This window comes from Mastigoproctus giganteus, chromosome 1, assembly GCF_048544385.1.
Source record: "Mastigoproctus giganteus isolate SK-2022 chromosome 1, ASM4854438v1, whole genome shotgun sequence".
Classification (NCBI taxonomy): domain Eukaryota; kingdom Metazoa; phylum Arthropoda; class Arachnida; order Uropygi; family Thelyphonidae; genus Mastigoproctus; species Mastigoproctus giganteus.
Window position 1 is genome coordinate 161,571,495 of NC_143575.1, and position 270,083 is coordinate 161,841,577.

At 40.0% G+C, this 270,083-nt stretch overlaps 2 protein-coding genes across 2 annotated transcripts; both read left to right on the top strand.

Moving 5' to 3' along the window:
• Positions 1–737: 737 nt before the first annotated feature.
• Positions 738–133,596, top strand: LOC150091223 (uncharacterized). The gene is made up of 7 exons (XM_090374784.1): positions 738–893; positions 24,728–24,866; positions 56,707–56,849; positions 93,654–93,765; positions 113,216–113,403; positions 121,965–122,094; positions 133,284–133,596. Exons 1-7 carry the CDS (start codon positions 863–865, stop codon positions 133,519–133,521), a joined length of 981 nt encoding a protein of 326 aa, XP_090230910.1. The 5' UTR covers positions 738–862; the 3' UTR covers positions 133,522–133,596.
• Positions 133,597–182,316: 48,720 nt separating this feature from the next.
• Positions 182,317–244,837, top strand: LOC150091224 (uncharacterized). Its single transcript, XM_090389655.1, has 4 exons — positions 182,317–182,655; positions 229,181–229,250; positions 230,331–230,471; positions 244,434–244,837. The coding sequence occupies exons 1-4, from the start codon at positions 182,317–182,319 to the stop codon at positions 244,835–244,837; spliced, it is 954 nt and encodes a 317-aa protein (XP_090245781.1).
• The last annotated feature ends 25,246 nt before the right edge of the window (positions 244,838–270,083 follow it).

A 270,083-nucleotide genomic window follows, 5' to 3' on the forward strand; every position in this document is an offset into this window, starting at 1 on the left:
GAGGCTTATGCTGCACCAGCCAAAAAAATATTTGAGTTACCCTGAGAGAGAGAGAGAGAGAAAAGAAGTAGAAAGGAAAGAATGATGATATCCAGCTCAGGACCCTGGGTGTGTGCCAAGCCCATGCTCACCAGATGTTGAGCCCCTGGGGGTGTTTATTACTATTTGAATATGCATAGTTTTCTTTTATTGTTTACTCTGTTTAGGCCTCTTTAATTTCACTATTTTAAATATAAATAAAGACCCATAATATTTACTATGCAAATGCCTAATACCTACCCCAGACTAATGCAAACACACAAAATCTACTTCCCCCAACCCCCTTTTTTTCATTGTATTATGGATCCATTAATTTATTTTCATCTTTGTGTGTGTGTGTGTGTGCGTGTGGGGCAAACGTCTGCAAAAACAATTCTGGAAACAATTTGAAAAGTTCTTGTTTATATTGAGGCATTGTTTATATTGAGGCATTGTTTATATTGAGGCACAACCAGGTCAGAGGAATTTACAATAAATCATGAATATAATCATTAATCTTATTTAGCAATCACGAACTTGAAATACGGTCTACTGCACTCTGACTCCTGACCACTCGGCGACGTATAGACTTAATTTATCGCTTAAATAACTTAATGCTTGGAATTCGGAGCCGACAGACTAATATTAGCGTCTGGCAATTCTTTTTTACTACATCTGCGCCACCTTTTCTTGAAAGTTTCCGGTTTCCTCGACCAACGTGGGTGACGCCAGTGGTAGAGAACTCGGATGCACTGCAGGCATTATCTACAGCTTCGGGTGCCTTTATTTTTGTTTGTTTATTTATTTGTTTTTAAACGAAACTGACACAGACGGACATCTGAATATGTTAATTATCTGGGCCTTTCTATTTATCAGTAAGTGCTATTAAATATGTAAGTTAAACACGTATACTGTTGTATGGTATAAAAATATAGCTGTTTTTTGTAGGCGTTATGCAAAACAAAATTACTGTTGTTATAATAAATTTCAACGTAGATTATTAATAACTTTAAATAGTACTATAATGCATTCCTATAACACGATAGTAAAACTAACACAGACTATCATTGTTTTATAGAACTATTTCAACATATTTTACTTCAGAGGTTCCCAAACGTTTATACCTTGAGCCCCTTAAAATATTTCATAATTTTCACGTGTCCCCACCCAAGTTCCAGAACAAGCTATAAATACACATATTTTTATCAATTAATATATACTTCAATACATTTAATCTCATAAAAATAAATAATAAACGCTTCCTACCTGAATTAGCAGGGGCACCCTGCATCCGGACGCCAACGTTCAAGGGGCACCTGAAACTTACATACACAAGAAGAAAATTTTAAACATGTTACTAAACTTTTATTGATGTGTGCATAATGCTTGTCTACTCTAAAATTTGGTATAAAAATTAACCCTTCAATACTCGCACGAGGACTCCAGCTTTTTTTTTACATGGCTGTATTTTCTTTGTAAATAAAAAAAATAATAATAATAAATAAAAAAGAGCGTCCCGCTCGTGAGCCATGCATTGGAAGCAGTTTTATCTATGTGATCTTGATGGAGATCATTGTAGTGTCTTCTCCGCCCATCTTTCTAGCTTCGTTTGTACCTCCTGGTTGGGGGGGGGGGGACTCCTCGCTTAGGTTGAGTGGGGTATACCGCTTGTCTATCTTCCTTGGTGGAGTGCTGCTGTGTGTTTCTGGAAGTAATCCTTCAGGTTAACTATCGCTGTCTTCTGTTGCTCAATGCGGTCTATCAGGCCCCTTCTTCCGGGGCAATTGTCGGTCTCTCCACGGCAGATTTCGGGTAGTGTTGGCGGCTCTTGGTCATCATTGTCCTTGTCTTTCTCATGATATCCTCCAGCTCGGTGTTAGTCCAATCTATAACCCCGAAGGAGTATGTTAGCATTGGGACTGCATAAGGTGTTTATAGCTTTAACTGTGTTCCCTCCATTCAGCTTTGCTTTCAGCAGGCTTCTGAGTCATTACTATTATAGTGTCAGATAGGAAAACAAAATGTCAGTCTGGCGCTTTTTATAGCAAACGGAAGAATGAAAGTGATAAGGAAAAGGAAAAATTACCAGGATCCATTCTGAAATTCGTAAAGTTGGACGTGGGTGACCGACAACATCAACATCAGTCGCTTCGGAATTCATTTCAGACAGTAAGGACGAAATGGAAGGTGAAAAATCAAATGACAAGTTTGAAATTGTGCCAAGAAATATCAGTGCCTGAATCAAGCTGTGGTGAGGATAATTTAGAAAATAATAATTGTGTTGAATTGATGGCCGATTAGGGGATCCTTTTAGCTGGCCACCAATTATTAATAATCGGTTATTAGAACTCATAATTCAGAAGGGACCTGTAACGCCTCAAAATATGAAATTTCCTAAAGATAATGGAAGATCATTTTCTGCGTCACAATATATGAGACTTTTACGTAACGGCGAAAAAGTTCAAAGAACTTGGTTAATCTATTCTACAAAATCGAATAGTGTGTTTTGCTTTTGTTGCAAGTTGTTTGCTTTAAAGCAAAACAAAGTAACAGATAGTCAGAGGGTTTTCAGATTGGCGACATTTAGCCACTCATTTTTCATGGCATGAAACGAGCGTAGAACATATGCAAAATTGTAAAAAAGTGGTATGAATTCAAAATATGCCTTGACAACAATTGTACAACTGACAAAGAACAACAACGGTACTTTGAATCTGAAAAAAAAAAAAAAAAAGATGGCGAGCCATTATTGAAAGAATCATTGCAATTGTCCAGTTTTTAGCAGGGCAGTGTTTATCTTTCAGAGGTAAAAATGATAAATTTTATGAAACAAATAATGGGGAATTTTTAAAGACTATAGAAATGTTGGCGAAATATGACCCCATTATCTCACAGCATGTCAATAACGGTAATCGGTAAAAATATCTCCGGTAACAATGGATTAATTGTACAGTGAATTTTGCGATTCGGTGAAGGCGAGAGCGTTTTCTTTCTGATTGATTTGTGTCGTCGAGGGGGGGGGGGGGTCTTAGCTGAAGTAGGGTGTTTTCCCCTTATCCAGCTGTTTTAAAATCGGTAAACAAGTTCGTGTCAAGTGGGGAGAAACACCCTAGGCGCTAACCGGTATATTTTTTTCCGAATTTTGCGATTCGGTGAAGGCGAGAGCGTTTTCTTTCTGATTGATTTGTGTCGTCGATGGGGGGGGGGATCTTAGTTGAGGTAGGGTGTTTTATCCCTATCCAGCTGTTTTAAAATCGGTAAATGAGTTCGTGATTTAAAATCATCGTCAAGTGGGGAAGAAACACCCTAGGCGCACTAACCGGTATATTTTTTTCCGGGATTCGTCAATAACATACAATCTCAACCTGCTAAAAGTCATATACTGTACCTCATTACTTAGGCCATGCTTTTCAAAATGAAATCATATCTGTTTTAGCAAGTGGCATAAAATCAGAAATCAAGGAATTTGTAAAGAAAGCAAAATATTTTTCGGTAATTCTCGACTGCACGCCAGTCACACTGAACAGATAGCATTTGTCGTTCTTTGGTTTTTAGGAGCATTAGCAACTAAGGCCATATTGCTCCGGGGATATGCGGTGGTCATTCCCTGACCTTTCGGCATCCTCCGTATTTGTTGGTTACGGGCTCGAACCCAGGTCTAATCAAGAAGCGTGTGCTACGCACTACTGTCCACCTGGTTACGGAAGCGCGATAGCATTTGTAGTAAGAATTGTAAATATTGACACTTCTGATGTTGCAATTCGAGAATTAATTCTTCGGTTTTATCCAGTATCAGACACTACAGGAGAACGTTTATGTAATTATCATCTTTTAAGTGAACCTTTTAACAGATTATGAATTAGATATTCAAGATATGCGTGAACATGGGTATGATAACGGAGAAAATATGCGTGGTAAGCATATAGTGGCTTGCAGAACAAAATTAGGAATTTAATCCTAGGGCCTTTTTTGTACCTTGCGCATCTCATTCATTGAATTTAGTTGAAAATTATGGTGCCAAAATAACATTTGAAACATTGTTCAAGAATTGTACACGTTTTTTTTTCCTGCATCCCCTTACAGATGGGATATACTAAATCGTAATATCACTAGATTAACACTGAAATCTGTAAGTGATACAAGATGAGAGAGTAGAATAAAAGCAGTGCGACCTCTCAGACTGCAATAAGTGAAGTCTTGAAAAGTTTAAATGACATAAGAGATTATAATTCCAGACACATGAAAACAAAACATACAGCTCAATGTTTGTTAGATCGAGTTGCGTCTTTCAAGTTCATTTGCTCAGCCGTTATATAGAACGATATTATGTCAAAAATTGATGTAGTAGTAGTAGAGGCATGTGATGCAAGAGAGCAAGTGTATGAGCTTATGCAGCATCAACAAAAAAAAAAAAAAAAAAAACACACCATTCCCTTCAGGTGGTAGATGACTTTCATCAACCGGTGAAATACCACCACTTTGCTTATTGGAGGCTTGAAGTGGTGAAACCCATGTTTAGTCTCTAGAGCAAATTTTCCGGCATCCCCCTCCCCTCATACTTCTCCTTCAACCCATGCACGGTACTAAGTACTATAGGTTTTGATACCTTTCGTGTTTGGGGTTTTCATAAAAAAAAAAAAAAAAAAATGCCTGTCCAGTTCCTCCTTAAATTTATTCAACCTATCAACTTCCACAACGACAGATGGAAGTTTGTTCCAGCAATTAACCACCCACTGGCTAAAGGCAAATTTCCGTGCATCTATTTTACATCTGTCCTTTCTTACTTTGAATTTATGCTCCCTTAGGTTCGTAATCTGAACAAGTGGAAGGATCACATCAGAATTCAACCCATTCAAGGGCTTATACACCTCAATCAGATCACCGCACAGGTACCTAGTCTCCAGCCACTGCAATTTACAGAACTTAAGCCTTTCTTGGTAAGAGGATCCCTTCATTCCCCTCACCAGTCTTGTTGCCTTTCTCTGTACACGCTCAAGTAAATCTACGTCCTTCCTAAAATGAGGCCTCCAGACCTGTACGCAGTACTCAAGGCGTGGCCTAACCATTGCCCTATAGACCACTGTACTCACCTTTACAGAAGCAAAAACCCTTTCCTTTACCCCTGATGGTAATTAAATCTTTAAGTAAATCCCACATCAGCACACTGTGATCACTGCCACCTAGTGGTTCCTTTATCTGCAAATTCTTAATACACGAATGATCACTGCTGATAACCAGATCAAGAGTATTACTCTCTCTGGTTGCCTCTCGAACATGCTGCTGCAGAAAACAATCATCCAATAAATCCACAAAGGTCTGACTAGTGTGTGAGTGACCAACCCACAAGTTCCAGTCAATATCTGGGAAGTTAAAATCCCCCATTATAAGACATTCTGATTTACTAGCCCACTATTTCTCTGTACAATTGTTCATTGTACTCATTCGAGGCATTAGTCCTATAACACACGCCTACTCTTATTTTTGCTTTCGCAGTGCTTATGTCACACCAAACTGACTCAATAGTGCACTGTTCATCTATATCAACTGGGTGCACTTCTTTTGATTTTATGTTTTTCTTAATTAACAGCATAACACCTCCTCCCTTTCTATCCTGTCTGTACACATTGTACTTCCCAAATTCCAGTTCTGCATTCCTTATATCTGTGTCACACCACGTCTCTGCTATCTCAACAATATCCGCATTTGATGTCTTGACCAACACTTCAAATTCATCAAATTTATTTACTATACTTCTAGCATTGGTATACATGCCCCTCTTCCTAGTTACTCTAACACATCCCATATACCCACCTATTTCACGATGACTGCCATCCGTACCTGAAACCCCCAACACCCCTCGCTCCCGGTCACTACTTATTCTAATAGAAGTTGTGCAAGAATCACCTTCACCTCCGCCTGCGGCTACTGTTAAACTATTAGTCCTTGTATCCCCCCAAGATATCAGTTTTCCGACCCACCTAACACTGCCTCGATAGCATCAGCAAATATTCTTGCACCCTTTCTATTTAAGTGTATCCCCTGTAGAAACGGGCTCTCCTGTTGTAAGTAAAACGTTGCAGTGCCCTCAATCCAACATAAATGAATCTCTTAATGTTTTGAATGAGCTTGTTAAATTTAAGTGCAGCTGGATCTAATTAGGCATTTAATAAATATATTAGGGATGCAAAAGTTTTAGCTGCAGAAGTAAATGTAGTGGCTGAATTTCTAGTTGTAAGGAGTAGAACTAAAGTTCGCCATTTTGATTATGAAAGTCCCGATGAACAAATCATAAATCCAAAAGAATTGTTTAGAATACAGTTTTATCTAACAATTGTTGATACAGCCTTAAATTCCATTCAGGAAAGGTTTGAAAATCAAAATGAATGTAATAATGTATTTAAATTTCTTTGTGAATGTGGAGAAATGACTGAAGATGAAATTAAAAAATCTTGTTTTGATTTAGATGTTTCCCTTCAATTTAATAAAGGAAGCACAAGTATTAAGGAGCTGATATCATATCAGCTCCTTAATGAGCTGATAACATACAGAATTTTGAGCAGTGGAATTGCAGACCCATTAAAAAACTTGATATATACTGTATTACAAAATATAACGCGATGTCATCATTTCCTAATCTGTTTATAGCTTTGAGAATTTTTCTGATATTACCAGTTAGTGTAGCATCAGGTGAAAGAAATTTTTCGAAACTCAAAAAACATTTAAGAACGTCAATGACTCAAGAAAGGTTTAATGATCTAGGACTGTTAGCTATAGAAAAGGAACTGTGTGAAAGTTTAGAATTAAATGTTATTGATGAATTGGCAAATAAGAAAGCAAGAAGAGTGCAGTTCCAACTTTATGGGTACATTCTGTTACTTTTGTTTGATATCTTGTACATTTTGATTTGAATAAAATTAAAATAAATATATCAAATATTTTTATGGATTTTTTAACCCTGTCAACTATGTGGAACTGTCATAAAAAACATACTGGTAGGCTCCCATTGGGTTGGGTTAGGTTAGGTTAGGTTAAGTTGTGAATCTACTCGCGATCCGCATTGATAGGGGCGGCCAAATATCTCTAGCACGCAGGCGACTAACAGCCAAAAACCGGCCCTGTGTTTTGCCAAGATCGTTAATACATGAGTTGGAAGAAAAATGGTATGCTACCAGGTCAGCTTTATCCTTGGCTGAAGTGACAATAGAACCATCTGGTTTTGACAGATCTAGGAGCAGAGATGGGCAAAAGTTGCAGCCAATAGCTTTGGCAAGAGGCAAGAATGCTCGGCTACCATTAGGGCAAGAAGCAAGTTTTCTACTCTTAGCTTGTTCAAAATCTAGTTTGGACTGCTAATTAATAACTGCTTTACAATTGTTGCAAGCTTTGGTGTAGGCAGAAAATGAAACTGAAGAACTGGAAACAAGCCTATTATGATATGCAACATTCTTCTGTTGAACAGCCTTAGCACATTTATTGGAAAACCAAGGTTTAGATAAAGGACGAGATTTTACAGTGGAGTGTGGAATAAAGGATTCCATTCCTACAAGAATAATTTCATTAGTTATTTATTACGGTATCATTGTATTCTTTTTCGTTATATGATTTATATGCATAAATATAACACACTTTTGTGCATATAACCTTCGCTTCATTTCATTTTATTTCTAATTAATTTTTAATTTATATTAGTTGATTATGTAAATATCGTTGTCAATAATTATAATTGTATTACTTTTGTTATTAATTATCATTATATGAATAAAAGTACAACAAAATATATAAATAATTTTGAGGGGGCGCCAAATTATTATTTGAGTTAGTGGGGGTTGCCTCTGATGGCGGAAGGAACCTATATAAATGAAATGATGTGTTTATGCAAGTACAAGAAGCGTTAGTATGATTAAATACAAGTATGTTAATGAAAAAGTGTGTTAATGTAAATATATAGGAAAAATATATGTCCAGGGGGATAGCATTTCCTATATATTTACAAAAATACGGTTAACACACTTTTTCATTAACATACTAACACTTCTTGTACTTGTATAAACACATCATTTCATTTATATAGGTTCCTTCCGCCATCAGAGGTAGCCCCCCCCCCCCACTAACTCAAATAAAAACCCTCTCAAGGCTATCAGAACATTTGCATCGACATAGAGCATATTGCCTACAGCAATTTCACCATCACGCTATAGTCAATGAAAAGCATACATCTCTTTCTAGAGTTCAGGAAATTTTCCACTAAAGTTATCATCAGGACGGGCCAGTCTGCTAGACACAGGGATTTCTTCCATTTTGAATTTTCTCGGACCTTGTTGGCTTTTCTCTTCTCATCTCCGGCCCTCCAACATTTACTCTGATTCTATAGGGATTCTAAATGCTCCTCATAACCCTTCGAACACCCTTTGACCCGACGTTTCACCCACTTTCCGAAATATCGATCCTGCCTTCCTCTCCCACTCAGCAACACACTACTGAACAAAGCCACGACTCCCCAAAAAACTCTCCAGGATTACACAACTGCACCTCTACATACCCACACACGACTCCAACTCTCTCTCTCTCTCTCACACACACACACACACATATATATATATATATATATATATATATATATATATATATATATATATATATACACACACACACACACACACACACACACACACACACTGGTGTTCAAAGAATGTGCATCACCTAGGAATTTCACATTTCTAAACCCTTTTTCCCCGATGTGAAATTAATGACTAGCATCACAAATAGAAATATAAACAAAAGAAATTTATTAATAGTTAAGGTAAAGCTAAGTAATATTTTACAAGTGATCTCAAAATATTCCAAAGTGAGATTTGCAATCTTTATACAACAGTTCTGGTAAACACGACAATTATGGCTGAAATGTTATCAGAAGCCCTCAATTTGCTTCAGTTTATCATTTTATTTAATTCAAAATGAAACAAAATGAAAAGTTCACCAGGTGCAAACTAATATTTAGTTGAACCGCCTCTGGCCCTGATGATAGCAGCACACCGTCGAGGCATTGACAAAATCAATTTCTTAAGATAATCAACTGTTAGTTTGTGGTTCCAAACACGAATTGTGGCTTCCTGAAGTTAACGAAGGATCTTTGGTTTCTTTCTGACAACTGCAGATTCCACACGATGCCAACAGTTCTCTACAGGATTCAGGTCCCGGCTGTTTCCTGGCCAGCTAAGAGTTGTAATGGACTGTTCTTACAACCATTTTTTCACCTGTAACAAATCTAAACACATTAGCTTCATTTCTGCATTAGAGGTTCGACAGTAAAGTAACTACAGAAGTGCCTACTTACACTTTTCGCCCGATGACAAGGAGTAGAGTCGTCCTGCTGAAAGTTGCAATTACTTGGCAGGTTGAAATGATCTCTAATGATTGGCGGCAATTTGCCTTCCAATATAGCCAGGTATCCATCGGCATTTACGGAACCTTTTATAAACTACAGGTGACCTCCACGATTTTTTTTTTTTTTTTTTTTTTGTAGTTATTGGCGCATCGGCTTCTGTAGCCATAATGCACCTCCCAAGGTTTTTGCAGTACTTTGATCCAAGCCCGAGGCGGGATTCGAACCCGAGACCTTTGGGTTGCCAGGCAGGCACTTTACCGACCCGGCTAGCCCGGTCGGCTACTCCGCGATATGAAATGCAATGCACTCCCGTATCATTTGGCTGGTAGGGAATTTCACTGTAGACACCATACAGTCTGGATGGTATTCTTCACCACGTGTACGGCGAATCATTTGTCTCCCATCACAGCCATGCAGGTTGAATTTCTTCTCATTCGAGAAAATAACTGACTTCCACTGCTAGGGGGTCCATTTGACATGCTCCTTACACCAAATTAATTGGGCGTTTTTCATTTTTTGTGTGGGGAGGGGCTTCTTAGGACGACGGGCTACAAGTCCATTTTTTGAAGAGGCGTCTTCTGACTGTTACTGCACTTGCTACCACTCCTGTATGTTCTTTCCATTCTCTTTTCAGCTCAGACGAAAAAGCTTTACGGTTTTTAAGGCATAAGTGATTCAAAACGTGGTCCGGTTTTGTAGTAGAGACTCGTTTGCGTCCGATTCTTTTTTCCTATCAGCATTCTTGATTTTGAAAGAAATCTACTCACTGTCGACTGATTACAAGACGCTCTATAAGCAATATGACGGGAAGAACATCCTTCCTTGCTTACAGCAACAATAGCACTCTTTCTTGGTAGGGTTAACTGCACGCAACTCGCCATCCTGACACAAGCAAGGAATGACTGCAATTCTTGCAGAGCGTGCTTATATAGTTGAAAGTAATGGCTGATGCCATATACTTCATCACCTACGCGTGTCAATCTTAACTGATGCAATCTGTAAGAAATATTGCCATATACATGTACACTTACGTTATTCGGACGACAATTACAATTTTTAGGAGAGATGCACTTTCTTTGAACAACAGTGTATATGAGCGTTTCATTTCTCTCCCCCACCCGGTTAGTCCCTAATTTTCCCTAGTTCATCTAAAATATTTGCTATATATGGCCTTCGACAAAAGAAGTACGCATTAACACTTCCATTATCCTACTAATACTGCTCTACTTCGCAGAATTTGTTCGACTCATCTCTGTGAACTCACTCCAGGTATAAAATTTTTCTCTTTATAATGGGGGTATTAGTAAGTGAAAGCTTACATATTACAGGTAAAATACACTAGTCAAATACTCTTTTTGGAGTATTTGACTAGCGGAGTATTGTCTTCCGTTCTTATTGTTTGTGCAGATAGATACTCAGTGATCGCTGAATTATGGCCACCTACCTAAAACTACACTGGGCCATCGTTCGCACAGATAACAGTCGCCATTGTCTGAAGACGTCCGTAGGTATCTACAGCCGTGCTGCTTGCGAGGCTTTCAGTGTCCGAATAGATGACAGTCGCGTGTCCATACTCCTCATTTCGCGTTCCAACATTCCACATGTGTTCAATTGGATTGAGGTCAGGCAAATTTGAAGGCCAATCAAGGTGGGTGATACCCACCTTGATTGGTGTTCCTCAAACCACTCGTGCACAGTGCGGGCCCGATGACACGGCGCATTATCGTCTCGGAATATCCCTTTTTTGTCCGAGATAAAATGAAACATGGTAGGGTGTACACGGTCTCCTAAGATCTACCGGTAGATCTCACTAGTGACCCTGAACTGGATTACATCTGACAAACTTCGATACCCACATAGACAGCCTTCGCTGTCCATATTAATTGTGCTTACCAACCGGCAGACTCCAGTACAAACACTGATCCACAAAGAAACAGAGCTGAGACTTCACCACCTATAATGACACACCCGGACTGACTGCTCACTGGACTACAATTTTGATCCACTTCAGTTCACTCGGACTTGTCAACTGCTGAACCCTACCTCCACAGGTGGGAACTCTGCATGAACTGCTCTCCCCTCCTTAGCCAGCTGGGTTGGGATATTTGCTGGTTCTAACGCTCGGCTCAGAGCGAGAAGATAGACAACCCTCTTAGAGACCAGCTGACCTTAGTAGCCTGAGGTGGGACCCTTCTGCTGACCCCTTCAGGGGTGGGATTAACGGAAACCACTGTCCAGACTTTTTTCTTTTACTTCCCTTCTTTTAACTTCTACTTTTCTTGGGGATGCCTCCTTTCTTCCCCTACCATTCTGTCTAATCTCCCCTCTCCATTTTATCCCACTCTTCAACTATCTCTTCTTCTGTTCAATGTTTCTTTTGGACTTCTCTAGAAATTTCTGGAACGTCCGGTGCGATACCCGTCCTGCCTCCCAACCTCCACATGGCTGAGGTTGGGAGGCAGGGGACAGCCGACCAGGTGTCTGCTGCCCCCTGGCTACGAAGTCGCCAGGTGCCGGCACACAACAAACATAACACTTGCCAACCTACATTACACTTACACAGACAGCCTTGGATCGACGTCTTGGATTTCCTCTCGATGTCCCCTAGCACAGTTCATGGTGCTGTCAGCATTGTTATGATTGTAACTGGCAGCTCGTGCTAATCTAATCTTAAATTTTCTGTTTATACTCCGGCACGACAACCAAGTCAGTAAAGTTTACAATAAATCGTCAATACAAACATTTATCGTATTTAGTAGTCACGGGCTTGAACCCCAGTTCACTCAAAGAACGCGTGCTATGCACTCTCACACCTGACCACTCAGCCATGTCAGGCAATCCATCCATACAATTAAGACGCTCACAAATATTAGATATCTAATCCTACAACGTCCAAAACCTTATCTCTCCTTCACTCTCAAGTACAAATTATGACGGGCCCCATGGGATTAACCTGTAGTTAGAATAATAAAAAAAAAAAAAAAAAAATTCTTAGTTTGATAGTACAGTAGAGAACATTAATTGTAAACCACGGTCTTGTTATGCGAGGTGTTATACCTGATAGTGTTATAAGGACAGCATAAAAAGAATATAAGCATTCATGGCTGTCTATTTACTTAAGTTTAATTTTATTACATTTAATCTGCTTAAATAAATTAACTTATTTAAACTGCTAAAATAAATCTTTACTGATGATTACTAATAGTTATCGGTCTACTAATATGTAGGATGTCTACCACTAGCTATTGACTAATTCAGGATCTATTACGCATATAATCACTGAAGGCTAAATATTAACAAATAAGAAATGTGTAATCCAATTAACAACTCTAGGCAAATGAAGTCACCACAATTTACTAGTTCTGCTGCTTTTACAGTCACTGAAGAAGTGGTACAAGAAATACCACGAAACGTCTAAGAATAATCTGTAATTCTATTAAAGACACATTACACTCCACGCAGGTTAAAATGCTCATTATTTCACCAAAGTGAATTCACAACGAAAGTAATTTTTGTATAATAAACATCACATGTTATGTACATATTTAAAATAATGAACAAAAATTAAAAAAAAAAAAAAAATCATTTTGTAGATTTTAAGAGTCAGTTGATGCTGGTATATTTCTTGTTTCAAAAGTTGTTCTTCTCGATAAACTCTTAGGACATTTCCATGTGATATATGTAAATTAATTCCTGTGATTAGGCAGCATTTTATGGGAAATTTAATACAGACCACACTCCTGCCAACAAACGAAGTATTTTCGTGCTGCGTTGGCTACTTGCTAAAGTTAAACCTCTGCCTGCTGCCTTACTGTAGCTAAAAATAAAATTAAGCAGCCAAGTCATATGCCAGTACAGTACCGCGTACAGATTTTCTAGAGTCAAATCCTAATATAATAATTTAATTCCGCTCATTAATGGAACTGAATTATGAAACCAAAATCGGTTATGAAAGCAGTCTCTCTCTCTCAAATATCTTCTGATTAATACCATAGAATATCAGGGGTATATTTTAACACAGATATTGAAATCCAATAAAATAGTACAATTTTATGCGTTCTATCATGGTGAAATCTTTGCTACCTTTGAAGACTGAGGAGTGGAGTCTAAGTTGTGCATTAGGTCAAAAACTGAGCCCTCCGCCTACAGCAGGGAGCAAAAATCTGCCTTGAATGAAATCATACACAAAAACGCATATTAATTTTGATTTCTACTACTGCAGTGTGTTGAAATAAACCCTTACATCCTATAATATTTAAATAAATAAATAATCTTTATTTTTATCACGGCAAGTTGCCAGGGGTTTAAATTAGATATTCTTGTTTATACTCCGGCTCACTCACCGGGTCAGAGGAGTTTAGGATAAATCATGAATACAATCGTTAATCGCATTTAGTAGTCACGGGCTTGAAGCACGATCCACTTAAACAGCATGTACTACTGCATTCTCGCTATTGACCACTCAGCATGCGACCCAATTCTATAGCTTAAATAGTAATGTCTGCTTTGTTTTTAAATGAAAGTCTTATCCAAACACTGCTGTTCATTCTTTAGTTTCAGGCCCGCGTGATTGCTAAATACGATTAACGATTGTATTCATGATTTATAGTACATGTAACATTTTTAGTATCTTATGTAGGGCGGCAACTGAACAACAGTTGAACCCCGCATGATTTATTATAAATCCCTCTTACCTCTTACGATGGTCGCGCCGGAATATAAACAAGAATACAGTACACACAACTTACAGTTCGGCCTGCGTTTGCTAATGAAGACCGCTGGTTTATGAGAAGCCAATAACCTTCTCAATAGATCTAAGGCAGTGCCTTAGATCTATAAATCTGATTCGGCTTTTCTGGTAATGCTATACAATTTAAACAGACATTAGCAACTTTGGCAAAACTGTGGATAATGGTATTTGTCTCATACACCCAAGCCTCAAGTCAGTGCCAAAGCTGGAACCAGGACCGATCCCAAAAATTGCGGAGCCCTGTTCAAGAATTACTCGCGGGTACTGTGCAAAATTTATACGGGTTGTTTTTGTAATAGTGATTTTGTATTATTTTTTATTTTTACAGTTCCTAAGAAATAATTAAATAATTTTATATTAAACGGAACAAAAATATTTTAAATACAAATAATATTTAGTACATTAATCAACAATATTGTGTAACAACTGCAGTCGTTACTCGTTATTCCCTTACCTCCAGATGTTAAAAACAATACAGATATTGAAAGTGAGTATAACAAAATAATTGTGCGCCGAACACGCATAGTGGAAGTTAAGTGAAACTTCTTTATAATATTTTGAAACGTTTATTATTTCAAGGTTACAGTGTTTTAATATTTTGCAGTTGTTTTACAAGTCTTTCCTTTGTACTCAATGGAGATGGTTTAGAATCTAAACGTGGTTTAGATTCTAAACGAATCTAAACGCGTGTAGAGCAAGTATATGCAACGCGACCATCTAAACTTTAGATGGTCGCATTGCATATACGTGCTCTACACGCGTTACAACGTTCAGTTAGTACGCTCATTAGTTTTCGGCACGTTGAATTATAATTTTTTTTTTCCATCGAAATTTTTTATGAAATACAGTAGAGAATGACGAAAGAAATATTTTGGTTTTTAAAATCGGACTGCTAGAAGCTGAGATACAGTGATTTAAAACGTAAACCGTGGCCGCGCTGTAGGGGTGCTGATTGCGTTATGCGTCGCTGCTACGTACGGCGCTCCTGCCTGGTACAATGGTGGGGGGGGGGGCGATGAATCATCTTGTGTCGCATTTTCGTGGCGATTTTTTGTCGATCCACGGATGAAAGTTACTCCCATGTGAAAAGTGTTTGGGGTGCGCCTAAAGAAGTTTCACTTCAATAATTTGCACATAAAGCTGCTGACTACATTTATTTACTCTTTAATGGAACATTATCCGATATTAAATCCAGCAATTCATTGAAATTGGCAAGTATTTAGCTAGCGAGGCCTTATTAATAGTATTTGCCATATAGTACTAAAGTCTATTGTCATAAATTTTAGTACCAAATGGCTATAAATTTTAGCCATTTGGTACAAATATTAAGGATTTTGTAAAGGCTAAATCTTGTGGCATGGTTCAGATTACATTAAAAGTTGTGGGCTGACGGAAGGTAAGAGTAACTGCAGACCAAACCTTTTATTACAATGAAATATAGTGTGCTGGTGGGAGCCCCCCACCCAATCAAGGCCCATGGTATAAATACACTCATGCTCTCCAGAAAAATCCCAATCAAGTTGGTATTCTCATTCCAAAAATAGTACTAAAAACGAACTATAAAAAAGATAAATAAATAAATTTTCTGTTTATACTCCGGGACGACCAAACAGTCAGAGGAGTTCGTATGACAGGTTGAATACAAGAAACAGCACCGTATTCAGTAGTCACGGGCTTGAACCCCGGTCACTCAAGGCACGTGTACTTAGACACCCGCGCGCCTGACCACTAGGCTACGGCGGCTTTCACATAAACGCTCCTGCAATTGCTAATGTGTCGTCTGAAATTCAAAAATCAAAGTGATAATCACCAAAACACAGTTTTGTATATGGAGACACAGAAATTATCGCTAAACATGTTTAGTGATGCATTAATTCCAAGCTTTCTTACAAAGCAGAAATTAGTCGCATGTAAAAAATTTCCGTCCCTCGAATAGTGGGTCCTTGGGTGACCACAATGAAAATATACCAAAGCCTCCAAACCTTTCATCTACTGATGAAGTAGGAGAACAATGCATAACTCTCTAAACCAATGATTCCCAAACTTTTGCACTACTGTCACACGAAGTTGAAAACCAATATATTCCCAACCTACCTGAGCAATGATTGTAATTTCCCTCAATAGAGTTTTTCCTAATTTTTCAGCATAAAAGAGTGCAAGTGCACATAATCGGGCGACCACAATTGTAAAATTCTCGGAAGTAGCTTTCTCTGAACATTACATCTTCAATCGGTGCAATTCATTATAGGCAGAATGTGCCAGGTAGAATATGAACTATGAAAGAATACCTGGTCTTCACAGTGTCTCCAGTAATGTCAGGAGCGTTGTCAACAAAAATAGTTGAATTCGAACTCATGGTTAAGACAACTGATTCTGTAACAGGACTAACAGATACGTGGTGCCACTCGAAACTGGGGACGACAAATTCCACTATAGTATGTATAATGTATTTAGGAAAGATAAGGAAGATATAGGGAGTAATCAGTGGTGTATTCGAGCCCGAACGCACCGGAACAACGTCCGGTACTTTTTTCTAAATGTCATAATAGAAAATCATTATATTTATAGTTTCTAATATTATGAAACATTATTAGAAATCAAAGGGAGGGAGAAATATCTATTTTACCCATTGCTACTAAAATATATATTAATAGTAATCTTTAAGATTAATAGATTTCTTTAAAAATTTATTTAAAAACAAAAATATAAATTTCGCAATGAAACTTGAACGTTTGTTACTAAAGTACAATGTGTTAGATAAAGTGATCCAATGAATCAGATATACTGTGATGCGTGCGAACGCTGTATTTTGATTCGCCATGAACTGAACGCTAGAACTGGTTGTTATATGAACCGTGAGTCTGAAGTCTGTTTCAGTTACTGTGCAGTCGATGTGGCGTTATCATATAGTCTTCTGGAAAAAGAGCGTTCCAGTACTATTTTTTTGTTTTAGCAATACATCTCTCGGGGTGGTGGGGTCATGCTTCTTATCAAAAGCATGAGTGCGGTTGTTGTAGGGTTTTTAGGAGCATTAGCAGCTAAGGCCATATATTTCCGTGTATAAGGTCTGTAAATTGCGCGTGTTCTGAGGTCGAATTTATTTTTCTGGACGAAACACCCTAGTTTCGGGAGGGGGAAAAAACGAAAAAACCTGCGCTACCTTCCCCTGAGAACGAAGAAAAATTTCTCCCATCATCGACAGGACTCGAACTCGGATCTTTTCTAGCCGGTGTGGGGAGGACGGCGATCCTACCAACTGTGCTAAACCCACAAAGGAGCCTGACTGGGTAAAGAGTTTTTTCTGAGTGAGAAGTTACATCTGTCAGCACAGAATTTGTGTGGTGTGAGTTAGTTGAAAGCAGAAGTATAATGAGTGGGAGTAATCAACAGACTAAAAGATTGTGAATAATATGACAAGAGTTTCTACATGCAGACGAAAAGGGCAAGCAGGCGTGAATGTATGGTAACTTCAATCTGCCTCCATTTGATTGGAATAAGTGGGAGGAAAACTCACCATGAGGAACAAAATATTTAAATGAACTACATGATTATTTGTACCAGCACGTTAAAGAAAATACTTGGGGCGAGAATATTCTTGATCTCATCATTACTCACGAATCAGATGACATCACAGGGCTTAAACAACAGGAACCTTTGGCAGTGAGTGATCACGCAATCGTTAGTTGAAAGATGTTGCAGTAGTTAAAAAGGTAAAGGCACAGAGTATATTTCAGAAGATATGACTATGACAGTTTAAAGCGCTATATGGCGCTATTAATTGGGGGGATTGCAGGGGGCGAATATATTTGAATACCTCTAAAGCAAAATATCACAGAAGCCATGAATGCATATATACCATTAAGATAATATCGCACAAGGAAGATGCCGATATGGATGAATGTGGAGCTGGCCAGAATAATAGATCAGAAAAAGATAGAATGGGAAAGTTACAGACCGATGAAAAGTACTGAAGCCTACAATCACTGGCGGATCCAGAAAGAAATGACAGGAAGGGCATCATTTTGTGCCTTGTTTGTGCAGAAACAAGGCACAAAATAATGCACAGAATAAAACAAATATCACACTCAATCATAATGTGACTGGCGGACGGATACAAGCACACAGCTAAAGTCTGAATTACTCTGAAGTAAACATTATGCACGTCCAAACTGTGTGACGCTTCGAACTAGAACTGATTTGGCAATACTGATGCTGATCACATCAGCATCAGTGTTGCCAACTGTAGTCAGTTGAAAATAGCTAAACCAGAATTCAAAAACAGATAAAATCCTATGTTAACATAAAAAAAAAATACATTTTTTTGTAAACTGTAAAGTGTGTTCGTGTCAAACCGCAACAGGGGTTTCCCCATCGCCCTGCTTGCACTGTAGGTGTAGTAAAGTTCACTGCAAAGGCCAGAGGTGTAAAAGTGTATGGACATTGTATGTGTGTAGTGTTGTACAAAAAAAAAAAAAAAAAAATTCTCGCTCGGTAGGGGTTAGGAAAATTGAGTAGAAAAGCTAAATGAGGTTACTGTGAACGCAATTAAATTTAATCGTTATTAAATTTTGCAACTTATATATATAATCTTTATTGTACAAAGGATTTATACAATTTACCCTTCACGGCAGGAATGCCAGTGGCCTTCACATTGGCTGGTGTACAAAGGCCTTGAGGACGGGGCCCACCTCGAAGTTTGGGTTCATCCCCCAGGGCCAACAATATAATAGATTTCAGTTAAATTATTCACAATATTCATAAAAATGTTACAGTATTTTTTGACATTATATACAATACTATACAGACATCCTTTTTAAATTTATTATACTGCGACATTACTGTGAAGTTTTCCTGGTTGAGTTTAGGTCATCAAGGATCTCCCTCCGGTATTTGCGGTCCTTGACAAACTTGTAGAGGTCGCCTTTGATTGCTTGGACAGTGATAAGCATCTGCTTGGGGAGAAAACGGTCGCTAAGGGCTAGTCTGTTATGGTTGGCTATAAGGGTTGGAGCTGATCTCAGTCCGGGTTGAGGGATCCTCCAGCTGCACAGTTCCCATATGTTTGGCTCCGAGATTATTCCAGTGGTCATTTTGACAGTTAGGGTGAGGCGTCTTTCCATTATAAGATTTGGCAGTCGGGCAAAGTTCAGTGCGGTATACGCTAGCGTACTAGGTAGAGTAAAGCGTAAAGTGTGTTAGTTGTCAGACGGCACTGGGGTTTCCCCCATCTCCGCGTTGTATTATTTGTAAGTGACACAGAACTCTGTGGAGGCCAAAGATTTAAAAAGTGTGTGGGGAGTGTTATCTTGACATGTTCATTTCTGTGCTTTGGTCCCAACCTGGGTGTGTAGAGTCATTTGCACGCTATAGGTTGGATTTGTCTTTGGTAGTCGTGGTTTCTTCATGGGCCCTATGGCCTGTCCGGGAGTGAAAGTCAGGATGTTTGGATTCAGTCACAATGGGGAAATAGGGATTCGAGACTCCTGTTTTTGTCGTGCTGCTTATTCCGCAGGTCACTACGGCTTAGTGTGGTCGTACAAGCAGTGAGCTATGTTGGTTCTGGTTGCTCAGGGTTTGCTGGTGGCGGGAGGGTTTGCCGTCTGGCGTAGAGGCTCTGGGCAAATTTAGAGAATAGCTTGTAATTTGCTTCATTCTCCAGTAGATAATGCTCCTGGTTTTTAGGGTTGAATTGCATCTGTGTGATCAGGTGTCCACGTAGATCTTCATAGTGCTCACATTCATGCATTATGTGGTCCCATGTCTCCAGGGAGCCACACGCGCACATGGGATTATCTGTGATGCCAAGGAGGTTCAGTTTGTTGCGGATCGCTCCATGTCCTGTGAAGTGGTAAGTAGTGTAGAGTCCGGAGTTGAACCATTGAGGATATTGTGGGTTTCGAGTTATTTCGCCTTTGGTTGAGTCAGTCCAACGTTGCTGCCAGATTGTTTGTAGGTATGTTTCCAGTCTTTTCTTCTCTGCCTGTCTGTTATTTATCGGATCTGTGGTATGGTCTAGATACGTTGTGGCTTTTCCACGCCTGAGTTGCTGCTGCATTCCTGTGCGGATTACTTCCAAGTCGAGAGGCAAGGTTCCCGTGATAACTTGCAGTGTATGTGTCGATACTGTATTGCATGCTCGGCTGATGGTTAGGAGGATCGGTCTGTGTATTATTTCCAATCGGCGACGATTCACCACTGTTGAGGCCTTTTGATACCAGGCGCCGGAGGCATATGTAATTGCTGGGATAATGGCTGCCTTGTACAGGAGCGCGAGGGTCCGCCTCTTCAGCCCCCAGTCTCAGCGGGTGACCCTGGCAAGCATGGCAACGTAATTTTTAATATTTGTCTGTATATTGTTGAGGTGGGGGGGTAAACGATCGGTTTCTGTCTAGTATAATTCCAAGGTATTTAAATTCAGTGACAAGCTTAACGGTTCTATCATTGATTCTAATTTGGGGCGGTCTGGTTGGGGTCAGGAAGCCTTTTAGGAGTATGTATTTCGTCTTGGTTGACGAAATGGTCAGGTCATGTCCCTCTGCCCAGTCTCGGAAGGCGGTTAGTGCTTCGTTTGCGATGATCTCCATCCGAGCCCTAGAGTTAGCGGCCAGTACCAGGGAGAGATCATCAGCAAACGCCAGTGATTTGACGTTCCCTAGATCCTTGCAGAGGAACTCGTCAAGTACACAGTTCCATAGGAGGGGGCCCAGTACCGAGCCCTGGGGGCATCCCCGACAGACCCGGTGCTCCACCCTACAACACGGAGCATCTACTAAGATCCTTCTGTTACTTAGGTAGCTCCGTATACAGCCATAGAGATTCATTGGTAATTGGGCTGCTCTGAGTCTTGCAAGGACGCTTGGCCACCATAGAGCATCGAACGTCCCCGCAAAATCAATCGAGATGAGGAGGAAATATTTTAGGTCAACCCTGCTAAGTCCAGGATACGTTCCAGAGCGTCCATGGTAGATCTTCAGGTTTAAAGCCGAATTGGTTGTTTGCAGTTAAATTGCTGTGTTGTAGTGTTCTACTGTCCTCTGTTCAAATACTTTGCTTAGCACAGAAAGTAGGGCTATTGGTCGATATGATTCTGGTATCTGTGGCTGTTTGGATGGGTTTTTAAGTATAAGTTTCACGCTGGCCATCTTCCAGTCTGGGGGGAACCAGACAGAGCTGAGGCAGTGGTTGTACAAGTCTAGGAGGAGGTCAGGGTATATTCGGCAACTTTCTTTACTATTTCCAGCTCCAGCATGTCCGGACCTGGAGTTCTTTTGCTTTTTAATTTGCTTTTGGCTGTTTGTAATTCATGGTGAGTGAAGGGCTCTTCCATTCGGGTGGTTTGGTAAGCTTCGTTGGCCCGACAAAGTAGTTTTTGCGGAATATCATTTCCGTTTAGTGGTTTGCAGGTGGTGTTTAGGATGTTGTTGACTGAATCTTGCCAATTTTTTGTCATAGTGCCTTGCGGGGTGATTGTGGAGGATGTCACCTCCCCTCTGAGCAGTTTGTTCATGGTTATGCGATATATTATGCTCCATGGCCCCGAGTTGCCTACAGTAGACACCAGGTGCTCCCAAGACAGCTTCTTCCGCCACCTGATCATCGCGGTATATGTATTCCTGGCATCCCTGTACTGCTGCCTGAGGAACTCCACCTCATTGGGGGCCAGGTCCGTCTAGCTCTCTGGAAGGCTCGTCTCTTTTGGTTCATTTCCCGTCTCAGTACTTCAAGTTCTCGTGACCACCACGGGACTGCTCCCGGCTGTGGTGTCCTTGTCCTGATCGTCTGGTTTGCAGCACTTGTTATGGCATTTGTTATTGCACGTTGGTGGTGATACGGTGTGCAGCTCAGTAGTTGATCGGTTTGTAGGTTGTTGGCTTTGCTGATAGCCTCTTTGAATTGTTCCCAATTCGCTTTATCTACTCCATGTTTAGTTTGAGACTAATGACTGGGGCTCGGTGGAGTGATTTTTGCAAGTCAAATGTAATAGCTCGGTGGTCGGAAGTGGTCCAGTTCTCTTGAACCTTCCAGGCTGCAATGTGACTGGCAAGAGATCTGGTAGCTATGGTGGCATCCAAGGTGGCTTCCCAAAGGGTTGAACAGAAGGTGGGTAAATTATTGGGACGGTTTAGGACAACAAAGCCACTGTTGGTTAAAAACTCTTCCATGTGTTGTCCATTTCTGAACCCCCTGCGTTCTCCAAGCACTACTGGACACATTCCATTATCAAAGAATACCCATCGGAGCTGATGTTAATTGCCGATCTCCGACCTGGCATAGCACTACACCAGATCGCTGGCGCATTATAGCCTTAGTTGCTAATGCGCCAACAAAACACAACCAACCAGATCGCTGGGGAACAAGAAATGGACAAATCCTGGAGGAGTTTTTAGCAAACACATCCCTGGCTCCAATAAATCAACCGAATCAGCCACCAACCTTCAGCAACACTCTGGGAGGTAATTATCGACGTCATCCTGGCCACCAATAATATAGCCAGGTAAATCTCCTACTGGAAGGTACAGAACTCCTGATCACCTTTAAAATCCTCAGAACCAGAACTCCAATAATCAGACCGGCCCTGAATCGCTTTGCTGTCAAAAGTGGCAACTGATCATCTATTTACTGCAGCCAATGAATTTCTCCGGCAGGATCCCCAACGCTCTTAACCAGGAAATCACAGAAATTATCACAACAGCCGCGGAAGCTGCAATGAAAAGAAAGAACCCGACACCAGGGGTAGTACCGTGGTGGACACCAGAAATCCAAATGCTAAGGAGAGACGTGAATGCCCACCGGAGGCAGTTTCGGCGAGCCCGTCGCAGCTGCCTGAGGCTGCCCCTCTGAGGGACCAATACAGGGAAGCCAGAAAACGATACACCAACCTGATCAGGAAAAGTAAAAGGAAGACTTCGGAACACCTTGTCTCCACAAGAGAGAATGAAGACCCCTGGGGGGGGGGTGTACAAAAATCACTACTAAAACTCCCCAGAGGTAAGATCATCGCCACAACGCAAGCAAACTCTTTGAAAGAATACTGTCTAGAAGAATACAATCTCACTACGACGCAGCCGGACTTGCAAGTCTGAACCAGTTTGGGTCCAAGCCTGGAGTCTGTACACACCCAGCACACTTTCTTCCAGTCTTCTAACGTCCAACTTGCATGCCCTTTGCACCAGGCGAGTCTTTTACGCCAATGAACCTTGGTTAGGAGAGGATGCCATAGGGGTCGTCTGCTGGTATAGCCCATACGTGCGAGCGTGCGACGCATGACCATGCCAGATATTGTTCCAGGTTGTATTGGGTAGTCTTCACTCTTCAACAGTGCTGCGCCATTTCTCCTGTACGAGTCGTCGGACCCGGCGCTCACCTCTAACATCAACCTTTCGCTCACCTGTGCAGTTTTGTCGTAGGGTCGTTGTTTGTCCATTTTGACGGCAGTCACAACGGCGGCTCTCGAACACCCCACCAGTTCAGCCGTTTGGGAATCGGGGCACCAGTTCGTCGAGTTCCCACAATACGTCCTTTATCATAGTCCGATAAATCCTTCCTTATGCCCATTACGCTCGGAAGTTTACTACCTACTGAACCACTGACACCTTTTCTATGCTATAGGTCGACTAACTACGCATTCTTGTACCTCATGTGGTCAACGGGTCGCATTCAGTTTTCATAGGAGTGGTCATAATTCAGTGATCACTCAGTGTATAATTGCGTTATCTACACATTACGATTATTGACTGACAGTTTTATTTATCCAGATGAAGACTCAAAATAACAATACCCTCGTCAGGATACCATAGGATCCCCTCCTCTACACATACTGCTAATTAAGTTTAAATTTGATTGCGCTTATAATTTGATGGATGGCGCCTGTGATTTGAATGGCTATCGCTTTGCTTCAAGAAAATCGAAAAACAGTACTAGAATTTTCTTCTCACATCAAATGTCAGCTGTATTCAGACTGAAATCAAAAAGTTAGAGGTCGGAGACAGTCACAGTGATGTTATAAATCCCATTCTAAAAAAAAATGCACGAGTCGCAAAGTTAAACTGTTTGCATGTATAAATCTATCGAACTTACATATCTTCTTTTTTTATTGTTTCTGGACTACAATTAAGGTAAAGCTTTATTTTTGAACTATTGAAAACTAGATGCATCCTCATCACTTACTCTGCATAAAAAAAAAAAAAAAAATCCACCCCTATAGTAACCAGCATTAATGGCCTCATTATGATCGATATCTTTGTTTTCAGCATGAGACGATATTTTGGGAAGTACAGTACTACAACAAGAGAACATTCTTATTATGGTCATTATCAAACTGGCTTTTTATGCTTGTTTTTTTTTTTTTTTTTTTTTTATCCATAATGACATTTCCATCGATCAACAAAGTGCAAAATTTTGTATAAATATGCTAGGATTGCTTGTTATTATAACAGCGTACTTCGTGATTTTTAAAAAAAAATCTGGTACTTGACGTTTGGATATCAATATAGTAATAGAACATAATCCTATTTTATTTTTAACCCAACACATATGCATTGATCTTTAAATTTTCCTTCTTTTTCACCAAATAGGTGACGCCTATGGTACTGCTTATGACTGTACACAGGACCAACTGAGGACATGTGATGCCTCCTTGGTGACAGAGTTATCAAGAGGTCCAATAGGTCAGAATACTACCCTCTCATGGAAAGATTTAGAAGGTCACTGCAGGTAATCAGATGTAACTATTTCTAACTTGGGGGGAGGGGGATGTTTCATATCTGTTAAATTTCTTCATAAATACTGTTGTTCTAAGGTACAGGAATTCATATGATGAATTCTATCCATACTGAACGGCAGCGGCTCGTAGTATAATGAAAAGGTGATGCAACCTTTGTTTTGTTTTTAACGACGATCTTTGCGAGAAAAGTGCACTTCTTAAGCGGTGTCACTTTATGTAGAAATTCTCTTATCGTTTTTTTTTTTTAAACTTCATTTAATATTTTACCATGATTCCATAATCAACAGAAATTAGAGGTAAATTATGTAAGAAGCTTGGATATGACCCTTACTTTAGTATTAATATTCCCCGAACCAGAAACTATCCCTGTAATTTTCGACATTAAACGGGTGTTAAAACTTATCAGTACTAAACTCACGTTTTAAAAAAGTTTGATATAAAATTACAGCCAAGAGTAATTATTATCAACTAAAAGAAAATGCGCAGCTAATTGGGAATAAATTTATTTATTCAATTTATCAACGGGAATTTGAAAAAGGCGTGAATTTAATTAAATTGCGTGAATGCAGCAAATCAATTTCCAATCCTGGAAACAGCATGCAAGGTAGAGAGTGTATAAAGAAGCAAATTCGTTAAGAAGCCCTTAAAAATGCGTAAAATGCTTAAAATAGGCGCCAGACCCTGCAAAGTTTGCCTTTAGGGTTAAAAGTTGATATAATCATACGGACGTTAGTGATAATATAAAGTTTACTACGGATGTTTAATGAGAGTTTAAACAAAAAATAATTAAAAAATAGTATAAAAAAACAATTGGCGGGATTTGAATGAATGTTTATCCCCCCCCCCATTAAAGGCAAATAATGTGACTTCAATTGGAATATTTCATTATGCAATAATCGGGGGAAGGCGATCAAAGCTGTTGTTCTAAATGAAGATCTTCATTTTTTTCAAATAGCGTTACGTAAATTTGTGAATATTCCTAAGTCGATATTGCGCAATTCGGAAAGTTCGATGATAAATGCAATTCATGAGCTTTGTCGGAATACAGTTTATAACAAATTTAACGAAATAACAATAATGTACTAAACTAAATATTTAGTACAGCATTATAAATCGAATATATGGTATAGTATTAAGGGATGATTGTACTGATTATTTATGTAATATCAGTTTAGTACAGTCACCCCCGATATAGCCACATGGGTTAGGGGGTTCAAAATCTTGCTTACATTAGTCTAATATAATATATATTAGCAGCAGTAGGAGAAAATGAATGATGCAAGCTTATATAGCATCAGCCAGAAAAAAAAGTTTAGTTCTTTCTTGAATTTATTCAACCCATACACTTCCACAACATCAATTGCAACAGATATGAATGTTATAATAACTACAGTTATTACTAACATAATTTCTTCTTTCAGTTACTTTTATACAATGGCTTCTGAACACATCTTTCTCCATTTCCTTTATATATATACGTATATATATATATAAAATATTTTTTAATAAATATAATGATGTAAGTGTAAGTTACACAGAAAGCCCAAAGCTGAAAGGAAAAGAATATAAATAAGTAATTAAAAAGTGACCTGTAATATAAAAAATAAAAGTAACGGTAGAGAAGGGTGGTTAATTTGGCTATAGATAAAAAAAAAAAAAAAAAAAAGGGAACAAAGCAAATATATATGATATCAGCAAAATAAAATAAAAGTTGATACATGATCAGGTATTTCATCGTTAGATTTTCGTTTTATGCGACTTTCTCAGCTGTTACTAATTCTTTTCTTTTTATTTCAGCTTGATTTTCTTTATAATCGCTGCGTTGGGACTACCTTGTCCATACTTTGTGACAGTTTTACTGCTTTCCTAATTCGATCCTATTTATTTATTTTTTTTAAATTTTTCTCTTGCATAGTTATGGACAAATATAGAAACGCAGTCCTTTGATACATGATCAAGTGTCGTCCTCTGATGAAATACCCGATCATGTATCAACTTTTATTTTATTTGCATATTTGCTTTGTTCCCCTTTTTTGATCTATAGCAAAATTTACCCACCCTTATCTGATGCTAGCTACCGTTACTTATATTTTTTTATATTACAGGTCACTTTTAATTACTTATTTCTATTCTTTTCAGCTTTGGGCTTTCTGTGTAACTTACACTTCCATCATCATGGAAGTGTAAGTGTGTGTGTACATCCATACGTATATTTGATGTGGGCAAGGATATCACTCCAGAGAACATCACAGATGAACTCTTCAACAGAAACTTCCAAGAATTAACTGACATAAGTAATGCCAAGGAACACATCAAACCAAAATATCACACTAGCTCCAAGTCTCCCCAGCTATACAGTTGGGTGGTGGAGCTTTCTCCACAGGCATGGAACATCCTCAAACTACAGGATAGTCTTTATGGGTTGGAGCAGTCACCGCTTCAAGGAGCACGTGCCTATTCCAAAGTGCTTCCGATGCTGCCATTTTGGGCACACCACCCACACATGCATGCATGCATGCATGCAAACCGTGTCTACCTGTGGGCACTGTGCCCAAAAAGGGCATGACTATAATTCTTGCCCAAACAGATCCACAGATGCAGTTTGTGCAAACTGCAAAGCTCGATGCAGCACATTCTCTCAGGGACAGTAAGTGCCCTGTTTATCTAAAAGCTAAGAGGAACCAACAAATAAAGACTGATTATGGCAGCATGCCCTAAATCATTCAACAGCAATATCAAAGTTTATCCAACTAAACGCCCAGCGAGCCCGTGCAGTAAGTGCCCAGATTAGAATCAGGGCCGAAGAGGAAAATGCTGACATATTAATTCTACAGGAGCCATATACCCATTCAAAGCTAGTCAGGGGATACCCCCTGACTTTCAAAATCATACATACAGATGAAGACACGCCCTGGGCTGCCATAGCTGTCCGTAACCCTAACATCATGGTTACAAGGATTTCCTCCATATGCACTGCATGGGCGGCGTGTGCCCATGTAATTTGCCCATTGGGAGCCTTCTACCTCATCTCCCTCTACTGCAGACCTGGCCAAGATATCACTCCAACAATAAATTATCTACGTACAGTCCTTGCTACACTTCCCAACAGCAAGATTATCCTTGGGGCAGATGTAAATTGCTGCTCTCCTACCTGGTACAGCCTGACCACTGATCGCTCTGGGTGCCACAATGGGCAGCTTCTTGAAGATTTCCTGGCCACTTCTCCCTTCCTGGTTCTGAACAAGCCCAATAACCTGCCTACCTATTCCAGCACTCTGTGGGAATCACAATAGATATCTCCATAGCTACACGATCCATTTCCAGCAAAATTTCTGGGTGGCAGGTGAATGAGGCCTGGACCACCTCAGATCACAGAGATATTACATTTCAACTCACAAGATTCATTGATCCAACTCCACCACCTCGCTACAATATTAGTCGCTATGCCATTAAAAGGCCAATTGGGAAATCTTTTGCTCCACGCTGCAGACCATGATCCAGAACCACAACTCTTCTAATCTTCCAGAACTGGACCCCAACCAACATCAAAAGCTCACAACAGAAATCATCCAGGCCTGCAATCAGTCAATTAGAAAGAAAAGACCAATGCCTAATGCCGTCCCATGGTGGTCCCCAGAGCTGGAGCACCTTCACCGAATTGTACACTCCAAAAGAAAAGCCTTTCAGAGAGCTCGTACCTCTTGGCCCCCAAATGAGGGGTTCGAGCCCGTCACCACCAAATACGGAGGATACGGAAAGGTCAGGGAATGACCACCGCCCCGGAGCAATATGGCCTTAGTTGCTAATGCTCCTAAAAACCAAATAACAACAACAACAACAACCCAAATGAGGTCAACACCATCCGTGAAGAATATCGAAGAGTCAGAAACGACTACACCTCCCTTATAAGGCAGCGTAAAAGATCATCTTGGGAACGACTCGTCAAAACGACTGGCAATACTGAACCCTGGGGGGTGGTGTACCGCATCACCACCAACAAGCTCCCAGGGGCGAAGTTATCCAATCCACTCTCACACCAAACGGCACTATGACTACATCGTGGGGTCAGTCTATGGCCAATATTCTGGACACACTTTTTGGTACAGATACTGATCCTCTGACAGTACAACAGCAAGAAATATGCCAGGCAAACAACATCTACTTCAACAATGCTGTAGAAGACCAATTTACCACCGATGAACTGCAGCAGGCTCTTACCAAAATGAAAGAGGAAATGTCCCGGACCAGACCTCATTGAACCCGAAGTCCTTAAAAAGACCGCCCAAATTAACATTCAGTTTCTACTTGACCTCTTCAATAAGTGCTTGTCCCATGGATATTTCCCAGAAGAATGGAAAAACGCCAATGTAAAACTGATCATAAAAAATCCGTCTAAACCGCTCCAACAACCAGAGTCATATCGACCCATTGCCCTTTTATCCATGGTCAGTAAACTGTTTGAACGACTACTCCTAGTACGGCTCCAAGACCATTACACCAAAGCTGGGCTCCAGTCCAACTTCCAGTTTGGATTTCGACCGGGGCGTTGCACAGAAGACGCACTGCAAAGGATCGTCTCTGCAGTCTCAACTTCTACCTCCCAATACTACCTACTAATAGCAATAAATTTCGCAGGAGCATTTGACAGGGTCTGGTGGGCAAGTATCTTTGCAGACTTAGGCAAGCAAATATTCCATTAAATTTATACAAATGCATCGAAAACTACTTATCAAATAGGAAAATTACAATCTCCTCAACGTACCGAAGAATTACCAGGTCAAGCTACAGAGGTTGCCCCCAGGGGTTCAGTCCTTGGTCCTGTAGCTATACAAGCATTTGCTGATGATGTGACCATCTCAATTGAGGCTGACAGCAGAGCTTCTCTGGAAGCCAGAGGAAACCAGGCACTTCAAATCCTTCAGAACTGGGCAGCCCTACACAAACTAAGACTCTCACCCCAAAAGACACAATCCATTCTCCTGAAGGGATCACTGCAGCCTACTAGAAACCCCACTATCAAACTTCAAGGCCAAACGTCAAGCTAGTTTCTACGTTAAAACTACTGGGAATAGTACCTGACCCTAAGCTCACTTTCTCTCCGCATCTTGCACACCTCCACGCGAAAGTGAGAAACTACACTGCTCTCATTGCATGGGTGAGTCGTCGTGATTGGGGATTGAACCGACGCACCCTTAAGATTCTGTACAAATCAATCTTCCTTCCCTTCATAACGTATGGATCAGGGGTCTGGTTTCGCAGGGCAACTCTTTACAACAACAAACGTAAACTGGGAACCATCCAGCGCACCATCCTTCTTACTATTACAAGGGCATGCTGCACAGTTAGCAACCCAGCCCTTCAGGTTCTTGCGGGCGTCCTTCCGCTTGATCTGGAGGTTATTCAAAGGGGCCTCCAATACTGTCTATCAAGGGGTATACCAGCAACTATCCTTGGCACTCCATCAATAACCTGAATGAAATCACGCAGGAAAAGAAAAAAAAATTGCCATCCTACTACTTTAGACCTGGCAGGACAGATGGACTGCTACCGACAAGGGCCCAATCACCAAGAAATTTATACCGTATGTGAATGCCGTATTTCCTAAATCTCCAACTTGGTTTTCTCCTGGTCTTTATACCACCTACCTCATTACTGGACACGGATCAATAAACCCCTACTGTGCATGTGGTGAAATAGAAGACTGGATCCATCTAGTATATACCTGTGAACACTATGAGGACCTCCGCAGCACCCTGTTTACTCGTGTGCAAGATAACCCTCAAGGAAATGAACACTTATTCATGACAGAAGAAAACTACTACTATGAGTTTACCAAGTTTGTACAAGCCCTCTTCACAAGACGGAGCACTCTATTGCCAACACAAAATAGGAACAACCCAAACATCTGATCCTAACCTAACTGGCCAACCGATCTTAACCTGGATAGGATCAACTGGCGTATGAACCACCTCATTCCTCAGTGGCAACTTGCACACGGCTCTCTTGTGTCTTATTTATCGTCCTTCCCGGGTTCCCCTTTCAACTGATGGCGCTTATTGCTCCATTGATAATCTGGAGGATACCTTCGCCTACATCCTCCATATTTCTAGCTATACCCTCCTTTCTTGCGTACACTCTGTACTTCCCCGAATCTACCTTTTTTTTTTTTTTTTTTTTTGTCTCCGTCCAGGAAGCTCTGGCGACCCTGGCGGAGACAAGCCAGAGAATAATGGGCAGACTGGCTACCTCCTAGTGGTGTGTGTTCGGGCAACGTGGAGTCCCACCAGGGGCCCTGCGGCCAAATGCCAGGACACACAACAGAACCTAACGCAATATGTCATATACAACACACAACACTTTTCTGGCATTTACAGTAGTACTGTATTCCTTCACAGCGAACATATGGCGTAGATGTGGGAAACCACAGGTGGCGCCTGACCCTAATACTATGCACACTATATGCTGCTGCTTTGCGCACTTTGGAGTATTTGCCATATCCGATTTATTTATTTTTATCTCCTCACTTTTATTATCGTAATATATATTAATTAATGATAATAATAATAATAATAATTTATTTATCCCTATTTTGTGTTACAATTGTTGGGAGTTAACAGCAAGAAGGGAGGGAGAACACATAAGCCAGAGGCTTTTTAGGGGGTGTTCCCTTTGAAAAAGATAACAATAAAAACAGATACATCATGAATCGGACATGTTTCTACATTCCATTACAGAGACTTCGTAAACCAACCACACATGTCGCGTGGTTAACAACAGTACTTATAATTACATTGTGAGTACTTTTACAATAACAAGTATGAAAGAAAAAAATTATGAAATAATTGCGTATAGAGTTACAAGCTTTTTGATAGCTATTCTTTCAACTTGTTTACATAGTTTCCAAGCTGGTATGCATTGTGGAAAGTTCAGTGGAAGGTGATTTATATCAGACATTCCTGGTGATGTGTTCAGTTAGGAGCTTCTTGAACCTGTTTAGTGAAATGGCATTTTTGATATTTTCAGGAAGATTATTCCAGGTTTTTGCGCCTCTGTATTTTATATTTTTTTGACCTATGGCTTTTCTAAAAAGCGGAACCTTCAGGTTCGCTTCGTTTCTTAAATTATATCTTATTCCTTCTTCTTCTATTGTTATAAAAAAGGATCTAAAGAGAGGAGGAAAGTTTGGTGTTTTCAAAGCATTGTAGACAAAAACCGCCTCAGCTTTTTGTATCAGTTGGTAGATGCTTAAGAGTCTCGCTTCCTTATATCTCGAAGTCACCGATGCATTCCAGGGAAGGCCCAAAATTGAACGAACACATCGATTGACGATTGAATTGATTCTCCTAAGGTTATGTTGACTGGTCGTACCCCATGAGATGATTCCATATGTGACGTGAGGCTGTATTAAGGAAAGGAATACTAGTCTGAGAAGGGAAGGAGGTACCCAGGCAGAGGCTCGGGCGAGTATTCCTGCTAGTGACGAAGTCTTCTTTCGTAAGGTGATCATTTGTTTATCCCAACTCAGCTTGTCATCTAGCCAGATTCCTAGAAACTTGGTATCATTCACCCTTTCCAGTTGTTTTCCTTTGTATGTTATTTCGAAATCAATATTTAATGGTTTATTTTTCGTCCTAAACACCATATATTTGGATTTTTCTGGGTTTAGTATCAGCTGATTCTTTTGAAGCCAACTATGCATTTCAGAGAGCAGGGCAGAGATCTTGCATTGAAGTTGGTTAGGGTCTTTATCAGTGATTAGAATAGAGATGTCATCGGCATACGCTACTAGGTGGGAAGATGGAAGATGAGAGAGAAATTCATTAATGTAAAGAACAAATAGGATAGGTCCGAGAAGTGAGCCTTGAGGTACTCCCCTGGAGAAATAAGAAATGTCTGAAAAGGACTGGTTTGTTTTGACGACAAATGGCCTATCAGTAAGGTAGTCTTCAATGAGAAGGTTAATTTTTCCTCTCAAGCCAAGATTGTTGAGCTTGTTGAGTAGGATATTGTGATTTATGCAGTCAAAAGCTTTTGATAGGTCTAGAAACAGTGCTATTGCATAGTGACCCTTTTCAAGACAGTCCGTGATCCTAGAGCAGAAGTCAACAATTGCCAGGTCAGTTGATCTTTTTGAACGATAAGCATACTGTTGTTGATGGATAAGCTGATTGACTTCCAGGAAGCCCATGAGTCTGCCGTGAAGAATTTTTTCGAATAATTTTGCAAAAACTGAGAGAAGAGCTATTGGACGAAAATTTGTGATAGAGTTACAATTTTTTCCCTTAGGAACAGGAACAATGACTGCTTTTTTGAATTGAGACGGGAATTTACCAGATTGAAAGGAAAGATTGTAAATATACTTCAGTGGTGTTAGAATTGAGTTAAGGACCTTTTTCAGCAGAGCAGGAGATATTTCATCAAAGCCAGGGGCTCCCTTTTCTTTTAGTTGATGTCCTGCTTCTAAAATATCTTGATCTGAGAGCGGAGCGAGGAAAAAAGAGCTCCTCATTGAGTGCTTGACAGATTCACTCGTTGCATTATCTCTAGAGTCAATTTCGTCTTTAAAAAGGTTATTCACACTTGAGATAAAGTGATTACGGAAGGCTGCGGCTTTTTCGTGGTCATCCGAAATGAGTACCTCGTTCTCAACTACATCTCCAACGTAGCTCTGTGATTTCGTTTTCCTTCCAGGTAGTAGCTTGTCCAAGACTGTCCACTTTTCCTTGCTTGTAATGACGCCTTTAAGTTGGGAACTATAATAATTCCTTTTCTCCGACCTAATAGTGTCGGTGACTTTGTTTCTGTACGTTGTGTATTTGTTTTTATCCGCCTCCTTTCCTGTTTCTCTAGCAATTCTTGCAAGTTTGTCCCTTTTCTTTAGCATGTTACAAATTTTGTTTGACATAAATGGGCATAATTTCCGTCTTGGCCTAGTGGTCTTTTTAATCCCTGGGATCCTGATGTATGACGCGCATTTTTCGTAACTATTTAGGATATGCTCAAAGAAGACGTTCGTCGCAATTTCAGGATCATCTGTGCTAATCACCCCATCCCACGAAGACTGCTGGAGATCATAACAGAGCTGATTGAGAGAGCCTGGAGTCACAGATCTGTAATTGTGCATGATCTCTTCCACAATTTCTTCATTTTCAATTACCATTAAGATGGGACGATGATCAGAAATGGTTGCATCCAGTACTGCATAGGTTAGTGAGCATTCCCCAATTGCGAAGTCAAGAAGGGAATTGTGGGACTCTCCCAATATATCTTATATATATTTTATTTTAGTAGTTCGTTTTAGTCCCGTTTTGGTGATATTTCACGTCTCTCGGAACCGGTACCTTACATGGGGGTGCCGCTAAATTATTATATAACTGGCTTTATATTTTAAATTGATTTATTATTAATTGGGTTTAATTGAACTCTAAATTATTTGGAGACTTTCGGCTACAGTTTCAGTCTTGTTACCTTTACTTTACGTTCCCCCTCCCTGTTGATTTAATTTTTATGTTAATTTTTCGCTCTACAGTTTTGCCATGCTACTGGCATATGTATTAATTTTTCTGTTATGTACTGGGCATCATGAGGATGTGCATTTTGCTGCCTCTAATGATAGCTTTATATTTATTTATTTTCCTATTTCATTTCCATTCTAACTTTTAAAGCCATTATTCAAATATATGTATAAGTATACAAAGTGAGCTATTAAGCCAAAAGTACGATAAAGGCTAAGATAGCCTGAGTTGGTTTAATGCGTCATGCCCTATAAATAAATAATTAATAATAAAATAAAAAGTAAAACAATGATGATGAGTCTAATTATTGATAATGCGATAAACTGAATGCTACGTTGAGGTGGACTAGCACCTTATTTTAATTTCCTACTGAAATACCAGGATCCCTACTAAACGGACGGGCAGTTACGTATCTTTTTTAGAAGCTATGTTCTTTGCTTTTTGCTTGCTAATTCTAAACTTTACACCTTAAAATCTATTTGAGTAATTCGAGGGAAACCTAGGTGCTATTGCTTTCTTTACTCTTACTTCTGGCGCCTCCGTATGTTATTATTTTGGTTTTTAGGAGCATTAGCAACTAAGGCCATATTGAATTCAGCGCACCCTTAACGACAAATCACAAATTGATATCACATTCCTCGACATAAAATCGGCTTATGACAGAATACACCTCCCAGCTCTTTTTAACATTCTCAAACACTACTTCGGCCTGGCGGATACCTTACTTCAAATTTTTAAGTCTATTTTACTCCCTAGACATCTGTCTGGGACCCACAATGACTTTCAAGTAACTATTGACATCTCAAGAGGCATCCCACTACTCTGTCAGCTATCCTGTTTGCAGCAGTTTTGGAGCCTTTCCTTGCTCAGAATCCGAACTTTGTCTCTTATGCCGACGATCTGAAGTTCTACGTGAGCTCAGATCATAATCATCAGATTCATGATATCAACCAACAAGCTTCTAGGCAGATATTGAGCTTGGAAAGTTATCTTGCCACAATAGGACTGCATCTGAGCCCTTCCAAATCAGCACAACTGACGATAACCAAAAGGAAAGTCAAAAATGATATCCTAATCTTCGTTTGTGGGGAACCGGTGCAAAAGGTGACCTCTCATACTGATCTTGGCCTCACTTGGGACGTTGGGCTCACATTTCAGCCTCACTTTGCCAGAATGAGGCAGAAGACATACGCTGCTCTTTGGGCAGTGCGTCAAGAGCTCGTTGGTGTGCATCAGCCAGCGCTGCTTATTCGGCACATCCTGAGGTGTATTACGCCGATTCCTCTCTATGCTTCAGAAACTTGGTCATCTGCCCCTGCCTTATACCTTCAGAAGTATCTCAGTTTAGAGTACTGGTTGCTTAGATGGATGAACAGGGTAGTAGGCCATCCCCTAACTATCTCCAGATCCATCCTACAAGCAAATGTGGGCACCACTCCCTGGAGACATATCATCATGACAAAAAATGTCCTCACGCTTGCACGGCTTATAACGAGGCGAGTTGATGCGCCATCGGTATCCACATTAATCTCTGGCCCTCCTAGGGCCAGAGGGGAGCTGTTGTTGTTATTTTGTTTTCAGGAGCATTAGCAACTAAGGCCATATTGCTCCGGGGATATGCGGTGGTCATTCCCTGACCTTTCCGCATCCTCCGTATTTGGTGGTCACGGGCTCGAACAAGAGGGGAGCACCCCGACTCCCCTCTCCGTCTTACGCTGTCAAGCATTGATTCCCTGAGGAACATGTTTCCAGCCAATTGTCTTCGGATCTTCAATAAATTTAGGATCCACCCTGATAGGTTCTGTGAAGACAAGCCCTACAGGAAGGAAATCCTCAAGAACTGTTACCAGATTATGAACTTATAATACTCACCTGCTCCTGGACAGACTTGTTTTTTTTTTTTTTTTTTTTAACTTGCCTATTTGTATATGACAAAGACTTTTTGTCTTCATGCAATCATATATTTTGTATATTACTGTATATTTTGTACATTATTGTATATTTAATCCTGTAAAAGTCTCGGGCCGAGCACGCATGTACTCTTGTTTATTGTACATTGTGTTCCTCGCACCTTAGTCTGTAAATATTCACACCCTTCTGGCACAGAGCCGTCCCGGGGTGACCCAAGGTTTCTTGGGAAATAAACTGATTTTAATAATAATATGCGGTGGTTATTCCCTGACCTTTCCGCATCCTCCGTATTTGGTAGTTACGGGCTCGAACCCCAGTCTAATCAAGAAGCGTGGGCAGGAGCAGCAGCGCGTAGCACACGCTTCTTGATTAGACCGGGGTTCGAGCCTGTAACCACCAAATACGGAAAGGTCAGGGAATAACCACCGCTAAACCCCGGAACAATATGGCCTTAGTTGCTAATGCTCCTAAAAAAAAAAAAAAAACCAAATAACTCTTACTTCCTTTTCGCCTTAATTCAGCATAAGCCTTTTCTTTTCACAGGTAAATATCAAAAATATTTTTCACATGTGTATAGCTATATAGCTCAAATACTTCACATCCCGCATGGCATTTATTTTTGGCTCTCACTTTCTGTATTATTTGTTTCACTGCTATCCGTCAGGCTAATGGCGCCTCCGTAGCCAGGTGGGAAGGAGCAGCAGTGCGTAGCACACGCTTCTTGATTAGACCGGAGTTCGAGCCCGTCACCACCAAATACGGAGGATGCGGAAAGGTCAGGGAATGACCACCGCATATCCCGGAGCAACATGGCCTTAGTTGCTAATGCTCCTAAAAACCAAATAACAACAACAAATAACAACCGTCAGGCTAGCTGTTATTCTGCCAGTTTGCTGCTAAGTTTGAATATAGATTGCTGAGAATTTTTATCATTTGGACCTAACTAAACGAGCAGATAAACAGAAATAGATAGCGTGCTAATTAATAATAGGATAATTGAATGGTGCTAGTCCTCGTCAATGTGTCATTCAATTTATCCTAATATCAATAATTAGTCTCATCATTATTTTATTATTAATTATTTTTTTATTTATAGGGTATAACGCATTAAACCAACTCAGGCTACCTTAGCCTTTATCGGTTCTTTCGGTCTAAGGGCTCACTTTGTATACTTTTATTCTAAATCATCATGCTAAAGTCTTATCATACATCTGCTCTTTTGGCCTAAAGGCTCACTTTGAAATACTTCTATTGTACTTAATACACTCTTACTGTGTGTGTGTGTGTGTGTGTGTGTGTGTGTATATATATAGTTTTTTTTTTTTTTGTTGTTGTTGTTCAATTTTATAATTTAGTTAATTTTAATTTTCTGCAAGGAATAAGGTGTGAACGGGACTTGACTAACAGACTAGTAATATGGTACTGACCTTAGTTGTTGTTATTTGGTTTTTAGGAGCATTAGCAACTAAGGCCATATTGCTCCCTGGATATGCGGTGGTCATTCCCTGACCTTTCCGCACCCTCCTTATTTGGTGGTCACGGGCTCGAACCCCAGTCTAATCAAGAAGCGTGTGCTATGCACTGCTGCTCCCGCCCACCTGGCTACGGAGGCGCCGTTACTGACCTTAGTCTGAATAGCCTATAATTAAAGGTGTAAGGTAATAAAAGTAAGAAATGATTAAAGGTGAAAGGTAATAAAAGTAAGAAATGAAAAATATAAGTTAATGAAGCGAAGATTGAAATTAGAAAGGTGAAAATAACTTTCTTTCACTACTATTAACACTACATTTTTATATATGTATGTCAATAGTATGAAACCCAGTTTATATATATAATAATGAGCAAAGGAGATGATCGACAACAAAAATTAATAAAAAAGTAAACTGTATACGGCAATTTTCAGAACAGATTTTTCTTGAATATTTGTATAATAATTTTTTCCATTTAATCTGTGATTTTTGTGTACCTTTTCTAGAATAGTTTGTTTAATATGTAATATTTGTTTTTATATTGTGGAATTTTGTGATAGTTTTTATGTTATTTGTGATATGATAAATATTTCATGTTATTTTTTATTCGCAATATTAAAATTTTATCATGAAAAAAAAAATGTATCCATTATATTTCCCTACTTCTTAAAAAAAAAAAAAAAAAAAAGTGGCGCGTGTGCCGAGGAAGCGCGGTAGTTTTGTATTACGTGAAACATCCGCGTTTCTTTTAGGTATTTTGATTTGTATATATTGATTACGAAATAGGAGCTTTTGTATTGTAAATACAGTATTTTATTGATCATTCAAAAAAAAATTTCATAATTTCTGGAAGACAAGATACAATGGATTTATGATAACTAAAGTAAGAGATGTATACAGTATACCTGCGATTGCAACGTATCTAAATGTTTCTGGAAAATAGCGTCGACTGATGTATCGATTTTGTAGTTGAAGCGACATACGAAACTTCTAGGGGCACCTAACAATGGAATACTGTATATCGAAAATGAGAGACGAAAAAAAAGAAATTGTTGGCAAATATTTGTATTGTTGCAATCATACTTAGTGCAGTAAGTATGATTGTAACGTCACAGAACTCCAGACACTATTGTATCCAGGTGTCATCGTAAGGGGGTGGGGAAATGACGACCAGGTTTTTCAGTGTTTTTTTTTTTTTTTTTTTTAGATAGCCCTAGGAACATTATACACTTATACGTATTGTTCAAGAGGGAATAAACCCCATCTGCCCACCCCCACTGACTCGAGATATCATACCGGTCACGAAAAATGAGTCACGCACTCTAATCACACTATTAGTATTGAACACGTGGGAAGCCTCTGGCGGATGCTTGATTGATTTGATTTTTATGGCGCAAAAACAGCAGGGTTATAGTGTGCCAGGAAAATGTTAAAATATAAAAAGGTAAGACTGGTAACTTGTAAAAATGTTACGTCGCCTAAAAATACATAAAATCATATAAATAAATAAAATCAGTACAATGATAAAAGCAAATTGTATATTTCATATGAGTGTATACATATTGATTAACTTTAAAAATTTAAAAACTGCTGACACATTGTCGTTGTCATTTAAAATCTGACTGAGTGTATACGGCTCAGTCAGATGGGTAAAAGCAGTAAAACGAGCATTTATAAAACTGGAACAATCACATAAAATGTGTTGGACGGTTAAAATGGTGTTGCATTGCTCACACATAGGAGGGTCATCAGCCCTCAGCAAAAAGGAGTGTGTTAAATGACAGTGTCCTATGCGGAGCCGAGCAAGAACAACTTCCTCCTTGCGATCCCTGCGTAAGCTGGACCGCCAAGGATGGATCACAGGCTTAATTCGACACAGCTTGTTCGTAGTAACCAGGCGATGCCACGAATCATGCCACTCAGAATGCAGGTTACTACGGATCACTTGCCTGTATTCTGTATAGGGGACTAACAGGTCAAGATTATCCATCAGGGCTGCCGATTTGGCTGCATTGTCAGCCAAATCATTTCCTCTAATCCCGATGTGACTGGGAATCCAGCAGAAGCGGATATCGAATCCAGTTGTATAGAGATTGTATATTATCTGCTGAATTCGGGACAGGGTTGGGTGATTAGTGCGTGACACCGCTGATAAAGCCTGCAGTGCACTCATTGAATCGGCATATATAATACACCGTTGGTATCGGTGTTTTCTTATGTGATCTAGAGCTAGCTCTATGGCATGCAGCTCTGCAGTGTAAATGCTGCAGTCAACGGGTATCTGCTCTGATATGGTTTTATCTGGAAAAACAGCAGCAGATCCCACATACGATTCTGACTTCGAGCCGTCTGTGTAAACTGGCAAGAAGTCAGAATGTTCTGCACGGTGTTGTGAATAGAGCTGAAGGTAGACAGAGGCCGGAGTATTAGACTTCGTCGCAAGTTTGAGCGAGAAGTCACATGCTGGTGTTTGTGCATGCCAGGGTGGAAGGGGCTCCTTTGGTGATTGAGCAACCTTGTCTACCGACATGTTAAGCTTATTGAGTAGCTCTTGAACATGTTAAATTAAAATATTTGAACACGAATGCCGAATGGCCGATTGGCAGTACGTCGTGTGTTATAAAGATTTTCCCATCGTGGCTCGAAAACGGATGTCCACGTGGGATGGTGTGGTAGGGACTTCAGCTTGAAGGCATATTGCAGAGACAACTGCATTCGCCGAAGCGACAAAGATGGTTCATTTGCTTCTGCATACAGACTTTGGACAGGCAAAGTTCTAAAAGCACCAGTAGCAATACGGATGGCTTGATGATGGACGGGGTCAAGCCAACGAACAGCGCTATTTCTGGCAGATGAATAGACCTGAGACCCATAATCCAATTTTGAGCGTATTAGCGCACGGTATAAGCGGAGTAGAGTGCATCGGTCTGCACCCCAAGAGGTAGAAGAAAGAGAGCGGAGAATGTTAAGCCCTCTCGTGCACTTTGTGCGTAGGTGACGAATATGTTGGACAAATGTAAGCTTTTTGTCAAAATTGAGTCCAGGAATTTCGTCTCTGATAAGACTGGAATGGTGCTTTGTCCAAGTCGTAATTCAGGCTCAGGGTGGAGGTTACGTTTGCGACAAAAATGGACGCAAACGGTCTTCTCCGGTGAGAACCTGAAACCATTGGCCGTGGCCCAGGAGTTAAGACGGTCAATAGCTTGTTGCAGTTGTCTCTCAATAACCCTCATATTGCATGATTGAGAAAATATACTGAAGTCATCGACGTAGAGTGCACTGTTTATAGTTGGAGGAAGTTGTTCGGAAACAGAGTTTATTTTAATGGCAAAAAGCGTGACACTTAAGACAGATCCTTGTGGTACCCCCTCCTCTTGGCAAAAGGGCCGCGAAAGGGAGGATCCTACACGAACTTGGAAATAACGGCAGGATAAAAAATTTTTAATAAAAACGGGAAGGTGACCTCTTAGACCGAGATTGTAAAGGTCTTTTAAAATACCAAATCTCCAAGTTGTGTCGTACGCTTTTTCCATGTCAAAGAAGATGGACACCAAATGTTCTCTTTTTAGGAAAGCATCTCGGATAGATGTTTCCAGTCTAACTAAGTGGTCCAATGTGGACCTATTTCTTCGGAAGCCGCACTGAAAGCGGGAGAGAAGGTCATTCGATTCTAAATACCATAAGAGCCGAGCATTGACCATTCTCTCCAATATTTTGCACAGACAGCTGGTCAGAGCAATAGGACGATAGTTTTTTGAATATTTAGGATCCTTTCCTGGCTTAGCAAAAGCAAGAATAGTTGCCTTGCGCCAGGTTTCCGGAAAGTGCTCTTCGAGGAAGATTCTGTTGTACAGGAAGAGCAGACGGTCCATGGATTCTGGTGAAAGATGTTTGATCATTTCATAATGGATGTTGTCTGGTCCAGCAGCGGTAGCCTCCTCGGTGACGTCGAGAAGGTCCCACTCCGAAATGACACCTCTCGATGAATTTAGTGTTCTGTGTGGTGTCACTGTTATGGGTATAACTCCGATTGATGTTACTCGGAGTAGATGTTCAGACTGCCTGTCATTTTTTGTTTCAATCAAGAGGTCCCCAGAACGGAGCCTTTTAACTGACTTGGGTGTACCTGCTAACCCATCCAACCCTTTTTGTATAAAAAAGGGCGACATTTTACCAATCGGTGTTTCGTTGGTGGAATGCATTATTAAGAACCTTGGGACAGGCCCTGATGGTAGTTCGGTTCGCTGCCTCTTTGTAGCAATAATGCTATCTGCCTCTCGGTCATTATTTTCAGATAGGGACCGGGTTGGGACCCCTGAAGGAATATGTTTATCAGGATTCATGAAGTTTTTTAAATTTTTCAGTGCCCGGGCTCCCCACCCACCACGGAGCCCAAAGGGACGCCCACTACCCGGCATGCAATAAATGCGCTCGGGAGTGGGACGCCAGGGCTACCCAGACACTATACCCGCACCGCCGCCAGCCTGAATCCTGTCCCTCGGACCATGAGGGTAGGGGCGTGGCATTGACACGGTTGACCCTCGCAGGCGAGCCTACTAGCCGAGCCTTCCAGGACCACCCGTCTTGTCGAAGCAGGGGCCAAAGTGGTGTATTGAAGCTGGGCCCCTCAACCACCAGGATCCCCCTTTCCGAATTTCCACGGGTCGCAGCGCACGGCAAACACGCCGGATTCCATTGATGTAAGCCTGGAACCTGGGCTGTGGGCGTTGGATCCCAGTGATGCTAGTCTGGAAGTCCAGCAGCGTCACTGGGAGGTCCCCTCACCACGTACAGGTGCCCACGTCGAGGGGCTGGCGGATGCCGTCACTTCCGTGGCAGATTAGATTTACTCGGTAGGAATCCCCAAGGATGTTTCACATCAAAAAGTCGGCAAAACTGCGTCCATTGTTAAAATATTCATAAATTCATAAATCCAGTCCACGCAACTGATGGAAAAGTGTTATGAACACAAAGAATTATGGAGCATTTTTGGACATAAAGAAAGCGTTTGATGCCGTGAAGTGAGAGAAAGTGTGGGAGGTTTTGAGAAAATTGGGGATAGAGGAATATCTCGTGGAAAGAATTGAGAATATGTACACCAATACAGTGAGAAAAGTGAGAACAGTGATGGGGTTGACGGAGAGCTTCGAAATAACAGGTTTAAAGCAAGAGGCGTCCTGTCACCACTATTGTTCATAGCTGTCATGAATGATGTGCAATGCAGAGTAGCGGAACAACTTGGACAAGACCAGATGAAAGTCATGCTCTTCGCAGATGACCTCTGCATATGGGGAGAGAGCAGGGAACAAGTGCAACGGCAAGTTGATATATGGACTAGTATGGCCAATGAATTTGGACAGGGTTTTCAGTCAGGAGAAGAGTAGCGAGCCTGACGGATACAATGGTAGGGAAAGAGCTAAAAATGGTTAACAACTTCAAGTATCTAGGAAGCACCATTACAAAGACTGGAGTGACAGATAAAGAAATAAGTAGAAGGATACAAGCGGGCGGGAATTTCTATAGGCAGACAGGAGATTTGATCTGGAACAGACCACTGAAGTGTAAGAAGGCTATAAATCACACCTATTACGTACCAATTCTGACGTATGCATCTGGCACTTGGACTATGAGGAAAAAGGATAAAAGAAAAATTCAGGGGGCACCAATGAGATTTGTGAGGAGCATAGCTGGAAAGACAAAGGGGCGACAAAATCAGGAATGATGTGATTAGGGAGAGAATTCAGGTTGAAAAACTCCAGAATAGGATTGAAAGGTCCAATTTGAAATTGTTTGGACATCTCAAGAGGATGAACGAGAGGCGTTTCCCAAGAAGAATGTTTGGTTTATAATTAGGGGGGAGACCAAGAATGAGGTGGCAGGCCATGATAAAGACCGATGTCATTAAGAGAAGAGGAAACGAGTCAGATAAACGACTGAGAGAAGTACACGAACAGGGCATGGTGACGAGGCTTCATACGTCAACCCGTGGAATAGCGGAAGGATGAGAGATGATGAATTCAGAACTTTCAGAGAGAATTTACGTGTGACTCCGTTCATGATGGCAACGAGCGAGCTCGGACGATCTGACCGACGTGGTGTTACTCCATATCGCCTCCTTTACATAGCAATGGAAATAATGAGATTGAGAAAGAGACTCTGGGGGTGACTTTCAAATACACAGGTAAAGATACAAAACTTACCCGGGAGCAAGTTCAATCCAAAGAATACATTAACAGCTGTATCGAAAACAATTAACCTTCCTAAGGACAATTCCATACTCGATCTACTGCTGGGCGCAACGTAAGTGATATATTCGCTATGATTAAATAGCTCGGTAAATGTTCTACAATGTTCTTGACTCTGAGGGCCTATGAAATCGGTTGACCGGGCTTGCTTCAGCTATTGTACAAGTTACAGAATAAGGAGTGCGATATTAGTGAGAACGATGGGAGCGACATTGACTTCATGCTAGTGAACGAAGACTAACTTGTGCGATATACTTCAAGAAGATTGTGGATGTAATTATGAACATATTGCAGTCGAAACGTTATAGCCCGTTTGGTCAATTTTACATGGTCAACTTTTTCAAGCACATACAATTTCAACTTCGCGGTAGTCCACATGTGCACATTTTGCTGTGGCTAAATAACGCTCCAAAAGATCCTTTGAGCAAGAACAAAGAAGAAAACATTGCAATGATCGACAAGTTAGTATCTCCGGTAGTGAGGCTTCGGGGAGTATCAAGCTTCAAACATACATTCAGAAGAAAATAACGCCAGATAAACGACAGACGTGTCGATTTGAGCACTATTCATGCCTTGTCGCAAGAATGGTGCTTCAAATCGACAAAATCATGCCGACACGGAAATGACGTCACTGATACTGCTTTTGTCACCTGGGAATTCATGATTTAGTGGCGCGTCGAAAATTCGTCATTTCAGGTTTCCTGGTGAAATCGATAAACTGGAAGCTACTTCAAATGATCATGAACCTTAGTTTCGTCAGTCAGTGCGGTCGCATTTTTACTGTGCTCCGTATTTACCTCACACTAATTGTGAGGTATAGTCTTAAATTGTATATGAAATAGTACCTACGGGATCCTTATGCTATTAGCTATAAGAAGATGTTCTTGTTTCACCTGTGCCTTTATCAGGAAATTAGTAGCATTAGCAGAGGCATATGATGCAAGAAAGCAAGTTATGCAGCATCAGACAAAAAAAAAAAAAAAACGCTCCCATTTCACCCCTCAGTTCGATCCAAATGCAGTACCTGGCCAGCTCAGCCTTATACAGGCTTATTCAAAATGAAGTCCGGGGTTTCAAACAATTCCTGTACACACATGAGCAGACATAGGAAGAAAGAAATATTTACAGAATGCAAGTATAGTAATGAAGTTTCTTTACATACCTCATAAATGTTCAATATGAGAGCCTTTAGTGAAATCGCACTGAAATCGCACATTCTGCTTATTCGCTTTCCCCGACAAATGGAAGGTCGATTCATCAGGAAGGAGAAAAAAAAAAAAAAAAAAAAAATCACTCTGTCAGCAAAGTGGCGTTGCACAACGGTAACAGATTTACTTACATGAAACTCCAATACAGTAAAAGCTTTCTCATTACATTCCGAAGCCATGTCGCAACAGAGCAGAACTTGCGTCACCGGCAAACGAATGACTGCCCGGCGGTATGCGTCCAACGCCATCTGGTGGTTAGTCGTGCAGCATACCGAACATCACGAGCGTGGGAACGAAACTTGAGATATTATGCGTTCTTTCGAGATGGCTACAAATGATTATGACACATGCGCTTTCCCCCCAAAAAAAAAAAAAAAAAAATCTGAAACCCCGGACTTCATTTTGAATAACCCTGTATTTATTTAGATTATCAACTTCCACAACACAGGATGGCAGTCTGTTCCACCAACCAACTACCCGATCGCTAAAGGCAAACTTCCGCACATCTATCCTACAACTGTCTTTCCTCAATTTCAATTTATGCCCCCTCAGGTGATTATTCAGAGCAAGAGGAAGAGCATGCTCAAACCATTCAAGGCTTTATACACCTCTATCAGATCACCTCGCCGGTGCCTAGTCTCCAGACACTGTAATTTACAAAATTTAAACCTTTCTTCGTAAGAGCAACCCTTTGTTCCATTCACTAATCTTGTTGCCCTTCTCTGTACTCGTTCCAACAACTCTACATCCTTCTTAAAATGAGGCCTTCAGACCTGTATACATTACTCAAGGTGTGGCCTGACCATTGCCTTATACAAGAGGATAATCACCTCCTCCCTGCTAGAAAAATTCCTGTATATCGTTGACAAGACACTATGAGCTACTCTTGCATACCGTCTGCACTGCTCAGAAAACTTCATATCTGGTTGCACAATTACCCTCAGTTCCTTCTCATTCTCTACCACTGTCAGTGTAGTACCACAGAGATGATACGTCACTCTGGGGTTACTGCTTCCCGTATGTAGTACTTTACATTTGTCAATTTTAAAACTTCATTTGCCACCTCTCAGCACGTCTGCTCAACTTTTCTAGATCCTGTTGTAGCAGCGTACTGTCATTAATGTCTTTAACAAAACTGTCAACCTTTGTATCGTCTGCAAACTTGGACATTAAGCTGATATACCATCATCAATATCATTTATAAATACAGAAAACCACAATGGACCCAACATTGAACCCTGAGGGACTCCACTAATAATATTAGACCACGATGAGCAGTGTCCATTGATTACTACCTGTCTTCTCCCACTCAACCATCCCTATATCCATAGCAGCAATTTGCCTACAATGCCACACTGTTCCAATTTGATCAGCAGTCTTCCATGTGCAACAGTATCAAAAGCCTTTCTAAGAATCAAATATATGATATCAAAGTTATTCCCTGCCGTTCCTTTGTGACCACATCATAGTATCCAATCAAATTGGTCAGGCAAGACTCTCTTAACAAAACTATGCTGTGTCCTAGCTATAACTGAAGTCTTCTCTAGATGATCCAGCGGTGGTTCTTCAACCTGTGCCTCCATTAATTTTCCGGGAACAGAAGTTAAACTAACAGATCTATAATTACTTGTGTTGCCCTTTGATCCTCCTTTATGAATTGGAGTCACATTTGCACATCTCCAGTCCATGGGTACCTCCCCTGAGTCCAAGGAATGGACTCAGGGGAGGTACACATGGACCTCCATAGCCATAATTATGGCTATGGAGGTCCATGGGTAAAGCCATAATTATGGCTTAGGGTTTGCTTACTTCCTTTGCTGCCTCCTTTAATATAATTGGATAGATCCTATCCACCCGGGTGCCTTTTTTATGTTTATCTTCAACAATTTCTCCTCCACTTTCCTCTCAATTATTACAAAATCATCTAGCTCACTGCCAGAGTTTAACTCGCCTCTGGCATTCCCCTCCCTTTCCTTATGGGTGAATGTAGATACTCAGTTTGTTAGCCACCTCAGCAGGATAATCAACAGTTGAACCATCAGTATCCAGTGGACCAATCTGATTCATCCCTTTCCGTCTAGAGTTTAAATAGGTAAAGAACTCTTTGTTTTTCTTTGCATCCTTTGCCAAGGATTTCTCATAATCTGCCTTTGCCTGCCTAAATCTCCTTTGTGACTTGGTTACAGACCAGCTTATATCTATCATAGGCTTCCATGTCACCCATTAATTTATATGTATTCCAAGCATTTTTCTTCTCTGCCATATGTCTCATTCGTTCATCTGACATCCATTTAGGTCTAAACCTTGAACAATATTTCTTAGTTGGTATGTAAAGCCTAGTAGCTTCCAATATAAATTCTTTGAATGCTTCCTATTTGGAATTTGCTGTTGGTAACATCATCAGTTGGTTCCACCGTATAGAATTTAAATACTGTCTCAGACCCCCGTTGTCACCTTTACGAAAGCAAAAACCCTTCCCTTTACCCCTGATGGTAGTTACCTCTTTGAATAAATCCCACTTCAGCACATTCTGATCACTTCCACCTAGTGGGTCCTTTATCTGCAGATTCTTAATGCATGAAGAATCACTACTAATAATCAGATCAAGAGTGTTACTCCCTCTAGTTGCCTCCCGAACATGCTGATGTAGAAAACACTTATCCAATAAATCCACAAAAGCCTTGCTAGTGTGTAAATGACCAACCCACAAATTCCAGTCAATATCTGGGAAATTAAAATCCCCCATTATAAGACTCTCTGATTTACTGGCCCACTATTTCCCTGTACAGTTTCTTATTATATTCAGAGGCATTAGTCCTATAACACACTCCTACTCTCAATTTTGATCTCCCAATGCTTATGTCACACCAAACTAACTCGACACTGCACTGTCCAGCGATGTCGACTGGCTTGGCTTCACTTCCTTGGATTTTATGTGTTACTTATCTAATAGCATTACCCCTCCTTCCTTCCTGTACTCCCCAAATTCCAGTTCTGCATTCCTTATATATGTGTGACACCACGTCTCTGATATCCCAACAATATCTGTCTTTGATGTTTTGAGCAATACAACCATATTGCGGTATGCAGACAACACCTGACAACTGATAAATGCTGCTGCCATTCTATTGGCGGCCACTTTGGACATTGTGATTTCTCCCTTATTAACCCAATCACCTACATGTAAACCTCTGAAAACACGAAGTCCTTCTTGGTCCTCGCTAACGGCCTTCTCAAGACCTCTCATCTAACTCAATTCTTTCTGGATTTTCACCTTGCCGTCATTCTTCACCAATAACGTAAACTACTCTTTCGTCCCATCTGCTTTAACTTTCAGTTGAATGTTACTGTCCAGAGAAGTAATATTGTCGATAACGTTTGATAAATCACTGTACGTTTTTTTCATATAGCCGGTGCTGTGAGCATTAGGCTGCTCCACTGTCAATTGCGACTGGGAATTTCCAGGATACAAATCCATACTGGCATTACTGGGGAGCATTAGGTAAAATACATTGAATCCTTATCGAACTACTACTGAAAGAGTGGGGATAACCTAAACATTTAACTGGCACTGTCCTTTCATTGTTCTTTAAATACGCAATCAGAGAAACGTTGGGAGAATATTTAAAAATCAACTTTCTGTAACTGTGATTCGTAAAACGTTCCTTCACCATCACAACCTGCACATGGTAAACAACAGGATAACGCTTCAAAAGTCGAAAAACAGTAAACACTTCTCTCGTACAGTTTACCCTAAACCTTTGCTGAAAGGGTAAAAGCCACTATTCAAAACAACTCTATCTCCACTTTAAATTTAGGATTCTGATCTGTGTTCCATTCAAGTACAATCTTGTTACACCTCCACTTCATTAGCAAGAGTAATACTTGCAGGGGCCAATACCGAAAGAACAGTGAACAGTTCGATTATAAGTTATCCACAAAATCAGCAAGTAGCGAATATATTTCTGACTTTTAGAATAAGAAAACCACTTAAGAAACTTTTCTTTCAGTGTACGATTTAAGTGTTCTGCTACTGCAGCTTTCTATTCAGATCTCATTACGCAGAAATTAATATTAAGAGATTTGAATAAAGCTTGAAGAGGAGCATTAGTAAATTCTTTGCCTTGGTTGGTATTAACACGGAAAGGAGTTTCTTCTTTGAAAATAGATTTGAATGCTTTTATCATTTAGTCAAATTTTTTGCTTTTAATCTTTCTTACACAGGTAAATCTTCAAAAACAGTCAACACAAACCAGAAGGAAACAAACACTGTCGTTAGCGTCAGCTAGGACCGACCTGTCGCTCAAATCGCACTGAAATGCATGATTAAGTCCTGGAAATATAATTTGGATTCTCTGAAAACTAATTCTCTTCTTTGGGGTTGATGTTTCACATAAGTTGACTGACTAGCTAAGTAATCACTCACGATATACTTGGGCAATTCTGTAGGTTTTTGAAGAGTATCAGTACTATTGAAACTACCTTAGGATTATAATAGTCTGCTAACATTGCTCTGTTTGCAATTCTACAGGTAATAGCGGAATGAGTACAGAGGGGAAAAAAATAATCATACTGCTTATAATGATGGCTGTAATGCTGATGTTAAGCCTGATAACCATTTGAGAAATCCCAGGAAGGCTGGAGAAACTATTGCTTCAATAAAAGCGGAAATATTACTGAATGTTCATAGCGTTTTGGAGAAACGAATATTGTAAATGTTCATTAGATAAATTGGAATTTGTATTTTGTTTTTACAGAAATTAAACAAATATCATTTCTTAAGAAGTTGATTTCTTTTTTAAAGACAAAGTCAGTTCGCTTTTTTTTTTTTTTTTTTTTTTTTACATACAAACATCTCTTCTTAATACTACAGACAATCTTTTCTTAAATTGAATGAAAACGAACTGAAATCTAGTGTAATTTTTACACAGTATAGCCAAACATCTTTTCAAGTTAATTTTTTTAAAGACAGACAAGTGCTAATATCTACCGGGAAAACAAGGGTTTTTTTTTTAAATGAGTAATTAAAAACCATGCCCAATTTAATTAAAAAGTATACTTTTTAATCAAAATAAAAACTGGGCGCCGTTGATCGCAGCGCCATCTGTTGGGAAAAACAAAAACTTTGATAAAAATTGTCTAATCGAAAATGACACCGTGATCAAATTAAATAATAAGAGCGACACCTAGCGATCGCAGCGCCATTTGTTGCGGAACAGAAGAAACGCAAAATTAAATTAAAAATACCCTTTTAATTGAATAAACAGGGCCTGTTAGGGAGTCCCTGTAACATGTATGCAAATGTGTTAGACAACACCACATATCAACTCATCTGCCTTGATGAGACTAGCAGGAGATTCGACAGCTAAGTCTAAACCTTGAACAATAGCTCTTAGTTCACAAAGAGCTTAATAGTCATTTACTTCCGTAAATGCCTCCTATTTACAATTTTCATTGGTTCTACTGGAAAAAATTTAAGAACTGTAAGACCATTGTAGTCATATTTACGAAAGCAAACCCACTTCCTTTTATAAACCTACACAACATTCTTTAAGAGAGTTTAATTGTCATCACTCATAACAAGCAAAATCAATCAGAGAATAAGTAATTTAGTTCTTGATTATAGTTATCTCATTTTTAGAATGCATTTACTTCCTCCTGAGCCAATATGAATTCCTCTAAATTTGCTCTCACAACATCCATATTCATATCCCAACTACCAATCGTCCTACCGGTCATCGGAATAGCTGCGATCACTGTCCTTCAACTGTATGAAAAAGGTCTGGTTTGGAATCCTGTCGAGGCTGGAGTACTATTCAGGGCTTTGTTACATTGTGATCGAAGTTAATCGATATATCTGCGAGGGTTATGCGACATTATCGATATATCTGCGTTCTTAAATGTGGAAGGTTCCACATTTAAGAACCACTTCCTCTTCCCAGGAAAAATGAGTGCCCTGCTGTTACTTACCCTTCCAGTTTTCTTGCTGGAAGGGTAAGTAGAGCAGAGCACTTGTTTTTAGAATCGATTGTCCGGTATAAATGGTTAGCTGTACAATATCCACGGCTTCCTTGACATTCGATTCTAAGAGCCAGCTGGTAGAGGTTCTAGTGTTTCTGTTCGTCACTGGGATGTGCCAATTTCTTATCAGTGAGGTAAGAGACCTCAGTCTTTCTCCTCCCCAACAGTTTAAAGGAAGCTGCTATTCCAGCCTCGACTGCTGACATAAAATTCTACAGTGTATTCCGTGAGCTGTGTCTGCCTGCTGAAGAACACATGAAGTAACAGTAAATACATGAAGCACAGTAAATTAAAAAAAAAAAAGCTCGATTACTACTTATTTGAGAGGGATTTGTCTAGAACAGCGTTTCCCAAACTTTTTTTGGTCATGGAACACTTTTCATCTCACAATATATTTACGGAACACAAGTTTAGCTGGAGCCAAAGAACTGTAGGTTAATATTTTTATTATATACGACTCACTGTACATCAGGAGCATCTTTATTTCCAACACATGTAAAGCGGAGATTCAAATAACTGTTATCATACTTTCGTTTTGGTCTTTTATTAATTGGTTCCTGTTTTTTCGCATCGGATTTTTGGGGACCAAAACGCTGCGATTGTTCATCCTCAATCTGAAGTGTGACAATATTGTGTTCGTTTTCGTCGACCACAGTTGCAATACAAGAAGTACTTGATTTTCGTTTTAAAAATCCTTTTTTCAATCACAAATCCACGGTCATTTATTTTAATAATAATATTTCGAAATACTGATAATTATCAAAATAAATTTATAAATTTATGGGTTCAGTGTTGGGTCCATTATTGTTTTCTGTATTTATAAATGGTATTGATGATGGTATATCAAGCTTAATGTCCAAGTTTGCAGATGATACAAAGGTTGACAGGGTTGTTAAGGCCACTACTGACGCTATGCTGCTGCAACAGGATCTGGAAAGGTTGAGCAGATGGGCTGAGAAGTGGCAAATGAAGTTTAACATTGACAAATGTAAAGTACTACATATGGGAAACAGCAATCCCAGAGCAACGTATCAACTCTGTGGTACTACACTGACAGTGGTAGAAAATGAAAAGGACCTGGGGGTAATTGTGCAGGCAGATATTAAGTTCTCTGAGCAGTGCAGACGAGCTGCACGAGTAGCTCATGGTGTCTTGTCAATGATACACAGGAATTTTTCTAGCAGGGATAAGGAGGTGATTATTCCCTTTTATAAGGCAATGGTCAGGCCACACCTTGAGTACTGTATACAGGTCTGGAGGCCTCATTTCAAGAAGGGTGTAGAGCTGCTGGAACGAGTACAGAGAATGGCAACAAGATTAGTGAATGGAACAAAGGGTTGCTCTTACGAAGAAAGGCTTAAGTTTTGCAAATTACAGTGTCTGGGGACTAGGCACCGGCGAGGTGATCTGATCTGATCGAGGTGTATAAAGCCTTGAATGCCGATGGGATTCTTCCTCTTGCTCAGAATAATCACCTGAGAGGGCATAAATTCAGATTGAGGAAAGACAGATGCAGGATAGATGTGCGGAAATTTGCCTTTAGCCGGCGGGTAGTTGGTTTATGAAACAGATTTCCATCCCTTGTTGTAGAAGTTGATAGCCTAAATAAATTTAAGGCTCAGCTGGACAGGTATTTTTCGAACGAACGGAGGGGTGAAATGGAAGGGTTTTTTTTTTTTTTTTTTTTGGCTGATGCTGCATAAGCTTGCTTTCTTGCATCATATACCTCTACTAATGCTAAAAGGAAGTGAGTTTAGTTATGATATCGGTTCGCTTTTCCCTCTCCTTTAACCGGTGTACTCCAAGCTAAATCGCATACGAATGGCATATTAGATCACTACATTGCTACTTTTTCGTAGATGCCATTACCTCTACGCATACTTCTCTATGCAAAAGATCGCCAAAATAAAGTGTTCCGCAGTCTATTTGATTATTAGTTTATGGCAGTATATTAAAAACTGAAAAGAAAAATAAATGTTAAATTATGATACAAAAGTGGTGTACGCTACAGAATTTATTTATTTTATTTTTTTAATTATTAATTACGATTTTTCACGGAACACTTGTTCACACTTCACGGAAGACTAGTGTTCCGCTGAACACAGTTTGAGAAACGCCGGTCTAGAAAATGGTGCACAACGATCTTATATATAATTATACACAGGTTCCGTTTATTACTTGGAGCTACAGAGAGCTCTATTCAGAGCTCTCTGTAGCTCTAAGTAATAAACGGAATTCCACCAAAATTAATAAGTAAACTGTTCAAGGCATGGGGAAAAGGATTCTGTGGGAAAAAAAAAGTTAAAAATTCTGCCGATAGGGGATAATATGGCGCTGTACAAGAGGAAAGACATGACAAAGTACCAACAAATAAATAACTAAGACAAAGAAATCTGAATGAAATTACAAATTTTCATTTGTGCTCTTCGCAAAAAAAAAAAAAAAGAAAAAAAAAAAGAAAGAAACTGAATTGCACTAAAGTTTTAAATCCAAACTAAAAAATAACACGCCTAAAAGAGAGCAGAAAATTTGAATAAATCTAAGTTAATTGAAAATTTCCAAGCAGTAGAGAGCTATAGAGGCGCAATGCGAACATCGCAAGCATATTCTGTAAGTTTATTGTTAACAATGCGTCTCGCTCTGCTTGATCGCGCTTTAATTGTCAAGTTCTACGTTAATGGCTACAATGCAGCAGCCGCTCTGCGTGAATTTAGACGCTGTAAAAACTTACATCAGCTGCGGCAGTTAGAAGGATGATTAACAAATTTGAGGAAACTGGGTCCTTTGTTGTTAAGTCTGGAAGAGGAAGGAAGCCTGTTTCACCTCATGTAGCAGAGGAAGTTGCAACGACTATCGTCGACCGATCCATGGATACTGCTGCTGGAACTAGTAACAGCGCAGGGGGGGGGGGGTTTAGCGAGGCAACTGGATGTCCCATATTCCACTGTGTGGAAAATTCTTCGGAAACTAATCCACTATTATCCATACAAGATCAGTCGCCAGCAGCAGTTACAAAGAGATGATCCTGAAACGAATGGCATTTGCTCTAACGTTTTAGGCCAGAATGGAAATGGACGATGCCTAGCCATAGAACATTCTTTGGGGAGATGAGGCCCATTATCTCAATGGGACTGTCAACGCTCAAAACTGCCGAATATGGGCTTCAGAAGCACCGCATGCTATTCAGCAAATCTCATTGCACTTCCCGAAAATCACCGTCTGGTGTGGTGCGACTTCAAATTTCATCCTAGGGCCATACTTTTTCGAGGAATTGCACCCAGCAGTCGCAGCCACCTGTTCCGTTACAGCACAAAGATATCATCATATGCTGAGCAGTTTCGTTATTCCTAAACTGCAGCAAAGAGGATGCCTGGATGAGACAATTTTTATGCAAGATGGGGCTCGTCCTCATATCGCACGACAAGTACAGCAGCTTCTCCGGCATCACTTTACTGCAGAAAGAGTCATTAGTCGTTTGTTTCCCATTGCATGGCCACCACGTTTGCTTGACCATACACACAGTGTGATTTTTGGCTGTGGGGTCACCACAAGGCCAATGTCTATCGAGGAAGTGTCCCTAACCTGGCTGCCTTAAAGGACAACGTAACGCAACATGTGCGGAACATTACTCCAGAGATGTTGCATTCTGCAGTCGAGCACGCTATGCATCGAATGCAATTTCTGGTCCAGGACAGGCAATCACATCGAAAACCAACTCCACCATCAGCGACAGCATCGACCATCGGGAGTAAGGTGTGAGTGATGGAGTTCTGAAACCATTTCTTCTGGCAGTTTAGTTCAGTTTCTTTCTGTTTTTTTTTTTTTTTTTGCAAAGAGCACAAATAAAAATTTGTAATTTCATTACGATTTGGCCTAGTTATTTATTTGTTGGTACTTTGTCATGTCTTTCCTCTTGTACAGTGCCATATTTTCCCTTATCAGCAGATTTTGGAACTATTTTTTTTTCCACAGGATCCTTCTCCCCCATGTCTTGAATAGTTTATTTACTAATTTTAAATGGCATTCTGCTTATTACTTAGAGCTACAGAGAGCTCTGAATAGGGATACTTTAATTATGGCCACGCTGTATGTATGTATGCATGTGTTAGTAAAATAATAAGAGGAGTTTACCTCAATATAGTACGTAGAACACTTCCGTATGATACCCTCCAGAAATTAAAACGGAAAAACCGAAAAAAAATCGACAACTTACCGGTACATTAGAGTAAAATATAAATAATTAAATAATCAATTTAACACAATTCAAATCAATTTAAAACAATTAAAAATCAAATTAACGCAATTAAAAGAATCTAACGAAAATATTCAAAACGTTTAGGAAGTTCGTTTTGAATATTTTCGTTAGATTCTTTTAATTGCTTTAATTTGATTTTTAATTGTTTTAAATTGATTTGAATTGTGTTAAATTGATTATTTATATTGTACTCTAATGTACCGGTAAGTTGTCGATTTTTTCGGTTGAAAAAATTTCTGGATTAAATTAAAACGGAAAAACCGTTTTAATTTAATCCAGAAATTTAAACGGTTTTTCCGTTTTAATTTCTGGAGGGTATCATACGGAAGTGTTCTACGTACTATATTGAGGTAAACTCTTATTATTTTACTAATATTATTATCAACGTAGAACATATTGAGTATTACAGCTCTGATTCATACTATCAAAGTATATATATACTTTGATAGTGTATATATATATATATATATATATATATATATATTTTGAAAAAAAAAAAATATATATATATATATATATATATATATATATTTTTTTTTTATTATTATATTTTAGAATTTACTTTGACTGCTTTTAAATTGAGGTGGGAGATGGTTTCTGAATAGTCTTCCAGTTTATCCAGTGCAATCCCAATAAAAAGCATGTTTAACATCACTTAGTATATAAATATATAGAGATATATTATTATCATCCATTTGTTCCACAAAAGTAAACACCCCTGGACGGCTAATGAGACGTATACAGGCTTTGATATTGTTGCTTTCCGTTGACTTCACAAGACAGGAGCTTAACTTTGTTCTTTCTTTACGTCTGTTGTGGGCTGTGAAGGGCAGGGATCTTAGATGGTAAAGTTACTGCAAATGGTGGTCTGCGCCACTGTACATATTACTACTCAGTGCAATAAAGATACAAGTCCTTTAGGTCTATACAAAAAGCATTCAGATCAGAAAATAGCAATCGGCAGCCCATTCTGTAAAATTGCAATTTCAGTAGTGAACAGAATGAATAAAGTTTCCATAATTAATCATAGTGACTGCGCTTACTTTGTTACCTTTTCATTCCGAATATGGAATGTAAAGATAACAGACAAACTGAGCCGACTTTGGTACATTTCGGCAGTGTAAAGCAAGTTTTCCGTCAGTTTTACAGAGGAACAGGAAATCGCAAGCGTATTTAACTAACTGCACTTTTATTTTTATTTCCTAGAGCAATTCGAAAAAATATGGACTGTGTTGTGTGGCATCTTTCGTTTTGCCTGATCTACCCCCAGAGGCCATATGGTACAGAGGTTATCAAAAAGGCAAGGGACTACTTACGAATGACTTGTGAATACTCCGAGAAAGTTGACGGTAACTGGTTTACTTTTAATTTTCTTAAATTTAAAAAACTGTATTACACTAATTTGAAAATGATAGTTGATTATTCACAAGACGTAGATAAGTGATCAGTTTCCCACTGTGCGAGCTGCAACAACGCTGGGTATAGACACTGCTAGAGCAGCGGTTTTCAAACTTTTTTGATCCCGCACCTTTATTTTACTTAAGGAATAACGCGCACCCCGGAATAAAGCATTAAATTTATAAGTTTAATATATATTTTTATTTATAAATCATTTACATGGAAGGCAGTATATCTAAAATTACATTTATAAAATCATTTGTTTGATTGTTTGCTTGATCTACATTTCTTCAGTAAGTTAAACAAGGATGGAAGATATACTCCGAACCCGAAGCAAACGAGTGGCTGCTTCGTTTCGGATATGGGCGACTGCATAATCAAACAAAACCGCGCATACTGAAGTATTAAAAAACATTTATTTATAATTTTTTATTTTCAATTAATTTCGAAAAACTAAAATCAACAAAATCGACAAAATCAATTTCTTAAGGTAATCAACTGTTAGTGTGTGGTTCCAAACACGAAATATGGTTTCCTTAAGTTTTCATAATTAATAAATATTGATTTATTGCGAATTATCTCGCGCACCCCATGGATTATCTCGCGCAACCCTAGGGGTGCGCGTACCCTACTTTGGAGCCCACTGTGCTAGAGCGTCTACTTCATCAAAATTTCTGACAGGGAAACGATGAGCGGGAAGACAAGCAGTAAAAGCAATCCTGAAACGTTTAATTCTTAAATACATATTTTCACATTACTAAATTATTACAAAATTACATTATTACTAAATCACAACTGGATTAAAAGATTAACTGGTTAGTTGTTATTTATTAGGAAAAAATTACTATGACTTTTGTGATGATTAGGCGCGTTCGCAGCTATTGCCTTCACCAGGACTCCTAGTGGACGGATTTTTGTGAAATTTTATATTTGGGCCTTTTAAAAATATCTGTAGAGCCATTCCAGATTTCATTAAAATCGAAAAATAGAAATCCGGCAATTTTTTTTTCATGTAAAGTGTGTGGGAAAAAAATTTATACATTAAAAATGCAGTTTTACTGCATATAATACACTGGTGTTCAAAGAAAGTGCATCACCTAGGAACTTCACATTTCTAACCTTTTTTTCGCGATGGTATATTACATTAATGACTAGCATCACAAATAGAAATATAAACAAAAGATATTTATTAATAGTTAAGACAAAGCTAAGTAATATTTAATAGATGCTCTCAAAATATTCCAAAATGAGAAATTGCAACCTTTATACAATAGTTTTGGTAAACACGACAATTATGGCTGAAATGTTATCAGAAACCCTCAATTTGTTTCAGTTTATAATTTTATTTAATTCAAAATGAAAAGTTCACCAGGTGCAAACTAATATTAAGTTGAACCGCCTCTGGCCCTGATGATAGCAGCACACCGTCGAGGCATCGACAAAATCAATTTCTTAAGGTAATCAACTGTTAGTGTGTGGTTCCAAACACGAAATATGGTTTCCTGAAGTTCACGAAGAGTCTTTGGTTTCTTTCTGACAACTGCAGGTTCCATACGATGCCAACAGTTCTCTATAGGATTCAGGTCCCGGCTGTTTCCTGTCTAACTAAGAGTTTTAATGGACCGTTCTTCCAACCATTTTTTCATCTGTAGCAAATGTAAACACATTACTGTCGAACCTCTAATGCAGAAATGAAGCTAAAGTAACTACAGAAGTGCCTACTTACGTTTTCGCCCGATGACAAGGAGCCGAGCCGTCCTGAAAGATGCAGTTTCTTGGCAGCAATTTGCCTTCCAATATAGCCAGGTATCCATTGGCATTTACGGAACCTTTTATAAACTGCAGGTGACCTACTCCGCGATACGAAATGCACCCCTATATCATTTGGCTGGTAGTGAATTTCACTGTAGACACCATACAGTGTGGATGGTATTCTTCACCACGTCTACGGCGAATCGTTTGTCTCCCGTCAGAGCCATGCAGGTTGAATTTCTTGTCATCCGAGAAAATAACTGACTTTCACTGCTCGGGTGTCCATTTGGCATGCTCCTTACACCAAATTAATCAGGCGTTTTCATTTTTTGTGTGAGGAGGGGCTTCTTTTTAGGACGACGGGCTACAAATCCATTTCTGAAGAGGCGTCTTCTGACTGTTACTGTACTACCACACCTGTATGTTATTCCCATTCTCTTTTCAGCTCAGACGAAGAAGCTTTACGGTTTTTAAGGCATAAGCGCTTCAAAACGCGGTCCTGTTTTGGCGTAGAGACTCGTTTTCGTCCGGTTCTTTTTTTTTTCCTATCAACAGAACTAGTATTCTTCAGTTTGGAAAGAAATCTACTCACTGTCCACTGATTACAAGACACTACTCTATAAGCAATATGACGGGAAGAACATCCTTCCTCATGTAAAGCAACAACAGCACTCTTTCTTCGTGTCGTATACACGTAACTCGCCAACCCGACACAAGCAAGGAATGACGAACTCTTACAGTGTGTGCTTATATAGCTGAAAGTACCAGCTTATGCAATATTGTGTCATCACTTACGCGTGACAATCTTATCTGATGCGATCTATAAGAAATATTGCCATATACTTACGTTATTCGGATGACAATTACAATTTTAAGGGGTGAACACCGCCAGTTTGAACACAAGTGTATATGAGAGAGAGAGAAAAAAAAAGTGTATGGGAGAAGAAAAATACACTTTTTTCATTAAATTGAACTGCTACGAGGCCGTAAAACTACAGATCTTCATTAAGCGTTCTGGAAAGTATAATCTTACTAATTAATTGACGAGGTAACTCTACTTTCCACTTCTATTAGTCACAGAAAAAGAACAAAAATTCAATTAATGTAAATAAAAAAAAATAATAAAAAAAATCGAACACGCTTGAAATGTAACGCATTGCGCATATTAACTAATTGTCATTTTATTGCAGGGATTAATAATTCACAATTTAGGCTCTTATCAACACCCTACTTAAAACATTTTTAACATGATATAAGTATAGCATTAGACAGTTTTGTAAATCTATTACGCATTAATAAAACCGTTCTGCCATATAAGTTTGTTAATTCAGATTAATGGATTAACTTTTATATGCGAAATTAAGTTATTGATACGTCTGTGCAAATGAGAAACTGATATTGTAAATCAGAATATTATAAGCACACCGATCCATTGCACTTTAGTTCAACTGAAGTAACGATGGTGAAAACATTGTTGGATGGTAGGATTGTACTGTCTTTCGATTAAATATTCTCCATCATACATGATCATATTCCTTTAACTGAAATACTGAACAAAGTGACATAAATGAAAAAAAGAATGGAACCGGTAACTTTTAATCCAAAGAAATTTTACAGTACAATCATCTAACATCCAACAATGTTTTCACCATCGTTTCTCTTTTCTCCGTTAATAATAATACCTCTGCACATACTTCAACAATATGTTAATTTTTCTGGATCCTCATTCAAGTTATTCCTTAGATTTTGAGTGTAAATAATTAATAAAAAAAATAAAACTTGACTAGGACCATAATTTCAGATACATACAATGATGTATACTACCTTGATGTATACAACTTTTGGCCAATCTACTGAGACTACTTACCGTGACATGTCTGGTAGACAAACGTCCATGAAACATACCTACCTTGATTTTAGCTGACCCCTATGTATACTACCTGGACTTATTAGACCTAACGATTACTTGTCTCTATCTGAATGACCTATAAAAACTTAGATAATTCTTGATTGCTCCTCCCCAGTGGTACAGGATCTGCTGGCAGCCACCAGTTTTGGGGATAAATGCCTTATCTGATAAGACACTTCACTCCACTCCACCCCACCATACCACTGAGTAGGCTCCCAATGGTACGAAATTGTTGGAAACTTAGGGTGCTTACACGTAGAACGCAGGTAGCCGTTTATGAAACCAGCAGCAACACGCAGATTAAGCTTCTCACAGTCTATGAACACATAGAAAGCAGTTTACCAGTTCAATTTCTCGGTATGCGATGGGGTTGGTTTTACGGGGCCACTGAATTGAGGAACGTATGATTTCTATACACTATGTACACTAAATACACTATGTAGTTTCAAAAATAATTGTTTCATTTAATGTTAATTGCAGATGGAAAAACTTAGATTAATTAGAAAATATGAAACCAATGAGTGTTAGCAATTCCTGTCTTTTTTAAGCCATGTTTTAAAATATTAATGTATTTTTTTTATGCACTGTGCAGGCTGCAATTTATTGCAGAAGGCAAAACAGTAAGGAACATTAAAACAAAAAAAAAAAAAAATCAATGATAATAAAATTTAGTCTCATATTTTCAGAAACAAAGTATAAATCTGAAAACTGAAATAATAAAAAGTTAATGTCACATATTCCAAAATTTTAATTTCTTCGTTGTCATACTGATAATTTTTTCGCTATACTCCAATATACGGTGCACCTTTGTAATTGGCTGTCAGAACGGGGAAAGAAGTGACTGACAGGTTGTGACTCCGCCCGCTGATGCATCCCCCTCTTAGTTTCAGGCGGACGTCGCGTGACACGACGTCACTGGGGAGCTGAATGCGAAATTCGTTGCATATACTGTACTGTACTTTCTGATAATGAGTTATGCAAAGCCATTAGAAAGAGACTCAGAGAGGACATAAGAAGATTTAACACAAGAAAAGCAGAACAAGCATTAAGGGAAAACAAAGGACTTCAATGAGCAGTAACACAGAAAGACAAATGATACTGAAACTGAAGAATACCGATGTACCTATAAACAGCAGAGAAGGCATAATTCAAATAGCAGAAGACTACTATAGAGAATTATACAAGGAGCGAGGGAATGATACCAGCAGTGGGGAAGATGGAATGGATTGCAAATTAGCAACACATACGACATACCCGATATTCTTCCTGATGAGGTAGAATATGCATTGAAGAAAATGAAGAATCAGAAAGCCCCGGGGGAAGATGAAGTTACTGTAGAGTTGTTAAAATTGGGAGGAAGAGACATAACACAAAAACTGGCAAGGCTCTTCGCAAAGTGCATTAGAAAAGGTGTGACGCCTACGCAGTGGAATAATGCAATCATAGTTTTGCTGCACAAGAAAGGAGATAATTCAGAAATTGAAAATTATAGACCAATTAGCTTGTTATCCCACATCTACAAGTTGTTCACAAGAGTCATTACTAACAGAGTAGAAAGAATACTTGATGAGAATCAACCGAAAGAGCAAGCTGGCTTTAGGACAGGATTCTCAACTATGGATCATCTTCACGTAATATCACAGCTAATGGAGAAAACAAATGAATATAAAAACACCATTATGCCTGGCGTTTGTGGATTATGAAAAGGCATTTGACTCCATACAGCATAAGGCAATGTTTCGGGCACTGGAAAGACAAGGCTATCTGATACCCCATATATTATGATTTTGAAGAAAATATATATGAGAACGCTACCTCCTTTATTAGACTAGACAAAGACAGTAGGAAATTTAAAATCGAGAAAGGAGTTCGACAAGGAGACAATATCTTCGAAGCTGTTTACTGCTGCCCTTGAGAAAACTTTCAGGAGATTAGACTGGTCGCAGAAAAGAGTCAATGTGAACGGAGAGTACCTAAACCATTTACGATTTGCAGATGACATTGTGGTCATAAGCCACGATCCTAAAGAATTAGAGGAAAATCTTAATCAGTTATGCACAGTTAGTAAGGATTTTGGACTAAAGATGAATATGGCTAAAACAAAAGTAATGATGAACAAGTTGTTTTTTGGTTTTTAGGAGCATTAGCAACTAAGGCGATATTGCTCCGAATGATGAACAAGTATGCCACAGAAAGGGAAATAATGATTGAAGGAGCAGTAATTGAAAAGGTGGAGTCATACTTATCTGGGACAAGTTATTAGCTATAATAATGATAAATGGCTAGAAGTCAAGAGAAGAATAAATTTTGGATTGATAGCATTCAGGAAATATAGTCACATACTGAAGAGCAATATCCCAGTTTGTCTGAAACGTAAAATAATGAACCAATGTATACTCCCCACCATGACTTATGGAAGTGAAACTTGTGCACTCACCAAAAGAATGGAAGAGAAGCTGAGAACTACACAGCGAAGAATGGAACGAATTATATTGGGAATAAGACTGTTAGATAAGAAGAGAAACACATGGATTAGGCAGCAAACTCAAGTAAAGGGCATTCTTATTAAAACTAAAGAACTAAAATGGTCTTGGGCAGGACACACAGCTCGAAGACATGATGACAGATGGACTAAGAAAATAACAGAATGGTACCCAAGAGGAGCTAGAAGAAAACCTGGAAGACAAAGGCGGAGATGGATAGATGAAATTCATGAGTTTGTGGGTAGCAAATGGATGGCCAGTGCTCAAAACAGAAGGATCTGGAAAGTTGCTGGAGAGGCCTTCATCCTGCAGTGGATTGAAAATGGCTGATGATGATTGTATGTACTTTCATTTGAATGCTGGTTTCTGTTCTGTTCGGTGCTTTGCTGTTCGTTTGCTGGTGTTAATGTTACTTGCCACGTGTTCCTGAGTTTCTGTGTCGTTATCCCGTTCCATCCTGCAGATAAACTGTTTCTTTGTTTTTTGCTGCCGTGTGTTGCCGTCGCATTTTATTATTTTTTTAATTTCTTAGGTTCTTTTTGTTTTTTTTTGTGTTTTTTTTTTTGCCTTTGTTCAGTCCCAAGGGAGCGATCCCGTTCCACCCTGCAAGTAAACTGTTTCTTTGTTTTTTGCCGCCGTCACATTTTCTTATTTCTTAGGTTCTTTGTGTTTTTTTTGTCTGTGTGTTTTTTTTTTTTTTTTTTTTGCCTTTGTTCAGTTCCAAGGGAGAGAGAATGTTGCATATTAACCTAGTATTGTGAAAAAAAATTTCTATGTTGCTGTTTTGTGGTTATGCAAAAAGCAATTTTATTGTTCGTTGCACGTGTTAATTTGACTTTCGTTTTTGTTTAGCGAAAAAAGGCTATGACTTCGGCAGGGATTCAAGCTAAAATTGGTCGTTGGACGAGAAACAATTATAACAGGCGTCATGTTTTTAATCGACTTTCATTTGTGTTTAGAAAAATGGTTATGTTTTTAGGTTATGTTTTTACGCGACCTGGGAGGGATTCAATCAAAAACCAGCCGTTGGACGAAAAAAAAAAAAAAAAAAAAAAAATATAATGGGAGTCATGTTTTTCATCGACTTTCATTTGTGTTTAGTGAAAAATGGTTATGTTTTTAGGTTACCTTTTTACGCGACTTCCGGAGTTTAGTGAAAATTGGTCGTTTACTGCGTCTCATTAGTTTGTTTCGTTTTGAAAAAAAAAAAATTACTGTATTATATTTATGTATAATTATTTTAGTTGCTGCTCCGAAAAAATTGCCGTATTGCTGTTAATTTCGTTGTTTTTCAGCTTCGCCATACTGTTATGTCGCGTGACATTTGCCACGTGCAGTCGTCGAGAAGAGAGGGAACGCAGTGAGTGGGCGGAGTTACGAACCGTACGTCACTGCTTTCCCCCCCTCTTCTTCTCGACGTGATTTTCAAAGGGGCACCGTGTTCTGGAGCATTACCAATTTTTTTAATTTATTTTTTTCAAGATTTGAAAACAGTAAAGGAACTGATGGGTACACCCAATCCCCGTACATTATAGTAGACAAACTTTTGGATATCACAATTTATGTAATTAATTGGAACGTTATGAAGGGAAATTTTAAATACATCAGAACGAATCGAGAAACATATTTTAAATTCGATTAATAAAAACACAGACTAACCGACTAGTTCTACTTATCTATTAGCACTTTATAGATAAATACCAGGAAAAAAAGGCCCATTGTAATCCTGTTTGAATGCGGTTTGACATTTTTTTCCCATATTGCACGTTTTACATGAATCCATAAATTTTTTAAAATTAAAATTTTAATAGCCATGCTTAAGACTTCTGTATTACAAATTTTCTTGACGTCACCATGAATTCCTGCTTTCTATGGCAAAAGTAGTTCTTATAATTGCCTGAAGGCCAGAGGCGCAAGCAATGCGTACCCAGTTAAGTGAAATCTGTACTTCCACTGGCAACCAGCAATCTTAATTTGTTGAAGTAGGTTGGTGGATTAAACAAGAAACAGTAGCAGTGCACACGCTCTTATTATACGCAATCCCATTAACTTACATTATTCATTTAGGCTACCTGTGGCTGCTGGTTACCGGAAGCATGCCACCTGCATTCTACGTCTAACTTCTACCCTAGCTGCTAAGTTGTTGTTCTCGCCATGGACTTCCATCACCGCTTCCTCCATGTAGTCCCAGTAGACCAGAACTCATCTGATCACCTTTTTTAGGAAGGGCATATTCTTCATCCGTCAGGAGCTCTCTGAGCTTCCTTCTTATTTCTTTATTTATTCCAAGACAAAGGTATCTCCTGATTCATTTGTCTGCGAGGTTTCCTCCACAAACGTGGGCGCGCTCCTCTTCAGATGCACAGCTCCAGCATAGTCCAACAATTCTTCATCAGTGGCTTCTGCCACTTTAGCCTGAAACCTTGACAAAGGCTGAAGTCGAGTGGCCCTGCGAACTAGACCTGGTGGCCCTCCTCGAGGTCTCAGGATTCACCCGCATTCCTCAAATATCTTGCAGTACCACTACATGAATATTATTTTTCTGTTGAAGGTCTTCTTCGAAGCCTTCTGTTTGTATCTCTGGAACTTCAGCCGAAGAATCGGAAGTCTTTCTCCTCCTTCTGGTCATAATACTATAGATTAATATAACTATTTTCTAACACTAAACTATTAGTACCAATACAGCTAAAGTGATACAAAGGCTCAGACAAAATTGGCGCGCACCTAAAGAAACACAATTTTAAGAATCAAATAAACCAAAATTAGCTGTCTCTGCCAGCTGGGGATTCAGCCCAAACCACGGCGAGGCAGAGCACTTCAAGTTATTGTACACTGAAGAAAATGCCAAACGTAAAAATATCATATTACAAGCAGCAAATACGTCGTCAGATAACACAAAACCAACCAATATAAAATAATTCTTAGCACTTGGGCCGGTGCTGGGTTTAGCAGAGTTGTAAACTAGTTTTGATTTGATAGTTGTTGGCGCATCGGCTTCTGTGGCCATATTGCACCTCCCAAGGTTTTTTTGCAGTACTTTGATCCAAGCCCGAGGCGGGAATCGAACCCGCGACCTTTGGGTTGACGGGCAGGTACTTTACCCACTCGGCTAGCCCGGTCGGCTTGTAAACTAGAGACGCATAATTTAAAAGTGATCTTACTACAGTATGATATAAGCGAAGAAGAATATGACGGTCAGCGCCCCATGATGTAGCTCATAATGGTCTCAAGTTGTTTAATTTCTTGAAACAGGTGGTTCTAAGCTATTTGATATGGTCAAGAAAGATCAATTTTTTTTTTTATCTAAGGTTAAGCTAAGAGATCGGACAATAGGCACAAGAGGTATGACATTGTCACCCAGCTATAAAACTGGGTCAGGCTGAAGATTACATCATCTACAGAAGTGAACTGCAACTGTTTTTTCAGTTGATATGCGAAAACTGTTTTCTGCAGCTAGAACTGTAATCCGGTTAAGAGTAATTCTCATGTTTTTAGAGTGGCAAGATATGCTAAAGTCATCTGCGTAAGAAGTAGTAAAAACAGTGGTTCGAACGGTGTTAGTTACCGATTTGATTTTTATAATGAAGAAAGCAAGAAGAGTCTGAAATCTTACATAAATCTGAAAAGTCACCTATTTCAAAATCATCCTGATCTAATGGTCATCGTAATGTAGAAGGTAGTAAATATGGTATATTTTCACTTAACAAAGCAACAGATTTTACTACGTTCGCACCACTGACCTAACGGGAGCCAGACGGTATACGAATGATGCATTATTTTGCCATCCACTGCTCATGTATTTTAATTTTGATATCGACTTTCCTGCCACAGTTACAACGGTCATTGTTGCGAGTTTAAAGATTCGGGAAACAACCGAAAACAATCTGCCATTTTGTTATTTGTGTTTGTTCCGTACATTTTAACAGACATTTTTTCCGTACATTTTAACAATGGATGGATAAAATAAGCAAATTTTATTTAGCTTAAAACCAACAAGCGAACACAATAACTTTATGAACGGTACGCATCAACTATCTTAGCCTTTTACTTATTTACATTTAAAATTAATTATAATTTACTTATTTAAATCTAATTATGCCAAAAGAAAAAAAAAAAAACGTGATGTACCTTAAACTTTTCTAATGAATAACGTATTCCGACTATTACAAACTATTAAATACGCTTCTCTACCACAGCATAAATAACCAATGAGTGCGATTTAAAAGGTTGGAGAAACATTCGGTGAAGGGGGATGGAATCTTCCATTTCTCAGATATACGGAAACCTAACTCCAACACAAATATTTATATCCAAACCCTATGAATAGAGAAAGAGGGGAGGAAAAAAAAAAAAAAAAAAAAAAAAAAAAACGTACTACCAAGCATACAAAATTTAAATCATTCGTTCTAGAATAATTTGGATTTTCGGTAATACTCCAGAACACGGTGCCCCTTTGACAATTACGTCGAGAAGAAGGGAAAAGCAGTGACGTACGGTTCGTAACTCCGCCCACTCACTGCGTTCCCCCTCTTCTTCTCGACAACTGCACGTGGCGAATGTCACGCGACATAACAGTATGGCGGAACCGAAAAATAACGAAATTATCGGCAACAGTAATTTTTTCGGAGCAGCAGCCAAAATAATTGCAAATTAAACACACTAATTTCGTTCTTCAAAACGAAAAAAAAAATAATGAGACGCAGCAAACGACCAATTTTCGACAAATAACTGGCGAAGTCCCGCAAAAAGGTAACCTACCATTTTTAATTAAACACAAACGAAAGACAATTAAAAACGTAATTCCCAATTGAAAAACGTTCTTCAAAACAGAGACGCAGCAAACGACCAATTTTCGACAAATAACTGACGAAGCCCGCAAAAAGGTAGCCTACCATTTTTAATTAAAAATGGTAGGTTACGAAAGACAATTAAAAACGTAATTCCAATTGAAAAACGTTCTTCAAAACGAAAAAGAAATAATGAGACGCAGCAAACGACCAATTTTCGACAAATAACTGGCATAGTGCCGCAAAAAGGTAACCTACCATTTTTAATTAAACACAAACGAAAGACAATTAAAAACGTAATTCCCAATTGAAAAACGTTCTTCAAAACGAAAAAATATATAATGAGACGCAGCAAACGACCAATTTTCGACAAATAACTGGCGAAGTCCCGCAAAAAGGTAACCTACCATTTTTAATTAAACACAAACGAAAGACAATTAATTAAAAACGTAATTCCCAATATACATTTTTTTTGTATGGCCACTAATACATCTGAATTAACACGTGCAACGAACAATAAAATTGCTCTTTGCATAAGCACAAAACGGCAACATAGAATTTTTTCTTTTTTAAAAAAAAAAACCGCAACGGACACAATACTACGTTAATAATACGTGAAAATAACACAGAAATACAAGACAAACTAAACTCACCTCACAGCAGCAATAAACAAAGAAACAGTTTACCAGCAGGATGGAACGGGATAACGACAAACTGAAAACCACGAGGCAATAACCAGAAAATGAAGAAGTAACAACTCACCTCCGTACGCACTAAAAAACAACATTCAAAAGAAAGAATATACGCAACGAATTTCGCATTTAGCGCTCCAGTGACGTCGTGTCACATGACATCCACGTGAAACGAAGAGGGGACGCAGTCAGTAGGCGGGATCAAAACCTGTCAATCACTGCTTTCCCCCCGTTCTGACAACCAATTACAAGGGGGCACCGTATATTGGAGTATGGCCGGATTTTCTTTTCGAATACCAACTGCCAATTTGAATAGTGTTCAGAGCAACACTAATCATTCACACTCCTAACAAGTCTCGTACCAAAAAAAGCCGCTTCACAAGAAACAACAGCAGCAAAGAAGGAAGACAGATATCGACCAATTTATTATTCTTTAAAACTTCAGACCCTTTACTTCTGATATAAACTTTACTAATCAAAAGATTAGTGTGACAAATAATGAATAGTGTTATCACAAAAATTTGTAATTTAATTTTAAAAAATTCAACACTAACCATTTCAAATGCTACCTCGAATTTGCACATAGAGAAAGATTATGTTGTATTTCAATAAAAGAAAAAACCGTAATTTGCACAGAAGGTACAATCGTGCTTAGAAAAAAAAAAAAAAAAAAAAAAAAAAAAAATTGTCATATTAGGCCTAAATTGAATAACGCATTCCGACGATTGCAAACTATTAGAGAAGCTTCCCAACCACAGCAGAAATAACAAATTAGTAGTTTACAAGAGTGGAACATTCAGTGGAGGGGAAGAGGGATTCTTCCATTTCTCTGATGTAAACACACTTAACTCTACAAACAAATATTCATAAGCAAATCTGTGAATTAAAAAAAAAATCAAAAATAAAAAACTACACATTTACGGTACCACATTTCGGAAAGGATCATGAACAATGGCTTATGCAAACTTTTCTTACCTCTACAAATGACAGCATTTCAGGACTTTCCAGGCAGCGTTCGATAACAGATTGGAAGATTCTTCGGGCGAGATATATTAGCTGCAGAAATTAATACATATCCTTCTCAATTATGATCTCATTAAATGCGGTGATACAGAAATGTTACTTTGTATAAAAATCACATATTCATACACATCAATGTCATCCGCAAAATCAAACTTCAAACAACCGGCTTAGAAAATATCACAAACATAATAGAACTCCAACTGCTCTTTGCAGATACTCACACACAAAAACAGAAAGCAACCTAGTGTTCAGTTGATACGGAAGTGGGAAATTACAAAAAGAATTGGCATTTTCTTGCCTAAAGAAGGTGATGAAAATACTTAGCCTTCATCACTCGCGCCACCAATTTAACAAAGCTCAAATTGGGGGGTACGAGTTAAACGAATTATAGTCATTTAAAAAAAGTCGAATGAAAATAAACGAGAAAATTTAATACTAATTATTATTATTATTATCATAATAATTAAGGTTTTTATTGTATTTTTTGGGGGGTATTTTCAAGGTCACTGATCCCCCGGATTGAAACGCAACGTGATTGTCTTCATTTTTGTCAGCTGTTCTTGTGTTTAGTCAGAACCAAACTTCTACGGCAAGGTTACTTATACTTGTTGCTGACATCTCACAGACGCCACATGGGAATGGGAGATTCCTAGAAAAAGGAAAGACGCATCTGCTCGCCTGATGCCTGTTCAACAACAAACAAAAAATTAATGTCTCGTAATTGTATTAGTAATCAAAATGAAAACAGAAAATACTGTATAACCAGCTAGAAAATATTGAGGAGCGAAGGAAGGATTTGATTTCATTTACAAATTTTGAAAAATAACAAACATTTTTAAAAAATGGCGTCTGTCAGATGCCATACTAATGATGGATGGCTAATAGTTAACCAATGGACACTCTACAATTAACCTTTTTTTTTATTCATCACACAGCACACAAGTTAGTCGATCTTGGGCAGAGTCGCATGGTTTATGTCGAAGAAGCTTGAGTTATTTGTCCAGCAAACAAGTAGCCCACTGAAGAGTACAAGCAAATACAGAACAATATACTAACTCTCATTGCAAAAGTTGCCTTGGCACTTAACACACGCAAGAACAAAATACAGCACACACCATTTTAAACTGATAAATGACTAATGGACAGGGCCTCAAGTATCATGACAATTGTTCTGAAGGTACTTACAAGTTTTCGAAGTGGGTTGACTAATATAATTTCTCACAAACGGAAGCTTAAGGTTTACCTCGGTCATTTTCCATTATCATCCTAATACGATGCCTCATTTCCCAATATTTGCAATAACGCTACGTAGTTGGTTTACATTTCCAAATCGGACCTCAACATATAAGTCTCTAAATCAACTGCATGCAATATTATAATGAAGAGATAGGAGTTAATTGTGATTCTTTGAAAACGCATCGGAAATAGATGCTCAAAATCAGTAACTCGTTATCAACAGCACACTACTTTCTCTCTCTTTCAAAATAATCACAGCCAATTTTCATTTCATTTGGATGAACCATCAGCAGTTGCCTCCAGTACTCCCGCAAATATGCGACTTGTTCTCATCCCTGTTTAGAGAGAGAGAGAGAGAGAGAAGAGAAAATCTTTATTGCAACTAAATGAATACAATGTACATATATAGATGTAAGTGAAGTTGCAATTAAGTTACATACTGTAAAATTAAAAATGTAAAATGTAAGCATGTCATTACACTTCCTCATATTACGCAGTATTAACTATATTTACAAGTTACATCATACGGTTATATTTACAATAAAAATATCTTATTTACAATTTTATTATTTAAAAATTTTATTTAGAATAAAAATATCTAATACACATGAATGATACTTCTCTGTCAAATGAATTTTGTTGTGGCACAGGAGAGCTTGGCAGATAGTGTGGAGGACACACAAACTTCTTATTCGATTCTGGGATTGGAGCGAGCTGCTAACACTTCTTTCCTGTAGGTTTTATTGCTGCAAAACCTATGCAAGTCAGCGTCTTGGTGCTGTGCTTCCAGTAGCATTTGGTTTTGGAGGAAGCGGTCTGAGGTATGAAGCCTCCGATTCCTCGAGCAGAGCATTGGGGTTGACCGAAGTTCTGGCTTGGGTATTCTCATCTAGTTGGTTATTACAAACCTTAACACAAATATCCCCATCATAGGATCACAAATGAAATAAAAACTAATTAGAAGAGATCTTACATGATGACCACTCACGCCCCTCCCCACGAGTAACCGTCTACTATCTATTAAATAAAAAATCATATATTACATCCAGTAGGCACTTTACAGGCCAATTATTCACAATACCAACTGGTATTAATTATTAGTCAAGATAAACTGTACACACAAAGGAAATATCTTCCTCCTGGGACTGATGTCAAAGGCGCATAATTCCTGAGACACAAGTATCTGCACTTGCAACAATTCTTCCACTGATGTCAAACGTGCACAAATTAATCAAACAAAAGCGACTTTATCACCACACAGAGCTCACAAAGCTAGAATCTTATATAATCTGATTGACATTACCCCAAAACCATGGACACCGCCAGGAGGGGCCATCACCTTCCAATATACACAAACCCCAAAAACAGTGCACCCCACATCAGCATCAGCTGTAGTCCGTTCTGCGTGTTTCTATGTGCAAAGCTTTGTCGAACTCCGCACATTTTCGGTCAGTAGCAGCATGATCGGAGGGAAACCTGCGCCTCCAACAGTTCACGCACTAACGATCACTATTCAAATTGGGACAATCTCTATAAGAGTTTCCACTCTCAGAAGAGGGTCCACAGAAGGGATCGCCTCAACAATGTCTAGCTGTGGCCATACGCCTTGCAGCGAAAGCACTGTTTGGGTACCACTAGGTCCCGTACTCTCTGTGATGTCCAGTCAAGATACACTCTGGATTTTGATAACAAAAACCTGCAGATGTATCCTGAGGCTTGAATCACAAAGTTATAGTCAACTTTGTTCTTTGTCCTGTTTCTGGTAGGAACAGTTACTTCGGATCGCACCTGAGGCCAGCATCTTTAAGATATCTTATCTAAAGCTGTTCTAACACCATCTCATGAGAAACGTCTTTAATAATATCGAAGAATACCAATCAGGGTATTTTCTTTTGGGGGTCTCATAGCCTCCATCCAAAGTTCGGCCAACCTGGGACATGCCAGAATCTTTTTAATATTCTACTCGGACGGTGCCTTCAGCACCACCCGTTTCTCTGTTATGGGTTGCACTTAGGGTCGTTAAGCTCAGAAATCGGCAATAGCTTCTTAACATCATTAGTAACTCGTTATCATCACTAGCACGCTACCTACTTTGTTTCTTTCTAAAAAATCGCATACAATTTTCGCAAATGGTGAAATATGGGATTTAAGATGGTCCAGGAATGGATGTTGTTATTTTTGTGCCAAATAAATTAAGGCCATACGACGCTAGTGCACCGATCTTGACAAACGTGATAAGGACATTTTCCATCAGTTTAACCAGTCTTTTTTTTTTTTTTTTCCCAAAGTGTCAAGAGCCTCAAAAAACATGCTAGGCATGATTGAATAATCATATGTCATACTACAATTCTCAACAAAATTCACAAATTGTTTATCATGAATATTTTATTGTGAATTGTTTATCATTAATATTTTACTGCGAAGGCAAATATTTGATATAAAAGACATCCTGACATGCAAATTCCGAGTATTTGATAGAAATCGATCTACCACCTTACAGAGTCACACATTATGCCAATTAATAATGCCTATAATAAGGGTGGCTACTATATCAACTCATTCCCGTTTTTTGGCATTCCCAATGGGACAGCTACATCTCCAGTACTCGTGATTATATGGCTCTTTGAGGTGGCTGTCCGTTGTATGACTTGAAGCCGGGCATTCGCAGGCAAAGGTGGCATGTTGGCTTAATGTGTCACGTAGTGTCGTCTCCGCACTGTTTCAGGAGACAGGAACTATTACAAAAAAAATTGACCAAGTTCGCTCGAGGGATACGTCAACCAGAACAGGCTGCTTTTTTCACTCCGTGGCTAAGTAAGTCTGTCTCAGGCGTAGATAGCAAGGTCCCCCCCCCCCAGAAACTGGGGTTTTTTCATCCACCAAAACAGGCAAATCGACCAGAGAACACGCGCAATTTACAGACACAATACATATATGGGTATATAGAAATAATTCTGGATGACTTTAATAAAATAATATGAATCTAAATCCCATTAACCCAAACTACCACAAAGCTCGTCGAAACTGGTGCCATGTACATGTGACTCGTAGCTCCGACAAATGGGATACAGTTCTGTTCTATGATGAGTCTCGTTTTAGCGTACGAACAGTTTTCTAGACGTTACTTCATCCGGAGACAACAAGAAATGCGGTACTATCCCTCCAACATCAGATAACGGATCACTTAGGGCGAAGCAGTGTTCTCATGTGGGGTTGAGTAATGATCACGGTCGCATCCTTCTTCATATTTTTGATAGGGGCAGTGTACCTGTTCAGAGGTACCGAGAACAGATCCTCGAACCCTATGTGCAACATTTTAGGTGTGTGGTGTGCCCAGACTTTCTTTTCACGCACGACAACACCCAGCACATAGAGCCCAAATGGTGGAATATATCTAGAAACAAGATATCCAACGACTGCCGTGGCAGGCACGATCAGTAGACTTAAATCTATCAAACGTGAGTGGAACGCCCTTGGGCATCGCATTGCACACGGAGAGCCAACTCCTCGGTCATTTGGGGAGCTAAAGTCTGCGTTGGTGGTTGAGAATGGGATTTGTTGCCAAAGAATGTTACAGACACCCTTGTATCGAGCATGGTCCACCGCTGTGAAGCCCGTTTAGCTGTTGGAGGGGATCATACGCCGTACCGATGTCATGGAATCATATTTTGGGACATATTACATCGACTTCTGAAATATGACAAAGACGATCATCGCATGTTTAGCATCCTGAGGCTTTCACGGTATTCCACTCTAGGGTCCTCGCGATAGAACAGTGGTTATAGTCCCAATCCTCCACACACCGAGGGGAAAAGGCTAGATTCCAACTTTTATGAGCTTTTTTCACCGCCTGGCTGAGTAAGTCAGTCTCAGCCGAAAATGGCAAGGTTTTTCCCTCCCACAAACTCGGGTGTTTCGACCATCAAACAGGCGAATATTAATAGAGGCCACCCGCCGGCTAATGAGAAGCCAACAAGCTTCGAAACAGCTATTCTGGATGTGCCTCAGATTTTTAAAATTTATTGGGATTCGCCTGTTCAGGTGATGCTATAAAATTTAAAAAAATAGGAAATTAGGCAAAACCGAGGATAAGAGTATTTATCTCTAAGTTTGACTTCCAAGTTTGTTTGTTTTTTTTTTATGCGAACCCCAAACACGAGAGGTATTAGAACCTATAGTAAGTAGTACCGTGCTTGGGTTGGAGGTTGAGAAGACGAAAGAAGATATTTGTTGACATTGGACTTGAACTTCTGTAGATTGTAATTTTCAGGAAATACGTATGAAGGAAGGTTGTTCCAGAAAGCGGCAGTTGAATGAATAAATGAGGAAGATGAAAAGTTGGTTCTGTGGGTTTGAAGTTGGACAGTAAATGGATGTTGGCGGCACGTGTTCGGACTGTTTTGAAAGAGAGAGCGGGAATTATAGAAGAACAGTGGCCATGGAAGTATCTATAGAAAGGGCATGCAGCAGAAACAGTACGTCTATGGGAAAGCGAGTGGAGAGACCCTGTTAGAGTTAAATCATTAATTAACCTAACTGCCCTCTTCTGAATGGAATCAAGAAGCCTGAGAGAGGTTTTGGGGGCACCACCCCAGATGTGGGAACAATATTCCATGGCAGGGCGGATTTGCGATTTATACAGAGTGAGCAGCTGTTTGGAAGAAAAGTAACGCCGAGAGCGAAAGAGAAAACCAAGTTTTTTAGATGCAGAGGAAGCAATATTTGTAATGTGCTTGTGCCAAGAGAGATTAGAAGTCAGGGTAATCCCCAAAAGAGATATATCATTTTGCCTAGAAATCGGAGTGTCACTGAAGATAAGCATAGGAACAGAAGAATCTGGAAGAATCCAGAACAAGTTCTAAGTTCCTGCAAAAGATCGAACCAATAAATGCATCCTGAATTTATTTATTTCAGCTTCTGCGTTCAATTACACCCCTGCAATCTATAATAGGATTCGATTGATAAAAATCGCAATGAGCAATGATAAGCATTAAGGTAGACAGTACAAAATGCCTGACATGTTTGCAACAAAAACAGAATTTGTCTTCTTAAAATTATGAATACCGTTGTTTATAAAATTAGTCAAAATAAAAAGAAAAGAGATACATTCTACACTACAGTTCTCAACTACAGAGAGCAACAGTAAGTGCCCTCGTGAGTCCTCAGTTCGAGTCTGGTCGATGAAGCCAGGAATTTTTCTGGATATTTTTCATAAAGTGGCTGAGTTAGTCGGTTTAAGGTGAGGGTAGCATGGTTTTTTCTCCCAGAAACTCGGGTTTTTCATCCAGCAAACAGAAAATCAACCATAGAACACACGGAATTTAGACAGTACATATGGAGCAATATGGTCTTAGTCTCTGATGATCCTACAACAACAACAAGAGCAGCAGAAAAAGTCAACTTGAACCCTCAAAATAATACCGCCCAGACTTATACTCTTATACCTCCTATCGCTTCTTCGTTTGTGGCTTACTAGCTTCAACTAATGCAAGTAAGCCACAATTGAAGCTAAATCTTTTTCATCTGCAATTATCTGTTCCAAACATCGCCTGAATTTTTTTAAGCTGAACATCTATCATTATTTATTGTTTTTGTTGGTACTTTATAATTCTTTCTTGTTTTCTTCTCTGAATAATAATAATAATAATAATTATTATAATTATTATTATTATTAATCTATATAACAATAGGTCTCCCAGAGAACACCTACAAGGAACTCCAGCAAGTCGCAATCCTGAACACCTGTAGGATAGTCAGTGAGTTCCTCGACCAACAGTAATACCAAACATTACCATTACAACCACCCTGTGTATTTGGTAGCAGTACCCGTCACGGAGTGGAATTCCCCAATCAGGGAGAAATAATATAAAGAGCAATAATAATAACAATAATAAAGTTATAATACAATACAATACAATACAATATAATTTATATTATTGTATATAATAATAATATTAATAATCATCATCATAAAAAAGACCCTACATAACAGACTAGCAGCGAACTACAGACGAGGCCATGATATCCAGAATAGGGGAGGAGTGGAAGAAGGTCCTAACAGAATTCGAAGGAATGGACCCCACAAAGACTCACGTGATACCGAAGCAGAGGCCGAATAGAACCTTGTGGAGAGTCACAGACCACCTGAATCGGCACATAATACCGCATTACCTCGCCAGCAATGGTGCAACACTGGAGGCTATCCATATAGCCGTGTATTGTGCTGCAGCAGCACCCACGAGGATTAATGGAAGAGAAGCGAGAGACCAGTAGCAGAAGAACCGAAAACAGAAGGAACGACCAGCTTGGGAAAAAGACTTCAGCAGAAGATAGAAGAATTAAGAGTCAAGATAGGCCAATTGACCCAGTACCAACGGGGCAATAGGAGTAAGAAATTAATTGGAAAAGTGAAGAGCATCCTCAAGAGAGGCAGAGTCCACAGCAAACATGAGACAAAAAATTAGAGAATAGGAGAGTACTTGGACACATTGAAGCAGAACCTCCTTGCACTCAGCAAGAGACTACGCCGATACAAAGAGGAAAATAAACAACCGAATCTTCGATGAGGACCAAAGAAGTTTCTACAGGAATCTCGGAGAAGACGGGAAACAAGGGAACGGACCACCCAAGAATAAGACGATTGAGGATTTCTGGGGAAACATATGGAGCAAGGAAGTAAAACATAACAGCCGAGCCACGTGGATAGAACTAGAACGCAAGAAAACCAAGGACGTACAAGAAATGAGAGGATGGGAGATTCGGGAAGAAGAAGTAAAACAGATGATCAAGAACTCTCACAACTGGCGAACTCCAGGAATATATAACGTCCACAACTACTGGTACAAGAAGCTCACTCGCACACACACACACACCTGGCAGAGCAGTTCACCCAACTGATAACGCACCCAGGGACAATCCCAAAGTTTCTCACTCAAGGAATCACATATCTGAAGCTTAAAGACGAAGATACAAGAAACCCGGCGAAATATAGGCCAATCGCCTGCCTCCCAACAATGTACAAGATCCTCACCAGCTGCATAACCAGGAACATAACAGACCACTTGGAGAGCCAGAGCATAATGGCCGAACAGCAGAAAGGATGCAAGCGGCTGAGCAAAGGATGCAAGGAGCAATTAACCATAGATGCTGCGGTTATGGAGCAAGCATACAAGAATCGCCGCAGCATGTGCACAGCTTACATCGATTACTGCAAGGCCTTCGACTCCGTGCCTCATAGCTGGCTAATAGAGGCGCTGAACATCTACAAAGTCAATCGGATAGTGACAAACTTCCTAGGAGAAACGATGGCGAAATGGAGTACCACCATTAAGGTCGAAAACATCACAACCAGGCCAATCCCCATCAGGAGAGGAATCTTTCAGGGAGATGCCCCGAGCCGCTTGTGGTTCTGTCTAGCACTTAACCCGCTATCTCCCATGCTCAACAGTAGCAAGTACGGATATAACTTCAAAGAAGGAAGGAAGAACTTGTACACCCCCACCCACTGATGTATATGGATGACATCAAGCTCTACGCGGGAACCGAGAAGCACCTACTCCAGATCACTGAAGAATTCAACAAGGATATTAGGATGGAATTTGGTCTAGACAAATGCAAGACCCACGGATTCCGTCAGGGAAAATTAGTCAACCGAAACTACCAGCTGCAGAGTGGTAAAGAGATCGAAGCCATGGTAGAGGGAGAGGCCTACAAATACTTGGGGATGATGCAGGCTCAGCAGTTACAGCACAAGGAAATTAAGGCCTGTCTGACCGAAAAATACCAGCAGAGACTCAGAAGCATGCTGAAAGCAAAGCTGAATGGAGGGAACACAGTTAAAGCCATAAACACCAATGCAGTTCCAGTGCTAACATACTCCTTCGGGGTCATAGATTGGACTAACACCGAGCTGGAGGATATCATGAGAAAGACAAGGACAATGATGACCAAGAGCCGCCATCACCACCCGAGAGCCCGTGGAGAGACTGACAATTGCCCGGGAAGAAGGAGGAAGGGGCCTGATAGACCTCATTGAGCAACAGAAGACAACAATAGTTAACCCGAAGGATTACTTCCAGAAACACACAGCAGCACTCCAACAAGGCATAAGGAAGATAGACAAGCGGTAAAACCCGCTTAACTTAAGCGAGGAAACCTCCCCCCCCCCAACCAGAAGGTACAAACGAAGCTAGAAAGATGGGCAGAGAAGACACTCCACGGCAGAAACTACAATGATCTCCATCAGGGTCATACAGATAAAATTGCTTCCAATGAATGGCTCACGAGCGGGACGCTCTTCCCCGAGACTGAAGGATTGATGCTCGCCATCCAAGTCCAGGTAATCAACACCAGGAACTATAGAAAATACATCGCCAAGGAGCCCGGAGTGTTAGATGACACATGTCGACGATGCCACCTGACCTCAGAAACGATCCAACACATCACCGCGGGATGCAAGGTAATCAAAGACTGAGTACACTCATAGACACGACCAGGTAGCCAGGATAATACATCAGAAATACCTAGCAAGGAAATACCAGTTGATCGAAGAAAGTGTACCGTACTACAAGTACGAACCCCAGGCAGTACTAGAGACCCCAACCCACAAGCTGTACTGAGACTGCGCCATAATAGCGGATAGGACGATCAGCACAACAGACCGGACATAGCCCTTGTGGACAAGGAAGAAAACGCTACCTATCTGGTTGACACAGTGGTACCCAACACTGGCAACCTGCAGAAAACCCATGGGGAAAAAATCAGGAAGTACACGAACCTAAGACAGGAGATCAAAGAGATGTGGCATATGCAACAAGTAACGACCACCTGGATCATCGTGTGAACCACAAGTATGGTGCCAAAGACCCTACATTACAGCCTAGCAGCAATAGGTCTCCCAGCAAACACCTACAAGGAACTCCAGAAAGTTGCAATCCTGAACACCTGTAGGATTGTCAGAGAGTTCCTCGACCACCAACAGTAATGTGTTGTGGAGTTAAGACTACACATGAGTTCACTATCTCAGGAAGGCTATCTTGTTGAGTAAAGGAATGCTGACAATTATGTATAACATATCTGTTGAGATCTAGTACAGCTTTGGCAAACCTATTTGCAGCCTCATATTGTTTGTTTGTACCAGAAAGCTGCTCTAATAGAATTTTAATTTGATTTCCCCCTTGATTTTTTCTTCCTTGTACTTAAGAGGTTATTTATAATGTTCCATTTATCCTTCTGAGTTATCTACTTATCCATAAAAAGTTGATTGTAATAATTGTTTTTTTTGTTTTCTTATTATACGTGTCAATTTATTTCTGAGTGTTTTATAATTATACCATTAATTCTTCTATTTCGTTAGTCATCCAAGGTTTCTTAAGCTTAATCCTGCTACTCCAAGAATGTATGTTGCAAGCTGAGTGATTTACTTTACTCTCCTCATTAAACCTCGAATTGTTTATCATTTGTATTATCTTGTTTGAAAAGACATTTACATAAGTTGTGTAAGATGCTTGCTCTTGTATTAACATGTTTTCTATGTTCTGTTTCAGTTTACCTGTTGATAAATAATTTTTCTTCGTAATATTTGTTAATTTTATATCTACACATGGATGTTGTTTTGAATACTTATCTACTATTAGTATACACGTTCTGTGATCTGAAAGTTGATTTAGTAATAAGTAAGAATTAGTATACTTTATATTTGTTATAAGGTGATCTAAGCAAGAGCTTACTGTTCTATCTCCCTCTATCCTAGTTATTCCAAATAAGGTATGTTCAAATAATAATAATAATATTAAAGACCCTACATAACAGACTAGCAGCAATAGGTCTTCCAGCGAACACCTACAAGGAACTCCAGAAAGTCGCAATCCTGAACACTTGTAGGATAGTCAGAGAGTTCCTCGACCAACAGTAACACCAGACTTAACAAAACTACCCTGTATACTTGGTAGCAATACCCATCAAGAGGCGGAACCCCCAATCAGGGAGAAATAATAATAATAATAGCGGCTCTATCACGCTGGGAGACCGATATAATAATAGTAATAAATTAATTAATAAATAAATAAACATCGTGAAAGTTGCTCCAATGTGTCTACCTACCCCAAAGTCGGAATGTCGGCTAACGCAGATTGTGGCGCCATCTAGAGTCACTCTCGAGAACATACTGCTGTAGAAAACCATTATCCGATAAATCCACAAAAGCCTTGCTAGTGTGTGAGTAACCAACCCACAAATTCCAGACAGTCTCGGGGAAATTAAAATCCTCCATTATAAGACACTCTGATTTACTGGTGCACCCTATTTCTCTGCACAATTCCTGATTATACTCATCAGATTCATTAGGCCTATAACACAGACCTACTCTCATTTTTACTTTCCCAGTGCTCATGTCACACCAAACAGACTCAAAATTGCATTGTCCACCAACATCGATTGTATGTATTTCTTAACTAACAGCATAACCCCTCCTACTTTCCTGTTCTATCTGTCCTTTCTGTACACATTGTACTCCGCAAATTACAATTCTGCACTGTTTGAAAGTGTCTGCAATTCTGTCTGGGCAGAATTGCAGACACTTTCAAAATCAACCCTAACTCACGGCTTTTTTTAAACATTGAGCTTTTTATTTTTTATATTTTTTGATGAAACCCCCAAACACGAAAGGTATTAGAGAATATAGTACTTAGTACCATGCTTAGGTTGGAGGTTGAGAAGACGAAAGAAGATATTTGTTGACATTAGACTTGAACTTCTGTAGACTGTAATTTTCAGGAAATGAAGGGTGTTCCAGAAAACGGCAGTTGAATGAATAAACGAGGAAGATGAAAAGTTGGTTTTGTGAGTTTGAAGTTGGGCAGTAAATGGAAGTTGGCTGCTGGCGGCACGTCTTCGGAATGTTTTGAAAGAGAGAGCGGGAATTATAGAAGCCAATTCAGAAGAAGCATGGAAGTATCTGTAGAAAAGGCATGCAGCAGAAACAGTACGTTTATGAGACAGCGAGTACAAAGACTGTTAGAGATGAGTCATTAATTAACCTAACTGCTCTCTTCTGAATGGAATCTAGAAGCCTGAGAGAGATTTTGGGGGCACCGCCCTACATGTGGCAACAATATTCCATGGAAGAGCGGTTTTGCGATTTGTACAGAGTGAACAGCCGTTTGGAAGAAAAGTAACGCCGAGAACGAAAGAGAAAACCAAGTTTTTTGGATGCAGAGTAAACAATATTTGTAATGTACTTGTGCCAAGAGAGATTAGACGTCAGGGTAATCCCCAAAAGAGATATATGATTTTGCCTAGAAATCGGAGTGTCACCAAAGACAAGCATAGGAGCAGAAGAATCCTTTTTGCGCGATATAAGACAAGACTGAGTTTTAGAAGGATTTAAATCAACTAAGTTGTCTTTGCCCCACTGGAAAATTACCTGGAGATCGGCATTTATGGAATTAGTAGCGGATATTCGAGAAGTTGACGCTGACTGAGCAGGGCAAGGTTTCTCAAAATGGAAAGTGGAATGTGAGGTGCTATCATCGGCAAAATTATGGATAGGATTTCCAGTCAATGGAAGAAGGTCATTAATATACAAGAGGAAAAGAGTGGGGGAAAGAACTGAACCTTGGGGGACACCAGCATTAGTGGAAAGGTTAGAAGACAGAGAGCCATCTATCATCACCCTCAGTGAGCGATCAGAGAGAAAACTGGATAGCCAATTACAAAAAAGAGCTGGCAAACCATAAGATGGAAGCTGGTTTAGAAGACCTTTATGCCGAACACGATCGAAAGCCTTTGAGATGTCAAGAGCAACTGCTTGTGTTTCACCAAACTTTTCCATTGAATTTGTCCATAAATGATAACATAAGCCAGAATATCACCAGTGGATCGACACTGACGGAATCCATTCTGGCGATCGTTGATCAGACGGAAGGTTTCTAGGTAGTTTAAGAATTGGCGGTTAATTGATTTCTCCATTACTTTAGAAAGAGTAGAAGTAATTGTAATAGGACGATAACTGGATGGGAGGGATTTGTCACCCTTTTTAGGAACTGGCTGGATATGAGCAAATTTATGAACTTAGGAGTAAGTTCAGAAGCACAGGGTTTGAGAACAAGTACAGAAATACCATCAGGACCTGGAGCTTTCTTTGCATCAAGATTCGTCAAAATCCTTCTGACATCCTTTTGACGGAAGACCACAGGAGGCATTGAATGGAGCGTGTTTTACCAAGATCATTAATACATGATTTGGAAGGAAAATGGAATGTAAACAGATCAGCTTTATCCTTGGCTGAAGTGACAACCGAACCATCTGGTTTGACAGAGGTGGGAGCAGAGATGGGCAAAGGGTGCGGCCAATAGCTCTGGCAAGAGACCAGAATGCATTGCTACCATTAGGGCAAGAAGCAAGTTTTCTACTCTTAGTCTGTTCAAAATCTAGTTTGGACTGATTAATAATTGCTTTACAATTTGGTGTACGCAGAGAATGAAACTGAAGAATTGGAAACAAGCCAATTACGATATGCAACTTTCTTCTCTTGAACAGCCTTAGCATATTTATTGGAAAACCAAGATTTAGATAAAGGACGAGATTTTAAAGTGGAGTGTGGAGTAAAGGATTCCATTCCTACAAGAATAATTTCACTTACACGATCTGAGCAAACGTTGACATCAGAAGTTTTGAAACAGTAATCCAACCAAGGAAAGAAAAGAAATCTCGCAGGTCATCCCATTTTGCATTCTTGTAATGCCAAACAATACCAGGTTGGGAATAGCCATGAGATAAAGGCTGCATTGGAGAGAAGACAATCTCCAAGTTGTGATCTGATGCGCCAAAGGACCACTCACTGTGTATTTAGAAGGGTTGTTTGTGAGAAAAAGATCAAGCGTATTGGCTGTATGGTTAGGATTATCCGGTATCCTTGTAGGTAAATGAACAATCTGAGGAAGGTCATTAGTAACTGCAAAAGCCTCAGCATCTCGACCAGCTGGGTCGGTGTGATTAGAAAACGGAAGCCAGCTGGAGTTGTGAACTTTAAAATCACCAAGGAAAATTACCTCACTGTTAGAAAAGTTGGAATGGAGAAAGTCAAGTTGGAAAGAGAGGAAGCCAAAGAGCTCCAAGTGATTAGTGGAGTTGGGAGAGCGGTAGAGACAACAGATGAATTTGACACAATGAGGTGGAGAGATTTTAAGTCAGAGAAGATCGAAAACAGGATATTCCAAATTACCAAGTCTCTGACAGGGAATATCGAAACGGACATATGCAGAAGTACCAACTTTGAGGCGAAAGGAATTATACAGCGAATAATTTGGGCAACTGAGATGAGCAGTATTTGAATCAACCGATAACTGAGATTCTGTCAGAAAAAGTACACTGGGTTTGGCAGACTGCAAGTGGTGATGGACGTCAATGAGATTACAATCCAGACCACGTATATTTGGGAAATGAACTAGGAAGTGTTTGGGAGGTTTAGATCTTTTCGCAGATAAGCTTACTCTATTAGGTTGACAATTCATGATGTATTCAATAGTAAGAAAAAGTGGGGGGGGGGACAAGCTGTATGAAGTAATGAAATTTTTGGATATGGCGTACACATGGTAAGAATATACCGAGATCCTTGACAAAACGTGGCCTTGACAATGCTTCCCCGGATACACACTACTCGGACTCCCTCCAGTCACTATCTGGTAGAGTAGAGGTAGCAAGATTATACACTAGCTGATTCGGAAGCCTCCTAAAGAGTTACCAATAGGTTCGGTTCGTTGAACTAACTAGCGGCCGGTCTGCGAACACCGTTTTAGAGTTGTACTCTCGAAATGTAAGGAAGATTGGATCTCGCCATGATGTTCATCATAACCTTAAAAGTCTTCAGTCATACTGCATGATGGAAGAGGTGGGGAAGGGTTGACCGGAACTTAGCTCTGGAGACTAAACATGGGTTCCACCACTTTAAGCCTGCAATAAGCAAAGTGGTGGTATTGCACCGGTTGATGAGAGTCATCTACCACCTAGTATTGCCTGGTAACACAGAGGGGCGGTATTCTTCCATGTGGTGTGAGCGCCACACATCGACTGCTGCTTATGTTGGTTCACACCCGGGTGGTCACCCACAGTGTGCTTGTGCATGGAGGTTATACCTGTACTTGTTAAGTAATTCAGTCGGTCTCCTACTCTTAATATCATTAGTGCCAACGTATACAACAATATCACCCTTCATGCCCTTAAAAGATGATATCTGCTCTACAACGTCATCAACCTTTTCCATGGTAGACATACCGTAGTCGTGTTCCACCCATCCTTTTTGCACAATATGTTCCCTGTTTTCTTGACAACAGCCACCGACAACAACTGGTTCCTTTAGCACCAGTGAATTCTGCTTTTGGGGTTGCCGCTGTGTTGCGTGATGTTCAAGTGGAAGCTCTGGCATTGATGTGGTTCAGCTGAGAGTTTCATGGACCCCTCAATTTAAATCCTTCAAGTGCATCCATCCTATCCTTCAAGCTCTCATACAGGCCCATAAGAACGCTGAGTTGGCGCTTGATTTCCACACACTCCTTACATCGCGCACACACAAAGACATTCCCCTTGGCATTATCATGTCCCATTCCTGTTTGTCCAAAAACATCAAACAAGCAGTGCATTTCAAAAGGCTGTGTTTCAGAAGACAACCACCCCCCCTCAGTTCTCCCCTGATCCATAGCACTCCCATTAAGTCTTTTGCTTTGCTGCTCTGGATCTAAATCATGATTTCTATTCAATTTCAAATAAAATTCCAGTACAAAATATAACCCTAAACTTATATCCCAATGAAGTTATAACACTATATATATTATTATTATAATTAGCCATAAGGTGCAAGGAAGCCTGCAGCTCTTGGTGCACCAGCCAAAAGAAAAAAAAAATATATATATATATATCTGAATTACCCCTGAGAAAGAGAGAGAGTGAGTCAAAAATAGAAGAGATCACCAAGAAAGAGAAGAATGATGATATCCAGCACAGCACCCTGGGTGTGCCAAGCTCATACTCACCATATGTGAGCCCCTGGTAAATATATATATATTTCAGTGTCAAGTTATATGCATTAATTTATAATGTTACGTTTGTAAAAACTAGGTCGTTATATGTATTTAGTTAAAATAGTACAATTTAATTGACAATGACATTTAATAAGATTAGTAAATTTTACTGATTAATTGATATTACTATACTCGCTATCTAGTTTTCCGTTAAACCTTACGCTATCTAGTTCGGGGTATACATTGTATAGTATAACAATGGGGGAAAGTTACGAACGGTAAATCTACGGACACGAGGTATTAATTACTTTCAAAATCGCGCTATCTAAATTCAAAATAAACCACGGGGCTTGACTAGGTCTATAAGCTACTTATAGAAAATAATTTAATCTAACAATTAAGTCAATAAACCGGCTAAAAATAATTAAAAACTTAGCGTTCACAGGAGCTGCAATACTTCGCCAAGGAGCCCAGAGTATAGATGATACATGTTGACATGCCACTTGGCCTCAGAAACCATCCAACATGTCACCATGGGATGCAATGTGATCATCCAGACTGGGTACATTTGTAGACACAACCAGGTAGCCAGGATAATACATCAGCAGCCAGCAAGGAAATACCAGTTGATCAAAGAAAGTGTAACGTATTACAAGAACAAACCCCACAAGCTGTACTGGGACCGTGCCTTAATAACGGATTAGACAATCCCACCCAACACACCGAACATAACCCTTGTCGACAAGAAGGAAAAGGCTACCTATCTGATTATCATAACGGTGCTCAACACTGGCAACCTTCAGAAAACCCTTGAGGAGAAAATCAAGAAGTACACGAACCTAAGACTAGAGATGTAGCATACACAACAAGTAACCATCCTGATCGCTGTGTCAATCACCGGTATGGTGCCAAAGATCCTACATAACAGCCTAGCCACAATAGGTGTACCAACGAACACCTAGAAGGAACTCCAGAACATCACAACCTGAACACCGGTATGATAGTCAAAGAGTTCCTCTACCAACAGTAACATCAGACATATCAACCATCCTGTGCACTTGGTAGCAATACTACAGGGTGGAACCCCCGAATCAGAGAGAAATAATAATAATAAAAAGTAATAATAAATATAATAATACAGTAATAATAAAGTTTATTATTATTGCTCACCATCCAAGACCAAAAAATCAACACCAGGAACTAAAGAAAATACATTGCAAAGGAGCCCAGAGTGTCCCTTGACACATGTCGACGATGCCATCTAGCCTCAGAAACAATCCAACAGATTACCACAGGATGCAAGGTGATAAAAGCTCACTTGCCCACACAAACACCAAGCAGAGCAGTTCACTCCAATAAGCCACACAGAGTTTCTTATTCAAGGAATTACATATCTGAAGGCTAGTGAGTAGGGTACAAGAACCTCGGCGAAATATCAGGACGCAATTTAGCCTAGACAAATGCAAGACCATACATTGCATCAGTGAAATCCAGTCGGTCGAAATACCAGCTGAAACCCGGTGAAGAGATCGAAGCCGTGACAGAGGGTGAGATCTACAGGTATCTAGGGATGGTGCAGGCTTATCAACAAGAACACAAGGAGAAATAATACCATAAGAGATTGGGAAGCTTGCTAAAATCAAAGCTGAATGGCAGCAACATTGTCAGAGCAATAAACACCTTTGCAGTCCCAGTACTAACATACTGCTTTGGGATCATACATTGGACAAAGCTGGAGGAGATTATGAAATCGACAAGGATAATGATGACCAAGAGCCCCAACACCACCCAATGTCAGCCATCGAGTGACTGACCATAGACCGGAAAGAAGAAGAAGAAGGGAGGTGTTTGGGAGATTTCATTGATCAACAAAAGAAGGCAATTAAAAACCGAGGAATTACTTCCAGGGAAAACACAGTGCCAATCTACCGAGCCATAAGGAAGATAGACAAACGGCACACATCGCTTAACCTCAACAAGGAGTTGCCACTCATACAGACAAAAGAAACAAAGACAAAAAGATGGGCAAAGAAGGCACTCCATGGGAGACACTAAAGTGGCCTCCATTAAGACTACATAGACGAGATATTTTCCAACGCATGGCTCATGAGCAGGAAGCTCCTCCCCGAGATTGAAAGATTTATGCTGGCCATCCAAGACCAGATGATCAGCAACAGGAACTACAGGAAATGCATCGCCAAGGAACCCCGAAAGGGAAAATGGCACATGTCGACGTGCCACCTGGCCCCAAAAATTAGCATTAGTTGAGACATATGACGCAAGAAAGCAAGACTGTACAGCATCAGGCAAAAAAAAAAAAAAAAAAGTTCCTATTTCACCCATCCGGTAACTCCAAATATTTGTCTAGTTCCACCTTAAATTTATTTAAGTTATCAACTTCCACAACAACAGATGGAAAACTGTTCCAGAAATCAACTACCAGTTGGCTAAATGCAAACTTCCCCACATCTATTCTACAACTGTCTTTCTTCAATTTGAATCGATGCCCCCCCCCCCCAGGTTCTTTATCTGAGCAAGCGCAAGTATCCAGTCAGCATTGAGCCTGCTCAAACCATTCAAGGCCTTATACGCCTCAATCAGATCACTTCGCAGGTGCCTAGTTTCCAGACACTGTACTTTGCAAAATTTAAGTTTTTTCTTCGTAAGAGCATCCCTTTGTTCCATTCACTAATCTTGTTGCCTTTCTCTGTACTCGTTCCAACAGCTCTACATCCTTCTTAAAACGACGTCTGCAGGCCTGTATACAGTACTCAAGGTGTGGCCTGACCGTTGCCTTATACAAGGGGATAATCACTTCCTTGTCTCTGCTAGCAAAATTCCTATATATCATTGACAAAACTCCATGACCTGCTCCGGCAGCCTGTCTGCACTGTTCAGAGAATTTAATATCTGACTGCACAATTACCCCCAGGTCTTTTTCATTCTCCGCCTCCCTGAGTGTAGTATTACAGAGTTGGCACGTTTCTCTTGGGTTACTGCTACCCATATGCAGTACTTTGCATTTGCCAATGGTAAACTTCAGTTACTACTTTTCAGCCCATCTGCCTAACTTTTCTAGATCCTGTTATAGTAGCATACTGTCTTTACTGTCATTAATGACCCTCCCAACCTTCGTATCATCTGCAAACTTGGACATTAAGCCTCATATACCTTCATCGATATCATTGATATCATTGACACAAAACAACAATATGCCCAGCACCGAATCCAGGGGGACTCCGCTAATAACATTAGTCCATGATGAGCAGTGTCCATTGATTACCACTCTCTGCCATCTCCCATTAAACCATCCCTTTTTCCATTGCAGTAACTTGTCTTAATGCCATACCGCTCCAATTTGTAAAGGACTCTTCCATGTGCAACGGTATCAAAAGCTTTCCAGAAATCCAAGAATATGATATCAAAATTATTTTTTGCATCCAGTTCCCTTGTGACCACATCGTAGTATCCAAACAAATGGGTCAGACAAGACTTCCCCTTAACAAACCCATGCTGTGTCTGAACTATTACTGTTGTCTTGTCTAGGTGATCCTGTATCACCTCTTTAACCAGTGACTCCATTATTTTCCCCAAAACAGAAGTTAAACTAACATGTTTATAATTATTTTTGTCATCGTTTGAACCCCCTTTGTGAACTGGAGATACATTTGCACTGCTCCAGTGCATGGGGACCTCCCCTGACTCTAAGGATGTTCTCATAATTATGGCTAAGGGTTTGCTTACTTCTCTTGTTGACTTCATCATTATAACTGGATAGTTTCCATCTGTCCCAGGTGCCTTTTTAAAGTATAACTTCAACAATTTCTCTTTCACTTTGCTCTTAGTTATCACAAAATAACTTAGCTCCCTGTTAGCCTTTGATAAACTTCTGGCAATACCCCTCCATGAATAACTCCTCACGTCTGAATGTAGATGCAAAATACTCATTCAGTTTATCAGCTACTTGAGCAGGATCATCAATAGTCGAAGCATCTATGTTAAGTGAACCAATCTGATTCATCCCCTTCCTTTTAGAGTTTACATAAGTAAAGAACTCTTTGCTGTTTTCCTTTCCGTCCTTTGCCAAAGATTTCTCGTTATCTGCCTTCACCTACCTAACCGCCTTTGTGACTGGATTACAGACTAACTCATATCTGTTTTAGGCTTCTGTGTCGCCTGATAATTTATATGCATCCCATTAATTTTTATTCTCTCTCACGAGCCTCATTGATTCATCCGACATCCGTTTAGGCCTGAACCTTGAACAGTATTTCTTAGTTGGTATGAAAAGCCTAGTAGCCTCCAAGATTAAGTCCCTGAAGGCTTCCCATTTAGAATTCATCGTTGGTAACATCATCAGTTGTTCCCACTCTATAGAATTTAAAAACTGTCTGAGACCTCTGTAGTTACCTTTACGAAAACAAAATCTTTTCCCTTTACCCTTGATCGTAATTACATCTTTATGTAAATCTCCCATTAGTACACTGTGGATCACTGTCACCTAGAGGTTCCATTATCTGCAAATTCCTAATGCCTGCGTCATCACTGCTGATAATCAGATCAAGGGTATTACTCCCTCTGGTTGTCCCTCGAACGTGTTCCTGTAGAAAACAATCCTCCAATAAATCCACAAAAGTCTTGCTAGCGTCCGAGTGACCAACCCACAAGTTCCAGTCAATATGTGGAAAGTTAAAATCCCCCATTAAAAGACATTCTGATTTACTGGCCCATTCTATTTCTCTGCACAGCTGTTCATTGTACTGATCAGCGTCATTAGGCCTATAATATACTCCTACTCTCATTTTTCCTTTCCCAGTGCTTATGTAACACCAAACAGACTCAACATTGCATTGTCCACCAACATCAATTGGATGCACTTCCTTAGATTTTATGTGTTTCTTAACTAACAGCATAACCCCTCCTCCATTCCTACCCTGTCTGTCCTTTCTGTACACATTGTACTCTCCAAATTCCAATTCTGCACTGCTTATATCTGTGTGACACAATGTCTCTGATATCACAACAACACTGCCCTTGATGTCTTGATCAGCATTTCAAATTCATCAATTTTATTTACTATACTTCTAGCATTAGTGTACATGCAAATATACATGCACTTGTTCTTACTCTTAGTTACCCCTAACACAGCCCATATATTTACTTGTTCCATGATGACTCCCAGCAGCTTTTGAAATCCCCAAGAACTTGCTCTCTAGGCTGCTGCTTATTACAACAGAAGCAGTGCAAGAATCACTTTCGCTTCTGCCTGCGGCTACCCTTAATCGTTCAATCTGTGAATTAACCGAAACTAGCAGCTTTCCGAGCCATCTTACACTGCCTCGATAGCATCGACAAATATTCTTGCACCCTTTCTATTTAAGTGTATCCCGTCCCTGTAGAAGTAGTCTCTCCTGTTAGCAAGAACAGACCACGCTGAAAAAAATTCTACCCCGTGAACCTTGCACAATCTCTCCAGTGCCGAATTGATTGACAAGGCTCTCATCATATACTTCCTCCTATCGTGTCTGGGCAGAATTGCAGACAATTTCAAATTTAACCGTAACTCGCAACTTTTTTTCAGCACTGACCTGTACTTGTTAAGTAAATCTACAGATCTCTTACTCTTAAGGTCATTAGTGCCAACGTGTACAATAATATCACCTTTTGTGCCCTTAAAAGATGATATCTGCTCTACAATGTCATCAACGTTTGGCCCTTGCAGACATATCCTGGTCCTGTTGCACCTACTCTTTTTGCATACTATGTTCCCCGTCTCCCTGATAATAGAGTCACCTACAATAAATAGTTTCTGTGGGACCTGCGCATTCTGCCTTGGAGATTGCCGCTGAGTTGCCTGGTGCACAGGGTGAGCTCTGGCGTTGAGTTGGGCAGCTGAGAGCTTGATGAGCCCTCATATTAATTTTTTCTCTCATAGACGCCCATCAGAACGCTGTGTTGGCGCCTAATTTCTTCACAATTTCTGAACCTAGCACACACACAAAGATATCCTCATTGGCTAGATCATGTCCTGTTCTAGACAGGTCTGCAAACATATCACATTTTGCGCATTGTTTTAGACTGTGTTGCGTGGGAAATCGCCCCCTTTCGGTTCACCTGCGAGCCACAGCACTCTGGCTAATCTGTGAACCCTCCTTTGCTGCTCTAGTCTGGGTCATATTCCGTTTAAGTATAATTTAATTAACAATGAAATTTAATAAGATTAATAATTTTATTGATAAAACTATACTAATCTAACAGATTTCTAGTACACTGCAACGTATTTCGCTATCTAGTTTTACATTAAACCTTACGGTGTTCCGTATCGTATAACAATGGCAGCAAGTTACGAACGTAAAATCTACGGAAAATCAGTACTAACTTTCAAAATCGCTATCTAAATTCAAAATAAACCACGGAGCTCGGCTAGAAATAGAAAGCTACTTATAGAAAATAATTTAGTATAACAATTAAGTCAATAAAACGACTAAATGTACATGAAAACTTAGCGTTCACCTGACCTGCACAAATCTTGACCAACTTGGTAGTAATTTCGTACCCGTATGAGTAACCTTGTAAACTATAATAACGGACAAGACCAACGCGCACAACAGACATGGCACAACCCTCACCAACAAGAAGGAATGGCTACCTACCTATCTGATCAACATAGTGGTGCCTAACTCCAGCAACCTCCAAAAAAACCTATGAGCAAAAGATCAGGAAGTACTCAGACCTAAGGCAAGAAGTAAAAGAAATATGGCATTTGGAAGAAGTAATGACCATCCCAATCACTGTAAAGTGTAAAGTGTAAAGTGTAAAGTGTATTTAGGGTCATACGGCACCAGGGGTTTCCCCCATCTCCGCGTTGTTTACATTGTGATGGGTGTACCAGTTTGCTGGAAATGCCAGAGATTTAAAAGTGTATGGATATTGTACATGTGTAGTGTCGTGTACCGTTGTTCATCTGGTCATTTAGCCGCTGGACCCCTACTGAGGCCCAACGTTGCCCCACTTTAGCCCCGTGGAGGCAGACCAGGTACACCAGTATTATAATTATTTACTCTGGCAGGTCCTGCCACCTAATTTCCTTAGATTTCAGTGGCTAGGACCTAAAAAAAAAAAAAAAAAAAAATGCACATATACGACATACAAAAATGCATATGCATACACATCAATTGGTATAAGTTAGTTCGCGTGGTGAAGGCGCTAGAATGAGAAGCCGAGAGTTTTGGGCGAAATTTATTTGGATGGTTAAATTTGGATTGTGTGGGACTGTCGCTTGCGTATAGTTAGAGAGGGGGAAGGGAAGTTGAAGATTGGGGGGGATATAGTCAGAGAAGGAGCCGATAGGGAAGGTAGCTCCAGCTTGCAGTGGGGCATGCCCATGCCCCACCAGAAAGAAGAGAAGGGTGGTGGAGGTTAAGGAGATGGCAAGCCGTCTCCCTCCCCCACCGGGGAAGGCAATCACTGTGTCAACCACCGGCATGATGTCAAAGAGCCTCCATCAGAACCTAGCAGCAATAAGTCTCGTACAGAACTTACATGGAATCCAGTACGCCGTTATCCTAAATACTTGTAAGATACTCATTGACTTCCTCGACCCATAGTAAGAATAATAATAATAATAATAACCGGACACAATCATCCACCCAATGCACTTGGTACCAGTACTCATCATTGGTAATAAAAAAATACCATAAGAAAAAAAAAGTTATAATAATACTACAAACGGGATTTTTGTCTCAATAAATCATACTTATGCTATAAAAAATAATATATGTTATAGAAAAATAATAATAATATACAATAACAAATCACTTGTGGTGATCTTTTGCTACAGAAATTCATGTTTGTTTCAGAGAACTGGATATTCAGTCCATGTTTCCAAGGTGAGAACATGCAGAATTGTGAACGAGACTACCAAAGGCACATGGAAAGCAAGCAGCATCTCTCCCAAGACCAAGTATGCAGGTAAGAATACTACATGTCTAGATAACCATCCAAAAGATAGGCTTAAAATTATACGAATAGCATACATAAACACTGACAGCACTGCCCCAACACTTTCCCAAAAACCTATTCAGGGTGCCTCCTTGTAAACAGACCTTGCTTTTTTATTACCCTCTGTTTGATGGACTCAAAAATGGCAATTCGGTCAGACAAATATATGCGAAGCAGTTCGTAAACCAAATCAATGTACTCAATATGTTATCTTGATCACAACTGACATTAAAAAAAATTCAGAGGATAAAAGCAGGCAATCTCACTGGCCACATTAAAGCACATGCCATGGTAAAAATATTGAACAATTAGACTTTACACCAGCCGGTATTCAAATAAACAAATTCCAATCCTGCAACTAAAACACTTTATTTACAATAAAATAAAATAAAATAAAATACGAGCATATAAAATGAAATTAAATGAAATAAAATAAAATATATAATAGTCTAAAACTGATATGATTTAATTTACAATAAAATACAAAATTATAAAATATGATAATAAAAGCGATAAAAACAATTAATAAAATACGGTAACAACTGTAGCTTTCGGAGATAGCGATCTCTTTTCTCAATAGCATATTTCTGCTGTGTGGCACATCCTTAAATAGCAGATCCACAGCACTCGTCACATGGTTGCTCGGGAGTAAGGCCGGAATTTCCCATTTATGCACCGGAACCGGAAATGGCTCGGGAGCGCGCTAGCTGAAACCGTTCATCTCGCCCAAGAACCACGGTTTCAAAGAGGGGATGTAAACGTACACCCTTGTCTCTATTAATGGAATTGCTAGCTGCCCCAATATGTAAACTCTCAAGCCATTTACGGTCCCAGAACCCCTGTGCATGATCCGTGATGGCAGCATCCTCCGGGGAGATTTGATGATGCTTCTCCAAAAAATGTTCTGCCACGGCAGACTTCCCATAGTTTGCGGACTTTATTGTATTCATATGCTCCCCCAGACAGTCTTTCAGTCGTCGCCCCGTCTCACCTACATAACACACCCCACAATCCGGGCATTTAATTTCGTATACCACCATACTGTTGGCTTCTTTCGTTATGGGGTCTTTGACACAAGATATCACTGTGTACAACCTCCGTCTCGGAAGATGCACACAGCGTATCTGGCACCCCCGAATTATTCGTGCAATGTGGTCTGAAAGGCCCGGATAGTAGGGAATGTATGCAGTGCTCACAGGGGCGAACGGCTCAGTACGGGTGGACTCCGCTCCTCTAATAATTCTGTCCAACACCCTCTGGGGGTAGCCACATTTCTTGAGATCTGCCGTGACACGAATAATTTCGTTATCTCTGTCCTCCGAGGTGCTACAGTGGGACCTCACCCTATCTACTAAAGCCTTGACAACACTAGCCTTGTGTTGGCTGGCTTGTGCCGAGGTATAATGAGTATATTGACCTCGACACATGGGCTTTCTAAACACTTTGGTCTTGAGCCTAGAACCATCAATAATAACCAACACGTCAAGGAATGGTAGGGTTCCCTCTGCTTCCACCTCCGAAGTAAATTTAATAAAAGGGGAGAAGCTATTAAGTACATCAAGTATCCGATCCTCCCTCCCCTTTTGTATAATGGTGAATGTGTCATCAACAAATCTTTTCCATTTATGCATGGGAAATTCCAAACCCTCAAAAATTCTAACTTCCAACTCTTCCATAGCTAAGTTTTTTTTTTTTTTTATGAAAATCCCAAACACGAAAGGTATCAAAACCTATAGTACTTAGTACCATGCATCGGTTGAAGGAGAAGTATGGGGAGAGGGGGATGCCGGAAACTTTGCTCTAGAGACTAAACATGGGTTTCACCACTTCAGGCCTCCAATAAGCAAAGTGGTGGTATTTCACCGGTTGATGAAAGTCATCTACCACCTATGGCACTAATGGGGGAACCCATGGCTGTGCCATGGATCTGCTTATACATGACATCTTGGAAAACCATGGTGGTACTGGATAAACAGAACTCCACACCCTCACAAATATCATTAACACTAAGAGGAGACCTAGTACTTAACAAAACATCCTTTTCTAATGCCATTCTCACACACTGGACTCTGAATTTAATAGGGATACAAGCGAACAAAGATGTAACATCAAAAGAAATCATAATCTCGTCTTCTCGTATAGTCTGTCCTTTTATAAAATCCACAAACTCTTTCCTATTCTTGATAACCAAGTTGGAAAGTCCTACTATGGGTGCAATCAACTTGGCTAGGTACCTTGATAGAGCATACGTGGGACTATTTACAGCATACTATTTTTTTTTGGGAGAAGCAACATCAAATCTCCCCGGAGGATGCTGTCATCACGGATCATGCACAGGGGTTCTGGGACCGTAAATGGCTTGAGAGTTTACGTATTGGGGCAGCTAGCAATTCCATTAATAGAGACAAGGGTGTACGTTTACATCCCCTCTTTGAAACCGTGGTTCTTGGGCGAGATGAACGGTTTCAGCTAGCACGCTCCCGAGCCATTTCCGGTTCCTGTGCATAAATGGGAAATTCCGGCTTTACTCCCGAGGAACCATGTGACGAGTGCCGTGGATCTGCTATTTAAGGATGTGCCACACAGCAGAAATATGCTGTTGAGAAAGGAGATCGCTATCTCCGAAAGCTACAGTTGTTACGGTATTTTATTGTTTTTATAATCATATTTTATATATATATTTTATAATAAATTAAATCATATCAGTTTTAGACTATTATATATTTTATTTTATTTCATTTAATTTCATTTTATTTTATATGCTCGTATTTTATTTTATTGTAAATAAAGTGTTTTAGTTGCAGGATTGGAATTTATTTATTTGAATACCGGCTGGTGTAAAGTCTAATTATTCAATATGAATTGTCCCAGCCTTGTTAGGCCTATTTAGAGACATGGTAAAAATTCCTGGCCCACGACTCATGGAGGTGTATGGAAGGATTACTTGAAGAATCTCATAACTGACAACAGTGTTCACTGGACTGTTGGGCAGCCGCACATTACTCACTGTTTCTACACTTGGAACGAGGGCTGAGGCCGATTGGAATTAACACAGAAAATTTAAAATATTTGTATGCATATGAATTTATTAACAAACTGTTGGTCAGGTATGAAGTTTTAGCGACAGAAATTTAAGATATCAAAGGATAATAATAGAAACCGGACACAACCATCCACCCAATGCACTTGCTACCAGTACTTATCACTGGTCATAAGCAGTAATACCAATAGGTATGAACCGATTGTCGGTATGGTAGTTTTGTCACTCCACTGGGAAGGTGGAAAAATGTGTTTCTGGTCACCATTTTTTTTTTTTTTTTTACTTGCTAGATAGTGTTAGTGGTATTTTCAAAATTTAATTTTTATTTAAATAAAATAAAATAAAATAAATTTTCTGTTTATACTCTGGGACGACCAAACGGTCAGAGGAGTTCACAAGATAGACAGAATACAAGAAACAGCACCATATTCAGCAGTCACGGGCTTGAACCGCGGTCACTCAAGGCACGTGTACTAAAGCATCCACGCAGCTGACCACTAGGCTACGACTTTTACTTTGAGGTGGTCTTGAACTGGGATTGGTGTGTTCAGTGGCTGGTAACATATTCTATCTACAGGGATCAAGAACAGACACCACGACAAAACTAACCATCGTTCGGCCCAAACAAACTGGCTCTCACCCAGATACAAGATTTTCCTTTGGGACTGAACTAGCATAATACAGGACTAGCAGGACCCGACCCAAGGTAGCGAAGAAACCGGCTCAAGATTAATACCACGGACCTGACAAACCACAGATGGACTCCAAACACCGGACTGCACGGATGGGATTTATCCCAAGAATGACCTTATAATTGGTCTGATCCCTGCTGGGATCAGATTGGGACAACCAGACAGATCGCACCTATGCTGCAAAATGCTATTGGGCGATCTGAATAGGGTGCTCTAACCCTACTCACTTTTAATAACAAACCCCTGGCAGGGGGAAGGAGACTTTTTTCCCTCCCTTCCCTGCCATGTTTTTTTTTCTCCCCTCCTTAGCCACGCTCCCTTTGCCTCCACTCCCCGGGCGGGAGGGGAGGTGGCTTCTGGGCTACCCCCTCGCCGCCCTCTCTTCCCTCTGGTGGGGCATGGGCCTGCTCCACTGATTTGGGGGTCATCTTCTCTATGGACCCCTTATTTCTGTCTTCTCCCCCCAGCCTTCAGTCTCCCCACCCCTATCTCTCTAACTTATAATTACTAGTGTCTGAACCATTATTAAATTGCTTGAGCCCTACAACCAAAAATTTAATAACATTTATTCGCATAAATAGTATTCCTTTTGGCTGATCCCTATCTATAACGGTTTTAATTATTATTATTTTTTTTAAGGTCCTAGCCACTGAAGTCTCAGGAAATTAGGTGGAAGGACCTGCCAGAGTAAAAAACTATAATAGTGGTGTACCTGGTCTGCCTCCACGAGGCAGAGTGTGGACAACGTTGGGTCCCATTAGGGGCCCAGCGGCTAAATGACCAGAGGAACGACGGTACAAGACACTACACATGTACAAAATCCATACACTTTTAAACCTCTGGCATTGGCAGTGTTCTGTTTCACACCCACAATGTATACTACGCGGAGATGGGGGAAACCCCTGGTGCCGTTTGACACTATACACACTCTACAGTCTAAGCAATACAACACCACGATTTTCAAATTCTTCCAACACAACGCACAAAGAGCAAAGGCCGTAACAGACCAAATCAGGCTCAAAGTCGACGAAGTAAATGCTGACATCATCATCATTCTATAGGAACCATATACCCACTCCAAATTGGTCAGGGGATATCCCCTAAAATACAAAATAATACAGACAGAGGAAACAACTCCATGGGCTGCAATTTTCATAAGAAACCAGGATATAACAGCCACCAAAGTCTCCATCTATGAACAGCCTGGGCAACCTGCGCCCAAGTTATAACCGCAATCGGCACCTTCAACATAATCTCCCTGTACTGCAGGCCTGAAGAAGATATCAGTACAGCTACCAGATACCTGGACCACGTCACCAACACGGGCTTACGGGTGGCAGTTCAGGAGGGCGCCAAAAAACTTTTTGACATACAAGTCGAAGCTCTGTTTAATAACTTTTTTATAGCGAAATTTTCTATTTAGAAATATTTTTGTTCTATTTAGCTTGTTATTTGTTATTTGGTTTTTAGGAGCATTAGCAGCTAAGGCCATATTGCTCCGGGAAATGCGGTGGTCATTCCTTGACCTTTCCGCATCCTCCGTATTTGGTGGTGACGGGCTCGAACCCCGGTCTAATCAAGAAGCGTGTGCTACGCACTGCTGCTCCTTCCCACCTGGCTACGGAGGCGCCCCTCTATTTAGCAATACCCTTGGTAATTATACAGGGTGTCTCAAAAATATTGGCACAAACATTTAGGGGAGATAGATAACATCTAAAGGAATGTGAATCGCATAGGAGCCCATAACTGGAAACCTCATGGGAAAGCAGTAGCAGAGGCACAAGATGCAGAAATGACACAAGACAGTAATTAGTGGCAAACATTTATTTCACATAATATTAACAATGGAGTACGAGATGGATGCCTTTCATGATATTACAACAGATGCTCGAAGGTTCCACCATGAGACGCGATGCATGCATGACACCGACGCAGCATGGATTGAAGGACACGGTCGAACACACTTGGAGTTTCTTTGAAAGTAGCAGCAGCGCAGACGAGTCTCGCCACGAGATCCATTTCAGTCTCCACAGGCGATTCATGCACGATAGATTTGAGGGCCCCCCCACAGAAATAAATCAAGGCTCGATAAATCAGGTGAGCGTGGGGCCAGGCAACGGATCCACCACGGCCAATCCATCGACGCCCAAAACGCCTGTTCAAATGGTCACGAACACATCTTCCGTAATGGGCAGGCGCCCCGTCATGTTGAAACCAAATGTTGGATCTCACATTTGCTGGAACATCGTAAAGTAACCCTGGTAGAACTTGTTCAAGAAAGATCCGGTATTTAGCGGAGTTCATGCGGGATGGTAACAGGTATGGGCCGACTAAGCAGTCACCGACCATACCTGCCCACACATTTATTGGCAAGCGATGTTGTGCCACATGGGGGGCGCACACCGTGTGGGTTGTCGTGAGCCCACACATGAGCATTGTGCTGATTGAATATGCCTTCCCGAGTGAAATAAGCCTCATCCGTGACCAAAACATAGGCTGGAAAATTCAAGTCTTGAACACTTTCTTGGAGAAACCACTGCGCAAAAGCCACACGTGCAGGATGATCTTGGGGAAGCAGTAACTGAACCCTTTGGAGATGAAAGGGGTGTAAGGAATCGTCGTGCCAGACACGCTGTACACTGCAAGGAGACACTCGTTGGCTTAAGCCAGAGGCAACAGCACGTGTGCTGGCAGTTAGTAGAATTATTCTGGACGGCATCCAACACACTTTCTTCTGTGGCGGGAGTTCGCGTCGAACGTGGTCTGCCCGCACTACTCCTGTTACCTCTAAATGACCCATAATCGCACAAATTTTGATGCACACGTGCAAACAAACCGTGGTCCGGTAAATGTCTGTCTGCGAAGCGTTCTCCATAAATTCGTTGAGCGGCTCGTCCATTGCTCTCTGCTAATCCATACACTAGGTGAATGTCTGCCAGCTCACAGTTTGTATATCGATGCATGCTCTTCGTGCGGCGACTACTGCTTGAATGGGTAAACCAGAAATTTTCCCTCTCGCGAACTGATGAACAGCGCCGTCTACCGACTTACGGTGACGTTTCCGGTTATGGGTTCCTATGCGATTCACATTCCTGGAGATGTTAACTACCTCCCCTAAACGTTTGTACCAATATTTTTGAGACACCCTGTATTTAAAATAGATTCCGTAGATCGAAGAAAATTTCCATATAACGAAGAGATTACGAGAGACAACTGGGAAGGCATTGTTCGCACCTCTGGCCTTCAGGCAATTGAGGAAATTAGTGCTGAAAGCACGAATTAAGAGTCAAAGGGTTTACCATCCTGCAACTCCTTGTACTCGTAAAATCTATCCGTTTGTCCCACATACCCAGAGTCGCACCGGTCATCTGATTGGTTAACGTTTACCAGTATTCAACACGGCAATCAAATAATTCATTTGAAATAAATACAGTACACGAAATTGAAGACTTACGTTAAATTGCTTATTAACTGGATCTGTGTTTCCTATTTATATTTCGCAGGGTTATACTCCAAAACATGGGCACAACCCGGTACTTCGGCCAGAAAGAGAGCAAGAAAGCAGTGATGGGACGGTAAGGCACCTCCCACTCACTGCTTTATTTCCTCTCCTACATGTTACTGGGGAATTTCACGTGACATCACAATATGTCGGAGCTGAAATGAAGAAAAAACAGCAAAACGGCAATTTTTTTTTAAATACAGTAGCTAACAAAATTAACACCACATACAGTCTGATTCTTCTCACCCGTACATTACTAGGCGATTTCACGTGCATTAACAATGAGAACTGCTCATGCACCTCAACAGGAATGTTTATTTTTTTTTGTTCTGGGGACTGCTGTCCCTCCCCCGCTAATATAAAGAGAACCTGATATTAACAACTCATACAATTAATGCCAAAAACATTAAATTGTCAAGAAACAAATTGAAAAAAAAAAAAAAAAAAAAAAAAACACTTCATCGGTCCTTGCATGCCGGCGGGTACACTTCATCACACATCCACACACTTGTATTCCGAAGGTAATCAAATTCATACTCATACATCGTTCAATTTCAGTCTTACATTAAGCCATCCTTTTACAAACGGAATAACAACAACACACAATAACCGAGGGCAGCACAGCAGCACGACGACGCTAAATGATAATTTCGCATTTCCTGCTAAAATCAGAAGCGAATTTGCATCCAATCAAACAATGAGAAACGCAAAATGAGGTAAACTACGCATTCCCAATAATCAGCCAATTACAGAACTCGACAGCTCAACCACTCCGTTCTTCGGGCCACGCCCGCAATGGAGAAATCCATGTCCTGCAGCTCAGCCACAGTACTGTATATGATACTATTTTTAGCAAGGCAATGTAGTGTTCGGGGATCTTCAAAAGATTTATATGAAAATGAAAATGGTAACTTTTTAAAACTTACTGAAACAATTGCTAAATTTGATTCAGCTGTGGCAGAACATATTCCTGTATTCAGAAATCTGAATCGAAAAATATCGGCATTATTTGGATGATCAAGTACAAAATGAAATTATTGAAATAATTTCACAAAATATTATCGACAAAATACTAGAAATGACTAGAGAAGCTAAATATTTTGCTATAATCACTGAAGATGAAAATTATTTTAAAATAAAATTATTTTAAATAAAATTAATCCAGTAAGAAAAAAAAAAAAAAAAAGGATTCTGATATACACGAAACTTTTGAATATCTACAAAATATCACGGAATATTTTAAAGAAAGCAGTCCAAAAATTTCTCGATTCGGCTAATAATATGGCTACTATCATTGGCATTTGAAGAAGCTCCGTTTCCAGAAGAAAGCTCTTAAGGAAGAAGATAAAAAAAAAAAAAAAAAGTCATTTCAATTGTGAAAGTAGAGATGAAGCATTTGCATTAGTAGAGGTATATGATGCAAGAAAGCAAGCTTATACAGCATCAGCCAAAAAAAATTTCCATTTCACACAACCATTCACTCTCAAAGTTTGTCCGGTTCTTTCTTGAATTTATTTAAAATATCGACTTCCAATGAAAATTTTATAGTAAAATTTTATAGCTGGCTAAAGTACCGTATTAATTACCCAAATCATAACATACAGCAATGGCTTAATTTATCAGTACTCACCTCATGAGATGAGATGAGTACCATTATGTTATATTAGGCCACCGGAATATTTAAATTCACATGCCGTGCTGTGTGTCTTATGTCTCTTAATTGCGTGAGTTCTCTAGTTGATTTGTCTGTTTTGCTGGACGAAAACCCCAGATTATGGGGGAGAAAACCTTGCTATCTACGCCTGAGACCGACTAACTCAGCCACAGAGTGAAAAAAGTCCATTAAAATTCGTCGCGTCATCGACGGGATTCGAACCCAGGCCTTTTCCACTTGGTGGATGAGATGAGTACTGATAAATTAAGCAACTGCTATATTATTGATTTGAGCCATCAAGTTCCACAACGACAGATGGAAGTTTGTTCCAGCAGTACTACCCACTGGCTAAAGGCAAATTTCCGAGCATCCATTCTACAATTGTCCTTCCTCAATATGAATTTATGCCCTCTCAGGTTTGTAATCTGAGCAAGAGGAAGACTCCCATCAGAATTGAGCCTTGCCAACCCATTCAAGGCCTTATACACCTTAATCAGATCACTTCACAAGTGCCCAATCTCCAGACACTGCAATTTGCAGCATTTAAGCCTTTCTTAGTAAGAGCACCCCTTCATTCTCCTCACCAATCTTGTTGCCCTTCTCTGTAACTCGTTCTCCAGACCTATACGCAGTACTCAAGGCATAGCCTGACTTTTATTATTACCTTATACAAAGTAATAATCAGCTCCTTCTCCCTACTATCAAAATTCCTGTATATCATTGCCAAAATCCCATGAGCTGCTCTGGCAGCCTGTCTGCACTGCACAGAAAACTTCATGTTTGACTGCACAATTACCACGGGCTATTTTTCATTTTCTACTACCCTGAGGGGCAGGACACCGTACCATGCAGTTGGTGCGTTTCTCTGGGGTTACTTCTACTCGTATGCAATACTTTGCATTTGCCAATGTTAAACTTCAGTTGCCACTTCTGCCGAACTTTTCTAGATCCTGTTGTAGTACCATACTGTCATTGCTCTCATTAACAACCCTGCCAACCTTTGCATCATCTGCAAACTTCAACAATGAGGATCCGCAACAAAATTTCAAAATAATTTTTTTCTTTCAAATTATGGACACAACAATTTTTTCGTTAACTAAAAGGTTTACAAATATGAAAGGACACGTAGAAATATTTAAAATATTTTATAACATTTCTGAATTTAAAAAAAAATGGTCAGATGACGATTTATTAAATCATTTACATATTAAGTTAAGTGACATTGGTCGTAATGAATCCGATATTGGTTTAGCATTATCTGAAGAACTTGGACTAGGTCAAAATATATAAAAGAAAATATTATTCCATTTGAAGTTTTACAATATATTTTAACTTTACCAGTTTCCTTGGCTCAGGTGAATGAAGTTTTTTAAAATTAATCAAAAATTATTTACGAGCGATAATATCTCAACAACGACTCTCTAATTTGGCAATAATTTCAATAGAAAATGATCTTTAGGAACAAATAAACATAAAACAAATAATAAATTCGTATATCTTAAAGCAAGGAAACAAATTTCCATAATTTTTTTAACATTATAATTTTCCTTTTATTTTGTTGTGGGTACGATTATTGTGATTTAGAATTTAAATTTGTTTCGAATTTCGGAATGATTTTGTTATTTTTGTTTGTTGTTTCATTATATTATATGTGAGATATGTTGCAATTCTTTTCTTTTTCAATAAATTAATAATAATTAGTTACGCCTTATTTTATTTTTTAATCGATATATTTTGGGGCGGCAAATTGGATTTCGCTTACTGGCGGCAAATAGGGTCGCAGCGGCCCTGGAATCCCGCTTGCATCTTCTGGGAAATGGAGGATTGGCACCACCTTAAGTTCGATTGCCCGCATTATGAAGATCTTTGTAGCCTCCTCATTGAGAGAGAGAGAGAGAGAGAGAGAGAGAGAGAGAGAGAGAGAGAGAGAGAGAGAGAGAGAATCTTTATTGCAACATTTGATTGTGACTGGTTACAAGGTTAAGTATTGCAACTTTCCCTTCACGGCCAAAAGGCCAGGCTTAGATAACTCCCGCGCAACCCGGAACACTACATACTGGATAAGAGTACTGTACGGAGTATTTAGCAACTATGTGCAGAACCTCTTTGCAAAAAGAATACTCATTACTATGCATGACGAAGACCTTAGATGCAGACTAATAACTAGAGTTCACTATCTACCGAGGAATCTTGAGTCACATCTACTAGATACACAAGAAGAATATTTAGCCTTAACAGATTTTGCCCAGGGATTATTTACCAGGCGCCAAACACTAACCGCCATATACAGAAGACCTTAACGAAATGAGACAAAACAAACCTGCAAATAGCAGCGAGACGACACAGAGGAGCCGACTATACAGACCTTGGACTGAGTACAAAATGCACTGGGAAAAGACAAGTGACAATATATTGTCTAACCACAAGAGTCATGATTACCGCCAATGGAAGCGAAAAACACCTTTAAATAGTCGTGACATCAGAACAAAGGGACACTGCTCCAAGACCTTGCAGCATAGACCCACTACATAATGACAAAAGGTAGTGTGAGGACTATCAAACATCACGGAAGGGATAAAACCCCATAATGACAGCTAGTAGACTTGATTATGACCCCAAGATAATGACCGAAAATAGAACCCAGACCACATGCAGTCTGGAAGGATGACATCCCAGATTTAACACCCTATTAGTGTCTCACCTAGATGATACTCAACGGCCAGCTTTTTAAGGCCTGCAAACTGATGGAGACGACATACGGTGGCACTCTCCCGCTGGGACAGCCTAGTGGCGACCCAAATCCGCACTCTCTTGAGCGGATCTTTCTTTCCAAACTCCTGGGGAGGAGAGGCTTGCCTCCCCAATTTTCTCACTCTGGTGGGGAACGGGCATGCCTCACTACCTGCAGGGGCCATCTATTCTGTCGGCCCCTTATTTCCAATTTCTTCCCCCCAGTCTTCATCCCCTCCAAACTTTTGTCTTGCACAGCGTTTAGCCCTACTTTTCAAAATCAAAAGAGAATATCAAAATTCTTGCCCGAACCTATTTGGTTTTTAAAACTCATTTTCACCGCACAGCCCCACGTCGCATACTATTAATACTAACTTCGAAGTAACAGTAATATCAACCTCGATTTTTTTTTTTTTTTTTTTTTTTTTGGGTCCTAGCCACTGAAATCACAGGAAAGTAAGTGGCAAGACCAGCCAGAGTACAAATATTGGTAACACCCGGCCGGCCTCCTTGTGGCGGGTATTGGTAACATCGGGTCTCACTAGGGGCCCAGCGGCTAACAGGCCGGACGAACAATGGGCACAACAAAGTACATATCCCACACACTTTTAAATCTCTGGCTTGTCCGATACAGAGAACATATGCGGAGATGGGAGAAATCCCAGGTGCCATCAGACCCCGAACATACCTAATACCGAATACTATGCATGACAACCCCCAAGAGGAGACAAGTAGACCCTGGACCAAACAACTACCAAGTAAGACAAAACTCTGATTCAGCTGAATAAGACCAATGATAAGGCAACAGGACCGAAACTGGCAATACCTGAGTTACAGGCACTGTGCTGTACTGATCCCAGAAACGATACCAGACTTACATGCACCAAATTGACGCTTGAAATGGACATCACCCAAATTATGGAAACCAATGGCAGGATTCTCAACCGCACCTGACAAATACAATCGACCTGGAAAGGCACCTGAAGTGGACATTACACCCAAAATGGGCTAAGGCTAGCAGAGCCAGAGTATAGGCACTGAACTGATGTAAGTATAGTATCTTATATAGGACGGCACCTGGACGAAAGTTCAACTCTGCCTTTGTACACTATGACGACTACAAAGCTCTGTGCAAGGCCAGAAATGTGTGTAATATTATGTTTGTGCAATGTGTTATGTTGTTTAGTGTCTCTGGCCGTTTTGTCGCCAGGCAGGCGATCACCTGGAAAGCCTGCCCAGTGTCCATCTACACCAGGGGGAGGGGGTAGGCCACAATAATGCAGGTACCATGGCCAACCTCAACAGTCACGCACTGAATGTACAAAGCGAGTTTGGCGCAATTCAAAAGAACCCCGTGCCAGCAAGCCGGCACGATTCCCAGGAGACAGTACAGCAGAAGACGAAGAAATAAAGAAGAAAATAGCATAAAGTTAAAAAAACGCCTTTATCCATGTCAAACAAGATCTGCGAGGCAGGAACAAGTTCTAGATATAAATCTGTTAATCTGGAGTGGTATCAGAATTCACTGGTTGATCACGGTATCACTGTGCAGAGAAAGGATTTAGTTGTGGAGAGTCTTGACACAGGATGAGCCAGAAAAATGCAGCATCTGTTAACACCTTATAGTGTTCTTAAAAACCAGCAAAATTTGTACATGACATCATCAGGAAGACAAACGAGGCAACAGGCAGCATCATCGTTTATCGTGCGTTTTCAATTTGATTGCTTGCATTAACATTGTGGTTGAAAGTTTTCCTACGATTAAAAGCAACATTGCAGAAGGTTTGAAGGGCCTTTAAATTATTGATAGATATGAGTATCTCTTCAGATCCAGGAGACAAGTTTGGAACTGTTGCCTTAAGAGTCAGTCTTCGGTCCTCCTAATGGAGCATTCATGAGAAGAGTCTTCTGGTAGCCCACATCGACAAGAGTGGGAATTGGTAAAGTTTTGTTCAAATAGGCCTTTGAGGTTGGCTATATTCATACTATGATTTTTTAGTGTTTCTCACTAACCATTCAAGTAAAAACGAAAGACGAAAAACCAAATTCCTAAAATTTTAATATTTACAATAAATTTACAAACAAAACAAAATACCATATTACTGATGATAGCAATTTTAAAATAAGACAACTGTGATATACAGTAAATATACAAGGTGATAATACAAATACCGAATTTAAAATACAATAAAATATACTAGGTTAAAAGCGCTAAAATACTAACTAAAGCTTTCAAAGGCTTCTGCCTTCTTTCTCAACAGTGTACTTCTATTCTGCGGTGCATCATTAAATACCAGCAGGTTCGCGGTGCGTCTCACGTAAACGTATACTGTTCCCGTCGGAACCGGAAGTGACTCGGGAGCGTTTCAGCAAAAACGTTCATCCCCTCCAAGGATTACCGCCTCAAAGAGGGGATGAATGCGTGTGCCCATATCTCTATTTATATTATTCTCAATAGAACAAATTCGTAAGCTCTCGAGCCACTTGCGGTCCCAGAATCTATGCGCCCGATCAGTGATGACAGCTTCGTCTGGGGAGTTTTGATGTTGCTTCTCCCAGAAATGTTCAGCTACGGCGGATTTACCATAGTCTGCATTTCTTATCGCATTTGTGTGCTCCCCCAGACGATCTTTGAGACGCCGTTTTGTTTCTCCCACATAACACTCCCCACACTCCGGGCATTTGATACTATATACGACCCCACTTATATTTTCATTTAAGACAGGGTCCTTGACCTGTGACACAATTGTGTGCAGCTTCCTGCCTGGGAGCTGCACACAACGTGTCTGGTAATTCCTTAATATACGAGCTAAACGTATATTAAGCGTATTGTTACGGCGGATCTTTTGAAGTGTGGCTACCCCCGGAGGATCATAGAGAAATACATTAGTGGAGGGCAGAGTAGAAGTGAGTCCTTCACGCCAATAGCCACCGCATACATCCCCTACTATCAGGGTTTATCCGAACGTTTAGCTAGTATATTAAGGAATTACCAGACACGTTGTGTGCAGCTCCCAGGCAGAAAGCTGCACACAGTTGTGTCACAGGTCAAGGACCCTGTCTTAAATGAAAATATAAGTGGGGTCGTATATAGTATCAAATGCCCGGAGTGTGGGGAGTGTTATGTGGGAGAAACAAAACGGCGTCTCAAAGATCGTCTGGGGGAGCACACAAATGCGATAAGAAATGCAGACTATGGTAAATCCGCCGTAGCTGAACATTTCTGGGAGAAGCAACATCAAAACTCCCCAGACGAAGCTGTCATCACTGATCGGGCGCATAGATTTTGGGACCGCAAGTGGCTCGAGAGCTTACGAATTTGTTCTATTGAGAATAATATAAATAGAGATAGGGGCACACGCATTCATCCCCTCTTTGAGGCGGTAATCCTTGGAGGGGATGAACGTGCGAACCTGCTGGTATTTAATGATGCACCGCAGAATAGAAGTACACTGTTGAGAAAGAAGGCAGAAGCCTTTGAAAGCTTCAGTTAGTATTTTAGCGCTTTTAACCTAGTATATTTTATTGTATTTTAAATTCGGTATTTGTATTATCACCTTGTATATTTACTGTATATCACAGTTGTCTTATTTTAAAATTGCTATCATCAGTAATATGGTATTTTGTTTTGTTTGTAAATTTATTGTAAATATTAAAATTTTAAGAATTTGGTTTTTCGTCTTTCGTTTTTACTTCAATGGTTGGTGAGAAACACTAAAAAATCATAGTATGGTAAAGTTTTGTATTAACCGAACTATGTCCAGTTAGTATGTAGGAGGTAAACAATGAGGGTGATAACCACTTTCTGGTGGATGATGGAAGTAGTGTAGTTACGTCAGGAACGAATTTTTTGGTAATGGCTCCTTCGGTAGAATTCCATCTATTCTGCCAGGTGTTGACTCACAAATTCCAGCATCGAATTTGTTCAGTTTGGGGTTCAGCCTGAGGATTAACAATGATTCCCTGAAATTCCGTAGAAATGTGTCTGCGGATGTAAAAACAAAGACCTCTAAACACAACACAGGTTGTGCAAATGTAAAGTACGCCAAGGAGAAAACAATGTTGAATAGTGGATAACTTAGCTTGTACAGTTTTAAGGTTAGGGCCTCAAAACCAAAAACTGGCAGCATAGGCTGTAATTGGGATTATGGCAGCATTATAAAATAGATGTAGGGTTTTGGTGTTTAACGCCCCCCTCCCAGTCTTGTCTGGTAATATGGATCAGCATTGCAGTAATACTCTTAACTTTGACGGATAGGTGTTGAATAGGTGTAGTAAAAGAAAAGCGGTCTTTTTTTTTTTTTTTGTTAGTTGTTGGTGCATTGGCTTCTGTGGACATAATGCACCTCCCAAAGTTTTTGCACTACTCTGATCCAAGCCCGAGGCGGGATTCGAACCCGCGACCTTTGGGTTGACAGGAAAGGCAGTCATCGATGATGACTCCTAAAACTGATGCTTCGGACAAGTGGAAGTGATTTCTTGTCAAGTTTACAACTGGTCTAAGTTATGTTTAAAAACCATAATCTTGGATTTGGTTGGGGATAATTTCAATTTGTTCTTACAGGATCAAGATGATAGGTCAAGGAGTACTTTATTGGCATACAGTTCTAAATGAGATCTTGAGTTTCCATTCACCAAAATGACAAAGTTATCTGCATATGCAAGTTGTTGCACATTTTGAAATTCAGTCATCAACAAGAACTAGGTTTCCAAATCAGGGGACCCAAAATTGATCCTTGGGTGCAATCACGGGAGATAGATCCGTGAACCTTCATGCTTTTAATGATGACGGTGATAGTGCAATCAGCAAAGTAATTTCGAACAAGAGTATAACGCTGAAGAGAGCAATGATTGGAATGAAGTCTGCTGAGATCGCTCTCCCACCATAAGGTATCAAAAGCGGCCTTAAAGTTGATAAAGATTACCATAACGTACTTGGAAATGGAGCTATCGATAAGGGGGTGAAGTTCTAATACGGTGTCTTCGCATCCAAGCCCTTGCCTAAAACCGTACTGAACAGAGAATGTGGAGCTTGTAGCTCCCTGCAGTGTGGTAATTTTATTAGCGATTAGTCTAACCCTTTTCCAAGGTGAGAGAGCAAGGCTATGGGGCGGTAGCATCTGGCATTGTCCAGTGGTTTACCACATTTATATAAAATCTTAAGAATGGCATATTTCCATAGTGCATGGCATATTTTCAGGCACTGAACTGATACCAAAATCAGACAACCACTCCTATCATGGAAACCTAATGGATTACCACCTGAGATTGATAGACAGAATCGAACTGGACCGCCACCCGATTTGAACATCAGAACTCTACACTTCGCCGATACAGTTTGAAGGAAGAAATGCTAATAGAGAACAGACCAGGACACTTGGACTGACGAACTTAAATCCTAGAACATGACTCTTACTGCTGTGACTATCAGCAGCTCTGCTGTCAACACGCATATGGCGATCTGAGCCAGGCACCCTTGCCTGGCTCACTTTCATCCCCTTCCCCTTGGCGAGGAGGAAGAGACAGGTTTTCTGTATCTTCACCTCCGCGCTCCCCTCTTCTCCTGATGGGGCGTTCCTCACTGACCTTCTTGGGGTCATCATCCCTATTGGCCCCATATTTCTACATGTTTCCCCAGACTGAAGGCTGACGAAACATGTAAAAAATTTTTTTTCTCTGGATGGATAGGCATTCTGTCTTGGAGGGGGGGGGGGGGGAGAAAAATTTTTTTTGCAGGCTTTGTGGAATGACCATAACTCGGGATTGTTGCACTCACTAATAAGAAGTATTCTCATAGTTGGTACATGTGTTTTTTTTTTTTTTTTTTTTTTTGTTTTTTTTTTGCTGGCACTTGGGTGTGGGCAGCCCAGGAGAGGGACTGCTAGCACCCACCAGTCTTGCACACTTACTGGTGGGTGCGGAATCTAGGTACAATATGCACTGCCAGAGTTAGTAGACCCAGGCTTAACTCCTCGTGCCAGGGATGGGCACCAGGTCGTAATTGCCCAATGGACTATCACCTGGTGGCAGAGTAGCCTGTTTCACTTTACACACTTACACTAACAGGCCATTATGAGAACATGGTATTATATGCTAAATTGGTGGAGATGGATGTATGTCCGGGTGCCACACTTCGACAGTTAAATACATACATGCATTCAATCTCTGCCCCTACTGACACACAACCTGTTCAGCAAAACAGGCAAATCGACTAGAGAACACACCCAGTTTACATAACACATATATAAGAAAATATGGGTAGCCCTAATGTAAAAATTTGATACCCAACCTACCATGCATATCTAACCTAATTTTGACTTAACTCTAACTTAACGTCTAACTCAACATTTATCATAACTAAACTTAAATTTAGTCCAAATTCTAACGTCCTAACCTTGTTTGGCTGTTTTTTTTTAATAGGCCCTAGCCACTGAAATCTTAGAAAACTAGGTGGCAGGGCCTGCCAGAGTGCTCTTCTACTGCGATGTACACAAAGTGGAGATGGGGAAAACCTCTGGAACCGTTAGACACTAAACACTTTACACTTCTACCCATCGGAGATAGTGCAGATAAGTAGTTCATGTATTAAAAACTTGATCTTATGTAGCTCCTTAGGCTGACGCCCATATGCTACTATGTACCTTTGCTGTGATTTTTACAGTGACTTTATTGGTTAGCAATATCACAACAACAGTGAATCTTTGACTTTAGCCTCGCGGCGGGGACGGCGTCTCCGCCCCCATGACGAGTTACCGTCCCCACCATGAGGAGGTAGGTTGCCCCATCTAACAAAACCAGTCCGACACCCAGTCAGACAACTTAAAAAGGATGATCTAAATCTATTTTCATTTAAGTGACTTAATCAGAGAAGACGTCCTTCTCTTTACAGTTCATACAACTCGTATGAAAAATTTTCCACATCAGAGCCCAAGACCGCTGGCCCACGACCCATTATCTGACATTTAGATTAACAGAACATCCGCGGGCACCGGTAGACGGAGCCAAACCATCGCAAACACGTGACAGAGGTCACCCAAGAGGCCACCAAACTTTACACTTCTACCCACAAGAGATAGTGCAAATAGGTAGTGAGGTAATCTCAGTTAGCCCTAATGTGATAGTTTTGTTAGAAAGAAGGGAGACATGGTGATCAACTGGATTGGAGTCAAGTAGATGCCAAGGATAGTTGTTAAAAGTTGGAAATCAATATTTATATCATGCAATTTATATTTATATCATGCAATTTAGAGGAAAGTAATTATCTTGTTTCTAATTAATTAACTAATTAGAAAAAAATATAAAAATGGTTGTTTTCATTTCAGTGCACACACCTCACTACGAAAAATCACTCCTATTTTTGTAATAATTTAGTTGTTTCTTTCTGGACTCTTAATAAAAATTAAAAATGCACAACGAATTTCACGCGCTGAAATGCTAATTTCATGAAGCGCAAGAGAGAGGATATGTTACTGCAGAGCATACAAGAAAGTACCCTCTATGTGAGGAATCGAATGAATCGTTGAACTAAAGTTAATACTAATTCAATATTAATTTCAGTTTAATTCAAATCTACTGGTACTAAACGATTTGCAGAAATGAGTACAACACATACACAAAGTGTTGATACGTAATTTTAAATTTTCATAGTAAAGCTGGGAATGTTATACATTTTATATTATATAACGTTATACATTATACATTCTGATCAAAGTGGTGTTACGCTTCTAGAACTGTTATTTCTTCGCCAATGCTCAGCGTCTTAATTTTTATTTTATTTATTTTATTATTATTATTTTTTTTAGGAAATACGAGCATTTTAGACAATGTGTCCGGAACATTATGCAGTCTGATTGCAGTGACAAAGATAAGGTATACCTGCACAGTTATTTAATTGATCGAACAGGCGAACACTCATGGACGTGCCAAGATCGTGGAGATAACTACATGGAACTGAGTGACCAAAGCCGTAGTATTAGAAGCAGCGTTACAGGTAAAAGCTAATTTGTTTAATCTTAGTTCAGACTCCTCAGAGGAAATAGATATTTTCGATCAATTTAATTTTCAAGCATGAAATAGGAGTAGTGTTAAATCAGACGGCGCGTTTAATTCAGTCCAGCTAAAATCAGATGTCACATTTTATCTGCCAGATGGCCTTTAAAATCTATTTAACATCCAACGTTTTTTAAAGCGGAAAAATCAGCGCATGTGGCTACCCATTCCTTTTGGGAGGTGGGGGATAAACTTATGGTCTACGACTAACGAGTACTGAAAAATATATCAGAACCATGCAGTAAACGCAGATATGATTAAAACCACTTTTTGGAGAGGTGAGTAGCCACTCGTTTCCAAGCCTTAAAATAAACAGTATTGTTTCAACAATGTCAAATTAACTCCTACTACGAAGTGCAGGATAGCCCTTTACTTCATTGCGGAATACATAAAATAGCAAAATGCAGAATGACGTAATTTTAATTATGACATCCTGTCAGTTATTGTCCTTATCACTGACTAGTGGTGAAAGTGACTTCAGTGACTCGATTTGTATGATGGAATCAGTTAAATAAATGATTTACCAACTAACAATACAGGCATTCCATGCAGAATACATTCCGAGAAAAGTGTCATAAGTAAAAACCAGTCTTCCCATAGGAACAATGATGTAATATTGGATTGCGATCAATTTTCGCTCAGTTTAATACATTCCTGACAAAGAGACGGATATTCAATTCTTTAAACATAGGAACACAAACAGCATATTTAATTAACTTGCAACAATATACAAAGTACACTCAGTGATTACTGAATTATGATCTTCCCATTAGTAAAGGACTATGCCGGATAGCTTGCATTATAAAAAACAGAACAGCTTCGTACGCTACAGCCGCACACTCAGACGTATAGCAGACGACCCAAGAGATACCCTCTCATCACCGCGGATTACACTACCCGACAAAAATTTTTTTTCGTCATACCTCTGGAACGAAAGTTGGTTATTCTGAACAAAATTAATGTCCTGATTATGAAAATATCAATCTTTTACTTCTGTCACGTCTACATCAAAAGATATACGCTTTTTTTTTTTAAATTCCCTGTTTTTATACAATATCAGGATACATGGTCGTAATTATTACACACACAATATATGTTACTTAGATACGTTTCCCACTCAATGATTTCCTTTTATACTCCAGTTTGCTTTCCCGTTTAAGGAACCAACAGTAATCTCCTATCTTGGCAGAGTCTCAGCGACCTTGGTATCGTTTTTCCATTGCAGATATGCCCTTGTTCATCACTGACATCTGCTAACTTTTCAGGAAAGAAATCCAGATGGGAATGAAGGAAATGCATTTTCAATGACATTCGGCACCCCATGTTCTTGTAACATTTCAGCAAGTTTGTCACCATTTGCTCATAGTTCTCTTCTTTTCTCTTTCCAAGGAATCTGTATACTACAGCCTTGAAAGATCTCCATACAGCCAGTTCAACATCATTCAGGTTTCTTTGAAATTCTTCATCTTTTAAGAGCTTTCTTATTTGAGGACCTATGAAAATTCCTTCCTTCCTTCAGATTTGCAAGAGAAAAATTTGGAAACATTTTCAGTAAATATGCGAATCCTCTGCTTTCTTTATCCAGTGCCTTAGTGAAATTCTTAATCAGTCCAAACTTGATGTGTAAAGGGAGAAGAAAGCCCTTTTGTGGATCAACCAATGGAACATACTTTACATTGCTTTTGCCGGGAATATACTCATCTCTCTTGTCCCAGCGTTGTACGACGTAGTGTTTGGCTGTTGCACAACTATCCTACAAACACAGGAAACAACCTTGCAACCCAACAAACAGTCCAATCACTTTGAAATCGCCACAAATATTCCAACCATAGTCATTGTTACGGATAGCAGCAAGAATCTGGGACATACTATCGTAAGTTTCTTTCAGGCCAACAGCATGAACAAGAGGAACTGATGGTAAAGTATTTCCATTATGAAGCAATATTGCTTTCAAACTTAGCTTTGACGCATCAATGAACAAACGCCATTCAGAGGTATTGTGACCAATGTTCAGTTCGTGCATAAGACCAATGACGTCTTTGCAGACACCATTGCAAAATATCGTGAAAACTCTTCATTTCGCTTAGGGTATATTATAATGTTTGTACCTTTGGCGAGTAAGTTCCACCAATGTTGTAGTCTGGATCCCAGTAATTCAGCCTTTTCTCTGGATAAGCCCAAGTCTCTTAATTATTTTTGTTCAATGTAGTGTGGGTCCTTTTCTTGGAGCCTTTTCTCTGGCTCGTAGTCCAAATCATGTGAAGTACATGGTTCCGTGACATCTGGTAAAACGATTTCTTCTGTACCTTCATCACTACTACCAATACCCCAAGATTTTGGTGGCACAGGTACTGGCAGTTCATTACCGTGTGGCACTGGCCTAATTGCTGATGGAATATTTGGATATTTGATGCAGTGTTTGTTCTTTTTGGAAATACCTTTTATTTTTGAATGCAGAAATATCAGTCATCGAAACGATTCTTGCGCTCGCGCCACACCATAGGGAAGGCAAAAGATAATGCTCTCAGCCTGCCATATAACCACAGCCTTCAGTTCGTTGTGCATGTAATACAACAGATACATGGAGCCAATTTTTTTTCTTGGTCACCGATCTTGCAGCCAAAGTACAATGAATATGCAACTCTTGGGACATTGTATATTTTCTTACTCTGAGTTTTTGGGGTTAAGCGTCCACAAACATAGCAGAAGTTGTCTGGGTAATTGACGCAAGTTCTGTGCTTTGTCTTCTCCATTTTTAACAATGCATTAACCTAAAAACAGTAAAAGAAATTGGTAAATTTCAACAGAAGGTGAATTCTTGTAGAGTAGTTTATCATACACTATATATTGAACAGTTGAATGGTATAATAAAATTAATAAAAATACTGACTTGTCTGGAAAAGTGCATCAAAATCAAAATACAGGGTGATTCACTACCAGTGCGACAAACTTGCAGGAGGTGTAGGGGGCACAAAGACGAATCGGAATCACATAGCATTGCAGGGTCCGAAATGTCTTCGTTATGCGGGAGGTCGCGTGAACAAAGAAGCAAAGAAAAAGAACAGAAACAGCAACTCGTTAGTGTAACAGAAATCATTTTAATGACAAGTTTTACATTGGCAAAAAGCCATGGTACAGAAGTCCGGGCATAGGTCCGGCGATCTAGCAGGCCAATGAACCGGACTACCACGACCTATCCAATGCTGTCCAAATGTAACGTTTAGGTGTTGGCGGACGTCATTGGTGTAATGTGGGGGAGCCCCATCATGCTAGAACCACATTGAGCGGCGCAACGACTGAGGAATAAATAAATCTTTATTTGTCCTACCAAATTTAAAATATAGGTGTACATTGGTAAGTGACAAATTCCCTTCACGGCAGACAATGCCAGGGGATTATCATAAAATGCGAATAAAAGAATGTCTAAAATATACAAGAAAGGTTAAATATACACGAAGAGATGACATTTAAACTACATTACTCTTCACTACATTTCTGTCTAGAGTCCTGGCAATTGTAATACAAAAGTTCATCTTAACATCACATCCACTGATCAACTTGTGCGAGATATACATTATTCAATTGCGTACACACAGTTCGACAGAAATTCACACAACTACTAGGCAACAGTAGTCTCAGCGAGCCACACTGCGGTTTGTTTCCTATATTTCGGGTCTTCTATGAGCCTTAGTAGGTCAATTCCGATATGTGTTAGGAACATGTGCTTCTTCAAGAAGTTCGGGCAGGACTTGTTGTAGAAAGATCAAGTATGCCCTACCGTCCAGACGAGGGGGCAGAAGGTACGGTCCAATGATGTGGTCTCCAACAATGCCGGCCCAAACATTGACAGAGAAACGGCGTTGAGTTGCACATGTTCGCGTACCATGGGGGTTCTCCAAAGCCCACAAATGGGCGTTATGTTGATTGAAGGTTCCCTCTCTCTTGTGAAACTTGCCTCATCCGTGAACAATACAGACACAGCAAATGCGCTTTCTGTCGCACTCTGTTGAAGAAACCAAGTAGCAAAAGTCCTCTGGAGTGGATAATCCGTAGGCTCCAATGATTGGACGCATTGCAGATGGTATGAACTCATTTGGTTTGTTGACAGTATCCTCCATACAGTGGATTGGGAAATACCCAATCGTTGGCCTATCGCTCGAATACTCGTACTCGGATTGCCTTCTGCAAGATGTAGGACATTCTCCTCATTGTCTGGCAGTCTCGTCGTTCGCTCTCGATTCATGGAAACGAATGTGCTGGAATGGCTGGAAACGAATGCGCTGGGCGGATGAATCCATATACCTGGTGAAACAACCAGTCTCACGTAACCTTCTGTGCACACGTACGAAAAGCGTATGATGAGGAGGACGCCTGTCCGGGAAACGTTCCTGGTACAAGCTCAGAGCGGCGCACCCATTACAGTCTGCAGCTCCATACGCGAGGTCCATGTCGGCCAGTCCAACGTTTCAATACTCGTCCATCCTACTGCCTCGGGAACCGGTTCGCAAAGGCTGACTTCCAGCGGGACCACTGTTCACGCGACCTCCCGTTCAACGTCCTCTACCGCATGACGAAGGCATTTCGGACCCTGCAATGCTATGTGATTCCGATTCGTCTTTGTGCCTCCTATACCTCCTGCAAGTTTGTCGCACTGGTAGTCAATCACCCTGTATACTATATTGCAAGAACAGTAATGATGTACTGTACTTGCTTAACTTTTAGCCCAATAAACAAAAGTTAATAAGTTTAAAAATTGTATTTCAAACAGTAGTGATATCTTTGTACAGAATCCAGTTATCTATCTATATCTTAAAACTGAGATGTGATAGGAACTTTCTATGATTGATTTTAAATTCTATACATAAAACTTGACCAGAAACAACCATTGATTTGCTGGAGGTAAAAATCATGTTGGGTAGTGTTGATGTCGAATGCTGTGGTGTCAACATGTTGATTGGACACTGGAGGGCTGGAAACGAATGTGCTGGGCGGATGAATCCATATACCTGGTGCAACACGCCAACGGATGCTTTTGTGTGTGCAACACGAGTCCGTGGACCCATCGTTCATGATGCCCACTACCCAAGCAGCTCATGGTGGTTGCTTAATATGGGGCAGGTTTTGCTGGCAAGAACTAGAACTTCTGGTGCGTATGGACTGTTTCACATGAGGTCTACCGGCAGCTCTTAGGAGACCATGTGCACTCTGCCACGTTGCATTTTTTTTCCGACAGAAACAGGATATACCAAGACGATAAGGTGATTACTGATGGGTGAGTCGGGCAACAAAATGAAAATATCACCAGTCTTGTTTGGCCTCTAAATTCGCATGTGGGATGTTTTGGAACGGAAGTGCTGCGTATGGAAATGCAACCGTCATCTATTCCGATACTGTGGGAAGCCTTGCAGGCAGGATGGCTGCAGATCAGTACGGATGCTTTTAGGCATGTAGTGGAATCAATGCCTAAGCTAATAGTGGCTATTATCCGTGCAAATGGCGGTCCCATACAGTATTAGTCAGGCAGCATAGCCGCAGGTCAGTATGGATGCTTTCAGACATCTAGTGGAATCAATGCCTAAGCAAATAGTGGCTGTTATCCGTGCAAATGGCAGTCCAATACAGTATTAGGCAGGTAGTCATAATTCAGTGAACACTCAGAGTATAATAACAATGTTTATAAAGTCTTACTTTGATTAGTCCCATTTCTGACCTGATTTGGACTAAATACTCTGTATTCTAAATTTGCAATTAAAGTAGTCCGACAAGATTTTAAAAAATTAAAAAAAAAGCAAGACACGTTTTTATGTAATGGCATGGACACATGACTGACACGTTATTTTACAAACGCGCAGTGTCCACTGCAGATGAGGAAACAAACAATGCAAACTATTGTTTCCTTTAAATACTTTTAACCTGAAACACCTGTATACCGTAATACGCCTTACTTGCACAAGGAGGGTCGGTTTAAAAGCTTCTAGCCTATCAGAGAAGATATGCTTGAAAGTTGTGAACCCATTTATTTTTCAACGTAGTCTCCCCCCCCATAAGTCAACACACTTTCTGACACGATCCACTAGTTTTCGTGACCCAATCAAATAAAATTCTGAAGATTATGATTCAAACCAGTTTTTGACTGCATTCATCACAGCACTGTTGCAGTCTGTCGAATTTTTGTTCTTTCAAGTCCTTTTTGAGATTTGGAAACAGAGAATAATTTGATGGAGCCAATTCCGACGAGTAGGGATGCTGTACTGTAATAGCTCAAATCATAGTTACGCAGTGTTGCCCGAGTTACAAACAGTATTCGTGGCACTGTCTTGATGCAAGATGACTCCTTTGGCCAATTTTCAGCGGCTCTTCAGTTCCAGTTCCTCACAGAAACGTCTCAATAAGTTAGAATGATACTCGGCATTGACAGTGGAACCTCGTTTCAAGGAATTAACCTTGATCACCCCTTTTGCATCCCAGAGGATGGAAGCCATGACTTTCTCAGCCGACGTCTGCAAAACTTTTTAAGAGATGGAGAAGAGGGACAATACTTCCATTGTTTCGATTGTTCTTTTGTTTCAGGTTCGAAATGATGCACGCGTGTTTCGTCCACAGTGGCATGCCGCACAGTCTCTAATAAACTGAAGAGCAGCGTGATGGGAAGTATACCGATGAGATTAAGGGAGATGGATTGCCCAGTTAATTTGCATGGGACTATGTGAGACTGCTTTTGCTGGAGATCTATTTTTCTGATGACCAGTCTGAAATAACAAAGGAAATTACCCGAGATGTACCGCAAAGCTGAATAAAACGGCCGTTTTCATGGAATTATGTGATGAATGAGCTTTTGATGCAGGACTGCATAGGATGCGATCCTATCGCTTATGCGGATGATCTCATGATAATGATATACGATAGTGACAACTGATGTAATGAGCTAGAGGAGACAGATAGAACAGTTTTGAATAAGGGTGAGCAGTGGAAAGTATACTGATGGTGGCGTCTCTTAGTAAGGCCAAAATGGTATTGTAGGGCAAACTTTGTGAACGCTGACATCTCACTGTTAAGATCTTCCGATTGCATATGCCTCCTTAGTTAACTACTTAGGGCTCTTGTCGATGAAATGCTGACCTTTTACTGCACGTGAGGCATATTCGAGAAATAATTAGAATAGTTTATGCCAAGGTTAAGGGAAGAGTCCTTGACCTCCTATACAAGTGTGTATTCTTGCTGTTCCCGGAATCACACAGTAAACAAAGCTGCTGTGAAAAGAACTGTGAAAAATTTCTGCTCAGAGATTTGTCCTTCTTGGGGATACTCAGACTTGCAGGTTGGTTTACAATGATGCCCTGCAAGTTATTTCAGGAAGAGAGTATAGCCTTGGTTATTATGAGGCAATCATTAGAATTTGCACATTAGAGTGTGATACGATCAAGTACTAATATTGAAAAAGTATACAGTAGATCAGACATTAAGATCGAAATAAAATGATTTCGGGACAAAATTATGATAAAGTGGCAAGAGAGATGGAACTGTTCTGTTTTTGGATGGGCAACCTTTGCTTCTTGCCTGATGCGCATATATAATGGACAGTATGAGAAAATGCTTTAGGCCTATTTGGTACGGCCTTGATATCTGATAATGGACTTGGCAGATATTTGGGAGAATTAGGCGTTACATAGTATCCGCATTGCAGATATTGGAGAAGCAGAGGATGGCATGCACTTGTTGAGGGACTATTCCTCATATATATACTATACCTGACGGAAGAGTTTTATAATAGAATTGGCAACGATGTATTTGAGGTGTATGAGTTTTTATCCAAAGGAGTTTGTATGATGCATTACTGGAGTTTGCAAATGGAATTCATTTGAGAAGCAAAGGGATGTATGTTACTTGAGTTTTGAATACTGTATATATAAATATTTTACATATGTTGTAAATAGTGTTTTGAATTTGACTGAGCTTCATTTATACCAGTTTTGTTTATAGTCAGTTTTATAATTTAGAAGAATTGAGATGTTTTTAAAGAGCAGAGCAGTTTAGGCAAGAGGTTATGCCACATAGTAATTATCTGCCTCCCCGGCAAAGGAAGTGCACATCACCTAGGCCTCATTCATCAGGTTAGTGGTGTGGCTAAGTATTCAAATAGAGTTGTTTTATTATGGTATGTGTGCTTTTGAGATATGGTCATAGGGGCGTGTCCCAAAACTTGGTAGGATAGTGTTCACATTTTATTAGGTAATGCCATTTAATACCTTTTTCTATATTCTTCTACTTGTTCCAGAGTATATATATAAAACTGGTTAAATAAATTTAAAGAACGGGTCAGTTATAAATCGCCCTCCTGGTATAAAACTGAGTTAAAATAGCCAACCGATTGCGTAAATACTGAGTTATCCACAATTTCATTAAAATGAACTAAAAGTAACCACTTGTACCTACTTTCAAGTACAACTCCATAAATAGACTTTCACTAATCAACGGTTTTTTTTTTTTTGGGTTTTTTTTTAGATACCTTAAAAGGACTCTCCTGTTTGTTAAAAAGTTCAGTCTATGATGCGTGTGTTAAAAACTTCAGAGAAAAGCAGACGTCAATTCGCGAAGTTGCTACTGGTGGAACAGCCAAACACAGGATCTGCTGGCAAGTATCATTTTAGTATTATTACAGTAGAAGCAATTTATAGCGGCCCTCTTTTTAACGTCCTAACACGTTATAACGTCCTATGTGGTTGGTCCCGGCAAATTTCTCATTAACCTAATGAAAAATGTTAGATTCATTATAAACAACAATGAAAATAAAAAGATTTTTCGCTAATGACCATAAATTTCTACCACTTCATCTGAATTTTTACTTTTTTATTACAATATTCGCGTTTAAAAATGACAGAACGCTTCAAATATATTGAAGTAATGGACAAGTTGCAGCCTGACCGTGAGAAATCATTTACGGTTTCCCACGCTCTTTTATCGCAGTGCGGTAATGAAATGACATCGGCTATAAGTTAATTTCATTAGTTAGAGTGTATGTTTATTGGTATGGCTCCAAGAAAGCGGATAGCTTTGCCAGCTGTAGATAATGCAAATTTTGCAAGCTGTAGATAATGGTGTGTGGTCTAAGACAGACATGGTCAAACAGTTCGGAATTACTAAGAGTACTCTGTTCACTATTCTGAAAGATCGGAAAAAGGTAGAAAGTTTAGAGAAGTAAGGATTCGACCCCGAAAGACGAAGTATCCCGATCTTGAAAAGGTACTTCTGGAATGGCTAATGATGGTGCAAAAAACGTTCCAATAGATAGTAACTTTTTAAAAGTTATGGCTTAATAGTTTGCGCATCGAATGGATATTGAAGAATTTAAATGCTCATATGAATGGTTCCAGAAATTTAAGATTCGTCATTGCCTGTCTTTCAAAAAGTGTGTGGCGAAAGTGCAGCCATGGACATTGATGCTACAAAGGAATGGAAGTAAAATCGTTTAAAAAATGTTTTGCTGACATACGACCACAATGACATCTCAATGTTGATGAAACTGGATATTTTTTAAATTTATACTGGATAAAACACTTACATTTAGAGGAGAAAAATGTAGTGGCGGAGAAAAGGCCAACGACGGATTACCCTTCTCCTAGCTGCAAACATGTCTAGCACGGAGAAGCTTCCTCTTTTAATCATTGGCAAAGCCCAGAAGCCCCGCTGCTTTTAACGTTTGAAGACATTACCAACAATGCATCGGGAAAACCAAAAGGCATGGATAACATCACAAATCTACGAAGAATGGATCAGATCGCAGGATGAGTGAGAAGAATAAAAAATTTTTGCTGTTTGTGGATAACTGCACCCCTCATTGTCAAGTACGTGCAATCAAGTACAACCTACGTGCAATCAAGTACAACCTACGTGCAATTAAGTACAACCTACGTGCAACCACTGTCGAGTACCTACCACCAAATATGACGTCAGTATCCCACATCTACAAGTTGTTCACAAGGGTCATTACTAACAGATTAGAAAGAATACTTGATGAGAATCAACCGAAAGAGCAAGCTGGCTTTAGGACAGGATTCTCAACTATGGATCACCTTCACGAAATATCACAGCTAATGGAGAAAACAAAGGAATATAAAACACCATTATGCCTGGCATTTGTGGATTATGAAAAGGCATTTGACTCCATACAGCATAAGGCAATGTTTCGGGCACTGGAAAGACAAGGCATAGATATCCCATATATTATGATTTTGAAGAAAATATATGAGAGTGCTACCTCCTTTATTAGACTAGACAAAGACAGTAGCAAATTTAAAATCGAGAAAGGAGTTCGACAAGGAGACACAATATCTCCGAAGCTATTTACTGCTGCCCTTGAGAAAGCTTTCAGAAGATTAGACTGGTCGCAGAAAGGAGTCAATGTGAACGAAGAGTACCTAAACCATTTACTATTTGCAGATGACATTGTGGTTATAAGCCACGATCCCAAATAATTAGAGGAAAATCTTAATCAGTTATGCACAGTTAGTAAGGAATTTGGACTAAAGATGAATATGGCTAAAACAAAAGTAATGATGAACAAGTATGCCACAGAAAGGAAAATAATGATTGAAGGAGCAGTAATTGAAAAGGTGGAGTCATATACTTATCTGGGACAAGTTATTAGCTGTAATAATGATAAATGGCTGGAAGTCAAGAGAAGAATAAATTTTGGATGGATAGCATTCAGGAAATATAGTCACATACTGAAGAGCAATATCCCAGTTTGTCTGAAACGTAAAATAAAGAATCAATGTATACTCCCCACCATGACTTATGGAAGTACCAAAAGAATGGAAGAGAAGCTGAGAACTACACAGCGAAGAATGGAACGAATTATATTGGGAATCAGACTGTTAGATAAGAAGAGAAACTCATGGATTAGGCAGCAAACTCAAGTAAAGGTCATTCTTATCAAAACTAAAGAACTAAAATGGTCTTGGGCAGGACACATAGCTCGAAGACATGATGACAGATGGACTAAGAAAATAACAGAATGGTACGCAAGAGGAGCTAGAAGAAAACCTGGAAGACAAAGGCGGAGATGGATAGATGAAATTCATGAGTTTTATCAAAACTAAAGAACTAAAATGGTCTTGGGCAGGACACATAGCTCGAAGACATGATGACAGTTGGACTAAAAAATAACAGAATGGTACGCAAGAGAAGCTAGAAGAAAACCTGGAAGACAAAGGCGGAGATGGATAGATGAAATTCATGAGTTTTTGTGTAGTAAATGGATGGCCAGTGCTCAAAACAGAAGGAACTGGAAAGTTGCTGGAGAGGCCTTCATCCTGCAGTGGATTGAAAATGGCTGATGGTGATGATGATGATGATGATGACGTCAGTTTTTCAGTCACTTGATTAAGCTGTAATCCAGTGTTTTAAGAAAAACTACCCAAGAATGCTATTAAAAAAATTGTGTCATGTCTTCAATGCAAAATTCAATTCGAAATCGACAGACATCCTGTAGGCAATGTATTTATATGTTTCAGCTTTACCGCGTTGAATGATGCAATGTGTGATGTTTCGCATGCTTCTTCCTCTATTAATTGTGAAGAATAGGGAAGAAATATTTGAGCATGTGCGTCATCACTAAAATGACCAGACGTCCCGGATTATGCTGGACAGTCCGGTATTTCAGTCGTTTGCCCCACATTGCAACCTGTCCTGGATTGAACATGTAGTCTCCATATTTAATGGCAAAGAACATAATGCAAATATTTTGAATTATGTTTGTCGGGAACAAATGGCACAAAGGAAAGAGTTTTTTCGGTAGTAAATAAGTTGTAAACGTCATCAAAAACACAACTGACCGTAGAAACGCTGAAAGCAATACTACAAATTAAGTGAAATTTTGCTAATTCTTGTTCTCTCAGTTCATATACTTTACACAACCTTATACACCACCGCAGCCGAGTGGTCAGGCGCTCGAGTGCATGAGTATACGTGCCTTGAGTAACCCGGGTTCAAGCCCGTGACTGCTGAATACGGTGCTATTTCTTGTATTCTCTCTACCTTGTGAACTCCTCTGACCGTGTGGTCGTCCCGGAGTATAAACATAAAATTTATTTATTTTATTTTTTATAAATATGTGTACTCTATATTGTTTCTAGAAATTGTAAAATTTCTCCACCCTACCCAGTGCCCCGCATTGGAATTCTAAGTATCTGGTCACTTTACCTTATGGCCCTCTCTCGGGATGGGGCATAGTGGTCAGTCTGTTTTATTATTTTTATGTATGTATGGGCGGCTCCTAGAACGTAAGTTCATCTCCGCCTCGTTGCTCTGTTCAGTTTTTACAGACTCTGTCAAGGTAAGGCCATGTATGTACTGTAATAAACAAAAAAAAAAAAAGAAAATAAAAGAAAAATTTTTCATCCCGCACTGGAGAAGGATAGGGAAAAAAAGTCCATGAGAGGGCGAGCAGATAGTCGGGGAGGCCTTGCCTCCCCGACTATCTGCTCGCCCTCCTTCCAGAGAAAAGAAGAATTTCCTCAGGAGGATATGAAATCGATCGAAGGGAGAGAGAGAGGGAGAGAGAGAGAGAGAGAGAGTTCCATGGACCAGAGAAGTCCCAATCTAGGAAAGATGCAAGAGAGGAAAATAAAAAAAAAATAAAAATTTAAAAATAGAGAGAGGGAGTGAACAGGTTACCCTGGGCTAAGGAGCCCCAGTCCAGAGCAGATCGCGATAAAATATATAAATAATAATAATAAAATAGTTATAATAAAAAATAAAATAGTAATAATAAAAAAATAATAAACTTATACTGTAGTTGTTGCAGAATAGTGTTTTAGGTTCTAGTGTCAGGGAATTGTCTCAGAATAACCTGACTCGTGGTCTAATTGTTGGCTGCTGCCATAAGTTGTTTCCTCCTATTGAAGACTTCCCTTACGAAAGTCTGGACAGCTGTCAATTTCAATGGTGTTTTAATCATTTGGTTGACTGCATTCGGAGAAAAATCTTCAATATTTCTGGTAAGTTGCCGCCTTAAGTCTCCGTACAGTTCACAATGGAAGAGTAGATGTGTCCAGTTTTCCGCCTCCCCGCAGGAGCAGAGGGAGGGAGTCCACAAGCGGAATTTAGTTTCTCGTTTAAAGGTCCATAACAAGTTATCAGGAAATCAGGAAAGAAGTTTCTATGCTGAGCGAGAATCACGTCATGGCTATTTTTGATGTTACAAATGTGACTTCTGGGAGAAAGCACCTAGTGGTGGCCCCCACCGAGGCGGTGTCTCATCTGGTTTTCCAGAGATTAAGCAGCTCATTATAGCAGCGAGCTTTTCCTTTGTTGATGTCAACTTCTAAGTTTATTTGTATATCTAGGATTTTAGCTGGGATGCACTTTCTCAACCAGTAGCACAGGCCTTTGAAGATTAGGAATAGGTCTAAGGGGAACAGTTCCTGCTATAACTTACATCGCTGCTGTGGAGGCAGTTCTACAGAAACGATGTGTTGCTAAGATGATGTTCCGTTGTATTGATTGGAGTTTGTCCCTGATCTTGCTGTGGACAGCCCTATGGTACCACGCTCCAGCAGGGTAGGTGGTGATTGAAAGGAAGACTGCATTGTAATATAATAAGAGACTTCTTTTGGAGAGCCCCAATCATTCTTTGAGATTATCATTATTGCTGCTGAGAGTGTTGATTTTGCCGCTTAGATGCACAGTGTGGGTAAGAAGGATAGCTTATGATCTACTATTATTCCTAAGACCCTTGTTTGGTTGACTATGGGGAGTTGATCCCCCTTTTATCTTACCCTGGGGGGGTCCTGATGTCCAGCTTACCACTAAAGATAATCATATTAGTTTTGCTGGTGTTGACCTTGAGCTTATTTCTTTTGGTCCAATCAGTGAGATTTTCCAGGACTCTGAGGGCTTTGACCTCCAGGGCCCAGCGAGAGTGCCCTGAGACGACAATGATGAGGTTATCCGCGAAGGCAATTATTTTAGTGTCTTCAAAGGTGTTCTTGAGCCTGTCCTGTAAAATAATATTCCAGAAATATGGATCGAGGACCGACCCCTGTGGGCAACCTCGCTGAATGCTCCTGTTCACTTGGTTGTCTTTGGATCTTATGGGGATGTGTCTATCTTGGAAATAGCTTCTGAATAGCCAATAGAGGTGCAACGGGCAGTCTGTTTTGTGGAGGTATTCAAGGGTGCTCTCCCACCAAACATTGTCAAAGGCCCCCTCAAAGTCAATGAAAACTGCCAGCTGGTATTTTGAACTTGAAGTTTCTATGTGTAGGACAAAGTCCACCAATGAACCTTCGCACGAGCGACCTGGTGTAAATCCCTATTGGGATGGGGAGACGAAGTTCTTGATTTGGAACAGATTTGTAAAGCGGTTTGCCATTAGCCTTTCAAGGATTTTGCCCATGTTTGCTGGCAGTGCAATAGGGCGAAAAGATCTGGGATTCGTTGGAGGTTTGTCTGGTTTAGGTATTAACCGGAGAAGAGACTCTTTCCAGATCCTTGGAAAATGGGTTTTGAGGAGCCACGTGTTGAACGACTTCAGGAGTTGTGTTGGTTGCAGTTTGTAATGAATTCGTACTCAATGAGGTCCGGTCCTGGACACTTCTTTAGATTAACTTTCCTGATAACTGCTTCCAATTCCCGCACTGTAAATGGTTCTGAGGAGATGCTAGAGTTGTACTTGGCATTCGCTGTTCTGATTAGAGTGTGCTCTGCTGTCTCCAAGTTATCTAATGGAAATAGAGAATCTACGATGGCATCGATGGAGCCTTGCCATGTGAGATTATCTTGGTCGTTGAAAGACACTGAACCAAAGACGTCATTTGCAAAGGTTTTGTTCCTGATTATTTTGTATAGGCGACCCCAAGAGTTAGAGCCTCCAGATTCCTTTACGAATCCAGCCCAGGTTTCTTTCTTCTGGGTAGCAACAGCTTTGGTGAACAGGTTCTTTTTAGCAAGATATATTGCGTGCAGCCTTGCTACCTCATCCTGAGGCCAGTCTCTATGTCTTTGGTAGTCTTTTCCCGCCTTGTCGTCTCCTTGGTGTAATGCATCTAGCTACATTGTCCACCAAGCACGGGGGGGGGGTGTACTTTTCTTCCTTGCAGAATGATAGGCCGCCGCCAGGATGGTATTTTGTATATGTTCCACCAATTCAGCTGCAGCCATCGTTCTCGTGGTAAAAGGATCACTGGTACTGTATTGGCTGTTTATATTATTGTCAAAGATGTCCCATTCCACAGATATGTGAGAACCTGACAAATTCTGGAGTGTGGGGTATGGTTCGCCAGGTATAGTGCAGATTGATTTGGAAATAGATGATTCTGTGGTCACTCAAGGTCCAGTTCAGTATGACAGTCCAATAGCTAATCTGGTTTTTGAAGTGCTTGGAGGAGGCAGTGATATCTATATTAGATTGACCTGTACTGCTAGAGTATGTTGTATATTGGTTGGGTTTATTGTATATGGTAAGGTTACGTGCCAAGATTAGTTCTTCCAGAAGAAGTCCCCTACAGGCGGGACACTGCCAAAATGGAGATTTTGCATTAACGTCAGATGTAATTAAAATTGCATTGAGTCCTAGGGTGTCCTGTGAAAGTTCCAGATATTGAAGAGAGTCTTGTATGTCCTGAGATGGAGAACAGTATAGCGATATCAAGAAGAAGGTTAGAGAGTAATAGGTGATCTGTATAGAAGTGGCGAATTTGTTGCCGAGTTTATGTATGACCAGAATATCAATGTCCTGGTTAAGAACCACAACGCAGGTTTTCGGTTGGAGAACAGTGGGTTGGATGACCCTAGTGCGGATGGAGTAAGCTGTAATTCTGTCTTTAGAATCAAACTGGACCTTGGTGATGAAGGGTTCCTGGATCGATATGATGTCAAATATTATGATCTTCTGCTGCACGACGGATTTCGTCGGCCACTACTCTGGACCTATAGCCATTTATTTGCATTAACTTCAGAGTGTGGCATAGCCTTCTGCTTGAGTTTCTTCCTTCTGTGGGGGAGGCTTCAATGCAACTGCATTGGGTTGAGTCTGGATGGTTGGTTGGAGGGAGAGCAAGTATTCCTGTTGTGGCTGGGGTAGATTAGTATTCATCCTATCCATCGACGGTCCTTTGTCTTGCCATTTCAAGAGCTCATAAGTACTCTGGACAGGCTGAATCTCGAACAGAGATTCAGCCTGTCCAGAGTACAGCTAAGTTTCATCACTATGATTCTTCTTCCTTCTTTTGCAAATGACGTCCTCTCAATGCTGAGAGGTGTGTCCAAATACCAAGCAAAGGAAGCGTTTGGTGACTATAGTAAAGACATGGAATCGATGGCAACTGCAGCCTAGGAAGAGTCAGTCCAGGGACATGATGATGTTGAAGAGTTCCGGGTTGAAAGTAATAATCCGGTGGGTGGCAGCTCTGGTGGAAAATCTGAAGATTACCCCTTGCCATATCTCTTGAAGAGAGATCCCACGAGCCTCTAGATTCTTGTAATCCAGGTCTTCAAGTATGTCTTCATTAGTCATTGCATCATGGACGTCACAGTTGAGAACAGAGGGGTTTGCTTTCTTAGGTGGGTGGATCTCCATCCCTGCCATCTTGAGAGAGGTAGCAGTCAAGATGGAGGCCAGGTCATCAGGTGACAGTCTCCACCAAGACTCCACGATTTTGAATGGCCCTCAGTGATTGACTTTTACCGATTTTAATTATTTCTTTAGAGTTGTCTGAACCTGAACTAGTTCTTTAACTTCTCCGCTGCTTTTGATAGCTGTCTTTTGGGGCTTGGACAAGAAGGATATGGTGCAGCGATCTCTGGACAGGCTGGGATGGCTGGTTTTCGTCCAGCACTCTGGAGTTTGCTGGTTTCAAGTTAGCTTTGGCTACTGATGCGTAGGTAATTATGGGGACTCCAGCTGTTGGGGAGCTGTGAAGTTGCTGCTTTCTGATCCACAGACTGTGATCTAGGAAGTTTCGAAAGCATGTCCAGGACCTTCTCAAGAACGGAGATTCTTGTCTTGAGTTCCTGATTGGTGGCTTTAAGTTTCTCGTTGTAGATGAGGAGAGCAGTGGTAACAGACTCAAGGGTGGTCCAGGGTTCCTGGACATAACTTGCTGCTTGTCGTGTAAATCGACTAGTATCTGGATTGAGAAAGGTCAGAGTAGATATTTTAGAGTAGATATTTTTTGATGGGTTGAAGAGTCTTCATCAATGGGTTTGTGAGTTGTAGGGTATGAGAAAGGTGTAGTTGCTGGAACTGCTAGTTTTCTGGATGGAGGGAGGGCTGTTGTCACAGCCTGATCTAATGCTGGGGAGGTCCCTCTGGTTGTATGGCAGAGGTCTTAGGGGATCTTGATAGGACAAGGAGATTAACTGATGGGTTGGCTGCAAGTACAGTACTAGAACCCTCAGTTAGATTAGGAGAGGGCTCTGAAGCACCTGGGAGGCAGGAGTATAGGGCTGTTGGAGTAAGGATGATTTGTAATTTCCGAGTGGAGGAAGGGCTTGCCTGTGAAGACTGCAAAATAAGAGATGCAGGAGCTAGGCGATCTGCTACTGGCGTTGAGGTAGTGAATTCGAACTTAGATGAAACCACAGGGTCAGATTCATCAAGAGGCACTTTTTTAAGAAATTCTAGTATGGTTTGAAGTGACTGGAGTGTCCTGGTTTTTGCTCTCCTCTTACTTCTCTTTTTCTTTGACTTGTTGACTTTGGGAGGTTGGAGACCAACCTGGTCTGAATCCTCGGCTGCAGCACCTCGTCAGCCGACGATGAGAATACTTCTCTTGAACTCGTGAATACGGGTTGTATGGTTGGAATGAAAAACGAATAAAGTTATACTAAGGAAAGTGTAAGAGGTTACTCCTGACAATATTTGATTTCTCCTGAAAAGTCTACAGGAGGAAGAATAAAGTTCCTAAATTTTGTAGTTCTTAGTAAATCCGTTGGGGACACTATTTGTCCAAACTTACTCGTAATCCGGGTGCCACTTGAGTGGTGTCACAGTGGTCAATGTGTACTACATACTTTAACCATATTAATCAAATTATTATAGCTAAAAATGATTAGAGATGGAATAATTATTGCATCATAATGTCCTAATACTAACATTAATTAGTAATCCTTATTAATAATTTATTGCTCATTTTCATTATTATAAATACATAGACACTTTATTCACTTGAGCAATGTCTCTGGGTTCAGTTTGTAAGCAGGAGTCTTCCTCAGCCGATCAGGCTGATCATGTGACCACACCTTGTTCTCAACACTCAGAAAAGAAGGTATAGCTGCCACCAGGTAACTTAATTATTGCACACAAAAACATAGTAAGCCATAACTCCAAAATAACTAAGTTACACATTCCAAAAATTATATGTTTTAAAATAGGAGGTGAAGTTGAAAGTTCAGGGAAAACTATTCATTACCTAAAATGAACTACAAAGAATATATCACCAATATAAAAAAAATAAACCCAATAATACTCAACGGCCAAACCTATATGGCGTTACAACGCTGGCGTTCGTAAGTGACCACGACTATAACATGAAATTCAAAAACAGTCATAATTTCAAAACGCCTTAGAAGTTTGGCAAAATAAAGACTCCTGGGGACTCACCATCACCTAAGGAATCCGAAGAAGGCAAGTTAAATCCAATTTGCGCACTTTGAACCACTTTTGATTGAACAAATACGGAGCACTGAATACCACCGCCGTTTGACCGACTCACGTAGGCGCGTTTTTCATTTTATTATTTTTAGTTTAATTGGTCGCGCATTGTTGGTAGTTCACGTTTCCATTTTGGTGATATTTCACACAATTCGGACACTGGTGCTGTCAGGGGTGCCATTAAATTTCTTTTTAATTGGCTTCCAAATTCTAAATTTTATTAGGAGCGTCCTTCCACAATACCCTCTTAATTTCTTTTCTTTACATATTATTTAATGGGTTTAGTAATTATTTCGCTCTACTGGTTCACCATACTACTGGCATACATTTTACTTTAGTTTCATAGTTTATTTTACGCAACATTTAGTGGAATGTGCATATTTGCTGCCACTGATGTTTGCATTACTATTTTTACATTTATTTTTCACATTAATTTTCATATTTATTTTTACTTATTTTACATATACTGTATATGTCTTAATGAATAATTCAACTTACTGAATTATGAGGGCCGTGAAGAACACTCCACCTTGCGATCCGCTCGTAGTAACCTGCTGCCGGAAGGAGCAATTAACGAATCTGAACTAACCCATGCCCTTTAGCAGCAATTAGAGAAAAGCCAGTAGGTTGCTATTTACAGTATAAAACGGGGGGGGGGGGGGGCACCTGTCATGCTAATCATTATACAATGAATTAATGTATAACACGAATAACAGTAATTATTATTCCGTGAAAAATGATATTACCAAATGAATTTTATTATGTAAAAAGTAATACAATAAATAACTTAAACTTCCTCACAACAGAACTGCTTAATAATTGATGACGTTTCTGTCATCAGGCCTAATGAGAAAAGACTGAAAGCTGATGTACTGCTACTGGCTCTACAGAGTTACCCTGTATATTAAAGGGGGGGGGGGGGGTCTGAAGGTTCCCCCTCAGGGGGAACCTTCATAATTCAGGGGGAATTATGAATTGTGAATTTCGAAAGAAATTATGAACAATTTCTCAACTGTCCACTCCTGTTATTCATCAGCACCAAGAGTGCAGATTCTGAATAGAATTATTACTTTTCAAAAAATACAGTTTGTTAATGTTTCTAAGCAGGTATCTGAAACATTACTTAATGGAATAAACTGTCTTTTTTCTTTGTATTTTCTTTATAGTGCAGCTGCCGATTTTTTTCATTGCATAAAAGAAGAGGCGGAAAAGATATGCCCCAAAACAGCTAATATAATGGATCATATACTACCCAAGGTGGAGACTATTGCCGGAGAAAAGTGTGCCAAAGAATATTACAAAGGCTCCATGACATGTTCAGCTTGTGAATTACAGAGAGCTTCAATAATAATAGGAATTAGCCTGCTGTTCACACTGGCGTTTAACAACGCTTTTTCCTCATAGGAGGAATCTCTATTAAAATGGAACCAGAATTATGGGGGGAGGGGAAATCGTAGAAAAATACTTGTTCATATATTGCATTCAGCATTGTGCGTCGCTTTTTGAGAATGCAGGGTAGTATAACTGCAGAAACACTTATTTTACCTGTTTTATAGAACAAATTACGGCTGTTTGTCCCCCTCGAATCAATTTGATTGGACTTGAATAATTTTAAGGATTGCAATTCTATAATAGAAACTTTAACTTTGGCATAAGGGTGACATAATATTTCCCTGTCATTTATTCTGTTTTACAATGTTCGAATTTCGCTTGCTTGATGTTTTACTTTGTTACTTGAAGTCACTGCACATGTTGAGCATAGCCTCGTTCATTATATAGCCATGAGTTTGTTATGATGGATAGTAAAAAAGTTCAAAAAAGAACAGAGTATAAAACACATAGGTACAAAATTCCATGTTTTTTAATAATTATTTTTCCATGTATTCACCCCGAATTTCATACACTTATTGTATTTGATCTGCAAAGGATTTAATTCTACAAAAAAATTCTTCAGATTGGGCATCAAACCAGGCTTCTATAATTGCTTTTAGCTCTTCACCAACTTTAAAATTAGTTCTTCAAAGATGAGACTTGAGATTTCTGAGGATATAATATCATTTGGGGTTAGATCTTCGTTTTACGGGGGGGGGGAGTTTAATTGTTGAAATCCACATTGATGAATAGTCTGTGATCCCAGGCTTTGTGCACGGGTTCAATGTCAGAGAGAAGAAAAACATGATGACCAATTTTCCTCGTGTTTTTTCCTCTAATTGCAGCTTTTAACTTTGGCATAAGGATGGCATAATATATATATATGATCTTTATTGTAAGGTTCCTGTCATTGAGGTTATAGGTGCGAGGAAATAAATTTACAACAATCGTTGTGTGTCCTAGAAACCATCTCCCTCATGGTTGGGATCGAAAGGTTTTCGGGGTTTCAAATCCCTTGTGATGCACTGAATGCTTTTAAATTGAATTTAGGAAAATTATAGCTAAGTTTCATCATGTCGCCAAAAGGGATAAAAATCTCTGATGTTTTTCATGAATAGAAAGGTTTCTGGGAATCCATTTTGCACAAACTTTGGACATTCCCAAATGCTCATGTATTATTGCTAAGATGTTTCCATGTAAAAATGTTAAGTATTTTTTTTTCAAGTTTAGACACTTTAATTTTATTTATTTTGAATGATGGCAATTGTTCCAGAACTGATTGATTCAGGTGGCTAACCGGACCTCTGATCACCTTCATCTAACTCCGGGCCTCTTTTGAGCTCTGCTGAACCATCTTGAAACAGTAGCACAACTGGCTGATATTTCCCCAAACATTTTACGCAATCTTTCTTTGATTTCTTGAGCATTTCTACCTTCTTTGGTCAGAAACTTGGTTACTCAACCAGACTCGATTTGCTGGATATTCGTTCTTCCTCCACTTACCGACATAAAAAAAAACAAAAATTCGAAACTACATATGACACTGACATAAATATTTTTTCATGCTATTTTATAAGACATTAAGCTATAAAAATACCCTATGTTATAACTTCTTCATACATTTTATATGCCCTGTTCTCAGAACTTTTTCGCCACTCCTCGTACTTAGTATATTGATCTCATACTGTGGAGGAACTTGGCAATATGAGATCGATGCATTAAGTATCAACCCCAGCTTGCTCACAGCCATGCACAATAAGAGGATATGCCCGACACGTACAATGAAGATTTTATATAACTTTCATAGCTTGAGGCTTTCGTGCTACACTTAATTATGTCTACTTTATGACTTAATCCACCAACTAACATATTGTAATATATATATATCTCGTCACTGGATTGCTCAAGTCTTCATAATGCCTAATTGCCACACAAAGAGATTCCAATCAGAATCGAAACACAGTTCTAGGTAGTGGCATACACTTTAAATAATAAGCAATATATACACTCAGTGATCCCTGACTTATGACGACCCCATCCGTAATGGACTACGTAGCATAATTGTTTGTAGTATTAAAACTGAACAGCTTCGTACGCTAGTGGTAATTTGCATCTAGTCGTACAAGTCAAAGTGATAAAGTAGCAGTTATGGGACGTAGTAAAGATATTATGGAGTTTCAAAAGAGAATGATGTAGCAGCCCGTGCGTCTGGTGCTTCCATATCGGAAACGGCATGTCTTATCGGTTTTTCAAAGTCCACTTCGGTTAAGGTGTACAAAGAATGATGTCGAACGAGTCAAACCACCTCTCGCAGACAGAACTATAAAGAATTATGCAAGGTGACTGCTCGTGGTAAGTGATGGGTGCAGTGCGTTGTACGAACTCAACGGCAGGTCACTGTACGACAGTTAACATCGCAATATAATATGGAGGATGCAAGGATAATATCCCAAATGACGATGCGCCGCACACTTGGACTTCTGGGATTCCGCAGCAGACGACCCAAGAGACACCCTCTCCTCACCGCTCATCATAGTCGATGGCAAATGCTGTGGTGTCAACAGGCCCACACTATGCATGAGTGCTTTGAGGAACACAGTGAAGATATCACCCATCTTGATTTCCCTCCAAAATCGCCTGATCTCAATCGAACTGAACACGTGTGGAATGTTTTGGAACTGAACAGATGACGGTTGCGTATGGACACGCAACTGTCATCAATTCCGACAGGAAAGATGACGTACTGACTCCACTGTAGGATCCATAGCCATGTTGCCTACAAGGCAGCATGACTACAGATCCAATGGACATCTTCAGACATCTAGTGGAGTCAATACCTGGCCGAATAGAGGCTGTTATCCGTATGAACGGTGGTCCAACACGGTATTAGGTAGGTGGTTATAACTGAGTGATCACCCAGTGTGTATTGGAGCAGTGCTTATTCAGAATCGTGAAATACCAAAGCAACTGATGGCGAAGTGCCTGCACAATATGAGATCGATGCAGTAACATACCCAGTTTGCTCATAGCCATGTACAGAAAGAGACTGCGCACGACAAGTACAATTACTTTATTACAGCTTTCAGCTTTTGCTTCATGGCTTTTGTCCTAGACCAAAGGTGCCAAAACTTTTATTTCATCTTCCCCTTAAAATATTTCATAAATTTTGCAGATCTGCCGTTCAGAACAAGTGCGAATAAATAGATTTAACATAAAATTCTTCAAACCGCCGAGGCTCTCCCAGTTTGAATCCCATGGTTTTATGTGATAATTAAACTAAGTCAAGTCAACCAATAAAAGGATTAAAAAAAAAAAGAAAAAAAAAGTTTTTCCATATTTCGTTAAAAATATGCTTCGTGCAAACAACACGCACTCCTAGGAGGGTGGGATATCGTACATTTTTCGAACTTCTGTACCAACTCAACTTTGTTATTTAATTATTTATTTTACTGTTTCTGTTTATATTCTGTACTGCATTATATATTAAAAAGCAAGTACTGTCCACTGCTCGACTAAATTAACAGAATACGTAGGAAACGTGGTGCGGCTTGTGATGAAGCGGTACAAAATTTGTTATGGTGGCGTACCATAGAATAACGATGAAATTAGGAGACAAGGGGAAACTCCGGACAGGTATATGGGACATTTATAGGGGTTGTGTAAGAAATGCTTGGTTCCTGAGTTATTAACCGGAATGTCTTATCTCCCGCAGGTGATTTCCTTCATCACAAGGTACTGACAGAATCTGGTGGTTTTCCATTCCGACCATGTACTCAAATCAGGAGCAAGCGGATATGCACTTTATGTACGGTTTGGCGGACGGCAATACCCTGGAGCTCGTCGTTTGTACCACGAAAGGTTCCCAGAACGAAGATGTCCAGACAGGAAAACGTTTGAAGGTATCCATCGCCGCCTTTGTGAACATGGGACCTTTATACCTCGTGCTGTCGACAGAGGACGACCAAGATCTACGACTCCTGAAGTAGAGGGGTGGACCAACTGCCTAGCCTCCATGCTCATCTGATTTAAACCCACTAGATTTCTTCTTGTGGGGCCATTTAAAGTCATTGGCGTATTCGACTCCGGTTGTTTGTTATTTGGTTTTTAGGAGCATTAGCAACTAAGACCATATTGCTCCGGGGATATGGGGTGGTCATTCCCTGACCTTTCCGCATACTCTGTATTTGGTGGTCACGGGCTCGAACCCCGGTCTAATCAAGAAGCGTGTGCTACGCACTGGTGCTCCTGCCAACCTGGCTACGGAGGTGCCTTCGACTCCGGTAGCTGATGTGGAAACTCTCCGCAATCGAATTGTGGCAGGTTGTGAGACCATACGAAACATGCCAGGAATTTGGCATCGTCTTCGCGAGTCCATGAGACGGCGATGTGTGGCCTGTATTCAGGCAGAAGGTGGACATTTTGAACAATTACTATCAGGTGATGTGAACAGTTAAGTGTCATAGACAGACCTTCAAAACTCGGGAACCAAGCATTTCCGGAACTATGTTTAATATTTAAGGACAGAAGGCCTCCGTAGCCGAATGGTCAGGAGCGGGAGTGCAGTAGCACACGCTCTTTGAGTAGACCGGGGTTCAAGCCCCTGACTGCTGAATACGGTCGATCTGCCAACCCGCACTGGACCAGCGTGGCAGATTATGGTCCATTTCCCTCAGCATGAATTGTTGAGGAGGCTTCCATCCTGCGGTAGGTTGATAATGGCTGCACTTTACTTTACTTTTTTTATTTAAGGACAAAGGCCTCATGCTACGAGGTAGAATGACTAACATATAGGTTAGTGCAAAAGCATCATTTTAACGTACGCATCTACCAAAGTAGCTAAATTAAATAATTTAATTGGCATCGTTTTGGTTATTGGCATCATTCTACGTCGTAGTACGAGGCCTTTGCCCTTAAATATTTTATAGTCTATATCACTGCATTCCATCAGGCATCTCTCATATTGTGAAGATATACTTCATAACTGGGTTGTCACTATTGCAACACCCGGGTACCTGCCCACCCACCGAGGAGAAGCCAACAAGCGTTGAAACGGTGCCGTCTGGGTGGTGGTATCCGCTGAAAATAAATAAGAGTAGTCTTCTCCACTGGTGAAGTGTTACTTATTCGAGGTAGTACAATACCATGGCAACTCGTTGTGAAGGTATTCACAATATGAGATATAACCAAAACGATGCTAATTAAATTAACTGCTTTGGTAGATGGCTACGTTAAAATGATGTTTTTTCACTAATATATATGTTAGTCATTGTACCTCGTAGTATGAGGCCTTTGCCCTTAAATATTTTACAGATTTAATAAATAAATAAATAAAATCCTCGCAGGTAGCACAGTGGATATAATCACCTTTCTGCCACACCGGATGGAAAAAGGCCCAGGTGCAGATCCCGTCAATGACGTGAAAAATTTTTATAGGTTTTTTCAGAAGATGGTTGAGTTGGTATCGGGAGAGTATTACATGTTTTTTTTTTTTTTTTTTTTTCCCCTTCCACTAACTCGAGTTTTTTGAATAGCAAACAGACAAATTGACTATATAATAAGCGCAGTTCAAAGACACAGTATAATGACTCCTCGCAGACTTAGCTGCTTTGGTGATTAACAACACACACACACACACACACACACACACGCGCGCGCGCGCGCGAGTAGTTGCAGGGCCCTACGGTTGGGCCCCCTCATCTGAACGCGTCTCTGGTCCCTCAGGGTTACTCTGGTGTATAGAATTGTTGTTTTCAATAGCGAGAGCAACTTGTTTCTGTCCCTGAAGGTAGCAGCACAGTGCACATAAACACGGTCCTTCCCACACCAGGTGGAACAGGCCTGAGTTCGAATTCGGTCAATGCCATGAAGAATTTTTATAGACTTTTTCACAAAGTGGTTGGGTTAGTCAATCTCAGGCGAGGGTTGCTTTTTTTTTTAATTTTTTTTTTTTTTTTTTTTTTTGTTGTCTCGGAAACTCGAGTTTTTCGTCTAGCAAACTTGCAAATCTACCACGTAATACACACAATACAGACATATATCCGATGCAATAGTCTAAGTCGTTGAGGTACCTAAACCCCAAAAACAACAACAACGACCATTTGCTTGCTTCATAACCACACACTTATATTGAGAATAAACTAAAAATAAATAAATGCATATCATTCGGATCCTGCCTGGAGCATCACCAGTAGGCGCGATTCGGTGGACTTACACAGCCAGCCTGCAATAACAGTTTTAAAGCTCTACCCTCGAAATCCAAGAAATACTAGATCACTGTCATGTCTACCATAATTTCCAATAGACATGGATCACACTGCGTGATAGAAGAGGTAGAGACGCTAAAGCTTTTCTTTGGATACGAGAGAAAAAGAAAAGAGAGAGAAAGAATCACTACAAATCAAGGAGCGATATCCTGGCTTTCCTAAAATTGAAATCTCATAATCCGTACAGTATCATTTTCAATGTTCCAAAAACGATCTTGGTTGGAGTTCCACAAGGTTCTGTACTGCACTGGTGTGCAAAACTTAAGGACCAACACTATTTCTAAAGGTTATAATCACAAAATTTTTACTTAAGGTATTCTTTACTGATGAGAGTAGATTCAGTCTCAGCAGCGATTCTGGACGTCAGCTAATCTGGCGAAAGGTTGGCACACGGTATCACCCCACAAACATCACTGAAACGGATCGATATGGCAGTCGAGGTGCTCTCGTCTAGGGAGGCGTTATCTTCGATGGATATACACAACTCCAGATACTGGAAGGCGGTACTGTAACCGGTGTACGCTACTGCACTGAGGTAATCCTTCCCCATGTGCGTCTGTTCCGAGGTACCATTGGCCCCGAGTTCGTGTTTATGGATGATAACGCGATACAGAATGTGCGTCCAGGAAACCTGGACGCAAATTCTGTATCGCTGCAGCCTGTACCACGATGACAGATCTACACTACAAACTGCTGTCAGCAACTTCTCTGAAGGAAATGAAGTGGCGCTGACTGAAAATTCTCAATCGTTCTCAGCTCTACAATTCTGTTCTGCTGTTTTCACCAAAAGAAAGCAACTCTTCTCAAGTTTATCAACATATCAACAACAAGAAACCAACCCAACACATGCAGTGTCTATCGATATCTCTTAAAACTGATATCGCCTGCCATCTACTTTTTTTTTTCTTTTTTTTTTTTTTTTTAAGCTGGTGCCCCAGTTTGGGCAGCTGTGGATACAGGATTAGCTAACACCCATTGGTATAGCACTATCTCCAATGGGTGCTGTTTTCGTTCTTCCTAGGACAGAAAAAGACTTCTGTCTTGTGGTTCCTGTGCCACAATTAATACTCCTGATTAGTTGCGTGATGTGATTTGCCGTGTGAACATGTTACATGTTCATTACATTTATAACATTGTAATTAACATGAGTATATGTACCATACAATATCATTATACTGTATATTGTATTATATATATTGTATCATTATATGTATCATATATATTGTATCATATAATGATACAATTATCATTATACATATATCATTATATGTATCATATATATTGTATCATATAATGATCATATATATTGTATCATATATATATCATTGTATATATATATCTATGTATGTACATAGCGGATTTGCCAGTTTCTGGCTAGGGGCCGCTTGTTTCTTTCTTTTTTTTTTTTTTTTTGTTAATAAAAAATAAAAAGTCCCGATTTTGCAAAGCGGTATGGTACCGAATTTGTGTTATGGTTCTTTCAGCGAATTGAAAAAAGTGACAACTGGCCGTCAAATGTTTTGTGGACGGATGAAGCCAATTTCACTCTCAATGACACCGTAAACACACAGAATTGCAGAATTTGGGCAGCGGAAAACCCTCGAGCTTACACGAAAACTCCATTGCAGCAGTCAAAAGTAACGGTGGTGTGGCTTCACCTCTTCTTTTGCTATAGGGTCATTTTTATTTCAGGAAATCAGTGGCTCTGGTTTTGAAACTGTCACTGTCACAGGTCAGCGTTATGCTGACCTGTTACGAAACGGCGTTATTCCTAGCCTGGGGGAAAGGCAAGCTTTGGATGTTGTGACATTCATGTAGGATAGAGCACCATCCCATATTGCTTCTCTGGTGAAACAACTGTTACTCTCAGCGTTTGGAGAGAATCGAGTGATAAGCCGTCACTTTCAGCATCAATGGCCACTACAGTCTCCAGACCTGACGCCCTGCGTTTTTTGTTTATGGGGCTACCTGAAGTCACGGATTTACAGAGATCACCCAACGTCATTGGCAATGCTAAAAGACTCTATACGACGGCAGGTATCATGATACCTCCAGAAATGCTGTTTCATGTTGGCCATAACGTCGTTACTCGTCTTCAGGCAGTGCTCGACAACGAAGGCCGCCACATTGAACATTTAGTATAATGAGGTGCTTTGTGGTGTTACAGATCAAGCGCCACCTGGTGGATATATTTGGAAATAATTTTGATATTCTTTCGGCAAAACCCCACGTAATTCTATGCATTTCTGCGCTAATCTCCTTACCATACATCAAAAATTCACTGAAATACCGATTCTTTAATTGTTTGCTGACTTTTGGATCACCCTATATATATATATTATATATATTTTGAGTTCTTAATGATGGTTATGATAATGATATCTAGTAAATTTTACAGCGTTAGGAGTTTACATTTGCTAGCTTGGTAACCTGATCTATATACAGTACACCTAATTGCCTACAGATTAATAACATTTAATTAAACAAAATCGATCAATATATATTGCTAAGAAGATACAGATCCTTCCATTATCATCTAAAATTTTTTATCAACTGTAAACTATAAGAATACTTTACAAGAAATGCAATACAAGAAACAATGATAAACATTCTGATAAAAAAATAAATTTTTTGTTGTAAAGTGTTAGAAGAGTGGGTTTTAATTTCATTTTAATTTAATTTTTTTAAATTTTTTAAAATGTTTTAATTTTAATGTATTTTGATGCGTGTTCATTAATCGTTACGAAATTTAATAAATAATTGTCTACAATTGTTTATTCTTATTTTTATTTATTTATTAATTATTATTATTATTTTTTATTTTTTGGAGGGGTGGGGGCCATAAGTCTTTTTACAAAGGCCCTTATAAACAAGCAGCGTTCCTGAGGGGCAGTGTTATTATGAAGATGCAATGGACATATAATTGTAATCATCGTGGCAATCCGCGCTCTGTTCTCATTACTGCATTGAATGATATTTTTTTGCCCTTGAGATAACTGAATAAAGCATTCATTTGTTGTCGGTATGTTTAAAATTTTAACCTTCAAATTAGGTTTGTAAGTCGCTGAAGCTTAATTTTTTGGTAATTTTAGAAAAGGCTAATAAATTCTGCATACGTTAAATTTCACAATGCGTAACTCTGTGAATGTGATTGATTGGGTTAAAACACCCTTGCCCTTACTCACGTCATTTCATTGGCTATTTCAATGCCATCCGTTAGCCATGCTTCGTAGCTTCAAACTGTCCGCAACCGAGCGTGTTGAGCAGTAGGAAAAATGTCATTAAACCTTTACCGTTATGATGCAGAGTGGTCGAGTTCGCGTCGTAATCACTAACTCAGTTTACTAAGTTACCTGGCGATAACAGGATACTGGATGGATCCATCCGCGACCCATTTGAGTTACCATGGTAAAACTTATTTAAGATTATCGACCATGTGAAGTGTGACTAATTGTCTGTGAGAGAGACATATTCCTCGTGGATCGTTTTTACGCAAGTATTATACACTTCCAATGTCGGATAATCCCGTCTTATACAGGTTATTAATGTGAACGAGCTGCATTCACATACCATGCCTGCCTATCTGTTAATCTGTTTACTTCTGTCTACATTTCAAGAAAGGGATAAAGAGATTGTTTTCATAATATTCAAACTTGTAGTGTTATAAAACCTAACAATGCAAATATGAAGATTTTGACGTGTGTTTGCATAATTAATAATATTCAACAATGATTCATTGTGATTATGCTTTATATTGAGCTGTCTGTACAAGTGTGTGTGTGTGTGTGTTCAAGGACTGATATGAATGTCCTGCGTGACATAAAACCCGGAAAAATTCTTGAAGGAAACCTACTCCCTTCACCTGGTAAGGTGTGTATGTTAAGCGCCAAAGTAACTAAGGCTATGAGGCGTCAGTGTATTATATCATTATGTAATATTCAGTCGATATGCTGTTTGCCGGACAAAAGACCCAAGTTTCATGGAGGGGAGAAAATCATTCGATCCTCGCTTGAGATCAACCAATTCAGCCACGTTGTGAAAAATCCGTAAAAATTCCTTTAGTTACTGATAGTGATTCGAACTCAGGCCTTTTTCACCCGACCCTCCTCAGTCGTGCTTTAGTTAGAACAGCCTGAAAACTTCTAACTACAATCCGAATGAGGAGGACTTTAAAAATTGCGTCTCCCACGGGACTCGAGCCCAGATCTCTCCAAACGAGTAATTAATGCTGAAACCATTATTATTATCATGGAGGACGTTCAATGGATTTGTAAATAATTCTAAAAATGAAACAAATAATAATACAATTATAAAAGTTATAACGAAATATGGTAATATTCTTATCCCTATCTTGTAAATTTGTCTGAACCCGTGTGGCTGTCGAGGAGTACAAACGGAAAATGTATTTATTTTAAATCAAATAATTATCATAAAAAGAAAGAGTAAAGTTAATTTATTTTTAACGTATTAAAAATAAATAAAATATATTCTATTTAAAAAATAGGAAACGATTTGTATAAACAACTTATACTAATTTGCTATATTCGGATATGTCTGAAATACTGCTTCAATCTAATAACATGCGCGGCAGATTAAAGGGATTCTGTGATCTACTTGCATTCCAGATATTCCTGTTTTCATAATCCATTTGACCCCCCCCCCTCCCTCATGACATCAGACTTGTCAGATGTCACATTGTTGGCTTTCGTACAATCGCAGACAGCCTACACAATCCAAAGTCGGCTGTCGGTGGTTATCATGAAATGGAAACGTGATAATACCACCATCTAGCAACGCACAGGGAAACTAAGGAAGCTTACTCCAAGTGGCCAAATGGTACTCAGAAGGGTACTATGACGATCTTGTAAGTTATCTTTACAAAATATCAACCAAGAGTTTAAATCATCGAGTAACGACACTTTCAACTCCTGGTCTGTACCAACTCAACACGTAAAGAGCCATGGTTTTCATTGGAAAGTGGCTAGGCATAAGCCAAATATCACCAATCACAATCAGTGGTCTCCACTTGCATGGTGCAACGGACGCCCAAATTAGATCACAAAGTAGTGGATATCGGTTCTATGGAGTGCCGAATCTCGCTACACCCTACTATGATCAGGTGGGCGGATGTGGGCATAAGTATGCCTGGCGAACATCTCCTGCCCGAATGCATTGCGCCAATAATGAAGATTGGAGGGGATTACGCTATAGTAGGAAAATGTTGGCTCAGGGGTAGACAGCAAGGTTTAACCCCAAGAACCTAGGGTTTTTCGTCCAGCAAAACAGACAAATCGACCATAGAACATACGCAATTAACAGACATAAGACACACAGCACGACAGATGAATTTAATTATTCGGGTGGCCTAAAAATAATAGTTTAGTTTTTTTTTAGTATGGAAATGTTTCTCGTGGTATGGCCTAGGTGGATATGCAATAAACGACGAACGCTGATGCCTACTTTAACGTTTTGGCCAGTTCCATGCTCCCAACGACATGGCAGTTCTTTAATACAGCTCCTGGTTGTTTCTACAGGATAATGTTTCATGCCATGCTGCTGGTGCTGTTCGTGAATGTACAAAAGTTAGAATCGCTGTCGAGCGAGGGTTATTTATACATGCAAACATTCAAAACTGTTGTGTGATCACAATATGCAAGTAGGCAGATTGAGATATATACTGCTTGACGAAATTGACACAGAACACGTAGAAAACTTGGTGTAACTACTCGTGCAGCTTGGGATGAAGCGGGACAAAATATGTACAAAATTTGTTATTAAAATTTGTACCATAGAACAAAGATAAAATGAGGAAACAGCGAGAAACTTCGGAGAGATATAAGGGACGTTGATAGGGATTGTATAAGAATTACCAAAAGGATCACATTACAGAAATCTACACAAGATGCTCGAAAATATGGTCACATGACATCAGTATATGATCCCTCCAATTGCTAAACAGGCCTAACAGCGGTGAGCCATACTCGATATAATGGTGTCTATAAGATTCTGTGGCAACAAATCCCATTCTTCCACCACCGCAGACCTCACCTCACAAAGGAGTTGGGTGTCGGAGCAATGCAACACCCACCCAGTGCGTTCGATCGGATTTGTCCGCTGATCATGCTAGCCACGGCAGTCATTGCATATCTTGTTTCAAGATGTTTCTCCACCACATGAGACCTATGTGCAGTGGCGTTGTCGTGCATGAAAAGAAAATTTGGGCCACTACACCCCTAAAAACACGCACACAGGATTCGAGAAACTGTTATCAGTACCCGTGCGCAGTTACGGTAACCCTATCAAAAACATGAGCCGGATGCGGTCGTTGATCATTATTACGCCCCACTCGAGAACATCGCCTCCACCGTAAAGTAAGTACCTTTCTCTGATGTTGGAGGGATGGTACCGTATTCCTCATTGTCTGGCGACAGGGCGCTATGGTAGTCAATTGCCATAGATAGATAATTTTGTGTTCAGTTTTAAACGATAAATTAGTTATTTTAAAGGCTTGGAAAGAGAAGATGACTAGTTGGATCAGAAAGAGGAAGTAATATTCGATTTGAAGAGATAATTTTTGTATTATATTGGGTAACTATATAGTGATTAAGAGTGAAAATTATTAACTAGATGGTTAGAATAATCTAAAGCCATTTGACTTAAATGCTATAACAGCTTCCTATGCTATAGCATAAGAAGCTACCGTTAAAATCTCATTCTGAAATTATTTTAATTACAAGGCTTGATCCTGCTGGGGACTTATTCGGTAACGTAGGGAAACACAGGCGAATGGTATATAATATCATTGATATATAATGATATACTATATGGGGTAATTCTATTACTAGTAATTATATGCTAATTCTATTACTTGATTTGAAATGACAGCAATTCGTACCAATTTAAATAGCTTTGGGAGGAAGACACTGGAGCCACCTGATTAAATGTGCAACACTTGTGACTAGTACACTGGTGTGCAAAATTTAAGGACCAGTCAGGTTTTCACCTGTAGCTTCTCAAAGGAGTGGCCTGGATATGGGAAAAGCATAACAAAGGAACCTCGTGAGGTACAGAAATTATGAAGGAAACAACACCGACAACAACGGAAACAAAACGGTACAGAAGGACTTTATTCAAAAATGGCAACATAGCACTGGCTGCCATGATACAGATGCATCACTGCCAAAGATGGAACAAAGGGAAGAGGTGGTCCTCAAGTAGGAGATATGGCCACCTCTAATGTCGGTGCAGGCTTTGCACAGCCTGTCCATACTTAGAACAATGTCGTTGATAAGTTCTTGCGGTAACATCGTCCATTCCTCTGTCAGCGCCATCTTCAGCTGGTGAACATTTTCTGGTGGGTGTGGACGTGCCGCTAGGCGTTAAGGACGGTAACGTCGTCCATTCCTCTGTCAGCGCCATCTTCAGCTGGTGAACATTTTCTGGTGGGTGTGAACGTGCCGCTAGGCGTCTCCCCAGAGCGTCCGATATGTGTTCGATTGGAACCGGGAATTCCGTGAAACGGGCAGGCCAATCCATACAAACAATGTCCTCACTTTACAAAAGCATATCAACAGCTGCAGTGCGATGGGGTGTGGCGTTATCATCCATTTGCAGGTGGTAGATGACTCATCAACCGGTGCAATACCACCACTTTGCTTATTGGAGGCTTGAAGTGGTGAAACCCATGTTTAGTCTCTAGAGCAAAGTTTCCGGCAAATCCCTCCCTCTCCCCATACTTCTCTTTCAACCCATGCATGGTACTAAGTACTATAGGTTTTGATACCTTTCATGTTTGGGGTTTTCATAAAAAAAAATAAAAAATAAAAAATAAACACGAACTCGGGGCTAATGGTACCTCGGAACAGACGCACATGGGAAAGGATTACCTCAGTACAGTAGCGTGCAACGATTACAGTACCGCCTTCCAGTATCTGGAGTTGTGTACATCCATCCAAGATAACTCCTCCCTAGACGAGAACACCTCGACTGCCATATCGATCCGTTTCAGTGATGTTTGTGGGGTGATACCGTGTGCCAACCTTTCGCCAGATTAGCTGACGTCCAGAATCGCTGCTGAGACTGAATCTACTCTCATCAGTAAAGAGTACCTTAAATAAAGATTTTGTGGTTGTAACCTTTAGAAATAGTGTTGGTCCTTAATTAAGTTTTGCACACCAGTGTAAAACTAAACAAATTAGAAAAAATAATGTAGGTGAATGCGGTTAACAGTAAAGATGGCTGCTTAAGAAATAGGGAAATATTACAAATTAACTAATTTCTCCTTCTGCCAGTTTAACTACTGTACTTACTGGCAATGCGGAGTTGAAATGAGGAGGAAAGTTATTCATTAAAGGAATTTTAATGAATAACTGGCATCATCTGATTTTGATCTAGATGTATTAATAATAATAAATTTTCTGTTTATATTCCGGCACGCCTAAACGGTCAGAGGAGTTCACAAGATCGACAGAATACAAGAAACAGTACCGTATTTAGCAGTCACGTGTTCGAACCCCAGCCACTCAAGGCACGTGTACTCATGCATCCGCGCGCTTGACCATTCGGCTACGGCGGCCGCTATAAATTTTCTGTTTATACTCCGGGACGACCACACCGGTCAGAGGAGTTCTCAAGGTAGAGAGAATACAAGAAACAGCACCGTATTTCTTCCCTCCAGTCTTCACACCCCCTTTACTGTTGACTTTCACGGTGTTTTCAGCCCTACGCCTCCAAATTTAACTACATCAAAATTTCCTGCCCGACCCATTTAGGCATATTGAAAATATTATTTCAGCGTATAGCCCCTCGCAAGCATCTAAATTATTCTAACAAATGCTAATAACTAACCTCGAACAGCACTTTTTTTTTTTTTTTTTTTAAGGTTCTAGCCACTGAAATCCCAGGAAAGTAGGTGGCAGGACCTGCCAGAGTACTATATAGGTAACACCCGGCCGGCCTCCCCGTGGCGAGGTATGGTAACGTTGGATCCCATTAGGGGCCCGGCGGCTAACAGACCGGATGAACAAGGGCACAACATGCTAAATACCACATGACCCATATACTTTTAAATCCCTGGCTTGTCCGATACAGTGTATCTATGCGGAGATGAGAGAAATCCCAGGAGCCGTTAGACCCAAATATGCCTATACCGTATTCAGCTTGGCACTCTATTGTAGATCAGGACAACAGATAGATTTTGCAATCGACTATCTTCAATGCCTGCAGGACATCCTACCAAACCAAAAAATCATCATAGGAGCTGACGTGAACTGTCGATCCCCGACATGGCACAGTACTACCCCTGGCAGGCGTGGAACCCAAAATGGTCAACTCCTTGAGGATTACTTGGCAGGATCACAGCTGACAGTGCTAAATCAACCTCACCACTTGCCAACCTTTTGCAACACCGTCTGGGAGGCTACGATTGATGTATCCCTAGCCACTAGGAACTTGGCGGGATTTGTGACTGACTGGAAGGCGAAGGAGGCATGGACTACCTCAGACCACCGTGCAATCACCTTTAAAATAATTAGACAACTGACAACAGTAACACTAACAAACCAACAGAAAAACAGTTATGCAGTTGCCAAAGCAGACTGGATGTCATTCAAAAACCTGCTCATCACAGCCATAGAAAGCAACCCAGCCAGTATAAACCCACAGAATGACCCAGATGACCTGCTGAGGAGGACCACAGACCTAATACAAACCATTAGCGATCGAACAATCAAAAGAAAAAACCCAAAACCTGGTGCTGTTCCTTGGTGGACCCCAGAAATAGCCGTGCTTCGACGCCAGATGCAAAAAGCTAGGAAAGATTTCCAGAGAGCCCGTAGGACTTGGCCGGCACATGAAGTGGAGGCTTTAAGACAGCGCTATCGAGAAGCCAGAAATCACTATACGGACACGATACAGAAAAGCAAGAAGCGTTCCTGGGAGCGTCTAGTATCCACGACAGGAAGAACTGACCCCTGGGGTGTAGTTTACAAGGTGACTACAAATAAACTGCCCGGGGGGGGGGGGGTCAGCACCACCAGGACCTCGCAAGGAGACTACACAACCACTTGGGAGCAATCAATGGGTAATATACTTGACACAATTTTCAAGGAACCCGCGACCCTAACTCTGCAAGAACAACATAGGATCTGCGAAGAAAATGAAAAATATATCACCCCTGCGCTCGAGCCCCCCTTCACCCATGAGGAACTCAGCGCGGCTGCTACCGAGATCAAAAACTGCAAACGCTCGGGACTTGATATGATCGAACCAGAGATACTGAAAAAAAATAGTAGAAATTGCCCCGCAAATCCCTCACCCTCTACAACAGATGTTTGGAAACAAGGAAATTCCGTGCGGCATGGAAAACTGCAAACACCAAGCTAATTCTGAAAAACCCTACTAAGAACCCAGAATGTCCATCATCATACAGACCCATCGCGCTGCTCTCAGTAGTCAGTAAATTATGAAGTTCTCTGAGCAGTGCAGACGGGCTGCAAGAGTAGCTCATGGTGTATTGTCAATGATATATAGGAATTTCTCTAGCAGGGATAAGGAGGTGATTATTCCCTTGTATAAGGCAATGGTCAGGCCACACCTAGAGTACTGTATACAGGTCTGGAGGCCTCATTTCAAGAAGGATGTAGAGCTGCTGGAACGAGTACAGAGAAGGGCAACAAGATTAGTGAATGGAACAAAGGGGTGCTCTTATGAAGAAAGGCTTAAGTTTTGCAAATTACGGTGTCTGGAGACTAGGCACCGGCGAGATGATCTGATAGAGGTGTATAAAGCCTTGAATGGTTTGAGCATGCTCAATGCTGATGGGATTCTTCCTCTCGCTCAGAATAATCACCTGAGAGGGCATAAATTTAAACTGAGGAAACACAGATGTAGGATAGACGTGCGGAAATTTGCCTTTAGCCAGCGGGTGGTTGGTTGGTGGAACAGACTTCCATCCCTTGTCGTGGAAGTTGATAGCCTAAATAAGTTTAAGGCTCAGCTGGACAGATATTTTGAACGAACAGAGGGGTGAAGTGGAAGTGTTTTTTTTTTTTTTTTTTTTTTTCTTTTTGGCTGATGCTGCATAAGCTTGCTTTCTTGCATCAAATGCCTCTACTAATGCTAATGCTAATGCTAATGCTATACGAGAGGCTGCTCCACATGCGGATACAGAACCACTACGAAAGGGCAGGCCTGGCAGCTAAAAATCAGTTTGGCTTTAAGCCAGGATCCTCTACGGTGGATGCCCTTGGAGATCTGCTTAGGAAAGCACAAGAGTGCAGGAAAATATATCTATTGGTCATTTCAGTCGATTTTGCCGGGGCGTTCGACTCACTTTGGTGGCCGAGCGTCCTGAACAGACTGAGAGAAGCTGCAGTACCAATCAACTTATACAAAGCAATGGAAGACTACCTTTCAGACAGAAGAGTGGAAATAAATACAAATTATCAAAAAATCACAAGAAACATACATAGGGGATGTCCGCAGGGGTCTGTCTTGGGTCCTCTCATTTGGAACATGGTCTTGGACGAGTTCCTGTGCCAGGACTTGGGGCTGGCTGAGGCCCAGGCCTTTGCGGACGATCTCATTGTTACTACTGAGGCAGATTCCAGAGTCCAACTGGAAAACATCGGTAATCAGGCAATGCAGAAATTACAATACTGGGCCACAAAAAACCAGCTAAAAATTGCACCGAAGAAAACCATATCCATCTTGCTGAAAGGAGCTCTTCAGGTACAGCGTCCGCCCCAAATAAAAATAAATGGCCTAACCATCAAACTCACCAAGCAAATGAAGTACTTAGGAGTTATCTTAGATAACCTATCCTTCATACCTCACCTGAAACACATAAGAATGAAAATAAGAAGATACTCAGCCCTAGTGGCTAGGATTACGAGGAAGGATTGGGGACTGAAAAAACGAACCCTAATGCTATATTATAAGTCAACCTTCATCCCAGCAATAATCTATGCAGCTGCAGTATGGTACACCAAAACATCACTGGTAACCAACAAGAAAATCCTGGATATGACACATAGGATCATCCTATTGACAACCACACGAGCTTGCCGCACGGTAAGCACACCTGCACTGCAGGTGCTTGCTGGAGCGCTACCCCTGGATTTAGAAGCTGTGAAAGCAGGACTGCTCTACCTGCACTCAAAGGGAGTGGCCGCAAATCATCAGGACTTCACAATCAACCCAGCAAGCAGTCAAAAAACGGAAAGAGCACGGCTACAGACCTACCTCCTTCAGGAGTGGCAACAAAGATGGACAGAGACGACAAAGGGCGAGATCACTCGTAACTTTTTTCCAGAACTGAACAAAATATACCCAAGGCAACTGGGCTGGTTCTTCCTGGGCTTGCACCTGACCTCATTACTCACAGGACATGTACCCTTCAACCAGAAACTGTTCAGCTTCTGCCTCGTCGATTACCCAAATTGCACGTGCGGGGAGGTCGAAAGCTGGGACCACCTGCTTTACGACTACCCACAATACGAAGACCTCAGATGCACCCTCATCACGAAAATCCATTACCTCACGAAACAGCCCTTGTTACTAGAGTCGCAAAAAGGGATTGGGGATTGAAAAAGAAGACCCTCAAGCTGTTTTACAAAGCCGCCTTCCTGCCGATAGCTACCTATGCTTCCGGAGCTTGGTACCCCAAAGTCACCATGGCTGTAAATCGCAGAATCCTCGACTCTATCCATAGAGCCATGCTGCTCGCTATAACCCGGGCCTGCAGAACAGTTAGCACCCACGCGCTGCAGGTGCTGGCGGAAACCCTACCTTTAGACCTCGAAGTAGCTAAATGTGGAGTATTATATGAACTCTCCAAGGGAAGAGCCTGCACCTTCGCCGGCTTCGACGTAGATCCTACCACAAATTGTTTGACTGAGAAAAAGAGACTTGCAAATCATCTCATGCAAACCTGGCAAACCAGATGGGAGAATTCCCCAAAGGGAGAAGTCACCAAACGATTCTTCCCCAACGTTGGAAAACTCTATCCAATGGCTCCAGCATGGTTCACGCCGGGACTCCACGCGACCTTCCTGCTAACAGGACATGGTGCCTTTAAGGCTAAACTTACAGCCCTGGGCATTACAGATGACCCTACTTGCTGCTGTGGAGAGCTGGAGAGCTGGCACCATCTCATGCATGAATGCCAGCTTTATGATGACCTCCGCTGCCAACTCATCACTCGGATCACTTTTTTGCCCAGAGATAGAGAACAACACCTCCTGGATGGGAGACAGGAATATATTGCCTTCTCAAAGTTCGCTGAAGCCCTGTACAGAAGAAGACGGGACCTGAATGCACATTAGCCACATAATGGCTAGAAGCCAAAATGTGCATAACACCAAAGATGGACTACTAAGCAACCATGAAGATAGACAAAAAATCTGAATGAAGGACGAATAGCAGCTGTTCTGGCGGCCTGAGCCAAGCACTAGCCTGGCTCTCCTTTAATATCCCTTCCTGGCAGGAGGACGAGATGACCAGTCGCCTCGCCCCCTGCCACCCCACCTTTCCTTCTGGTGAGGCATGGGCATGCCTCACTGACCACCTGGGGGAATCTCTTCTGTGTCCCCCATACTTCTGCCTTTTCCCCCCAACCTTCTTCCTCCCCTCCCCCACTCTATCTATACACAACGCGAGCGCCCTACACACTAAATTTAATCTAGCAAAAAAAAATCTTCGCCCAGTCTCGGCCTAATTATCCTACGCAATGCCCTACTCCTGCCATATGAATGCATGCACACGTGCTGTATGCAAACATCCAAAGTAATTACGATTGCATGGATGCGTATATATTATGTATCACTGTTGTGTATATGTGCATATATGTGTATGTGTACATAAGTTTTTTTTTTAGGTCCTAGCTGCCGAAATCTCAGGAAATTAAGCGGTAGGACCTGCCAGAGTAAATCTTAGTCTACTGGTGTTTCCTGGTCTGCCTCCACGGGGCGAAGGTGGGGCAACGCTGGGCTCCAGCAGGGGTCCAGCGGCTAAATGACCAGATGAACAACGGTACACGACATTACACAGGTACAATACCCACACACTTTTAAACCTCTGGCATTCCCAGGAAACTGGTACACCCACAAAGAAAGCAACGCGGAGATGGGGGAAACCCCTGGGGCCGCATGACAACAATATACCTTACACCTTACACCTTACCTCACCAAAGGACTTGCATTTCATTGACACGGAAGAGGAGTACCGCGCGCTCTCCCAGTATGCACAGGACCTCTTCACAAGGAGAAGGGTGTTAATTGGCATACACCGAGACTTTTTTTTTTTTTTTTTTTTATGAGAACCCCAAACACGAGAGATATTATAATCTATAGTACTTAGTACCGTGCTTGGGTTGGAGGTTGAGAAGACGAAAGAAGATATTTATTGATATTGGACTTGAACTTCTGTAGATTGTAATTTTCAGGAAATACGTATGAAGGAAGGTTGTTCTAAAAAATGGCAGTTGAATGAATAAATGAGGAAGATGAAAAGTTGGTTCTGTGGGTTTGAAGTTGGACAGTAAATGGATGTTGTCTGGTGGCGGCACGTGTTCGGACTGTTTTGAAAGAGAGAGCGGGAATTATAGAAGCCAATTCAGAAGAATAGTGCCCATGGAAGTATCTGTAGAAGAGGCATGCAGCAGAAACAGTGCGTCTATGAGAAAGCGAGTGGAGAGACTCTGTTAGAGATGAATCATTAATTAACCTAACTGCCCTCTTCTGAATGGAATCAAGAAGCCTGAGAGAGGTTTTGGAGGCACCACCCCAGATGTGGGAAAAATATTCCATGGCAGGGCGGATTTGCGATTTATACAGAGTGAGCAGCTGTTTGGGAGAAAAGTAACGCCGAGAGCGAAAGAGAAAACCAAGTTTTTTAGATGCAGAGGAAGCAATATTTGTAATGTGCTTGTGCCAAGAGAGATTAGAAGTCAGGGTAGTCCCCAAAAGAGATATATCATTTTGCCTAGAAATCGGAGTGTCACTAAAGATAAGCATAGGAGCAGAAGAATCCTTTTTGCGAGATATAAGACAAGATTGAGTTTTAGAAGGGTTGAAATCAACTAAGTTGTCTTTTCCCCACTGGAGAATTACCTGAAGATCGGCATTTAAGGAATTGGCAGCAGATTTTCGAGAACTTGAAGCTGATTGAGCTGGACAAGGTTTCTCAAAATGGAAAGTTGAATGCAATGTGCTATCATCGGCAAAACTATGGATAGGATTTCCAGTCAATGGAAGAAGGTCATTGATATACAAGAGGAAAAGTGTGGGGGAAAGAACTGAACATTGGGGGACACCGGCATTAGTGGAGAAGTTAGAAGACAGAGAGCCATCTACCATCACCCTCAGTGAGCGATCAGAGAGAAAACTGGATAACCAATTACTATAAACAGTTGGCAAACCATAAGATGGAAGCTTGTTTAGAAGACCTTTATGCCAAACACGATCAAAAGCCTTTGAGATGTCAAGAGCAACTACTTGTGTTTCACCGAACCTTTCCATTGAATTAGTCCATAAATGGGTAACATAAGCCAGAATATCACCAGTGGATCGACACTGACGGAATCCATACTGGCGATCGTTGATCAGACGGAAGGTTTCTAGGTAGTTTAAGAGTTGGCGGTTAATTGATTTCTCCATTACTTTAGAAAGAGTAGAAGTAATTGCAATGGGACGATAGTTGGATGGGAGGGATTTGTCACCCTTTTTAGGAACTGGCTGGATATGAGCAAATTTCCAAGCAGAAGGAAAAACACCTTTGGAATAAGAAAGTGAAAAAAGGCGGCAAAGAATAGGAGTAAGTTCAGGAGCACAGGGTTTGAGAACAAGTGGAGAAATACCATCAGGACCTGGAGCTTTCTTAGCATCAAGATTCATCAAAATTCTTCTGATATCCTTTTGACGGAAGACCACAGGAGGCATTGAATGGAGCGTGTTAGGAATGGTGGGAGGTGTTTTACCAAGATCATTAATACATGAGCTCGAAGAAAAATGGGATGCTAGCAGGTCAGCTTTATCCTTGGCTGAAGTGATAACAGAACCATCTGGTTTGGACAGAGGTGGGAGCAGAGATGGGCAAAAGTTGCGGCCAATAGCTTTGGCAAGAGACCAGAATGCTCGGCTACCACTAGGGCAAGAAGCAAGTTTTCTACTCTTAGCCTGTTCAAACTCTAGTTTGGACTGATTAATAACAGCTTTACAATTGTTGCGAGCTTTGGTGTAGGCAGAAAATGAAACTGAAGAATTAGAAACAAGCCAATTACGATATGCAACGTTCTTCTCTTGGACAGCCTTAGCACATTTATTGGAAAACCAAGGTTTAGATAAAGGACGAGATTTTAAAGTGGAGTGTGGGATAAAGGATTCCATTCCTGCAAGAATAATTTCACTGACACTATCTGAGCAAACGTTGACATCAGAAGTTTTGAAACAGTAATCAGACCAAGGAAAAGAAGAAAAGAAGTCTCGCAGGTCATCCCATTTTGCATTCTTGTAATGCCAAACAATACGAGGTTCGGAATAGCCATGAAATAAAGGTTCCATTGGAGAAGAGACAATCACCAAGTTGTGATCTGAAGTGCCTAAAGGACCTCTCACTTCAACCTTGTACTTAGAAGGGTTGTTTGTGAGAAAAAGATAGCGTATTGGCTGTATGATTAGGATTGTCCGGTATTCTTGTAGGTAAATGAACAATCTGTGTTAGGTCATTAGTAATTGCAAAAGCCTCAGCATCTCGAGCTGCTGGGTCGGTGTGAGTAGAAAATGGAAGCCAGCTGGAGTTTTGAACGTTAAAATCACCAAGGAAAATTACCTCACTGTTAGGAAAGTTGGACTGGAGAAAGTCAAGTTGCAAAGAGAGGAAGTCAAAGAGCTCCAAGTGATTAGTGGAGTTGGGAGAACGGTAGAGACAACAGATGAATTTTACACAATGAGGTAGAGAGATTTTAAGCCTGAGAAGATCAAAGAGAGGAGATTCCAAATTGCCAAGTCTTTGACAGGGAATATCAGAACGGACATATGCACAAGTACCACCTTTGAGGCGAAAGGAATCATACAGCAAATAATTTGGACATCTGAGATGAGCAGTAGTTGAATCAACTGATAACTGAGATTCAGTCAGAAAAAGTACATGGGGTTTGGAAGACTGCAAGTGGAAATGGACATCGTTGAGATTAGAACTGAGACCACGTATATTTGTGAAATGAATTAGGAAGTGCTTGGGAGGTTTAGATCTTTTCGCAGATAAGCTTGCTCTATTATTTTGACAATTCATGGTGTATTCAATAGTAAGAAAAAGTGGGTGGGACATGCTGTATGAAGTAATGAAATTTTTGGATATGGCGTACATGTGGTAAGAATAACCGAGACTGATAGTACAGTAACATAAATCGCATAAGACAGAGACAACTCCTGGAAAAGAAAACTGTGGAAGAAAAGAAAATGAATGGAAAAGAAAGGAATAAAGAAAAGAAGAAGGGGAAAAAGAAGAAGAAAAGAGAGTCAACGAAAAAAAAAAAAAAACACAGGGATTGCCTCATGAGTGTCCCAATCTGAATCAAGTGGACAAGAATAGAGACAAAAAACAACAAACTGCAGCCTAGCTCCCAAAGCCTCACGGCAGCCTGAAGAGGGCACCCTAGCCCCTTCACCTTTAAACCCTACTCCCCTGGGGGGACGATTCTCTCGTCGCCCCCCTCATTTCTACTCTGGTGGGGCATGGGCATGCCACACTGAAACTTGGGGCTGTCTTCCCTATTGGCTCCATACTTCTGTCTTTCTCCTCCCAGTCTTCAGCCTCCCCCCCCCTCTCTATCTTCACGCTGGCAAAGCCCCACAGACCTAAATTTAAATACATCCAAAATATCTTCACCCACGTTCTGGCCCAACTCAAGCGACGTCAACCCCACGATTGACGTTGGTATGTATATGCTCGCATATATGCACCCAACTCAAGTGACGTCAACCCCACGATTGACGTTGGCACATATGCTGTACATATGTGCATGTGTGTATATATGTGCTTGTATGCACGCATATATGCATGCAATATAAATACAATAAAATTTTTTTTTTTTTTTTTTTTTTTTTTAGGTCCTAGCCACTGAAATCTTAGGAAATTAGGTGGCAGGACCTGCTAGAGTAACTTAAGCCTACTGGGTTCCTGGTCTGCCTCCACGGGGCAAAGGTGGAGCAACGTTGGGCCTCAGCAGGGGTCCAGCGGCTAAACGACCAGATGAACAACGGTACACGGCACTACACATATACAATATCCATACACTTTTAAATCTCTGGCATTTCCAGTGAACTGGTACACCCACAATGAAGGCCTGACGTAGCCCAGTGGTCAGGAGCGAGAGTGCATAGCACGCGTTCCTTGAGTGAACCGGGGTTCAAGCCCGTGACTACTAAATACGATATATATTTGTATTGACGATTTATTGTAAACTCTACTGACTTGGTTGTCGTGCCGAAGTATAAACAGAAAATTTAATTTATTTAAAACTACGCGGAGATTGGGGAAACCCTGGTGCCGTCTGACACTAAATACACCTTACACCTTACCGTATTCAGCTTTAGCTACGGACAGTCGGCTAAATATTGCCACCAGTCCGAGTTTACCTGCCGACATTGCGGTGACCTGGGTCATCAAATTCAAGACTATCCTAAAATGGAAGAACCTGCTGTTTGTCAAAATTGTCGGATTAAGAAGAGGAATGCTGACCATTCCTTCAAGGACGTTAAGTGCCCTGAATTTGTGAAAGCCCAAGAGGTAAGAAAAATTCGAACCGACTTTATCTAACTCTGGAATGTCTTGTGTATATACTTTACAATTAAATTGTCAACGATCTTTATCGGTTTTAAGTGAGCTTTCTAAGTTAATGGTCCAACACAAATTTCAACTTTTAGGGTTACAAGAACTGTATTATAAGGGTGTGGTCAAGGGCCTCCCTCTCAGCTGTGGCATTATTTCTTCAAACCCTGTTACGTTCGGTGACCGGGGTAACGCCACTACCAGGTTTGGGCCACCCTGGTGGTTGCTGACTCCCTCATTACTGTAACAAAAATTTCAAGTCTTTGTCCACACATGCTGCATGTGCATGCTTGGAAGGCTGTTTTGGAAAAAATTATGTGGTTTCTCTGTATGCTCAATGTAGTCAGGCCATAGAGCCATTTCTAAATTACATGGAAGACGTTTTGATCCGTTTATTTGGTTTTCCCGTCATTTTTATGATGGATGCTAATGCTCACCCCCAGCTTTGGAATAGCCCTACTACAGACTCTAAAGGTGAGCTTTTGGAGGAGCTTATTCAGTCCAATAACCTCACTCTGTGGAATACCCCAAGCCACCCGCCCACTTTTGTTTCTTTGGGTCAATCTTATATTGACATTACCCTTTCAAACTCTACTCTTGGCTATGGCATTTCCAACGGGCTTAGCCATACTTCGTGGTGCTCGAGCGACCACAATGTCATCACTTTTATGATCAGTCTAAGCAACAATCCTAAGGCTATCAGGTGCTGTTTTGACTTCCCACGGTTTAAGACAAAACACATCGATTGGAATATCTTTGATGTAAAGGTTCGTGAGCTTATTTCAGAAGAAATATTCGTCCAACTTGGCTCGCTTCCTGCTAATATGCAGGTTTCTAGGATTCAAGAGATTCTAATCACTGTCTGTGAGTCCACTCTAAAAAAGAAAAAACGAAAAATGTATAGTGTTTCATGGTGGACCCCAAATTTCAAAATTCTCAGAAGAAACTTTCAAAATGCTCGTCGTAATTTTCAGAGAGAGAAGAGAGCTAACAGGCCGAGAGATGAGATTGACAGACTTGGTGAGTTGTATAAATTCAATAGAAGGAGTTATTTCAATACCATTTTCCAAGAGAAGAATCTTGCCTGGGCAAGGTTTGTTCAGCATAACATAAATGAAGATCCGCCGGGATTACCCTACAAACTTGTTACTAACAAGTTCATCCCGTCGATGTCCTTTCTTCTATTATTGTAAATGGTAACGAAACCCTGGACTGGAGTTTGTCAATTAATTCCATCTTGGACGGCTTGCTCCATGAGGACACTGCCTCCTGTGAAAACACCATCCAAACTACAATGAGATTAGATCATTTATCATACCAAGGGCCCCAAACCGAAGCTTCTTTTACGGATACTGACCTGGAATCTGCTATCTAAACCTTAAGGGATGGTAAATGTCCTGGACAGGATCTCCTTGACGTTTCGGTGCAGGAGCAGGAGCAGCAGTGCATAGCACACGCTTCTTGATTAGACCGGGGTTCGAGCCCGTGACCACCAAATACAGAGGATGCGGATAGGTCAGGGAATGACCACTGCATATCCCCAGAACAATATGGCTTTAGTTGCTAATGCTCCTAAAAACAAAATAACAACAATAATAACCTTGAGGTTTCTGTAATTAAAAGATTTTGGAAAATTTGCCCATTAATTATATTAAATCTTTTGAATTCTTGTCTGTCTTCGGAATTATTCCCGCTGGCTTGGAAACAGGCTAGATTAAACTTCTGCTTAAGTCCTTTGACAAACCCTCCAATGATCCGGCCTCTTACAGGTCCATTGCACTGCTGCCCATCCTTGGCAAAGTCTTGGAAAAATTAATTGTTTCTCGTCTTCTAAATTACTATTTAGACAGAAACCTAAGTTCCCCACTTCAATTTGGCTTTACACGTGGAAGGTCTTCTGTTGAGGCTATTTGTCAGGTTTTGAGTTCTGTTCAAAATTCCAATTCTAAATATGTCCTCGGTCTCTTTGGTGATTTCCAAGGGGCATTCGACACTGTTTGGTGGCCGAATGTCCTGGCCAGATCCAGAGAGGCCGGGGTCTCTGCTCCTATTTACCGTCTCCTTTCGAATTACTTTGATTCTCGCAGCATCACAGTTTCCTCAGGATTCTGCTCTGTCTCCAGATACGTTTCTAGTGGCTGCCCTCGGGGCTCTGTTCTTGGCCCTATGTGCTGGAACATGGTCCTTGATGGGTGGCTCTCGGTTGATCGAGACAACATCCTTCAGATAGCTTACGCAGACGACTTTTCTATTCTGATTTTTGGTAATTCCCGCCGGGAGCTAGAGTGCAGAGCAAATGAAGTTCTAGGGGACTTGAATTCCGGTGTCGAACACAAACTTCAAATCTCGACTAATAAAACAAAATAAATGTTGCTAAAGGGCTCTTTTGATGTGAACAGACCACCTGTTATTAAGTTGAATGGAGAAATGATTAGGAGTACTCGGCAGCATAAATACTTAGGAATTTATTTTGATGACCGTCTTAATTTTAATTACCATGCAAAATATGTACTTCAGAAAATAAAAGCTATGATCTAAAAAATTATTAAGATTACCAGGAGTACTTTTGGTGTAACGAAATCTTCCCTTTAAATTATACTATTCTTGAATATTTATAAGAATTGTGTGTTATGCGGCTGGGGCCTGGGGATAGAGAATCGGTAACCCCCTGTTCAAAAATATCTTACTCAAGCACAAAGATTCTTTATTCTCGCTGTAAGTAGAGCTTGTCGAACTGTCTCTACAGCTGCTCTCCAGGTCCTCAGTCATCGACTGCCAATCCAATATGAAGTAATGTTACACTATCTTTTATATTGTAGAAGAAAAAACGTTCCTGCGATTGTAAATGGTATAACGTATAATACTGACTTGCAAGAAAACGTAGATATTAAAAGAATGAGAAATGAATGTTGTAGAGCAGGTGTCGTCAACCTTTTAATTCTTACCGCCCACTTTTGTATCTTTGTTGACGGTAAAATTTCCTTACCACCCACCGGTGCCGCAGTAACTCAATTTAGCCCCTCGTACACGAGTATACTTCGAGAAGTGTCCAGTGAATTATTACCTATATTCAAAGTTTAGAGATGGAAATCAAAAGTAAATTGCAAAAGCATATTTTAAAAAGTCAAACTCGCGAAGTTGTTAGCAATGTATTCGATATATGGAGGACGAACAAAATTTGTAACAACGGACAAAAATCCCCACCGCCCACCATGAAAACTTGAATCGCCCACTAGTGGGCGGTAGGGACCAGGTTAAAGACCACTGTTGTAGAGCGTGGCAAAATACCTGGTCTACCTTTACTTTGGCTAGGGGAGACCTTTACGTTTTTTCCCAAGGTTGTTGATTACGAAAAAAAAATGGATGGTTCAATCCTGGCTTATACGTTACGTTTTTATATATACCGGTCATGGCAGTCTTAACTTTAAATTGTTCTCACTAGGATTAAGTAACACTCCTCTGTAGTTGTGATGCTCAAGAAACTGTTGAGCACCTCGTCTTTCATTGTCCCCTGTACGATGATTTAAGACTGGACTTTCAACTTCTCACAAATGTATTTGACTGCTCTGAACTGCCAAGATTGGTTAACTGTTTTGAATATTATACTGTCTTCTCCACCTATGCAGAGAAATTGTTTAAACGGAGAAAGAGAATTCTTACTCCTGAGGTTCAGTAAAATGCTAGACTGTTTCTTTGGATTTAATCTTACCTGATGTATTGATCAATCTGCTGGACTCCGAAGCCCAGTATTTATTTATGTATTATCATTGTACCAGGGTACCTGCCCACCCACTGATGATAGGCCAATAGCTTTGAAACATGTCTGGGTGGTGGTACTCACCGAGAATAAGTAACAATAGTCTTCTCTATTAGTGAAGCGTTACTTATTCGAGGTAGTGCAATATCATGACAACTCGTCGTGAAGGCAGAGCACAATATGAGAAAGAGCAAATGATGCTCTTTCTCATAGCAATGTATGTAGTTTGTAGTTTTTTAAGAGTTGTCTATGGTGTATCTAAACACTGATATTATATAGATATTAAACTCTTAATGTATTAAACTCTTAATATACTATGGGTACTGGTTGCCAAAAAGGTGGAAAAGTTAGAGAGAAACAGATCAATAGTAAGCACGTAAAGGCAAATGCGGAAAGGGGTCAAAAAAAGAAGAAGCAAACAGAAAATTGGAGTACAAATGGAAGGAAGATTTCAGGAACAGAGGTTCAATGGGAAAAACAGGCGGTCAATCATGAATCAAATCGAAGCCCAATGCTGATTTTGAAATGCAAATGAATAAAGATTGGGAGGAGGTAGTCTCTGGGCCTGCTTGAAGGATAGCCCATTGTCTACTCAGAGCCTATGATGATGGTGTTGATTTTGTGGAATTGACTTCTAAAAAAGGGAAAGGATTTGGCGATTGTGGGGCATGATAGTTCAGTGGGAACTCCTGATACCGGCGAAAGCAAGTCAGAAGGCGTTAGGGAAAAGAGGTTGAAAAAGAAAAAGGCAAAGAAAACTGGAGTATAAAAGGAAGGAAGATTTCGAGAATAGCGGTTCAGTTGTAAAATTTGTCGGTCAATCAGAGGGCACAAGAGCTCAGTGCTAACTGACGTGCAAGTATTAGATAAAGACTGGAAAGAAATGGTTTCTGGGGTTGCTCTGCACGATAGTCCACTGATTGCTCAAGATTGAGCCTATTATGATAATGTTACTTCTCAGGGATTGACTTCTAAGAAGGGAAATAAACTGGTGAATGCGGGGCAGGGCAGTTTGGTGGGAACTCCTGATATTAGTGAGAGTAAGTCACGTGCGGTAAAGAGTAATACAAGAAGCATGGCCAGAAAAGGATGTACCATGCACATAAGGCTGGATCACTTGAAAGTGTGAAAAACATATAGCTTTAGATCTAAAGATTAAACAGCATTTAATCCGCGATATTAACTTAGAAGTCGTAAGTGGTGTGAAGAGACTTGTATCGTTGATCCAGATTTCCCCGCAAGTTGAGGATCAAAACAAAAATTTCAGCCCAGATTTTGAGCCTCAAGAAAATGAGTCTGTGGAGAGTAGACAGGGATTGGAGGTTGAAAGGGAAAAACGGAAAAAAGATCCTTCACTAGAGAAGGCAGGTCAAGTATACTTATCTGCGGTCACGAAATTTACGAGTTCACTTAGAAGTAATCTGTAAGAATTCCTCTAAAATGAAGACAACAGCATAAATGTAACCGTGATGGTAGAAATTTCGTTGAGATGGAGTGCATTATAAAATGTAGCCATAGAGTTGGGTGTCCAAAATGAAACTTTGAAGAAGAGGATGTGTTTGCAAAGGATGGTTACGAAATACGAAGGACTTGCAAAATATACCATTTCATAAGGCTATGGGGAGTGGGAGTTTACAAGTAGGTGATAGTCTGTAAAGTCTTACAGCGATGTGGTTCAAGGAGAAGGAAAGTAAACATATCAAAAAAGGAAACGATAAACATAGAGAAAAACGTGCAGGTGAAGGCCATGAGCTAGCAAAAGAAGATTCCAGTCTGAAAAACAGTAAGGATGTTGAACTGGCTGTTGGAAGAGCGATATCAGGAATGCTAAAAACTGTAAGGGTACGAGAAATAGTGAAATGAAGTATTATACTGGAGTTGAAGACTGAAAAAGATATTGATCAGATAAAGAAAAATGAACGGATTCGGCATTTGCGTGTTTCATTTTCGAAGCCTAAAAAACCGATTCAAAAAATCTACGATGCTGATGAAGCAATAAACAAAGAGGAGCTTCTGAGTGATATACAGGATTATCTAAAAAGGTGTCCTGATCCCTTTTATCTTCGGAAATACATGATCGATTGCTGTGATCCTAGCAGCAAACAGTGTGGTAACTCACTAAGTTTTATTTGACACCTCAACAATGACCTTGGCTGCGCTGTGAGTGTGCGCAGAATGACTCCTACGCACACCGCCTAAGTCAGTGTCAAATAAGATGGCGACCGTGCAACAGAAAGCGCAGTGTGTGTTGTGGTACACTGAATTTAAATCTGTCATAACAGCGCAACGTCAATACCGACGTACTTACAGACAAGATGCATTTGCGCGGTAGCACAGTAGTATCGTCATCCTCCTCCCACACCGGGTGGAAAAGGCCCGGGTTCGAATGCCGTCGATGACGCGAGCAACTTTAGTAAGCTTTTATCACTCCGTGGCTGAGGTAGTGGTTCTCAAGCGTAGATAACAAGGTTTTTTTCCCCAGACACTAAGGTGTTTTCGTCCAGAAAACAGGCAAATTGACAAGAAAACACACGCAATTTACAGCCAAAATAAATATATGGGTATATCAGTAGATGTAATTATTTGCAGGGAACCCTACTATTATAATTTGTTTTTTTTTACAGACAAAATCGGACAACAGACAAGAATATAATACGCTGGTGTAATCAGTTAAAGGAAACTGGCAGTGGCCATCATATCTCGTTCATGGGCAACACGACCCCGTTCCCCCCCTCTCGCTAGTGGACAAATCGACCACTTGGCAGATATATAGGCACACTGCATTCACGTAGACGTTAATTCAATGTCAGTATGGATAAACGTCATGAGTTAGTAGTAGTAGTAATAGAGCCATGTGATGCAAGAAAGCAAGAGTATGAGCTTATGTAGTTTCAGCCACAAAAAAAAAAAAAAAAAAGAAAATTCACACAACCTTCTCCCCTAAAAGTTTTCCCACTTCCTTTCTTGAATTTTAAGCTATCAGCTTCCATAACGAGAGATGGAAGTTTCTTCCAGCAATTAACCACCCACTAGCCAAAGCAAATTTCCGCACACCTCTTCTACAACTGTCTTTCTTTAATTTGAACCTATGCCCCCTTCAGTTCGTAATCGGAGCAAACGGAAGAATCCCATCAGAATTCAGCGTGCTCAACCCATTCACAGCCTTATACACCTCACCTCGCAAGTGCCTAGTCTTCAGCCCCTGCAATTTGCAGCACTTAATCCTGTCTTTTTTTTTTTTTTTTTTTTAATGAAAACCCCAAACACGAGAGGTATTTGGAACCTATAGTACTTAGTACCGTGGTTGGGTTGGAGGTTGAGAAGACGAAAGAAGATATTTGTTGACATTAGACTTGAACTTCTGTAGACTGTAATTTTTAGGAAATGAAGGAAGGGTGTTCCAGAAAACGCCAGTTGAATGAATAAACGAAGAAGTTGAAAAGTTGGTTCTGAGTTTGAAGTTGGACAGTAAATGAATATTGGCTGGTGGCGGCACGTCTTCGGAATGTTTTGAAAGAGAGAGCGGGAATTATAGAAGCCAATTCAGAAGAACAGTGCCCATGGAAGTATCAGTAGAAAAGGCATGCAGCAGAAACAGTATGTCTATGAGACAGCGAGAGGAGAGACTGTTAGAGAGGAGTCGCTAATTAACCTAACTGCCCTCTTCTGAATGCAATCTAGGAGCCTGAGAGAGGTATTGGGGGCACCGCCCAGATGTAGGAACAATATTCCCTGGTAGGGCGGATTTGCAGTTTGTACAGAGTGAACAGCTCTTTGGAAGAAAAGTAACGCCGAGAACGAAGGAGAAAACCAAGTTTTTTTAGATGCAGAAGAAGAAATATTTGTAATGTGCTTTTGCCAACAGAGAGATTAAAAGTCAGGGTAATCCCCAAAAGAGATATATAGAACAAGAAGAACTCTTTATTGCATACAAAACGCACATCCTGTACACAATACCCTTCACGGCTACAAGCCATATCGTTTTGCTTAGAAATCGGAGTGTCACCAAAGATAAACATAGGAGCAGAAGAATCCTTTTTGCGAGATATAAGAAAAGACTGAGTGTTAGAAGGATTGAAATTAAATAAGTTGTCTTTGCCCCGCTGGAGAATTACCTGGAGATCAGCATTTAAGGAACTGGTAGCAGATTTAAGAAGTTGAAGCTGATGGAGCAGGGCAAGGTTTCTCAAAATGGAAAGTGAAAGGCAATGTGCTATCATCGGCAAAACCATGGATAGGATTTGCAGTCATTGGGAGAAGGTCATTAATATACAAGAGGAAAAGAGTGAGGAAAGAACTAAACCTTGGGGGGAGAGGAGGCACCAGCATTAGTGGAGAAGTTAGAAGACAGAGAGCCATCTACCATCACCCTCAGTGAGCGATCAGAGAGAAAACTGGATAACCAATTATAAAAAAAGAGCTGGCAAGCCATAAGATAGAAGCTTGTTTAGAAGACCTTTATGCCAAACACGATTAAAACCTTTGAGATGTCAAGAGCAACTGCTTGTGTTTCAGCAAACTTTTCCATTGAATATGTCCATAAATGAGTAACATAAGCCAGAATATCACCAGTGGATCGACACTGACGGAATCCATTCTGGCGATCGTTGATCAGACGGAATGTTTCTATGTGGTTTAAGAGTTGGGGGTTAATTGATTTCTACATTACTTTAGAAAGAGTAGAAATAATTGCAATAGGACGATAATTGGATGGGAGGGATTTGTCACCCTTTTTAGGAACTGGCTGGATAGAAGCAAATTTAAAAGCAGAAGAAAAAACACCTTTGGAATAAGAAAGTGAAAAAAGGCGGTAAAGAACAAGAGTAAGTTAAGGAGCACAGGTTTTGAGAACAAGTGGACAAATATCATCAGGACCTGGAGCTTTCTTTGCATCAAGATTCATCAAAATCCTTCTGACATGCTTTTGATGGAAAACCACAGGAGGCATTGAATTGAGCGTGTTTTACCAAGATCATTAATACATGATTTGGAAGGAAAATGGAATGCAAACAGGTCAGCTTGGCTGAAGTGACAACAGAACCATCTGGTTTTGACAGAGGTGGGAACAGAGATGGGTAAAATGTTGCAGCCAATAGCTTTGGCAAGAGACCAGAATGCATGGCTACCATTAGGGCAAGAAGCAAGTTTTCTACTCTTAGTCTGTTCAAAATCTAGTTTGGACTTATTAATAATTGCTTGACAATTTGGTGTACAGAAAATGAAACTGAAGAATTGGAATCGAGCCAATTACGATATGCAACTTTCTTCTCTTGAACAGCCTTAGCACATTTATTGGAAAACGAAGGTTTATATAAAGGACGAGATTTTAAAGTGGAGTGTGGAATAAAGGATTCCATTGCTACAAGAATAATTTCACTGACACGATCTGAGCAAACGTTGACATCAGAAGTTTTGAAACAGTAATCCGACCAAGGAAAAGAAGAAAAGAAATCTCGCAGGTCATCCCATTTTGCATTCTTGTAATGCCAAACAATACGAGGTTGGGAATAGCCATGAGATGAAAGCTCCATTGGAGAAGAGACAATCACCATGTTGTGATCTGAGGTGCCTAAAGGACCAGTCACTTCAACCGTGTACTTAGAGGGACTGTTTGTGAGAAAAGATCAAGCGTGTTGTATTGTTAGGATTGTCCGGTATTCTTGTACGTAAATGAACAATCTGAGCAAGGTCATTAGTAATTGCAAAAGCCTCAGCATTTCGACCCGCTGGGTCGGTGTGACTAGAAAACGGGAGGCAGCTGGAGTTACGAACATTGAAGTACTGATGTGGGATTTACTTGGTGATTTTCACTAAGGAAAATTCCTTCACTGTTAGGAAAGTTGGACTGGAGAAAGTCAAGTTGCAAAGAGAGGCAGTCAAAGAACACCAAGTGATTAGTGGAGTTGGGAGAACTGTAGAGACAACCGATGAATTTGACACAACGAGGTATAGAGATTTTAAGCCAGAGAAGATCGAAAAGGGGATTCTGTCAGAAAAAGTACATGAGGTTTGGCAGAATGAAAGTGGAAAGTGGAAAGGCTAGTAAATCGAAATGTCATATAATGGGGGATTTTAACTTCTCTGATACTGGCTGGAACTTGTGGGTTGGTCACTCACACACAAGTCAGACTTTTGTGGATTTATTGGATGACTGTTTTCTGCAGCAGCATGTTCGAGAGGCAACCAGTGAAAGTAATACTCTTGATCTGGTTATCGGCAGTGATCATTCGTGTATTAAGAATTTGCAGATAAAGGAACCACTAGGTGGCAGTAATCACAGTGTACTGATGTGGGATTTACTTAAAGATTTAATTATCATCAGGGGTAAAGGAAAGGGTTTTTGCTTCCGTAAGGGTGAGTACAGTGGTCTCCGACAGTTTTTACATTCTGTACAGTGGGATGAACTGACGATGTTACCAACAGTAAATTCTAAGTGGGAAGCATTCAAGGAATTAATCGTGGAAGCTACTAAAGGTTTCATACCTATTAAGAAATATTGTTCAAGGTTTTAAGCCTAAATGGTTATCTAATGAACTAATGAGACTCGTAACAGAGAATAAAAATGCATGCAATGCATATAAATTATCAAGCGACTCAAAAGCCTATGGCAGATTATTATTATTATTATTATTATTATCTGCCATATAAGCTAGTCTGTAATCAGGTCACAAAAGAGGTTAGGCAGGCGAAGCCAGATTACGAGAAATCCTTGGCAAAAGATGCTAAGAAAAACAGCAATGATTTCTTTACTTATATAAATTCTAAAAGGAAGGGGTGAATCTGATTGGTCCACTTGACATCGATGGGTCGACTGTTGATGATCCTGCTCAGATAGCAAACAAACTGAATGAGCATTTTGCATCTACATTCACACACGAGGAACTATTAAGGTTTGAAAATGGCAGAAGGTTATCAAATTGTAGCAGGATACTTAATGATTTTGTAATAACTGAGAGCAAAGTGGAGGAGAAATTGTTGAAGTTAAACGTAAGAAAAGCACCTCGGGTGAATGGGATCTATCCAGTTATATTAAAGGAGACGGCAAAGCAACTAAGCAAACCCTTAGCCATAATTATGAGAGCATCATTGGACTCAGGGGAGGTTCCCACGAACTGGAGATGTGCAAATGTATCCCCAATTCACAAAGGGGAATCGAAGGGTGACACGAGTAATTACAGACTAGTTAGTTTAACTTCTGTTCCGGGTAAAATAATGGAGTCACTGGTTAAAGATGAATTGCAAGATCATCTAGACAAGACTGCAGCAATAATTCAGACGCAGCATGGGTTTGTTAAGGGAAAGTCTTGTCTGACAAATTTGATATGATATTATGATGTGGTTACAAAAGAACTGGACGCAAAAAATAATTTTGATATCATATATTTGGATTTCAGGAAAGCTTTTGACACTGTTGCGCATGAAAGACTATTGTACAAATTGGAGCAGAATGGTATCAAGGGTAAGTTGCTACAATGGATAAAAGGATGGTTAAGTGGGAGAAGACAGAGGGTGGTAATCAATGGGTGCTGCTCTTCTTGGACTAATGTTAGTAGTGGAGTCCCACAGGGTTCGGTGTTGGGTCCACTGTCGTTTTGTATATTTATCAATGATATTGATGAAAGTATATCAGGTTTAATGTCGAAGTTTCCAGATGATACAAAGGTCGGCAAGGTTGTTAATGACAGTAATGGCGGTATGCTACTGCAGCAGGATCTAGATAATTTGGGCAGATGGGCTAAGAAGTCGCAACTGAAGTTTAACCTTGACAAACGCAAAGTACTGCATATGGATAGAAGTAATCCCATAGAAACGTACCAACTGTGTAGTACTACACTTAAGGTGGTAGAAAATGAAAAAGACTTGGGAGTAATTGTGCAGTCAGATATGAAGTTTTCTGAGCAGTGCAGACGGGCTGCCAGGGCAGGTCATGGGGTTTTGTCAATGATATATAGGAATTTTGCTAGCAGGGAGAAGGAGGTGATTGTCCCTCTGTATAAGGCAATGGTCAGGCCATGTCTTGAGTACTGCGTACAGGTCTGGAGGCCTCATTTGAGGAAGGATGTAGATTTACTTGAGCGTGTACAGAGAAGGGCAACAAGATTGGTGAGGTTGAAGTGATCCTCTTACCAAGAGAGGCTTAAGTTCTGCAAATTGCAGTGGCTGGAGACTAGGCACCTGCGCGGTGATCTGATTGAGGTGTATAAGGCCTTGAATGGGTTGAGCACGCTGAATTCTGATGGGATCCTTCCACTTGTTCAGATTACGAACCTAAGGGGGCATAAATTCAAATTAAGAAAGGACAGATGTAGAATAGATGTGCGGAAATTTGCCTTTAGCCAGCGGGTGGTTAATTGCTGGAACAAAATTCCATCTGTCGTTGTGGAAGTTGATAGGTTGAATATATTTAAGGAGGAATTGGACAGGCATTTGGAGGGAATGGTGTGATTTTTTTAATTTAATTTTATTTATTTTATTTTTTTTTTTTTTGGCTGATGCTGCATAAGCTCATACACTTGCTTTCTTGCATCACATGCCACTACTACTACTACTATTACGTCTTTGAGATTAGAATTGAGACCACGTATATTTGTGAAATTAGTTAGGAAGTGTTTGGGAGGTTTAGATCTTTTCGCAGATAAGCTTACTCTATTAGTTTGACTATTCACGGTGTATTCAATAGTAAGAAAAAGTGGGGGGACATGCTGTATGAAGTAATGAAATTTTCGTATAGGACGTACACATGGTAAGAATATACCCAGATCTTTTGATATAAAGTGGCCTCGACAATGCTCCCCCGCATGCACACTAATCTGACTCCCTCCAGTAACTATCTGGCAGAGTACAGGTAGCAAGATTATACTCTAGCTCTGGAAGCCTCCTAAAGAATTAGCAATAGGTTCGGTCCGGTGTACTAACTAGCGGTCGGCCAGCGAACACCGTTTTAGAGCTGTACCCTCGAAATATAAGGAAGATTGGATCTCGCCATGATGTTCATCATAACCTCAAAAGTTATCAATGGGGGAGGGTTGATCGGAACTTAGCTCTGGAGACTAAGTTCCGATCAACCAACTTGAAGTTGTGGAACATGGGTTCTACCACTTCAAGCTTCCAATAAGCAAAGTGGTGGTATTGCACCAGTTGATGAGAGTCATCTACCACCTAGTATTGCCTGGTAACACAGAGGGGCGGCATTCCTCCATGTGGTGCGGCCGCCACACCTCGACCTCTGCTTACGTTGGTTCACACCTGGGTGGTCACCCCCAGTATGTTTGTGCATGGAGGTTATACTCAGGATTACTTACTAAGTAATCGTGAGTCGTGAAGGTGCTAGCAGAGGATCTGGCTGTCACAGACCGTCTGGACTTTGTTGAAATTAGGTACAATTGACTTGAATGTCACCGAATATCAATCCCATCAGCGTTTTAGACTCCCAGGTAGCAAGTACAGCTTGTCTGGCGTATCTGACAGAATGTCTGTGACAACCTCAAGGACCAAGTGGTAACAATCTTGGTGACAAACCCCTTCGTTCCCCTCACCAATCTTGTTGCCATTCTCTGTACACGCTCAAGCAACTCTACATCCTTCATAAAATGAGGCCTCCAGACCTGTACGCAGTACTGAAGGTATGGGCTGATCATTTCCTTATACAAAGGGATAATCACCTCCTTTTTCCTGCTTGCAAAGTTCCTGTATATCATTGACTACCCCATGACCGCTCTTGGCAGCCAGTGCGCATTGCTCAGAAAACTTCATATCTGACTGCACAATACTCTCAGGTCTTTGTCATTTTCTATCACCCTAAGTGTAGTACCACACAGTTGGTACGTTCCTCTGGGGTTACTTCTACCCATGTGCAGTACTTTGCCTTTGCCAACGTTAAACGTTATTTGATACTTCTCACTCCATCTGCCCAACTTTTCTAGATCCTGTTGCAGTAGCACGCAGGTATTACTGTCATTAACAACCCTGCCAACCTTTGTATCATCTGCAAACTTCGACACTAAGTCTGATATGCCTTCATCAATATCATTGATAAATATACAAAACAACAGTGGGCCCGACATCGAACCCTGTGAAACTCCACTAATAACATTAGTCCACGAAGAGCAGCGTCCATTGATTACCACTCTCTGTCTTCTCCCACTCAACCACCCTTTTATCCATTGTAGCAACTTACCTTTAATACGATACTGCTCCAATTTGTACAGTAATCTTCAATGCGCAACAGTCAAATGCTTTCCTGAAATCCAAGTATATGATATCAACATTATTTCTTGCATCTAGTTCCTTTGTAAACGCATCATAGTATCCAATCAAGTTTGTCAGACAAGAAAAGTCTTGTCTGACAAACAAACCCATGTCTTAATTATTGCTGCAGTCGTGTCAAGATGATCCTGCAATGGATCTTTAACGAGTGACTCCATTATTTTACCCGAAACAGAAGTTATACTGACTGGTCTGTAATTATTCGTGTCACCCTTAGATCCCCCCTTTCTGAACTGGGGATACATTTGCACATCTCCAAGGAGCCATAATTTTGGCTAAGGATTTGCTTACCTCCTTTGCCGCATACTTTAATATAACTGGATAGATCCCATCCACCTCATACGCCTTTCTTATATTTAACTTCAACAATTTTTCCTCCACTTTACTCTCATTTATTACAAAATCGTTAAGCTCCCTGTTGCAGTTTGTTAAACTTCTGGCATTTTCTTCCCTTAGTAACTCCTCATGTGTGAATGTAGATGCAAAATACTCATTCAGATTATTAGGTATCTGAGCAGGATCATCAACAGTGGAACCATCGATATGGATCGAACCATCAAGTGGACCGATCTGATTCTCCCCTTTTTTTCAGTTAACCGACTTGGAAAGAGGGATGAATGACCCATGCGTAGGTGTCCTACGCATGGGGCATTGTATCAGGGTGGTGGTACGGAAATTGCACTGTCCATTAAAACTTGCCATTGGGAAAACAAAAAAGAAAAAAAGCCCAGGGTCAGATTTCATTGAAGCAGAAGTAATTAAATCTCCTTCGCAACCTGTACAACCATTGTCTGGAAGTTGGACTCTTCCTGGATGACTGGAAAGAGGCCAATGTACGCCTCATTTTGAAGAACCCAAGTAAACCACCAGAGCAGCCATGGTCATCAGACCCCTTCCCGTTTTAAGCGAAATATTTGAACATCTTCTCTTATCCAGATTGGAAAAACACTATAAAATGCAAATCTCCAGTCCTCAAACCAGTTCGGTTTTCGGACAGGCCGATCAGCAGAAGATGCTCTTCAACAGCTCACGGATTCAGTCAAAAATTCAGCCACCAAATACTTCTTAGTAATATCAGTGGATTTCGCCGGGGCCTTTCACTTGCTCTGGTGGCCAAGTATACTATAAAGACTCAGCGAAGCTAGCGTTCGAGCAAATCTTTACAGCTGCATACAGAACTATCTTCACAACAGAAGTGTTACAGTCAGAAATGCCTATTGACAAGTCTCCAGAAATGTCTACAGAGGATGCCCCCAGGGCTCTGTCATTGGCCCTTTCCTATGGAATGTGGTCATGGACAAGTTCCTGAACTCAGACCTGGTGGATGTTTCCACCCAAGCCTTTGCAGACGACTTGATACTGACAGTCACTGGAAACTCCAGAGCTTCCCTGGAAACAACAGCCAACGGAGCCCTTACAAAGCTACAAGAATGGGCCATCCTCCATAAACTCTATATATCCCCTGAAAAAACTACTTCAATTCTACTCAGAGGAACCCTTCAAATAAGCAGACCGCCGCAGATTAAAATTGCCGGTAGAACCATCAAACTGGCAACTGAGATGAAGTACCTTGGGGTAATTCTCGACCCCAAGCTCACGTTTTACCCGCATATTGACTACCTTCATCGCAAAGTCAGGAACTACACAGCAATGGTTGTGAGGATCAGCAGGTCTGACTGGGGCCTAAATCGTCGCTCACTGCAAATGCTATACAAAGCTGTATTTATTCCCACTATACCCTACTGTGCAGGTGTGTGGTATCATCGTGCACTAATTGTTCGTAACCAAAGGAAGCTCACCTCCATCCAGCGTAATATCCTTTTCTCTATCACCCGTGCCTGCTGCACAGTAAGCAACCCCGCGCTCCAAGTCTCGGCAGGAGTTCTCCCTCTGGCCCTGCAGATAATTCGCAAAGGCGAGCACTACCGGCTCGCAAAGGGACTCCCTACCACCATACTGGATTTCACTACAAACCCAGCAAACACCATCAAAGAAGAAAAAAAGCACCTTGTAGTCTACCTTCTTAACGCCTGGCAAAACAGATGGAATACTACCCCCAAAGGTTCCATCACTAAAATATTCTTACCTGAAATAGCCCAGATCTACCCTAAAGCTTCAGTATGGTACAGCCGAGGGTTATATACCACTTTCCTGATTACAGGCCATGGATCCATAAATCACAAACTTGCCTCTATGAACATCGTGGATGACCCTCGCTGTCTTTGTGGTGAAAACGAAGACTGGGATCACCTATTCTATGTTTTCCCGCTCTACGAGGACCTGCAAATGTTGCTCATATCAAAAATACATGCCTTGCCTCGAGGAAATGAACATTTTCTGATCAATGAGGAAGACCAGTACCACGCTTTCTCTGCCTTCGCCCATGATCTCTTCACCAGAAGACGATCACTGATGCAACGTCTTGGAACTGATGCACATTGATCAACATCCTTTTCTCATATACTGAACATCTTCACCTAGATTGTTATCACTGCTAGCTACTGAACTTGACACTCAGGTCGCTTGAATTGTTTCATCCGTGTCTCTCTTTACACGAGATTGTCTTCCCACCTTCTCCAGGGCCCTCTTCTTTCACTTCCGCTTAGGTGGGAGAATTCCCACCCAATCTGCGGAGGATGCCTTCCCTTATATCCTTCGTCGCTCTGTCTATACCTCCTTTCCTGTACCCTATATCTCTTTTTTTTTTCTTTTTTTTTTACTTGGTCTCTTTCCAGGGAGCCAGGCGACCTGGAGGAGACTAGTCAGAGAATTATGGGCAGCCTGGCTACCTCCTAGTGATATGTATGCGGGCAACGTGGGGTCCCACCAGGGGCCTTGCGACCAAAAGCCAGGACACCCAACAGAACCCAGCACAATACTTCATTTACAACACAAAAAAAATTTCTGACTTTCACAGTGATACTGTTTGTCTCCATTGAGTTCATATGGCGCAGATGTGGAAAACCACCGGAGGCGCCTTTCCCCCAACACTATGCACACTATGTACACTATGTCGCCTCCCCCCGCCAGGGTAGGGAATGAAAATGTGTTGGGCTAGAGCCCAGCACAGGTCGCCAACAGGGCATGTGGCAACAATTGCTGCTGTTCAGTTCGGTTGTGATGTTTCGATTTCCAGTCCACTTGGTTGGCTTATGTTTCGTTTTCTCAAAGGTTATTTCAGTCAATTTCAGGATTAAGTCTGGTTATCTCAGTTCTAGATATGAGCCCGAGTCGAACCCTGTGTCCCAGTGTGCAATCGGAGGGTTGAAGTTTGCACTCCGTCCAACATCATTTGGGGATATCCTCCGTTCACTCTTGTCCTAGTGGGTTTTCATTCTTGCTCGTTCTTGGTCCATTTAAGTGGGTATGTTTTCCACATCAATTTGGGTTTTTCCTGTTCCTTTCAGTTTTGGCCAGGTAAAGTCAATGTCCTGGTTTGTCGGTCGTTGTGGAAGGCAAGTTCAATTCTTCAGCTGTAGGCATTTTGCGCATATCGGCTGATGGTGTGTGTGCTCATCTTCTGTGTCCAAGAGGTGATGTTCTTTGTTCTTTGGTGGTGACAGCAGAGCTGCGGTCTTAGTCAAGTCGTGGGAGGTCTAAGGATGAAGTAAGCCTAGCATCCAAGTTATGAGGTGTTCATTATCTTGTTTTAATTAGTCTTGTCTGTGAATCGCAAATAGTGTTCTTCTTCTGGAGAACAAGTCTTGGGCAAATCGCAAAAGTGCCCTGTATTCCTCCTCTGTGTCTAGGAGATATAGCTGCTGGTCCTGCAGCGCATGTCTAATCCTGGTAATTATGAGGCATCGTAGATCCCCGTAGTATTCGCATCTATGCATCAAATGATGCCAGGTCTCTGCCTCTCCACAGAAGCAGAGAGGGCTATCAACCAGCCCAAAAGCTGTCAATTTTGATTTTAAAGGGACATGCCCTGTTATCAGACAGGTTGTGTTCAGTCCTGGAAGGAACCGGGGAGGAGACTGGGGGTACAGCCTGTCAATGTCTGGGATGAATTTTCTTGTGGCCTCTCCCCTGTTCCTGCCCTATGGAACCAACCACAGGGAGGAACACTGAGTTCTAGTAAATTCTTAAAGATTTTATAAAAAGTCGCCGCTCAATTCTACAAACTCTGACAAGGGTGCGTGAAATTTCTTATCCGAATACGCAGTTTAGATAAATGAGGGAGAAAATTTAACTTGCTGTCAATAGTTATTCCCAAAAGTTTAATTTCTGTAACCAGAGGTATTCGTATACTGTATTGTTTATTTTAACTCTAGGTTGTCAACGAACGTCCAATTTACAGCCAAGGTCCATAATTTTTGTCTTAGTAGAATTAATTTTTAACTTATTTTTAAATGTTCATTGTTGAATATCAGATAAAACTTTCTCAGCAGAGAGATCAATTGAAGATCTAGAATTGCGACTAACAAGGACTGTTAAATCATCTACATATGCGACGATCTTCACGTTGTGAAAGATTCGAGTAATACAAAATTAAATTTTGTATTATTTTGTCTTGCAAAATTAAATTCCAGAAAAGTGGTCTCAAAATGGAGCCTTGAGAACACCCTCGAATAACCTGATGCAAATTTCGTCTGTACTTAGACCTCAGGTGATAAATCTGTTAGAAAAATAGCTCTTAATTAGAAGATAAAAGTTGGTGGGAACATTCTGCATGACACAGACATTCAAGGGCACTTTCTCATCAAAGGGAAACAAAAACAGTCTCGAAGGTATACTCTAGCTACCTTCAATAAAGGTAGCTAGAGTATACTTGAAACTGGAGTATTCAACAGAAGAAACGAAGTTAACAAGGGCGTCCTCGCCGGACCTTCCAAAACTGAATCCGAATTAAGTCCCAGTTCCAATAATGTTAATGGGGTTGATGGCATACAAACCACTGGCTTCCTTGCATAGAATCCACTTGAATTGAGCCTTCTTAAAACAATCCGGTTGGAAATGTTTTCACCTGTGACCACAGAAACCTGAAGGGACAGTTGATGGCATTGTAGAGTTCCGTCTTTCTGCCAGAGCCAGATAGCTTTCTGTTCTGGTTAACGTAGCCCTTGGGAAATCTTGCCCAGCTCTTCTTGTAATGGTTCCTGTCTCCTGAAACTGCTTCCATAGTGCCGAAACAACACTGTGTGACACATTAAGCCAACGTGCCACCTCAGCCTGCGACTTCCCTGCTTCAAATCATCCAACAGCCTGACATCTCAAAGAATCATCTAAACAACGATGACTTGCCATCCCGAGTAGTGCAGATGTGGCTGTCCCACTGAACAAGCCAAAAATCGGGAATGATGTGATATGATCGCAACCCGTGTTTTTATAGGCATGAATAATTTGCATAATGTGCGGCTCTGTAAGGTGGTAAATCGATTTCTATTGGATAGTCTGAATTTTCCTCCCAGGATGCCTATTATATCAAATATTCGCCTTCCGCCACTGTTCACAATAAAATATTCATGAAAAATATTTTGTTCTTTTAATTTTGTCGAGTAGTGTATTTATGTAAACGGCAAGAAATGTGGCAAAAAAAAAAAAAAAAAGTCAGACGTTACCTGATGCAAGGAAGGTTAAAATTTTGTTGCAAAATTGAAAAAAATAAAAATAAAACTTAACATCACTTTTCCGGCAAATCGGCGCGCCTGAACCGCTCTGAGGATTGCCCACCGACTGCTGTTCTACACGGTTTAGGTGTAGGGATCTTGGGTGCAATACACACTATTCTCTGAATACCTTTGCTTTCCAAAACTCATTAAGCAACTGTACACTATGAGGAAGTGCGTTACCGTAAAAAAAGTTGATGGCCCAACTTTCTCAGATTTCATCTCAATTTTGTTCCGCACTTAAAGAAACGGTGGTTTATTAATGGTTACTAGTCCCACACAATTATCTTCCCCAACACAAAAACCGCCCCTTTTCCCTTATATTGGAGATTGGTTGGTTTAGTGTTTAATGGCACATTGGCAATTGAAGCCATAATGCACCATTATATTGGAGAGTTAATGTCGCGCTCTGAATTCTCTACAAAGATAAGACCAACGAGAATCACTACGATGAATTTTGACTCGTCAGCAACTTGTCATGCCGCCATCGTTCAGTGCTTCAACTGCTAAGCGATGGACTCCATGATAAATGAGATTAAGTTTGGGGTTGGTTTAGAAAATGAAATCGCAAGTTTCCTTTTAAGCATGTGAGACACGATATACCTTATATACCTTCATAGAGTACCACTTGTTATTGTTATTGGGTTTTTTGATTGACATCCAGTTGACTTCTGAATTTATTCAAACTGTCAGCCTCAACTACCTGTTCCAGCAATCAACGACTAGCTGGCTAAAAGAAAACTTCCTACAATCCAATATAAGCCTTATAATTTGAAATTATGACCCCTAGTCTGGAACTCTTTATATCAGTGAAAATTCCACCATTTCATTTTACTAATCCCTCAAAGAGCTTTGTAAATCTCAATCAGGTCACCTTTGAAGTGCTTGGTTGCCAACCTCTGTCGCCCACATAATCGGAATCTTTCCGCATACGGTCGTCCTTCTGCAGATTTCACAATTCCAGTTGCTCCATATTTGAACACAGTGTTCCAAATGTGGTCTTACAATTGCCTGCCTTATACAGTGGGATTATGTACCCCCTATATTTACAGCATAACGTTCGCTAAATCATCAATAAGACACCATAGGCTTCCTGCTTATGCTGTTCAGAAAACTTCATATCTGCCCGTATTGTAACTCCCGGATCACTTTCCACCTCCATTATTTTTAATTCAACCCCAGTAAGTGTATAATTTATTTGTGGGTTGCTGTTCCACAAATGTAAGACCTTGCATTTAGCAGCATTAAGACATAGCTGTGCCACATCTCTGACTCTTTGAAGTCTTTTCAAGTCATCCTGAAGGAGCGCTGCTTGGCACTCATCATTAACGACTCTGCCAATCTTTGCTTCATCTGCAAATTTTGACATCACGCCTTCTACCCCTTCGTCGATCTCATTTATGAAAATGAGAAACAACACTGGTCCAAGGACCGATCCTTGAGGAACCCCTCTCCTGAAGTTACTCTAATCTGAAGTACATCCATTAATCACAGCCTCCTGCCTCTGCCCTGCAGCCATCTAACAATCCAACTTAGAATCTTGCCAGTAATCCCAACCTGTTCAAGCTTATACATGAGAAATCTCTCATGATGGACAGTCAAATGCTTTGCTAAAATCCAAATAAATTATTCCCTAAATCCAGCTCATGAGCAACTGTGTCAAAATAGCCCACTAAGTTAGTTAAGCATGATTTACCCTTAACAAAGCCATGCTGTATGTCTTTCTGAATGCCATATCTGTCCCTGGATTGCACTCTTAATCACTGTCTCTAAGATTTTTCCTACCACTGAAGTCAGACTAACCAGTCTGTAGTTACCAACTTCGCTCTTAGAACCGCTTTTATGTATTGGCGATATACTGGCACTTCTCCAATCCAAAGGAATTTCATTAAGTCCAAAGATGCCCTCATAATTAACCTCAATGGTTCAATACCCTCCCTCGTCCTGGCAAAGAAGGTGGAATGAAACCACCAAAGGAGCAATAAAGCATAAATTTCTTCCACTAGTGACAAAAATGCACCCGAAAGCCCCACCGTGGATCTTCCCGGGCCTTAGCACTACGTATCTACTAACGGGCCATGGCCCGTTTAAGGAAAAACTAAACATGCTAGGCATAACAGAAGATAGACATTGTACTTGCGGAGAACCTGAATCATGGACTCATGTCATGCATGATTGTCAAAATTATGACGACATAAGAGCGAGCCTCATCACAAACATCCAATACAATCCAATTCACCAAGAATCCCGACTCCCGAATACACAAGAAGAGTTTGTAGCATTTACTAACTTTGCAACTCAACAATTTACAAGAAGGAAAACAATTATTGCGCTACAACCTGTCCAGCAGGAAGACAACAACACTCAATAGAAAAGCCTAAACTTAGAAGGAATGGATGAACCAAAACAAGGGAGAAACTCAAACAAACCACAATCAAAGAAGAAAATTCAACTGTACAGAAAAACGCACCATTACTGCCCAAAAGACTAATCAAAGTTGCTCACAAAAAAAGAGAAGACAACTATCTTGAGAGAAACTATCCCAGACAAGGCAAATTCTCGTCACACTGACGAAATTCCTGAGAGAGTGTTGGTCTCTTTCAGGAATTCGAACCATCAGTTAGCCTCAAGGGTGAAAGCCTTGTGGCTAACTGACTATATGCTGAAAGCCTTGTAGCTTTCAGAATATAGTCTCTCCTATCTTGTCTGGGCAGAATTGCAGACACATACACATTCTGAACTATAACTCGTGGCATTTAATAAACCTTTGAGAATGGTCGTTGTGAGAAATTCTTAACCCTTAATGCGCCTGTACCACCTGAAATCGCAGATTTCTTTAAATACCTTTCTCCGTAAACGTCTTAACATTTTTCTCACCATCTCTGTAGAACTAATACCACAAAAATCATCGAAATGAGTAGCGAATAACAAAACGTTGCTTCATATCTTCCATTATGCAGCTCACAAAATGGTACTCACTAACAGCACGTAACTTAAGGCCACTTTGCAACTACCGGACATGTCAGAACTTGCAACTGCGCAAGAGTTTTTCTTCTTGGACATAGTCTCCTGAATTTAATCAGCAGTTCGCCGAAACTGAAGCAGTTATACGGTGGGCCATTTCGCGAATAATACTGAAGGAATAACAACCTGCGTGCATATATTTTTTGTCAAATAATGGAAAACATAACTTCCTTAACTTTTGCACTCATGTGAAAATTTTTACTTTTGAATTTTTACTTTTCAAGCAATTTTTACTTTTCTCAGTGATATCAAATAATATAAAACTTACCAATATGCAAAAGACACTGTCCCTTACCAACACGCGAAAAAGACAAACTGAGAAATTAGGCCTAATTATTTATCAAGTGTCAAATGTTAAATCGGTTTAATATTAAATTTATCTGAATTAATCATGTGCGCAAGGGCTAATACTAATTACTGTTAATAATGTACACGGAGGCTATGTTAACGGCAATAAACAATCTATATAGAGGACATGGTACTGTTAAAGGAAATGATGTTTATTCACTTACTGCAATGTTACATAGCCTCACTTATCTGCCCGCATTCTTCACCATGTCAAGAGACGCGTTCCTACGCGTACCTAGATAGTTACCACCATTCGTTTACTCTGAAATCTGCAGACACGCTCTGATGATCGTGTGTCACGGGATTCTCCATTACCACAATGAAGGCAGTGTCGTTAGTGGGAGTACACGTCACATAGTAAACGTGTGGACAGTGTCACGATGACAAAGCCCCACCCATGATCTTAACGGGCTGGTGGTGAAAGAAGACTCCCTACAAGTGGTGTCGGCAGAACCCCAGTGGACACCAAACACATCGCCACTCAAAGTAACAGCGCGCACGAAGCATTCAAAAGGAAAGATACCGCAACTCTGAAAGTGGGTCAAATCGGCACACGTTCGCAGTATTGCGGTGGCGAGACGCTGTTTCTGCTACAGACTGATATTCAAGGTAAAAGAGGCTAGCTTCCTTCGAAGGATTTCCTAGTGTTCCCGTCCAAAAATCTACCGTGGGTTTAAAATCTTTCCCAATGACGTGATTTCAAAACATCAAGAGAGGGAGAAAAAATATGAGTATGGCAACATTCCTGTGGCAAGAAATAATATTGTTTAGCGCTCTTTTGATCTTCCTTATCACTCCTACAGAGAGTATAATCACTATTCGAACTCTGTACGCCCAAAGTGCTTACCGATATGGAAGGATGTTCCCTGCGTTGTCTCCGGACACCATGCTTAACATCACATTAGTCCGCTGTTTAACTGAGTGTCTATCGAAGCCGAATTGCCAAGCCTTAAATTACGGACGCAGAGAATGCCAGTTACTTGATGAGACTATCTGCTCCGAGGAGGGACAGAATTTCGTCCAGTCTCCACAATACTCCTATTACGACCTCATGGAAGCAGCTGATGAAGAGGTGAGTTTTTGCGTAATCGTTTACGCATTTTAATTAGCAATTTTTATTCGTCTTGAAGGGTGAACCCGCCCTATCCAGAGCGTGGAACGGTACAAAACATTACACACCACAATATCCATACACTTTTAAACCTCTGGCCTCTACAGTATTCTGTATCACACCACAATGTATACTACGCGGAGATGGGGGAAACCCATGGTGCCGGTAGACCCTAAACACACACTATACACTGTCCAGAGCGTGTGGCCAACGAAGTAACAAGCAATTATCAGCAATAAGTTTATAAAACAGTTATTTTACTGTGTAATTAACTTGGTAATTTTTGATAATCATATTTCATTATTCAACTAATTTCTGGGTAATATTCTCAGACAAATGCCATACTATGCCAAAGGTATTTCCATACCGTCACTAGTAAAACTTGAGAGCAACAATTGAGTCTACAATGGATTTTTTTTTTTTTTTTTTGATTTGGTAGTTGTTGGCGCATCGGCTTCTGTGGCCATATTGCACCTCCCAAGGTTTTTGCAGTACTTTGATCCAAGCCCGAGGCGGGAATCGAACCCGCGACCTTTGGGTTGCCGGGCAGGTACTTTACCCACTCGGCTAGCCCGGTCGGCATCTACAATGGATGACGATTCGAGAGGAAGATGGGGACATGTACATAATTTTCATTAACGGAGTAAAGAAAGGACTACAAAATACATCCAATTTGGTTTACGTATTGTAGTGGTTGATTACCAATATGCATAAACAGAGTAGATGTTAGAGCTCTAAATTTAAGAGATCCGAAATTAAAAAAAAAAAAAAAAAAAAGAAACAAGACGGTCGGTAACGCATTGATGTACGAGCACTGCAAAAGCATTTTATACATAAATAAATTTTCTATTTTTATATCACAAGACAGAGAGAATACAATGAATGGGTTGAGCACGCTGAATTCTGATGGGATTCTTCAACTTGTGCAGATTACAAACCTAAATTGAGGAAAGACAGATATAGAATAGATGTGCGGAAATTTGCCTTTAGCTAGCGGGTGGTTAGTTGCTGGAACAAACTTCCATCTGTCATTGTGGAAGTTGAGAGGTTAAATAAATTTAAGGAGGAACAGGACAAACATTTAGAGGGAATTGTTTCGTAAATTTTTTTTTTTTTTTTTTTTTGCTGATGGTGCATAATCTGCACTTGCTTTTTTTTGCATCACATGCCACTACTACTACTACTACAAGGAGTACCATATTTTGTAATCACGCAAGCACCACAGTCACTCAAAGCACGTATATTTCTGAACCTTTTGCCTGACCACTCTGTCGTGGCCAGTTATTTTAAACACCAAACTAAGTTTGCTATAAATGCAGTAAATCATCACAAGTTGCCTCTATCTTTCACTTCAAATAAACAGTCCTTCTCCTTGTGGAGAAGTATCATACTTTCTATTTATTTATTTACTTATTTACGTTTAAACACATTACAAGTGATGCACCCACTTACAATGTGTTGCATCATATATCGTCATTACAGTTATAAGATTAATGGAACATAATTTTAGTATTATAATAAAAATAACATGTAATAGAATAATATATTTATCAAGGTAAAATTTAAAATTAAATTAACTTCAAACCATTTTTTACTGTAAAATATAAAAGTAGAATAATTATTGCTATATTCACTATCTGCAATTAAAACGAAATGGTATTATCAAAAAGAAGTATGTATTATAAAAGTGACAGTATTAATGTTCTTTATACAGTGGCACTGATACAATATACACTGGTGTTCAAAGAAAGTGCACCACGCCTTAAAATTGTAATTGTTGTCCGAATAACGTAAGTATATGGCAATATTTCTTACAGATTGCATCAGATAAGACTGACAAGCGTAGGTGATGACATAATATTGCATCAGCCGTTACTTTCAGGGTGATTCACTACCGGTGCGACAAACTTGCAGGAGCTGTAGAGAGCACAAAGACGAATCGGAATCACATAGCACTGCAGGGTCCGAAATGCCTTCGTCATGCGGAAGGTCGCGTGAACAAAGAAGCAAAGAAAAAGAACAGAAACAGCAACTCGTTAGTGTAACAGAAATCATTTTAATGACAAGTTTTACATTGGCAAAAAGCCATGCTACAGAAGGTGTTCGAAAGTTCGACCAGAAGCAGTCACACAGGCTTCACAGCGCCACCGCATGGAATCCCTAAGGTTCTGGAAGATTCCTGGCGTGTCTCGAATCTCCCCGGCAGCTACAGAGATGCAAGCGACGAGGTCTTCAACTGAATTAACGGGGGTCTCGTCCACCAATGTCTTCATTTGACCGCACCAGAAGAAGTCCGGGCATGGTAGGTCCGGCGATCTAGCAGGCCAATGAACTGGACCACCACGACCTATCCAATGCTGTCCAAACGTAACGTTTAGGTGTTGGCGGACGTCATTGGTGTAATGTGGGGGAGCCCCATCATACTGGAACCACATTGAGCGGCGCAACGACTGAGGAACATGTGCTTCTTCAATAAGTTCGGGCAGCTGTTAACTTAGAAACCAACTGTTGTGGTCTTAAATTAGTAATAACATTCAATGTATATAATGGTATTAACTATACATATTTTTATTTTATTTTAGTTTTTTTTTTTTTTTTTACTTATTTATTTCTTTTCTTTTATTTTATTTTATATATATATATTTTTTTTTTTTTCTATTTTATTTTATTATTATTATTTATTTTTTTTTTATTTATTTATTTATTTATTATTTATTATTATTTCTTTTTTTTTTTCCCTCGGGTTGGGCAACCTGAGAGCTCCTGTCCTTTGGTATTGCACTCCTTCCACTGGACGACAAATTAGTGCAGCAGCACTAGATAATAGAAGCAGGCACAACTACTCAAGCCTAGAAAAAAAAAAAAAAAAAAATAAGTTCGGGCAACGGAGTTGAACTTTCGTTCAGGTGCCGTCCTACATAAGATACAATAAGTTCGGGCAGGACTTGCTGTAGAAAGATCAAGTATGCCCTACCGTCCAGACGAGGGGGCAGAAGGTACGGTCCAATGAGGTGGTCTCCAAGAATGCCGGCCCAAACATTGACATAGAAACGGCTTGAGTTGCACGTGTTTGCGTATCATGGGGGTTCTCCAAAGCCCACAAATGGGCGTTATGTTGATTGAAAGTTCCCTCTCTTGTGAAACTTGCCTCATCCATGAACAATACAGACGCAGCAAATGAGCTGTCTGCCGCACTCTGTTGAAGAAACCAAGTAGCAAAAGTCCTCTGGAGTGGATAATCTGGAGGCTCCAATGATTGGATGCATTGCAGATGGTATGAACTCATTTGGTTTGTTGACAGTATCCTCCATACAGTGGATTGGGAAATACCCAATCGTTGGCCTATCGCTCGAGTACTCGTACTCGGATTGCCTTCTGCAAGACGTAGGACATTCTCCTCATTGTCTGGCGTCCTCGTCGTTCGCTCTCGATTCATGGTACCTCTCGTGAAACAACCAGTCTCACGTAACCTTCTGTGCACACGTGCGAAAATCGTATGATGGGAGCACGCCTGTGCGGGAAACGTTTCCGGTACAAGAGCAGAGCGGCGTGCTCGTTACAGTCCGCAGCTCCATACGCGAAGTGCATGTCGGCCAGTTCAACGTTTGAATACTCGTCCATCCTCCTGCTTCGGGAAACGGTTCGCAAATGCTGACTTCCAGCGGGATCGCTGTTCACGCGACCTCCCGTTGAACGTCCTCTACCGCATGACGAAGGCATTTCGGACCCTGCAATGCTATGTGATTCCGATTCGTCTTTGGCCCCTCTACACCTCCTGCAAGTTTGTCGCACTGGTAGTGAATCACCCTGTATAAGCACGCTCTGAAAGAGTTGCAGTCATTCCTTGCTTGTGTCAGGATGGCGAGTTACGTGCAGTTGATGCCACGAAGAAAGACTGCTGTTGTTGCTTTAAGTGAGGAAACATGTTCTTTCCGTCATATTGCATATAGAGTGTCTTATAATCAGTCGACAGTGAGTAGATTTCTTTCCAAACTCAAGAATACTGGTTCTGCTGATAGGAAAAAAGGAACCGGACGCAAAGTCTCTACGCCAAAACGGGACCATGTTTTGAAGCTCTTATGCCTTAAAAACCGTAAATCTTCTTCGTCTGAGCTGAAAACAGAATGGGAAGAATATACAGGAGTGGTAGCAAGTGCAGTAACAGTCAGAAGACGCCTCTTCAAAAATGGACTTCTAGCCTGGTGTCCTCAGAAGAAGTCCGTCCTCAAACAAAAAAATGAAAACGGCCCAATTAATTTGGTGTAAGGAGCATGTCAAATTTTTTTCAAAGTATTTTTGTTTACTGCAGCCTCCAGGGTTTCCCCTATTGCCGCAATGATTCTTGTAGGTTTTTTTTAAGCCGGCGAGTGTGTGTATGGGGAGGTTTTTGTTTGAGTGTTTGTTTTGTTGAGTGTTGTATGCCGGCACCTGGAGACTTTGCAGCCAGGAGGCAAGAACAGATATATCTTGCGTCCTGACTCCCGTCCCTAGCCACGTGGAGGCGCTCCAGGGAGTCTGGTTTTCACAAAAGGAGGTTCTTGAACCTCTATATGTTTATACAATAATATTAAAATAGAGATAAATATAGCAATAAAAGAGTAAATCATCAAGTGTGGATAGAGTTGGTTTAGTTGAGTGGGGATCAATTAATGGAGTGAATGTTTCTAGTGTGTTTTACATACAATATGGTAATAATTTAAAATAAGTTAAGTTTCGTCAGGAGATTAAAACATAGCGTGTGGATGAATTTAGATTTAGTTAAGGGGAGCAGTAAAGTGGTGGGTGTTTCTAGTGAGTTTAGCATGTTCAATGTTTAGGTTGTCCAATGATCTATACCAAATATTGGCCCTAGTAGGGGCCCATCCTGCCAGAAGAGGGCACGGCGTAACAATCAATTCCATGCACCTGCGGCAGCCACGACGGAGCCGCGGCGACAGACACAAACCAGTGCACCACAACCGCGGCACCCCCGGAGCCACAGCAAACCTGAACAAAAGTGAACACTTCTAAGTTAGTAATTACTACAATTTTACAGTTGACAATATAAATACTTGGCAAAACAGCCACTGTCGCAACAACACTACGGCCGAAGACACAACCAGTGTCCTTAACCACAGCGCTACCGCAACAGCAACTTAACAGTTCTAAGGTAGTTAAGAATATCTTATAATTATCATAGCTATACAGTTCACAGTTATCTTTGCTCGTCCTACAGGGTTTAATTTCATCTTGAGGGGAAGCACCGCATTCAAGACACACATTCTTGCAGGGCTCAATCCTGTCCTAGAGTGTGTGGAGATGAGTTCATTGTGTGTTTTGCGAGTAGAAGGACGGACAAGCCAGTGTGGCAGGGTAGTTAACGGGAAACATGATTATTGCCAGTGGCTTCGACCCAGTCCTGTAGGGCTATAACCAAGTGAAATTCTCGATTGCTCAGCATGTCAAATGGACCCCCGAGCAGTTGAAGTCAGTTACTTTCTCGGATGAGAAGAAATTGAATCTGCATGGCTCTGATAGGAGACAAATGGTTCGCCGTAGACGTGGTGAAGAATACCATCCAGACTGTATGGTGTCTACAGTGAGATTCCCTACCAGCCAAATGATATGGGGAGGGGCATTTCGTATCGCGGAGTAAGTCGCCTGCAGTTTATAAAAGGTTCCGTAAATGCCAGTGGATACCTGGCCATATTGGAAGGCAAATTGCTGCGAAGTAACCATCTTTCAGGAAGACTCTGCTCCTTGTCATCGGAGGAAAAGTGTAAGTAGGCACTTCGGTAGTTAGTTTAGCTTCATTTCTGCATTAGAGGTTCGACAGTAATGTGTTTACATTTGTTACAGGTGAAAAAATGGTTGGAAGAACGGTCCATTACAACCGTTAGCTGGCCAGGAAACAGCCGGGACCTGAATTCTATAGAAAACTGTTGGCATCGTGTGGAACCTGCAGTTGTCAGAAAGAAACCAAAGACACTTCGTGAACTTCAGGAAGCCATAATTCGTATTTGGAACCACGAACTAACAGTTGATTATCTTCAGGAATTGATTTTTTCAATGCCTCGACGGTATGCTGCTGTCATCAGGGCCAGAGGCGGTTCAACTAAATATTAGTTTGCACCTGGTGAACTTTTCATTTTTCATTTTCAAACTTTTCATTTTGAGAGCACCTGTCAAATATTACTTCTTAGCTTTGCCTTAACTATTAATAAATATCTTTTGTTTATATTTCTATTTGTGATGCTAGTCATTAATGTAATATACCATCGCGAAGAAGGGTTAGAAATGTGAAATTCCTAGGTGATGCACTTTCTTTGAACACCAGTGTATAAAAGACTTTATAATATAAAGGCGAATATGAAAATAAAGGAGAAAAAATTAAAGAACATTCTATGCACACTTTAAAAATATATAAATGGTAAGAATTAAAAATTGAACTGCGGGCATTGCAGAACCTCAAATGAATTCGTGATTTAAAAGTTGGTTATATTTATGTTGAATCATATGGTTAAACAGCGTTAGGTTCAGCAATGACTTGATAACTAGTTTAAGCTATTTTATTTGTGATAAAAAAATCGAAAATCCAATAAAGGGATCCATTAAGTTGATTTATTAGTAACATGCGCATTACCCAATGCCATTTCAAGGACACCTGTCAATGCAGGACTTCACAACACAGTCATGAAAACTTTTCTGTCCTCCGTGACAGTGTAGTGGTTTCATCACTTCTCAGTAGTTTGGTAAGTCTGGGTCGGAATCACGTCGACGACTGGAGGAATTTCTAAAGTTCCCTTCAACAGTGGCTGCAGTTAAACGATCTCAGGCGGAAAGAGCAGTGTTTTTTCCCCTGAGCTGTTCCGGATTTTTCAGCCAGCACCAATTGCTATCTGAGAGGTGAACATAAGGATCTGGGTAACGCCCAGGGACCGTTAAAATAATAATAATTATTATATATTATGACAACTTTTCGAAATGCGAAGGAGGGGAAGAGAGAGAAATACTAAAAAGATGAACGATATTCGAATTCCGCAAAATCAACAGTTGAAAACCTCTTATACTTTTGATACCTCTCATAATGTAGAGACACCAAAAAATTCTTGATAGTTATCAAAAAAAATTCGTAAGAATTTTTTGATAACTCTTACGAACTCAAAAGCAGTTACACACTACGAGTATGTTACTTTTTGAAAGTTAAATGAATCAAAGCGAAAACTAATTGATGTTAATGATATACACGGAGGCTATGTTAACAGTAATAAATATTCTATATAGAGGAGAACATGGTGCTGTTATTATCCTATCGATAAAGGAAATGATGTGTACTGACTTACTGCACTGTTACATAGCTTTTGTAACATTGCAGTCAACATTTATGCATTTCACCTAGAGTACATTGTACGAATCGGTATAGCACTGCCCAGTTTTGTTTTCTGAAAACAATTAGTGTTGCTATCACAATATATATATATATATATATATATATATTTTTTTTTTTTTTTTTTTTTTTTTTGTTAATCATCTATATCAGGGCCAACGTGAACTTTTGAAAGAGTAAGCGCATCAAAATTCACCAGGATCCAAATAATAATAATAATAATAATAATAATAATAATGTTATTATTAACGACTTGACATTTGTCAAGTCGTTCCGCCAACGCTTAGGTTAGGTTATGTTGGGTATGTATTAAGTTGTTGTAGTAGGGTTTTAGGTGCATCAGCGACTAAAGCCATATTGCTCCGTGTATACCGTCTGTAAATTGCTCGTGTTCTGTGGTCAGTTTTCTGTTTGGTTGGACGAAAAACCCGAGTTTTTCGTCCAACCAAACTCAGCCACGTTATGAAACAGGACCATAAAAATTCCTCTCGTCATTGAAGGTACTCGAACTCAGATCTCTTCCACCCGGTGTGGGGAGGACGGCGATTCTACCCACGAGGGCATGTATTAAGGCTATGACACGTCAATATACTGTGTTTGTAACTTAACTGCATATATTATTATTTGCTGTACGAACAAGCCGATCTGCCAGGAGAAACGCCATGCACCCCTCACCTGAGATCGACTAGCTCAGCCAAGTTCTGAAAAAAAAATTATAAAAATTACTCGCGTTATCGAAAGAATTCGAACTTTAGCTTTATCCAGTGGGTGCGGGAGGACGGTGATCATAACAACTGTACTACTACACAAATTCTGTCTACCACAGCAAATGTTTCTACTGATATACATTAAGTGATCACTGAATTATGACCACCTACCTAATACTTCGTAGATCCTCTTTTGCCCTCAGTAGAGCAGCTATCCGACCTGGCATTGATTCAACAACGTTCGGGAAGTATGGCCAACCAAGCTGTGTGTAATGCGGTCAGCAATGCAGGTATGGAGGTGATTTTTTTATTGTATGATGTGAGCAATACACGAAGGAACCAGTTTTTTTCCTGCTTCCTTCGTGTATCGTGGCCGTGAGATCCAACCGGATAGTGCGGCACCATTGTGATATCCAAGTGCGAGGCGGGAATCGAACCCGCGACCTTTGGGTTGCTAGGCAGGCACTTTACCCACCCGGTTAGCCCGGTCGGCATGGAGGTGATTGGTGTATCCAGACGCCTGATATGCCTTTCCATAGTGTCCCACAACTGCTCTATGGAATTGATATCGGCGGAGTTCGGAGACCAATCGATAAGCTGGAAGTCAGAACTGTGTTCCTCAAACAATTCCTGCACATCAAGTTCCCGATGGCTCGGTGCATTGTCATCTTGGAAGACACCATCGCCATTCGGAAAAAAGTGTAACATAGCGAGGTGTACACACTCAGTCAGCAAGCAGTTGACGATAGCAGAGACCACTGAGACGTTGTTCCAAATGCACCAGGGGTCCATGTTCCTGCCAGTGAAACATGCCCCACACCATACAACCGTCTCCACCTGCCTGCACTTTTGGTACCATGCATGATGGATCAAGAGCCCCATGTTGACACCAAATCTGTACACGACCATCCACAGTGTGGAGTAAATAACGTGACTCATCCGACCAGCTCACCTTCTTCCAGTCTTCTAACGTCCAACTTGCATGCTCTTTGCACCAGGCGAGTCTTTTACGCCGATGAACCTTGGTTAGGAGAGTATGCCTTAGGGGTCGTCCTACGGCATCCTCTACTCATCCCATATTTGCAAGCGTACAACGCATGGTCATGGCAAATATTGTTTCGGGTTGGCCCACGTTGTATTGGGTAGTCAACTCCAACAATGCTCCGCCTGTTCGCCTGTACAAATCATCGGACCCGGCGCTCACCTCTAACATCAACCTTTTGCTGACCTTTGCATTTTTTCCGTCGGGTCCATTTTGACGCCAGTCCTGGTACACTTTATAACTACGGCAGCTCTCGAACACCCCACCAGTTCAGCCGTTTGGGAAATCAAGGCACCAGCTCGTCGAGCACCCACAATCTGTCCTTTATCAATTGTTTGTTTGTTTGTTATTTGGTTTTTAGGAGCATTAGCAACTAAGGCCATATTGCTCCGGGATATGCGGTGGTCATTCCCTGAATGACCTTTCCGCATCCTCCGTATTTGGTGGTGACGGGCTCGAACCCCGGTCTAATCAAGAAGCGTGTGCTACGCACTGCTGCTCCTTCCCACCTGGCTACGGAGGCGCGTCCTTTATCAAAGTCCGATAAATCCTTTTACCCATCACGCTCGGAATTTTACTACCTAGTGAACCACTAATACCTTATCTATGCTACGTAGGTCTACTAACTCCGCACTCTCGTACCTCACGTGGTCAACGGGTCGCATTCAGTTTTAATAGGGGTAGTCATAATTCAGTGATCACTCAGTGTATATTGGGAAGCACACAATAAATTTCAGTAGAAACATTTTCAGTGGTTTCAGAAGCATTTTTCAGTACAAGAATTTTTTCCCCCCAGATATTCTTTGTGCAGCGCTGCACAAAGCAGAATGCAACTTTGCTCAACAACACGGCAGAATACTTCAGAATGCAACTTTGCTCAACACGGCAGTGCAATACACTTTATTTTTATTGTGATATGTTATAATGCTGTATCAGAGAGAGAGAGAGAGAGAGAAATGAGTCCAGGAAGGAGAAATGTGAGAGGGGAGAAATTGATGTTGAGGAATACATGGTTTAAGAATCAAAAATTTCGCATACCACATCCAGGACCTTACACTGACACCGATCACAATATTTATATACTAATTATGCATACAAGAGTAAAGTTTAACAGAATTGAAAGGACAAAAAATTAATAAAATAAAATAACAAATTGGATATGGAAAGGGTGATGGGGGTGTGCAGATAGGGTAAATTTTGTAAAGAGTGATCAGAAATTAAGAGGTAAGGTCGAAAGTAAAGATGTGTGGGTAAGAACTGCATTGAAATAAGATGTTGTTGTTGTTATTTGGTTTTTAGGAGCTTTAGCAACTAAGGCCATATTGCTCCGGTGCGGTGGTCATTCCCTGACCTTTCCGCATGCTCCGTATTTGGTGGTGACGGGCTCGAACCGCGGTCTAATCAAGAAGCGTGTTGAAATAAGAAACAAGGATACTAAGACGAGTGAAAAAGTAACAGAATATAGCAAAGGAAAACTGAAGATAAAAAATAAAAAAAACTGTGCATAACGATGGAAAATATAAGCTGTTATTGTTATTTGGTTTTTTTTTTAGGAGCATTAGCAACTAAGGCCATATTGCTCCAGGATATGCGGTGGTCATTCCCTGACCTTTCCGCATCCTCCGTATTTGGTGGTGACGGGCTCGAACCCCGGTCTAATCAAGAAGCGTGTGCTACTCCTTCCCACCTGGCTACGGAGGCGCCAAAATAGAAGCAATATGGGCTGGTGAAAGAATGTGAACATAGAGCTGAGAGGAAATAGGAAATATAATGGTGTAATAACAAGTCGAGAAGAAGAACAAATAAAGCGAGAGGAATGGCTACGAGAACTGTGTACCGCAGCGGTTCCCAAACCGTGCGCCGCGGCGCCCCAGGCCATCGCGGGATATTTTAAATTTTCGAGAGGAAACACAGCGATACTCGACATCTGTAGGACGCTGCTCGAACTACTAGCTCGAGGTAGTTCACAGTTTCGACATTACTTATTAAGTTGTTTGGGCCTAACTACTTAATAAATGGAATTGTTAGGAATTTCTTTTAGCCTAGGGGCGTCGTGAAAAATTACTGAGACACTAAGGGCGCCGTGAATCAAGAACGTTTGGGCACCTTCAGTGTAAGGGAAATAGAATAAGAAATAAGGTAAAATTTAATGTTTAAAAGAGTAAAATTTATAAGTAATGAATTTAAGAATGGTCAAGATAGAACGTAATTGAAGATGGAAATAGGGAATTATTACAACATAGATGAATATTTGGAGAAGTGAAAGAGAATATAAAGGGTGAGTGTTTCATGACTGCTACTGTAATTCCAATTCGTTTAATATCGCATTAAGCAAAGGCGATGTTGACGGTAATGAAGATGGAAAGGACGGAAGAGGTGCCATATTAGTTCTGGAAAAAGAGGGAACGACGGATGCACGAGAAATAATGAGAATTTTCACGGAAAAGAAATATAGTAATGAAATAGAATATTCGCTTTGCGGATTTGGAATAAGGGATCAAAAGGTTGTTGTTATTGTAGTAAGGGTTAAGGAGCATCAGCGTCTAAGGCCATATTGCTCCGTCTATATTTTCTGTAAATTGCGTATGTTCTGTGGTCGATTTTCTGTTTGCTGGGCGAAAAATCCGAGTTCCCGGGAGGGAAAAAACCCATGCTATCCTCGCCTGAGACCAACTAACTCAGCCACGTTGTGAAAAAGAACCTAAAAATTCCTCTCGTCATTGACGGGACTCGAACTCAGGTCTTTTCTATCCGGTGTGGGGGAAGGGGGGGCAGTGATCCTACCGACTGCAAAGGGTAATGTTGAAAGCTGCTGTAGATAAAACGGGAAAATGGAAATAGGTAAAAGGGTGAGACAAGGGTATTGCTCTTCCCTTGTATATTGAACAATATACTGTACATTGTTAAAAAAATATAAAAAGTGTTATGTTTATAATCCATCATGGGCAGATTGGTCAGAGTAATTTACAACTAATTAATTTTACAGCTAATCATTTTTTGACAAGCATATAATCATTAACCGTATTTATCATCTAAGTAAGCTCAAACCACAGTAAACTTAAACATGTATGCTAATGCACTTACGTTCCGACCACTCGGCTACGTCACAATACAAGAGACAACGAGGATGACAGGAGTGACTGAGAAGCGGGGGGGGGGGGTATTAAAAGAGGTGGTAAGATTGTGCAGACAGTGAGACATGCAGTAGCATCTGATTATAGAATATGGGCTGCAGATTTTGTTGGGAAGAAAAGTTGTGAAGAATGCGGAAGGGAAATAAATTTGATAACACTAAAATTATGATTGTGGGAGACAAAAAAAATAATCATTAAAATGGATGATAAGAAGATATTAAAATGAATAATTACAAATGATGGGAAAAGCAGTCGAAAAATTGTCATATTTGGTTGTTTTAGACAACTATAGCTACTTATATCATTGCAATATAACAGAAGTGGACCCTGTCAGTATCAGCACAACAATGACGGTTATAAAGGACGGACTGATTTTTGAATAATGACGTAGAAAAGAAAATTCGACTAGCTGACTCAGAGCCTGTATTTCACCCTCAATGAACACCCGTTAAATGAAGTGGAGCACCGGATTAGGCTGTTGCCAGCTAAAATGGCTGTAGCAGTTTTGACCCTATTCCTCCCGCAAAGAAGGAGGAATAGAGTCAAAATTGATAGACATATTTGGAAGTTGGTAGACAGTATGTCCAGGAGAGCTGAGAGGGGCAGCGACTACGTACTAGGTTTTTGAATAACGAGCCCAGTAATAACCACCTATGGGTCCGAACACATCTGGTCATATAGTCTACATTTCCCGAAGATATTACACGGTTACACTGATCTGCAATCCTCTAAGCCAGTTTCTACTCAAAGCGTGGTCCGCGGACCGGTGCCGATCCACGAAATTGTTTGTTACTGGTCCGCGACGAATGGAAAACTGGTCGCGGACTTTAGCGGTCCCCGACGATTCGTCCGTTACCAGTCCGCCAAATTTGTATTTTCCAAAAGTACCGGTCCACGACAGATTGGAAATAAAAAAAATTGGTCCTTCACCACAGTTAGTTCGAGAAGAGCTGCTCTATGCCAGCGCTTTTCACACTTGTTTTGCCGCAAAACCTTTTGCAAATGTAAATCTTCCATGGAACCTTAATATCTTTAAAAACAGTAACAATTAACAATAAATTAAAGTAATACACGTGTACAAATTAAATTTAAAAAAATTACCGGAACATTAGCAGAACCTATGAAACCCAAGATTTCGCGGAACACACTTTGAAAATTACTGCTCTAGACAGTTTGAAAACTAGATATAATTAATTCGTATTAAAATATTGTTAATATACATCTCAAAATTCATCTTTCTCTCATTAAAAATCTGTCTGAAATCCACTCTATAAAACTATGCTCTAATCGACATTCACTTTTTTTGGTTATCTGAGAGATCTCGTCTCAAACTTCAGTGTTTCTTCCCTCGTGCGCCAGGTTAAGAAATATGAAAATCTATATCAATAGGAAGCAAAATCTTCCGTGATTCTGCACTTCCAATTAGTTATGGATAAAATTCTATTAAATACGAATGCTGAACTCTATAATTGTAGAATTATAATTAGAGTTACTTATAGTAACTTTAATTAACCATGTACTGCTAATTTTATTTTAGTCTTCAAAAAAAAGTTATCACCAATAAATTTTTTGTGATGTACATAATAAGATTAGATGCAATCTGGGTACTGTAATTAACGAGTTTACTGTCTTTATTTAAAATTATCCTGGAACACTCGTCTTACATATACAAGTATTTAGTGCCTTTAATATTCTCTAAAAGAGAATAAACTTTATTCACCTTTTAAACTGATTTCATTCAAAATGCATGTTATTATTAGAGTGTATTCAAATCCCTTTTCCTATTGTTGTGTTGATATACTTGTCTTATATTAGGTATACTCTTTGAATGTGATTTATGGTGGGGATATGGAAAGTTCCTGGCCTGAGTATGAAAGGATACTGCTAGTGTTAAAAATTTCTGTACTCAATGTAAACACTTCAGATAGCAACCCATCAAATTTCATGAAATTAGTTGTGCAAATGAGGAAAGATGAAAAAAATCAGTAGCCGTGCAGTCATCCAATATTTGGGCAAAAAGGAACTAAGGCCAAAGTTAATTCATGCGGATATGGTTACAACATTGGAGGAGGATACCCTTTCCTATTCCATGGTTAAGAAGTGTGCAGCAGAATTTAAACGAGGGAGGAAGAGTCTGGAAGATAACCCACGCTTTGGAAGACTTTCAACGTCCATAACACCAAAAGTTGTCGATAGTGTGCACGATCTGCTGATGAGGGATCGACGAATGACAGTTCAGTACGTTGCCAGTCTTGAGCATCTCATTTAACCCACAACAGTGGGTTAACACTATGAAAAGGTGTCAGCACGATGGATCCCAAAGTTGTTGGCAGCAGATCAAAAATGTACAAGAGTTATCAAGTCAAGTAAACATATGCACAGAGTAAAAAAAATATGTGGAGGTCCTAAAGTCTCGAAACTTTATTAGACAGTTGGACAGACAACTTAAGTAGTCGAGACCCGCTAATTTTCGTAAAATCGGACAAATGCTAATAATTTATTGTAATTTTTCCTTGTAGAGGATCTGCGATCTCATTATGGATTTAAAATAAACTTTGTGGATTTGTTTGATAAGGGATAGTATAGGCTATTTTGAAAAATTTAAAGGAATATTAAATTTTAGGAATATTATATATTTTATTTTAAGGCAGAAGAATACTCTTACCTGGGGTTTTCTTCAGGAAAGGCTGCATCCGGGTGAGGTGTAATTCAGAAGGTGTTGAAATTGCAATTATATGGAAGGAGGACGAAGGAGAAAGCCAGCTTAAATCCTTGCATGGGGAGTAATTGTTGGCATCTCCCTTTATGCCTACAATTACTCCCCATGCAAGGATTTAGCACAAAAGCTGGCTTTTTCCTTTTTTCCTTCGTCCTCCTTCCATATAATTGCAATTTCAACACCTTTTCCAAAGTATTATTCCTAGGAATTAAAATGTTCCCAAACATGTAATAAAATATAAATATACTGCTTTAATGGATATTATAAATTTTAAAATATTACTAATGTACGTTTAAGAGTGTTTAACTTTAAGCCATTCTAGGACAAATGATTTTGTAATCATTTGTCCAATAATACTAAGTATTAATTCAGCAATAGACAATCATTCATTGAACGTATAGAATATAGATTTATACATCACCTTCATTGATTAATATTATTTGACGATGCTTTCTTTCAATTGCTATGCGAGTTTACTTTTGTTTACAAAAACCCCTCTATACTGATTACAATGAAAAAAACCGCTTTTCGAGTTATCAATTTTTTTAAAAGTGAGAAATGACTTTATAGCCACCATGTGTAATTAAAACATATAATTCACAATAAATAATTAAAACTAATATTATTGTATTATTTTAAGTCATTTTTATGTGACGTTTCAGTTGTTATTTTAATTTAAGCATAATACTGTATTTATCACATGCCGTATGTTAATTTTAGACTCCCATTTGGCGAAGATAGTATTCCAAAACAAAATCGACAAACACTGCGGTTCCTAGTTTGGTGTGTTTATGCGCGCGTTAAGCGCCAAATCAACTAAGGCTATGAAGCTTTAGGATGCTGTCTATGCGTATGTCTATGTCAGCATGCGTATATTCTACGATCAACTTGTCTGTTTGCTGGACGACAACCTCGATCTCCCAGGAGATAAACGCATACAACCCTTGCTTGTCACCGACTAAACGCAGTCCTGTTGTGAAAAAAAGCCCATAAAATTTCCTTGCGTCACTGACGGGATTCGAACCCAGGCCTTTTCCACTCGGTATGGGAGGGCGGCGATTATATCCACTCTGCTAGGGACACCTATTTTGGTACTTAGGAGATTTGTTGGAGGAGTGTACTACCGACAGGTTACCAATGAACTGAAAAAAATGAAACACGTGGGAAAATGCCAATCTTTAATTAATTCATGCACAATTAATCATAAAAGCTTTTTTCGATGCTGAATGTGAAATACTGATGAAGAATAACTTCGAAATGCATTCTTTAAAAAATTGACTTTTTTATTTTTTCATTTTCGAAATGTACGATATGATAATCATATCGTACATTGATGACTTGAGTAGCAATACAAATGTTATTTCCAGTTACATCCGAACAGTTGCCAAAACCGAACATTTTGGAAAAATGTTCGGTTTTGACAACACGAAATTTACTATTTACTCTATTATTTGGCCTATTTTAAAGTGACTATGCGTGTTATACCTTGATGTATCACTAACTACATATGTTTAAAAATAATCTAAATATACTCATAGGTCTATAATCCAATTAGCACAACAGTTTCTGGAGAATGGAATGTAAAGATTCTAATTTTAAGATAATAAGCATGGTTGAAGGGTTATAAAACAAGTCGATAACGGCCGCTGTCAAGTTTGATAGTCTTTATCCTATGTATAAATCATTCTCTTCATAAAGCCCCACATTGTTCGTTGAATAGCGAATGCTCCTAAATACAATTCTCTGATAACATTCTGTGCTTTGCCCATTAAGCATTACTATGCTAGTCGTGTGCTGTCGTCCCATTACCAAAGTAGTGCAACGGTACATGACATCACACACCCCATAATCCACACACTTTTAAATCTCTGGCCTTTACAGCGTACTATATCACACGACAATGTTAACTACGCGGAGATGGGGGAAACCCCTGGTGCCGCGTGACCCTAAACACACTTTACACTTTATCAAAGTAGTGATGGCCTTAACAGTGAACTGTGACACATAACAATGTACAATACGCGGAGATGGGGGGGAACCTTCGTGCCGTTAGACACGAATACACTTTACTTTACTAAAGTAATGTTCTCTCCCTGTTAGACGACGGACAAAACCGATTTTGTGTGTGGCACAGATTTTAAGTTAGTAAGTTCAGTTTAGGAAGGAATAATTTACTCGTACCCTTCTTTCCGTAATCGAATATCTGCCCCAGGTAATCCTAGACCGTCTAGGCCAGTGGTTTTCAACCGGGGTGCTGCTGTTGTTGTTGTTGGGTTTTTAGGAGCATTAGCAACTAAGGCCATATTGCTCCGGTGCGGTGGTCATTCCCTGACCTTTCCGCATGCTTCGTATTTGGTGGTGACGGGCTCGAACCCCGGTCTAATCAAGAAGCATGTACTACGCACTGCTGCTCCTTCCCACCTGGCTACGGAGGCGCCGACACCGGGGTGCTGCAATAACATTCCAGGGGTACCACGTAATTTGGGTTTAAATTACTTAAACTTATTATTATTTTTTAATTTATATGTTTATTTCATTATAAAAAGGTGTACAGTATCTTTTTAATTTTGTGGTGATCTATAATTGATGTTTACTTAGTACCTCTATATAAAGAATAAAATTATATACTGTATATATATATAATTTGTATTATGAAATGTAATTTTTATAATTATATTATTGTAATAAATATCATATAACATATATATATATATAAATATATACGGATAAATACAGAGAAAGAATCGGATCTAACAGGCAGAAAATTGAGTAGGGGTGCCGCAAAATAAAATAAATTACTTAGGGGGGCCGTTATTAAATAAAAGGTTGAAAAACCACTGGTCTAGGCCATACCTTATCCTAAGAAAACGTACCTGTTTTCCTATATTTCTGGCCTATAAGTCCACGTTTCAGTCAGCTCAAGGGTAAATCCAGTATTAAGTGGCTCTAGAAAGAAATAAAAATTATCGCTATTTTTGTTAATTTAATACCATTTGTTAGAACACTCATAGTATATACAGGGTATTTTTAAAAGGACTCGTCAAACTTTGGAAACGTACTACTGAGCACAGAGATAAAAAAAAAAAAAAAAAGTTCATATGAGTATAAGTCCGGAACCGCTTCCCTTCTGAATTATGATCCTTTTCTTTTTTTCGTAGAATGAAGCCAAGGACGCCTGCCAAGTTAATTTTTGTATTAAAGTAACCAATGCACACACTGTACGTGACTGATGAAAACTTTCCTTTACGTCTGATCAGGGCAACTGTCTGATGCAGGCGTAAACGGATGGTCTCCTTGAGTAGCAATACAAGCCTCAGAGCTTCGTCTCAGAGGCTGTCGAAAATGTTAGAAAATTTAATCAGTGTTCCGAATTTTTTGAAAACCATACAAGAGCCGTTCTCAATGAAATTGAGTATTACGAATCAGGGAGCGTAACCTACAAGAAATCCGGTGGATTTAAATCGGTAGACCGCGTAGGCTACTATTGTCCCCCTCTACTAATCTAATGGCCAGGATACTTATTATCGAGAAATTCTCAAGCAGTGAGGCTAAAATGCGCTGGAGCCCCATCATGTATGAACCACGTTTGATCGCGTGCTTACAATTGAATTTCTTTCAGAAATACAGGTACTTCCTCTTCCAAGAAATGCCAGTAATTTTGGCCATCGCGCGCGATGGTAGGAAACATGGACCAATCAGGTAGTCACGGTGATACAAGTCCAAATTTTCCAATGAAACTGCTGCTGAAGCCCAGAATGGGTGATAACACGAGGATTTTCCCATGTCCATTGGTAATTGTTGTGAAATTTCATAATGACATCTCTTGTGAATTGTGATTCATTCGTGAAAAGTAACACAATAGAGAAAAAAAGGTTTAATACACCGCTGCAGCCACTGAAAATACAACTCGTGGATGAAAATCATCTTGTGAGAAGATCAACACATGATATGGGTAGAGTTGTTACTCAAGAAGAATTTCCCATATGGTTGAACATGCCACACTTAATATACTGCTGCTACATTTCTCACGCTAGTTCCAGAATTTCTATAGCAGGCCTTCGGACAGATCTGGTTCTTCTCCAATCTCGAAGACACCGATGGATATCTGCAAAAGTATCCTCAGCTGGACATCGTCGTTATGGAAATGTTTCTCGGTAAAGACGCTGAGCTTCACTGCTTCCCGTTCGCACGACCATAAATAAAATGACTGTCTGCCATTTCAGCGTTCGAATACCGATTATTTACAGTCAGGGTAGAAAATAACACGTAGGTTGAAAATAAAAACAGGAACGTTCATTCATTTACAGATAACTTCAGGACCACTAATAAACAGAAAAACCGACGACTCACTTTAAGAACAGTTGCCTCTCCCAAGAGTACATGGATTCGTTTCAAATTTGCATGCAGGTAGTGGCTTCAGATATGAAAATAATTTAAATTTTCCTATCATCTCACTTATTGACAGATGTCCTTACCTTCACCACATGACAAAAAAAAAAAAAAAAAAAAAAAAAAAAACGCTATGAAAAACTCTTTATTATATACAGAAAGCACACTGCTGTATACAACTCCCTTCACGGCTACGAGCCAGGGGTTTACATAAAAGAAATTACACAACATGATAAACAAAGATGAAAAAAAAAAAAACAAAAAAACCCCAGCATTATGACTCCAGAAAGGTTTGAACACTGGAGTGATGGATCCATGGCAGTGATGGATAGGTCCTCGGGGGCAGGTTCTAATGTCCCCTGACGTGGTCCTGGGAAGGAAGTCGACCGAGTATTTTCTGCCTATATTTCTTATCGACTGCGAATTTTTAGAGGTCGCCGTCCAAGGAGTGTATGTCTTGCAGCATTTGCATGTGTAGAAACCGATCAGATAACTTTAACCGGTTTGAAATGGCCTGAAGGATTGGATTAGCCCTAAGGCTTGGGACCGCGATCCTCCATCCGCAGTTAGCCCAGAAATCTGGTACTGAAATAATGCCGACCATCATTTTGATGGCAAAGACGAGTCTTCTCTCGTGAATGATGGCAGGAAGACGTCTGATGTTGAGAGCTCCCGCCATTTGGGTGGTCCTTGGTGCAGGGGGAAGCCGAAATTTCCATATGGCCCACTTCGGTAGCCAGAATTCCCCCGCGAAAATTCGTCTAAGATGAGTCGTAGCAGTTGAAGTCTAGACTTCGCCGCCATAGAGTATGACCGGATAAACACATGTCTTAATATATCTGCACCCAACAGCCTGGTCATGGACGTGCATAAGTTGTTGTTTAATCATCCACCGAGTCGATAGAACTTTATTTGCAAGTGGTCTATGTACGGTAGAAAGGAGAGCTTTTGATCAAAAATAACGCCCAGATCTGCATGCTTGGACGACAGAAATCGCGGATCCTCTTAAAATGGGTTGCACTATTGTTGGGTTCCGTTTGAGAGAGAAAGTAGACTGTTTCGACTTCTCAAGACTGGTGTGAAGTCCGTAACCAGAGAGGAAGGCTTCAAGGTTGCAGATTTTCTGAAGGATTAAGGCATTCATGTATTGAACAGTGTTTCCACTGTTCAATACACTGTTCTCCACTGATGGGAGTAAACAGTTTTATGTCATCGACAAAGGTAATGATGATATCAGTTCGGTCCGTCACGAACGGCACGAGAACAGCTGAGAACAAGATTCCGGACAGGACCCCTCCCCCTTGTGGGATTCCAGCTGTAATAGTCCGTGTAGCACAGATTTCCATCGCGAACAATAACGGTCCTGTTCTCAAGCATTGTCTGAATAAATGAGCACGTCTCCACCAATGATGTAATACTCATGTAGTATACTTGCCAATGCATAGACGGATATGGAATCAAATGCTGCCTGGACGTCGATATACGTAACGGTGATTTCCGAATGGTGCTCAAATGCCTCGAGGATCTTGGTTGTGGTGGTGACTAGATTTGTAGCGGTGGATCTTGACCGGGTAGCATAGTGGAGCTGCGATAGCTGTTGTGGCATAATTTAAATGGTTAATGTTCTCAGAAGAGATATCTTACTTACTATCAGTTTATTAACACAAGGTTAACCCCCCTGTACAGCAAGTGGGCTAGGAGAGTGTACAGAAATTTTAAAATATACATTATACACTTTTGTACAAATTTTCAGATCTTTACAATATAATTATTTTATAATAATAACTATTAAATAGATATATACATTTGCCTAATTGTATTCACTTTGAAATAACATTGATCTTGATAATTGAAGAGCTAAATACATAGGTTGACTTCTTTATTAGCAACTAACATAACAGATTTATTTATATTCATTACATTATTGCATTTAATTGTTCACATCATCAAATTTCTAATAAAAACTGCTCAATCTTCACAGCAATCCTGGTGATTTAGTCCAGATTTGGTCTATAATTTGGCTTCTGTAGGTTTTATTGACTTCAAACTTTACCGGATCAATGGAGAATGTGTTGAAGTGTTCAATGGTGTTACATGGGAACATTCATTTTAGGGAGTCCAAGTCTAAGTGGGTGATGGCTTCTATTTCTTCCTCTTGTTAGTGCAATGATATCTTCTGTTGATGGGACATCAATATGGCGGGTTAGCAGCTTGGTAAGCGTTGACAGATTTTTTTTGAGGACAATGAACTTCCAGGAGGTCATGCCTAGGTTGACTAGGAGAATGGATTTCGAGATGGTGAAGGGGTTCCCTCCCAGACGGTTCAGCCACCGCAGAATCCAATATTCCATTGACAGAAATTTATTACATCGAGTGGTAGATGCAGAGGACCACATTTCTGAGGCATATAGTGGTATGGGTGTGAGACCTTTAATAGGCTTGATGCAGAGGAAGTTGGACGGAAGTGACTGGGCTGAGAAGCAGGGCATATTTTCGGCAGCGGTCTTACTAGATAGACACGCCACATAGGAGGGGAAAAGTTTTGATTAAGGATCATGTTAAATAACGACAGGACAGGATCAACAACAAATGTAGTGAAGCATTTCAGCATAAACTGAGGAATTCCGTTGGCACCGTTTGCGGCCGTAGGTGCTAAGCTATTCATTGCGTCGATCAGCTGGTATTTGTGCGTTGAACTGAATTTAAGGGGTCTGTGGAAAGGCTGGTGATTATACCAATTATAGACGACAGGCGACCCACATGCCATTGGGTAGGTGGTCATAATGCTTTGGCTCATGAGTGTATTTTATTATATTTGAGGTAACTATTTTGTGGCAAAACAAATGTGGAATATAAGCCCTCGTAGGTAGTACAGTGCATATAAGCACCATCCTCCCCACAACGGGTGGAAAAGGTACGGTTCGAATCCCGTTAATGACACGAGCAATTTTTATGGACTTTTTTTTCATAACCTGGCTGAGTTAGTCGGTCTCCGGCATGGGTTGCGTGGTTTTCATCCCGGAAACTCGAGTTTTTCGCTTAGCAAAAGGGAAACTCCCCACAGAACACGCAATTTACAGATAATACATACGGCGCGATATTGAAAGTGGTTGATGCGCCTAAAACCCAACAACAACAGGATATAACATCATTTATGAAAAATGTTTACGTTTGTGTAACCCCAAAGGCCGACCGGGCTAGCCGGGTGGGTAAAGTACCTGCCTAGCAACCCAAAGGTCGCAGGTTCGAATCCCGCCTCAGGCTTGGATCAAAGTACTGCAAAAACCTTGGGAGGTGCATTATGGCCACAGAAGCCAATGTGCCAACAACTACCAAAAAAAAAAAAAATGTAACCCCAACAACAGTACTTTAACTGTAAAGCCAGTATCCATGATCTAAACTACTGGCACCACCTCCACCAGTTCTTGAACATATACTATCAGATCCCGAATCTGAAAATTGTGATCTAGAAGACGATATAAACTACATGTATTTTGACAAAAAATACGCAACTTTGGACCACAGCTGCTTAAACAAAATGAACTGGACGATCTCAAAAGAGATTTTATAGTCAAGAATGAAATCTAAGATATATTTGCCCTAAGGTAGTCTCTTCTGGTAGAGAAATAGTGAAAAAGAATCGGTTCCCCATTTTCCGAAGAAGGCTCAATGGTATATTACAACATTCCTGGAGTTATAATTTTTTTTCGGAATTTTTACCATTCAACCAAGTAGTAGGCCGCCGTAGCCGTGTGGTCAGCGCGCGGTTGCATAAGTACACGTGCCTTGAGTGACCCAGGTTCAAGTCCGTGACTGATGAATACAGTGCTGTTCTTGTATTCTCTCTACCTTGTGAACTCCATATAAAGTATGGAACAACATATAAAGTATTTAGATAAATTATATGAATTAGTTGGCTCTTGTAATGTAGTGGTTGCCTTGGATTCTAATGCTTGTTCTCCATTGTGGAGTGGTGATGTATCCGATGAAAGAGGAGTGATGCTGGAGGAATTCATTGCTGCCTCAGGTATGGAGGTGTTAAATGTGACAGGACATGCTCCTACTTATTCCACGGTACATGGACAGTCATATATTGATTTAACTTTGGCGACTTACTCTATTGTGGATAATATTAGAAATTGGAAAGTGATAGAACATCATACTACTAGTGATCATAACAGCATCTCTTTCTCCTGTGTTATAAATGATTCAGTGAGAATATTGAATGATATTGATAGATTTATGGATAAAACTGCAAGATGGCCAAAGTTTGAGCAGGTGTTTTTGAGTAGTATTAATGAAATAAATTGGGTGGGCCTGACATCAAATGATTATGTTAAACAATTAACTGTTATTTTAAAAGATGCATGTTCTAGTAGTATGAAGAAAAGGTATAAGGTTAATAGGCCAGTATTCTGGTGGAGTACTGAATTATCTGAAAAAAGGAGAGAGACTTTTCGCTTAAGAAGAAAGTTCCAGGCTGTAAGAAGAATTGGAGATTTAGATTTGTGTGAGGTGTATAAAAATATGTATAAAGCTTGTCGTAAAGAATATGTTACAGCTATCTGTAAAGCTAAACAGAATAAGTGGAGGGAATATGTGAGCAAACAAGGATCTAGGGATCCATGGAATTCTATTTTTAAATTATTAACTAATAAAAGAAGCCTATCGGAAATAATGATCACTATTGGCAATGAAAATAGTCAAACTTTAACTTGGGAAGAATCAGTGAACAGGATATTGGACGATCTCTTTCCAGATGAAAATGAAGAAGTCAATGAATTAGAAATAGATGGTCAAAATATTGTTGTGACACCAGAAGAACAGTTTACGTTAGAAGAGTTGACAACGGCCATGGGCCAGGCGAAGGATGGTAAATCGCTGGGCCTAGATAAAATAGAAGTTTTGGTTATGAAAATATCTTTTCAAATGGCTCCAGAATTATATTTAAATCTGTATAATCGATGTTTAGAAGAGGGTGCCTTTCCGGATGAGTGGAAGAGAGCACAGATAAAATTACTTATAAAAGGAACAGATCGTATGCTTAATGAAACTAGTACATATCGTCCAATTGCCCTCCTCTCTGTTTTGGGCAAGATATATGAAAGACTATGTATGAACCGTCTTATGATGAGGTATGATTCAAGAAATATGTCATCACAAAACCAATATGGTTTTAAGAAAGACTCATCAACTGAAGATGCTGTATATAGATTGCTTCAAGCGGTGGAGGACAGTGAGGAACGGTATTGTTTGGGTGTATTTATTGATTTTAAGGGTGCTTTTGACCACTTATGCTGGGGAGGCATCATGTCTAGAATTAAAGAAGTATGTACAACAAAATTATATAATGTATTTAGAAGCTACTTTTCCAATAGGGAAGTAGTAGTTAAAACAAGATATACAGAGATAACTAGGAAAGTTAATAAAGGATGTCCACAAGACTCGGTGATTGGCCCCTTTGCGTGGAACATGGTCTTTGATGAATATTTAAATGAAGAAATGCCTGGTGTCACAAAGATAGCTTATGCTGACGATCTGGTAATGATGGTTCAGGGAAATTCCAGATCTTCCATAGAAAGCAAAGCAGAAGAAGCTTTGAGAACATTAGAAATATGGACAAGGAAACATAAATTGCAGGTCTCAAAGGAAAAGACTGTTCAGATGTTGCTCAAGGGAAGACTAAGCATGAATAGAGCTCCTACTGTACGGCTGATGGGGAGTGCCGTTCGATATGCACAAGTAACAAAATATTTAGGCTTAATGATTGAAGAACGTTTGTTCTTTACAGAACACGTTAAGTATTTAAAAGTTAAAATTAAAACCTTATATGCCAAGCTCCGGAGGGTGATTAGAAGAGATTGGGGTATAAAAGGTAGAGGCCTCAATCTGTTATATGATTGTTTATTTTCACCTATAATGTGTTATGCTGCCGGGGCTTGGGTTCATAGGATTGGGAATAAGGTTATTCAAAAACACCTAGTACAAGCACAAAGATTTGCATTACTAGGGATTACTCGGGCATGTCGGACGGTGTCCACAGAAGCCTTGCAGGTAATATCAGGTAGGTTGCCAGTCCAGTATGTAGTATTAATAGCTGGAGTTGGATATCTTACTAAGCGAAACATCAGGAAGACAATAGTAAGAATAAGAACTTGTCCAGAACCAGGAAAAATTTATACAAGAGCAGATGTTAAAATTGAAAAGAACAGCGTTTTAAAAGAAGTTAAAATTAGATGGCAAATGGAATGGGGAACATCTGAAAAAGGACGACAGACCTTTATGTTTTTGCCGAGAATTAATATAATTGATGTTAAAAGAAAGTTGTGGCAACAGTTTGGTCTTTGTTCTACGTTTCTGTTAACTGGACATGGATTGGCATTGAGACTCTTTCAGCTTGGACTTAAAGAAAATGGGTTGTGTAAATGTGGAGAGCTTGAAACATCTGAGCATGTTATGCTTGACTGCAATTATTATGTTGACTTGAGAATGGAATTGGAACTATCAATTGGCTATCTGGAGAAAGAGAGACTCCATGTTATGTTCACTGATAAAAGGTTATTTACTTATTTTAATAAGTACGTTTCGGAAGCCTTTAAAAGAAGATTTAGATTGCTGGGTAGTAGTGGCACGCCTCCAAGTGGCAGGGATGTCAACTCATCCAATTAGGATCAATGGATAGAAAATCAAAGTTGATTCTCCTTGCATGAGGCTAAGTGGCCAGATAGGAATTGTTTATTGTTCGGTTATTATTTATTTATTTATTAACAAAATTGAATTCTAAAAGTTAGGAAAAATCCCATTCTCTGACATTACCGCGGATAGGCTACGGCCTCGGTAGCGGATTCGGCGAATGGAGGTTAAAATGGTACCTTGTGAACTCCGTGTGGCCGTCCCGAAGTATAAACAGAAAAAATATTTTAATTTATTATTGACTCATTGAAGCAAAACGTCAAAGGAGTTTTCCTTCATAATGGAAACAACCACGCATCCATTTCGTATAGTCCATTCAGCACACTTAAAAGAAAACTACGAAAATATTAAGCTTCTCCGAAAAAAAAATTCAGTACAAGGATCATGGCTAGTGTGGGGATATTTTAAAGTTATTACTATTCAATAACAGCTTGTTTACACAAAAATGTCATGCTTTCTGTGCCAGTGGGAAAGTCGAGAGAGCAAGAAGTGAACATTGGGAAAGGAAAGTGAAAATAAATAAAGCAGGGAATTGTTTCAAGCATGTTTGCATCAAATTCCCATCGCTTACATACTAAACCATCAAAGCATGAATTTTTGTTGGGCCTCAAATCTGCAAGCTGCTGCTGCTAGACTGTATTTGAAGAATCATAAATAATAATTAAGGTATACATTTCTTGCACTCTCATTTCAACTATTTCCCATTAAATTTAGTAGTTTAAGTGAAGAGCAAGGGAAATATTCCATCAGGATATAAAAGAAGTGTAATAAAGGTACCAAAGGAAGTGGGCTGATTGATTGATTTAGAAATTCTTTGCGCAAGAGCTGCTGCGGGTAAGGAAGGGGGAGAGGTGGTATGACATAGTGACGGTGGACTACTGATGCTAAAAGGAGGAAGAGCAATATAAACTAGATGCTTGATGAAGTCAAAAAGGCACAATATTCTGTAAAAATACAAAATAAACCAGAAGCATTTGTATTTGTAAAAAATTCTGAAGTAACAGAGTCAATTTCAAGTAACTTTCGAAATTTCCATTAAAAATATAGTTCAATAAAACATCAGAGAACTTTTCCTAAAATGCAGACCGGCGTTATCCTTCACTGCTAAAATAGCTGCAGAATCAACACCTACGCATGTTCAAGATATCACATAAGTTTTACTGTCCCCATGCAAAGATTGGTGCATTGTAAAAATATTATTGAAATGCACCACTGTAGTGGTGCACCGTAATAATCTTTCCTCCATGATCTATCTATCTATAATAATAATAACAACAAATAAACAAACTTAAAACTGTGAATAAATTAAATTAAAAAATGTCAGAATTCTTGAAGAAGCAGTTAGGAAAGTTCTTTTATACAATAGTTTCGTAATATTTTATTAAGTTATATCAACCTTTTGTTTTACAGCCCCACCCTAGCCGAGTAAGTTCGTATATCCTGCAGCTTTTCTTTCATTGTTGGCAACCTACATTAGGCCTTGCATATCCTCAAAGACAGATTTAGCAAAAGAGAAATAGCGCAGTGAATACAATCGATTTGACACAGTTTTACAGAAATCTGGAAGAACAGCTTCCTTCCATTAGCTTAAGTAAGGCCCTGACATCTCGCGTTGACACGATGGAAAAGGTAAAAGCATAAATAATTTACTCACATGTCTAATTAAACAGCATGATTACTCTAACGGGTACATACCACGGGTTGTCTGTAATCAACTGCGATATGTCCTGTTAGAACCGCTGGTCTGTAACTTTTCACAGCTTGATCTATATTCTATGCGGTCAGCTATTTACAACTTTGCATTATTGTACTATAAATTTTCACACATACAGCAATAAATTTCTCTTTTGTTGTTGACGCACTCGCTCAAGCGCAAGTTACAGTATATGCAAAGACCAGACTGAAAGGTAGCCAGGTGGGCAGGAGCAGCAGTGCGTAGCACACGCTTTTTGATTAGACCGTGGTTCGAGCCCGTGATCACCAAATACGAGGTTGCGGAAAGGTCAGGGAATGACCATATCCCCTGAGCAATATGGCTAATGCTCCTAAAAACCAAATAACAAACACAAACAGACTGAAAGATTAATGCAAAGTTGTGCGAGGGCGGTGTGAAAAGATTTCCATTAACTTTAATATAAGAATGGAAAAGTGCGCTATGTGTTATAAACAAAAAAAAAAAAAAAAAAAAACATGTTTCATATACTCATATTCAGGGTTAGTCCCAGGATTTTAAAGAAGCGGGAACTAAAACAGTGTTTCGAATAATATTTAATCATACTGAATTCATTTATTTATAAACATTCTCAAGATTTATATACATTGATATTCTCATCATAAATATATGATGTCATGTCACATGTATGTGTTCTTGTTTTGGGTGGCCCCTATTTATCTTGTTTAGGGGCCACCCAAATCCACATTACAGTATTTTGATCATAAGGAGGGAACGATTATAGCCCATTAAACCACTACTTAGGACGACTCTGCTCGCAAGGGCCAAATTGTTAAAACCTTTTAGCCAAAGTGGTGCTGCAACATGCGCATGGATGGACAAATTGAAATACAGAGCTTAGAAATTAAAATAATAATAATAAATAAATAAATAATAATGATAAAATAAAAGAATCCAATAAAATTCACATTTTAATACTAAAATCAAAATAGTCAGACTGGTAGGAGTAGAGATACAGTACTTTCATGGAATAACGACACCCACAACCGTATGATATATACGAAGCAAAATCGGTAACTAGTTACACGACACGTCGGAATTCAAGAACAAATCGGGATGTTACATAATCACTTCCACTGCACATGCGTAAACCGCTATAAGGCAAAAACATAAACCAAAGCGCTAATTATTAACATCCTTTTATTTCCACATCAGTAGCCACCCCCAGAACAGCCTGGTTCGGCTAGAAGAGTGCATTATGCAATTTGTACATTATGGAAATTCGAGTTGATTACATTGATTGGAATAACAAGAAATCATAACAGCAAAAAAAAAAAAAAAAAACCAGTGAAATCCTTCCACACAATGATTATTGTTCATGTTTATAGACTTCTTTCAGGGTGTCGTCCTGTCTATAACGCTTCGAGCTGCAAAACGATGAGACATCAATTCCCAGGGAGTTATACATTCCGAACGTATTCGCCGGAAACACCGTTCTAAGGTATTGCATGTTTTGCAGGGAAGATCGTGGACAAGGTATTTAACTGCACAGGGTTTGTTCTCATACAAGTTTCTAGCGACGACCGACTAACTGGTAAAAATAAATTTATTAAAATAAATAATATATGCATAAAATACTAAAACAGAGATAAAATAAAATAAAAGCGTTAAAATACAATAAGATAAAGCGTTAAAATACACAGAAGCTTTCGAGACGAAGTATCTCTTCAGGTAATCGGTGAATGGTATACTCCAGTATATATTGTTGGTTACAACAGCAAAAGTCAGCTGAGCATGATCATGTATTACGAGTCTGGTGTCGGTAAAACAGAATTACGCACACGTGATGATCGCCAGGCTCATCGCACTGCAATACAGTACATTCCATAATAGGGTGCAAGTGCACGCTCCTCGAGCGATTCATAGTACTATAATTGGTAGCTATGAGCAGTGCCTCAAGCCAATAAGCGCTGGCGGTAATCACGTGAATAGTCGACGATTTCAATATCCCATCAGGGATCAAGATTGTGCTGCTCAATAATGCTCGGCAACTGGGAGCGTTCAAAATTAGCGATTCGCAGAACCACCTCATGTTCAGAAACCCGGTCTTTCAATCTTCTGCCAGACTCAGAATATCTGCTGAAAATGTTCTTTCAGAATATCTGCTGAAAATACATAACTAGACTGGAGAGCCAATATGGCTGCCTTACTAGTTGGACGTGCTGATCAACGCTCATGAAAAATGTGCTTAAATATGGGTTTTAATTATAGTTATTGTCCCAAAAAGTGTTCTCACCTAAAGAAGTGAACTAGTGGACTCCCATGGTAAGAAATTTTTAAATTTCAACTGGGAATTTAGCAGGTTATTTGCGTTATCATCCATATCCTTTGTTTGCGAAACCGCAGTGGTCACCATGTGGCTGGCAGTAAGGATATAGAGAGGTGTCAATATAAAGTGGCGGCCACGTAAATACCCTGCATTTGACTGGGGAAGCGCCCCAACTTGTGCCAAACCCGAGCTGCAAGAGCGCTCCATCATCTGTGCTGAATTACCGTTACTGTGCTAGTGAAACATCTATTTTGTATCTTCCTCCCCTCTGCCATAGACATACCGTAGACAGAATGGATCTTAGCAAATATACATGTAGTGCAAAAACTGATGTCACCACTGTTATCAGCGCCAACAAAAACCCCCACAGAAAGTAACCCCGTTTTCCTAGGGCCACTTTTATACTATACTATCATCCATATCCTTTGTTTGCGAAACCGCAGTGGTCACCGTGTGGCTGGCAGCAAGGATATAAAGAGGTGTCAATATAAAGTGGCGGCCACGTAAATACCCTGCATTTGACTGGGGAAGCGCCCCAACTTGTGCCAAACCCGAGCTGCAAGAGCGCTCCATCATCTGTGCTGAATTACCGTTACTGTGCTAGTGAAACATCTATTTTGTATCTTCCTCCCCTCTGCCATAGACATACCGTAGACAGAATGGATCTTAGCAAATATACATGTAGTGCAAAAACTGATGTCACCACTGTTATCAGCGCCAACAAAAACCCCCACAGAAAGTAACCCCGTTTTCCTAGGGCCACTTTTATACTATACTATCATCCATATCCTTTGTTTGCGAAACCGCAGTGGTCACCATGTGGCTGGCAGCAAAGATATAGAGAGGTGTCAATATAAAGTGGCTTGAAGTGTCCCGGTCTGTTTAACCGGGACACGTCAAGACTCAAAATTAAAAAAATAAAAAAACAACTAGAAATCATAAAATTCAAGTAATAACTAGAATAAACAGATGTTTTGGGAGTCGTAAATAAGCGACAAGCAGGGCGTTATAAAGTCGTCATTGGGAGATTATTTTGCAACCCTCACTGTCTTCACACCCGAACCCGACAATCAAAAAAAAAAAAAAAAAAAAATTTGTTTCGTTGTTCATGTCAGGGAAGGATAACGAAAAATTTTTTTTTGTTTAGAAATCGCGAAAATGATGGGTAAACGCAAGCGAGTTACGCTTTAATTAAGAGCAGTGTAGCTGAGCTGTACTATAAAATTAAAACACGTGGTGTAACTCGTGCAACTTGCCATGAAGTGGGACAAAATTTGGTATGGTGGTTATTCTATGGAAGTATGGTGGTTATCGTTATTCTATGGTGTCCCATAGAATAACGATGAACAGCGAGAAACTACTTCATACAGGTATAAGAGACATTTATAGTGATTGTATAAGAATTACCAAAAAGTCCATATTACAGAAGTCAAAAATATGGTCACATGACATTAGTACGGCGTTCGATCCCCTCCAATGGCTAACCACGCCTGACAGTGGTGAACCATGCTCGATATAAGGATCCTATAAGATTCTGCTATAAGTGTCTGCAATTCTGCCCAGACACAATAGGAGGGAGAATATGATTAGAGCCTTGTCGATCAATTCGGCCCTGGAAAGATTATGCAAGGCTCTAGGGGTAGATTTTTTCAGCGTGGTCTGTACTTGTTCATAGGAGAGACTGCTTCTACAGGGACAGTATACACTCAGAGGCGGATTAAAGTCAGTTGAGGTCCCCGGCGCAGAATAAAATATTGGGTCCCTTAAAGAAAATATTGGGCCCCTATTTGCATATATCGTAAGTCAGCACTGCAGGAGAACCTCTGTAAGTACAAACCATGGAAACACGCCATTCTTAAGATTTTACATAAACCTGGTACGCCACTAGATAGTGCCAGATCCTACCGCCCCATAGCCTTGCTCTCTCACCTGGGAAAAGTGTTAGAGAGATTAATCGCCAATAAAATAACCACACTGCAGGGAGCCACAAGCTCCACATCCTCTTTTCAATACGGATTTAGGCAAGGGCTTGGATGCGAAGACGCCTTATTAGAACTTCACCACCTCATTGACTGCTCCTCCACTTCCAAGTACGTTATGGCAATCTTTATCGATTTTGAGGGCGCTTTTGATACTTTATGGTGGGAGAGTGTGCCCTCAGTAGACTCCGTTCCAATCACTGCTCTCTTCAGCTTTATAAACTTGTCAGAAACTACTTTGCTGATCGCACCGTCACCGTCATCACTAAAAGCACGAAGATTAACAGATCTGTCTCCCGTGGTTGCCCCCAAGGATCAATTTTGGGTCCCTTGATTTGGAACCTAGTTCTCGATGATTGGCTGCTTAGGACGACTGAATTTCAAAATGTGCAACAACTTGCGTATGCAGATGACATTATCATTTTAGTGAATGGAAACTCAAGATCTGAATTAGAACTCTATGCCAATAAAGTACTCTTTGAACTATCGTCCTGGTCCTCTAAGAACAAATTAAAATTATCCCCAACAAAATCGAAGATCATGATTTTTAAACACAAATTAGACTATCGCAGACCACCAGTTGTAAAACTTGACAAGAAATCACTTCCACTTGTCCGAAGCACCAAATTTTTAGGAGTCATCATCGACGACAGCTTTTCTTTTACTGAGCATATTCAACATCTGTTCATCAAAGTTAAGAGTTTTACCGCAATGCTGCTCCAAATTACCAGACAAGACTGGGGACTGAACACTAAAACCATACATCTATTTTACAATGCTGCCATAATCCCAATTATAACCTATGCTGCCAGCCTTTGGTTTAGACGTACTGCACTCAAAACAGTACAAACCAAGTTATCCTCTATTCAACGTTGTTTTCTCCTTAGCCTACTTCACGTTTGCCGAACAGTATCAACTCCAGCTTTACAGACTCTTGCAGGCACCATACCACTTGACTTGCATATTGTGTTTAGAGGGCTTTGCTTTTACATCCGCAAAGGCATTTCTACGGAATTTCAGGGAATCATTGTTAACCCTCAGGCTGATCCCAAAACTGAGCGAATCAGATGCTGGAATTTGTTAGTGAACACCTGGCAGAATAGATGGAATTCTACCGAAAAAGGAGCTATCACCAAAAATTTCGTTCCCGACGTAACTGAACTACTCTCATCATCCACCAGAAAATGGTTTTCACCCTCACTGTTTACCTCATACATATTAACTGGGCATGGTTCGCTTAACGCAAAACTCTACCAATTCAGACTTTCCAATACAGTCTCCTGTCGATGTGGGCTACCGGAAGACTCTCCTCACGTACTTTTTGAATGCTCCATTTACAAGGATCTACGATCGGCTCTTAAGGCAACAGTACCAAACTTGTTTCCCGGAGGTGAGAAGATACTCATTTCTGTCAACAATTTCTAGGCCCTTCAAACCTTCTGCAATGCTGCTTTTAATCGCAGGAAGTCTCTCAACCTCAATGTTAATTCAAGAAATGAAACTGAAAACACATCATAAATCATAATACAACTGTGCGCTGCCTCGTCGTCCTGATGACGTCATATACAAAATTGCTGTGGCTTTCAAGAACACGCAAAGATTTTAACAGATGCTGCACTTCTCTGACTCATCCTTTATCAAGACTCTCTTCAACTAAACTTCTGCTCAGTGATACCGTCATCGACCAGAGACTTCTGACACCACTCCAGTTTAACAAAATTCAGAATTATATCAGAACTTGTTCCTGCCGATCATGATTGAATGACATTACTACTTCTGTTTGACAATACACCTTTTCTCTTTGTGGACCACTTTGGGCAGCACTGCATAAAGATGTGGGCAAGAAATGGATAAAGATTTTATTTATTTATTTTTTTATTTTATACATATATTTTTATTTTTTATTAATTATTTTATTTATTTATTTATTTATTTATTTTTATTTTTTTATTTATTATTATTTTTATATATATATATATATATTTTTTTTTTTAATTATTATTATTATTATTTTTTTTACTTTATGCTATTCTCATCCTTATTTCTTCGTCTTCTGCTGTCCTGTCTCCTGGGAGTGTGTGTGTGTGTGTGTGTGTGTGTGTGTGTGTGTGTGTGTGTGTGTGTGTGTGTGTGTGTGTGTGTGTGTGCACTGTTGCCAGCTTGCTGGCACGGGGTTCTTTTGAATGGCTCCAAACCCTCTTTGGACATTCAGTACGTGACTGTTGAGGTTGGCCATGATTCCTGCGCAGTTGTGGCCTACCTCCCCGTGGTGTAGACGGACACTGGGCAGGCTTTCCAGGTGATCGCCTGCCTGGTGACAAAACGGCCAGAAACAACTAAACAACACAACAACACACACACTGCACGAACATAACGTTACACACATTTCTGGCCTGTTACAGTGGTCTGTAACCATCACAGTGTACAAAGACGGAGTTGAACTTTCGTTCAGGTGCCGCCCTACATAAGATACTAGACATAAGTACAAAGTAGCAAATACGATTCTATTGCTCGGACGAGCGGGGCCTATGCAGCGTAGTTGTGTACAGTGGTGGTGGTGGTGGTAGCGGTGGTGGTGGCGGTGGTGGTGGTGGCGGTGGTGGTAGTGGTAGCAGCGGTGGTGGTGGTAGCGGTGGTAGCGGCGGTGGTAGTGGTAGCGGTGGTGGTGGTGGTAGCGGTGGTGGTAGCAGTGGTGGTGGTAGCAGTAGCAGTGGTGGTGGTAGCAGTAGCAGTGGTGGTGGTGGTGGTAGTAGCAGTGGTGGTGGTAGCAGTGGTGGTGGTAGCAGTGGTGGTGGTGGTAGTAGCAGTGGTGGTGGTAGCAGTAGTGGTGGTGGTAGTAGCAGTGGTGGTGGTAGCAGTAGTGGTGGTGGTAGTAGCAGTGGTGGTGGTAGTAGCAGTGGTGGTGGTGGTAGCAGTAGTGGTGGTGGTAGCAGTAGTGGTGGTGGTAGCAGTAGTGGTGGTGGTAGCAGTAGTGGTGGTGGTAGCAGTAGTGGTGGTGGTAGCAGTAGTGGTGGTGGTGGTAGCAGTAGTGGTGGTGGTAGCAGTAGTGGTGGTGGTAGTAGCAGTAGTGGTGGTGGTGGTAGCAGTAGTGGTGGTAGTAGCAGTAGTGGTGGTGGTGGTAGTAGCAGTAGTGGTGGTGGTGGTAGTAGCAGTAGTGGTGGTGGTGGTAGTAGCAGTAGTAGTAGTGGTGGTGGTAGCAGTAGTGGTGGTGGTGGTGGTAGCAGTAGTGGTGGTGGTGGTGGTAGCAGTAGTGGTGGTGGTGGTGGTAGCAGTAGTAGTAGTGGTGGTGGTAGCAGTAGTAGTGCTGGTGGTGGTGGTAGTAATAGTGGTGGTGGTGGTGGTAGTAGCAGTAGTAGTAGTGGTGGTGGTAGTAGTAGTAGTGGTAGTAGCAGTTGTAGTAGTGGTGGTAGTAACAGTAGTAGTGGTGGTGGTGGTAGTAGCAGTAGTAGAGTGGTGGTGGTGGTGGTAGTAGTAGTAGTAGTGGCATGTGATGCAAGAAAGCAAGTGTATAAGCATATGCAGCATCAGCCAAAAAAAAAAAAAAAAAAAAAAATTACAAAACAATTCCCTCTAAATGTTTGTCCAGTTGCTCCTTAAATTTATTTAACCTATCAACTTCCACGACGACAGATGGAAGTTTGTTCCAGCAATTCACCACCCGCTGGCTAAAGGCAAATTTCCGCACATCTATTCTACATCTGTCTTTTCTCAATTTGAATTTATGCCACCTTAGGTTCGCGTCTCCCTATGTGGTTTTTTAACAGGGTCGGCCCCGAAATTTGAGGAAACCTATTCAAGAATTACTTGCGGGCCCTGGGGTTCTGTGCAAAACTTAAACGGGATTTAAGTTTTGTATAATATAAATATATTATATTTATAATATATTTAATATATTATATAAAATATAATATAATATATAATATATAATATAAAATTATGCAAAACTTAAACGGGCTTTATTATACTGAACAAAAATTTTAAATACGAATAATATTTAATACATTAATCAACAATATTGTTTAACAATTACAGTCATCTCATAAAAATAAGAACATGAATAAATAATAACAGGAACCAATAATCACACATCATGCAAACAATGCAGATAACATACACGTATAAGTTATAAATCCAGTTTAATGTAAAAATACAAATATATACTAACAGGCAGTAGCTTTCGAGACTGGCGTGTCTCTTCATCAACTGAAATTCAAATACAAAATACAACGGATAAAATAAAATAAATTTTCTGTTTATACTCTGGGACGACCAAACGGTCAGAGGAGTTCACATGATAGACAGAATACATGAAACAGCACCGCATTCAGTAGTCACGGGCTTGAACGCCGGTCACGCAAGGCACGTGTATTTATGCACCCGCGCGCCTGACCACTAGGCTAAGTGCAATGTATTTTGAATTTCAGTTGATGAAGAGACACGCCAGTCTCGAAAGCTACTGCCTGTTAGTATATATTTGTATTTTTACATTAAACTGGATTTATAACTTATACGTGTATGTTATTTCAACCATGGACCCCAGTACACCAGGCCCATTCGTTACTAACAATGCAGATATTATTGAAAGTGAATATAACATAAAAATAACATATCAGTTATTTTTTTTTTTTCGTTTGAGTATAACATATCAAACGAAACATTCACATTGAGAATGAAGTAAAAGCTCCACTTAGCATATTTCAAATCGACTTGCGCAAGCGCTTCTGCAGTGACGATAATGTCGTTGACAGAAATGCGGAAAAGACACGAATGCTATTATTATTTAGACCAGTGGTCTCCAAACTTTTTTGGTCGCTCACCCTTATGTTACTTAAAAGGACTGGCGCGCACCGCGGAAAAAAAATTAAATATATATAAGTTTAATTTTTTTTTAATCATTTACATGAAATGCATTATATCTAAAATCACTTATAATTTTAAAAGATCACAAATAAAAATACAGAACAAGATTAAATTGAAGTTCAAGTGCAAAATGATAAGAAATGATAAGATAACAAGTGTAATACTATCGGTTTTATTTATAAATAATTTACATGGTATGCATTATATTTAGATTACATATCAGTGTGGAAAACAGCACTCACGATTTTATTGAGGATTATCTCGCGCACCCCACCTTGAATACCACTGATTTAGACCATTTGAGCGCTGGGCCCTGTTCGACAGAACTGCTTGTGGCCGGCCTTGGGCATTTATCAACCTTACAAAACAGCTGCTGGGCCTCTTTACTCTCGAGTTCACCTTACGGCCATTGATTCAAACCATTTATAAAATATTCCAAGTTCTGATTCTTCTGGTGAGGAAATCATCTTCAAATAAATGGAAAGTGTTTTTTTTATATATATATATTTCATTCGATTTTTAAATGAATGAAAAAAGAACTGATGCAAATTCCAAAATACAAAAAAAAAAAAAAAAAAAAAAAGGAAAAAAAAAAGGTGAATATCATCATGTATTTAATGAATTAAAATACACCAAGAGCAATTTCTTCAATATATTATAATGAATCGAGATCCTTTAAGGCTGAATATCGATTAACAGTCATAAACAGCGAATGCTACAGGAAGGAAACCTGTCATTGCTTGGCTAAAATAAATAGTTATTAACAACTACAGTATTTTTATTTTTATTTGCTTACATTTTTCTGCCATACAGTATTCCTATTTGCACGTTGTTAGCTCTTTTATTCCACACTAGGGTATCTCATACAAATCTTTGAAATTAATGAATGAATGAATATCCTGGTTAAAAACGGCCCAATTAGGTTCCAGACAGAATTTCCAAAGCATCTAACCGCACTGGTTTAAGATTGATAGATTCATGCATCGCAAGCTGCGGTTGATCCGGTGATGGTGACCTTCAGCTGCTGAACGTTCATAGAACTACACTCTGCAAATGGGGAAAAGTAAGGACGGGGAAGGGTTAGTACACGTCATCAGATAAAATTTCTGCTTCATTAAAGATACGATGTTACTTGCCATCCAATTTTGATCACCGAATATGAAAAACTGCAGGTTACTTATTATTATCAATTATTTCTCTGTTGAAAAGACACCCCTCAGATAGCCATTGGCTAAAAGGGTGAGAGTTATATTCTAAGGTGTGAAACGGACCCATGAGTAAAAGGCTACAAAGTCCATGGGAAGTTCACCCTGAAAGGTTGAATACAGAATTTTGGAATACATCAGTAATTATAATTTTATAATAGAATATTTAAATTTTTGGCATCTTTGAACATCATAGAATATTTAAAATTTAAAAATCTTAGGTTGGCATCTAGAATACCGAGAATATATAGTTAAAATGGATCCAAATTAAATGCAGTTTTTGAGCCGAGTGGCTGTGCACTAGTTACATGAGACTATAGGATTCGGCAAAGACTTGCAATCTGTAGGCTTTTTCGTTACAGAGCTTTTCCGATTCAATTCTTAGTTGATTGAAGAGTTCTATTGTGTTTGCTCTGGAAAAAAAGCAGCTTACGCTGTTCAGGTTTTTTAAGTTACTTTGAAGAGGATGTCTTGTTTCAGCAATCCTGGTGGCTTCTCGACGAGAGTTAAACAAGCCGTCAATACTGGGAGCGTCTAGTCTTCCTGTTAGCAGTTGGGCTAATGTGAAAATGTTTCTTTTGTTAATTGTCTGTTTCCAGGGAGGAATGCTGAGATTGGAAAGTAGGATGGCTCTAGAGATAGTGAATGGGTGATTTAAGATCCTGTTTAGCCATCTCAAGAGCCAGTATTCAATACTTAGGAAAGCTTTCAGGTTGCCCGGTGGGGCAGAGGACCAAATCTGTGAAGCATACAGTGGGATGGGAAGTATACATTTCAAGATATACTTTTTAAGATCTGGGTTTCTAATGCCAATTAACTCCTGTTTGGCAGCCCAGAGCACTGCATATGTTTTAGCTTTGATGTAATCAAAGTGCTCGGAGAATGTTAGTCCCTCATCCCATTTTAGGCCAAGATCTATGTGCGATTTAACCTTTGGAACTTCGCATCCGCTTACAGCATAGAGATATTGTTCCTGCTCTTTTTCTTTGTAATTATCATCTGGGCAGATTTGCTTGGGTTTAAACATAGTCCAATACAGTCGAGGTAATGGTCCAGTTCATTTATTGTGCTATTGGCTTGTTGATTTGTTTGCTTAACTTGTTGTAGATCTTTAGATTTTACGAAGAATTTCAGGTCATCGGCATATATAATAAAGTTGTCTTTATGGGATGCAAAAAATGGTTCCAGAGCTGCAGCAAATAACAGTGAGAAGAGAACGCCTTCCTGTGGCACTCGCTGCGAAATAGAGTGATAGGCAATAAAATCATCATTACAGATTATGAGGCGTCTTTCCTTCAGAATGTTACATAAAATCTTCAGGAGATTACTTCAGGTCATCGGCATATGTAATAAAGTTGTCTTTATGGGATGCAAAAAATGGTTCCAGAGCTGCAGCAAATAACAGTGAGGAGAGAACGCCTTCCTGTGGCACTCGCTGCGAAATAGAGTGATAGGCAATAAAATCATCATTACAGATTATGAGGCGTCTTTCCTTCAGAATGTTACATAAAATCTTCAGGAGATTACCTTGTATTTTGATATAGAAAGATAAAATTTGTTCCAGAACCGTTATCTAGATATTATCAAAAGCTGCGGATATGTCTAGGAAGATAATATCGAGTTGTTCCTTATTGTTGAGAGATTTCTGCATCCGCAAAAGGGTCTCAAGGAGATATGTAGTAGTAGTTGTAGTAGTAGTAGTGACATGTGATGCAAGAAAGCAAGTGTATGAGCTAATGCAGCATCAGCCAAAAAAAAAAAAAAAAATCACACCATTCCCTCCAAATGCCTGTCCAGTTCCTCCTTAAATTTACTCAACCTATCAACTTCCACAACGACAGATGGAAGTTTGTTCTAGCAATTAACCACCCGCTAGCTAAAGGCAAATTTCCGCACATCAATTCTACAACTATACTTTCTTATTTTGAATTTATGCCCCCTTAGGTTCGTAATCTGAACAAGTGGAAGGATCCCATCAGAATTCAGCGTGCTCAACCCATTCAAGGCTTTATACACCTCAATCAGATCACCGCGCAGGTGCCTAGTCCCCAGCCACTGCAATTTGCAGAACTTAAGCCTCTCTTGGTAAGAGGATCCCTTCATTCACCTCACCAATCTTGTTGCCCTTCTCTGTACACGCTCAAGTAAATCTACATCCTTCCTAAAATGAGGCCTCCAGACTTGTACGCAGTACTCAAGGCGTGGCCTGATCATTGCCTTATACAGAGGAACAATCACCTCCTTTTCGCTGCTAGCAAAATTCCTATATATCATTGACAAAACCCCATGACCTGCCCTGGCAGCCTGTCTGCATTGCTCAGAAAACTTCATACCTGACTGCACAATTACTCTCAGGTATTTTTCATTTTCTACCACTTTAAGTGTAGTACTACACAGTTGGTACGTTTCTCTGGGGTACTTCTACCCATATGCAGCACTTTGCATTTGTCAAGGTTAAACTTCAGTTGCCACTTCTTAGCCCATCTGCCCAAATTATCTAGATCCTGTTGCAGTAGCACACTGCCATTAACAACCCTGCCAACCTTTGTATCATCTGCAAACTTCGACATTAAGTCTGATATACCTTCATCAATATCATTGATAAATATACAAAACAACAGTGGATCCAACACCGAACCCTGTGGGACTCCACTAATAAAATTAGTCCACGAAGAGCAGCACCTATTGATTACCACCCTCTGTCTTCTCCCACTTAACCATCCTTTTATCCATTGTAGCAACTTACCCTTAATACCATTCTGCTCCAATTTTACAATAGTCTTTCATGCGCAACAGTGTCAAAAGCTTCCCTGAAATCCAAATATATGATATCAAAATTATTTTTTGCATCCAGTTTTTTTGTAACCACATCATAATATCCTATCAAATTTGTCAGACAAGACTTTCCCTTAACAAACCCACGCTGTGCCTGAATTATTGCTGCAGTCTTGTCTAGATGATCCTGCAATGCATCTTTAACTAGTGACTCCATTATTTTTCCCGGAACAGAAGTTAAACTAACTGGTCTGTAATTACTTGTGTCACCCTTCGATTCCCCTTTGTGAATTGGGGACACATTTGCACATCTCCAGTCCGTGGGAACCTCCCCTGAGTCCAAGGATGCTCTCATAATTATGGCTAACGGTTTGCTTAGTTGCTTTGGTGCCTCCTTTAATATAACTGGATAGATCCCATCCACCCCAGGTGCTTTTCTTATGTTTAACTTCAACAATTTCTCCTCCAGTTTGCTCTCAGTTATTACAAAATCGTTAAATATCCTGCTACAATTTGATAACCTTCTGCCATTTTCAAACCTTAATAATTCCTCATGTGTGAATGTAGATGCAAAATACTCATTCAGTTTGTTTGTGACAGTTGATCTTCCAGATAGGACAGAGTGTAGGTGCAGAGGACGATTCCCAAAGCAATGTTGAGTGAGAGCTGAGAGAAGGGTCTTCTCAAAAATTTTCAAGATGGTGCAACTTATGGTTATGGGTCTACCGTCTTTGGCATTTTTTTTTTTTTTTTGGTTTCTTTATTTTAGGAATGGGACTGACTATGTAGCTGTTCCATATACAGGGGAGAGTACCTTTTTGAATGATTTGATTGAAAGTGTGATGCAAACCTCAATAATGTAAGAGCTGCTGATTTTTGCCATGAAAAGAGGGAAGTTATCAGGACCAACAGTTGCTTTATTAGGAAGTTCATTTATGGCTTTCATGAGGTTTTATTTGGTAATTTTGATGATTGTTAGAGGTGTCTTTCTTAGTAAGTTTGAAACGCATTCTTCTTTTTCTATGACTCGGTGAAGGAGATCAGTTATTCTCTTCCTGTTTTCTTCGGTTGATACTTGGCTGGGTGCGGGAGTTTGTCCAAATGTCTTCTTGGACCATTTGGTAAAGACTTCAGCAGTCATGAGACCCTTTTTTCTGTTATCACCAACAATTCTTTTTCCTTGTTTGAGCTTTGGTAGTACAGCTGCGTAATATGCTTGTCTTTTCCGCTTCATAAAGTGAGCACTCTCTTTTTTGTACAGAATGTAGTCATTAGGTGGTCCTGTCTTCGGCCACTTCCTGTAAACCTTTTGCTTTTTAAGAAATACATATTTTATCTGTGGATTAAAACAGTTTTTGGATTTCCCGGCTATCCTTATGACCTTCGGTGCTCCTTCATAGGCAATTTTTGAGAGCTTTAGGGCCGGTAGCTGGAGAGCTTCCTCTGTGCCAGCTTCGTGCTTGGTTCTTGCCATTTGTATTCTTGAAGTTCTTTGAGAATGATGTTTGGCTTGATGTATTTTTTCAGGGCTTGGCCAATCAGCGAGCCCTGAGGTTGTCCTCAGGGCTCGGTGATTGGCCCCCACACTTGGGCAATTGTGATGGATGATCTTTTGAATAGAAATCACGTTGGTTTGTGAACATAGTGGCATATGCCGATGACTTGTTAATTCTGGTGTATGGTAATGCAACATCCCAACTAGAGATCATCTCTAGTTAGAATAGTCCAATCTATATAAGTTACAGATCTCAAGAACAAAAACTTTACAACTGCTGCTTAAGGGATGATTAAGTATGAATAGACATCCAGTTGTGAGGTCGTTTGATATATGTCTATATGGTATGTTACTGTTGTTAAGTACCTTGGGGTGTGTGTGTGTGTGTGTGTGTGGGGAAGAGAATGAGCATCGTTGAGCATATGAAGTATTTGAAAAACAAAATACGTGTTCTTTATGCTAAGCTAAGAAGGATGATAAGAACTGATTGGGGGGGGGGGATAAAGGAAAGGGCTTTGAACCTTCTCTACGAATGTTTATTTGTTCCCATTATTACTTATTCCTCATTGGCTTGGCTGCATAGAATAACGAATTCTGTTATAAAGAAATAAGAAATACTTGCTCCAAGTGCAGAGGTTCGCTCTCCTGTGCACAACTCGTGCTTGTAGAACAGTATTGACAGATGCCTTACAGGTTCTGGCGGGTCGATTACCGGCTGATTTGCAGACCATTTTGTCAGCATTATTATACTGCACCAAGAATATATTAGAAAATCAGTGATGGACATAGTTTCTTGTCCAGATCCCGAAAGGATATATACGAGGTCTGATGTGAAGGAGATGAAAAGATTAGGATAAAAGGCGAGTTAATGGCTGTATGGCAACAAAGACGGGACGGGATTCGAGTGAGATAGGCCGAGTTACCTAAATGTATCTGCCATGAGTAGACATACTGAATGTACAAAAAAAATCCTTGGCAGCAGTTCGAACTCTGTGCTACATTTTTAATCACAGGACATAGATTAGTAAGAAGGTTGCACGAGTTGGGGCTTGCAGTAAGTGATTTATGTTCCTGTGGACAGCAAGAAACCAGTGTGCATATCATGTTACACTGTAATTGTTATCTTGATCTCAGGAATGAGTTGGAGATTTGCTTGGCCGGACTTGAGAAAAGAAATCAATGGATCGTGTTCATGGATAGAAGCTTTTCTGGAAGTTTTAATAAATTTGTGAGTTTGGTTTTTAAACGGAGAGCAAGATTACGGCTAGATAGTAGTACCTGCCTCCGCGTGGCTGGGGACGGTAACAGAGTTCATTAGGATAAGTGGTACTGAGGTAGCCAATACTATATTCTTCTTAGCTATGGATAAGAGGTATAGTGCTCTCTTTAAGTTGAATTGAGTTTTGTATTTTTAATAGTTAATGTTTATAAAATAATAATGTTTTAATTACGGCAATAGAATAATACTGAAGTACCATTATCCACATATAAGCTACGGCTTAGGAGGTGGATGTGCTGAAGATGTTTCTGAATGTAGGTAGTGAGCCTGTATTGTGTGCATGCCATTAAAATTTCTGCCATCCCTCTGATTTGTTCCAGCAAAATTAAGTGTGGTCTCTACAGCTATTGTATTGTGGTACAGGGATTGTGGTCTGACTTAAAGCGAAACAAGTTGTCTGTTAATCTAATGCTGAATGTATTGTAATAGACAATATCTAACCGTTGATTCCCTCTAGTTGCTGGAGTAACCAGCTGTTTCAGATTCAGTTGTGCAAGAATAGTCAAGATTTATTTTTGCGTCAGTACGTTCTGGAATTGGCATGTTAACATCTAACAGGTCGTATCTACAGCTGGACTGAGGTTAACGGTAAGCCATGCAAGGAGTTCATTTCTTGAATCTTTGGTGTGCTCAGGAGGCAGGTATATAAGACAGATTTGTAATTTTATTTTCCCATTGAAAAAGGTAGTACAGGTGGCTTCAAAATTATCTGATTTGGAGAGATGTTCCTTTGTAGACTGATATTCATCTTTATACAGGATCATGGTTCCTCCACCCCGTTTTTCAGTTCTTCCAGTGCCAAAACATTTGTATCCAAGCGGATTAGCGAGAATGTTTAGTTGTCTGTTATTGCGTAACCACGTTTCAACAAGGCAAATGTAGTCAAAGTCAGTCACCATCATGCAGGTTTGTAGCGCAGGAAGCTTGTTAGAATTCGAACATTCTGGAAAAAACACCGCAGGCTGCCAATCCCCTATCTCAGAGAATGGGGAGGATTTGGTTGCTATTGTGACGTTTCAGAAGGGCTATTTGATCTTGATTTTATCATCCATCTATCCCTGTATGGTTTGACCAGTAACCCTGCCGGCCAGTCCTGAAAATTCAGTAGCAACGAGGACTGTCCCATTGGGTAGGTGACAATAAATTAGGCGTCAGCAGGATGCCTCGTTTTTAATTGTTTAACTTCTACTGTTAATCCACACTCAGTTTTACACATGTCTTTGATGTTACTGGGCTGCGTTGCAGGGCCTAATTTGGAGATAAATATCTTCTCTCGTGTAGGAACGGCTGTAATATTATATTTGCCCAGCCTATTCAATTCTCCGTTGGATGCGTTACGAACGTCAGCACCGCGACCCTTGCGATTGGAAAAGTAAGGTGCTATACACTGACAGGCTTATTACCAGTAGTGTGGGTTCCATTCGAGGTGTTGCCACTTGTTTCTGGCAAAGACGAATGCGAAATACTATTGGAACTGGGGTCTGTAGTCTGTAGGATACTTCTGCTATCCTGTTTTTCTCCCTTAAGTTTTCGCTGATGATTTTCTCAGCAGTGATTTAAATGAAAGCAGGTTGAGGAGGATATGATGATGGGACATGAGGAATTTCCGAACAAGAGAGGGACGGAGCCTCTGAGACAGCAGAGCTCTGACAGTTGTCTGCTCCATCTTCCTGTATATTCAGAGTGGCACTTGCACTTGCCAAACCGCTGGACAGACAACTGGCTTTGTTATGAGTAACGGGAGTGTAGAGTGTAGTTGACCTCACGATGCAGAGAGCAATCGACTGCTTTGCTAATCTTCACACCTGGTTGATTACTGGAGGACTGAGGGGAAGAAGGAGGCCTGTAGCCCTTATTCTTTATGCGGGTGTGATTTTCCAGGCTATCCATCTTCTCCACCAGCCGCTTTACACTGTGTAGGAGTTTGAGATTTTGCTCTTTAAGCAGGTTGTTTTCTTCTTGCAGGGCGGTTAAGAGTTTATAGATGGGAAGTAATTGATCAAAGAAGTTTGAAGAGATCTCAGCACTAAACTGCTGTAAGATTCCATGGACTCCATGATCATCTTTTTAAGCTTATTTTTAGGAACTGTAACTAGAGGTGATGTTTCAGCTTGATGCCTCGTGGGAGACGTCAGTATTCCATGCCCGCTTTCTGGGCAAGCATCGCAACCAAGAATGTCTTGCATTGAGTCTTTTAGTATGGAGGAGTTGTTTTGGTCCGCCACCCTGTGGAAAGAGAGGGTATTTTCCGTTACTCAGACAAAATTTGCTCTGTAGTTTGAATGTCTTCAACCGAGGTTTTCAGAACAGTTGATTCTTTGTGTTATGATTTCTCTCTTTGTGTTATGATTTCAATGTTTAAAATTTCTACTTGAAACACTTTTAGGCGCTAATAATTAACAAAATAACATAGCTATAAAATTGCATATTATTATTGATGGTATATGTTGTCTGAATGATGGATGTTCGTTATGCTCCGGGAAATTTCTGTGAAACAGATAGTCAACGTTTCTGAAAAACGATCTCATTTAACGGAAGTCAGTAGTGATTTTTAATAACAGAATGAATTCTGTTCGTGTCATTTTTTTCTTTTTTTTTTTTTTTTTTTCCTCCTGTCATGTGAATTCTGAATAATAACCGCTGGCTCGACCCAGCAGCAGCAGAGACATTCAATAAAGCACTGCACGGATGAAATCAAAATTAAAACTTATCAACACTGCATTATATTGGTAAATGGACAATTTGAGTAGCTTATACACTATTTTAAATCAAGGAATTTATTATAAGAAAATTACTGCACGAACTGTCATAGTGTCCATTTTAAATGTGTGATATTTTACAGGAAACTGGAGTACTGTGGAACAGTGATTACTGCAAGGAAGATGGCTTTTGCTCTCGCAAATGTGAATCAGGTAACTGTTAAAATCTGTCTAGTCACTTCATACGTATCATAAAAATCGTTACATGAATAATTAGTACAATAACTCTATATAAAAACTTTGATCCACTTTTATAATCGGATCGTCTTCTATAATCTGTTAAAAAATTTGAAACCCAGTGGAATGCTTGTAAATGTCACAGATCTAAAATATGTTTAGGAAGAAAATGCCATTTCTGTGTTTTCGACACGGAAAGCATCATATGTAATGATCATCACTTTATGACGTCAAACAAAGCCACGCTAAGCGCACTGCATGCTGCTGCTGCTGCTGCAAAACCAGGGCATATTTTCATAGAATTAGTACGGCAAATAAGTATCGTCATAAATCAAATCTTATGTATCAAATAGCTGTCCCATCCAATAATTGCTTGATAATCCATTAGGATAATAAGTAAATGGCGATATCCCTTTTGTTTCAGAAAGATAATGCAATTACTAAAGCATTCAAGTGTTCAAAACATCACAGAGCAAAAACATGTTAACACGAAAAGGTAATTTCTGACTTATTTGTGGCCTCGGCACTTCTGTACTATAATGAGTTCGTAAAAGGAAAGTACGCCATAATAGACTCAGATTCGCCATAAAGCAGATACATAATTCTTCAATATCTTTCCCTCGATTGGTTCTTACACACATTACGTCAATTAGTTTAAGTAATTATCACTATGAATCTGCTCCTAAATATAAATCTAATGGGTATTTAGATAGTGCGCCTTTCTGGGCATTTGATAATTCATGAAGAAATCGGTAAAAGAAATGATTCTCATGTTTCTGAAAGACAGGGCAATTTTTTAAGGGCAACGAAGTATTAATAGCCCATACAGGACAAACTGTGTTAATAAGAAAATTATTTCCGAAACTCCGATGCTGAAGGACTAAATGAAACTGAACAGCCTGCTTTTTTGCCCAAGAGTATGAAATTTAGACTGCTTCTTGATTCAAAGTACATAAAAAATGAATAAATAGAAAGAGGTGGGTGGAGAGTGGGATTGTGCTTAAAAACTTTTACTAGATATAAAATAAAATTATTAATTTCTTTATTTATTTTAAGTGGTTCCTAAGAAGTTCCTAAATGAAGAATGTGTAAGAAATGTGGAATGTCAACTTCGTATTACTAACTCTCTGTGTCGGTCTGGAATGTGTAAATGCCAAGATGGCTACTGGATCAGTGGTCCAGAGAACTGTACCAAACGTAAGTATTCATATAACATTGCATATATTTTTCCATAAATATTAATCATAAGTTAGTATGAGAAATTACTGAAATTCAATTGAAATCATCTCTAAAATTTTGCTTACACCTGTGATGCTTCTTTTAATAAAGGAAAAATTTCCATCTACTTAAAGAACTGCAACAGCGGTTATGATGAGTATTTGAGCAAAGCTAGAGATCTTTCAACAATCTGAATAATTGTTGGGCAGATTATTAAAAGAGCAAACGGTTTTTGCTCCTTTTTTTTTTTTTTTTTTTTTTACTTGAGCTGTAAAAACTTGCGTCATTCTGCAAAAAGTTAACACTAACTGGAGCGCTTCTGAAATCTGACGGTCACATGATCATAGCACTGCATTAGGAATCTGTTAGCTTAGTACAGTATTGCTAATTAACCAATTAAATTTATTAATCTTATTAATTAAACCAATTAAATTGTATTCAAACGGAACTCCTGCCCTATGCTAGAGCAGCAAACCAACGAGCACAAAAGTAACGGGAGTGCTGTGGCTCGGGGTGGAACTGAAGGGAGCAATTCTCCAACGCATCACCGTATACAAAAATGAAATGTGCAAAACGGACAATTTTTGCGAACTTTCTGGAACAGGACTTGATCTAGCCAAGGAGGATGTCTTTGTGTGCGCTAGGTGCAGGGATATCGACAAATTAGGCGTCAACTCAGCGTTCTGAGGGCGTCTATGAGAGTTTGATGAGTGGGGGTAGATGCCCTCGAAGGAATTAAAATGGAGGGCCCGTCAATCTCCCAGCTGCCCAACTCAATGCTCACCCTTGTGCATCACGCAACACAGCGTCAATCTTCAAGGATGCGCTGGTCAACTAATTAATAAATAAATTTTCTGTTTATACTCCGGGATAACCAAACGGTCAGAGGAGTTCACAAGATAGAGAAAATACAAGAAACAGCACCGTATTTAGCAGTCACGGGCTTGAACCCCGGTCACTCAAGGCACGTGTACTTATGCAACCGCGCGTTTGACCACTCGGCTACGGCGGCCTAGTTATTGTCCGTGACTCTATCGGCAGGGAGACAAAATATATTGCACAAAAAGGATAGGTAGAACAGAACCAAGGTATATCTGCCAGAGGCAAAAATTGATGACGTTGTAGAGCAGATATCATCTTTTAAGGGCGCAAAAGGTGATACTCTTGTACGCATTTTCACTAATGACCTTAAGAGCATATCTGCACATTTACTTAAAAATTACAGGTCAATGTTGAAAAAAAGTCACGGGTTAGGGTTAAATTTGTACGTGTCTACAATTCTGCACAGACACGATAGGAGGGAGTATATGATGAGAGTCTTGTCAATCAGTTCAGCACTAGAGAGATTGTGCAAAGCTTATGGGATAGAATTTTTCTCAGCGTGGTCTGTGCTTGTTAACAGGAGAGACTGCTTCTACAGGGATCGGATACACTTAAGTAGAAAGGGTGCAAGAATATTTGCTGATGCTATCGAGGCAGTGTTAGGTGGGTCGGAAAACTGCTAGCTTGGGGGGGGGGATTCACAGGCTAATAGATTAATAGTAGCTGCAAGCAGAGATCAAAGAGATTCTTGCACTGCTTCTATTGGAATGAGAAGCAGCCTGGAAAGCAAGTTGCTGGGGATTTTAAGAATTGATGGGGGGGGAGTCATGGAATAAGTAAATATATGGGCTGTGTTAGGGTAACTAAGAATAAGAACGGGTGCATGTAAACTTGCATGTACACCAATGCTAGGAGTATAGTAAATAAATTTGATGTGCTGGTCAAGATATCAAAGGCTGATATTATTGGGATATCAGAGATGTGGTGTCACACAGATATAAGGAATGCAGAATTGGAATTTTGGGAGTAAAATGTGTACAGAAAGGATAGACAGGGAGGAGGGATTAGGCTGTTTTTTAGGAAACACATAAAATCTAAGGAAGTGCATCCAGTTGACATGATATAGATGGCCAGTGCAATGTTGAATCAGTTTGGAGTGGCATAAGCAATGGGAAACCAAAAATAAGGGTAGGAAAAATAAGGAGTGTGTTATAGACCTAATTACTCTAACGGCTACGACGAACAATTGTACATAGAAATAGAATGGGACAATAAATCAGATTGTATTATAATGGGGGATTTTAACTTCCCAGATATTGACTGGAACTTGGCCACTCGCACACTAGCAAGACTTTTGGGGAGTTACTGGATGATTGTTTTCTGCAGCAGCATTGTTCGAGAGGCAACCACAGGAAGTAATAGTCTTGATCTAATTATCAGCAGTGATTATTCATGCGTTCAGAATCTGCAGAAAAAGGAATCACTGGGTGGTAGTGATCACAGTGTACTGATGCGGGATTTACTTACAGATGGAGCTACCATCAAGGGTAAAGGGAACGTTTTTTGCTTAAGTAAAGGTGACTACAGTGGTCTCAGATAGTTTTAAAATTCTATACAGTGGGTCCGACTGATCACGCTACCAACTGCAAATTCTAAATGGGAAGCATTCAAGGAATTAATCTTGGAACCTACCAGGCTTTTCATTCCAGCTAAGAAATACTGTTTAAGGTTTAGGCCTAAATGGATGTTAGTTGAACTAATGAGACTCGTGGCAGAGAAGAAAAATGCATAGAATGCATATAAAGTATCAGGTAACACGGAAACTTATGGTAGATATAAGTTAGTCGGCAATCAAGTCACAAAGGAAAAGGGAAAATTATGGAGTCACTGGTTAAAGGGACATTGCAGGATCATCTGACAGGACTGCACTTATAGTTAAGACACAGCATGGTTTGTTAAGGGTAAGTCTTGTCTGACGAATCTGATTAGATACTACACGTGGTCAAAAAGGAATTGGATGCAAAAAACAACTTTGATATATACAGTACTTGGATTTCAGAAAAGCTTTTGATATTGTTGCTCATGAAAGACTGCTGTACAAATTGGAGCAGTATGGCATTAAGGGCAACTTGCTGCTCTGGATAAAGGATGGTCCACTACGAGAAGACAGAGAGGGTGGCAATCAATGGACACTGCTCTTCGCCGAATAATGTTATTAGTGGAGACCTCCAGGGTTCGGTGTTGGGACCATTGTTGTTTTGTATATTTATCAATGATATTGATGAAGGTATATCAGGTCCAAGTTGCCAGACGATACGAAGGTTGGCAGGATTGTTAATGACAGCAATAACAGCGCACTACTGCAACGGGATCTAGAAAAATTGGGTAGATGGGCTGAGAGGTGGCAACTGAAGTTTAACATTTAGAATTCTGCATATGAGTAGCAGTAACCCCCAGAGTAACTTACTAGCTGTGTGATACTACACTCAGGGTAGTGGAGAATGAAAAGGACCTAGGGATAACTGTGCATTCAGATATGAAGTTTTCTGAGCAGTGCAGACAAGAAGCCAGAGCAGCTGTGAGGTTTGTCAATAATATACAAGAAGTCTGCTAGCAGGGATAAGGAGGTGTTATCCCTTGTATAAAACAATGGTCAGGCCTCGCCTTCAGTACTGCACACAGGTCTGGACGGCTCATTTTAGGTAGGATGTAGAGTTACTGAAACGAGTATAGAGAAGGAAAACGAGATTGGAAAATTGCAAATTGCAACGTCTGTAGACCACCTGCGAGGTGATCTATTGAGGTGCATGAGCCCTTCAATGGTTCGAGCAAGCTCAATGCTGATGGGATTCTTCCTCTCACTTAGATTACTCACCTGAAGGGGCATACAGTAAATTCAAGTTGAGGAAAGACAGTTGTAGAATAGACGTGTGGAAATTTGCCTTTAGCCAGCGGGTGGTTGATCGTTGGAACAAACTTCCATCGATTGTTGTGGAAGTTGATAGCTTAAATAAATTCAAGGAAGAAGTGAACACACTTGTGGAGGAAGGATAGGTGAAATCGGAAGGGTGTGTGTTTTTTTTTTTTTTTTTTTTTGTTGTTGATCCTGTATAGGTTTGCTTTCTTGCATCATATGCCTCTAGTAATCCTAATCTTTGTTATCACTTGATCACATTTTAAATTCTGTGATGCAGAAATTATGTATAACACACATCGAAGCGAAGCTGCATAACAGCTATACATCGACAACGCGCTAACTTTTATGCTGCGTACAGTGTCTGAACGGTAATCTCAAATGCTGCCTGCCTACATCAAAATAATAAAACTGGTGATTGATGGAAAAGTGGGCAGGTTTTGTTTGTACTCAAGTTGAGGGAAGAGAGGAAGGGGGGTAAATAAACATAAAGGTTTTAATCCAACTGTAGCGAAAAGGGACAACATCTTTTAAAGGGTTTGCTGCGTCGCACCAATGATTAAAAGAAACAGCCAACTTTAAAAATTGAATATAAACATCAATAAATATGGATTAGCTTTTCAGATTGTTTATATGAAATATAGAGATGGTAGTACAATAATTATGCCAGCATAGCGGGGAAAACAAATTCCGTAATCAGAAATGCTGACTGGCGCGACATCGGAGTGCAAAGAGTTAAATGAGCACTTTACATAGGTTTCCTGTAATGTTCCTTGCAAAAGATTGCTGTTTTGTAGCTGTAATAAATAAATAAATAAATAGATTACAAAAAGAGGCACTGATTCTATTTGCATTCTTATTACATCTCACTTCATAGTATTAGCCGATATCCCGTAGGTTTATTTACTTTTATTATTTAGAGTCCACGTAGGAATAAAGGAGGCGATTACTGTAGGTGCAAGGGGTTGGCAACTTTTTGGCGCTACCCACGACTAACAATTAAAAAAAAAAAAAAAAAAAGAAGAAAACTAGGTGCATGGGTACATTTATTTAAATCGCAGGCGGCGTTGTTTTTTTAGTCGGGTTTCTTGGCGCATTTCCGATTATGAAATTCATTTTCCCTCTTGTACTGGTTCAATTATTTTATCTATTTATACTTCATATAAAGATTCTGAGAATCTAAAGAATTGGGGTTTAAAACAGGGAAGTCTCAGAATTCTATACTACACAATGTTTATTCCAATCGTCACATATGCAGCAAGCATATGCTTTCACAGAACCAAACTTATTACAGTTCAAATCAAACCAGGCAGTGTCCAACGGAATATTTTGCTAGCTCTCCTGAGAACATGTAGCAGAGTTTCAACTGCATCTTTGCAAGCTATCGCAGGCTGTATCTTACGTACAAAGGCTTTGCTTACTACATTCATAAAGGTTATCCTCTAACTCTTTTTTGATTTGAGCTATGATCCCACTGCCAATCCAAAGGATGGAAAAGCGAAATGTCGGACTGAGCTACATAAAAGATGACAAGTGAGATGGAATTCCTCGACCAAAGGAGCAGTGACCAAATGTTTTATACCTGATATTTAATTCACTACCTCAAAAAGTAATCAGCTTTGGTTGTACCCAACCCTTCTTATATCATCATCAGCCATTTTCAATCCACTGCACGATGAAGGCCTCTCCAGCAACTTTCCAGTTCCTTCTGTTTTGTGCAATGGCCATCCATTTACTACCCACAAACTCATGAATTTCATTTATCCATCTCCGCTGTTGTCTTCTGGCTCCTCTTGGGTACCATTCTGTTATTTTCTTAGTCCATCTGTCATCACGTCTTCGAGCTATGTGTCCTGCCCAAGACCATTTTAGTTCTGATAAGAATATCCTTTACTTGAGTTTGCTGCCTAATCCATGCGTTTCTCTTCTTATCTAACAGTCTGATTCCCAATATAATTCGTTCCATTCTTCGCTGTGTAGTTTTCATCTTCTCTTCCATTCTTTTGGTGAGTGCCCAAGTTTCACTTCCATAAGTCATGGTGGGGAGTATGCATTGGTTCATTATTTTACGTTTCAGACAAACTGGGACACTCTTCAATATGTGACTATATTACTGGAATGTTATCCATCCGAAATTTATTCTTCTCTTGGCTTCCAGCCATTTACCATCATTACAGCTAATGACTCCACCTTTTCAATTACTGCTCCTTCAATCATTATATCCCTTTCTGTGGCATATTTGTTCATCATTACTTTTGTTTTAGCCATATTCATCTTTAGTCCAAAATGCTTACTAACTGTGCATAACTCATTAAGATTTTCCTCTAATTCTTTGGGATCGTGGCTTATGACCACAATGTCTTCTGCAAATCGTAAATGGTTTAGGTACTCTCCATTCACATTGACTCCTTTCTGCGACCAGTCTAATCTTCTGAAAGCTTCCTCAAGGACAGCAGTAAACAGCTTCGGAGATATTGTGTCTCCTTGTCGAACTCTTTTCTCTATTTTAAATTTGCTACTGTCTTTGTCTAGTCTAATAAAGGAGTCACAAAGACAGTAGCAAATATTAAATTTGCTACTGTCTTTGTCTAGTCTAATAAAGGAGGTAGCGTTCTCGTGTATTTTCTTCAAAATTATAATATATGGGGTATCTATGACTTGTCTTTCCAGTGCCCGAAACATTGTCTTATGCTGTATGGAGTCAAATGCCTTTTCATAATCCACAAATGCCAGGCATAATGGTGTTTTATATTCATTTGCTTTCTCCATTAGGTATGATATTACGTGAAGGTGATCCTGTCCTAAAGCCAGCTTGCTCTTTCAGTTGATTCTCATCAAGTATTCTTTCTAATCTTTAGTAATGATCCTTGTGAACAACTTGTAGATGTGGAATAACAAGCTAATTGGTCTATAATTTCCAATTTATCTCCTTTCTTATGCAGCAAAACTATGATTGCATTATTCCACTGCTTAGGCATCACACCTTTTCTAATGCATTTTGTGAAGAGCCTTGCCAGTTTTTGTGTTATGTCTCTTCCTCCCAATTTTAACAACTCTACAGTAACTTCATCTTCCCCCGAGGCTTTCTGATTCTTCATCGTCTTTTGTACCTCATCAGGAAGAATATCGGGTATGTCGTATGTGTTGCTAATTTGTGATCCATCTTCCCTACTGCCGGCATCATTCCCTCACTCCTTGTATAATTCTCTATAGTAGTTCTTCTGCTATTGGCATTATGCCTTCTCTGCTATTTATAAGTACACCATCGCTTTTCTTCAGCTTCAGTATCATTTGTCTTTCTTTATTACGCTCATGGCTGCTGATTTAAGTCCTTTGTTTTCCCTTAATGCTTGTTCCACTTTTCTTGTGTTAAATCTTCTTATGTCCTCTCTGAGCCTCTTTCTAATGGCTTTGCATAACTCCGTATACTGAATTTTCTCCTTCTCAGTGTTTATCTTGCTCTTCATTTGTCGCCTTCGGTTCATCATAACAAGTGTTTCTTGACTAATTTTTTCTTCTTTGGATTTATTTTTTCCATAGGTTTCTTGGGCTTTATCACTTTCAGAAAGTTGTAATATTCCTCGTCGATATCTTGGTCCTGAGCCGTCTGCAGAAGTTGAAACTTGTTCTTAAGTTCCAGTACATACTGCTCTTTCTCCTCTTCTGTTATCTTAAAGACCTTCGTATTATTTACTCGAGTCAGTTTTTTCCTTTCGTTTCCTACATCAAGTGTGCATCTTACCATTCTGTGATCACTTCCAACATTTACCTTATTCAGGACGGTAACATCATTCACGATATATCTTGTTAGTGAGGATGAAGTCAACTTCATTAGTTGTTAATCCATTTGGACTCTTCCCTGTCCACTTTCTGTTCACCCTTTTCTTGACAATCCTTGAGATTCTGCAAATTCCACAAGTTTTTCACATCTTTCATTTCTTTCACCAATTCCAAAATTTCCTATAGTTTCCCCTTTCTGCAATATTTTCTCTTTCTAACCTTATCATTGAATTCCCCCATAATAATAGTGTAGTGTGTTTTCTGCTCATCTATAAGACTCTCAATTTCGGTGTATATTTCTTCAACCTCTTCATCATCATGGCTCGAAGTTGGTGCATAAATCATTATAACCTTTAGCTTGTAACTCTTAGAAATCCTGAGTAGTAGTAGCCTTGACACCCTTGGTGATGTACTTTTGAATTCCAAAATGTTGTTTTTTATATCTTTATGGACCAGAAACCCAACTCCACCTTCGCTCCTTTCACTGTTTCCATTGGTGTACAGCAGATTTCCACTTGATAAACTTACAACTGATTCATTTCTTCTTCTTGTTTCAGCCAAACCGATGATATTCTAATTCACATTTTTTATTCCTTTTCCACTCTAATATCCTGTCTTCACCGATGAGCGACCTTACGTTGTAACAGGCCACGTTGAGTTTCCGTGCATGGCAGCTTGGTCGTACCCAGAGATTCTTAGCACTCTCTGCTTCCACTCTGATTCTCTCACTGCCGTAAGAGGGGAAGTTAAAGTCGCTGGGGACTGAGGGCCATTTGTTTCGTCGTGCTGTCATATGCTGGAGGGTTTGGTCATTTCCTCTTCACGTTGACCAGGCGTCTTGAAGAGAACCACTCTACACGTTCGTTGCCACCTAAGTGACGTAACAGGACTTACCATCGAGGTGTGCACGAGTGGATTTTAGGGAGGCAGGCCAACCGGATTTCTAAATCTTCTGTAATAGAAATATATTGGATCCATCAGTGTTTTAGACTGTGTCTGATAACACACAGAATACCTGTTCCCCTCTAAGCCCCTTCTTACATCATACATTTTAATTAGCCATGGTTCTTTGAAGGATCATCTTCTTCAGTTCAATCTAGCTACATCAGATACCTGTTTCTGGGCGCCCCTGAAGATTGGGGTCATATCTTATTTTTTTGCCCAATTTACCAAGATTTAAGTTATTGTTTGGTTTTTAGGAGCATCAGCAACTAAGGCCATATTGCTCCGGGATATGCGGTGGTCATTCCCTGACCTTTCTGCATCCTCCGTGTTTGGCGGTCACGGGCTCGAACCCCAGTCTAATCAAGAAGCGTGTGCTACGCACTGCTGCTCCTGCCCACCTGCCTACGGAGGCGCCCACCAAGATTTAAGACAAACATTATTTAGTACAGTAAATAATTTTTCTCCTCGAAATGAAAGGTATCTTAATGCAAATCAAAATTCTTTCAGCTCTACAGGATTTTGCTACACAAGTTTTTAACAGACGACGCGAATTACTGAATTGAACTTCTGTAATCAACAAAACTACTTTTACGACCCTCCTCTGTTGAAATTCAGCTTTATTTACTTGGGCTTCATTAATTCCTTAGGGTATAGTTAAACTTTATTATCTCTCTCTCTCTCTGTTTTTTTTTATATATTTTTTTTCATAAATATTTTTTCTATAATAATAATTATTTTGGCATTTTCTCTATTTATTTATTTTCTTTTTTATCATCTATCTTTCTATACATTAAGATAATTTTCCTCCTAGTGATATTTATTCAGCCAATGGGAGAAGAGAAATGAGCGTTACGAGTAATAATACATAACAAATACTAAAATACGAACAGAAGCTTGTTTTACTGTGGTAAAACAAGCTTCTGTTTAAGCATGGTTACGCGCTATGTTTATCTAACATGACCACGCGGTACCATTTTTGATTTCCATATATAACGAATATATGTATTCATAGCAGAGGAAGAGACACACACAGTGTCGAAAGCTTCTATAAGTACATATTTTATTTTACTTTACCTTATCAAAAGAAGCGAGCACAACCAGCAGGGGGCAAAGCCCCTAGTCTATACATTAAAAAAGTTTTCCTCCTAGTGATATTTATTCGAGCCAATGGGAGAAGAGGGCGGGGAAATTACGTCACTACAACTGCGCAGGTAAACAATTACATCGGTCATTTCCTGATTAGATTTCAGTCAGTGCGTTATAATGTTAGTATATTAGTATAATGTGTTATTATTATACAAATAATAACAAACTATACAAATATTTACAAAAAACAATAATATTTACAATCGTAGTTCTATATCGGGACGATGGGCCCCTTCATTAGCTGATATTAATATACAAAAACGTTACAGTGGTACATCAAATGATGCAAGCGTGGTCATGTATTAGACAGTGAAGCACGTGCACAAGGTTGGTGAACGTTAAATGAGTTACTGGGCAGAACGCAAATGGGTTAATGGGAACGCAAATGGGTTAATGGGAACGCAAATGGGTTACTGGGCAGAATCAGACACTTGCTTTTGACAATGTAGAGGCGTACATGGAGCGCATGCCAACGTTTGGCGCATTGCAAGACAACTGCCTCCATAACGTATTTAGTATTTTGTAAATATTTTAGTCCTGCACGCTCCTGACAGTTCTCAGCAAGCTTCTTGAACATCTCCTGCGAAACAGGATAGAGAAGCACTATAGAAACGCAGGCCTAGAGTCACTCAAACAATTTGGATTTCGAAAAGGATACTCCACCACCGATGCCCTACGCAGCATCATCAATGCTGCAACAGAAACAGACATCAAATACTTTCTTGCCATCGCGGTTGACTTTGCCGGGGCGTTTGACACCCTCTGGTGGCCAAGCGTCCTCAGCAGGCTCCGTGAGGCCAAACTCCCAAGTAATCTATACAACTGCATCAGCAGTTACCTGTGCGACAGGTAAGTAAAAGTCACTGCTCCTTACTGTACAATAACCAGACGCATCTACAGAGGATGCCCACAGGGCTCCGTCCTGGGCCCACTGCTCTGAAACGTGGTCCTGGACGGATTCCTCAACCTCGGAAATGCAGCCTCCCAGGCGTATGCGGATGACCTTGTCCTGACACTGGCAGAAAACTCCAGGGCACAGCTGGAAAAGACAGCAAACCGGGCGCTCGCCACTCTACAACAATGGGCTGACGAAAATAACCTGAAGATATCATCCACTAAGACAAGCTCCATCCTACTTCGGGGAACCCTGGACACCAGGAGACCCCCCCCCCCAAATAAAAGTACAAGGAACCACTGTCAAGCTGACCACAGAAATGAAATTTCTCGGGGTTGTCCTTGATAGAAACCTATCCTTCACTCCCCACCTTAACTATCTCAGAAATAAAATCAGAAATTACTCGTCACTATTTGCAAGAATCACCCGCAAGGACTGGGGCATAAAGAAGAAAACTCTTGCTCTTTTTCAAAAAACTGTGTTCCTGCCAGTCATCCTCTATGCCTCGGGTGTCTGGTACAAGAAAGCAACCACTGCAACTAATAAAAGAAAACTAGAAACCATACAGAGGTACACCTTGCTGACTATCTCACGAGCTTGCAACACAGTGAGTACACACGCGCTTCAGGTTCTCACGGGTGCTCTCCCCTTGGACCTGGAAGTGATACGCAGTGGACTCCTCTACAGCCTTTCCAGAGGCATACCGGATTCTTGCCTAAATTTCACATTAAATGTAGCCAGCAAACCGAAAATAGAGAAAAGAAGACTAACTGTACATCTCCAGCAAACCTGGCAAACACGGTGGCAAAACTCAACAAAAGGGCAAATAACGCGAAAATTCCTTCCAACTGTCTCGGCCGTATACCCAAAATACCCAAGCTGGCTCTCCCCAGGATTACTGGCCACGTACTTCCTAACTGGCCACGGCGCCATCAGATTCAAACTGATGACCTTTGGACTGAGAAACACTGCACTCTGTCATTGTGGTTTAGTGGAAACGTGGGAGCATTTAATGTACCACTGCAAGCTTTATGAAGACCTCTGATGCCGCCTAATTACAGAATTACATTATGTACCAGAGAATCAAGAGGAACGCTTACTGGAGGAGGAGCGCAGCTACAAAGCACTGGCAAACTTTGCACAAGATCTTTTTGACAGAAGGCATACTCTTCCGCTCCCACAGCCACAATAGCGATTCTCAGGCCCACAATATATGACTTTGCAAACAACCATATATAAGGTGCACGGACAGTCACCATCATGACAATCCACAAAGGGATTGCATCCCAGGAAGAAACAGCATAAACTGAAGAAATCACATACTGGACCAAACACCCACAACCACAGACCTGACTAATGGACCTTTCCTGGCGCTAAGTGATAACTATGGACAGGATCCTACACCCGGACTCGACAAACTCGGATCCAACAAATGGACCCAGGATTCAATAACTAATGACCATGACTCCAGACAGAGACATAAGTAATCACAGACTGTACTAAAAACCCACAACTACGGACCTGACTAAGGCACCTGTCCTGCTGCCAAGTGACAACCACAGACAGGAACTAACACACGGACTGGACAACTAGGACCCAACCAAGGACCTGACTCAAGCAGACATGCAGCCGCCAGGCCATACGGCGACCTGTGCCGGCTCCCTTGCCGGGCACACTTTCCTCCCTCCCCTGGCAGAGGGAGAGGCGACAGCCTTCTTGTTACCTCCCCCCTGCCATCTCACATCTTTCTCTCTGGTGGGGCATGGGCATGTCCCACTGGCACATGCTGGGGTCGTCTACTCTATCGACTCCAGTCTTTCCTAGCTATTCCCACCCTAGCCTTCAGTCTCCTTCCCTCTCTATCTCTATGCCAGCTCAAGACCCACACCAAAATTCTAGCTTCATTAAATTATTTCGCCCTCTCCTCGGCCATTAAATTTTCAAACCTGGAAACATGTATGTGATCATCATACATCGTGCAAAAAAATATATATATATCAGGAAAATAGGTGGCAGGACCTGCCAGAGTTAATGCAAATTACTAGGTACCTGGTCTGCCTCCACGGGGCGAAAGTGGGGCAACGTCGGGCCTCAGCAGGGGCCTGGCGGCTAAATGGCCAGAAGAACAACGGTACATGACACCACACATTTCAAGATCCATACACTTTTAAATCTCTGGCCTTTACAGTGAACTGTATCATCACACAAAGTAAACTACGCGGAGATGGGGGGACACACCTGGTGCCGTTTGACCCTAAATACACTTTACACTTTCGGATGCAACGATATTCCTCATGCATAATGGTACCCGAAGCAAAAGGCCTTTTCCTAAGTGACCTATGTAAACACAGGTAAATAATTACAGTGGTATTTTATTCGACCTTGAGAATGTTGCATGGAGGATGGGACAACCAATGGAAGAATAAGGATGCCGGTCACGTGGTACAAATGGACGGGGAAATTACGTCACTACAAATGCACAGGTCATTTCCTGATTAGATATCGATTAGTGAATTTCGACAGGTGTCTTTCACATAGAAAAGATTTGACTTACTCCAACATTCCTCTCCATTTTACGTACAAAAGCGTACGCAGGGGTTGGCGAGCTCCCTAGTTATTATTTTATTATTTATTTTTTTCGTTTTTGAAACAAATATTTTTTATTTAAATATTTTTATTCTAAAATTCTTATTTATGCTAGTCCCTTTGGGGACGGGTTTTTTCCCCTTCGGTAGCAGGATTCGTTGGTCTCCAGCAATTTATTAGAGACAGGATTTTCACCTGCTCATACTCAGATTTGGGCTTCCAGGAACTGCTGGCATCCACTGGTATTACAATTTCTCCAGTGGATGCAGAGAAAGTGTAATACCACTCTTGAAAAAAATACCATTTTGAAAAAAATATATATATAACTGGAATTATAAGCAAACACATACTGTATTTCGAAAGCCTGTATTTACAATCCAATCCTAAACAATTTCACCGTACATGTATGGTGCACCCTAAAGAGATTATTTTTATTCTGTCATTTTTCCATTTCGAAATCATAGTAGATTGAAACAGGCTTCATTAACCCCCACGTTGAAAGCAGGCTCCATGAATCTGCTTAGAAGTCTTGTTCTAATTATTGGATTTAATGCTTACTTCATTGTTGTTGGGTCGCTACATTTTTGCAGTCATCCTTTGATTTAATGCATATAGTTAACACATTAAAAATATCTCCTGAAGTGGCTATTTATTTTAATCATTAGTGATAATTCCTGTGGTTATTTATTTTAATCATTAGTGATAATTACTGAAATTTCAGAGATATGTCAAGTTTGTAAAGTAATGATAAAGAACAAATACGCAACTGAAATCGCTATTGTAAATGAACCATTTTTATCACAAAATGATAGGCATTACTTTATTTTATTTATTTGTTTTTATTATTTTCCAGTTCCTCATGACGAGTTCAGACGGCTGAATACTACTTACTTCTTGGTATCGCTTGAAATGGCGGTTTTTGATGACGCATTAACAGAATGCAATAAATTAGGTTCGATGTTGGGGAAGATAGAAGATTCAGAAACCAACCTTTTTATTCAGGAAGAAATGCAAAGAAGAAAAACAACGATGGCATGGATTGGACTGACTGATATTGGCCATGAGGGAAAATGGCTTTGGCCAGATGCAAGCGAATTACAAACTGACATCTTCTGGGGTCCCAATGAACCCAATAACCTTGACAACCTTGAAAACTGTGCGGAGATAATTGTAGATGACGATAAAGGGAAACAATGGAATGATGTCCAGTGTGATGTACCGAAAAATTTCATCTGTCAGTTTCTTGGTGAGAACTGATCGAATCCCCCAAACTTCCATAGTTTCCTTTCACCTGTAGAGATCTCACAATATTTATAACTTCACAGACATAAACAAACAGACGAGGAGGAGGGAATAATCTCACTTGTTCATATATAAAAGTTTATAATTGGTTAGAGTATCTGGATGTTATAATTTATCACAAAAAGAAAATAGATATGCATTTATTTTCCTTGCTATCAGACCTTTTTATTACCAAGCCATTTTCATAACAGGCGTTACTTACTAACCTTTTGCCTGCGCGACCCAGAAAATCAACCACGGCGCCGTTCGTAGATTCCAAAAATCACACTATTCGACGACCCCATATAATTGACAGGCATTGACCAAATTTCGTCATATTCTCCAAATGTAAAAAATAACAAAAACCAACTAAAAAAAAATCTAAAATTTACAAACTGATTTAAAAACTTATTTTAATCAATGTGACACTTGTATTAGCATTAGTAAAGCCAAACGACGCAAAGGAAGTGGACTTCTTATGCAACAGTCAAAATATAAATCAATAAATAATAATAATAATAATAAAATAAAACAGAATATTCATACTGTTCCTAATCCGATAAAATAACCACCTAATTCCAACACTTTTAATTTATTCAGACTCTCTGCCACGTTCGGAGGCAACTTATTCCAATGTTCGACAACTCGCTGGCCATAGGTGAACTTCAGAAGATCCAATTTTCTGTTATTTCTTGATATTTTATATTTGTGTCCCCTGGTTCTCCTCTTACCTACGGAAGAGAACAGACCTTCCTTATTCAATTTACTCAACTCTTTAGGCGTCTGATAAACCTCAATCAGATCTATCCATACATGTCTACTTGTCAAACTTTGTTACCATCATCTCTTACCGTTCTTCACATGGGCATCGAGTTCCACTCAATCACTAATCTGGTCGCCCTTCTTTGAACCCTCTCCAGACTTTTTTTTTTTTTTTTTTTTTTTTATAGGTGCGGTCTACAGACATGAATACAATATTCCAAATTCGTTTTAACCATCGTCTTGCAAAGAAGGATAATGAAGTCCTTATCCCTACTGGCAAAGGTCCTGTAAATCATCCACAGGATACCATGTGCTTTTCTAGCCGCCTGTTTACACTGCCCGGAAAATATTATATCAGACTGAATAGTAACATCTCAGTCTTTTTCTTCACTTGAACCAGTTTTAGCTTCCCACCTCCAGCTTATTCGTAACATTTAGAAGCCTATTAAATTTTAGTTGCCATTTTTTTGACCTGATAGGCAACTGATCCTTATACCTAACCCTCTCGGGGAGTGCACAGCCCATTTCCGAGAAAAGGTCCAAGGAAGAATGATATCAAAATTAGTGGCCACCGATACACTGTACTTTACTTTACACAAATTTGTCATAGCAAAAGGTAATGGCATGACTGGAAAATTAATTACATTCCGACACTGAGTTGCGTTCGGCCAGAAAAATATTTATATCTCTCAAGCATCAAGAGATGCTTGATGCTTGAGAGATATTGATCCAAACCGATTTTCATATACAAAAAAAAAATCAAATTATTATTTTAGGGTTGCCCGTAATTAAATACATTAACCCGTATTTGTGTCTGTAAATTGCGTATGTTCTATGGTTGATTTGCCTGTTTTGCTGGACGAAAAAACCTCAGTTACTGGGGAGAAAAACCTTGCTATCTACGCCTGAGACCAAAGATTTTCATATACTGTACTGTAATTTGAAAAATGCTGCCCTGTGCCCTTTAATTCCACAGATAACATTAAGTTCATATCAACAGTTCTATTAAATTATTTTACTGTTTGCCTTAATTGATTTTATTTTTGTAATCACTGAAGAATCTCATTGATTACAAAAATAAAATCAATTAAGGCAAACAGTAAAATAATTTAATAGAATTGTTGATATGAACTTCTTAATGTTATCTGATTTTATTACAGAAGTGATTACAGAACAGATTTTAGTTCTTTATGATTACAAAAAGTCTGCAGATATGAAAAAAAAAATAAACAAATAAAATAACTATTCTAACTTTTTTCAACCTCTACGGTCTTCGTGTGTAGCGTAGTGTTTATGACTACTTTCCTTCCATGTGTGGAAGAGGTTTGGATCGAGATAGTTTTTAGGAGTGTTCGCATACATACACTGGTGTTCAAAGAAATTTCATCACATAGGAATTTCACATTTCTAACCCTTTTTCGCGATGGTATGTTACATTAATGACTAGCATCACAAATAGAAATATAAACAAGACATTTATTAAGAGTTAAGGCAAAACTAAGTAATATTTCACAGGGGCTCTTAAAATATTCCAAAATGAGCATTTCCAACCTTTATACAACAGTTTGGTAAACACGACAATTATGGCTGAAATGTTATCAGAAACCAATCAATTTGTTTCAGTTTATAATTTTTTTAAATTTAAAATGAAACAAAATGAAAAGTTCACCAGGTGCAAACTAATATTTAGTTGAACCGCCTCTGGCCCTGATGATAGCAGCAAACCGTCGAGGCATTGACAAGATCAATTTCTGAAGAAAACCAACTGATAGTTCGTCGTTCCAAACACGATTTATGGCTTCCTGGAGTTCACAAAGGGTCTTTGGTTTCTTTCTGGCAACTGCAGATTCCACACGATGCCAACAGTTCTCTATAGGATTCAAGTCAGGGCTGTTTCCTGGCCAGCTAAGAGTTGTAATGGATCGTTCTTCCAACCATTTTTTCACCTGTAACAAATGTAAACACATTACTGACGAACCTCTAATGCAGAAATGAAGCTAAAGTAACTACAGAAGTGCCTGCTTACACTTTTCGTCCGATGACAAGGAGCAGAGTCGTCCTGAAAGATGCAATTACTTGGCAGCAATTTGTCTTCCAATATAGCCAGGTATCCATTGGCATTTACGGAACCTTTTATAAACTGCAGGTGACCTGCTCCGCGATCCGAAATGCACCACCATGTCATTTAGCTGGTAGGGAATTTCACTGTAGACACCATACAGTCTGGATGGTATTCTTCACCACGTCTACGGCGAATCGTTTGTCTCCCATCACAGCCATGCAGGTTGAATTTCTTCTCATCCGAGAAAATAACTGACTACCACTGCTCAGGGGTCCATTTGACATGCTCCTTATACCAAATTAATCGGGCCCTTTTCATTTTTTTTATGTGAGGAGGGACTTCTTAGGGCGACAAGTCCATTTTTGAAGAGGAATCTTCTGACTGTTAAGGTATAAGCACTTCAAAACGCGGTCCTGTTTTGGCGTAGAGACTCGTTTGCGTCCGGTTCCTTCTTTCCTATCAGCAGAACCAGCATTCTTGAGTTTGGAAAGAAATCTACTCACTGTCGACTGATTACAAGACACTCTATAAGCAATATGACGGAAGGAACATCCTTCCTCAAGTAAAGCAACAATAGCACTCTTTCTTCGTGGCGTCAACTGCATGTAACTCGCCATCCTGACACAAGCAAGGAATGACTGCAACTCTTGCAGAGCGTGCTTATATAGCTGAAAGTAACAAGTATTCAAGTATTTGTGTTTGTTAGGCGGGATCCAGGGTTTCCCCTATACACCGCAGTGTACTCTAAAAGCATATCGCTGAGCCGGCAGAAAAAAAAAAAAAAAAAAAAAAAAACTTTTCAAGGAAAGAACAACTAATAAAATGTTTGAACCCGTTACTGTGTGTAAGTGTGTGTTCTGTTGTATGTTGTGTGCCGGCTCCTGGCATTTCGCAGTCTGGGGGCAGAAGCAATTTCCTTCTACCCCCAGACTCCCGTCCCTAGCCACGTGGAGGCAGCCAGGAACAACTATACTTCATACTGATGCAAAACATCAAGAATAAATGGGAAGGACTTAGTAGGAAAATAGTTAGAAGAAAGAAACGGAAGAAATAGGTTAGAAAAGGAAACAGAAGAGGAAAAAAGAATTTCCTCAACACTAGTGGCAAATAATTAAAAACATTTCAACAAATATTGCTTTAAAACTCTTACTATTACAAAATATTATTTATATTTTGTTATATAAAATCTTCCAATTGAAAGCAAAAATAAGTAAGTATATTCAACTACAGTTAAGTTAAATTTGATTCAATAACACCAATTAACTTATTACAACAAAATTCAGCAACTATTGGAACAACACTTAAGTAAATAATTACATTTACCATTTAACTTAATGAATCAACCACCAGCCCGAATGGGGCTGAAATTTACAAAATCTCAATTTCTCAGAAGAGATATACATATATACAAAACTAGAAAACAAACACAGAACAGACTCAAAAACCCAAAAACAAAACCAGGTAATAACTGTAAGTTACAATATAATACAAAAGTTCTAGAAGAGTTAAAACTTTGTTACATATTTACATTTAACTACGAGCTAAGACATCTCATTTACAACAGAAGTACAAGAAGAAAGACTCCACCCTAACCAGGGCAAAACAAAAACTGTGCATTATTATACCTAAAACACAAGAGTTAGATTCCTAATGGTGTCGATGTTATCTAAGAACTATCTGACATTAAGATTTTCCGACGTTTGAAAACCTTATCCGCAAAAGTTGAAAAAGCCCCAAACAATTCCAAAGAGGAAACCAAAAGAGGAAACTCAGAAACATCAAACACGTTTGTTATTAATTGAAAAGGAAGCCGTAAATCAACATATAAAGGACAGTCTAATATTATGTGTGGAACTGTTTCCAATTCACCACACAAACAGTTTGGAGAGTTAGCAAGACCGAAATGAAAAAGCTTAAAATTAATGCTACCGTGCCCAGAAAGAAGAAAGGTGAGATATAGACCTGGCGTAAACCAGGGAAAGTTATCCCTAGTAAAAATTTCTACTGTAGGTTTAAAACTATAAGTTACTCTTCCTTTTGTATTAAGATTCCAATCCTGTTGCCAGGAATCTTTAAAGAGTGCTGTCAACCTTTTACATTCCTCCTTATAGGTAAGATCCAAATTGTTAGAATACTGGTTCAATTGGACAAGAATACCTCGACTTTTATGGAACATAAGAAAATTTTGAATAACCTCATATTGAATTGGTAATTTCCCAGTTAAAACTAACAGGGCTGGGGTAGAAATGGTTCTGCAAGCACGTGATGTTGCTAAAAGGAAAAAACGTTGCGCTTGTATAAGATACTTTGCAACCATAGTTGTAGTACATTTACGGCCCCAAGCACCAGCAGCATAGACAATAATCGGGATAAAGATGCATCTGTAATATGTTCGAAGCACACTGGATTTTAAACCAGAAGTACATCTTGCTATATGAAGTATTTTGCCAGTGAGGATTTTAATTTTCTTTAGCAAGTATTTCGCATGCTGGACGAAATTTAGCTTATTATCCAGCATGACTCCTAAATATTTGAAAGAAGTTACAAGGCCAATAGAATTATCATTAAGTTTTACGGTTGGTGGTCTGTTAACAGCTAGCCGCCCCTTCAACAGCATCTGCTTTGTCTTTGAGACTGAGACCTCGAGCTTATGCAGTTGGCACCAGCAGTCAAGATCAAGGAGTGCCTCATTGGCACGTTCCTCCAATTCCAACCTGGAATTACCAAGGATGAGAACGACCAAATCATCGGCGTAAGCAACTTTATGTGTATATGGTAGATTTTGAGTGAGCCACCCATCCAGAACAACGGACCAACAAATTGGTCCCAGAACAGAGCCCTGGGGGCAGCCACGAGTAACCTGTCTCTTTACAACTTCAAAGCCAGAGGAGACAACAATGTTACGGTTTGAGAAATAACTTGATATTAACCTGTATAAAGGAATGGAAACCTCGGCCTCCCGAAACCTCGCGAGGACACTTTGCCACCATAAGGTGTCAAAGGCCCCCTTGAAGTCTACAAAGAGACCAAGGACATATTTGCTATTAGAGGCAGCTGTCAAATCAAGGGTGGCATTAATGGCATCCACCGTTGAGTACCCTTTCCGAAAGCCAAATTGATTACGTGCCGAAAGAGAATGATTGTTATAATAAATCTGAAAACGAAGTGAGATTAATTTTTCTAGTACTTTGCTTAAAGCAGGAAGTAAAGCAATAGGCCTATATGAAGTAACCATATTTGCCGGTTTGTCTTGATGTTTTAATAATATTTTCAAATTTGCTACCTTCCAAGAATCAGGAAAACAACCACCAGCCAAACAAGAATTCAATAAGTCACTAATGCAAGTCGGGCAAAGCTTCCAGATTCGCTTCAGTATGGACACCTCCATCAAGTCCAGACCGGGACATTTGCCCGAATTAAGTGAACTGATGGAGTTGTCGATTTCAAAAATGGAAAAAGGTTCCTCAACACTTGAAGCAGAGTAACAAAGATGATTCAATCTTAAGGAAGTCTGCAAAGGACTCTCAGGAACGGTGATATCATCCTTTATTATTTCTTGTAAAATGAGAGTGATGGATTCCTTCCAAGAAAGAGTTTCCGTGAGATCTGGTTTTAGGATTGAAGAATGGATCAGACCAGGGTGAATCTTCTCAGTAACCAGTTTGAACACAAAACCCCAAGGGTCAGAATTTAAGTTTTTTGAAATTAGATCATCCCAAGCTTTTCTCTTACATTTATATATAGTATTGAAATAAGTTCTCCTTGATGTTTTATACTGTTCGTAAAAAGTCTGTATTTCCGCCTGGGGTCTGTGTGAACGCTTAGCCCTTTGAAATTTTCGCCTTGCAGAGCTAAAAGCTTTTCTCAGGTTCGAGAGCTCAGACGTCCACCAAGGGACGGAAGAAGGGGAACGAGAACATTTCTGCAATGTAGAGTCACAAACAAAAGAGAATAACTTCATAAATTCTTCAAGATGGGAATTAGTGTCCAGAGAATTCAGAAAAGCAATACAGGTAGGAGTAAAAGTATCCAAAAATTTTGCATCAAAAAGTGACCAATCTATATTAACTGTTCTATATCTGGGAAAATCAGCTGTGTGTCTGGAAGGGCCCAAGGAAACGTTAAATTTAATGTGGAATACAATGGCATTATGGTCACTACCGGACCACGTGGGCTGAACCGACCAAGAATGAATGTTACTGCCAAAGGCTCTGTTGGTAAGAGTTACATCAACACTGGACTGTCCGGAAGCAGAAACAAAAGTTGGAGGTGAATACGGAATGTTCCAAACCGTTAAACCTTTAGAAAAAATTAACTCCTCAAACAACTCACCCTTAAGATTTGGAGGAAAAGAAGACCAGAGCGACGAAGAAGAATTAGAATCTGTCATAATTAGTAGTTTTTCACCAGCTAAATGCGATAATACGTGGTCCAGATAGATTAAAAAAGGCTCAATTGGCTGTACACCTTGTGAACAACGCATGTACAATGATATAGCATAAAACTTTTCAAACGGACCCTCTATGCAGGCGCAGGCAGCAAAATTAGAACACAAGGTATTAATTTTAGTAACAACCAATGAGGGGTCAGCCACCACCAGGGCTGCCCAAACCATAGCCCTGGCATTCCCCCCAGTACCAATATGCTGTATATAAGAAGAGACTATTCGAAACGAAAAAGGAAAGCCTTTAACCAAACCCTTTACTGAATATAATTCTTGTAAACCCATAAACGAAATCTTTTTATCAATTGCAATTTTTGCTAAGTCATTAGTAACCGAAGCTGACCTCTGACAATTGAGTTGTATAACTTTTAGCGAAGGACTAAAAGAAGAATGGAGGATTCTATTGAAAATTAGTTTTTGAGCGAATCAGCTCCTGTGCTCGAATAAATTCCGGGCAGCTAAGATCCCTATAAGAGTGTTTACTATCCTTTCTCCTCACCTTACAGTTAACGCAGCAAGGGGGGGAGTCTTTCTTAGTACAATTGTCAAATTGGTGACCTTGATCACCGCAGTGACCACATACATTAGCAGTTTGTTGACAAGTTTTTGCGGAATGACCATATCCTAAACAACGAAAACAGCGCGAAACAATGGTAAAGTCCTTTACACTGTGGGCTGTCCAGCCCAAGAAAACTCTACAATCCGAACTCAATAAGCAGTGTCTCATTTTCGGGGAAACCTCGAAAACTAAATGACAAGTATTTTTATTTTTCGAGCCAAACCTGAATCTTACTTTAGTATTTGTTTCAAAATCCTTTTTATCAATTTTATTACAGAGATTTTTCTCAAACAAGTCATCCAAAAAGTCCTCATCTGAGGAATCCCCAGGGATGTCAAAAACTACCAAGGTTGGGTTTAACTTCTTAGGATGTTCTATGTGAAGATCGCAGTCCGCAAATTTACCACAATTCTCCAAAGTACGGAGATCATTCTCAGTAGCAGTCTCTATTACTATCCCTTTCTCCCTTAGCTTTCGCACTGATTTAATCTTAACCTTCTTTAACTCTTGCTTAAAATCCGAAGAAAGGAGTTGTTTTACATCTTCGCTTGACGTTACCGTACTGTTTACGCCAGCTTTGACGAAGAGAACGTGTTTCGATTGAGCACCCGAAGGTGGAGGGGCTAGAGCTGGACCAGTTTGAGGTCTTAAATTAGTAGTAGTTACTGTAGCAAACGTGGATGCTGTCGAGGGGTCTGAGGAAACAGACAAGGGTTTGGAGATTTCATCCAATTGCTGCGTCAGCGTATCCAATTTTATTTGGATATCCTTCAATTGGTTATCTTTAGCCAGCAAGCTGGCAGAAACATCCTCAAATTTAGTCAAAAAGTCTTCCACAGTTGCAAGTTTTGTACGAAGTTCTGTGATTTGGAAATCCTTTGATGTTAATAGTTCCTTCAAATAAATATTATCTGTAGCTGCAACCTGCAAAGAAGCAATCTCCTCCTTAAGCTTTGAAGTCGTCTCAACGTCTTTGGCAGCGAAGTCGTTGAAAAATTTCTTCTGTTCCTCCAAAGCAAAGGCCAACTTCTGAATTATCTCCTCCACACCATTCCAAAGTTGCCAAGATGATGTAATAAACTTAGATGGAATGCCCTTATACGAATGTGAAACTTCAGAAAACTGATTCTTATAAAAGTTAAAGGCTGAAATCAATTCAGAAGGATTACTAATGTCCACAATCAAGTTCTTGAGACTCTTAGACTGAGACTCATTCAAAGCCAGAGGGCCTTCAACTTTGGAAGGAGTACTGGTAAGAATCGAACCAATGGGTCCAAACTTCTGTGTAAGAGAACTGTCCAACACTGAAATGTTCAATAGTTGGGGACACTTACCTGTATTATCATCACGAGAAGTACTTGAGCTGGTGGAGCTATCCATTTGGAATGTAATTGTACCTAAAGTTTGATAATGAATAGTTCTGTTTCTACTCACCAGGGGCGTTCAAAAAATTCACAAAAATAAGTATTTTTAATCTGAATTACCACACCAAAAATGAGCAGGATCCGCCCAATAGGTATCGAGAAAAGGGCGATTTAAGTTTAAAAAAAATAACAGCCCAAACCAGCCCAAAAATAATATTGAAGGCAGGTTTGAGCAAACAAGACAATTATGCTTATATCTGAGTCCCTAATAAGCCAAAACCCCCAAAACTTTATGGAGGGGGTCTATAGGGCATGAGAAGAAAGTATACTAAAGGGCAAAATATTAGGAGCACCCAAACAAAAGTTACAAAATTTAAAAGACATAGTGATAAAAATGGCAATTCAAGTATACACAATATTTTCAAGGTAACTATTGGTTACCAAAACAAATATATTATAGTCAATGATAATGTTTATATAACAGTGCAGCCAATAATCTGCACCAAAGATAGTATAACAAGCTAAAATGGTATTACCAACAGTCTGTAATAACTCAATATACAAAAACGCTATAGGTTATAGCTACACCACAAAATGGCGACTCCCATATGGAGGCAGCCATGCAAACACAAAATGGTGACTTAACAAAAGTCCGCCAAAACTCAATGACCTTTAAGCCTATTGGTCAAAGAGAATGGGGAAGACAGTATGGCTGCCAGTATTATTCCAATTTATTTGGTAGGCAAGAGCTGAAAAAATATAAATCATGGTAATGGCTGGCTATTTGCACAAAACAAATTAATCTTCAGTACCCCAGTGCAACAATCAGCCACCCTAGAGTTCCAGAATGGTGTCAAGACCTTTAACAACCCCAAGCTTGAGGGTCAAAGGCCAAAGCAGAAAAAAAAAAAAAAAAAAAAAAAATTCTGTAAGTGAAGGGAAACAACAACGTTAAGTGTCAGCCATTGTTCAATGTTATCAATAGCGATAATTTCAATAAAAAATGCAAACTAAGGATGAGGAGCAGAGCGCTATCCCTTCACTCACAGAGCCAAGAAAGTTATGAGTACACTCACCATAATTTCTTTGTTATGGGGACATACTTTTACAAAGGTGGGGTGGCCTAGAAAACACTGAAAAAGATAAATCCTGGGAGACTAAGAAAAACACGTCTGAGCGTATATAGAGACCTCATGCGTTGTTATGAATAGGGACAGAGGTATGCGTATGCATCCTCTGTTTGAAACTATTATCCTAAGTACCAGCTGAAAGTAACAGCTGATGCAATATTACGTCATCACACACGCGTGTCAATCTTATCTGATGAAATCTGTAAGAAATATTGCCATATATATATATATAGCCGCCGTAGCCGTGTGGTCAGGTGTGCGGGTACATAAGTACACGTGCCGTATTTAGCAGTCACTGGGGTTCAAGCCTGTGACTGCTAAATACGGTGCTCTTTCTTGTATTCTGTCTATCTTATGAACTCCTCTGACTGTTTGGTCGTCCCAGAGTATAAACAGAAAATTATATTTTTTTATATAATTATGTTATTCGGACGACAATTATAATTTTAAGGGATGATGCATTTTCTTTGAACACCAGTGTATATGCATATGCGCCTATTGTCTTCGCCATGTCTGTGCGCATGTAGTAACACAACGGCTACCAGTGGACGTATTTTCAAGATATTTTACATTGGACATTTTAAAAATATTTGTCGTCATTCTAATTTTAAATAAAATCGGATAAACAGAAATCCGGTAATTATTTCTTTTTTCCATACAAATTTTATGGGGGGCCTCCGTAGCCAGGGGCAGCAGTGCGTAGCACACGCTTCTTGATTAGACCGGGGTTCGAGCCCGTGCCCACCAAATACGGAGGATGCGGATAGGTCATGGAATGACCACCGCATATCCCCGGAGCAATATGGCCTTTAGTTGCTAATGCTCCTAAAAACCAAATAACAAACAAAACAACAAAAAACTAATTTTATGGAAAAAAGAGATTCATAGATATGTTTCCCGTATTGTTATATAAGACTTGTGAATGTGATAACCCCAAATCAAGACATATATACAGAGAAAAGAGACTTAAGAATATATGGAGAAGAGTAATAAATATTATGCAGTTGTAATTCAACCGAACGGCTACGTTTAGAGAAAGTAAAACTAAAATATTTTATTAATTGTGTTCTATAAAGTTATAATCTTAGTAATTAATTGATAAGAAGATTCAAATTCAAATTATTATATTAGGGCCACCCGTAATTTCTTACATATACCTGTATATGTATTATGTCTGTAAATTGCGTGTGTTCTCTGGTCGATTTGCCTGTTTTGCTGTACGAAAAAAAACCCAGTTTCTGTGGGGAAAACCTTGCTATCTACGCCTGAGACCGACTAACTCAGCCACGGAGTGAAAAAAAAGCCCATTAAAGTTCCTCGCGTCGTCGACGGGATTCGAACCCGGGCCTTTTCCACCCGGTGTGAGGGGACGGTAACGATACCGCTCTGCTACGGGCGCAGACTGATAAGGAGATGATATTTACTTTTCACTTCTATTAATCACAAAAATCAATTAATTTAATTAAAAAAAAAAAAATCGAACGTGCCTGAAATGTAAAGCACTGTGTACACGTTTTCATGCATTTCCGTTTCACTGCGATGTACGGGCTCCTGATCAAGACCAGTGATTCACTATGAAGAAGACTGTTCATGATTCAAATGCATTGTCATGTTGTTTGCAAAACATGATTTTCTTTCTAAAAAACAAAACAAAACTTAATTTCTATCGAAATATGCTTAGCCTATTGATATCTAAATTACGGAAATAAAATTTAATTCCTACAACCACGTGTACTAATTTGCCTATCAATGATGTTTCCGAATCCGTTTTGGGCTTCTGTTATCAAGTCGGCAGACAGAGATGATCTATCTGTAGTAAAGACACTTCACAAAAATTAATTCTAATTCTTCACTGAAATAATTTTATGCAAACATATCTTGTAAGAGGGAACCTAATTCTCCATTGCATAGGTAAAGGCCCTTCGCAAATGGCATCCTGGCGTATTTATTTTATCACTTATCGCAAGTGATAGATAACAAAATAAATCATCTTTATTTTACGGCTTTCTCATAACTGAGATAATAGATCCCCAAGGAAGCCTGGAAAACAATAATTTGGATCATCAATAAAAAAAAAAAAAAAAAAAGGACGACCGCTGAACTAAAGGGAAAAAAAACTCCATTTTGCTTCTCCTTCTTCTGCTCTCTTTCTGAGCAACGCTGATCTTCCACAATAGCCTCCACAACTAAAGGACGTCTTGTGCCATGAGTAAACCCAGTCGGTTCTCCGGAGAAAACACAGCAGTAGGTGCATTGCACTTGTGCCTCCGATTGAAAACAAGCCCTAATCAAGACAAATGAAGGGCCTGCTCACTCCCAAAAAGCAGAGGCGTAGCTAGGGTCGTCGACGCCCTGGGGCCCCTGAGTGTGATAATGTAATATGAATGTGCTCGTTAATTATAAGCCAAATATATGCCCATTTCAGAGCGAAGTGATTTCATGGATTTTATTCACACAATTTAGCGTTCTGGCATCTTTAGTCAATTTTGCTGTCCCAGGGCTGCCGTATTCTGGCAAATAAATTAAAAACAAAGCTGTATATTTTTATTACAGAAAAGAGCAATTTTGGTATACAATAAACTTAATTTATTTACAAATTAAAAATTTGGAATTTTTTTTTTTTTTTTTCTGAGATCAGAAAGGCAGTGCAAACTGGTGGAATTATTACTACTAAATACGCAGCTTATGTACGTGATAAAGTGATGTTAAAAATGAAGAATGCAATGTTCATTTGAATCGAAGACCAGCGCAAGAAAAACAACTTGTCTGTGAACATTGGTATGATGCACTAAGGCCCTCGTTCTTTTCAACAGATTTAAGCAGCAAATACCCTGTACCAGAAGCACCGCGGAAACCAATTTCATTTCCAGCAAAGGCAGGCTCCAGAATTCAAGATGCGTTATTCACTCCATAATGTAAATATTACGGGCGTCTGCTTCAGCTGATCACGAAGGCCTAAGGCCTACCTTGCGCAACTCAAGAAGCTCATCGAGCGGAAGGGATATAAACCTGAACAGGTTTTCAATGCCGATGAGACGGCATTATCCTGGAAGAAGATTCCTGAGCGCACCTATATAGCAGTCGAAGAGAAGAAGGCCCCAGGATTCAAGGCGACACGAGATCGGGTTACGCTGCTATTTTGCAGCAATTCAGCAGGCCATATGACAAAGCCTGGCCTAATTTTCCGCCCGCAGACCCCAAGAGATCTTAGAAGACGAGGTTTTAAGGACTTAGAGGAGGACATCAACGATTTAATTCGTGGACAGGCAACAACACTAACGGATGATAACGAGGTTGAGGAAGAACCGCACCAAGAGAAGAAGTTCGACTTGGAAAACCTAGCGCAGGCAATGCCGTGACGCCAAACGCCTTGCAGACTTCTACAAATATGACGACATGATTAGTGCAATTAAAGTTCAAGGAAACCTCGACGATATTTTAACACCATACACAGCCATGTTCAACGAGTTCAAACAAAAGAAACAGCTTCCCATCGCAATGTTGCTGAAAAGGACAACTACATCGACGACTGAAACTCCTTGTACCCCTCCTCCACCCCGAACCAGAAGTCTCGACGTCAGCCAACCCTGCTTCTTCTCCAGCCTCTGAGACATCCACTGCTGAGGAGTACTGAATCTTGTGGTGAATACCCTGATCCACGCCTTGTTCTTTACTATGTAATAAAGTTCTGATACAGTATTTTCGAAACATGGGTCTAAAATGTTACTCATTATTGTAAAACAATTAAAACCGTTTAAACATTTTTCTGTTAATTGTAAATAGTTATGTAAGTGTTTACCATAAGTAGAAAACATCTGGGGCTATTGGGCGAGAATACAGATTGTCACAGAATTTCACGTTTTCGCGGGAAGTGTTGATACATAACCCGGGAATATGGAGACGCGACTGTACTATGTAAACACTTGGAATGATTGCGAGAGTTTCCGAAGAGCGTTGCACGAACCTAAAGTCGATCCACTAGCACATTATTTTTATATATGATTTTCTTTACCTATAAGAACTTGTTCTTCAGTTTGCGATCCTGAAGCTCACCGCCCGGGGGCAACTCCCACCACCTCGCTACGCCTCTGCCAAAAAGTATGCAACATTTTAAAGGATTTTTAGACCTATATAAGCTATGTGAAAAGAGATTTTAAGAATTTTTTTAGAACTGAACATTTTCTGAGCTTTAGGGATCTTTTAAACCAGTAGTCTCGAAACTTTTTTGGTCGCCCACCCTTATTTTACTTAAAACGACAAGCGCCCACCCCGGAATAAAAAATTAAATATACAAGTTTAATATATATATTTTTTATTTATTTATCATTTACATGGAAGGCATTATATCTAAAATCACATATAATTTTAAAAGATCACAAATACAAAAATACAAAACAAAATTAAATTGACGTTCAAGTACAAAATGCATGTACTTGAACGTGCAATGATCGATAGCATGATCAAATAAAGCCGCGCGATCAAACAAATCCGTATATTGAAGTATTAAAAAAACATTTATTTTTTATTTTCAATTACGTTTCGAAAATCATAACTAATAAATATTGATTTATTGTGGATTATCTCATGCAACCCACTTTGGAGCCCACTGTTTTAGACAGAGGGTTTTCCGCGGTGTTTTATCCGGCGGCATGCAACCTCTGTGTTAACATAGTGCTGTAGTTGAATTAAGGGAAAATTACAAAGAGCGTGTTTCACACCGCGGGCTATCGCGCTTGGCGGGATCGCTGACACATCTGGGCGCATTAGCCCCACGCACGCACCTATTTGTTTTCAAGAACACAAGGTAGACTAAATGCGAGCAGACACATTTCATTTCTCCTCCAGCATTTGTTGGAGTTAAGTCTTTTATTATCTTCTCTTTTTTATTTTTAATATTGATTAATATTTTCGACATTTAAAAATTTATTAGTGAAGTCGAAAAACGTCCAGCTCTGTAAGATACGAAATCGAAGGAAAATATTAATAGGGATGTAAGTGCGGTTTTGTGGAGAGAAATTTCGCAAGCCACGTATGAAAACTGGGATAATTTATTCACAGAAAAAAGAAAAACAGTTGTCACCTAGGTCGACAAGATAGGATGAATCCATCAACGTCTTTTTGATTTATTAATTATAATAGACTTTCGAAATAACGACACCTTCGGGATTTCAAAGTGACGTTATTTCGATTTTTCCGTTATCTAGAAAGTTTTATTTTTAATGTATTTATTGCAGAAATAATGAGGCCAAATAAGAAACAGAAAGATTAAGAATGCAATTTTATTAACTGCACATAAAAATAAACATGTTATATTCTGCCATTAATACACTTCTGCTTACGCCCCGTTCTATTTTCTTTATTATACCAAGTTTAGACTGCGCGTGCAGCACAGAAAAGACCCGGGTTCGAATCCCGTCGATGACGCGAAGAACTTTAGTGGGCTTTTTTTTTTCACTCCGTGGCTGAGTTAGTCACGGAGTTTGTTTTTTTTTCCCTCCAGAAACTGGGATTTTTTTTTTGGTCCAACAAAACAGGCAAATCGACCAGAGAACACGCAATTTACAGACACAAATACAGGTTTATGTAATGAATTACGGGTGACTCTAATATAATAATAAATTTTATGGAAGCAGTTTCAGGAGACAGGAACCATTACAAGTACTGGTCAAAGTTGCACGAAGACTACATCAACCCGAACAGACCGAACGCTATCGGGCTCTAACAGCAAGACGGAAGGAACCCTATGATGTCCTGTCATCAACTGTTTCTTCAGGTTGCTGCGGTTACAGGTGAAAACATTTCCAATCGGACTGTGTTAAGAAGGCTCAATTCAAAGAAGCCAGTGGTTTCTATCCCATTAACCCTAAACCAACGCAGGGCTCGTCGACATGATTATAATCGATCAAATTTTGCTTTGAATTAGGAAAGTTGGCGAATAAATTAATGCATGGGAATCACCGAGAAGCAAAATATATATATAAAGCCAATAACCTCTGTTTACTCATATAGTTAGGGAAGGACGCTACACGGTTGTTCTCCATTAAGACTATTACTATAATTAATACCACTCATATACCATGTGAAATTAATAATACAGTTTATTAAGCAAATAGCTTAAATCACTATACAATTTAAGGTGACGTTTCAGGTATCTTACCGATACCTATCATCAGACCATGCTGCTGTCAGACTCCTCTTGATTACGCTCCCAGAAACCTGAAGTCCATGCCTTCTGGGAGCATCGGCAAGAGGAGTCTGACAACAGCATGGTCTGATGATGGGTTTCGGTAAGATGCCTGAAACGTCACCTTAAATTGTATAGTGATTTAGGCAATTAGCTTAATAAACTCATAATTAAGTTCACATGGTATATGGGGGCGCCTCTGTAACCAGGTGGGCAGGACGTTTGTTATTTGGATTTTAGGAGCATTAGCAACTAAGGCCATATTGCTCCGGGATATGCGGTGGTCATTCCCTGATCTTTCCGCATCCTCCGTATTTGGTGGTGACGGGCTCGAACCCCGGTCTAATCAAGAAGCGTGTGCTACTCCTTCCCACCTGGCTACGGAGGCGCCCAGGTGGGCAGGAGCAGCAGTGCCTGGCACACGCTTCTTGATTAGACCGGGGTTCGAGCCCGTCACCACCAAATACGGAGGATGCGGAAATGTCAGGGAATGACCACCGCATATCCCCAGAGCAATATGGCCTTAGTTGCTAATGCTCCTAAAAATCAAATAACAAAAAAAATATGAGTAGTATTAATTATAGTAATATGTTTGCTCAGCTTTAATTCTGATAAAGAAAATACGTAATAGAGTAAAGCTCTCATTGGTCAGTTGCGAATTACTACTGTATTGCATTGTTTAGCAGCTGACAAATGAACACATGACGTATTCTAGTTATGTCAGGATGAAGGGTAATATTGAAATACTTTTTTATGAATAAAATACTATTAAAATATGCACAAGTAATATCGATATTAAAAGTAATATTGAAATTTTTTTATACATGATACATGCTATCAATGTACTGCTATGTTTTTTTTTTTTGGGGGGGGGGGGGGGTAACTGGAAGGAAAAAAAAAGCAAGTTTGGATATTTTTTCCATAAGCTTTTCTTCCCTCATCTGCCCCCACCCCAAACGTATCTCGGCTCCCCCCCCTTTTTTCGGAATTAATTTGAAATCACATGAGAGCTGTGCGGCTATTTTGTATGCACTGAAATAAAACGCGTTAGAAATGTTATATTACGTTAAATAATATAATTAAAATACAAAAAATAAATAAGGCATTTAACTCGAACAAGCTCGTGGATTCCTCATCATTTACGCAATTTTTGATGGTTGAGAAACCTAAACTCAGGGCATATCTCCATTATTATAAGTAAGGTCTGTATTATTTTCTCTAATGATTTTAATTTTCTGTCGAAAATTCGGGAGATCTTCCATTATTAAGATATCAAAGCTCGTCACTCAGCGTTGAAGTGAACTTTGATAAAACTATACCACATATACCAGCTACTGTACAAGGTCGTTTGCTTAGAATTATGAAACAAATAGTTTTAATTTAAAAGTTCCACCTTTTATAAATCTCATATTAAATCATCAAGCTTTCTAAAGGAAATCCTTACCTGTTTATATCAGACTGTATTATTCAAATATATCAAGGAATACACAGTAATTCATATAACATAAAACGTAAACTTCTAATTTTTACGCGCACTCCCTCATGGACGAAAGTTCTTCTTACTGAAGGCATCGACCTCTACCGGAAATTAATAAAAAAAATAATTATTACGCAAGACTATTAAAAAAAAGTAACTTAGAAATAAAATTTTTTAAATATTTCAGCAGTATCAAGTGAGAACTTTAAGGCTAAACTTCGGTTGCGAACTTTTAGATTTATATAAGGTATCCATTTCTCGAACATAAAAATGCTGTTTTCCCCCTTCTAAAAACAAAATATGTGCTGTATACACAAAGGATGTCACAATTTAAGTTGTTACCAGCTTTATGCAGTAAAGGCCACAAAGCACATAATTTAAATACAGGGTGTTTCAGTTAAACGTTTCAGATCTTCTAAGAGAGGTAGGGTACATCCTGACAACTCGAAATCATATAGCAATGTGGGGTCGGAAATGCTTTCCTGAAGCGGTGTTGTACACAGAAGCACCATAAAGAAAAGAGACCGTAAGTGAGAAATCGTTTTAATAATACATGAAAAGAAGCAAAAGGTACATGGATTACCGTAGGTACATGGATTATCAAGTAGATAGGTCTAACCGGACCTATCTACTTGATCTTTCTGCAGCAAGTATTGCCACAACTTTTGAAAGATGAACAGATTTCGGCATCGACGCAACAGACAACGCAACAGACAGACAACGTTCCAACACGATGGAGCCCCTGCCCATTATAGCGGAGATGTTCGTAACTACCTGGATGTCATATTTGGTCAACAGTGGATCGGACGTGGTGGTCCCGTGCGTTGGCCTGCTCGGTCACCCGACCTATCATGTCTTGATTTTTATTTCTGGGGTCGTATGAAATCGCTAGTTTATGACACCCCTGTTGACAATGCTGAGGAGCTGGTTGCAAGAATCGCAGTAGCTGCCGAAGAAATTCGAAATTCGCCTGGAGTATTCCAGAATGTTCGGATGTCCATGCGTCGGAGATGTGAGGCGTGCATTGTAGCCCGTGGAAGAAACTTCGAACACTTACTTTAATCCATGTACCTTTTGCTTCTTTTCATGTATTATTAAACGATTTCTCACTTACGGTCTCTTTTCTTTATGGTGCTTCTGTGTACAACACCGCTTCAGGAAAGCATTTCCGACCCCACATTGCTATATGATTTCGAGTTGTCAGGATGTACCCTACCCCTCTTAGAAGTTCTGAAACGTTTAACTGAAACACCCTGTATATATGGGTCTGTATCGCTTAATTTTAGGTTTGAATTTGTCATCTCAAGATGTTCTTATTTTTCCCTTATTTGGTTTCTGGTTGAAATTTTTAAACAGAAATTTCATTGACACATAAAAAAATAGACTGCTTTTTCTGTCAATGAGAAAGTTATTTACGGATTTTATGTGAGAGGGAGGGGGAAAAAAATTATATGTACAATTTCGCCTTCAGTACCGCTGGAAATGGGGGGGTTGAGTGACTATGACATCATACAGACAAAGCCTCCCCCCACCCCCGTGAATAAAAAGATTTTTTTTCCCGTTTAACCAATACAGTAGTACATCAATGATGATCTTAGACTAAACTGATTACAAAACCAACTTTGCCATTGATACAGAAGTAATTTATTGGTCAGCATTCATAGTTGAAATTATAAAATTGAATTAGTTATATTTAGCCCAAATTTAACACCAAATTCAAACTTTTCAGTGAAATTATGGAAAAACACTAGCTGACTAATCTTCGAAAGAAAAAAATACACTGTGCAGTACAAAAATAATAAGGCTGAACTCAGATAAGGTAAAATATGAATAAGGAAATTATTTTCTTACTCATTTCCATCAAAATAGTCCCTGAAGCACCAAATACACTTGTTATAGCATTCATACATGCATTGGAAAATTCCTCAGGTGTGTTTTACTACTGTGACATTCTTCAGAATTTTATAAATATTCTCAAATAGGCATCCTTTAAATCTTGATTTCAACTTGGGAAACAGAAGTTTGTTGGGGCCAGGTCAGAAGAGTAAGAACAGTAGACAAGCACTGTAGCCTGCTTACGAGCAAGAAACAACTGCACAGTGAATGCTGTGTGAGAAGGTGCATTGTCGTGCACCACTGTTCCAACTCTGGTTACATGCCTGTGGTTCTCACAAAAGTTTCACTCCTCTAAATAGTAAATCGCTGGTAACGGTCCTGACTGATATACAGCGCATCATTATCAGTGGATATTAGTTTGCTTTGTGGCAGAATATGGATGTGTAACAACACTACATGGAACAGCCTTGCTGTGTACAACAAGGTACATAAATGTGGCAGGTTTGCCACAGTCTGGCCTGAGACTGCCGAGTTAAGAAAATAAAAAAAATATATATTTTTTTAATTCACTTTAAGAATTGTCTGCTACATCCTCTCTGCCCTATTAAGCCGTTTGTAACATTTTGTGTGTTTCAGCGGGGCTTATTTTCCCCAAGCTTTACATAAAACTTGATGTTGATCTGTTGTCCCATTCATTGGTTTCTGATGCTGACAGACAATACATGAAGAACATCTGTACAAAAAAAAAAAAAAAGCAAATTAAGGCCAACTAGTTTTGGTTGGCACAAGTGCAAAGGTCACAGTTCTATGCTTCTTTAGCACCCTCTCCCAGAATGATACTGGCATTAATTATATTTTTTTCTAAATCAGCCTCATTAATTTTTTTCTACACTGTAAGCAAGGCAAAATCAAATACCTAAGTATGTCCTGATAAGCAAACTTGAGGATATTATTAATCTATCAAATTTCATTGAAAATATTACACGTATCCTATATATGCTATTCTCATCAACATGTATCCTATTCTCAAGCACTGGAGCTTCAAGATATGTGAAAGTATTTTTCTAAAACGTGAGTAAATGAAAAGGTAATTACAAGAATTCATAAAAAGAATCACAGAAATCACTCCTCCAAATGTAGTTAATGGTGTAACACAATCCATGAAAAGCAGGAGTCTTCTGTGACAATATAGTATTTAATGTCATAACTAAAGAGAAAGAGGATTCAACCATAAAAATTTGGAGGAATTAATAATTATGTGATTTTTACATTTGAATTAGAAAATAAAATAAACCATTTAATAAGATAGCGGTTATATTAAACAGATTTTACAACTATAAAATTAGCTTTATGAAAACCATTCTTGGTAGTTTTAACAAATTTTATAAACTGTAATCAAAAAATAATTCTTGTATGCCTCCCATACAGCCTTTAAGGACAGAAAAACAATACTATCTCTTATCAGAGGGTGAGCATGAACATTTTCCCTAAAAAAATAATTTCTTTGAATTGTCTGTGCTGTAGTTCCTCAAAATTTTCTTGCACACATGGTCCTTGAGGTTGTCACAGACATTCTCTCAGATATGCCAGACAAGCTGAACTTGCTACCTGGGAGTCTAAAATGCTGATGGAACTGATATTCAGGTGACACTCAAGTCAAGTGGACCCAATTTCGGCGAAGGCCGGACGGTCTGTGACAGCCAAATCCTCTGCTTGCACCTTCACGATGGTGGGACTGTTAGTAATCCTGGGTATAACCTCCATGCACAAGTACATGGTGGGTGACCAGCCAGGTGTGAACCAACATAAGCAGGGGTCGAGGTGTGGCGCCCACACCACATGGAGGAACGCTGCCCCTCTATGTTACCAGGCAGTACTAGGTGGTAGATGACTCTCATCAACCGGTGAAATACCACCACTTTGCTTATTGGAGGCTTGAAGTGGTGGAACCCATGTTTAGTCTCTAGAGCTAAGTTCTGGTCAACCCTTCCCTATCTCTTCCATCATGCAGTATGATCGATGACTTTTGAGGTTATGATGAACGTCGTGGCGAGATCCAATCTTCCTTACATTTCGAGGGTACAGCTCTAAAACGGCGTTCGCAGGCCGGCCGCTAGTTAGTACACCTGACCGAACCTATTGGGAACTCTCTAGGAGGCTTCCGGATCAGCTAGTGTATAATCTTGCTACCTCTACTCTGCCAAATAGTGACTGGAGGGAGTCGAGTAGTGTGTGTATGCGGGGAGCATTGTCGAGGCCACGTTATGTCAAGGATCTGGGTATATTCTTACCAAGCGTATGCCATATCCAAAAATTGCACTTGCTAATTCATTTCACAAATATACGTGATCTCAATTCTGATCTCAACGATGTCCATTTCCACTTGCAGTCTGCCAAGCCTCATGTACTTTTTCTGACAGAATCTCAGTTATCGGTTGATTCAACTACTGCTCATCTCAGATGCCCAAATTATTCGCTGCATGATTCATTCCGCTTCAAAGGTGGTACTTGCGCATATGTCCGTTCTGATATTCCCTGTCAGAGACTTGGCAATTTGGAATCTCCTCTCTCTGATCTTCTCTGGCTTAAAATCTCTCTACCTCGTTGTGTCAAATTCATCTGTTGTCTCTACCGTTCTCCCAACTCCACTAATCAATTGGAGCTCTTTGACTTCCTCTCTTTGCAACTTGACTTTCTCCAGTCCAACTTTCCTAACAGTGAGGTAATTTTCCTTGGTGATTTTAATGTTCACAACTCCAGCTGGCTTCCGTTTTCTAGTCACACCGACCGAGCAGGTCGAGATACTGAGGCTTTTGCAATTACTAATGACCTAGCACAGATTGTTGATTTACCTACAAGAATACCGGACAATCCTAATCATACAGCCAATACGCTTGATCTTTTTCTCACAAACAACCCTTCTAAGTACACGGTCAAAGTGAGAGGTCCTTTAGGCACTTCAGATCACAACTTGGTGATTGTATCTTATCCAATGGAACCTTTATCTCATGGCTATTCCCAACCACGTGTTGTTTGGCATTACAAGAATGCAAAATGGGATGACCTCCGAGACTTCTTTTCCTTGGTCGGATTACTGTTTCAAAACTTCTGATGTCAACGTTTGCTCGGATCGTGTCAGTAAAATTATTCTTGCAGGAATGGAATCCTTTATCCCACACTCCACTTTAAAATCTCATCCTTTATCTAAACCTTGGTTTTCCAATAAATGTGCTAAGGCTGTTCAAGAGAAGAATGTGGCATCTCGTAATTGGCTTGTTTCTAATTCTTCAGTTTCATTTTCTACCTACACCAAAACTCGCAACAATTGTAAAGCAGTTATTAATCAGTCCAAACTAGAGTTTGAACAGACTAAGAGTAGAAAATTTGCTTCTTGCCCTAATGGTAGCCAGCATTCTGGTCTCTTGCCAAAGTTATTGGCCGCAACTTTTGCCCATCTCTGCTCCCGCCTCTGTCCAAACCAGATGGTTCTGTTGTCACTTCAGCCAAGGATAAAGTTGACCTGCTAGCATCCCATTTTCCTTCCAACTCATGCATTAACGATGTTGGTAAAACACCTCCCACCTTTCCCAACACGCTCCATTCAATGCCCTCTGTGGTCTTCCGTCAAAAGGATATCAGAAGAATTTTGACAAATCTTGATGCTAAGAAAGCTCCAGGTCCCGATGGTATTTCTCCACTTGTTCTCAAAACCTGTGCTCCTGAACTTACTCCTATTCTTTGCCGCCTTTTTTCACTTTCTTATTCCAAAGGTGTTTTTCCTTGTGCTTGGAAATTTGCTCATATCCAGCCAGTTCCTAAAAAGGGCGACAAATCCCTCCCATCCGATTATCGTCCCATCGCAATTACTTCTACTCTTTCTAAAGTAATGGAGAAATCTATTAACCGCCAACTGTTAAACTACCTAGAAACCTGTCTGATCAACGATCGCCAGTATGACTGAATCCAGTGTCGATACACTGGTGATATTCTGGCTTATGTTACCCATTTATGGACTAATTCAATGGAAAAGTTCGGTGAAACTCAAGCAGTTGCTCTCGACATCTCAAAATCTTTCGATCGTGTTTGGCATAAAGGTCTTCTAAACAAGCTTCCATCTTATGGTTTGCCAATTGTTTTTAGTAATTGGTTATCCAGTTTTCTCTCTGATCGCTCACTGAGGGTGATGGTAGATGGCCCTCTGTCTTCTAACTTCTCTACTAATGCCCGGTGTCCCCCAAGGTTCAGTTCTTCCCCCCACTCTTTTCCTCTTGTATATTAATGACCTTCTTCCATTGACTGGAAATCCCATCCATAGTTTTGCTGATGATAGCACATTGCATTCCACTTTCCATTTTGAGAAACCTCGTCCTGCTCAGTCTGCTTCAACTTCTCGAATATATGCTACCAATTCCTTAAATGCCGATCTTCAGGTAATTCTCCAGTCGGGCAAATACAACTTAGTTGATTTCAACCCTTCCAAAACTCAGTCTTGTCTTATATCTCGCAGAAAGGATTCTTCTGCTCCTATGCTTATCTTTAGTGACACTCCGATTTCTATGCAAAATGATATATCTCTTTTGGGGATTACCCTGACTTCTAATCTCTCTTGGCACAAGCACATTACAAATATTGCTTCTTCTGCATCTAAAAAACTTGGTTTTCACTTTCGCTCTCGGTGTTACTTTTCTTCCAAACAGCTTCTCACTCTGTATAAATCGCAAATCCGCCCTGCCATGGAATATTGTTCCCACATCTGGGGTGGAGCCCCCAAAACCTCTCTCAGGTTTCTTGATTCCTTTCAGAAGAAGACAGTTAGGTTAATTAATGACTCATCTCTAACAGTCTCTCCATGCGCTGTCTCGTAGACGCACTGTTTCTGCTGCATGCTTCTTCTACAGATACTTCCATGGGCACTGTTCTTCTGAATTGGCTTCTATAATTCCCGCTCTCTCTTTCAAAACAGTCCGAACCCGTGCCACCACCAGCCAACATCCATTTACTGTCCAACTTCAAACTCACAGAACCAACTTTTTATCTTCCTTGTTTTTTCATTCAACTGCCGCTTTCTGGAACAACCTTCCTTCATACGTATTTCCTGAAAATTACAGTCTACAGAAATTCAAGTCCAATGTCAACAAATATCTTTTCATCTTCTCAACCTCCAACCCAAGCACAGTACTAAATGTTCTAACACCTCTCGGGTTTGGGGTTTACATTAAAAAAAAAAAGCCTTCTGTATCAACTCATAATTTATATGAATCCCATGCATTTTTCTTCTCTGCCACAAATTGTTATTTGGTTTTTAGGAGCATTAGCAACTAAAGCCATATTGCTCCGGGGATTTGCGGTGGTCATTCCCTGACCTCTCCATATTTGGTGGTCACGGGCTCGAACCCCGGCCTAA

Coding starts and splice junctions, on each gene's coding strand:
- LOC150091224 (XM_090389655.1), top strand. CDS start 182,317: ATGGCAACATTCCTGTGGCAAGAAATAATATTGTTTAGCGCTCTTTTG. Junction 182,656..229,180: donor TGGAAGCAGCTGATGAAGAG/GTGAGTTTTTGC, acceptor GATATTTTACAG/GAAACTGGAGTACTGTGGAA. Junction 230,472..244,433: donor TCCAGAGAACTGTACCAAAC/GTAAGTATTCAT, acceptor ATTATTTTCCAG/TTCCTCATGACGAGTTCAGA.
- LOC150091223 (XM_090374784.1), top strand. CDS start 863: ATGTTAATTATCTGGGCCTTTCTATTTATCA. Junction 113,404..121,964: donor TATTAGAAGCAGCGTTACAG/GTAAAAGCTAAT, acceptor GTTTTTTTTTAG/ATACCTTAAAAGGACTCTCC. Junction 122,095..133,283: donor GCCAAACACAGGATCTGCTG/GCAAGTATCATT, acceptor TTTTCTTTATAG/TGCAGCTGCCGATTTTTTTC.